This window comes from Stegodyphus dumicola, chromosome 3 (assembly GCF_044657685.1).
Source record: "Stegodyphus dumicola isolate Sdum_Otavi_A_Nest chromosome 3, ASM4465768v1".
NCBI classification, from domain to species: Eukaryota; Metazoa; Arthropoda; class Arachnida; order Araneae; family Eresidae; genus Stegodyphus; species Stegodyphus dumicola.
The window spans coordinates 147893166-148151787 of NC_140770.1; the positions used below are offsets into that span (position 1 = coordinate 147893166).

Here is a 258622-nt window from a genome sequence, read left to right on the forward strand (position 1 = left end):
TGGTGTTGTACCTGAAAAGCCAAAAATTATTCGTTTTATAGAACATTCCACTTCATTTTGCAGCATTGAAAATTACAGAGAGTATTTATTTTTTGATTACCAAATAAAAAATGCATATGAAAAGACTTCATAAAGTTTTCTTGTGCAGAAGGTATGTTGCTTATGCTTTTTCCTTTCTATTTTAATATCAGGTACCGAAATTTAGTGAATCAAAATCCAAAAGCTTAAATTTTTACAGAAAATTCCTAAATACTGTTTGGTTTGAAGAAATTTGACACATTGAATAAATTGATAGTAATATTCTAAAGTATACTGTATTTTTAAAAAGGTTACTATATATAGTTTTTAATTTTTTATTTATCTAATAGCATTTGGAATTCTTTCCTAATTTCAACGCATAATAAACGTACATAATACGTTAGGAAAGTCTTCCAATTTTTATATCTGAATCTTAGTGTAATTAAAGTACTGGGTAAAGTCCCGGACCCACTTTGATGTTTAATAACTCATAAAATAATGAAGATATAAACATACTTATGGCATTTATTGATGGAATAACTTATATATTTTCCTTTTTGGTTTGAATACCTTTACTTTTGTAAATATTGTCTGCGCGTGTGGTTAATTTCAGATAATTTAATTTTCCAGTCTAAATATCTGTACTTTTCTATATAGCGTCTGCTTATTAACTGCATTTTTCTCTCTTTTGTTTTTGGCATCTTTCTGGCATTGCTAATTTTCCATAATGTGCGCATATGAGAATCCGAAAACCCCCATGAATACCGTAAGGCACAAAGGGATTCCCCAAAGGTTAACGAGTGGTGTGGAATAATGCCCGACCGAGTCATTGGGCCTTTCGTTTTTACAGAAAAGACGGTCTCATCACTCGTATGCTTAGACATGTTGGAAAACTTCGTATTTCCACAACTAGAAGAGCTTCAGCCACATGTCGTTTTGCAACAAGATGGTGCACCACCTCATTGGGGTACCATCGTTCGTAGTTCTTTGAATGATCATTTTACAGGAAGATGGATTGGGCGAGGAGGTTCAATTCCTTGGCCACCCAGATCACCTGATATAACGCCGCTGGACTTTTTCCTTTGGGGATTTGTAAAGGACAACGTTTACAGGAGGAGAGTGTCGAACATTGATGGCCTAAAAGGCAGAATTACAACCGCAATAGCCTCTGTGGATGTCGACCTGGCGTGAAATTGAATATCTACTTGATATTCTCCGTGCGACGAAAGAGGCACACGTGGAAGTTCATTGACAAGGGTCATGAAACTTTTTGAGTCTATTTAACAATTTATGTTATTAATTTTAATCTATCTTTATTATTTTATGAGTTATTAAATATCAAAATAGGTCCGGGACTTAATAAACACCCTGTATTTCCACAATAATATTTTCTCACAGAAGATCTGCAATACTTAATATGTATTAAAGATTAATGCATACAACATATAGATGCTTTTAAAATAATATGAGTAGCATAACATGAAGACTGTAAAATTATAAAACCTTATTTATAATGTGTTATATATTACATATATGCAGTTCATAATCGTCTGAAAAAGAACCCCTTATGTGGTAAGATGCTAAATGCTGATAGCTAAGTTTAAATCCTAACAAATACACTTTGGGCCAGATTTTGTTCAGCTTATCTTGTCTGACGATCTGCTTAAAATGTTAAATGAAGACCAAGGTATTTGTATCATAACTACCCAATACTATACCTGATCTGCAACCTAAAATTCCTGTGGCTCTGAAGACAAACATGTTAGTGAAATTGTTATGTGATTTATAGATATTATTATATAATAGCAGATCAGATATTCCTTCAATCAGTATGGGGATAGGTATAGTATAATCAAATATGCGCATATTAAACATTTGTAGAAACAGATTTTATAGACTTCAATTTTTATTAGAATTTATATATTTGTAAAACATACTTATCTTACTTAAAGCTACTTTCAAAATACTTTATTTTTATATAACTCGCTGTTCAGAAAAATTATTGTTGCTGACATTCAAGAGCAGATGAAAGTGTATCATACTAAACTCATAAAAACATGTAAAATTAAAGTATGGCAAAAATAGCACCTAAACGTAAAATCTTGTGCCAGTTTCAAGAATTAACTAGCCTTCTTCAGTTAAAAAACTAAAAAGTGTTTCATTCCCAGATATTTGGAGCATATATATCAGAAAACCCACGAAATTGATAAGGATTATTTGAATTCTGCTTAAATCTAAGCTTTTTATTTATTTATTTATTTTAACCTTTAAATTCATTACCAGTCGAAATTTTGAATTTTGTGACAACTATGTTTTTGTGAATCTGGGATCACAGAAGGATTCCTTCAGCCAACATCCCAAGTTTTTCCGATTAGATGTTTGCAATGACTCTGCATGAAAACCTACAAATTAAATTCGTTAAAAGCTTTAGAAAGTAGAAACGAATGCTCTCATTAGGTATGTTCCTTCTTTGTGAGGAAATCAGCTTTTTCATTACCATTAATTATACATTGGAAAGGAACCTACTCAACAATTACTCGGAATTGAAAGCGTCTTGAAATTTCTCTAGATGTCTTCAAGAACAGCTCTGATATATACAAGAAAAATATAATATTTAGTCTCTTTTTAGTAATAATAATATTAGGATTTTGGAGCATTAACTGAAGTACAAGTGTTCATAACGATATCTTCAGTGGTGAACTGCATAAGTAATTTGTTAAATTTATCTTCAAATTGCAAACCCCAAGTTCATTTTGTTTGCTTAGTATTTATTCCAGGAAAACCACGCCTTTCACGTTGTAACTATACTTTAACAAACATTAAATTTTACATTAAAGTGTGAATAAAAATAAATTACTTTGGCGTTTTCATTGAGATGGCTTTAACGTGAAAAATGCATAATGAAATTACTAATAGTGTAAAGGAAGCTCTAGTCATTATGAAAACTATTGCTATCGTAAGGTATTTCTCCCGCTTTCCTAGCGTACCTTCGTGGTGTAGTGGTTCTGCACGCTGGTCCGGTATTCCAGAGGTCCGCGTTTGGATTCCCGGAGAAGGCGTTTGCTATTTTTCATCTCTCCGGCTTTTCCAATTAACCTAATGTCTCTATGCTATTAATAGGGGTGAAGCTAAACGGGCTTTCAGCTCGATGAGCAGTATTTCCGCAATAAAATCTTCTTTGACTCACAATAAATTTCAGATTTAAAGATAGTTTTAAAGGGGGAAACTTACAGTAGAATGTAAAAGCTTTTCGAAAAATTTCTTCTTGGGTCTTAGAAACCTTCCAAAAGGTCAGCTAAGAGCAGAGAAGAAACTCTGTGTGGCAATGACTGGAATAAATTTTGCTTTATAATGAAATTTGATACTTTATGTAATTTCTATGGAATTTTTATTTCAAATTTTTTTATGTGCATATATTTGCATTGTCTGTTTTTGTAAAAATTAAAATATTTAATTATAGTTTGGTATTTTGTTTTTATAAAATAAAGAGTGAGCTCTTTGTTAAGATTTTCATAGCTCACCCCTGAGCATTTTAATCAAATTTTATGTAGGTTGATACATTACAATTTAACATATAGTGGCAAAAGCATCAGATTATGTTGAATAACATGAATTTTTTTTTTTTTTCCTAATAAATTGTTAAAGTCCTCTTCAGTGTCCATGTTACTGATCAAATTACGTGGAAAAACTCAGTTAGCAAGTCCCAGCTCCATAGTATAACCAAACATAGTTTTGTAAAGTGAACATTTGATTCCCCCGTGATATGCTTTTTTTTTATTTCTTGAACAAACTTTAATCCTTCAGTCTTGGTTCGCCCATTCGACAGAACCTTGCGGTTGACTGTGTCTCGGCTTAACTATTTTATATCACTCGACATTTCGCATAAACTGTTTGTGATTTGGTTGCAAAATTTTCTCCCATTGTCGGAATGGAGAATGTTCGGGGCACTCAAAGTCGTGAAAATATCCAGATGGTGCTATATTACTTCATCAGCTCTTTTATTGTGCAGACTTCAGAATTTTGTAACATGACGTTTATACACTAAAAATAATTTCATATTTGCTTTTTTTCTGACATGGTTCACATAGTCTCAAATACGTGACGATAGATTCTACTATTACATTCTTGTACTTGCGATTCAGTTCCTTAATCATACGGGTTCCTCCACCATGGCCAACTGCGATATGAGCATTGTGTAATACGCTTAAGATTTCATCATTGTAACATAATGCAGGATTTCAGCTTTTTTGCAGATAGTGGTGCTTAAGTTTCTCCTCTCCTCCTGTTTTTGCTTCACACATTTTGCTTCTTATTTATTAAAGAAGTGTGTTTCTCATTTGTTAAATAAAAGTTGTTATCGTGCTCATTTTTTATAGTTTCAGACAAAATGTCGCAAAACGTTTTCCGCATAACTTCACTCATTTCAACAAAATAAAAAAAAAATAAAAATAAAATAAAAATAAAAAAAGCAAAATATTTTGAAATGGAAACAAACTGCTTCTATCTTAGATCGTAGCCGATCACACATGTTTGAATTAGCTCGAAACTGAACTGCAAATAAGATTGCAAAAAGTGTCTCCACGGATCTATGTGCCCAGGTTTCTTCAGAGTCGATTTAAATCCCTCGTTTCCGGCTTTTACCGGAAGACGTTAGTAGTTACTAGGTTCCGCCGCAAAGTCTTGTAAAAGGCCGGAATGGAATTATTAACGCATACTTCGGACTTTTACCAAGCTCCTTTGAAACAAGCTAGGTTTTACCAGTAAAACCTAGGATTTACCAGACTTCGGACTTTTACAGTGACATATACATATTCTTTGGCTTATCCCTGATAGGTTTTTTCCCCCAAAGAACTGGTTTTTTTCGCCTTAGTTGACCAATCAAATAATCGTGAAAGCGAAAATTTATGAAGCCGTTTCTTTTAACATGCTGTTTAGGGTAGGCATAGATATGATACAGGTTTTACGTGAAGCACCATTGTATTTTGAATAAATCAGGATGTAGAGATTCATAGCTAAAGTTATTGCTATCCCAGAAATTAAATTTTTGAATGCGAAAGACATAAATCTTAAAAAAATATACAGTTTTGAACAATCAGCTAATAAGAAGAATAACAAATTTTGATAAAATTTATTGGAATACAATTTACGCAAAATTGTACATCATTCCGTTGGTAGAAAACATTTCATTTGGAACTTGAATGAATTACAAAAGCTGCCCATATGTATTTGTATAAATACGTCTCTTACGCAGAAAACATAGTTGGTTTGTCCACGTAGTATAAATGAGCATAAACCGTGAAAGAAATAAATATATAATTTGTCACAACGTATTATACATATTACCAGATCCATGGCAAAACCACAAATCTACAATGCCGTTGTTTCGAGAAAAAAAGCATTTAAGTGTCTGACAATCTAGAAGAGAACAAAAGTACAAATATGTGATTTTGGCAAAATGTCAATTAATCATTTGTTCAAATAAGTACGATGAGGATAGAAAATACTGATAAATTATAAAATGTTAGTTTATAAAATGTTATGCAGCTTTATGAACTTCTGGAATTCCCATGTAGTTTAAAAAGAAATCTGCTGCTGAGATTTTATTTCCGAATATAACTTCTTAATAAATAAATGCACAAATAATAAATGTGAAGATATAAATTTTTACAGATTATTAAGTAACATCGCAGAGACTTTTGAAAATCACAAATTCGTCAATAATGATCAAATAAATAGGTGTTAGAATTTGAGAATTTTCTGTTTCATATCACACAAAACTGCTTAAATTGCATTATATATCACAACGTGCACATTTTTTTATACCACTTCTTGTCTCTGACTGGTTGAACATGGAGCTGAAAATTTTCATCATCGAGAGGAATGATTGCGGGAAGATCTCCATTGCTATAATTTTCAGAATTTTTAATCCCCTTCTTTGTTGTTGAAGCTTTAAATTTAGTAGATGAGGGAGTTGCGAAGGATGTTGGACTTTTTCTTTTCATTATCTTCAACAAAAGAGTTTCAAAAACCTGCAATTACAAGAGAAAATATTATGATCGTAACTATGGAAAATATTGATTATCACAATCGCGCTCAACTCCTTCAGTAATTACAGTTCTCAAAGAGTTCACCACAAGCGATTTTATTTTTTAAGACATGGAAAAACAGCCATGAAAAATCTTCTTACAGCGTTGTGAATCTGAAATAATTATTTTTAGGATGAAGTCATCTACATTACTGACATTCCATAACTTAATTAAAGATTTTAAAGCGAAGTTTAATGTGTAACATCCGTAGAACAATGCCATAATTTTGTTTACAATAAAATAGATGTAGCAGTTATTTGTGAACTTTAAATTGTTTAAATGAACCTATTGTTTAAAGTTAATTTTCTGCTTGGATGAATAATTTTATTTGCACAGTTTCTTCGGTAAAAGATTCTTTCTGAAAAATAGGGTAGAGAAATTAGGTTATTTCGAAGCAGGAGACATGAAAAATCAGCAATGCCCTCGCCGGGACTCGAAACACGGACTTCTCTAATAAGCGCCGGGTGTGCTGACCACTACACCAGGAAGACATGCTCAGAAGGCGGGAGAAATACCTTATAACCTTTTAAAGTAGGTACTTCAGAGTTAGTTAGAGGTGTAGTTACTCTAAGTCTGTTAGAAGTTTAGAACGAGTTTGGGCTCTCAAAACAAGTCAAACTCTATAAATCATTCGTTGATAAATTGATCAAAGATTGTATAGTTCGGCCATACACTTTAAGCAAACAGATTCAAAGCAAATATAAGTACTGTCGGTAATTCGTTCGCAAAGAGATCCTAGGTTCAAGTGAGTAGCGTTGAACATTGGGAGTTTGACGATATTAGAACTCACTTGTTGCCGTTAGACGGTTACAATATCCGAAAACCGCTAATTAATTTGATAATCGCAGGGAAATTTGATATTCATGATATCTTATAAAATACTGAAAAATTTGTTATATTCTTCACATACCAATTTTATGGTGCCACGATTAAATTATTACTCCAATAATGAATGATTGCTTTTAGAGGTAATTAATTTTCTCTATAAATTTATATACAGATTGTTTATGTTTATAGTTTTATTTATTATTTTATAGTTTATTTAAGTCAAATCACGAAATGTATTTGAGAGTACCTCACCTGATCTACGTTTTCTCCGCTTTTTGCACTACATTCCAGGTAATCCATACCTTCTTGCTGGGCAAATCTGCTGACCACGCTCGCAGTAACTGCTTTTTTGGCTGGATCTTCGTTTTTGTTGCCAACTAAAATAATTATCATTATAATTACAAAATAATTTATTTCATAGGAAGAACTTGCAGTGTACTAACTTCAACAATGCTGCAACTAGAATCCACTCCTTTTTATTTTAAACCCCACTAAAATACCATTTCTTTCACATTTGCATTTTCAAATTATGCTTAAATCCAATTCAATAAAACGACAATTAAGTAAATATTATTATAATGCATTTTATGGCAAAAGTTAAGTTCCTCTTTGCCTAATAAAAGTCTTTAAAGGCAGCATTTCCTAATTGAATTAAACCATGGAATCTTGTTAACTCTTGAATATTAATTTTAACGTAGCACATTAAAAATAATTATTTAAAAATGAAATATTATATTTAACTGGACGATCAAAATAATCGAAACAATCTTGAAATAATCTTCAAATAAAATCTTGAAACAAATCATTAATTACAAACAAAGTATACTGAAATTAAGTGCAAAAGTAACACATGCACGCACATATAAAAAAGTTAGAGCTACCGACTATTAAAAAAGTAGGGGGCACGAAAATCACTGCCGTTAACGTTTCGAATGTTAACGGAAAATATAAGATATATGGGTAGATATATCACCTAAAAGATTGGATAAGCAATGATATCAGGAAGGAACAAGCTCTTCGAATTTAACAGTTTAATTAAACGATTAAAATTCTCAAAAAAGATATCTCACAATAAATATCTTTTGGTTTTCTAACAATAAATACCTCTCTTTTTCGTTAATTGTCAAAATTTGATTTCATTACTTTCACACATCCTATTTAAAAAAATAAGAAATTTGTTTCTAATATTCTTAGGGTTACCTATATACTTTAAAAGTGACCATGGTGTTGAAGGGAAAATCATGGCCAATCTCAGTTTTGAAGCAAATTAGCATGCAAAGTGACTTTGCATAATAAAATGATTCAAAATAAAATGATTTTACTTCATCTAAATACACATAACAAATCAGAAAGTATTATTGAACTTTTTATCTTACCTATAAGGACGTCAGCTTCATCATTGTGTGTTCTCAAGTCTGATAACCAGCCTGATACCATGGAGAAAGTGGCATAGTCAGTCACATCATAAACTAAAAGAACACCGTCTGCCATTCTGTAATATCTATAGAGAAACGTATTTATAATTTTACGTTGAAGAAACTGCATAAAAATACAAACTTATTAAGATTTGATGAATAAAATTCCAAAGAGATGTTAACAGAGGGATTTAAAATAACTTTATAACATGAAGCCAGAAGACTATGGATAAAATATTAAGCTGCCAGTGGAATTAAAATAAGCCATTTGATGAATTGTCATTTGATGAATGTTATGATTGTCATTTGATGAATGTTATGCAGGCCAATCTGGACTTCGCTTGTTATATTATTATAATACCAGTGAAACTAAGAAAGTTCTTTAAAAAATTAAATGTAGAAGAATTGTAAACAGCTACGAAACGTTTTTCCATTATTGAGTGATTGTAGATATTTTTATAGCTAATTAACCTTCAAATCTGTAAAGATATGAAAAAGGTTAGATTGATTTTAAATTACGATTTCAAAGCAAATGTATTCTAATCTCAAAACAGAATTACCATAAATTTATGCTAATGTGAGGAATATTTGAAAAAATAAACTTAACTTCAATTTGCACTCTGTTTAGTTATGCATTTATAGACAAAACCTAAACAGTTGAATCAATCCGACCAACTTCATATTATTCCAGTGTATGTATTCACGGAAGTCAAAATCAAACCGCCTATGAGTAAAGTACTTAACAAATTAACTGAAGATTTCAAATCGAGAATGTTAAATCTTGTGAAATACTTAAGTGTTAATTTTTCAACCAAAAATAAAATAAGTTATATGCCTGAACTTAACCAATTATCCCTGCCATTAAAGAAACTAAAAGTATAACTTACACACACACACACAAAAAAAAAAAAAAAAAAAAAAAAAAAAAGACAGTTTTATGTTTTCCGTTCTACTGGACCGATTGATGAAATTTAGCTTGGGATTTTTGTATCTCGAAATCCCGACTTAGGATATACATCAGATTTAAACATAGCATAATTCTAACATAGGTATTCTGGAAAGTTTTCTTCCACTCCTATGGTTAAAGTGACATCACTGTCTTGAGCTCTGGAAAGATAAAAGTTTGACCTCGAAACTGATAGAATGAACTGAGCGTAGTTTTGTCTGTCGGCTATTTACTGACTGTGGTTCTGATAATGTGACGCTACTTGCCATCGGCGAACTAAGTGACAGACCAGCGCATCTCGAAAAATTTATAGCCACCCTGCTCGCTTGATTCTATTCTATTCTAATTTCATTTGTAAGACTATCTAAAGAATGAAGTGAATCTCAGCAATCCTAAAACCTCACGAAATCTGTGGAAGAGCATCATAATCACCGTGAATCCAACACCAATCAGCAGTTCGAATGAAGTGGTAAGAAGCATGTTACGCTTCTATGGATTTGTGTATCGAAGAATGGGGCGGACATTTCCAATACGTTTTGAAAAAAGAAACGTATTTATTAAATTACTGAAAATTATTAAAGTTACGAGTTTCATTCTGAATTGATGTAGTGCATTAATGTACATCTAAAACGGGATGAGTCCATGATAAATAAAAGTGTAATCATTTCAGATTAGAGTTTGGAAATTTTTAAATAGTACTATATATTAATGATATAATTTAAAGTGTACGAGATTTATAATTAGACTGTTAAATTTTATAACTATTTGGAGCACTATTAAATTAATAAAAGATTTTTATGCATATTGCTTACATTACGCATATTGGTACAGAATTTTTTATTTTGGGTAGATATGCATTGCGTCTCAGTTCCTTGTAATTGCAGAGATGAATTAGGTCAACAAAATTTCTGGTATTAGCTCCTTTAAAAAAAATCAGACGTTCGTGAGAGATTGGCGCTCAAAACCTTAAAAATCAGACAACCTTAAAAGATTTCGATTAGTCAAAAACTTCTAAAACTAAAGAGAATACCAATATTTAATATGTCAGATTTCAAAAAGCCGAGCGTGCAGTGAAAGCATGCCAAAGGATCCTTTATGGCAAAGTCACTACACAAACAAAGTTGCGCTCTTCCCCAGGCTGGAGTTTGATGACGTCACTTATTTGCAGAAGTAGAAGAAAGGAAGATGCAAAGGATGAAGGGAGTAATTGCTTTAGAGCAGACTATGAGTCACAGGCCCAAAGATTTCTGGTGGGGAAGAGCAAACCATGCAGTACATAAACTTTGCTTCAGTTATCTACTTAGCTGGACCTTAGATGGATATCATTTTATTATTATTATTATTATTATTATTATTATTATTATTTTTACAAGGACGCACTCCGTGGTAACGAATTTTCCATTCTTGTATAAGGTGAAGAAGAGTGGGGTAAAAAAAAGGAGGAAGAAAAGGGTTTGTTGCAATTTAATATAATCACAAGCAGGTTAGGGCAAGAAAAGCAATTGCATATTGCAAGTTCAGCTTTCTGGGGTGGATATGTTTTCTTCAGAAATAATTAAAATGCCTTAGAACTTCAATACATTTTTCATGCTGCCTAGCAAACACACAATTCCTAATTGTGATATGGAACATTTTATCATTCAAATTAGAATTGAACTACTAAACAAACTTAGCTATTTAAACAGGCCATAAATGCATTTCTTAAAAATGTATCCTTGTTTCATTTTTAGTAAGGCATTTAATTGCTGTTGAATACATATTTAATTGGTATTACTTTTAATACATCCATGTAATAATCATATATATTTGGATCGTTGCAGTAATTAATAAAGCATATTTATATTATTTACTTACTTCGGTACACAATATTTTGACCTTTTCAAGTATTCCAAGCCATACGGGTAAACATATATTTACGATTATTTTTCAATTATCGATTGTGGTTTATCTGCATGATGTTTTGTTTCATCAAACGTGCTTTACGTTTATCAGAGGAATGTACATGAACTAAGTATAAAAAAGTCTCCAATCATAGTTCTTAATTTATTGTATTTTCCATATCTTTATTTGAATGAAACGTTTTTGCATTAATACAGAAATTACTGAGCTTTTTTGAATTCCTATTAAAATAAACTGGCATCTATCAAATATCAAAATCAAGAAAATGCTTGCTTTTTCTACAGGAAAAATGTCCAATATAGAGAGAAAAAGTTAAAAATGTGTATGTGGAAGAAACTTTTCTGTATCCATATACGTTCCCGTATACAAAATCAAGAAAAAAGTTATTTACGTTCATAAACAACTACATTAATTAAAGTGTACGAGATTCTTGAAACGTTTGTTTCTAGTCAGGAGTTATTTTGTTACCTTTAAAACACTACAAATATATAACTGTGACTTTTAAAAATTCTTCTGAACTATAACATGCAGCTTTTACTGGGAAAGTTTCGTTATCCCTGGCATATAAGTGATACTCTCATCGGTAATAATTTGTCTGATGGAGGTTATTGTCACAAAAATAATGATTTTTTTGCTAGAAACTATACATGAAATTATATATATTCTGTGGCATTAACGTATTTCCAACATAATGAGAATCACTTCCTATACTTTGGAGCATTCACCTTCTCCAAAGTCATGGATTTTAAGACAAATCTTTTTTAATCGAGTGGCGGCCCAATCGGGCCATAGGCTTGCATATCTATAATATATCCGTATTTCTGCAATGAGACAGTAAAAATACGATATAAACAAAGAAATATCGTTTCAATTAGAACGTTCGAAAAAAGAGAAATAAACACCAGCAAATGGTTTCAGAAGATCTCTGATTGATTCTGAAAGTTTTATCTTGGTATACATTTTTCTCTTGCTTAACGACAGAAAAATCGGTAAGTGTAGAGGGAAGGGTACACCTTGTATTATTGCGAAGTTTTTCCATTTATCGCCAAATTGTTGTTTCATTTACCGCCAAGTTGTTATTTCAGTTATGGTAGCTTGAGTAGTTGATTGTTATGGAAACCCTACCCTATTATTATGTAATCGGTTGCATGATTGCGGTAAATTCGTAAGGGCTTGTGGTGTGTGTGTGTGTGTTGGTTAGGAAGTATATTGCTTATTTTACGGTTTAGACGGTAAAATGGCTGAATGGGGTAAGATTAATTTGAAGTTTCTGTACGATTTGAAAAGGAAGGGGAAAAAAGCATTACTTGACTAGTGTGTAAATGAAGTTTTACTTAGTAGCCATTATTAGGTGTCCTGTTTGTAGGAAGGAAATGTATATGGTCAAACGGTCGCAAATGCTTACGGTAGAACGTCGATATGGAGGATATTTTTAACTTTTATTTTGTGAATTTATGTGGCAATGCCAGTATACAGATTTTAGTTCAGATAATTTTAGGAAGTTTTTGGATGCTGTTAAAGAATTTTGTTTGACTGAAGACGTGTTAATTCGCAAATAAGGTAAGTGGATATTTCCTTTACGTAGTGCAAAGATGAAGTTCCTTTTTTATATTATTTCATTGTTTGATTTAAAATGTATTTTATTGAGATTGTATATTTTTTTGTTAGCTGCTCCTTTGACTTTTTAAGTGACTATAGTTCGATATGTACATGGACAAAGGGAGTGCGCGAAACTTTATTTGTGCAATTCAGGGATTCTTTTTAAAGTGAAAATAGTTCGATGTGTACATGGATACCGAGTTTGTGCAATTTTTTTGCCTTGTTATTTTGGCTTTGTGTAGCGGCGATTTTTGGCGGCGCAAAAATCGCCGCTACACAAAGCCAAAATAATAAGAATTGAACAAACTCGGTATCCATATACCGCTAAAAAACGCCAAATTTCGCCAAGGGATACCGGTAAATATACTTTTACCGAAAAATCATGTAAAAACGAGAACTGGTGATGGGAAAATTAAATATCAGTGACAACTCAATTTTAAAAGAGTGCTCAAGGTAATCTAAAAATAGAATTCTTGAAGTACAGAAAAAGAAATAAGCTTCGGATAATATCTTATCTAATCAAAAGGAAAGACGTTTTTACACTTCCACTATTAGATACTCCTATTATCTTATGTTAGTAATTAAACCACTTTCAGGTTTATAAAAGTATTCCTGTTAGTATTCCTAACAATTACTTACGTACGTATCTATAATAATTATATATATATAATACTTATGTATTTATCTATAATAATTATATATCTATAATACTTATGTCTTTATCTATAGTATTTATATATCTATAATACTTATGTATTTCTCTATAGTAATTATATATCTATAATACTTATGTATTTCTCTATAGTAATTATATATCGATAATACTTATGTATTTCTCTATAGTAATTATATATCTATAATACTTATGTATTTCTCTATAGTAATTATATATCTATAATACTTACGTATTTCTCTATAGTAATTATATATCTATAATACTTATGTATTTCTCTATAGTAATTATATATCTATAATACTTATGTATTTCTCTATAGTAATTATATATGTATAATACTTATGTATTTTTTTACTTACATACCTATACTTTATATTATATTAGTAATTAAATGAGTTTCAGGTTTATGAAAGTATTCCCGTTAGTGTTCCTAAAAATTACTTACGTACTTATCTAGAATAATTTCTTACCTACTTATGTACTAGCTATAAAAATTATATATCTATAATACTTATGTATTTATCTATAATAATTATATAGCTATAATACTTATGTATTTATCTACTTACGTATACCTATACATTACCTTATATTAGTAATTAAATGAGTTTCAGGTTTATGAAATTATTTCTGTTAGTGTTCCGAACAATTACTTACGTACTTATATATTTACTAATTCCTTATTTTGATGTAAATTATATTTTTATTATTTTAGCTTATTAAGCATTTCTATCTTTAATTGATTTTTCATAATTTGCAGAGACATTAGGTTATTTTGAAGTAGAAGACATGAAAAATGAGTAATGCCCTCGCCGGGAATCGAACCATGGACTTCTCGAATACGCGCTGAGCGTGCTGACCACTACACCACGAAGGCATGCTAAGAAAGCGGGAGAAAGTTTTTAAACAAAGATGCTTATCTCCGTAAAGAGGATGACGTTTATTTTTAGGGTTGAGAACTTTTAATCTGAAACTATGGCCTTAAATCTTCCATTTGTACCTGGCCTATTTTTGTAGTGTTACCTTATTTAATGTAACTACCAGTCTATTTTTCATACATTATCCTTCACGAAAATGCATTCTTAAGTGATCCCTCACTTACTATGAATAGCTAAATAGTCAGCCAATCAACCTAGTAACAAAATAACGTTTTAAAATTCCATTAGTTTAAATAATATAAAAATTATACATAAATGTTGTAAACAGTACCTCTATATAATTTGCTAGAAACAATATATGTTGATGATACATAGATAAAAAGGCTTTTAAATTACAAATGAATTTTTACTACGACTACAGCAGTATTAGCATAATTGTTTATTTTTTTAAATATATTTTCCACTTTTTGCAGCATATTGTTGCTTTATTCTTTTAACAATCCGAGTTTTCTTAAATTTTTGTGTGTTCCTGAATTCCTAAAACAAGAATAAAGTCCGGGAAATAATGCAATTTTGTTCCTTGCCCCTTTCTGGATTTGCAGAAAGCTACAGTATTTTCTTCAATACAAATTGATAATAACATTACGAATTTTGCACGTATGTAAATAATTTTTGCGAAATTATACGTGAAATTTTAGTAATTTTTGTACAGCGTAACATGAAATGCTCGAAAGAAAATAAGCTCTGCCGGAAAAATAAGATTATAGGTGCAAGCTTATTTAACATTGAGGTAAATGGCTATCTCGCTAAGCTGCTGAGATATCGCCGAGCTGGTGATAGTTTTGGCGATTAATTTTATGTAATTGTAACCGTATTCGGCCCTCATATGCCTTCCAGTAATATCGAGAAGTGGAGGGAATCGGAAATTTTTATCTGGCCGGGGAAAAAATATATAAGACAGGAGAGAACATCAGTTTCTCAGTTGTTTAGCTCAACGTGAATTCGGAATATTGAGAGATTCTTTGTATTAGCTTCGCCCTTTTTAGAAGCGCTTTGCATTCCGCTGTGTTAACGTTCTTAGTAATTTGAAATGTAACTACTGATTGTGCTCTGTGATTTTGTGCTTACGAACCCGTACGTACGCAACAATATTAATAGATATAAAAAAGAATTGAATGAATTATGAATAATTTCCTTTTCTGTTTCTCTTATTTAAAAATGACGCAGAATGTAATATAAATAACTGCCCATCGAATCATAACTTTCACTATGCTTTTGGCAATCTTAGTTCAGGATGATCATAAAGTCACCTATTTTACAGCATTCTGTAAGCGCTACGTTATCAGTTCTGATGAAAAACTGCATGACTGGGCTGGACCCGAAGGACGGAAAGCATGCGGAAGAAAAGGGAGGTAGCCATTTGTTACCAGGAAAATGGACTTCGTGCAGTGGAGCAGCGATGCTGCGGCGACAGTCAATCTTGTACCAAGATGTACTTGAGAGTTAGCCCGAAGCTTGAGGAGTAGCAGGTCACGTGGTTCGGCGCATCATTGAGGAAAGCGCATGAAGAAAGCTTAGGGCCTTGGAGTTCGCGGCATAACGATTCGGGCAGTTTCATGTGACTTTGCGAGCCCGTAAATACACTTCGCTGAAGAAGCTTCATTGAATGGTCATGTGAACATGATAACTGGAGTTTCTTCGAGGTTTCTTTGGCATGCGATATCACAGATACAGATACAGACACAATACAGTTATCTTACTGAAAGATCATTCTAAGTAAAAATCCGCAATGATCTTTCACTGTCACTGAAAAGCAGATTTTTCTCGCAGGATAGTATTCTTGCTCCTCTGTTATTTCATCTATTCATCAATGACATACCTAAAATAATACGATTGCTTTAGCATGTTATGCCGATAACACGGCTATACTAAGTCTGTAAGCCCTAGTCATACTAGAAACAAACTACAAGAATTTGTAAAATACATATCTTTATGGTATAAAGCCTGCAAAATAAAAATTAATGAACAAAAATGTCAAGTTATTAACTATCCTAAATACCCTCTCAGGCACAACATTGGAGAAATTGTTACAAAACGGAATACTGCCAAATATCTAGGTGTTTGTATGGACGAAGGCTTATAAAGTATTTTCTTCATCCTTCCAGCATGTATTCGTGGTGTAACGGTTCGGCGCGTATTCGGAGAGGTTCAGGTTTCGGGTTCCGGGGAGGGCATTACACATTTTTTTATGGTTCTAGGGATGGCAAAAAGCTTTATGGGACTAAAGGTCACCAGTTGACTGTAGACTCTTCTACAGAATGACGGTTTACGATCTACAGCTTGAAATGGATTTTTCAAGTCTTTGTAGAACAAATGCAAATAAATCATCAAATGCATTTAAGATAGATAAAGAGCAGTAACAGTATTTGCATGTTTGCTTTTGAGTTTTTAGAGGTCCATTATCAGTTCAAAAGCGTGAATAGTCTAGTAAAATTTAGGTGATAAAATTGTCGTCTCGCAGTAGATGAGCTGCAAAGGGTCTTAATGGCTTGCCGTTTTCTAAAACTTCGTACTGAAAGATTTCGAAGTATTTAGCTGTGAGACAGTTCACAGCTTTCTGGAAGAAATTATTATTGAGATGGCTGAGGGTGTCTAGCATTCTGGGGATTTTCAGGTTCAGTAATATATCCGTGCTGACGATGTAATGGAAGTTTGTAATGAATCTTAACACTCTGTTCCGAAGTATTTGTAAAGTTTTTACATTACCAGGGGTAGTTGCTGCCCATGCTGGCGAGGCGTAAGTGCTAACCGAGACCCAGATGTACCTCTTACATTTCAGAGTGAGGTTAGAGTAACGATCAAGCAGCGAACACAGGCTGTGAATTTTTGAATTCACCTTACTGATGATATAAAAAGTATGATCAGGTGAGTCTTTGATTGAGTACTATACCAAAGTAAGTAACTGCGCGCACTTTCGAGACGTTTTCGTTGAAACAACTGTAAGTCACAGTTCAGCTGCCTCTTGGTTTTATGCCTTTTTAGAAGGAGCAGTTGGGACTTGAAGGCGGTGCTACAAATTTTTCACTGCGTGCATCAGTTTTAATGGCTGTAATCTTGCTTTGTAGGTTTCGAAATGCGTGTTTTGGGCTCTTAGATTTAACCGCAATAGCGCTGTCGTCTGCGTAACATGCAAGGAAAGAAATAATGATGTCCAAGTATCTTTAACGGATTAATGATGCATACCGAGGTAAGACTACACTATATCACAATTCCAAGGATCTGGAACGAATTAATGGGGTATACCGAGGTACCACTGCATAATAAGACAATGGTAATTTGCAAATATTATTGTCCTGAAGTCATTTGGTAGTCTAAAAGAGTGTAAGTGAACATAAATTTAAAAAAAAAAAAAAAAAAAAAAAAAAAAAAAAAAAAAAACCATGAACAGTTTTGCACTGTTCATGTTTTTCCATTTGTGGCTGTGAAACGGAGTAGAATGATAATGGAAAATGTGCAATACATGTCCAAACTGATGTTGAAACGTAGACAACCATTTACGTCTTAGAATCTCTGCTTAGACTTGGACGTTGACATCCCCATGACCATTGAGTTGACTAAGTGTTGCCTACGGAAAGCATCCTCAGACCAATTGGAACACTGAATGCTTCGCAGAGGAAACAACGTAATCATGGCTATATTATTCATGGCATCTAATGGCATCTAATTCGTAAATCAACTGCTCCATAGACTCATCGAAAAGTAAAATAGCTTTTTTACCATAATTTAATAATCCACTTCTCATGCTCATGAAAACGAATTTCAGGCGCTGGGATCTCATCTTTGCAAAGCAAAGGCTTTTTTCCTCGGATGGCAGCCTATGAACTTCTTTGAAATCCAACACTTTCACTATTTTTGTCCACTCTACATTGTATGTCCTAGGCAGTTTCGAGATCCGTTGATTCTGAGTATACAAGACTATCCAACACTTTCACATAATACTATTTTTATCCACTCTACATTGTATGTCCTAGGCAGTTTCGAGATCCGTTGATTCTGAGTATACAAGACGAAAAAGGAACCCGTGCTGTCAGCAGGCCCATTTTTTTCAGCGATTGTTTACAGTCCCTGTTTGAGGGAATTTCATAAGCAAGTTGGTTACAGACATCTTTTTCACGACACAATACGGCAGAAAATAGTGGACACTCAATACTAACCTAAAGCTTCAGCAATTAACCTCACAAAAGAATCATTCCCATTATCTCCTAAGATAGTACATAAATGATGATCATTTGCGAAGCAGTCTTACCTTTGCAAGTCTAATGCAATGTTTCAGATACTTTAATTGCGGCTGATGCAACATTATTCAATTTTAACGCAAATGAATGCAGGCTTATATTAATTAAAATGTTTGGTTGGTGGTTATTTATTTCTTTTCAAAAAGCTGGATCGGCTATCATTCATGAAAATGCTTATAGTAATTCTTTTTATACCCAGCCGATAGTTTCTTTTTCATCCGCTTATGTCAATTAGATTGTATTTTATTTGCATGCGAATAAAAGACAGTCTAATTCACCAGGCCTATTTACCTAAGGGAAAGGATACCTTCGTGGAGGACTTTCTAAGGGAAACTGGCTCAGTGGTTCAGGCTATTATGCATAAGAAAAAACACAAAAACGCCCATGAAGCCAGTTCGTTCGCCTAGAATCGAACCCAGGTTAAAGCAACCGGTCTTTAATTTTACCGCTCCACCGCTAGTGGGCCTACGAATTATTGCAAGTCATTATATTACTCGTAAATATACAGTTTAAGGAAGTTTAATATTTCTAGGGTGAAGGCGTCTCAGTTTGTTTAACTCTAGGGAATAAACATGTATGAATCCTGAAGGTAAAAGAAACGTCTGCTCGATTGTAATGTGATGAACAGAAATAAGAATAATTTTAAAAGAGAAAAATCTACTGCATAAGGGTAATTTGAAATTAAATGGAAAAATATAAAACATACGATCGGACAATAGCTTTAAATCTCTCTTGTCCGGCTGTGTCCCAGATAACGAGTTTAATAGTTTCGCCATGAAATGTAATGTTCACATCACGACAGTCAGCTACTACTGTATGGTTCATATGTTCTGGAAAAGAAAAAGATAAAATAAGCTAGAATTTAGAAACTTTATAAAATATTCAAATTATTTTTTAAAAACTGAAAACAATTAAGATGAAAATTTCGAAAGGAGGGGAGGCGACCTTGAACTGTATCTGTATGCCCACGACCGTGCTCTATTGTTGCAGCTCTAATAAGAACAGCGCCCTTTCATTGCACACGGCTTTCTCAGTTTCATCGGCGGAGCATTTTTGCCCAATTTCAACAATTGTGTTTTAAATCTTTAACCAAAGTTCTAAAAGGATAAAAGCACTGAATGAAACGGGCTCAAATACTGCATCTTCACAGATCATCACATTATCAGTTTGATACCATGCGCTTATCTTTCAATTAATTAATTCTTGAATCACTATTTTTATTCACTTGCAAGCAGAACTCTGCACAGTTTGCCAGTTATCACGGTATATTTATTAACTCCTGCAGTCTTGTATTAGGAAAGAATATACTTTTTAAAAAATTTCTTTTTTATTATTATTTTATTTTCACTATAATTATTGATATTATTATTATCTGATATTTAGAATCGTATGTACATGTGTTAATGTAACTAGTGTGTCTTTTCATACTTATTTATACTCCCTTAACCTATCGCATTGTGTTTTGTGTGTTCTGCATAATTCTGAAAAGTTTTTACATACTGTTATATCTGTTTTCTAAGTATAATACTGATTACTTAACACTCACTTGGAGAAATACCTGTCTGAATAAGGTTTAGAATTCCTCTTAACGACTTAATATAATGTACGTCTGACAACTCACAGTTATTTAATTAATTAACCTTTGGTTAAGACTTGACATAATATAGTATTTGTCAACAGATAATTCTTTATTTTTATTTATTTTGTTTTTCTTTCTTTATATATATATTCTTTTTCCTAAGAAACATTGGAACTTCATAACACCTGGATTTAGAATTATTTTTGTCAGACTTTATGTGAGTAATAACATTTATTCTAATAAGCAATTATTCACTATTATTTATTTATTTTTGTTAACTTCATGTACTAGTAATTTTCTGCTCTACTAATGAATAGTTTCTCATTTATTGTCATTTTTGTTTTGTGTGCGCTATGAAATTGTAAACTCCTATTGATGGCTTCTAAAGATAGGTCTTCCTCACCATCCTTATTAAACATCTCCCATTCTTTAACTAGCAATCCTGAAAATGCTGACTCCTCCAGATTGAATGATATTCTACGAATTACTGATAAAATTAAAGATCTTCTAAACATCGGCAAAAATAGAAAACTTAATACCAAGAACATAAAGATATTTCTGGCCATTTAACAGCTCTTTGTCAAATAGTGGCAGACCAAGAACTTACTCTAGCGAAGCATGAAGGCACAATTTCGGAACTGAGAGAGAAACTGTCTCTTCAGCATTCAAATACTACAGTTATTTCTGAAGTGAAGGAACATTTGTAGCAACAACAACTTGAAGTTAAAAAATTATTCGGAACAAAATTTCTAGAACAAACCCCAAATTCCTACGCCGTTGCTACCGCCAAAAACATTTCTTTGAAACAGGCTCCAAAAAGTCAAATCAGAGCTCATATTCTTCTCTTGAAACCTAAAGATTCAGAGAGAACACCTGAAGATATCAGACACCAACTAAGTTCTACACTTAATCTACAAAAACTATTCATGTCAATAATGTTCGTACTACTAAGTCTAATGTCTAATGAGTTTAATCGGTGTCGAAAAGAAAGCAGACTTAGAACACTTACACCGCTCAATCGTTGAAAATTCACAACTACAAGCCTCCGTAACTGTTCGTACTTCAAAACCCAAAATTACCAAACTCATAGTGTTTAATGTACCCTCTTCAGCGGCTGCTGAAGATATCAAATCTGCTTTTCTGAAAATTACATCAAATAATAATCTTGATATTTCGTGTTCTCCAGTTCACTGATCTGAAAATACAAATAATTGGATTGTAGAAATTTCTTCAGATTCTATTGACTGTTTTACTTTGTCAAGAGTCTTCATTGGATTCAATTCGTGTTCCTTCCGTCCCTACATTTCACTTCCCCGTTGCCTTCATTGCCAGGGTCTTGGACATAATAGTCGTAACTGTCAAAATCCTCCCTGCTGTTCCATCTACGCAAACCAACATTTCAACAACATAGAGAGTGTACCTCAAACGTAAAACTCTGGGTAAATTGTGTGCGCAATAACCAAGAAACTGGTTCTTCATTGCCTACTGATCATGGTGCTCATGAAAGAATATACCAGACTTACAGGAGTCAGTTCAACAAATTATTATACACGGACAAAGCCACAACCTCACACATGTTGCCATCATCCATAACTAAAAATTCTTCAGTTGCAACTAACATGCAAGAACGCAATTTAAAGAACAACGCTTCAACTCAAGATTATAACATGGGCAATGATGTACAAAATAATATACCCCCAACCTTGCTAAAAAACTCAATACATTTTCTTCAATTCGTTTTCTCCAAATCAACTTACAAAGAGCAAAAACGGCTTCTGACCATCTAGCAGAATTCTTAACTCAGAACCATAAAGACTTTGTTTTAATCCAAGAACCCTATTTTATCGAAGTTAAAGTAAGTAGCATTCCAACGGATCAAAGGATATAGTGGCCAAATTGGTAATGATCAGAAAGATAAACTAGCCAAAGAAGCAGCTATTAATCGAGATGGTACTAAAATCATCATTCCGTGGCCTCGCTCAAATTTCAAGTACCAACTAAAACAACTTGCTTCAAAATCTTGGCAAGATTTGTGGAACAATGCTCCACAGGGAAGACACACATATAACTTGATCCCCAATGTAAGCTTCGCATCTCTGTACTCGAATCCTTCACTAAATTACTTTATAACAGGTCATGGACCCTTCCCCACATATTTCTACGCAAGAAATTTGGCAAATTCTAATATCTGTATATGTGGGGAACGGGGAACTCCTGATCATTACACTTTCTCATGCCCCTTAACTGAGGATATTCACATAAAATCCCCAAGAACTGACCTCCTGGCATTCCAAAGGTTTTTAATTAAAGATCAACATCAGTATCCATAGTTTCAGAAAATTATGTAACGACTCTCTTCCTACGGCCTAGATCTCTGTCAAGTGCAAGTCCACATACTACTTAGTAAACTTTTACATGCTGTGATTAGGGACAAAATGGTTCCCCTCGTGAACTTTATAAACTGCAATAAACCAATATATCTGAAATAACCCATGGGCACCCACCTCTTTAGCATTATTATTACAATTCATTTTAACATTGTGTTGCCAGTACTAATTATAATTATCTCATTATGATTATCTGTTTATTAATTATGTTTATCTCCTATTTTTGTTGCACCAAATCAGATGTTCAATTTATCTTATGAATCTCAAAGTGTATTCCGACTACTTTGTAATCTACTTAAGTCCTACATCATTATTTTAATTAAATACTGGATGCAGGGCGTACTGTGGGATTGCACGATGTACCATAACAGGCAAACTCTAGACCTTTTGGAAAGCTTCAGTCTATGTAAATTCTTATAAAACTTGCGATTCCCCTTCTTTTTTTAAGAGTTAGTATGGGAAGGCATTACCAGTTGACCTATGGTACAGTCGGTCACAAAAGTATTCGAACACCGGTACCCTATCAGAAAATGACAAGATGGCGTTTTTTTCTCTTTCTCTCTGTGTGTCGCGTTATTCTATCCTAGGTTTTCTTCTCCCCCCCATCTTGGAAAAAACTGGAAAAAATTGGTCACGATCTCTTTTTGAATGGGGAGATGCCATTTTGAGAAAAAGCTGACGACCCTATCTTGGAGAATGAACATGACCGCTCTACACACCCTTTCACTCTCTCTCTCTCTTCGAATTGGGAAGCCATTTTGGGAAAAAGCAGACGACCCTATCTTGGAGAATGGAAATGAACGCCTCTCCCTCTCTCTTTGAAATGGGAAGCCATTTTGGGACCCTCTATTCTTGGGGAGGGAGAAAACTGAAGTCTGCATTTCGCTGTCTCTGAATACGGAAAGCCATTTTGGGAAAAGCGGACCCTCTTCTTCTGATCATGGAGAACTGGAAATGAACGCTCTACACGATCTCTCTTTGAATTCAGAAGGTATTTTGGGACCTTCTAATGTTGGAAAACTGAAATGGACGCTCTACGCTTTTTTCTCTCTCTCTCTCTCTTTGAGATGAGTAGCCATTTTGGAGGATTCTCCACCACCATCCTAACCTTGGAAAACTGAAATGAACGCTCTACACCTTCTCTCTCTTTCTCTGAAATGGGTAGCCATTTGAAAACTCCCTAACTTTGGAAAAAAACAGAAATGAACGCTCTACACCATCTCTCTTTGAAAATGGGGGGTGTCATTTTGAGACCTCCCTCCCCTAAACTTGAAAAAAAAACTGAAATGAACGCTCTACACTTTCTCTCTTTGGACATGGGTAGCCCTTGGGGACCCTCTCCTCTTCGTAGAAAAAAAAACTGAAGTGAAGGCTCTACACAATCTCTCTTGGAATGGGATCCATATTTCGGGAAACGTGGATCACCTCATGCTGGAAAACTGAAGTGAACCACCAAGATTGGACTCTATATAATATTTTTTTTTAATTGACATCATGACCCTCCTCCAATTTGTTATTAAAAAAGTTTTTTTGTTTTGGTTTTTATCCCATTTCCGATGTGATTTCAGAAATGCAATTCCATAACAGTTCAATTTCATTCGAGGTTAAATGATCTAAACAGTCTTTGACCCACCCATCCGTATGATTATTTTCTTCTCCTTCCTGTTGCACCAAATTTTGTAAGTCCATATAATCATTCCATACGGGAAGAGCTGGATCCTCACAAGGCTGTCTTGAAACACTTGGAGTCTCTTTGGGATGAGTGGAGGGATCTAGGATGTCTGGACCCGGCTGCGATTCTACCTCCATGATTTCTGGACCCGTTGGAACTTGTTTACCCGGCTGAAATTCTACCTCTACGATTTCTGGACCCGTTGGAACTTGTGAACCCGGCTGTGATTCTGCCTCCATGATTTCTGGACCCGTTGGAACTTGTGGACCCGGCTGACATTCTACCTCTACGATGTCGGGACTTTTTGAAGCTTGTGGACCCGTCTGACATTCTACCTCTACGATGTCGGGACAGGTTAGAGAAGAAGAAGAAGAGGATACTGGAAGAGGTTCTGTCTGTGAGGAGTCCGAAAGAGGCTGCCTGTTTGAACAAGTCGGGGAAGAAGAAGAAGAAGCTTCTGGGTTCTGAAGCGGATCTTGCACGCCAGGTAGGTTCCGGTAAGTCGACCGTTTTTTAAGAGGTAATTTTTTTTCTTCCTCCTCATCTTCAATTGTGATGACTTCAATTTCATTCCGTTGCCGGGTCGATTTTGTTTCGGGCCATGACGGTTTGGTCCAGCTCCTCTTATCATCTAAGGAAGGTATGGGTAAAGGTGGCGGAGGGTTTTCTTCTTCTTTTTCTTGAAACATCATCGGCGATTGGAAAGAAATCTCCTCTTTCAATTGTTTCCAAAGCGAGTACGAGCACCGATCGACGAGAAAGAGACTCTTCTGGGTTGTGACGATGAGATATTGCGTTTTCGGGGGAACGACATAGTTTTGAAAAGGTCTTAGAATATATTTCTTATATTTCATCCTGTCGCTGACTTTAAAACTTCTTTCCTTCAGATTGGGGGACGATGATTCGTAATAGGCGAGAGAAGCGGCTGTGGTCTGAACAATATGAACTTCGTCCTCAGCCGTCGTTCTCACTCCAAACGTAAAATATCGTTTCGTGAGAAAAATATTCTTCCACCGAAAACTCGTGCGCGGATCCGTATATCGCCGGTCTGTTTGAATGGGCCGTCTCAAAGCTCGATCCATCCGATTCCAAGAGAAGGGAGATTCCTCTTTCGTTTGTTGCGATTCGAATAAATTTCTGTATATATTCTGAACGAGCAGGTTGGAGGATTCGACATCTTGGTTGAATGAAACAATCGCTTGATGAGGTGGTAAATGCGGAATAAATGTCGCACAATGACACGCCAAAAAAATTTTCAAGTTGGAGATTTGCTTTAGCATCTTCAAATCCTCCCCGTTCGAAATCCGTTGAGTTGGAAAAACGTCTAATAGCGACATGGCTCCCAATGGAAAAGAAATGATCTCGCCCAGTACTCTCGCCTTTTTCTATATATATAGACACACACAGACACACATAGAGGCTCTATGATGTCCGTTTTATTTTTTTTTTGTTTTTTGTTTCTCTCTCTCTTCTTTCTAAGAAATCTTATCTCCATGACATCTTTTTCTTTTCTTAAAAGATGAATGTGTGTGGGAATGAGGAAGTGAAAGTAATAATTTAATAAACAAAAAATTATCCAACCATGACCTTCTTCTTTATTTTTTTTTTCAAAGTCACCCTTTCTAATCCAAGGACGTCCAGAGATAGAGGAAGCAGGGAGAGAGGAGGAGGGAAGGGAAGGTCACACTCTCTTTCTCTCTATAAATAAAAGGGGAGAGCCCCAAAGTCATATTTTTGTCCAAGTGGATCATGAGGAGGCATCCCCAGCTCACTACGTGTATTCCTTTCAAATATAAATATGTTGATCTTTCCTTTTATATTATCCAAGGAGTCGTTTACCTGAAAGCCTCCGATTTTTCAAAATGTGCGGGTTATCATACCGTGGGGAGTTATCAAAAGATGCGGGACGAATTTTTATCCGACGAAAACGTGTTGATGGCTCGTGACATTCCACCTTTGGATGCACAAATTTTGTTAATGAAACGAGCCAAATATTTTTACACGTCCCACTTTCTAACCGTCTCACAAATGAATAGGATTATGGATCGTCTTGAGAAGACAAAAGGGATTCTCGTTTATTTTAGTGAATGGTTGCACAAATGTTTGCACGAACCTCTCTCGATCGAGAAGACTGGGAAGAATACCTACTATATTCTTCTCGAGGACTCTCCTCCTTCGTCTCATCTTAAAGAGGCCACGACTTTTGAAAAAATCCTCGAGCAAGAAAAAATGGAATGGTGGAACAACTACCCCATCCCTCTCCCCGAGCATCAAGAGGAGCCTGTTCAGAAGAAAAAGAAAAAACCTTTCCAAAAGCCTATCCTCATCCTCCTCGATAATGATGGGGATGAGGAGAAGCCTGTTCAGATTCCTCTCCGTTTGTCAAAACCCGTCGAAGATGAAAAACCTCTCCCTTTTTCAAGACACCTTGAGGAAGAGAGACCCCTTGAGAAGGAGAGATCTCTCCCATTGTCAAACCTCCTCGAAGATGAAAAACCTCTCCCTTTCTCAAGACCCCTCGAAGATGAAAAACCTCTCCATTTATCAAGACCCCTCGAAAATGAGGGACCTCTCGATTTGTCAAAACTCCTCGAGGATAAGGGAACCAAAACTTCTCTCTCTTTCGAAGAGGAGGGACCTCTCAATTTGTCAAGACCCCTCGAGAATAAGGGAACAGAAAATCCTCTCCCTTTCTCAAGACTTCTCGAGGAGGAGGAGGAGAGACCGCTCCATGTCTCAAGACAGGACCCCCCTCTATCTCTTGAGGATCCGAGGGAAACGATTCCTATTGAAAAACCATCTATCGACGATCCCCAGAAAAGGTCTTCGGAGGAGATTAGACTTCCATGTAGAAAACGAATCTGCCACAATCATAATAATAATAATAATAATAATAATAATAATATACCCGCTTCTCAACAACAGAATCCTACAACATTTGCAGATAAATGCACTCAAACCAATCCCTTTATAGTAACCCTTTTGATTGGAGAACCCGTGCATTAGTCTCGAAAAAAAAATGAGATTCTAGACTGTTTCTATGACCAGAATGTTAAGCCAATAGATAGGTCTAGCTCAGAATTTTTCTTTTTAAAAGAAAATAAATAAATAATCCAAAGACTATTCGTAAATATAAATGGTAAAGTCTCGAGTCGGCTGGAAAAAAATTTTCAGAGCTGAGAAAAATTCTCCAACTCAGGAAAAAAAAAAACTTTTTGTTAATTTTTATCATGTCTTAGACATGATAAAAATTAACGACCCTCTTCCCTTTTCGTATGGGAATGTTGTCTCACTCTTTTGAAAAACAAATCGTGATTCATTCATGGAATGATTCCCATTAGCGAAAGGATGAGTTATGGTCTATTTTTAGAAAGGGTGAGACATCCTTCCCAGACAAAAAGGGACGGTCATTAATTTTTATTATGTCTAAGACATAATAAAAATTAACCAAAAGTTTTTTTTTTTTTTTTTTTTTTTTTTTTTTTTTTTTAGAGAATTTTATTTCAGCTCTGAGAAATTTTTTTCTCCCAGCCGATTCGAGACTCTACTATTTTATTAAGAATGATTTCTCCCTGATCTATTATTTCAAAATTCCAAGTTTCGCTTCAGAACCATCTGTGCTGTTGAAGAAGTAACATGATATATGCATTTTTTTTAATGAGTTCTGTCAAGATTGAATTGTGCAGGATCGACCTTGCAAATTTCTTCTACTCTTTAAATAATAATGATACCGAACCGCTTTTTGTAGAGCGCAATGGAAAAAACCTTTTGTATGGTTAGGACAATTCATGTGTTCGATCCCATTGTATTTGAGAATCTCTTGCGTCGATCCCGAAATGCAATAAATGGATCTTTGCAACGATTTCTCTAAAAACCGCCGTTTCATTTCTCCTCGCACCCAAATCATGGAAAAGGGTTCCGTCAACATCGTTAACACCCATGGAAAATAACTGTACGGAATTTCTCCTTCGTACCACGACAAGCCGTGATAATAATCACTCGCCCACACAGCGGTTCGTTTTTCTTTCTCGGTGAGCATTTGCCATGGAAACGGGGGTTTAAAAACAAATACCCCTCGAGAAGTACCGTCCAATGTGACGTAAGCCAATTCTTTCACAATAAAGGCTCCTTGAGAATCGTAGAAACCTTCAAAGTCGAGCACGAGTTCCATGTTTTTTATTTCTTTTTCTTTCCAAGGTGACCTTTATTATTATGATGATGGATGTGTATTGAGATACGCACGATATTATTCGAAAAACAAATATATATACGAGTGTGACCTTTCCCAGAATTCATACGACCTGTCACGTGCAACCTTCTCTCTCTATATATAAAAGAGGAGACGGCCAGAGAACGCTATCCATTTTTTCCTTCAGGACACACAGCGAGAGAGAGAGAGAGAATTTTGTTTTCTTTTTTTCCTCAATTGAAGAACATGGACATTTTGAGTGCCAAACCTCTCAAAGATTCCTACATTGTTCTGGACATGGAATACTTTCACTGTTATGATCCAAAGACGGGAGATATATGTTTCATCTTGAAAGAATTGGGCTACATCACTTGCGATTTAACCTTATGCGGATCCCTGATTTTTCTCCCTCCTGTCCATTACGATGACTTATCGTCCCGCAATCAAGCTGTGGTCAACCAGACTACAAATAACCGACACGGCCTGCAATGGACCGAGGGTCGTCTTTCCTACGAGCATCTCCCTACAATCCTGAAAATACTGACCGAAAATGTGGAGGTGATCTACGTCAATGGATACGATAAAGCCGAATTTTTCAGCAAGCTCTGTCAGCGATCCGATTACGAGTTTTACATCCCAGGGAAAACCGAGTGGCGGAACAAGTCGAAATGCACGCGACACCAATATTTCCAAAAGATGATTCATTGTGCCGAGAACAAGGTGAGAAATTTTCGATACCATTTGATGGAGGGTAGTTACGTTTTCCGGAAATTACATTGTTACCCCTCCGAAAGCAAAGCTGTCGAAGACGAAGAGGAGGCGGAAGAATCTCCCCAGGAGAACTCGTGCGACGATGAGGAGGAGGAGGAGGATGAACTTTCTAATAATAATAATAAATGTCTAAGTTGGGATGCTTTAGAGACCCAAGAATATTAGTCTCAACCCTTATCTCACCTAGACCTGAAAGAGGATCCTCAAGTGTACTCCTTGTGGTCCTCTTCTAAAATTTGGTCTTGGAGAGAACCCTTGAATGTTCATGAATGAAATGGTATGTAAATCCCTAGAGAAAAAAAAATAAAAAAGTTCCTTTTTTTTGTAATATGTTGATTTCTTTCCAATCCCATTTCTTTTCCATAACTCCAGCCCAATCGACGAGAAGAAGACGAATCTTCCAAGTTACACAAGACGTAGAAAGATTTCACAAGGATTTATAAATCACACGCTCCCACATGATATATGTATAGAGAGAAAAAGACCCTCTGTTCTCTAGCCAATACGTCAAGACTTCCCTAAACTAAGAGAGATCATGAGTACCGAGGAAACCTTAGCAGAGCAAGTGAAAAGACTTTCAAAGAGATTAGAAGAGTTAAGACGGGATAGATTTACAGTTCCGCCGACTAAAGAGGAAACTATCATCGATTTCAACAAACCGCTGTACTTTCATCCCCTACCCCAAAGAATGAGACGAGTGGACTCGCCGTTGAACAGTTCCAATGAGAAACAAAATGTCACTTATTTGAATAGTCAATTTCAACACATGAATACTTCATAAGTATTTTTTTGTTTTTTTCCCCTAAAGCGTAGGGAGATCGGATCAGTAGTTTTTCCCTTTTCATCGTCGAAAAAGATTGGGAGGAAAAATCTTTCTCAGCTTTCTCAGAAAAATTTTTCAGCCTTAAAAAAAAAAAAAAAAAAAAAAAAAAACTTTTGGTTAATTTTTATCATGTCTTAGACATGATAAAAATTAACTCTACCCCCCTTTTGTCTGGGAATGTTGTCTCACACTTTCTAAAAACAGACCATCACTCCTCCTTTCCTAAAGAATAGAATTCCAAGAATGGGATCTGGTCTATTTTTAGAAACGGTGAGACCCTATTCCCAGACAAAAGGCGGGTAGAGTTAATTTTTATCATGTCTAAAGTTCAGGGTCCATCCATCTTCTTATGTGAAACGGTGACCCTGACGAGATCGAGATAAACAAGTCCTGTGAGTTGTTTTGTAATCTTGACGCGATCCAAGAAAGACTTTTTATTTTTTTTTTTTTGAAATAGGCGGGGGGTGGGGAGAGAAAATGTTCTCACGACCCTCAGATATCTTTTCATAAATATATTTTTTATCAAAGTGTTTCTTTCATTCCGATCCTTTTAAGAGGTTGGAATGACCCTGACATTTAGATGGGGTCGCGATCCCGACAGATGTCGCGCGAGCATAAAAGTGTGTGTCCTCCGCGAGATTTCTTCAGAGAACAGAAGACGTGAACTGAGCTGGTAAGTCCCTTTGGTCCTATGAATATGGTTATCTATAAAATCGATTTGATTCTTTGTTTCTTTTTTTAATAATCATAATAATCATAACTTCATTTAAAAAGAACTCTCTTCTTAACCCTTTGAAAAGAAAAATGTCTCTTTCAAGACGACGACTCTAAAAGGTTTTATTGTTTTTTTTTTCCTTTCTAGATCTTCCCTGTTATACATATATACCTTTTCGACTCTTTTTTTTTCTCCTGTTTGTGAGAGACATCACCGTATTCATCGCCATGGCGTGTTCAGAAAACTTTATCGTGCTCGAAAAGGGTTTCCAGTCCTACAACCACAAGAAGGGTGAATTTACCTACGTTTTAGAAGAATTGGGCTATGCGACAAAAGATTTTTTGACCGTGGGATCGTTGACGTTTGCTCCTCCTCACCCCTTCCACCAATTGAGTGAAAAAAACCAAAAGACGAATGCCTGGCTGACGAGAAACCGGCACGGACTTCGTTGGAACGAGGGTCATATTCCCTACAACCATTTAGGACGCATTCTCCAATCGCTCACTCACAGCTTCTCCACGATTTATGTGGTGGGATGCCAGAAAGCTAAATTCTTTGCTAAAGCCTTGGATTATCAAAAACCCGTGACGGAAATTTATGTGCCAGATGGAATCATTTGGAAGTATCGGGAAAAATGTGCCCGACATCATCAAAGGAGGAAATATTTCCATTGTGCCGAAAACAAAGTGCGCAACTATCGATGGCATATTACGGAAGGAGATTTTCATATCAATCATGTCTATCCAGACGGAACGGAGAAAGAGGAGAGGATTCAGGAGGAAGCAGACAATCCTCTGCAAGCTTTTGATAAGGCCTACGATCAGTTAGAGAAGGATCCGTCCCCGAAAGCGTACGATAACCTCATCCAGAAATGGGATAATCTGTCCTGTTTCCAAGTGATGGAACATCCGGATGAGCATACGCCTTTAAACTTGATGGGCTCTTCTACTTCTTCTTTGTCGTCAACTTCCTCCAATAACTCGAGGAAGACGGAGGGTTGGGGAGACATACCTGAAAATATTCCCCATTACGATCCAGCAGCCTGTTGGGACGAACTTTCCAAAGAATCTCATGAGACCCCCAAAATATCTTCAGAGGATCGAAAGACAAAATCCACTGAGTGTTGGGACAATGAACGGACAACTCATGCTCCAAAATCCACTAAGACTATGTCCACTGAGTGTTGGGACAATGAACAGACGACTCATGCTCCAAAATCTATTGAGACTATGTCCACTGAATGTTGGGACAATGAACGGACGACCCATGCTCCAAAATCTACTGAGACTATGTCCACTGAGTGTTGGGACGATGAAACCGAAAAGACGACAGAGAATTGGGATGACCTTTCTCAAAAGTATTTGAATTGATATATACATAAACTCAGGAGAAAAAAAATAAAGAAAAGATTTTTAGAAATAAGTAGGGAAAGGTTCTCCGCTTTCCCTATATTTATGGAAATGGACTGAGAAGAGAGAGAGAGAGACGAATCAGGAGACCAAAAAAAATGGGTCTTGGAAGGAATGAGTGCAAATGCATTCAAATCCTTCCGAGACCTATTTTTTTGGGTCCCTCTCTCATCCAATCTTGGAAAAGAACTTTGTCCTATTTTTCTAGGTCCATTCAAAAAGAAATGAATATATCCATAAATTTTCTTAAAAGAAAAAAAAAACAAAAAGATCCATTACCTCTTGTCGTCCAAAGTCGAGAATCTTGGAAAAAGTCATCCACTCTCCATCCAGTCAAGCTTCTCTGTAGAAAATCTAGTAGGTGCATCTGCATTCTTGAACACCCGGCAGTTATTATTGGACGCGAAACGTCGAATGCTGAAATAGTTAACAGTGAGCCCATTCTTAAAGAAACGGGGATGTTTTATTCATCCAGTCGAGTGCGGAAAAATTTCTGAGAGCCGGAGAAAAATTTCTCTGGCTGAAAAAAAAAAAAAAAAAAAATACCCCCCTTTTAGTCTGAAAATTGATGTCTTCAATTTTTCAAAAATTGAAGACATCAATTTTCAAATTTTCAGACTAAAAAGGGGGGTAATTTATTTTTCAGAAACTTTTCCCAGCCGACTCGATGTGAATAAAACTTTACTGTTTGTTAAGAATGTTATTTAATGGATCGATTTCAACCTATCGAGTTTCGCTTGAGTTCCGGCCGTGCTGTGGGCCCACCTGCATACAAGTTTTCCCCTTTTGGAATAGAATTGACGTCAAGGTAGGCTACTTTTCCTCTTTTTGCATTTTTCATGTCATTTCATTTGTATTAGAATATACTGAAAACGGGCGTTCGAACTGATTTCTAGGCTATTTCTATACAAATGGAGCTCGATCCAAGAAAAAAATGATGTCTTTTTTATTTTGTGGACTGCCAATTTGTATTGGAATATACTGAAAACGGGTGTTTGAGTCGGTTTTCAGTATATTTCAATACAAATAGAGCTCGATCCAAGAAAGAAATGATGTCTTTTTTTTTATTTTGTGGACTGCCAATTTGTATTGGAATATACTGAAAACGGGTGTTTGAGTCGGTTTTCAGTATATTTCAATAAAAATGGAGCTCGATCCAAGAAAGAAATGATGTCTTTTTTTTATTTTGTGGACTGCCAATTTGTATTGGAATATACTGAAAACGGGTGTTTGAGTCGGTTTTCAGTATATTTCAATATAAATGGAGCTCGATCCAAGAAAAAAATGATGTCTTTTTTTTATTTTGTGGACAGCCAATTTTGTATTGAAATATACTGAAAACGGGCGTTCACGTTGGTTTTCAGTATATTTCAATACAAGTGGAGCTCCATCCAAGAAAAAAAATGATGTCTTTTTTTTATTTTGTGGACTGCCAATTTTGTATTGGAATATACTGAAAACGGGCGTTCACGTTGGTTTTCAGTATATTTCAATACAAGTGGAGCTCCATCCAAGAAAAAAATGATGTCTTTTTTTTATTTTGTGGACAGCCAATTTCGTATTGGAATATACTGAAAACGGGCGTTCACGTTGGTTTTCAGTATATTTCAATACAAGTGGAGCTCCATCCAAGAAAAAAAATGATGTCTTTTTTTTATTTTGTGGACAGCCAATTTTGTATTGGAATATACTGAAAACGGGCGTTCACGTTGGTTTTCAGTATATTTCAATACAAGTGGAGCTCCATCGAAGAAAAAAATGATGTCTTTTTTTTATGTTGTGGACAATCAATTTTGTATTGGAATATACTGAAAACGGGCGTTCGAGTCGGTTTTCAGTATATTCCAATACAAATGGAGCTCTATCCAAGAAAAAAATGATGTCTTTTTTTATGTTGTAGACAATCAATTTTGTATTGGAATATACTGAAAACGGGCGTTCGAGTCCTTTTTCCGACTATTTCTACACACATTCCACTATATTAAAATGACGTTATTGTTGAGTCCAAACAGAGTCGTCCCCGGACAGAGTCGTCTCCGGACAAAGTCGTCCCCTCTTTTCTTTGAATTCTATTCTTTAAAAGGATGAGTCGTGGTCTATTTTTAGAAAGTGGGAGACAACATTCCCAGACAAAAGTGGGGGTGAGTTAATTTTTATCATGTCTAGAAGACATGATAAAAATTAACAAAAAGTTTTTTTTTTTTTGACATCTCAGAATTTTTTCTGAGCTCTTAGAAATTTTTCCTAGCCGATCCCATTTCGTTTTTCAACTTTCACTTTCAACTCTTCACTTTTCCTATCCACTGTCGTTGGAATTGTGTTCACTGGAGGCTATTTCTTTTTTTGCAATCTCGCTTTTAGTTTTCTCTGAGATTCTTTAGAAATGGCTATACAAATTTCACCATATATATAGAAATGATGTCCAAACAAAGTCGTCCCCGGACCATCTTGATGACCGAATATGTATAGAAATAATCTGAAAATGGGCTTGAGAGCCGGTTTCTGGACGATTCCTCTACAAATTCGGCCGCATCCAGAAAAACAAAAATACATAGTTTCTTTTTGGGTGGACAGGAGATGATAAATTTCTTTTCTCTCTCTCCCAATATTGGAGGAGAGAGTGGCCCAAAAAAATGGGTCTCGGAAGGAATCGAATGCATTTTGAAATGCACTCATTCCTTCCAAGACCCATTTTTTTGGTCTCCTGATTCAACTCTCCAGTCTATGGAATAGGGAAAGCGGAGAACGTTTTCCCTTCCTTAAGCGACTGGAGACCATAGCGCATCATCATCATCATCATCATCACCATCACCATCATCCTCTTTCTGATACTTTTCAACGAAGGCTTGATGTCTCTGGATGATTTTGGGGAGATGATGGATCCCGAATTGAGTGATGAAAAAGAGAGGACTCTTCTTCCTTTCTTGTTCGTCTTGCACAGTCTCTCGGAGGGTGATATACGTTTCCCCGTCCTCCTCAATTTTCGTCAGAGGTCTCATGAATATTTTACACATCCAAGGGAAGAGCAACTTATTATGCAGGGATTTCGAAGCGACGAAGGCCGCTTCATTCGAAGTGAGGACAATCTGGTTCGGTTGAACCCATTCTTTGGAGTAGTTGTCCAAATCGCCTAGTCGAAGAAAATGGTGTCGATTAGGAAAAAAGACTTGGAGAACACTCGTCGTATGCGAGACGTTCGTAGGCAAGAGAGTCAAGATATCTTTGGCATTCCAGTACAGGAATCCTAGATCCACATACGCGTGCACGTAATAGTCATCGATATATTCCAGTTTGAGCAGCATGGCTTTTGTGTTTTTTTTTCCGTTCTCAAGGCGAAACACTCGTCTGATATGAACAAGAGCTCGCTGGCGATCCGTTTATATAGACTCCTTAGAGAGAGAGAGAGAGGGAGAGGGGAGGAGGAACAAGGTTGATGAATTCTAAAATAAAAAAAATGATAAAACATGAGTGTTTGTGAAGGTCATAGAGAGATGATTATAAAGTTGTTTTATTTTTTATTTTCTCAAAAGAAAAAACCAAAAGGGTCCCATTCCATACGACATAACCTTTGAGAAGGAGACGGGGTCATGTGTCTACAAAGTTGATAAACTCTAGAATAAAAAAAAAGCTTTCATCACGTAGATCTCGAGAAGAAAATGACAGGGGTCTCTAGGAGAAGGTCATAGGTAGTATACAAAGGATGGTTGTTTTTTTTCTTTCGTTCCTCTCAATCCCATGACCTTTGAAAAGGTGACGGGGTGTCCTTTAGGAAAAAAAAATAGAAGGTCATAGAAAGAGAGAGGTAGACAAAGTTGATTTTTTTTCTATAAGTCAACCGTCACGTCGCCCATCACGTGGTCTTCTCGTATATATAGAGAGGCGAGTGGAAGACAGACTCTATTTCCCAGAGAGAGAGAGAGACTGCTGTGCGTATCCATATTTCTACTCAAGATGATGATCCGAGTCTTATATAATGAGTTTGTGAGCATTCGCTGTTATGTGGATGACGGAAGATTGTTTTGGAACGCTACGGACGTTTTGCCTCTGATTCATACTTCCAGTAAAAGAACCTGGGACATTCTCTCCGTGTTTTTCGACGAACACCACGTCTTCAGGAAAATAAAAGATCTCGAAAGTCTCGGCAGTTCTCAAGAGGGATATGTCCTCTCCAGCGAAGAAATGTTAGATCTGGCCGAAAAGAATCCTAAAAATAATCAGCTTCTGGCCTGGGTGTATAGCATTTTAACTCAGCCGCTGGTTCGAGTTGTACCCAATCAACCCGTTTACCGACTGCTCTATCCGGGGGAGAAATTTCCCTTCATCACTCTCTTTAATCTGGGAGTGCGCTACATACCGCCTCATCCAGGCATGACGGACTCTTCTACTTACCCTAAACAATATGCCAGGGCTTATTGCCAGACAGACCCCCGTCAAGAAAAGGTCGTCGAGACTCAAACGGATCCTCTGGTGGTCTCTTTAAATGTCACTAAAGTCATCACCTTCTAAAAAAAACAACCACCACCACCCAAAAAAAAATTTGCTCCTCCTCCAAATTTTTTTTTATCTTCTCGAAAGAAAAAAAAAGAAACTTTTCCATCTAGCCTCTTTCTTTCAATCCCTCTTAAGAGAGAGAGGGAGGAGAAAAGAAAGAGAGTTCTGAGGAGGCAAAAGAAATGGGTCTGGAAGAAAACGGGTGCATTGCGAGAAAAAGAGGGTCCTCTTTTCTTTTCTCGAAATGCACTCTTTTCCTTCTAGACCCATTTTTTTTTGATCACTTCTTCAAACCAATCTTGGAAAAGGGGGGATACAATAAATTGTGCGTAAAGTACATTTCGATCAAGACTGAATTTTTTTTGAAAAGAAAACATAATGTTATATATAGATAGCTAAATCTTTATCATGATATTCTTTAAGAATTTCTTAGCCATTTGTCAAAGAGGGGGACTATAATTGAAGAATTTATGAATTTGGGAACATGTCACCCATGGCAAATCTAAAATCTTGGAAGTGGATACTGGAAAGCCCCGCTCTGATTATAATTCTGAGTTCTAGCATGGGACATTTTTTAGATCAATAAGCTAAACTATTTTTCTAATCTCATATTCTCTCGTGACTAGGGTTTCAGATTTGGGTAGAGAGAGACACTGTTCTGAACAGAAACGTGGAATGCTTTTATAGAAAAGTGAAGAGTTGAAAGTGAAAGTCGAAAAACGAAATGAGATCGGCTGTCAAAATATTTTCAGAGCTCAGAAAAAAATTCTGAGATGTAAAAAAAAAAAAAAAAAAAATGTCTTCTAGACATGATAAAAATTAACTCATCCCCCTTTTTGTTTGGGAATGTTGTCTCCCACTTTCTAAAAATAGACCATGACACATCCTTTTAAAGAATAGAATTCCAAGAAAAGCCTGGGTTCTGGTCTATTTTTAGAAACGGTGAGACAACATACCCAGACAAAAAGGAGATGAGTTAATTTTTATCATGTCTAGAAGACATGATAAAAATTAACAAAAAGTTTTTTTTTTTTTTTTTTTACTTCTCAGAATTTTTTTCTGAGCTCTGAAAATATTTTGCCAGCCGATCTCATTTCGTTTTTCGACTTTCACTTTCAACTCTTCTCTTTTCTATAAAAGGCAACACGCCTCCCTCTCTACCCTAATCGGGAATCCTGATCCAGGTGTCCCCCGCTTCACGCTACCCATCTTCACCCATTTCGACCCCGTCTCCTTCTCAAAGGTTATGTCGTATGGAATGGGACCCTTTTGGTCTTTTCTTTTGAGAAAATAAAAAATAAAACAACTTTATAATCATCTCTCTATGACCTTCACAAACACTCATGTTTTATCATTTTTTTTATTTTAGAATTCATCAACCTTGTTCCTCCTCCCCTCTCCCTCTCTCTCTCTCTGAGGAGTCTATATAAACGGATCGCCAGCGAGCTCTTGTTCATATCAGACGAGTGTTTCGCCTTGAGAACGGAAAAAAAAAACACAAAAGCCATGCTGCTCAAACTGGAATATAACGATTAGTATTACGTGCACGCGTATGTGGATCTAGGATTCCTGTACTGGAATGCCAAAGATATCTTGACTCTCTTGCCTACGAACGTCTCGCATACGACGAGTGTTCTCCAAGTCTTTTTTCCTAATCGACACCATTTTCTTCGACTAGGCGATTTGGACAACTACTCCAAAGAATGGGTTCAACCGAACCAGATTGTCCTCACTTCGAATGAAGCGGCCTTCGTCGCTTCGAAATCCCTGCATAATAAGTTGCTCTTCCCTTGGATGTGTAAAATATTCATGAGACCTCTGACGAAAATTGAGGAGGACGGGGAAACGTATATCACCCTCCGAGAGACTGTGCAAGACGAACAAGAAAGGAAGAAGAGTCCTCTCTTTTTCATCACTCAATTCGGGATCCATCATCTCCCCAAAATCATCCAGAGACATCAAGCCTTCGTTGAAAAGTATCAGAAAGAGGATGATGGTGATGGTGATGATGATGATGATGATGATGCGCTATGGTCTCCAGTCGCTTAAGGAAGGGAAAACGTTCTCCGCTTTCCTATTCCATAGACTGGAGAGTTGAATCAGGAGACCAAAAAAATGGGTCTTGGAAGGAATGAGTGCATTTCAAAATGCATTCGATTCCTTCCGAGACCCATTTTTTTGGGCCACTCTCTCCTCCAATATTGGGAGAGAGAGAAAAGAAATTTATCATCTCCTGTCCACCCAAAAAGAAACTATGTATTTTTGTTTTTCTGGATGCGGCCGAATTTCTAGAGGAATCGTCCAGAAACCGGCCCTCAAGCCCATTTTCAGATTATTTCTATACATATTCGGTCATCAAGATGGTCCGGGGACGACTTTGTTTGGACATCATTTCTATATAGATGGTGAAATTTGTATAGCCATTTCTAAAGACTCTCAGAGAAAACTAAAAGCGAGATTGCAAAAAAAGAAATAGCCTCCTGTGAACACAATTCCAACGACAGTGGATAGGAAAAGTGAAGAGTTGAAAGTGAAAGTCGAAAAACGAAATGGGATCGGCTAGGAAAATTTCTCAGAGCTCAGAAAAAAATTCTGAGATGTCAAAAAAAAAAAAACTTTTTGTTAATTTTTATCATGTCTTCTAGACATGATAAAAATTAACTCACCCCTCCTTTTGTCTGGGAATGTTGTCTCCCACTTTCTAAAAATAGACCATGACCCATCCTTTTAAAGAATAGAATTCAAAGAAAAGAGGGGACGACTCTGTTTGGACTCAACCGTAACGTCATTTTAATATAGTGGAATGTGTGTAGAAACAGTCAGAAAAAGGACTCGAACGCCCGTTTTCAGTATATTCCAATACAAATTGGCAGTCCACAAAATAAAAAAAAGACATAATTTCTTTCTTGGATCGAGCTCCATTTGTATTGAAATATACTCAAAACCGACTCAAACACCCGTTTTCAGTATATTCCAATACAAATTGGCAGTCCACAACATAAAAAAAGACATCATTTTTTTCTTGGATAGAGCTCCATTTGTATTGGAATATACTGAAAACCGCCTCGAACGCCCGTTTTCAGTATATTCCAATACAAAATTGATTGTCCACAACATAAAAAAAAGACATCATTTTTTTCTTGGATGGAGCTCCATTTGTATTAGAATATACTGAAAACCGACTCGAACGCCCGTTTTCAGTATACTCCAATACAAAATAGCGCAGTCCACAACATAAAAAAAAAGACATCATTTTTTTCTTGGATGGAGCTCCATTTCTATTGAAATATACTGAAAACCAACGTAAACGCCCGTTTTCAGTATACTCCAATACAAAATTGGCTGTCCACAACATAAAAAAAAGACATCATTTTTTTCTTGGATCGAGCTCCATTTGTATTGTAATATACTGAAAACCGATGTGAACGCCCGTTTTCAGTATATTCCAATACAAAATTGGCAGTCCACAAAATAAAAAAAAGACATCATTTTTTCTTGGATGGAGCTCCACTTGTATTGAAATATACTGAAAACCAACGTGAACGCCCGTTTTCAGTATATTCCAATACAAAATTGGCAGTTACAAAATAAAAAAAAGACATAATTTTTTTTCTTGGATCGAGCTCCACTTGTATTGGAATATACTGAAAACCGACGTGAACGCCCGTTTTCAGTATATTCCAATACAAAATTGGCAATCCACAAAATAAAAAAAGACATCATTTTTTTCTTGAATCGAGCTCCATTTGTATTGAAATATACTGAAAACCGACTCAAACACCCGTTTTCAGTATATTCCAATACAAATTGGCAGTCCACAAAATAAAAAAAAGACATAATTTCTTTCTTGGATCGAGCTCCATTTGTATTGAAATATACTCAAAACCGACTCAAACACCCGTTTTCAGTATATTCCAATACAAATTGGCAGTCCACAAAATAAAAAAAAAGACATCATTTCTTTCTTGGATCGAGCTCTATTTGTATTGAAATATACTGAAAACCGACTCAAACACCTGTTTTCAGTATATTCCAATACAAATTGGCAGTCCACAAAATAAAAAAAAGACATCATTTCTTTCTTGGATCGAGCTCTATTTGTATTGAAATATACTGAAAACCGACTCAAACACCCGTTTTCAGTATATTCCAATACAAATTGGCAGTCCACAAAATTAAAAAAAGACATCATTTTTTTCTTGGATCGAGCTCCATTTGTATAGAAATAGCCTAGAAATCAGTTCGAACGCCCGTTTTCAGTATATTGTAATACAAATGAAATGACATGAAAAATGCAAAAAGAGGAAAAGTAGCCTACCTTGACGGAAATTCTATTCCAAAAGGGGAAATCTTGTATCCAGGTGGGCCCACAGCACGGCCGGAACTCAAGCGAAACTCGATAGGTTGAAATCGATCCATTAAATAACATTCTTAACAAACAGTAAAGTTTTATTCACATCGAGTCGGCTGGGAAAAGTTTCTGAAAAATAAATTACCCCCCTTTTTAGTCTGAAAATTTGAAAATTGATGTCTTCAATTTTTGAAAAATTGAAGACATCAATTTTCAGACTAAAAGGGGGGTATTTTTTTTTTTTTTTTTTTTCAGCCAGAGAAATTTTTCTCCGGCTCTCAGAAATTTTTCCGCACTCGACTGGATGAATAAAACATCCCCGTTTCTTTAAGAATGGGCTCACTGTTAACTATTTCAGCATTCGACGTTTCGCGTCCAATAATAACTGCCGGGTGTTCAAGAATGCAGATGCACCTACTAGATTTTCTACAGAGAAGCTTGACTGGATGGAGAGTGGATGACTTTTTCCAAGATTCTCGACTTTGGACCGTCAAGAGGTAATGGATCTTTTTGTTTTTTTTTCTTTTAAGAAAATTTATGGATAGATTCATTTCTTTTTGAATGGACCTAGAAAAATAGGACAAAGTTCTTTTCCAAGATTGGATGAGAGAGGGACCCAAAAAAAATAGGTCTCGGAAGGAATCGAATGCATTTGCACTCATTCCTTCCAAGACCCATTTTTTTTGGTCTCCTGATTCGTCTCTCTCTCTCTCTTCTCAGTCCATTTCCATAAATATAGGGAAAGCGGAGAACCTTTCCCTACTTATTTCTAATAATCTTTACTTTATTTTTTTTTCTCCTGAGTTTATGTATATATCAATTCAAATACTTTTGAGAAAGGTCATCCCAATTCTCTGTCGTCTTTTCGGTTTCATCGTCCCAACACTCAGTGGACATAGTCTCAGTAGATTTTGGAGCATGGGTCGTCCGTTCATTGTCCCAACATTCAGTGGACATAGTCTCAATAGATTTTGGAGCATGAGTCGTCTGTTCATTGTCCCAACACTCAGTGGACATAGTCTTAGTGGATTTTGGAGCATGAGTCGTCCGTTCATTGTCCCAACACTCAGTGGATTTTGTCTTTGGATCCTCTGAAGATATTTTGGGGGTCTCATGAGATTCTTTGGAAAGTTCGTCCCAACAGTCTGCTGGATCGTAATGGAGAATATTTTCAGGTATGTCTCCCCAACCCTCCGTCTTCCTCGAGTTATTGGAGGAAGTTGACGACAAAGAAGAAGTAGAAGAGCCCATCAAGTTTAAAGGCGTATGCTCATCCGGATGTTCCATCACTTGGAAACAGGACAGATTATCCCATTTCTGGATGAGGTTATCGTACGCTTTCGGGGACGGATCCTTCTCTAACTGATCGTAGGCCTTATCAAAAGCTTGCAGAGGATTGTCTGCTTCCTCCTGAATCCTCTCCTCTTTCTCCGTTCCGTCTGGATAGACGTGATTGATATGAAAATCTCCTTCCGTAATATGCCATCGATAGTTGCGCACTTTGTTTTCGGCACAATGGAAATATTTCCTCCTTTGATGATGTCGGGCACATTTTTCCCGATACTTCCAAATGATTCCATCTGGCACATAAATTTCCGTCACGGGTTTTTGATAATCCAAGGCTTTAGCAAAGAATTTAGCTTTCTGGCATCCCACCACATAAATCGTGGAGACGCTGTGAGTGAGCGATTGGAGAATGCGTCCTAAATGGTTGTAGGGAATATGACCCTCGTTCCAACGAAGTCCGTGCCGGTTTCTCATCAGCCAGGCATTCGTCTTTTGGTTTTTTTCACTCAGTTGGTGGAAGGGGTGAGGAGGAGCAAACGTCAACGATCCCACGGTCAAAAAATCTTTTGTCGCATAGCCCAATTCTTTTAAAACGTAGGTAAATTCACCCTTCTTGTGGTTGTAGGACTGGAAACCCTCTAGATCGAGCACGATAAAGTTTTCTGAACACGCCATGGCGATGAATACGGTGATGTCTCCCACAAACAGGAGCAAAAAAAAAAGAGTCGAAAAGGTATATATGTATAACAGGGAAGATCTAGAAAGGAAAAAAAAACAATAAAACCTTTTAGAGTCGTCGTCTTGAAAGAGACATTTTTCTTTTCAAAGGGTTAAGAAGAGAGTTCTTTTTAAATGAAGTTATGATTATTATGATTATTAAAAAAAGAAACAAAGAATCAAATCGATTTTATAGATAACCATATTCATAGGACCAAAGGGACTTACCAGCTCAGTTCACTTCTTCTTCTGTTCTCTGAAGAAATCTCGCGGAGGACACACACTTTTATACTCGCGCGACATCTGTCGGGATCGCGACCCCATCTAAATGTCAGGGTCATACCAACCTCTTAAAAGGATCGGAATGAAAGAAACACTTTGATAAAAAATATATTTATGAAAAGATATCTGAGGGTCGTGAGAACATTTTCTCTCCCCATCCCCCGCCTATTTCAAAAAAAAATATATAAAAAGTCTTTCTTGGATCGCGTCAAGATTACAAAACAACTCACAGGACTTGTTTATCTCGATCTCGTCAGGGTCACCGTTTCACATAAGAAGATGGATGGACCCTGAACTTTAGACATGATAAAAATTAACTCTACCCGCCTTTTGTCTGGGAATAGGGTCTCACCGTTTCTAAAAATAGACCAGATCCCATTCTTGGAATTCTGTTCTTTAGGAAAGAAGGAGTGATGGTCTATTTTTAGAAAGTGTGAGACATTATTCCCAGACAAAAGGGGGGTAGAGTTAATTTTGATCATGTCTAAGACATAATCAAAATTAACCAAAAGTTTTTTTTTTTTTTTTTTTTTTTTTTTTTTTTTTTTTAAGGCTGAAAAATTTTTCTGAGAAAGCTGAGAAAGATTTTTCCTCCCAATCTTTTTCGACGATGAAAAGGGAAAAACTACTGATCCGATCTCCCTACGCTTTAGGGGAAAAAAAACAAAAAAATACTTATGAAATATTCATGTGTTGAAATTGACTATTCAAATAAGTGACATTTTGTTTCTCATTGGAACTGTTCAACGACGAGTCCACTCGTCTCATTCTTTGGGGTAGGGGATGAAAGTACAGCGGTTTGTTGAAATCGATGATAGTTTCCTCTTTAGTCGGCGGAACTGTAAATCTATCCCGTCTTAACTCTTCTAATCTCTTTGAAAGTCTTTCCACTTGCTCTGCTAAGGTTTCCTCGGTACTCATGATCTCTCTTAGTTTAGGGAAGTCTTGACGTATTGGCTAGAGAACAGAGGGTCTTTTTCTCTCTATACATATATCATGTGGGAGCGTGTGATTTATAAATCCTTGTGAAATCTTTCTACGTCTTGTGTAACTTGGAAGATTCGTCTTCTTCTCGTCGATTGGGCTGGAGTTATGGAAAAGAAATGGGATTGGAAAGAAATCAACATATTACAAAAAAAAGGAACTTTTTTTATTTTTTTTTCTCTAGGGATTTACATACCATTTCATTCATGAACATTCAAGGGTTCTCTCCAAGACCAAATTTTAGAAGAGGACCACAAGGAGTACACTTGAGGATCCTCTTTCAGGTCTAGGTGAGATAAGGGTTGAGACCAATATTCTTGGGTCTCTAAAGCATCCCAACTTAGACATTTATTATTATTATTAGAAAGTTCATCCTCCTCCTCCTCCTCATTGTCGCACGAGTTCTCCTGGGGAGATTCTTCCGCCTCCTCTTCGTCTTCGACAGCTTTGCTTTCGGAGGGGTAACAATGTAATTTCCGGAAAACGTAACTACCCTCCATCAAATGGTATCGAAAATTTCTCACCTTGTTCTCGGCACAATGAATCATCTTTTGGAAATATTGGTGTCGCGTGCATTTCGACTTGTTCCGCCACTCGGTTTTCCCTGGGATGTAAAACTCGTAAACGGATCGCTGGCAGAGCTTGCTGAAAAATTCGGCTTTATCGTATCCATTGACGTAGATCACCTCCACATTTTCGGTCAGTATTTTCAGGATTGTAGGAAGATGCTCGTAGGAAAGACGACCCTCGGTCCATTGCAGGCCGTGTCGGTTATTTGTAGTCTGGTTGACCACAGCTTGATTGCGGGACGATAAGTCATCGTAATGGACAGGAGGGAGAAAAATCAGGGATCCGCATAAGGTTAAATCGCAAGTGATGTAGCCCAATTCTTTCAAGATGAAATATATATCTCCCGTCTTTGGATCATATCAGTGAAAGTATTCCATGTCCAGAACAATGTAGGAATCTTTGAGAGGTTTGGCACTCAAAATGTCCATCTTCTTCAATTGAGGAAAAAAAGAAAACAAAATTCTCTCTCTCTCTCGCTGTGTGTCCTGAAGGAAAAAATGGATAGCGTTCTCTCGCCGTCTCCTCTTTTATATATATAGAGAGAAGGTTGCACGTGACAGGTCGTATGAATTCTGGGAAAGGTCACATTCGTATATATATTTGTTTTTTGAATAATATCGTGCGTATCTCAATACACATCCATCATCATAATAATAAAGGTCACCTTGGAAAGAAAAAGAAATAAAAAACATGGAACTCGTGCTCGACTTTGAAGGTTTCTACGATTCTCAAGGAGCCTTTATTGTGAAAGAATTGGCTTACGTCACATTGGACGGTACTTCTCGAGGGGTATTTGTTTTTAAACCCCCGTTTCCATGGCAAATGCTCACCGAGAAAGAAAAACGAACCGCTGTGTGGGCGAGTGATTATTATCACGGCTTGTCGTGGTACGAAGGAGAAATTCCGTACAGTTATTTTCCATGGGTGTTAACGATGTTGACGGAACCCTTTTCCATGATTTGGGTGCGAGGAGAAATGAAACGGCGGTTTTTAGAGAAATGGTTGCAAAGATCCATTTATTGCATTTCGGGATCGACGCAAGAGATTCTCAAATACAATGGGATCGAACACATGAATTGTCCTAACTATACAAAAGGTTTTTTCCATTGCGCTCTACAAAAAGCGGTTCGGTATCATTATTATTTAAAGAGACAGAGAAGAAATTTGCAAGGTCGATCCTGCACAATTCAATCTTGACAGAACTCATTAAAAAAATACATATATCATGTTACTTCTTCAAGAGCACAGATGGTTCTGAAGCGAAACTTGGAATTTTGAAATAATAGATCAGGGGGAAATCATTTTTAATAAAATAGTAGAGTCTCGAATCGGCTGGGAGAAAAAAATTTCTCAGAGCTGAAATAAAATTCTCTAAAAAAAAAACTTTTGGTTAATTTTTATCATGTCTTAGACATGATAAAAATTAATGACCCTCCCTTTTTGTCTGGGAACGGTGTCTCACCCTTTCTAAAAATAGACCATAACTCATCCTTTCGCTAATGGGAATCATTCCATGAATGAATCACGATTTGTTTTTCAAAAGAGTGAGACAACATTCCCATACGAAAAGGGAAGAGGGTCGTTAATTTTTATCATGTCTAAGACATGATAAAAATTAACAAAAAGTTTTTTTTTTTTTCCTGAGTTGGAGAATTTTTCTCAGCTCTGAAAATTTTTTTCCAGCCGACTCGAGACTTTACCATTTATATTTACGAATAGTCTTTGGATTATTTATTTATTTTCTTTTAAAAAGAAAAATTCTGAGCTAGACCTATCTATTGGCTTAACATTCTGGTCATAGAAACAGTCTAGAATCTCATTTTTTTTCGAGGCTAATGCACGGGTTCTCCAATCAAAAGGGTTACTATAAAGGGATTGGTTTGAATGCATTTATCTGCAAATGTTGTAGGATTCTGTTGTTGAGAAGGGGGTATATTATTATTATTATTATTATTATTATTATTATTATGATTGTGGCAGATTCGTTTTCTACATGGAAGTCTAATCTCCTCCGAAGACCTTTTCTGGGGATCGTCGATACATGGTTTTTCAATAGGAATCGTTTCCCTCGGATCCTCAAGAGATAGAGGGGGGTCCTGTCTTGAGACATGAAGCGGTCTCTCCTCCTCCTCCTCCTCGAGAAGTCTTGAGAAAGGGAGAGGATTTTCGGTTCCCTTATTCTCGAGGGGTCTTGACAAATTGAGAGGTCCCTCCTCTTCGAAAGAGAGAGAAGTTTTGGTTCCCTTATCCTCGAGGGGTTTTGACAAATCGAGAGGTCCCTCATTTTCGAGGGGTCTTGATAAATGGAGAGGTTTTTCATCTTCGAGGGGTCTTGAGAAAGGGAGAGGTTTTTCATCTTCGAGGAGGTTTGACAATGGGAGAGATCTCTCCTTCTCGAGGGGTCTCTCTTCCTCAAGGGGTCTTGAAAAAGGGAGAGGTTTTTCATCTTCGACGGGTTTTGACAAACGGAGAGGAATCTGAACAGGCTTCTCCTCATCCCCATCATTATCGAGGAGGATGAGGATAGGCTTTTGGAAAGGTTTTTTCTTTTTCTTCTGAACAGGCTCCTCTTGATGCTCGGGGAGAGGGATGGGGTAGTTGTTCCACCATTCTATTTTTTCTTGCTCGAGGATTTTTTCAAAAGTCGTGGCCTCTTTAAGATGAGACGAAGGAGGAGAGTCCTCGAGAAGAATATAGTAGGTATTCTTCCCAGTCTTCTCGATCGAGAGAGGTTCGTGCAAACATTTGTGCAACCATTCACTAAAATAAACGAGAATCCCTTTTGTCTTCTAAAGACGATCCATAATCCTATTCATTTGTGAGACGGTTAGAAAGTGGGACGTGTAAAAATATTTGGCTCGTTTCATTAACAAAATTTGTGCATCCAAAGGTGGAATGTCACGAGCCATCAACACGTTTTCGTCGGATAAAAATTCGTCCCGCATCTTTTGATAACTCCCCACGGTATGATAACCCGCACATTTTGAAAAATCCGAGGCTTTCAGGTAAACGACTCCTTGGATAATATAAAAGGAAAGATCAACATATTTATATTTGAAAGGAATGCACGTAGTGAGCTGGGGATGCCTCCTCATGATCCACTTGGACAAAAATATGACTTTGGGGCTCTCCCCTTTTATTTATAGAGAGAAAGAGAGTGTGACCTTCCCTTCCCTCTTCCTCTCTCCCTGCTTCCTCTATCTCTGGACGTCCCTGGATTGGAAAGGGTGACTTTGAAAAAAAAAAGGTCATGGTTGGATAATTTTTTGTTTATTAAATTATTACTTTCACTTCCTCATTCCCACACACATTCATCTTTTAAGAAAAGAAAAAGAGGTCATGGAGATAAGATTTCTTGGAAAGAAGAGAGAGAGAAACAAAAAAAAAACGGACCTCATAGAGCCTCTATGTGTGTCTGTGTGTGTCTATATATATAGAAAAAGGCGAGAGTACTGGGCGAGATCATTTCTTTTCCATTGGGAGCCATGTCGCTATTAGACGTTTTTCCAACTCAACGGATTTCGAACGGGGAGCATTTGAAGACGCTAAAGCAAATCTCAAACTTGAAAATTTTTTTGGCGTGTCATTGTGCGACATTTATTCCGCATTTACCACCTCATCAAGCGATCGTTTCTTTCTACCAAGATGTCGAATCCTCCAACCTGCTCGTTCAGAATATATACAGAAATTTATTCGAATCGCAACAAACGAAAGAGGAATCTCCCTTCTCTTGGAATCGGATGGATCGAGCTTTGAGACGGCCCATTCAAACAGACCGGCGATATACGGATCCGCGCACGAGTTTTCGGTGGAAGAATATTTTTCTCACGAAACGATATTTTACGTTTGGAGTGAGAACGACGGCTGAGGACGAAGTTCATATTGTTCAGACCACAGCCGCTCCTCTCGCCTATTACGAATAATCGTCCCCCAATCTGAAGGAAAGAAGTTTTAAAGTCAGCGACAGGATGAAATATAAGAAATATATTCTAAGACCTTTTCAAAACTATGTCGTTCCCCCGAAAACGCAATATCTCATCGTCACGACCCAGAAGAGTCTCTTTCTCGTCGATCGGTGCTCGTACTCGCTTTGGAAACAATTGAAAGAGGAGATTTCTTTCCAATCGCCGATGATGTTTCAAGAAAAAGAAGAAAACCCTCCGCCACCTTTACCCATCCCTTCCTTAGATGATAAGAGGAGCTGGACCAAACCGTCATGGCCCGAAACAAAATCGACCCGGCAACGGAATGAAATTGAAGTCATCACAATTGAAGATGAGGAGGAAGAAAAAAAATTACCTCTTAAAAAACGGTCGACTTACCGGAACCTACCTGGCGTGCAAGATCCGCTTCAGAACCCAGAAGCTTCTTCTTCTTCTTCTTCCCCGACTTGTTCAAACAGGCAGCCTCTTTCGGACTCCTCACAGACAGAACCTCTTCCAGTATCCTCTTCTTCTTCTTCTCTAACCTGTCCCGACATCGTAGAGGTAGAATGTCAGACGGGTCCACAAGCTTCAAAAAGTCCCGACATCGTAGAGGTAGAATCACAGCCGGGTTCACAAGTTCCAACGGGTCCAGAAATCGTAGAGGTAGAATTTCAGCCGGGTTCACAAGTTCCAACGGGTCCAGAAATCATGGAGGTAGAATCGCAGTCGGGTCCAGACATCCTAGATCCCTCCACTCATCCCAAAGAGACTCCAAGTGTTTCAAGACAGCCTTGTGAGGATCCAGCCTTTCCCGTATGGAATGATTATATGGACTTACAAAATTTGGTGCAACAGGAAGGAGAAGAAAATAATCATACGGATGGGTGGGTCAAAGACTGTTTAGATCATTTAACCTCGAATGAAATTGAACTGTTATGGAATTGCATTTCTGAAATCACATCGGAAATGGGATAAAAACCAAAACAAAAAAACTTTTTTAATAACAAATTGGAGGAGGGTCATGATGTCAATTAAAAAAATATTATATAGAGTCCAATCTTGGTGGCTCACTTCAGTTTTCCAGTATGAGGTGATCCACGTTTCCCGAAATATGGATCCCATTCCAAGAGAGATTGTGTAGAGCCTTCACTTCAGTTCTTTTTTTTTCTACCAAGAGGAGAGGGTCCCCAAAGGTCTACCCATGTCCAAAGAGAGAAAGTGTAGAGCGTTCATTTCAGTTTTTTTTTCAAGTTTAGGGGAGGGAGGTCTCAAAATGACACCCCCCATTTTCAAAGAGAGATGGTGTAGAGCGTTCATTTCTGTTTTTTTCCAAAGTTAGGGAGTTTTCAAATGGCTACCCATTTCAGAAAAAGAGAGAGAGAGAGAGAAGGTGTAGAGCGTTCATTTCAGTTTTCCAAGGTTAGGATGGTGGTGGAGAATCCTCCAAAATGGCTACTCATCTCAAAGAGAGAGAGAGAGAGAAAAAAAGCGTAGAGCGTCCATTTCAGTTTTCCAACATTAGAAGGTCCCAAAATACCTTCTAAATTCAAAGAGAGATCGTGTAGAGCGTTCATTTCCAATTCTCCAAGATCAGAAGAAGAGGGTCCGCTTTTCCCAAAATGGCTTTCCGTATTCAGAGACAGCGAAATGCAGACTTCAGTTTTCTCCCTCCCCAAGAATAGAGGGTCCCAAAATGGCTTCCCATTTCAAAGAGAGAGGGAGAGGCGTTCATTTCCATTCTCCAAGATAGGGTCGTCTGCTTTTTCCCAAAATGGCTTCCCAATTCGAAGAGAGAGAGAGAGTGAAAGGGTGTGTAGAGCGGTCATGTTCATTCTCCAAGATAGGGTCGTCAGCTTTTTCTCAAAATGGCATCTCCCCATTCAAAAAGAGATCGTGACCAATTTTTTCCAGTTTTTTCCAAGATGGGGGGGGGAGAAGAAAACCTAGGATGGAATAACACGACACACAGAGAGAAAGAGAAAAAAAACGCCATCTTGTCATTTTCTGATAGGGTACCGGTGTTCGAATACTTTTGTGACCGACTGTCTGATTATACTGGGGGAACCATAAAATCGGAAAAGCGATGGGTTTCACAGTTAACGAGGCAATCGAAGACAGACCGGGAAAGAGAGATCCTTTTTTTAGCTGAGAAGCAGATTGCCCTGGAAATCCGTGACTCTGAACATATAATTTCTCCATAGACTCTTTGAACGGTATTCAGGAGACATCCTCCATGAGGGAAAAAATCTCCCCTTCCCCTTCTGAATCGACTGGAAAGAGAATGAGGTGGAAGAGATCCATCCACGAGAGATCATACTCTTGAACGTCAGACAAATATGAAGTCGAATAGCTTAAAAAAAATGCTTGAAAAGTCATCGAGTCTCGAAAATCTAGGTCTCTCTCTCTCTGAAGGAAATGAGAAAATGGGAATCTGCGTTTTTCTTCCTCAAAGGCTGACATTCATCTGAAGTGACACTCGAAATGTTTAAATAGATAAACGAGAATCCAATCTTAAAAAAATGGCGCTGTGTCGTCAATTGGGGAATCGAGTCGGCTGGGAAAATATTTTTGAGAGCCAGGAAAAAAAATTTTCTAACTCTGAAAAAAAAAAAAAAAAAAAAATTTTTGTTAATTTTTATCATGTCTTTAGACATGATAAAAATTAACTACCTTCCCCTTTTGTCTGGGAATGTTGTCTCACCGTTTCTAAAAATAGACCATCACTCATCCTTTCTAAAAAGAATAAAAATCCAAGAATGGGTTCTGGTCTATTTTTAGAAACGGAGACAACATTCCCATACAAAAGGAGGGTAAGACATGATAAAAATTAACCAAAAGTGTTTTTTCTTTTTTTTTAAGAGTTAGAGAATTTTTTTTCCCGGCTCTCAAATTTTTTTCCCAGCCGACTCGATTCTCCATTGACAACACAGCGCCATTTTTTTTAAGAATAAACTCTCGCTTATCTATTTAAGCATTCCCAGTTTGGCTTTAGATGAGTGTCAGCCGTTGAAGAAGAAGCATCCTGTCACTTGGGAGAGACATATTTTGAGGAGTCAACATGTTGTGTGGACCGTTGAGATCGATTTTTCTCTTCCCATTGTGTGGACATTGTTGAGCGTTTTGTGAAGCTTTGAAAGAATGGAGGGGTTTTGATGGAGAATATTTGTTTTTATTGAATTTTTAAAAAAAGATTTAAGAGTGACATTTTATAACAGGTTTTACATGGAAAGAAGGTTTTTCTTCTAGTTTGACGACTTCTTTTTCTTGGGAGATGTTTCTATTGGAAAGATGGAAGGAAAGACGATTCCCACATTGAAGAAGGTTCATGAGAAACTCGTACGGATCTTGGTTCTCTTTTCGAGCCGATATATCATACGGAATCCGGGACATGTTTTGCAATCGCTCCAGTTCCTCTTCGTATTTTTGCTTGCTCGCCAATTTCATGCGGGGACGAAACTGGTCCAGAATATACAATCCCTGGGGTTGAGTCACTCGAGAAAAAGCGACATATTGCTGAAATCGATTAAAAGGTCCGTGCATGTAAATTGCGATCGACGGAAAGGTGGCTCCTTGGGCTTTATGAGCCGTGATTGCTTCGGCTAACATCAAAGGAAACTGTTCGCGATAAAATGCGAGTCTTTTCGTCGAACAGGTGTCGATACGAATGGAGACGCGATCGATAGGAGCTAGACTATTGGAAAATTGCAGCCAGACACGCGTCACAACTCCGTCTTCATCCTGGTCTATTTGGTGTAGTGTTCCAATCGCTCCATTCATCCATCCTTTGGATCTGTCGAGCGTTTTAGTCAATTGATATCGCGCTCCTCTTTGTAAATGGAGGACGGATTCGAGATTCGCCATCTGAGATCGATGTAAATGTCGACTCCGTTTCATCATCCTCTTCCGCAATTTTTCGCTCTCGGAATAAATCACGTCTCGAGCCAGACACGAACAGTACGTCCCTCGGGATTGGAGAAGTTTCATATTATATTTCTCTGCATCCTTGCTCGAAAAACAGAGAATAATAGCTTCGCGAGGAATTTCGTCGAAACTGCGAACGCGAGACTGGAAAAATGCCACATCGTCCGGTTCTAAAAAGTGATTTCTCGTTAAACGATCGAGTCTCTCCTCGTAATCCAGAGAGAATCGCATACGTTCGACTAGTTCATAGTAGAGCGTGGATTGAGGCGTCCACCACCCTTCAGAATAAAAAATGGGCGTGTCGCGAATCGGTTGGAGCTGCTGCAAATCTCCGAATTTAATCATATGCACATTCCCAAACGGCTTATCCGGCACATGACACAATTGTCGAAGTTGCTGGTCGAAGCGCGAAAATAAATTGGATCCGATTGTGGAAACGTCATCCAAAATCACCATCCGTAAAGGAGCATACAGGGGGGTCTGTAATAGTCTAAAGTCTCTTGGGTCAGAGGTCGAACAAAAGTCCCGTTCATTTGAAGACGCAGGGCATGATGCAAAGTATCTCCCGTAACGTAGACCGCTCCTTGAGCACTGAGTGCGAGTTTGAGAACCGAGCACGCTTCGCTAAAAAGAGGCGTTCGAATCAGAGTTTGGTATAAAGCTTGGATCAGAAAAGATTTACCCGTTCCGGCAGATCCTTGCACAATAATATCCAGAGGAGGGGGACGTTTCGATTCAGGTAACGCGTAATAGGTGTACAAACGGACGAGAACGTAGATCAGGAAATTGTATTGCTCTTTATTACATTGTCGAATACATTTTTGATAGGCTTCTTCGGACCACATATCCTTATACTGCAAATTCGTATAGCTTTCCCACTGCTTGGGAGGAAGATGTTTCTTTCGCGGTCGGGAGTTCTTTTTAAGAACAGCATAACGTTCCCTTTGAAGTATTCGTTCTCGCTCTCGATTAGCTGAATTGCTTCGCCAGCGTCGTTTCTGTTCACGCATTCTTTCCCTAAGACGTTCTCTACTGGATAGGCTCATCGTGACACCACTCAAAAAGGTGAAGTGTGTGTATGAAAATCACTTCCTTTAATTTATATATATATACTTTTTGAGGAGGAGGTGGGGGGTGTGTGTGTGAAATGACCTCGTCTCGAAACGAACCAATAGCACTTCGAGAAGACTCGGAACGAGATAGGTTTCTTAGAGAGAGAGAGGTACACAAAAAAAAATATATAAAAAATCAGAATGATTTATCCGTCGACCTCTGGGCTAAAAGTAAACAAACAAAATTTGAAAAGGTCAAGGTGAACTCACTGAATTCATCTTAGCAATCACATAGGAAAAAAAAATGAGGGTACCCATGTTTCCTCTTCAACAACATAGACTCATCTAAAACGAAACTCGGAATGCTTACACAAATAAACAAGAATCCATTCTTAAATAAAAAATGGGGACGTCTTGTCGATCGAGTCGGCTAGAAAAAATTTCTGTTACTCTGAAAAAAAAAAAAACTTTTCGTTAATTTTTATCATGTCTTCTAGACATGATAAAAATTAATGAACTCCCCTTTTTGTCTGGGAAGGATGTCTCACTCTTTCTAAAAATAGACCATCACTCACCCTTTCTAATAGCAACAATTCCAAGAATGAGTCATGTTTTTTTCGAATGGGTGAGACATCCTTCCCAGACAAAAAGAGGGGACAGTTAATTTTTATCATGTCTATAAGACATGATAAAAATTAACCAAAAGTTTTTTTTTTTTTTTTTTTTTAAACTCAAATTTTTTTCAGAGCTCTGAGAATTTTTTTTTCTAGTCGACTTGGCTGGACAAGACATCTCCGGATTCTTTCTGGAATGGACTCTGATCTATTTAAACATTTCGAGTTCCGAGTTTCGCTTCAGTTGAGTGTGAGCCGTTCAAGAAGAAGAAACCATCCTGTGAGTGGAGAGAGAGAACTATTCCTTTTTCCATTCACCCGTTGTGTTGAACCGTTCAGATATTTGCTTTTATTATTATTTTTTTCCTAACCCACCCGTCTTTAAACAATGGAATAGTTTGAAAGGGTCAACCCATTTTATAGATATCAACCTCATACCCTCATCTGAACGGGTCTCGAGTGGGAGGAGGAAGGAGCAGGCGACGAGAACTAAGCATGTCTGTTTATCGAGTAGACGCATCGGGGAAAGAACGATACCCGACCGACCCCCAACATCCTCATTACGAATTATACGTTACGGATCCTGAAGGAAATCCTATCTTGGCTCGAGACGAAAACGGTCATGAGTATTACGCGGTAGATTTAAACGGAAACCAATACATTTTAGCTCCTCGACGGTATGCCCGAACGTCTTTTGGACGAGAATACTACCCGAAATTTCAAAATGGGGACGAGTATTCGCTTTATACGTCTGTTTTATTCCCTTATGCCAAAGACGAATCGGGGCATGAAATGTATCCTAAAAAGGCGGATGGAGTCGAGTATTGTTTAACGGCCGGCGATCGAATTCGTTATGCTCGCGATGCTTGGGGAAACGAGTTTTATCCTCGAAGAGCGGATCAGCAAACGGAATACCTCTGTGAAGAAGTGGGGTATGCGAAAAGAGCCGACGGATCCGAAACGTATCCTAAATTTTATATCTACACTTCTGGTTAAGATCTCTCTCTCTCTCTCTCTCAAAAGAGAAGAAAATAATAAAGAGTGTGTTACTGCAATGGAGCATTCTGACGCGGAACCTATTTCGTATTCCATTTGGTGTGTGAAATGCCGAGCCAAGACCGATACGGTCGACGTCCACTATCGCATGTCGAAAAATCGACGGCCGATGGTCACGGGAAAATGTCAGGCGTGTGGAACCAAGAAACAACAGTTTATTACAAATGCTTCCGTTCCACCTGGAATTCAGTTCCTGGATGAGGAGGAAGAAAAAGGAAAATGTTCCGAGTAAGAAGAAACAAGTATACAAATCAAAAATTGGAAAAAGATGGATCTTACTATTATCTGCTCTCTTAAAGCGGGTGGTTCACCTTTACAGTTTGGCATACAGACGGATTCGCATAATCCGGTTCCAAGACTCGTGAATTTTCCTCAACCGGCAACTCCACCCTTAGATACTTCTTCTTTGAATGAGTTTTCTAGCATTCTGAAAGAATATCTAAACGTCGTGAGAGAATTGATTCTTCCCCTGCATCGAAATGTTGAAGAAAAGAGCTCTAAATGTGGAAGCAAGAACACGGATCCAAAGCCAAATTCGGAGGGTTGAAAGGGATAGGTGAAAGTCCATTATTAAAAAAAAAACAATGGTCATGTCTTGTCGATCGAGTCGGCTAGAAAAAATTCTCTAGATAAAAAAAAAAACTTTTGGTTAATTTTTATCATGTCTTAAGACATGATAAAAATTAACTCTCTCTTCTTTTTTGTCTGGGAAGGATGTCTCACCCTTTCTAAAAATAGACCATCACTCACCCTTTCTCAAGGCAATTATTCCAAGAATGAGTCATAATCTATTTTTAGAAACGGTGAGACAACCTTCCTTGACAAAAAGGAGGGACAGTTAATTTTATCATGTCTAGAAGACATGATAAAAATTAACCAAAAGTTTTTTTTTTTTTTTTTTTCATCACTTAGAAAATATTTTCCAGAGCTCTGAGAATTTTTTTCCCAGTCGACTCGATGATCCAAACAACAAGACATCCAAAATTGTTTCTAGAAGAAACTCTCGCTTCTCTAATTAAACCCCTCGCGTTTCCAACTTCAGATCCGTGTGTGCTGTGCACTCAACCTAGATACGCGCTTCTCCTCCCTCCTGGAAAGAGCCTTTTTTTTTCTGAGCTCTTAGCATTTTTTCTCAGCTTCATTTCCATTCTCCAGGTTTCTGTCTCCTCCTTTCCGTTAACACTGCAAAATTTCTAAATTTCTCATCACTCGGAGCTTGGAAATCTGTCATCAAAAAAACATGACATAGCTCTGCTTTCAAGGAGTCGGTTTAGATTCGTCAGGATCATGGCTGATTTTCCATGACGGCTCTCCAACCGCAATATTAGAGTTTGAAAGGAATAAGGCAAAAAAGTTCGTCCTAGATATCCAACGAAACGTAAAAAGAGCGACGAGGATCTAAAAAAGCTACGACCCTTTCCAGAAGGGGAGAGAGCAATGGATATTCAGGTGAGTCCACAGCATGGACTGCACGAAAATGAAACGGCTTCCGCAGATAACAGAATGTTCGAGATGTCTGTCGTCGATCAAGTCAGCTGGTAAAATTTTCTAAGAGCTGAGAAAAATGTTCTCATACCTTCACAGAAATTCTTTCCAGGAGGGAGAAGTGTGTATCCAGGTCGAATTCACAGCACAGACTGAACTGAAGTTGGAAACACGAGTGGTTTAAATAGAGAAGGGAGAGTTCCTTCTAGAAACAATTTGGATCTGTCTTGTTTGGATCATCGAGTCGGCTGGGAAAAAATTCTCAGAGCTTCGGAAAAAATTTCTGAGTGATGAAAAAAAAAAAAACTTTTGGTTAATTTTTATCATGTCTTCTAGACATGATAAAAATTAACTCTCTCTTCTTTTTGTCTGGGAAGGATGTCTCACCGTTTCGAAAAACAAACCGTGACTCATTCTTGAAATAATTGCCATGAGAAGGATGAGTTTTGGTTTCGTTTTCGAAACGGTGAGACATCCTTCCTTGACAAAAAGAGGGGACAGTTAATTTTTATCATGTCTATAAGACATGATAAAAATTAAAGACATGATAAAAATTAACAAAAAGTTTTTTTTTTTTTTTTTTTTTTTACTTAGAAAATTTTTTCCAGAGCTCTGAGAATTTTTTTCCCCCCAACCAACTCAATGGACTAGACGATAAGTTTTTAAGAATGGACGTTTTGTTATTTATGCAGATATTCCGAGTTTCGCGTCAGGTAAATGCGCGCTCACCTTAGATTGGATTCCCTTCAGACAGGTCTAGAGATTGGATAACCCATCAAGAATTCTTCGACAGGTTTTTGGAAAAAGAAATCGTCAAGAAGTGAGTATTGATTTTGATATTTTCTTTTCAACCTTGGGTCAGTTTCTAGTACATTCCTATACTAATTCCATTGTATTTAAAAAAAATAATGTCAGCACGGACTGATCTGACCCGAAACGCTTGCCCATCCAGTTGGCTGGAGGGAGGAAAAAAAAGAAATTTGTTTTGAAGGATATGTCAGTTTTTTTCTAAAAATAGATTTCTAAGAAAAGAATGAACCTTTGTTGGAAATCTATTTTTAGAAACATGTCTAGACAACATGTTGACAAGAAAAAAATTCTTTTTTTTTTCCTGAGAGTGAAATGATTTTTTTCTTTCCACCCACTTTTCTTTCTTTGGGAGGAAGGAAGAACTTCCCTTCCCCCCGCCTTTTTCCACTAGTATTTATATAGATCCGAGTTTTTCTGCCTACAGGGTTCATTCTCGTTCTTCCTTCCCAACCAAGCAAAACTAAAATGTCGACCGATGCTGTTGCAGTTCTACCTACCCTGGTGGAAATCACGCCCGTCTGTCATCTCGAGCGAGCTCATCAATGGGAACCTCTCTCCCGTTTCGAAGAATGGTTTTGGGACCCGGAGTGTATGGAACAAATCGTCCAAGAAACCATGTGCTATTTATCCTGTTACGATGGAAAAATCCTGCATTATTTTTCGTCCATCGAAGTTTTCAAGCATTTTGCTTTCCAATCGATGATGGAGGCAGGAACCTTTCGCTTACACGCTTATCTGCGATGGAAAAATGTGATCGCCGTCGATGCTGGAACCTTTTTAAAACTGTTTTACGTTTCACCCGAGTGGGTTCATATTCTTCAAACCGGAGAAGCTTCTATCCGTCTTTATGGATGGGAAATGGAATCAGAAGCCGACGGGTATCGTATGATTCCCTATCGACTGCGACCTCGCTCCGTGTATATTATTCAGGGACCTCTTTACTACCAACTCCAATTTCATGACAAGACGGTGTTTGCCGTAGACGCCCTCTCCAGGAAGAAAGTGGAGCCTTTACGAGCGTTGCATCCTGAACAGCATTTCCAATTCCCTGCTCGCGAGGAAGAGAGGAGAAGGAAAAGATCCAGAAGGAGGAGACACCTAAAGAGGTACTAAAAAGAAGTCGGAAGGTAGAAGCATTTTTTTTCATTAACGGAAAAAAAAACAGTGGGTCATTCTTTGTATATTTCTTGGAAAAAAAAAGAAAAGACTAATAGTCATAATAGAGGGAGTTAGGAGGGACCCTATCTATATATAGCTCTCTATATAAATCGGAAGCGTCAACAGGACGGTCCACCGAAAACAATCTATCCTATCTTTCTCAGAGCAGAGTGGAAGAAAGGCCAAGATGCGTGGACTCATTGGAAGCAAAAAAATTCGAGTGGTTTAAATAGATAAGTGAGAAAAGATTTTGAGACGTGTTGTTTTATGGATGGAGCTGGCTGGGAAAAAAAATTGGCAAAGCTCAGAGAAAAATTTCTGAATTGAAAAAAAAAAAAACTTTTTGTTAATTTTTATCATGTCTTATAGACATGATAAAAATTAACTCTCTCTTCTTTTTGTCTGGGAATGATGTCTCACCGTTTCGAAAAATAGATCATCACTCATCATCCTTTCTAAAATAATAGAATTTCAAGAATGGGATATGTTCTATTTTTCGAAACGGTGAGACATCATTCCCAGACAAAAAGAAGAGAGAGTTAATTTTTATCATGTCTATAAGACATGATAAAAATTAACCAAAAGTTTTTTTTTTTTTTTTTTTTTTTTTTTATTTTTTATAACTCAAAATTTTTTTCCAGAGCGCTGAGAAAATTTTCCCAGTCGACTCACTCATCCAAACAAGACATCTAAAATTGTTTCTAGAAGGAGCTCTCATTTTTTTTCCATTTAAGGAACTCGAGGTTCGGCTTCCCATCAGTCTGTACTCTGCATTCAACCTGGATACCCATTCTTTGGAGATAGGGGGGAAACTTTCGCAGTTTTTTTTTCCTGAAACCCTCTATGGATCAGAGAATCTCACACATATCCTCCTCCGTGGATCGAAATGGACTGACCGCCACATCTGTTTTAGATAATAGTTTTGAATTTTCCACCTCCTCCCCAAGATTGGACTATCTCAATATTTTTTTTAAAGAAAAACAAAATTATTTTTTATGATTATTCTACAATTTTTAGTTTTTCTTTCGCCCCGACTCCTCTTTAAGAAGAATAAAAACATAAAGCACATTGAAACAGTTCCGATAAATTTTGAAACTGAAAGTCCATCACCTTGTTCTCCACGGGACTAAAATAAGTTTCCCCGGTCTGAGAATCTTCTTGGATTTGAAGAGGTTCTCTCATCACACTCTGAAGCCAGGTCGAAAAGAGGAGAGCGTCTGGACCCAAATCGTTGAGCAGTTTTTCCAGGGAATCGAAGGTGATAAAAGGGGTATAGCGGAGAATCCGGCTAGGGCGGTCCGACGTATCGATCCAGAGATCCGTCGTTAAGGATCGGTAAGGGCGAAAAGGGGCTCGAGAGATCCATTGCTGAAGGGTCCGTTGACCTTTCGGACTCATCCAAATCCCTTGCTGGGAAGGGCAAGTTACGAGTTCCGATCCTCGAAAATAGAGCGTGCCCGACCCCAAGTAAAACGTGAGGGGAATTGTCTTGGCGAAACGGAAACGAATCGCGAGGGAAAAAGACTCTCGCCGTAACCACTCCATGGCGTTTGGTTTTCTCTCTCTCTTTCTCCTGAGGACGAGATGGAAAAAAAAGAAAAGACAACTTTTCTCTCGGCTTCTTTTATATATAGGAAGAGAGAGGGGGAGGAGTGTTCTCGAAAAGACTCATGGGAAATTTCCTCTTCTTCTTTTTGGGGTAGGTGGGAGGAACTTGTTTTTTTTGGTGGAGAGAATGCGTCGGATGACATCCCGAGACATTTAAAAAAAGAATAGATAGAATGGATTCTTCAAGTGGGAAATGCGGGGTGGTTAAGGGATCTTATTTTAAAGAATATTATTACCATTCTTCGAGGGTGAGACGTCTTACCATTAAGTCAGGTAATACGAGATGATGAGCATTCCTTTTGACATGCCTCATATGTTTTCTAATAGTTATGTAACATAAATTTTCCAGGCTAAGAATACGTGGTTCAACAGCATAATTGAGTAACCGCATATTTTCCTCTTCCAATTTTCCATTTTTTCGCCAGCGTTCTAAAACTGTTTTGGGATCGCAACACCGGACATTTGCACCAGCAAGCAACAACATATCCACGATGAGTTTGCATCGTAATTGACAGGCATAGTGTAAAGGGGTAAAACCAAAAATATCATGTTTGTTCATGTCGCATCCAAGAAGAATCAGTTGCCGAACGATATCATCCATTGAGAACAAAATAGCGAAATGTAAAGCATTTCTTTTCGTTAATCTGTGTTCATAAAAAACGGGTGGTTCCGCGTTTATTATTAATTTTGTGAATATCCATTGATGAAAAATGTTAGAAAAACTCATATTGAATTCAACTCTATTAAATTTACGCGTAGCTTCTTTGATAGATACGTAGGAGATATCCTTAAATTCTTCACTGGACGGGGTTCTCGAGAAGAGAGGGTAGAACCATGTTGGAGAGCACACACACATTCTAAAAGGAAACACGGATTGAACTAAAGCGAAACTCGGAATGCTTAAATAGATGAGCGATAGTCCGTTCTTAAAAAATTGGATAGTTTTGTCCATCGAGTTGGCTGGGAAAAATTTCTGAGAGCCAAGAAAAAATGTATAAACCTAAAAAAAAAAAAAAAAAAAAAATATTTTGGTTAATTTTTATCATGTCTTAAGACATGATAAAAATTAACTCTCTTTTCTTTTTGTCTGAGAATGATGTCTCATCCTTTCGAATATGTTTCTAAAAATAAATTTCCAAGAAAGAAATGAGTCATGTTCTATTTTTAGAAGCATATCGAGACAACAGGTTATCAACATCATTTGAAAAAGAGGGTATAGTTAATTTTTATCATGTCTAAAGACATGATAAAAATTAACAAAAAGTTTTTTTTTTTTTTTTTTTTTTTTTTTTTTTAAGGTTAAAATTTTTCTGAGAGAAATATTTTTCCCAACGACTTATCTTTTTTACTCCTACCTACTTTCATTCCCCCCTCTCACTCTTTCTCTATATAAACGATTGCAGAAGGAATCGCGGCTCATTTTCTTGAGCAGATAGGTCGAGAACAGATGGCTACGGGAGACTTAATCATGACGTGTGAAGACGATGATGAACCCTGTTTGGACTTGCAACCTTCTTCGCCTTTATATGAATGTGTTTCTTCGGAGAATGAGTATATCACGTCGTGGTCTGACATATCGCCAACTCCTTCTCCTCCACCTGTCCGCCGTAGGATCAAAAAGAAGAAACCTAATCCAATTCGTGATACTCCTTCTCTGAATTTCAATCCGCCGTTATCGCCCATTTCGTCTCCTTCCTCTCATTATTCAGAAATAATGGACCAATCCTCTCCACCACACATGCGTTCTACAATCGAAGAAGATCTTCCCTCCTCATCTCATTATACTTCTTCTACTAAAAAAAAAGAAATATCGAACTGAAATTCATCCGAGTGTCATAGGTGTGCTGGCCATCACGTCTGATGGATACACTCTGGCAAACAGTGTCCGGTTTGCCTCTAGAGACATGAAAACGTATCGACCGCATACCAAATGGATTCAGCAATTGAATGAGGATCTGCGAAAACTTCATATTCAAAGACTGTATGTCGCGAATGAACATTGTCGAAAAAAAATTTATCAATTGTTCCGTGTTGAATCTGTATGGACAGTAAGCTATAAACCTTCTCGTCGTCCACAGCAATGTGGGTATTGTGGAACGAAATATTGTCATCGATTTATGGCTATGATCGCCCTGCAACAAATAGTGAAATATGGTGTCAATAAATATATTCATTGAAGAACCAAATGAAGTGTCTTTTTTTATAGATGATGATTAGTATTTTGTCCAACCTCCTCTGTGTTCTATGACAGATGCAATTCGTCGAGGCATGGACGCGATTAATGTTTCAAAATAAGTTTCTTCCAAACTATAAAAAGCATCGCGGACCAAGTCCCATAATTCCAATCGGTTTCGAGCTACCCGATTCGCTAATCGACGTTCTAATTCCGCCCAAACATTTTCGACGGGATTCAAATCGGCTCCTTTAGGAGGCCAGTCTTCGACCATAGGAATTTCATGTTCTCGAATCCATTGTGTGACGCGTAAACTCGTATGGATCGGAGAGAGATCGTGCATGAACAAGAGACGGTGTTCGGTGATCAAAGGGTTTAAAGAAACATCGGGAGGTTGACTATGATCGAGAAGCACCGGCTCTAAAATATTAAAGAGGTAATAGTCGGCATTTAAATGCTGGATCCCGATTCGACGGATTTGGTTGGGAAATTTTCCGCTCATGCACATCCAGACACTGAGATTAAAACGACCGGAACGTTGACGGCCTTCTAACGCAGAAGAAAAATAACGTTCGTCTTGATAACGCAGGACCTGTCGAGGCCGCCATACGCGAATAGGACCGTACCCGATCGAACTGAATACTTTCTCGTCGGAAAATATAATCCGGGACCAATCGTCAACCGTCCATTCCGCACGCTGAGAAGCAAAGTCGTAGCGTCGTTGACGATGAATCTCCCGCAAATAATCTTTTCGGACGGGGATGCGCGACACTAATCCCTTCTCTTTTAATCGTCGACGAACCGTTTGAGCGGTGCAAGGCACTTGTAATCGACGACCAATATCCGTCGCGGGTAAAAAGGGATCACCCGTCAACATTTCAAAAATACGTTGATCCATTTCTTGGGTCGTGGCTCGAGGTCGGCCGGATTTGTGTTTGGTTTGATAGTTCTCCTCATTTTCCGAGGAGCGGGAGATCCAATATTGAACTGTGGAAGGAGCGACATTCAAGTGTCGAGCAATTTGACGAACCGTTTGCCCTCGTTCATAATACGAACGACGAATTTCCCGTCTTATTTCAATAGGTGTATACGGCATGATAAGAATAAGAATAATACAAGTAGGATCTTGGTTACAATGTTCCTTGATTTCATTTCAACGTGTCACGGTCCCGATAAAATCGTAGCAGGTGTCAATGGTCAATTGCAGTGCACGGAATGTGATCAAATTCAAGATGCGTATGCTTTTATTTTACGAGCGTCCTTTCCTGATGACAGTGATCCGTTCTTATCGGCTCGTCTAGCTCGAGAATATGTGAATTGGACGGGAGATTTGAACGTACCCTGCACATTTCCTCTCATAGGGATTCCTGGTATTTTACCGATCCGTAATGTTTCCGTCACGTTACGTATTTTATTAAACGGGATTCGATTATTACAATGTGTGAATGCCCCTTTTCGATCCCAGGCCGAACCTTTTGAATCGTATGAATCGCTCGAACGGTTCATGATCGAATACATGGACGAATACGCCCAGCATATTGAACAAATCGCCAACGAAGAGAATCACTCCCAAGTCGATAAAGCGGCTCTGCACGCTCTTTTCACCAACATGAAATCGCTCATGGAAAATGTCCATCAAGACGAGGACCAACCTTTCAATTTCTTAAGTTATTATCACAAAGTCCTAGCTCCCTACGTAAAAATATGTGACGGCGACGATGCTTCGTTCCTTCTACCTCCTACTTCCAAGGATGTTGAAAAGGATCCCGCTTATCAATTATGTTTGGAAATGAAAGTCTCGAATCAAATTCGGGCTCGTTATTCTCCTTACACGACCCTATTTGATCTTGTGCACGTCATGATTTATTGCAATTTATGCCGGAACGAACTCAACGTGGTGGCGAATTTCGTGTTTGAGTTTGGAGTTCGCATTTGTCGTCGTCCCTTCTTCTTCAAAGAATCGTTCTTGACCCAGCAATTGCGAAAACTGGTCACTTCTCAAATTACGTACCATCGGAATACAGAATTCTACTACCTCCTTCGAGAGATTCAACAAGGCGGCACGTGCGATGCCTTATCACTAGAATTTATTGAAAAAATGAGTCGAATCGAAACCTTTTTAGCGAAAGTGTTCCTAGGAAAAGCGGATGATCGAATAAAGCAGTTTGCGTTCAAACAAAATTTCCCCTACGTCCTGTTTGTTCCGAAAGAAGACGAAGAGACGACGAAAAAAGCCACCCAAATTGATGAGTACCTCGGATATCTTTTCGGGACCGGGTTTATTATTTCCAAGCTCAAAGGTAAAGGATTAGTGAAAGGTTCGATCGCGACGGGTAAGAAATTTTACCGTCTTGTACAGAAAGTGGCCTTGAAAATACGCGAATTTGAAAAATCCGACGAAGAAATTATCTGGACGATGGAAATGGTGAAACAGTTCTTATGTTCCGACGGGTATATGGAAAAAGAATTGAGAATGTTACTCAATGTAGCGACGAAGGAATCTCAAGTTCCCTCTCGTCAAGAAATATGTCAAGGAGGAGGAGGAAGAAGAAACGAAGATGGCGAAGAGATGGATATGTCATAATCAAGTAAATCATTGGGAAAAATGGCAGACGCAGAGGAAGAAATCTGTGGAATTTGCCTGAAGGCCTTCAAAGAAACGAAACGCTATAAAGTCTACAATCTCGATTGTGAGCATTCCTTTCATATTAAATGTATAAAGAAATGGATTCGAGAGTATGGTAAAAAGAAATGCCCGACCTGTCGGACTCGTATCAACCAGGATGATATGCTGTATTTCACCAGCGGAACATTTCAAATGGAACATTTAAGAATAGATTCGGATGAAGAGGAGGAGGAGGAAGAACTAGAGGTGGAAGAACCGCCAAGGCAAGGACGAAGACGAAGACCCGAAGAAGAATTAGTCGATCTGGGAGGCCATGGTCTCATTTTTTCAGGGCCTAGTACCAGTCAGACGAGACCCAGAAGACAGAGAAGAGAAGATTTAGTGGGAGATTATGCTTATATGGATACACCTAGACAAAGTTCACCTACCTCAGATGATGAAGAACGGGAAGTCAATCCTTATTTTGGTCGACCGAATGCATTTTGGAGAGAAATGAGACGACAAAGACGAAGTAGAAGGAATTAGATGATTCTTAAAATAAAAATAAAAACAGTAAACAAAAATGGAAAAGTAAGACTCACGACTGGTGTATAATATTTTGTTATCAACAGATCCATCTCCTATACATTGTTATATCAACAGATCTATTTCCAAATGGAAAAGTAAAACCGACCGACTGTTGAAAAATATTTCTCAAAAAATTTGATAGTAAAAAAAAAAAAAAAAAAAAAAAAAAAAAAAAACTTTTTGTTAATTTTTATCATGTCTTTTAGACATGATAAAAATTAACTGTACCTTCTTTTTTATTTTGAATGATGTCACCTTTTCTAAAAATAGATTTCTAAGAATGAATCATGCTTTTCTTGGAAATTTATACTTAGAAACATGTCTAGACAGCATGTTGACATCATTCCAAACAAAAAGGAGGGTAGAGTTAATTTTTATCATGTCTAAGACATGATAAAAATTAACAAAAAGTTTTTTTTTTTTTTTTTTTTTTTTTTTTTTTTTTTTTTTTTAAATACCACATTAAATTTTTTTGAGAAATATTTTCCACCAGTCGGTCGGTTTTACTTTCTTTTTTTGGAGATGTTGATAACGATATATAAGTCGATATATAAGTTTCACTCACTGGGTTCTGATTCATTCGTTTTCGCCTTTGCTTTCACGAGATATCGAGACCGCTTCAGCATTTCGAAGGAAGCTCCTTTGATGTTATACTGTTTCTTCAGTCGTCGCTTTAGATTAAATAAATACTGGTAATGAGTTTTTCCAAATAGTTTGGATGGAGGAGCATTGAAAAGAAACTGGAATAACTTTATCTGATTTGGATCCTTATAGACTTCTAAAGATTTAGACGCAAACGCTTTTCGTTTCTCTGGATCATCGTTTAGATAGCCCAAGATGTGAATCATCCTCAATTCCGTTTCTAAAAGTAATAAGACTATCAGCGACAGTTCATCTGTTTCATAATTGGAGAGACAGTGATTACGGATTTGATTCATCTGCTCTACTGTAAAAAGTTGGTGTTTTCGACGACGAGGTTTCTTGACCACCACCTCATCTGCAGAAGGTAAGAACCATTTTCGTCGAATAGCATTTAAAGCATTTGAAATATATTTCGCGGAACGTTGTTTTTGATCGATAAGATATTGGTGATATTCTTGAAGTGTTTCGGTATGATTTAGATCTTTATGCATTTGTAAACACCAAGTTTCATATTGATTTTCATAAATAGAGTAGACTAATTTACTAGTTTTTGAGGGAGACATGATGCTTCTTTTATTTTTGGTATAATGAAGAACTCTTACTTATTTATAATTTTTATTAGGTTTTTGAATCAAAAAAAATATTTATAATAATAAGAAGAAACAGTAGAAACAAAATGGCCGAATGTAGTCCAATTTGCTTAGACGAACTCATCGCCGAAGATGTAGAAACCATTTCTACTTTAACGTGCCAACATCAGTTCCACACGAAATGTATTGACATTTGGAGAGAAAAAGCATTGACGTGTCCTGTCTGCCGAGAACCGTTTGAAGATGCCCTGCAGAAATTAATTTCTATGTTTCTCCCTTTGCGACGTTCTTTTTTATATGATGTAATTTACGATTATGAAAACCGCATCAGGTTTTCAGACGATGAGGCTGATTTAGATGATTTACTCATGTATGAATTATTGGGACCTTGGGAAACTTCTGAGGAGGAAGAGGAGGAGGAAACAGAATCAATCGAACCTGAGGAAGAAAACCAGAGTGAGGAAACTAATTGAAACTGGAAAAAGGAATCGAGACCATAGATGGGTTTGAGTAAATTAGCCGATGACGGATGTAGGGATTGGACTCGAACCGATGGAATGGATTGGGACTGATATTCATCCCATTTCTTTAATCCCATCCGAAGATTTAAAGCCAATGACTTTTTCATATATTCGGAAAGAAGGAATCGCCAGGTTTTGGGACGATACTTTCCAACAATCTCGAGAGCGTTTAACATGCTGAGATAGCATTCTTGAGCTGTCCGACACAGTTTCAAATGAAAGACAACATCCATTTCATTCTCGATTTGCTTCCACCATCTCCCAGTTTGATATTTCCTTGGGTACAGCACTTCATTGTGTGGATATATTTCAGCCTCATCTTCGATCCACGGTTTCATGGTACTGGAAGGAAGGTCGTAGGGATCGCCTAAATGATAATTCAGTAACTGATAATTAGATAAATTGAGATGAAGATGGCTCGTGAAAACAATGAGACGATCGGCATAGGCTGGTTTGACCACCGAGTCTCCAAAATTCGGTTCGATCCAGATGAGAAGATCGCAATGCGTACCGTCGCATTCGTAAGACGGATCTAACCCGCTGACGAACCAATCGTTGGAATCGTCGAAAAGAATATGAACCGTTTTATGATGTCGAACAAAAAGGGTTTCCAAATGATAGGATAAGAGGGAAGGATGCCTTCCTAAATTACCTAATACAACGGTCACGGGTGCGTCTTGACATTTCTTGAAAAGATTTTGAATGGAACCCATGCTGGTTGTTCCGCATACTTGATTCCCGAGACGAGTCAGAAAAGATCCCATGCTTCTTATTCTTTATTTTTTTAACGCAGCTCGCATATATTCTTGATCTTTCTGGAATTCCGATTCAGGATAAGGTGGCTTTTGAAGACTGGCATTCACTTCATTATGAAATTGAAACCAGACGTGGGCAAAGTGTTCGCCTAAAAACCGTTCTTTATACGTTTTGAGTTTGGATAAGTAATGATACACACAAATCCCGCATCGGAGAGTTCGATATAAAGATTCTGTCACAAAGTCTCTCCAAAGAGTTTTCGCGAGACGAATATCCTCGTCCTGCTCGTCCTGAACTGAAAACGCTTCGGCCATCCAATGTAAAAGCCGCCAGTAATAAGGACCAAAGACCAACGTGTTGTGGTAATTGATGTGATGAAAATAATCTTCGGCTGAAAAAGGTTGTGGGGATACGGAAATGCCGATCCGGGTCATCAAGTCTCGAATCGCCTGACTTTTCCCCTGGAGTAATTCAATCACCGCTTCGTCTAAAAAGAAAAAGTATTCGCTCTTCCATCGAATACGGTACAGGAGCGTTAAGACGCAGTACGTGGTCAATTTAAAGAGTTGAATCCAACTGTATTCGCCTACCCAAGCTCCAGGTCGTAGAAACGTCCGTCCCCATTTATCTTGGTTCATTAAATTGGCCATGAATAATAAATAGGTGACAACGACTTCATCTAATTGTTGTTGGGGCTCTTCTTCTCGGAAAGCGGTCGTAAAGTGGGTGACGTCGATACCCGGAGGAGGAGGTGGAGAAGAAGGGGTTTTGAAGTGTAAAAGCTCATGAATTTTATGAGCCACGAACGGTGAAACACGAGCCTGGCTTTCTTGGAGTTCGTTCGAAACGATCGGTTCATCTTCTAAATAAGTTCGTTTTAAACGTTTAAAGGTTTGAGCATCCATTCTCTTTACTTAAACCACCATTGACGAAAACGGCAATACCAATCTCCCACGTCTTTATTTTGCACCAAACTACCGAGCAATTCCCCGAAAGTTGTAAAAATCGTCAGCTTGCGAATGTATCCAAAAGTCAGAAAGAGAAAAATGAGTCCGTTGATGAGGAGGAAAAGGAGAAAGAACCAGCTTTGTGTTAAAATGAGACAAAACAGGATCACGAAGGACGTATACGCTCCAGCGACTAAAAGCGTTCCTAATGTTAAGGAATCCATTTGTTTTTTTTCTTCTTCTTCTCTATTCTTGACCTAATGTCTCGTAATAAAGGGTCCGATACGTAATATTCTGGTAAGCATTATAAACGGGATGGTGGATAAAGAGAAATAATAAAATCCATAAGAGGATCGATACCATATTTTTGTTTTCTTTGTTCTGAGTCAGAAGAGAAGAGATAATAATAAAGTAACTCATATTAATTAAAAAAATGGTTCGAAGGGATAAACCCAAATCTGATAAAGCGGAACGAAAATTGCTTCGAATGGAAGCAGCTCCTCCTAATCATGTAGGAGACCCAGTCGTTGACAACCCCCTTAACAATCACCCTCCAAGCAATCCATCTAACCATCCTCCTCCAATCCATGACAATCCTCCTAATAATGATAATGTAGGCAATATTCCCATGGACGTGGATGAGGAAATAATTCGTCGGCATAGGCGAGATCTCCTGAATTACGAAGAATACTACCCCGATCGAATGAAATCAGATAAGCGCTATACCAAAGTGGCTGACGGAAATGAGATTTATGCTAAGAATCGACAAGGAGATGAATTTTATATGCTGGATCCCGATGGAAATATTGTGTTTCCAAAACAAATCTCTCCCATCACCGGTAAAATAACCCCTGTCTATGCCGTCGATCATCTGAACCGTTCTATTTTACCCGTCGACGCCCAAAACCGTCCCGTGTATGGATTTGATAGTGATGGGGAACCCATGTTTCCCATGGAAAACGGAAAAATGGTGTATCTGTTCTACGGAGAAAAAGAATGGTATCCGGAAAATCCTCAGACCAAAGAACAAATCTATGCTTTAGACGAGCATCATCGACCCTATTTTGCCAAAGACGAGCATCAAAAGCCTTACTATGCTCGAAAACTCGATGTCAATCAATTCCCTATCGAATATGCCCCTCTCGATTCCAACGGTCAACGGATCTATATTCCCTTAGAGAACAATAAATTCCAATACCCGTTTAATCTCGTCACAAAACGACCGCTGTTTGAACTCTCTCCGGATCAGGACGAAATGTATTTCCGAAACAATACGCTAGGCGAATATTATCCCGTCAACGAATTCAACGATGAAATTTACGCTCGAGATCGTTTGCACAATGAAATGCCGGCTAGGAACATCGATGGAACCCCTTATTACGCTAAGAGAGCGAGTGGGGACGAATACTATCCCAAGCAACTCAACGGTCTCGAAACGTATATTCGAATTGGAAATAGGGACGAACCGGCCTTAGATGCTTTAGGAGGAGGCATTTATGCGAAAGATGAAAACTTGGACGAATATTATCCGAGAATTTACCATGACGACAATGACGAATAAAGCAAAACGATTACCAAAGGATCTTCGATGGCAAAAGATGAGTATTATGCAGTCGACAATCTTGGAAATCAACGATATAGAAAGGATCGAAGGGAATTTGAAACATATATTACCACTGACGATCCCAGTCTACTGTATGCCCTAGACAAATATAAAGTTCCCCATTATGCTAAAAAACCCGTATATATCGGTGGAGAAAAAAAATTTGAGGAGTATTATGGAAAAATCAATAACTTGCCCGTCTTTCTAAAGTACCAGGGTCGAGAAATTTATGCCAAAGAGCATTCCGGGGCCGAGATGTATCCCAAAGATTTGTTTGGGAACGAAATGATTGCTCGAGATGCCGACGGGCGGTATTATTATGCTAAAGATGAGACAGGAAATGAAAACTATCCTAAAAATGCTACAGGCGATGAATTTTATCAAATCCTTCACCCTTTCACTCAGCAAGTCATCTTTGGAAGAGATACCGATCAGAACCAAGTGTATGCGCGGAAAGCGGATGGAGGCGAAATTTACCCGGATAGCGGTCAATTCGCCATGACGAGCTTGAAAGAATTCTTTTATGCTCATGATAAGAACGGGGTCATTATTTACCCGGTCGATCAACACGGCAACGAACGATATTTAGTGACGGACAAAGGATCGTACGATCAATTGATGAAAGATCCGGCCGTGAAACGATACGCCAAAGATGCAGACAATAATGAAATCTATCCGAAAATTATTCATGCCGATAAGCGCATTACCCAAAAACCTTTAGGAAACCGGTACGCTCAAAATAAATTGGGTGAACATTACTATCCGGTCTATCGATACAATAACGAGTACATTGTCCAGTTCAAGAAAGTGAGTGAGGAACAAATCTTTGCGAGTGGATACCCCATCACGTGTGATCAAAACATCATTGTTCCCAATTTAAATGACAAGCCCTGGACGCCTGCGTTTATACGAGACCCTAGAATTGAACCCGAAAATTTGATAGGCTACTTGTACCGATCGCATTCGAAACCGATGGATTATTTGACCAATTTGAGATCTAAACGCGCTTCTCGACACGGATTCCAACCCTATAAAGTTATATATAATAACTCGGAGGGTAAAGTGGTCGAGAAAGTGGAAAGCGGTCTTCCAGGACAGGAAGATCCAGTGGAAGAGGAAGAGAAAAAGAAGAAAAGAAAGAAGAAAATATATGCCAACCCGATACAGTCTGATGAAAATAATCATCAATCCACCACCAACTGGACAAAAATCATTCTTTCTATGATAGGTATCTTGGCCATACTTGCGTTCCTAATCTGCATTAATATACTGTTTAAAAACTAAAGTCGTGAGAGAAAGAAAAATATCTGAGACAATCCATTCTTAAAAAGATTGGGATGTCTTTTCAATCCAGTCGGTTGTAAAAAATTTTTCAGAGCTTAAAAAAAAAAAAAAAAAAAAAAAAAAACTTTTTGTTAATTTTTATTATGTCTTCTAGACATGATAAAAATTAACTATCTTCTCTTTTTGTCTAGGAATGATGTCTCACCCTTTCGAAAATTAGACCATGACTCACCCTTTCTAAAAATAAAATTCCAAGAAATAAATGAGTCATGGTGTATTTTTAGAAACATGGTGAGACATCATTGAAAACAAAAGGGGATAGTTAATTTTTATCATGTCTAGAAGACATGATAAAAATTAACAAAAAGTTTTTTTTTTTTTTTTTTTTTTTTTTTTTAATAGCTCTGAGAAATTTTTTCCAGCCGACTGGATTCACAAGTCATCACCATTTTTTTTAGGAATGAACTCTTTTTTATCTATTTAAGCATTTCGAGTTTTGCTTCAAATGTGTACGTGCTGTTGAAGAGGGACCCACCTAGATCCTAGTTGACTCATTCATGGGGAAGGAAAAAAAAAAGTATTCTATAACGTGTTGGATAATGTTGGAGGTAAGTCTCTTTCTTTTTCATTTTTTTCTAAAGATTTATGAATGACAAACGGAAAGGTTTCTTTCTTGTACTCTTGAAGGCGATGAAAATAAAACAAAGCTTCTTGGAAAGCACAATATTTGGTCCGACCTATATGTTTCGGACAAAACGATGAATATTCATAGTTCATTGGTATGGGCGCGGTATGAAACGCCTCCTTGTTCTTGGAGACGAAATTGAAATAAATAGGACGGGCCAGTATCTGGTACAAAACATTAATTTTCCAATAATGAGGGCAGTAAATGTTTTTATATCCTGCCGTTAGAGCTACGAGAAACGGTTTTAATTGATCGTACGGCAAATGAACCTCATTCCATGAAAAGCCATGCGTTATATCCGCTAACGGTAAATGAACACTCGATACACTTTGTTTGGCGGAATAGGATAATTCAGACCACGGTATGGGTGGTTCCACGTAGATAATGCCTTGGGAACGATCATGGGTGATATAAGCCACTTCTTTAATAATATAGTCGGAAAAGTCATCATTATAAGAAAGATTAAGTTCTTTGGCGAGAGGATCACCATTCAATTCGAAACCTTCGAAATTGAGAACGATATAGGATTCCATGTTTTATTTTTATCGGTCATCTTGTTTCAGGAGAACATTGAATCTAAAATCCTCTACGGTTATCACATGAAAATCTCTCAATTTGCCTTTTAGATAGGTGGCTCCAACTAAGTGGATGGATTGAGTTCCATATTTTTTCTTTAATTGTTGGAAACAAATCCGCTCTGATACTTGTACTGCAATAGGTCCTAGACGTATCTTATCCTTGCGAGTGAACAGAGTTATATATTCTATACCCACTCGATGTTGACGAAACTTTTGTAGAAATTGTATTAAGGACCAAGATTGAAGACCCAAGGTCGATTTTAAATCTCTTTCCAAATTAAACGTGGCAGTATGGGAAAAAAGAACAATATATCGAAAGGAGGGACCTATTTGTCGATTGAACCGTTCGGTGATTCGCCATGGAAGAAAGGTTGAATGATTCATTTCTTTTTTCAATTTAATTTAATTTTTTTTCTTCTTCTTCGGTTCGAAGGATTAAACAAGCATGGCAGAGTATTACGATATTTCTGTTTTGAAAACTATTCAATTACCGATTGATCGACTCATCCGATTCGTGATTGGGCAAAATCCTCAACTTGAAAACTATCAAGCGACGTACCGGTTTCTGAATTTATTTTTTGAGATTACGCCTCGACTCGTTCGAGATTTTCAATCACAGGCCGTTGCTCATATCCGTCACGTGTTAGATAATATGTCGCAATATGGACACCTATATCTTTTAATCGATCAGCAGCCCCTGTTTAATGCCCTGGAGTGGCATGATGAAGAATTTATTTTATCGAATGAAGAAGTCTTAGACCCTATTCGCAAAATGGCCAGTCAGTTTTTTCCTAAAGATTCTGCTCATTACCATATTACTTGCATCTATCTCTTATATTTTTACGCACTACTCGCGAATCCGAAATATACTTGGATCACAATGGATTATTTAATGCACGGCAATAAATATCATCAATATTTATTAGCTAAACATTCTTACGAAGAAAAGTAAAAATAAAATCATTAGACGAGAAATTTATTTTTGAAAAGATAAAGCAATATAATGGAATTTTATCCGAATCGATATGGTAGCGAATATTACAAATATCGAAAAAAAGATCCAGTCTTTGCGAAAAGTGAATATGGTCATGAAAGGTATGCTATTCACTCCCAAAAGGGGGAAATCTATCCCGACAATGGTGATCCTTTCGCTAAAACCCGAGACGGCCTTCCATATTATGCCAAAGATCGCAAAGGAAATGAAAAATATCCTCTACAACGTAAAAAATCCCTCGTTATTCAAATTCAAAACGAATTCGTTCTGGCCAAATACGCGGACGGAAAAGAACGATACCCGGTGGATTTTAGAGGGAACGAATATCATTTAGTGAAAAATGAAGAACCTTACGTCCTGAAAGATGCCCAAGGTGAAATCTACTTTGCTAAAACATGTAGTGGAAAAGTCCTCATTCCCTGGAATTATTTTGAACAGTACAAGTATCTTCTCTCAGAACATTATAAACGCACATGTGATGCTGCAGGAAACTGCGTTTATCAATCCACGGTACCCGTTGAAGAAATTCTTAAAAAGTTGTTTCCATGCCTCTGTTTGTGCTTAGCTGAAATACCTACAATGGCTTTTATTCTAGCAGCTACGTTAATGTCAATACCAGGACAGTAAGAACAACATTCTTATATATAGTCAGTGAGAAGAGAAAGAATGACTCGAAGCTGGCTGAAAAAAAATTCTATTAAAAAAAAAAAAATCCCCTTTTTCTTCCGAAATTGATGTCTTCAATTTTCGAAAAATTGAAGACATCAATTTTCAGACTAAAAAGGGTTTTTTTTTTTTTTTTTTTTTTTTTTTAAATCTTTAGAATTTTTTCTCAGCTGTTAGAAATTTTTCCAACCCGACTCGATCGACCGGACATCACCATGTTTTAAGAATGGACTCTCACTTATATATTTCAGCATTGCGAGTTTCACTTCACATGATTCTGTGTTTTCGAAGAAGAAACATCTTGAAATCTGGCTTTCTTCAGTCAACTTTTGTTTTTTCCAAGTCATTACACAATGAAATGTTGGGAACCTACCTCATGCATATGTAAAAAGGTTAGTAATTCTTGTCTTTTTTCAGATTTTTGATGATAACATTATCGTAATAAATAACTTGTCTTTTATGCTGAGGCAGATCAATGGGTTCATCGTCCACTTTTAAATGTTTCGTGGTTGAGTGTTCTCCCTCTTCGTCGTCATGCTTTCGTTTGAGAGACGAATTCAATTCGGCATTTTCAAACTGAAGGGGTTCTACTATATTCAAAGACGAGGAAATATTATTTTCGGCTGAAAAGGAACTGAAATCCATTTCGGTCCGTTTCAAATGTCCAAATTCATCATTGAAACGCATAATGAGTTCCGTTTCGTGGATGGAGGTGTCGCGCATCGTTTTCAAAAATTGTCGAATGGCCGATTTCAGTTCATTAAAGGTCGTAACAGAACCGGGAATGATTTGTACATCGGCATACTGTTTGAATTGTGTAAAAATATTGGTCGAAGATAAAAATTCTTTTTTGAATTCTACTAATATTTCAGGTTCGGAACGGTAACGGATCATGCCGTCCTCCATGTTAATATTGTGGGCCAGATGCAGATAAATCATTAAAAAGAAACCTTTATAGGAATCTTCGACGATAGAATCTTTGGTTTCGAGTAAATATTGATCCTGCATCACTTGTTCTGAGGTGAGGGATGGAGCATTTTTCGTAAACACGGCGTCAAAAGGAATTGCTACCACGCGATCATTAAACGCCTCTGTGGCCGTACACACTGGGAAAGTATTGGTAGAAGCCATGAGTTTGGCACTGGGAATCGCTCCTACATTTTGCTCGTACAAATTCCGAAAACTTGTGGTCGAATTACCCGTGATTTCTTTCACGAGGTTTTCGTTTAATTTTCCCGACATTTCTTCAACAGTCACTACCCGACAACAAAATAACGAAGAGGCCAGTTCGGGTTGGGCTGATAGTCCTTGACCACTCGTCGTTTGTAAATTGACGGCTCGAATACCATGACTATAGCCTCCAAAGACCTTCGAGATCATTTGAAAGAATTTACTTTTTCCATTGCGCGTGTTGCCTTTCAAAATAAAAAATTTGCGACCGTAATTGGTCGCAATGAGAAGACTGGCCAGGACATCTAAAAGGTACATGAACAGATCTTATTCGAAACACGTATATTTACACATGTGCACATAAAAATGAAGCATGCTTTGAATGAGCGGGTTGGTTTCTAGTTTGTCATGAAACTCGCGCACTTTTTCCCGCAGCGTATCCAGTAAATCGTCCGTGAGGTCGAGAAAACAGCTTTTCAGGTATTGTAGAAAAAATTTCCGGTCGGTTAATAAACGATAGATGGCTATCAAATCCGGATCGTGACGAAATTGCATCAACTCGTGTCGACTAAAATTGATGCCCAGACGTCGATCCGATAGGTAAAATTCCGGAACCGTCCCTCCTACATGACCCGTCAAGAGATTCAGAACCCCATCGTGGGTTCGAATATGCCATTTATGTCGATCCATTTGAATGATTTTACGATCAATGTTGGTTCGACTCAGAATGGACGAGACCACATAATTAATGTTGACCTGTTTCATAATGTCTGTGAAAGGACACATGTTTTTAGTTTTATCGGCAAACTGATTCCGAGCATAGGCCTGAATGGAGGACCAGATGGCATTCATCAGGTTTAGAATTTCTATCTGGTGGGGCACTTCTTGCCAGTACTCGTGGATATTATTCCACATATAGCGTTGAGGTTTCTTACAGGAATTGTGCATGGTAATGACGAGAATCGGAAAATATCGCTCTTGAATTCGATGAATTTGTTCCACGAGCTGATCTCCAGACACCGAATATAAAATAACGCCTTTCATGGTTTTGATAATAGCTTCCAGTTTATCTTTAAATTTGTAAATTTTAGGATTGAGATTAGAACCACAAAAGAGGATCGTGTCGAGAGTAAAATCTTGGGAAATGATATCTATAATTTTACTGTTGATTTTTTCCACAGAATCTATGAGTTCGTGAGATTCTAATATCGTACGCAAATGGGATGCGAGTGTATGGGAGGACATTCGTAAATGTTGACACAAGGCACAAAAGACAGGTAAAAAATAGTAACCTTGATTGTACTGCATAATCGTACGAAGGGGATTGGGATCGGAATGCAAACTAGGATTGTCTAACTTGAGAGCTTGATTCACCGTCTGGAATACATCGTTTTCGATGACGATAGAATTTTGACTTTCCCGGTACCATCGTTTTAGAGCCCGGTTTTTCGATTCAAAGTCTGAAATCACAAACCCGTTAAACTTGATAAAGTAAAACGTTTTTAACCAATGATGACCTTCGGTTCCAAAATCCTTCCCTTTGTAAATATACATCGGGGTTTTTAGTTTATACACAAATGTAGCCACTTTTTCATCGTCGGGTCCAGCTTCCTCATCTTTGCTAATAAGCGTGGGATACGATACTCGATACAAAGGATCGTACAGTGTCACCACAGGCATCATATATTCATAAAGTTGTTTTTGAATATCCATTGGCTGGAGGTGGAGCAGTTTACGAAAAAAGGAATTGGTATTATCCTTGCGACGTTTAAATTTTGATTGAATGCCTAACAATCGCATGCTGAAAGCATTGGGATTGGTCAAATCTAAACGCCAGGTGGTTTGTTCGTCTACATAAATAATCAGCATGGGTTCGTATTTATTCGTATAGGGCTTGGAGGAATTCACAAGCGTCGCATTCGCTAAAACGTCCAACTGGAAAATAAATTCAGATGTTTCGTGATAGAACCGGGGTTGAAGTTGGCTGCAGAATTGAATATAATCATCATGAGCGATCGAGATTTCCGGCAAATGGACATGAATACCACCTCCTGGACGAACAGCCACAATAAAAGTAAAATGCTTAAGGGATAAAAAGTAAAATTTTAAGGTTGAGAGAATAACAGAATCTACATAAACGTAGAGCATAGATGAAGAAAGGGATGCATCGCATTCGGTTTTAATATCAATATCTAGGATAAGGGAATGATGGGTCGTCGAGCAAAGATCCATCGTTAAAAAAAGATTTTCCGCAGACGTTCGAGTATAAAATCGAGAAAATTGTGCGTAGTCTTTTCGGTTACAGTAAAAGATTCCTCCCGACATCTGGTAGGAAATGTAAGCATCGTTGGGCGCATCTCCAACCGAATTAATCCTTGTTAAATAATGGAGGCTCTGCGACATGATTATATATCTTTAACTTGATTAATATTTCTTAAAAAAATACAAGCAATGCTTTGTAAGTAAATATCCTATAAAATCTCCACGTACTCCTCTAAAGAATAAATAAACTGAGCACTTTTACCTTCATAAAGTCTGTTCCTATATACTGTTGAATTCACGGCACAGAATGATTTAAAGTGAAATTCGTTTCGCACGTCTTAAATAGATAAACCAGAGTTCTTTCTAGCCAGAGCTCAGAAAAAAAATTCTAAAGTAGATATTAAAAAAAAAAAAAAAAAAAAAAAAACCACTTTTTGTTAATTTTTATCATGTCTTTAGACATGATAAAAATTAACTACCTTCCCCTTTTGTCTGGGAATGTTGTCTCACACTTTCGGAAAATAGAACATGACTCATCCTTTCTAAAAATTGAACTCCAATAAAAGAATGGGTCAAGGTATATTTTTTAGAGAGTGAGACATCCTTCCCTGACAAAAAGAGGGGACAGTTAATTTTTATCATGTCTAAAAGACATGATAAAAATTAACAAAAAGTGTTTTTTTTTTTTTTTATATATATATATATATATATATATATATATATATATATATATACATTTCAGATTATCTGAGAAATTTTTCCCAGCCAGCTTTTACTTTTCTAGACATAAACGTCCTTGTTTATGTCCTTGAATGACGTCATCTCTCATGTATATATAAAGCGTGTAAGTTGGCTCTGTAGACTTATTCCTTTCGAGGAAGAAGGCGAGATAAAGTAAGCTCTGTCATGGATAATGAAAAGTACTACAATGTTTCGGATTATGTGGAAGCGTATGGAAATGTCTATAGACAATATTATTTTATAGCTATTCGTTTCAAACTACCCATCTTCCATGTCGATACTTTGAAGCATTTTAGCCCGGGTCTCGTTCGAGCACCTTGTATTCTCGTGGTCAGTGAAAATCGACTCATTTTCTATGGTAATTTCCTGTTATGTTTTACCACCAATCCTCGAATTCCATATCACAGATTATGTTCTTACTGCATTAATATAAATATTAACAAGACATAGTGCACAATAAAAATTAAGCTTTATTTCGGAACTTCGCGCACACTGCCCGACAGCCTGCCTGATTCGCTCTGCTCGCTACTCGTAAGAAATTTCTCCTCTAGGGTTGCCACACTTATCGGAGGGCGCAAGGCGCGCTCCTTATCGCCATCACCACAGAGTTTCCCCCAGTTCCTTTAATGACTATTCAAAGGAACGACATAGGTTATGAAATTATCTTAGAGGATCCGTACTGTCGGGTATTTTTTACATGATTACAAAATTAGAATATAAAATTAGAAAAGATCAAAATGCAATTCAATATATAACAAGGTATTGACACATATAATAAACATGAAATAACAAGAAATATGTTAAGATATGAATTTAAAAAAAGTGTTTTAAATTGTTATGTAAGAAGCAAGTTTCTTAGGGAAGTGAACATGTCTTCCCGATCTGGTGACAGTTTGTGTCTTAGAGAGTTCGCTTGCAGATTTATTCTGCTGAACTGTCTTTAAGTCTTTATTTGTTTTCAGTTCAGGCAAATTAGAGTCCGAAAGCAAATAGGCTGGTTTCACACGGTCTATAGACACAGTAGATTTCAGACCGTTAACATCAATTGTGAAAGTTTTGTCCGTTCTAGAAAGGACTTTATGCGGACCTGTGTATGGTTGGCACAGAGGTGGCTTTACTCGATCGACACGTAAGTATACATGCGTACACGACTTTAAGGTAGCACTTACGTAACATTTTTCTTGGCAATGTGCAGATGTTGCTATTGGATTCAATTGTTGCATTCTATGCCTAAGATTCGTGATAAATTGTGTGTCATACGGAGATATCTTAGATGACGTTATCATATCACTAGGCAGCTTGAGAGTTGTGCCGTACACCAGTTCAGCACAAGATGACTGTAGATCTTCCTTTACGGCTGTCCGAATACCAAGCATAACAACTGGTAGTGTTTCAGTCCAGTTATTGGTCTCGTGAGCCTTGAGAGAAGATTTTAAATGTCGATGAAATCGTTCAACAATGCCGTTTGACATTGGATGATAGGCTGTTGTTGTGATTCTGTTCGTACCCAAAATGCGCGTGAATTCTGCAAAAAGTGCGGATCTCATTTGAGAACCTTGGTCTGTTGTTATGATCGATGGGCAGCCAAAACGAGATATCCAACAGTTGAAGATGGCTCTGCAAATGGTTTCTGTTTTCATATCCGGGATGGGAATGGCTTCAGGCCATCTGGAGAATCCATCTATTAGAGTCAAAAGGTACACGTTGCCTTCTGATGGAGGTAACGGTCCGACGATATCCATATGGATTTCTGAAAAACGTGCATCAGGAAGAGAGAATGTGCCCAGTGGTGCTTTAGTATGCCTAGTAATTTTCGATTTTTGGCAAAATTCACAGGATTTCACCCAATTTTTGATATGACGTTTCATATCAGGCCATACATAACGAGAACAAATAAGCTTCGTAGTAGCTGCAATTCCTGGATGTGACAGATTATGCAGATGATTAAAGATGAGTCTGCGAAAGGAATTCGGAACAAATGGACGAGGAATGTCTGTTGATATGTCACAAAGAATATTACCATCAGAATATTGGCACGGTTTAAATTCCAGTTTCAAAGATGATGTGTTGTTTTTGAGAAGGTCTTGTACCTCCGGATCATGCCGTTGAGCTTCCGAAAATTTTTTAAAATCCAAAAATGGAGATTTTGTTATGGAATCAATTTCGATTCTTGAAAGAGCGTCAGCAACGACGTTTTTTGAACCTTGCACATGCCTAATATCAGTAGAGTACTGAGAAATAAAATCTAAATGTCGCAATTGTCGAGGTGAACATTTATGAGGGTTCTGTTTAAAAGCGTATATTAACGGTTTTTGATCCGTATAAATTATAAAATTTCTGCCCTCTAACATGTGTCGGAATTTCTTAATTGCAGAATAAATAGAAAATAATTCCCTATCGTACGCGGACCATTTCTGTTGACTTTTATTGAGTTTCATAGAGAAAAATGCTATAGGTTCCCATGTTTGTTGAGACAACTGCATAAGTGTGCCGCCTATTGCGACGTCTGAGGCATCTACCCAGATGCTTAGCTGGGCTCCGGGAATAGGGTGTCTCAAAAGGGTAGCCTGAGCAATGGCATTTTTGGCAGCAATAAAGGCTTGTTCAGCATTCTCGTTCCAATTTAATTGTGGGGATGAATCCTGAACACGAGAACGAGATTTCTTTTTATTAATATAGCCTTCTAACAATTTTATTAAAGGAGAAAGAATATGTGCTGCTTTAGGTATGAAACATCTATAAAAGTTAAACATGCCTAAAAATCGGCGAAGCTGAGTGAGAGTGGTAGGTTGAGGAAAATCTAAAATACATTTGACTTTGTCAGGAAGAGGTTCAATTCCGTTTTCACTAAGGTGAAAACCTAAGAAATCAATAGATGTTTGACCAAAGGTGCATTTTGAAACATTTATGCAAAGTCCATATTCCTGAAGTTTGGAAAATAAAGCTTTCAAATGCCTGCAATGTTCCTCAGAATCTTTAGAGGCTATGAGCAAGTCATCGACGAAAGCGTAAACACCTTCTAAATCCCGCGTGACTTCATCTATAAAACGTTGAAAAGTCGCGGATGCATTGCATAAGCCGAATTCCATACGGGTACTTTCGAATAAACCGAATGGTGTGCATATGGCGGTTTTGTGGATGTCGGCTGGGTTAATTGGTATTTGATGGTATGCCTTAATCAGGTCGACATGACTAAAAATTTTAGTACCGTGCAATGCAGCAGTAAAATCGGCTAAACATGGAATAGGGTATTTGTCTTTTATTGTTTGAACGTTCAATGCTCGATAATCTCCTACAGGTCTCCATTCCAGACTTCCCTTTTTTGGAACCATGTGAAGTGGGGATGCATAATTGCTGCTCGAAGGTCTCAAATGCCCCAATTGCATCATAGTTTGAAATTCTTGTTTTGCTATTTTTAAGCGATCTGGAGCTAACCGACGAGGTTTTGCAACCACAGGTGGACCTTTAGTTATGATATAATGAACGGTGTTGTGTTTAACAGGTTGGTTAGGATCTGGTAATCTAGTAATTGAAGGAAATTCTTTTAAAATTTTGTGATATGGTGTATCACTAAATACAGTTTTTACTGAATAAATGCTTGCATTTTTCACGCAACCGACGGTTTTAAAATGCGTTTTTAAATCTTTGAGACATTTGTTTCTGAGATCAGGCACCAATTCAAAGAAATGGAGAAAATCTGCTCCAAGAATGGGTTTACTAACATTTGCTATAAGAAAAGTCCATGTAAACTGTCGTCTTAATTTGAAATCCAAAGAAAGTGTTTTTTGACCATAAACATGAATAGTAGAAGAATTAGCAGCGAAAAGTGTTTGTTGGGACGAATTCCGTTTTTGAGAATTATTTGCTGGAAGTAAGGACACGTCAGAGCCGGTATCGACCAAGAATGAAAGGTTTGTTCTACGGTCACGAACGAACAGGCGACGTGAAACTTGAGGCAAAGAATAAGTCGCCTCTATTCTTTGCTGGTTTCGTTTCCCTGCCATGAACAAGGTTTTGTACATTTGTCATCTCTACACTTTTTCCCAAAACGTCTATGATACCAGCAAACAGAATAATCTCTCCTTTTGGAACTGCTTCTTTCCCTATTGCGATCTCCGCGGTTTGGCGAGCGACCACGAGAAAGAGAAATGCGATCAATACGTTTGTTTAATTTTTCTATTTGTTTAAATAATTTATCCTCAAGAGACTGATCGACTGTGCGAGAAACGGCACAAGTCCCTGGGGTTGGATTTACTTCTAAAATTCTGTCGGCAATTTCTGCAGCTTTATCTACAGTTAAATTGGACACCGCTGCCAAAATAGACTGAACAGTCGAAGGCAAACGTTGAAGGAATAATTCTAACATTAAGTTATCAGGAACATTTAAAGATTCTGCTCGACGTTTCATATTTCTAAGCAAATCGGAAGGTTTTCGAGAACCTAATTCTTCTCCAGATAATAATTGGCGAATTTCTTGCTGAGAAGATTCTCCTGAACGATTTATTAACTCAGTTTTAAGCTTTGCATATGGATCAATAGGGTCTGGTTTCATAAGTAAATCCCGTACTAGTGATGCGATATCTGGAGGAAGATGAGAAACTACATAATTATATTTAGTAATGGATTCTGTGATAGGTTTGGGGGTGGCAAGAGCAAAAGTACTTTCACACATAATAAACCATAAAGATGGGTCTGATCGGTTATAAACCGGAATTTGGACGGCATAAACATCAGACATTGTGCAAGGTTTTTAAGCCAAAATAAAAGGAAAAATTTAACTAAAGAAAATGAAATTAAATGATAAGTAGAAAACAGAATTATAAAATGATCTATAATTACTACTCATCTGTGATCCGGAGGATGAAAACCGATGTAATCCATTACTTCTGGTTTGGAGATCTTGAGTGATGGCTTGTAGTCAAAACCGAAAGTGCTTGAGAACTGTTCATACGATTTAACACAGTCCGGGTTACCATTATGGTAATTTCCTGTTATGTTTTACCACCAATCCTCGAATTCCATATCACAGATTATGTTCTTACTGCATTAATATAAATATTAACAAGACATAGTGCACAATAAAAATTAAGCTTTATTTCGGAACTTCGCGCACACTGCCCGACAGCCTGCCTGATTCGCTCTGCTCGCTACTCGTAAGAAATTTCTCCTCTAGGGTTGCCACACTTATCGGAGGGCGCAAGGCGCGCTCCTTATCGCCATCACCACATTTCCAAGGAGAAAATTTAGACAAAGACTATCCGTTTCCTCATGGGTCTTTAGTCTTTTGCGTGCATGGAACAAAAGAGGATCCTCGTTGGATTAACGTCTCTAGAGATACGACCGATCAGTTTTTACAAAGTTTATTTCCCTCTCGAGATTTTATCAAGGTCTACTATGAAAATAATACTTTATTTGTTTGTTCGACCATCAATCCGTTTTCCTTGTTCTGGAAAGTACTTCCTCGCAATATGGCTTTTCGCGCCTTAAGCGATCTGACGATGACCTACATAAAAAGAGAACCTTTCCAGTTAGAGCATTGCATGCGCCTCCGATTTTTCAAACGAAATACGCACGTCTGGGAATCGTGGTCCAACTGGTATCACTATTTACATCCCATGCTCATCCTCCACTTCATACATTTAACGGGACAAGCTGCGAGTGCTCAATTGGCTGCCAAACTTCATAAATTGTGGAAACGCTCCCTTCCACCTTACCTGCATACGGATTCTATTCCATCGGACTTTTATACTTGTGAAATTACTTTTGATGACACGAAATTAACCGGTGTTTGGTTTGTCGTTTTGAATATGTCTTTAGTGATGTATGTTTCGCCCATGATTGCGTCATTCCATCATGAAACGTTCCTCGACGTGAATCGTGAACAATGTAATTATTGGCTACCGTTTTACCGAAATAATGAATTATGGACCCGAGAAGGATTTAAAATATACGTTTCCAACTTTAGAAAGAATCGTCGCTACTTGAAAGAAGTCATGATTTGGTTATCGTCCCGCTCCGAAGAAAAATATCAATATATGTTGCTCAATTTGAACAAAGTAGCCTACCATTTAATGATTTAAAAAAAGCAAAAAAAAAAAAAAAAGAATATTACGAGAACTGGTTAGATGTCTTATTCAATACCAGTCCGACCCCACTTTTATATCTTTAAATGTCGTTGATGGTCTCAAACAAAATCTTCGAGACGACGTGATCGATGCTTTTCTCCTGAGTCGACCTTTACTCCATCTCTATCCTCAACTGTATAAAAAGAGTTCGAGCATCATCGATTTCTTGTTTCGCATTTCGGGCTTGCATTTGGAAGAGATTGTTCCGATGGAATCGCAGGACCTGGAAAACAAAATCGCTTCTTTGGAAACTCAATTGGAGGCAGATCGGAAAGCTTTCGAGAAACAAATCGAGACGCTCCAACAAGAGCACCGGAACGAAATGCGTTATTTTCTAGCGGAAAAAGAACAATATGTGAATACCGCTCGATTCGGAAAAGAGCATTCAGTCGTGGATTTGCAACGACAATTGGAACGCCTTACATGGGAGAAAGAAACCCTGCAGACTGAGTTGGAGCAGCTGAAACGGAATCACGAAACCTTACAAACTCAGTGGGAGCAATTGAAACGAGATCACGAAACCTTACAGACACAAATTCGAACGCATGAGTCTGAAAAAATACAATGGCAGAGGCAAATAGTAGAACAACAACAACAATTGAATAATAATAATATCGAGTTTCCAAACCGTTTGATGAACGAATGGCAAATGCTCCACCAACGCTACGAAACGGGACTTGAAGAATGGATGCAACGAACGGAAAGTTTAATCCGCCCTTTGCAAATGGCTTTACAAGAAACGATCGAGCAACTGAAACTTCCTCCTTCTTCTACGACTACGGTCATTGAAACTTTACCGCTCGAATCGCCTCCTTCTCAGCAGCTCATGATCGAGTCGTCGCGATCTAAATTAGAGCAATTACAAGAAACCCTCGACCAGTTTTTAACATCATATCAATCGGAACAAAAACAGCACGTCCAGCAATTGAACGAGGAACTGAAAGGACAATTGACCCTTTGTCAAAACGAAAAACGGATATTGGAAAAGCAGTTGGAGCAGGGTCAGAAAGAACGAACCGACCTCCTGCAAAAATGGAAAATCGAGTCCGAAACACATTTCCAGGAAGGTATTCAACGCGTTCTTGACACGCTGCAAAAGAAAAATCCTCATATCGAGACGATTCTTCGAGACGAAATGGCTAAACAAATGAAGGAGTTCCACGAAACGCAGTTTATGACGTTTTTACAGACGATCCTTTCCCCCTCATTTTGGAAACCTTTAGGTGCGAACCAAGATTGGAAAACGTTTTTCTTCCAGCAAATTCAAACGTATATCCAGTATTTACAAAATTGGCAAACCCAGCTTTTGAACCAATTAACACTTCTCGGGAATGCTTTAAATCAATCGCTAACGCCCGACAATTTAGCTCATTCCGTTCTTCACAGTCTCCCTTCTTCCTCTAAAAGCATGATGGAAGACACGACCCTCTTGCAACGATTGCACGATCTTCAAGAATCGATTGAGAACCAGAACGAAGCGAAGGAGGTCCTACAACAAATTCAAGCTCAACTCCATCGGGATCGTAGCCAAGAACATAAAAAATTACAGCAGAGTCTAGAACATGAAAAACGGCAACGCGTCGCTTTGGAAAAGAAACTGGAGGTCCTGAAAACGAATTTGGTAACTCTGATACGGACTAAATGGAATGCGTATTTTGGGGCCACGGATTACGATCAGATTCTCTCGGAACTCGAAAAAGTATTCCATTTCAAAGAAAATCTAGAGAGGACCCTCGAAACGCAATTGGCGCAACTGAAAGGTCATTTTCCCGAAATATCGGTCGTTCAATTCGATAATTTGGCGTCGAGCATGATCGAATGGGCTCGACAGGTCGAGAATCACAACGATTGTGAAGTCGAGCTCCGTAAAACCAAAGAACAACTTTTCGAATTGAAACAGAAACTCGATCAAGTCGAAAGTAATTATACGAAATGTAATGAGTACCTCCTCTACGCCAAAACGAAATTGACCACGTTCCTAAAAACGATCCTTCAGAATGACCCTAGTGATCAGAGGGAAGATTGGCCGCAAGCCGTTGTCCATCAACTCCAAAACGTGATTCACGAGCATCGACAATTTCAAGATCTCGTTTATAAACAAATTGTCACGCTTCGAGCCCAGTTTCCGAACATACCGGATCCCATTGAAGAATTGGCGAATTCGGTGATTTTATATTTCGAGCAGGAACGAGACCTATACCGACGGCAGTTGGAGGAACGTCCTCACATTACCGAAGTGAAAGAACCCACTACTGTACCGGCCATTACGTATCCTACGGATCAAGTGGAGGAATTACAGCGGAAAGTGAAAGATTTACAAAACCAACTGGAAGTGTCTCGGTCTCGAAACCAAACTTTAGAAAACCAACTGGCTAAAGCTCTCGTAGCTCCGCAGGATGTAGAAATGTCCGATACTTCGAAATATAAACGAAAGCACGTATCGACGGTCGACGAAGACTATGTAAGAGGTCTGTCATTGGATTTACAAGAGGCCAAACACGCTTTAGATCGATGTCTGGACGAAAAAGCCCACTTGCAAAAGGAATTGGAACACATTAAAACCGAACCAACCCCTTCTCCCTCCGTATCGTCCGATTTCAAAATGCTCAGCGACCTGTTTTATCAATTATACGTGTCCTATTTTCGATTACGATTTGATGTCGTGTACGGAAAAACCGTTTTTTCGTCAGCGGAATATATTAGATCCGTGCTGAATAAATTGGATTTCGTGGATCGAAGCATTCGATCCAATATGACTGTGAAAGAATGGACCGATGTTTTATTGCAATACATCAAATGGGACGTACAAACTCTGACAGGAGGGTTAGATTGGCAGGGGTCGCATACAGCCTACATTAAAGATGAATTCTTAACCTATTGCATGAATCAAACGATTGAAATCATTGACCGGTACGCGAAAGAATTGAGGAAACAGACCGAGATGTTTAGAAGTCCATAAAATAATAATAAAGGGGAACTATGGAATATTCAGAGTTAATCGATCGTATTCTTGCGCACCCGATTTTAAAAGCGGGGATTGACGAAATCGTTGAAAATAACCCGAGAACGTTAAACCCCGTGAGCCGGGAATGGAAAAATATATTAACCAACAATCCTCAGTTTCAAGAGTTTCAAGCTAAAGCGATCCCGTTCCAGCATCCCGTAGAAAAAGGTTATATTCAGATTGAAAATATTAAAGATTTCAATCATCATTATAATATTCTCGTAGCGGGGTATTGGGTTCTCTGCACTACTAATTATAAGAGGAATCTGAATGCCCATTCTTTCATATGTAAACTCTGTCCTCCTCTGGTGGACATTACCAAAGCCGTGGCTGCCGATCATTCCCAAATGCTGATTTCAGAACAATGTCGGTTCTTCATTGAAAAATGTAGACCTTCTCTCTGTAAAGCGTGTCGGCAAATGAGTCAACGAAATGATCTGAATTCTCAGATGTCTCAAAATGAATGGTGTTTACGCAAAACCAAAGTGTTTGATGGAAGGACCCTTTTAAACGTGTTTCAAGAAACCCTGGACCAAGAATTTGTGAATAACGATATGTTTATTGGTATTTTAAATATTAAAATTAATTCGCGGTACTTTTACGAAACGGACGCTTTGTATTGTAGAGTAGGAGGCATTTGTAGAGATATGATTCTCTTTCAAGAAGATGCTCTGAATATGATCGAAAAACCCGTGTTTCAGTTAAATATTTTAGAACCTTCTTCGAGAAATATTATTAACGAAACCATTTCCACTACCTTCGATAAAGAGAAAATCAAAACTGAAAAGGTGGATCCAGACCAGGTTCCCATCAAAAGCAAGATCAATCCAGATCTGTGCAAACCATTCAAGAAAGAGAAGCCTAAGAAGGAGGCTGAGCATGTAAAAGGCAATGAGGATCCAGTCTATTTAGGTGAGGTTTCTGCCAGTTCTATGAAGAACAAGTTTAGTAAATTTGCGTATAAACCGTACGCTCTCAGGTCTCGTCGTGATCTGGATGATCTGGATTAGAAGTTAAAAAAAAAAAAAAAACTTTTTGTTAATTTTTATCATGTCTTTAGACATGATAAAAATTAACTACCCTCCCCTTTTTGTCTGGGAATGTTGTCTCACTCTTTCGAAAAATAAACCGTGACTCATTCTTGGAATGATTGCCATTAGAAAGGATGAGTTATAGTCTATTTTTAGAAAGTGTGAGACAACATTCCCAGACAAAAAGGGAAGGGGGTTGTTAATTTTTATCATGTCTAAAGACATGATAAAAATTAACAAAAAGTTTTTTTTTTTTTTTTTTTAGATCTCAAAAATTTTTTCCAGCCGACTCGATTAACAAGACCATCATTTTTTTTTCAAGAATGTGTTCTCACTTATCTATTTAAGCCATTCAAGTTTCATTTCAGATTGTTTGATGCTATGGCCTGTGTACAAGCTTCTACATGATGAAAACAGATTCTGTGTCAAGGTATATTACCATTTTGTTTTTTGTTTTTTTTTCCTTTTTACATAATAGAAATTTTTCTGTACTGACTTTTTAACCCCCCCCAACCAAATCAATTTTTTTCTCCAAACCTTTTCGCATTTAGCAAGTTAGGAACCGCGTATCAGAAAACTGCATGGCATTTTTCATAATGAGATTATCGGGCAAATCCTTTCTCGTCAATTGTTTATTTAAAGCCGTTTCTTTGGGATACGTGATGCATTTGGATTGATAGAGATACGAAGATCCTGTTTCTTCTCCCATCACAACAATCGGTTCAGGGTGACAAATATCTTCTAACTTATAAAACCCAACCCCTTTCTTGTACGCGACATTCGAAATGACGGTTTCGGGAACGAGGTCTAAATTGGGTAGTTTATGAAAATCGAATAAACAATGCGCCAGCAGGAAATTGTAAAAAGGAGAGAATTCCGTTTTAGGGTCGACAAACAGACCTCCATTCGCCATGTCGCATACCTTTATCTTGTCGAAGAGCGTCGCTACATTTGAATTATTAATATAGTGGTATAAACCGCAAAGACGTTGCTGAAGCGTGCTCTTGAAATGAACCATCATTTCTTCTTGCATCTTCGTGGTATTGTTCACGCCTAAACCAATTTCGTTCGTGTTGCCAACACTTAAATTCCGTAGCAGTTCGTAATGGAAACGCCGATCAAACACATCCATGGCGTTATTGCGTTTCAAGTCGGTCGGGTCTTGAGAATACAGGTGGTTGATATAGTGCTCGATGCACGGGTTGAGTTTAAATGTGAGATCGTCCAACTGGACGTCGTGTAAATCGGGTCGGAAATGTTTATCCAGGAACTCGCGCGTCGGTAAAATGACAGTATTTTTCGGAAACGAGAAATTTTCCTTCACAATCAGGAAAGGTCCAACAACCTTGGTATGCGATTCCGATTCCATTCGATGATAATAAATTTGCAATCCATAAGGATTTCGAAGATGGTTCAGGCAGAGAATATTCCGAAACGCCGAAATATTGTCCGACCCACAAGGAATTTTTCGATTACTAAAAATACAATTGGATTCGTTCATTGTCTTGGTTTCTGAAAATCCGGCAAGGGTCAAGAGACATGCGATTTTTTAACAAGTCTGGAGGCAAAGTCGCTAAACAATTTAAACAATTCGACATTCCTGTCAAACGAGCAGGGGAGGTCGCTAAAGTCGTCGCGAAGAATAAACCCCTTCAAAAAGCTTTTGATAAAGTGTTTAGTAAGAAAGCTCTTCTGACCGCAGGAGGTTCGTCGCGCTCGGTTCTCAATATGTCAACCAATACATTCGGGACAATTCGGGCTGTTTTCTCTACAACGGAGGGGACATGGTTTGTAAACTTAAAGAATTGAGTTGTTGTCAACCCGAACCTGTTCACGGGATCGAATCGTGCACGGGATTTCCTATTCAGCAATGGAATGCGTGTGAAGGGTACGACAACGAGAAAGAGGATACGTGTTGTCGATTATGTGATTGTCAATATCACGATTGTACACCGACGCAAGAATTGAAATGCCGTCGACCCACGATCGGAGAAGCTTTAACGCATTTCAGTCAAGACGTGACGGGTTCCATCACGAGTGGTATTTTAGATGTTTTGGGTAATATACCGTACCTAAAACCAATCTTGTTGGGAATCGTTCTTGTCATCATCGGCCTTATTATTTGGAAATTCGTATAAGAAAAGATGGATATCGTTACACTTCAATCCTTAAAGACTCCTATCGATCACCTTCTTCAACATAAATATCGTCCTCGACTGAATATTGTGGTGCCTCAATATATCAAATTTCATAAATTTCCGCCCTTCACGAGCCTCGTCACGCTCGAACTGGTGCGCGATCCAGAAGTACGGGAAGCGGTGCGAGACTATATTCAAACGCTGTTTCGAGAAAAAGAGAAATACGGCTATTTGTATTTTTTGAGTGAACAAAACCTCGTACTTCCATTTACAATTCAATGGAATACAGAATTGGTCGTGGATCCATTGAACTTTTTTACTATCATTACGGAAATAGATCAGATAGCCGACCAGTTCGCTCAACGGGGAGATATGACGTACGAAATAACTCGCGTTGAAATACTCTATTTTTTAGTGTTGATTGTGAATATTCAACTCAATTGGATCACGGTCGATTATTTGCTACGATGTAATCAGATGTATGATTACTTGATTGCTGCTCCTAATCGAATCTTGACCAATTCCGAAATGGAAAAGAATACAATATGATCTCCAAGTGACGAAATGCTTCTTCTTCAACCCTCCTGAGCAATCTGAAGTAAAACTTGAAATGTTTAAATAGATAAGCGAGAGTCCATTCTAGAAAGAATTTTGAGATGTCTTGCCAATCGAGTCGGCTAGGAAAAATTTCTGAGAGCCCAGAAAAATTTCTGTAGATGAAAAAAAAAAAAAAAAAAAAAAAAAAAAAAAAAAAAAAACTTTTTGTTAATTTTTATCATGTCTTAAGACATGATAAAAATTAACTCTCTCTTCTTTTTGTCTGGGAAGGATGTCTCACCGTTTGAAAAAAACAAATCATAACTCATCCTTTCTCATGGCAATCATTGCAAGAATGAGTCACGGTTTGTTTTTCGAAACGGTGAGCCAAAAAGAAGAGAGAGTTAATTTTTATCATGTCTTAAAGACATGATAAAAATTAACAAATTTTTTTTTTTTTTTAATATAGCTTTTAGAAATTTTTTCCAGCCGACTCGATTGACAAGACATTTCAAGATGACGTCATCGTTTCAAGAATTGTGAATATCAGTGGATAACTTTCGCACTTCTTGTGAGTTGAGTTCCTAGCTGAGCTAAGGGAATCACCATTTCTCAATCTACAGATATTTGTTTCGTTTTTTTTTCTCTTTACAACAGAACACATGGAGAGGAAACTGGTCGTTCCATAAATTCAATTCTTAACCGGACAATATCGAGAAATTTTCGAGCTTCCCGACTTAGGCGAATGACGATCGGGGACGATGAATTTCTTGGTACAATGATACCTTCTTCTTCTTCGGTTTCGACCGTTTCGGCCGAAAAGCATATTTTATGTCGAGCCAAAGTTAGAGCCAATTGAAAGAGTTTCAGATTGCCGTACCTGATTTCTCGATCCGTGGAACGATTCTGATGATAAAACTCCAGCCATGATTGAACCAGGTAAGGTAGATGAGCATAGGGTTTAGCAAGTGGAACTGGTTTTTCTTCTTCGATTTTGGTCAGACACCATAAATCATGAGGAATGGAAGCATATCGAACTCGGTGAAGCGCATGCTGACAATCGTATTCGTAACTCTCGAGAAACGTCAATTCGCTCACATCTGTGACGGGATGGAACAGACACGCCGTGTTTCTATTAGCAGGTTGTTTCGGATGAGATTCGAGCATGACATAACTTAAACATAAGAAAGCCTTTTTGTATTCAAACCCGATGACCGTCGAAGAGAGTACGACCGGTTGGAGTGGATACGTGGTTTCTGGTTCGTAAAGAATAGGAATCCAGTGCACGGTCGTGGGGATGGCTTGATATTCCATGTACCGCTGATACGGTGATCGAACGTATAAAATCGTTTCCGGTTCAGAACCGTTGACGACGAGTCCAATGCATTTCCCGTTAGGATTCGATCGAGTAGCATTTTCGAACCCGATTTGAAACGGGTATTCGATCAAGAGTCCGACCTTCTCAAACGAATTTCTCTGATCGTACGTATTCAAAATATCTTGGACAATATATTGAGAATGGTGCTGATACGTCCATTGTTTTTGAATGAGCGCTGTACTCTTTTTGTACTCAATGGGAAACGGGATGGGTTTCTCAGGATTCACAGACGGTAAAAATTCAATAAAGGAAGATGGAAAAGCCGTTCGCGTTTTCAGAGGATTGTAATAAACGTCCGGTCGATCTTTCCATTCGTTGATGAAATTATGGACGAGGTCGTTCTCGTGATGGACCTGGTTGGACAAAAAACAAAGACGATACCTTTTCCCTCCGTCATCTTCTGGTAAATGTAATCTGGGCCCGTTATCGTCATCAAAGTAATGTCCTCCTGGATACGGTATATCCCATTCGTCTAAATATAGAATTGTATGATTATTTTGGGAGCGGTACACGTTTTCGAACACGGGATTTTGTAAATACCGTTCGATCGTTTTAGGATCTTTCACAAAAAATGGTGTGGCGAAAAGTTTGAAAAGATTGTGGGAGGATTCCGATGAATTCGGGATCGTGGGGAAAATGACCCGTTCGTTTTCTAAAAGAAGGATCCATGATGCATTGCGTTGAAGAAAAACGGTACACGACAAGTCCGACATTTTACAATAGGCGGCTAGGGCGAGAACGAGTGGTTTCTGACTCGGGACGACTTTATCGAAATGAGCGAGTTTTCGAATCACAGAAGGTTGAAGCCGCATATGAGCTAAGGGAAAAAAATCGTATCTTGAATCACATTGAATCCTCCTAAATGCAAGCCATGAAATTGGCTGTAAAGTGTAGCGTATTTATGAATATTCATTATCCTTTGTTTTTGAGAGGGTCGGATTAAAAAAAGAAGAAAATAGACATCTGAGAAAGTATCCGCAAGTGGAAAAGCTTACGATGAGCCGATTTTATAGTTGGCGTAGTATCCGAACTGACATTCGCTAAGGGGTCTAATAAAATCTAAAATCCATGGCTAAAGAATAGATGGGAAAGTTTTTTATGCTTCTGATAAAAACCGCTCGTTGTAAATCCAGAATCCATTGGTTAGAACAGATGCGGGAAATGTATTTGGAATTCTAATAAACAGACCAAACTGCCTCGAGTATCTGCAAGTAAAAAAATCTTACGATGAGTCAATTTTATAGTTGAAGTAGAATCTTGGATCCATTAAGGATATTGATAGAACTTGTATGTAAATAGAGAGAAAGGAACGAACAAGATAAAATGAGTTATGAATCATTTCTCCGATCCGTTTTTGGATCTAATTATAAGACATTTATGCCTTTTATTCATACTATTCAGCTTTACTGTTTATTTGTCATTACATTAGTGATTTGTCTGACCATCTACATGATTTATAAAACACAGCAAGATAAACATTAGGAAAACTATGTTCCCCCTTCATGGTATTTGTTTTTCAGACATATATATTATGGATTAAGTTATTTCTTTATCAATAGCGTCAGATCCTGGCACCCATTCAAAAAATCATTAATAATAATTTAATATCATTAATAAAATTTTGAAACCTTCTAGTATAAACCTTTTTATCAAATTTTTAGTAAAATAAAAAAGATCCTAAAATCCTTACCTTTGTCCTATGGGACACACTACATTTAAAAGGTAAGGATTTTAGGATCTTTTTTATTTTACTGTCAAGGAAAATTTAAAAGTTTTATGGAATCCTTATATTTTTTTAATCAATTTACTTTTTAGGTACCAAAAAAGGATTTAATTAAAAAATATAAGACGAAGTGAAAAATAATAGATAATAATTAATAATGAACGGTAGGAATCAAGATGGATACTGAGGAACCTACAACTTTATCTGAAAGGAAAAGAAAAAGAAAAGCATATTTGAAACATTATTGGTCACTGGAACGAGTAAAAGAAGCAAATCGATGGAGAAAACGAGAAAGACGAAAAGATCCAAACGTTCGATTCAAAGAAAAAGAATACCAACGAATGAGACGATGGAAATGTTGGGATAACGCTCTTCCTAAACATAGACATAAGCCTGACAATACAGTATTCAAACAATGTCCGTCGATGGAGGAATGTCAAAATATTATTAAACGTATGAATATTTCGGAAGGAACACGAGCTAAGTATGAATTTTATTTTAATGAATTCTATGATTGGTATCAAAAACATGGTGACGGTATAAAATATCATTATAAAAGAGCACTAGAGATATATGAAAAGTATCTGACTGAGGAAAAGAGGAAATCGTATAATAAAATAAAAAATAAAATCGTGTTTTTATACCGTTTGCTCGGTGAAAAAAGGGAGCGCTCGAAACAAATTCATATTAAAAGATGTCAAGGTCCTCTTCTTACATTAAATGATCTCAAAAAACTTAGAAAAATAGTTATAGATCGCTATGAATATGAAGAGATGGCTTTATTTATTCTTGTCATTCTTGAAACTGACTTAAAAGCAAACGAAATTTTAAAACTTCTGAACGAAACAGATCTTCGACGACATTATGCAGAAAAGAAATTGGCATCGTCCAATATATGGGATCAACGTAATCGGTTTTTGTATGAATTTTTGGCTTGGGTTATTGCCGGCCCACTTTTCTCTTGATCATTAGATGGTTGCTTAAGAAAATTAAAACGATTCTTTCGAAAGTATTTTCCGTATCGACCCTTTAATCCTTCCTATACCATCATTAAACGTTCCATGAAAATTGCAAAATATCGTAAATATATACGAGAAGAAGCTAAAAAAGAGATGAAATCAGTGTAACTAATGGGAATCAAGATGAATATTGAGGCATCTACAATTTTGTCTGAAAGGAAAAGGAAAAGAAAAGCGTATATGAAATGGTATTGGTCACAGGAAAAAGTAAAAGAAGCAAATCGATTGAGATCTCGAGAAAGGCGAAAAGATCCAAATGTTCGATTCAAAGAGCGGGAATACCAACGAATGAGACGATGGAAATGTTGGGATAGCGCTCTTCCTAAACAGAGACATAAACCTGATAATACAGTATTCAAACCATGTCCGTCAATGGAGGAATGTCAAAATATTATTAAACGTATGAATATTTCGGAAGGAACACGAATTAACTATGAACTTTATTTTAATGAATTCTATGAGTGGTATCGTAAGCATGGTGACGGTATACCAGATCATTATGCTGACGCCTTAAAAAAATATGAAAAATATCTAACTGAGGAAAAGAAGAAATCGCTTAATCAAGTAAAGAATAGACTTTGGTTTCTATATCGTTTGTTAAGTGTTAAAAAGGAGCGTCCGAAACAAACTAATACTAAAAGGTGTCAAAGTTCTCTTCTTACATTAGATGACCTCAAAAGACTTAGAAAAATAGTTATAGATCGCTACGAATATGAAGAAATGGCTTTATTCATTCTGGTCATTCTTGAAACCGAATTAAAAGCAAAAGAAATTTTAAAACTTTTGAACGAAACAGATCTTCGTCGGCATTATGCAGAAAAGAAACTGGTGTCATCCAATGTATTGGACCAACGTAATTGGTTTTTGTATGAATTTCTAGCTTGGGTAATTGCCGGCCCACTTTTCCCTCGAAGATTAGATAGTTGCTCAAGAAAACTAAAACGATTCTTTCAAAAGTATTTTCCGAATCGATCCTTTTGTCCTTCCTTTACCATCATTAAACGTTCTATGAAAATTGCAGGTTATCGTAAATATATACAAGAAGAAGCTAAAAAGGAGATGAAATCAGTAACACAAGAGTCTATTCTTTAAAAAACTTTCAAAAAATATAGGGATCATTGCTTTTATGGATTGAAAAAGATAACCAGATTGGATCTTCAAAAGCACTTCGTAATCTGAAGTAGAACTCAAAACACTTAGATAGGTTCAAAAAAATAGGATAATCATTTCTTTCTAGTAAAACGAAAAATAATTAAGAAGGAAAAATCTCTTACCTTTATTGAAGCATTTGTCGTAACGTAGAAGCTGCGTTGAAAGATGTTACCTCTTCAGCAGTACAGACTGATCTGTAGGGAATGTCGGATTGTTTAAATAGATAAGTGAGAGTCTGGATAATTAAAAAACCACAAGGATCAAGTCGATCGAATTGGTAGGAAAAATTTTCTGTAAACTTAAAAAAAATCCCCCTTTTCGATTTTTCGAAATTGTGAGACATCATTTTCGGACAAAAAGGGGGGTAATTTCTAATTACACCCAATGTAAGATAGAGTCACGGTTTGTTTTTTCAAAAAATTTGAGACATTTTCAGACGATTTTTTTTTTCAACTTACTCAATTGATTTGGTCCTTACATTTTTTAATGATCCAGTTCATTACGGATCCCGATAAAACCGAGCTATATTCCTATGCACACACTGAGGTTTTCCTTGAATCATAGCCTTTACTTGTGGAAATTGACACATGCATTCATGCTGATTGAACCCCCTATAGATAAATGTACCATTTTGACAAACGTCTTTCGCCAATTCTCCACAATCCGGTCCATTGTAAAAAGCTGGATCCGTGCAGTAACACGACCACTGATAGAATCCAATTTTTTCGGTAAGAATAATCATACCCCCTTTTTCAGTTTGACACGGGTAAGGATTCAGTTTGGGCATACAGAGTCCTCGAACACATTGCATTTCTTCCCCGTTTGTGCAAAGAAAATCACATGTATCCACACACCGGACTTTTTCTCGTCGACAATCTTTAAGCGGTATAGATTCGTTCATGGGGATGGAATCCGATTCTATGACAGAAGTAGGAAAGAAAAATAGAAAGAGACCAAACATCATCAAGAATATATACATTTCAGCCATCTTTTTTTTTCTTTGGACAAAAAACAAAGGATAAGGATATGGAAAGACGAGTTGATCAACACGAAGAACGTCGATCTTGTCGTCGAACGGCTCTTCAGTCTAAAATTAATACTTGGCGTGATGCTTGTACGGCATGCTTTAAAATCATGGATGATTGGGCCACGATCGATTTTAAAAAATTCCATTTCATATTTGAACGATGGGTCTCGATTCTCAGTCGTATCTTGGAAAATCCAATTCGTCGATTGGACCGTTACGAAATGTCCATGTGTTATTGTGAAGAGCCAGGAGGACCCAAAGAGGTTATTCAGTTATATATTAATGAAACCGAAACCGAGGAAGGAAAAATTCCCGTCTACGTTATTTTTAATCTTTTCGAGTTTATTAAAATTCATCGCAATTACTGCTTAAACTATTCCACTTCGAACAAGATGCTGGTAAATCAAAACAGGGGCACGATCAATATGAACACCTATTATGCTAATCAGGTCAATGTAGATCAAACTCGATTTTATCGTAATGAAACGACATGGCAATTATTATTCATTTTTACTTTACATGCCTTGGCTCATTTAGATGTGTTTGATTTATACGATCACGCTTACTATGATACACACCAGCACGTTCGAGATTCAGTTTTCTTCCGATTATATTTCTATGGACAAGTCATTTGGGGAATATAAAGCAAAAAAAAAAAAATGTCTTATCCTTCCAAAGTTCCTATTGAGTATGTTCAAAAAGTGTTAGAAGAGAAATTAAATCGAAACGTGCGTCGTTCTGAATTGACAGGGACATGTTCGTTGGGGCACGTTTTATTCGACTTGTCTCATTTACAAAAATTTTTTCCCCGCTATAGTCCAGAAGAGTTTATAAAGTTTCGAGACGATAAATTTATAATCATTCCGGGAAATTACTGGTATGACGCTATGAGTGAAGAACCTCGTGTCCAAGACTATGTAAAACGTTTCTTAAACCGTAATAAAGTAGAAATAAATCCAAATATGCGGCGTCGATCTCAACGTCAACGTTCTAGAAGTCGATCGAGAAGTCGATCTCAAAGTCCAACGAGAGTCCGAACACGATCTCAAAGTCCAACAAGAGTCCGAAGTCGATCTCCAAGTCCAACAAGAGTCCGAAATCGATCCCGAAGTCGCTCTTCGAGTATAGATATACCCATTCGGCATTACTTGGCTCCTCTACCCAAAAAAAGAGGGAGAAAGAGAAAGTCCAAACTCAAAGCTCGTGTTGGCTACGATCAAAAGTTTATAAAAGCCCTCGAGACAAACGAATCGGGTCTGATTCTAAAACCGACTCGAGGAATGGATCGAGATTTAAATTTGCCGGGATCTATTTGTCGGGGTATTCGCCAAGTCTGTCGCTACAAGGATCCTCAAACGAAACGTTACATCAATTTTGTTCGTGACGGGAGTGAAGACGATGAGTACGTGCTGCAACTGGAATATTAATGAATGATGGGATTTTCTAACGGGTTAAAGGCCAGCGGGACAAGAGCCTTCCAGTGATCCGAATAATATAAATTATAAGGATCGTAATCATATACATAAGACGGTAAAATGGCTTTATCGGTATGATTCTTCCAAGCATAATCATCTCGAAGGGACAATAATACTGATTTAGAAGTGCACGGTGACAATAAACCTTGAATCATGCGTGTTTCCAGTAAAAGAGATGAACGAGGTCCAAAATATTCGGGATCCATAATTTGATGAGTGATCTTGGCCGTTTTATAGTTATACACCCATAGTCGTATGGACTGGGGTAAATATCGAGTACTTTCGTCGTGAGTTAAGTTCAAAAATTCTCGAATGGCAGGAATGTTACTATTCAGATACATTATGAAATTATAAATTTGTTCTTCGAACATCTTGTATTTAAACATATCAAATTCAGCAAGATGGTGACTGGACAGTTTAACACGAAAACATTTTTTCGGATATTGATTTATATTAAAATCTTTAGGATCGATTTGTCGTCGAATAACCAATTTACTACTCTCGTCCGAAGTGATAAATTCCAGTTTATATGGATTGGGTTCTTCTAAATATCTTTGATTCAACTCGAAACATGGGGAGTCGAATCGTTTTACTTTCCCGTCTGATTTATAAACCTCTTTGTAATAAATATCCATGACCACATAACCCAATAAAATGGGATATTTTTTCTGTTTCAATAAATCGAGGACGAGTTGTTTATAATCCATCTTCTTGTTTATCTCGCAGAAAGCCACGTTCGAATGAGTTGACGAATAGGCTCATGGGGCATGAGTTCTTGAAAAGTATCTAAAACATCGGCCAGACTGCGTTGTCGACTTTTACAAATCAGTTCATGCGTTACATCGTTGAAGACGACTTTCTCGGAGAGAATGCATTGACCGCGACATTTCTTCTTAAAATAATCCGGATGCATGAGTTTCACGTACCGAATAATGTCTCGAGTCGTTCGTCGTTTCAAGAACCGATGCCATTTCTTCTCGTTTAAAAATTCTCGATGACCGATGCGTTCTCTCTTTTCCACATTCAGAGCTCCAATATCCACGAGCACGGGATGATGGTCCGTGTACACAAAAGAACATAATTTTAAAACGGGAGCCGTTCCTCCGAGTCGATAACAAATACTACGCAAGAAAACAATGAACGTGTAAAACGTTTCTGCTAAATATTCCGGTTGAAGAATGCGAGCACTATAAAGTCCAGGATTCATTTCAAAGAGACCTATTGTATATCCCGAACGTTCTCGGAAATGCGTTGCAAAAGGCAACACATACTCCGAACTCAATTGTCGATGAAGAAGGATCAAATCGAAAAAATGTTCGGGCAAGTCACAAGAGCTGCTGGCACTGTAAGATCTCCATTGCATCGAGTGGGAAGTAAACAGGCAGTGGAATCGTCTTTGATTGAAATTATTTAAAATGAGAAAACAGGCATAATCAAAATGCCAAGGACATTTGGAACGAGCATAATAAACAATTTCTTTCACGTGTTCAATAATAGTATGAGTGGTGGATCGACTCATCTTCTTCTTTCTTTAAAAAAGAAAGATGGTGGTGGTCTGTGTCTTAGATATGGATGAGACGCTTGGATACTTTGAAGGAGAAACATTTCAAATCCGACCCAAAACCAATTTCCTGATCCAGTTTTTACGTCTTTGCAATATCGATATCATTTTGTGGAGTAAAGGTTCGGATGATTATGTCGAGCGAGTGATCAACAGTTCATTGCACGATATTGCACGATATGCGTATCGGATATTTGGCCGCACGCAATGTGAAAAGTCGTGCCGAAAGTATAATATTTCAAAATGTTCGGAACATATCAGAGTCTTGTACGATTACGACATTCTTTTAATTGGGGTCGATGATAACGTCAATGAAAATATGGATGAGCGCTATGATTTAAGAATTCACGTGAAGCCGTACAAGCAGATAGATCCCCGTGATCAAGAACTGTATAAAGTCGTGGAAAAAATTACCCAATTTTGTATAGATCATCAACGAGAGTTGTAGATGAAGCGAGATAGGGTTTTTGCTATGTCAGCTGGAAACCCCATTCCGTATAGAGAAGTGAGTACGAGAAAGTTATGTGTATATAGTTCTTGAAGCAATGACGTCATTTTTAAACAAACCAATAGCGAGCCAGTTTTAAAAAATGATGATTGGGAAAAGGTCGGTTGAAAATCTGGCTGGAAAAAAATCTGGCTGGAAAAATTTACAACTAAAAAAAAAAAAAAAAAAAAAAAAAAACTTTTTGTTAATTTTTATCATGTCTTCTAGACATGATAAAAATTAATGACCCCCTTTTTTGTTTTCAATGATGTCTCAGCACCATGTTTCTAAAATACACCATGACTCACCATTTCTAAAAATAAAATTCCAAGAAAAGAATGAGTCATAGTTTATTTTTAGAAATGGTAAGACATCATTCAGAGACAAAAAGGGTGGTAGTGTTAATTTTTATCATGTCTTAAGACATGATAAAAATTAACAAAAAGTTTTTTTTTTTTTTTTTTTTTTTTTTTTTTTTTTTTTTACTCTCCAGATATTTTTCTTCCAGCTCTCACAAAATTTTTTTTTCCACTCGACCTCGACTTCTTCAACCAAACAAGACATTGCAAAATTCTTTCTAGAATGAATTCTCCCTTATCTATTTAAGTCATGCCATTTTCGCTTCAAATCAGTTTTTGCTGCTGAAGAGGTAACATCTCCTAAGGCCAGTAGTCTAATAACCAAGATACTACATTCTACTTTGTTCGAAAAAAAGAAATCTATTGAGTAAGAATGGATTATTCGTTGATTATCAAGAATATTCTTTCTTCTCCCATCCTTGAGAAAGCTATCGACGAATTAAAAGAACGTCAAGGTGCTCTCAACTTAATATGTCCCAACTGGGAAGATGTTTTAAATCACGATCCGCTGTACGAGACACATTGTCAACAAAAAGTTCAATTTTCCAAAGGAACTCGAAAAGATACTGTTCACATCCGAAACATTATTGGTTTACAAAATTGCTATAATGTTCTCGTGGCTGGTTATTGGTATTTGAAACCGGGGGAGAACAATAAAACAGGAACTTCGTTCATGATTCGACTGTGTGCTCCTTTAACTAAAATTGGCGAAAGCATGAAAGAGAATCCGCAACACAAATTTGCGGAGAATTGTCGTTTTTTCATGGACCGGTGCGATCCCGCGTTTTGCTCTGCTTGTAAAGGAGCCCAAGATAAATTTCAAATTCATAAAAATATGTGGTGTATACGAAAGAGTCGGATCTTTAATAGAGAGGGTTTAAAAAATACTTTTCAGTGTTCGATTGAAAATATGTTTGGTACGACGACTTCTTTTCTAGGTATTCTAAACCTTCAAATTTCTAACCGGTACACGTTCGGAGAAAATTCGTACAAGATAGGAGGTTTAGTTCACGAATTTATCTTATTTAAAGAATCTGTTCTGTTCTCGACCGATCTGGATATCGAAACTCCTCTTTCCCTCCCTGTAGTCGAAGAGATGGAAGAAGGGGAAGAGAAGTGTCCCGAAATTATCGGCATTCCCAATTACTTCAAACCCGTTACTCATTTTTAAATAAGAAAGCATTTAGAAATGGATTTATGGAAAATCCATCGTCGACATTTATTATCCAAACGACGTTACCGATTTTTTGCCAAGATGGCTCAAAAAGAAATGGATCAACTTCCCTATCTCACCCCTCATAATATGTTTATTCATCGAGGTTTATCGGAATCGCTGTTGAGTAACAGTTTTGTGATTACCGATCATATGCTTTCCAGCATTATACACCGAAAAGATAATATTGATCCTCAGTACAGTCAATATTTGAACAAAATCGTTCCTTGCCGCAATTTTAATCAACCTCTCCTCCTTCAGTTAATAGCCACCTCGATCGCGGAAAAGGTGAAAACGGAACAGAAAGAATTACCGATGGACACAAGAGGACTTCCTAAAGACCCAATAGAGGATCCAAATGCTAGGAAAGTAAGTGTTATTAAGGGGGGTCCAGGAACCTCCACGGAGGATGCACTGAATCAAATGTTTGGCGTAAACAAGTAATTTAAAAAATAATGGACGACCCTGTCAAAATGGTGAAGGCTCAACGAAACGATATGGTCTACAGTGTTCGAAAGTATTTATTATCGATCCAGAATCTACAAACCAAATATAAATTTTTGCAATATTTTGAACAAATAGGGGCTCAACGAGATAATGCCGGTCTGGTGCATGAAGATCGAGGCGATAAAATAAAAGTTGTGAACCTCTATTGAAAAAAAGAAGATGACGCTTTGGATATTTCTTCTCGTCTTTTATCTTTACCTGATCATGATCTACCTGTTTCGAAACGATTCCCAAACGACTACAACCCCTCCTTGGCAATCCATTTCTTACCACCCTCCTCAGCGGACGACGCTTTATTCGACTTGCATTCACGCAACCGATTGTGACGACGATCAAATATGTTTTCGGGGTGAATGTCTTCCCAAACTCCTTCCCCATTCCACTTGTTCTTCAGCTACGGGAGAGTGGGTTCTGGTGAATCAAAAAGGATTGAAATTCGCGACCTGTTTTTGTAAATATCCTCATCTCTTCACGCAAAAAGAACGCGGGGGGAATTGTGACGTGGACATTGCTTGCGGACCTCACGGCCGATTAAAAAGTTTAGACAAAGATCCTTTGAAAGAAGGTAAATGTGTTTGCGATTTTGGATACAAGCCGCTTTTGCAAGGTTTCGGGTGTGAAGAAATGACCGCTCACGAATGATTAGCGTTTTCGAAGGAAGAAGAAAAAAACAACGTATGGGATCCGACCGTATTTTCCGAAAAGTATCTCGCGTCTTTCCAAAAACCCGGTTACTTCCAGCAGCCCTGTTCCTTCGATGCTTTTACAGGTCAGCCTTTAAAACATACTTTTTATCATGCAGAATTTGGAAGTTGTGTCTGCGATCCGAGGTATGGGAATATCGGGGTGCGACTCGATCATCCCTATTATTTGAAAAATAACGATAAGGGCTATAATGCTTGCGCGAATATTTTTAAAAGCGAACCCGATTCCCCGATCCATCATGTGAAACTGTTTGCCTATTTCTACATGTTTGATTATTCGCCGGTCGCGTTCATCGAATTTGAGAATTTAGACCCGATTCAATTATCCTATCCTTTCAATTATTACGTGGTCCAATCCAAGAAACACCATCTACAAATCAAAGAAACGTGGCCTTTTGACTACATGCAATATGTTTTTAAGTACCTTCCCTTTACGGTGCATACGCGTCACTGCCACGAAGATCCAATTTTTCATGTTAAAACGTGCTACGAAACCATTATTCGACAAAACCAGCTCACGCGTTGCCAGTTGATCGAGCAAGAACTGGATGGAAAATTAAGTCAACACGCGAACGCCTATACGCTCCTGTATCGATATCCCGTATGTCTTTTTTCAGAGGAGGATCGACGCGTTCCCGAAATTTATCAAGGCCATGTCGTTCTCAATCCTTTCCATTTACTGTTGAAAGCCCTCCCAAACCTTCTTCGATCGAACGGTATTCAGATGAAACCGAATGAGGAAGGCATGTGGCATGTCACGTTCGCTCGAGCTCCTTATGTAGAAACATATGCGGCGACGTTAGATCCAGCGGTCTTTCACGATATTAAAGGAGAACCCACGAAAGCGTTGGAAAAAAGGTCATTTCTTTTAAAGAGAAAGAGAGAGAAAATCAAAATAAAAGAAAGGGAGACATATAATCAAAATAAAAATGAAACGCGCTCATGAAGAATCCGAAAAGGAAATGGACCATGAAGAGGGGGAGAAGGAGGAAGAAGAACCTACCCATAAACGAATTAAAGAGTCGGACGTGTCTCTATTATTAGAGCTTCAAAATAAACACACGGATCCCGGTCAGCAAATGAATCTAGAATTGGAAACGGCTCGCGAAAAATATCTCGTTTCTTATCTACGGAAAGTCATTGAAAAACTGCCCATGAGTAAACATGTTCTAGATTCAACGACCGAAATTCCAGAAGGCTACGAAGGATTTTTAAAAATGTACAATATCGCTAAAACATGCGTCCATTCGGAAATTCAGTTAAAAAAATCCATGGCGTTTAATTCCATCTTTGACATGTTGAATGGCGTTGAAGTCATTCACGATAAATATATCACTCCATATTTAACGAAACTAGTCACCGATCATGATTTGAATCGGGCTTTTGCCGTATTCCAAGAAACTCTGCAAGCAGACGATACGAACGTATCCACGGAACTCCATTGCGTTTCGTTTTTGATTCAAGACGAATTGTCAAAGAAGGAACCTCTCAAAGTCCCCAATCCTTTGTATAATTGTTTCACGCAGCAAATGTATGCCGTCAGTAAATACGTGACAAGTATATTAATGGCGATCGCAGCGAATCATGCAACTGCATCTACGCCTGACTTTGAAATGATCGGAACACCTAGAAAAGGAGAAAAATAACCAATGAAAAAAAAAAGCTTAGGAATACGAAAGTCCATTAGTAACAAAACATGACAATGTCAGTTGGAAAATTTTTCCAAGAGTTAAAAAAAAAAAAAAAAAAAAAAAAAAAAAACTTTTTGTTAATTTTTATCATGTCTTTAGACATAATAAAAATTAACTCTACCCCCCTTTTTTTCTTTTTGTTGTGAATGATGTCTCACCCTTTCTAAAACTAGATTTCTAAACAAAAGAATGAGTCATATCGTTCTTGGAAATTTATTTTAGAAACATGTTGACACCTGATTCAAACCAAAATAAGGGGTGAGGGGTAGTAAAGTTAATTTTTATCATGTCTAAAAACATGATACAAATTAACAAAAAGTTTTTTTTTTTTTTTTTTTTTTTTCATATTCAGTTTGATGTGGACAAGAAGTTACTCTTTTTTAACCAGAATAAACTTTCACTTAACTATTTAAATCGTCAGTCAGTGCTGTGGACTGGATCCAAGCTTATACTCCATCATAGGAAAAAACCTTCTTATTTGGGTCCATATTCTTAAAAGAATTTCTTTTTTTGAATGTCTATTCTCCATTCGATAAACCACGCAATCAACACCAGAAACACGATCCATCGAAACTGAAATATATAGAAGAGTTTAGGAAAGAAATTAAATCCATGGAATATAGTTTCGGCCGCTTCATGGTACCGTAAACGCCGATCAAGGTTGACGAGCTGTTTAACCGGTTCAGGAGCGATTAATAACTGTCTGTCTTGATTCACCAGAATCACGGAATGAGCCCAATCCACCTCATTTAAAGAATCCACGTTGAAGTTTTCTGCCGAGGGGTAATTGGGATAAACATGTTCCGTTACATATCGTAAATGCGCGTCTAAGAGTTGAGCTGTAAAAATAATATTTTTGGGATACGTCAATAACAATTGACTTCTTAGAAATTCTTCCTGATAAGGAATCCAAGCTGATGAACGATCAAGAATCGTTTCCATCATGATATTATTTCATCTACTCTGTTTTTTTCTTCTTTACCTATTCCAATGTTTCATATACCGAAATTTACTCGTCTATTATTCGGGACAATCGATCCCTTTACATTTCAATCTTCTTCAATGGTATCGACAAGTCCATCAAGAAATCACATAATAAAGGAATCATTAGTGGATAAAACAATGTTTGGTTTTAATCTTCGTTCGACTCTCGCCATAACCATTTTAATATGTCTGGTGACAACACTGGTCATCATGGCCCTCATCGTATATCGTCTCTCCTACGGCAGTGTGGCTTTCGTTTACGATGCTGCTGATCCGAATAAAGTCACGACCAAAGGAACGACAGCGAGCGATTTCTGGGCCAACAATAAAATGTTGCTCATTGCTCCAACGGTTGTCAATGTGATCAATATACTAATGGTCGGTTTATTACTTTACGTGTAACCGAAAAGAGAATAAAGACTAAATTCAAAAATACATCACGATGGATACAAAGGCTATCATGGTAATTATCTTATTAGGAATTGTATTTGTCTCGTTACTCAATTTCGGCTACCTGGCAACAGCTATTTACAGTGATGCGACACCCAAAACAGGAGCCGAACATTTTAATCAACGCAACTGGATGTTTTACGGAAATATAATGTTACATATTATAGCTCTGATGCTAGGTGGAGGCATTTTTATGAAAAAGTAATGATTTAATTTAAAAAATATGACAAGACCTACCCAAGATGAATCCAAAATCTTTCAGAGAAATACTTTCATAGATAACGATGAGTCACTCGTATTCATAAACACGTTCAAGGTGATGGACGGGCGTAACTTCAATCCAAGAAGAAATATACCAACAACTGCTTTTATTGACATCTTGCCCACTCAAGAAGGAAGAACAAGAATGATCAGAGTCAGCTAGAAAAATTTCCCAAGAGCTAAAAAAAAAAAAAAAAAAAAAAACCTTTTTGTTAATTTTTATCATGTCTTCTAGACATGATAAAAATTTTTTTTTTTTTTTACTACTAGAGAATATTTTTCTCAGCTCTCAGAAATTTTCCCAGCCAACTCGATTGACCAGACCACCATTTTTTTACAATAATGAACTTTCACTTATTTATTTAAACCATCCCAGTTTCACTTCAAATCAGTCTGTGCTATGACCTGAATACAAGCTTCTGTTCAGGTATGTTAATAATATATTTTTTGTTTCTTTGGCTTTTCGCGTTTAGTTTATGTGATTCGTCTTTCGCTATAGAGATCCAATATTTTATAATGGCAATTTTGATTTAAGATGGTCACCATTTTCGCCATTTTCCGTAGCGCTTGATCTGCTCGAGTGTCCATGTTGCGTCTATCTTCATAAGACATATCTAAATACAGCTCATTGGCGTTCGGTTCAATATTTAGGTGATACACTTCATGATTGCGTTCTTTGTCCATGAGAAACTTGAACACATCAAATTCATTTGGCCGGCGATCTGATTTGAACGGTTTCAGGACTCTCGGACTGTAAAGTCGTTTCCCCTTCGGATCAAAGACGAAACCCGGACAAGGTCCACCTTTTTGAGAACGAACTTCCACCTCGTCCGGTTCGACATCTTCTTCGACCTGTCGGCCATTGTCGGAACGATACTGTAATTTAAACCGTCGCCAATTGTCAATAAACGCGTCGAGAGTATCCTCCGATTCTGGAAAATATTGTCGGTAAAGCGTTTCGGCTTGAGTTTGTTCTTCGGGTAATAAATTGGCATACTCCACATATTCAGTGAACAATTTCCGGAAAATAGGATCTTTCTCACTTAAATAAGTGGCCATTTCATCCAACGTCATTTCGTATAACTGTTCGACAAAATTCATGATGGAAGTGCTTTTTTCTTCTTATTATTATTATTGAATTTTCAAAGAGGACATTATATCTTCCATTCTCTCACATTGATAGCGGTATTTTAAATATTTGAAAGATGTGATGGCCATGAGCGCTAGAAAAATGACGAGCGTTAAGACCGTGAAATGAAATTTAAAGTGAGTTTCTTCCTCATGCACAATCAACACGCAAATGGAATAGAGTAATCCGCTCGCTAAAGCAAAGATACCGAACGGTTCTAGCTTCGAAATATTCATGGGGATCCTAAAAGCGACTGGGCAACTCTCAAGTTAGTAAATACTTTATTCCAAAATTCTTCGTGAATAGCGAGCGAATTTTCTAAAGAGGCCTGGAACGTTTCGTACTGAGGCAGAGTTTGAGCAAACGATAAAATACAGTCTTTGGGATTCTGCATCGGCGTATGAACTAACCATTTGCGTAACCGGTTCCACGTCTTGGGCCAACATTGAATTTCTTGGTTGAACCGATCGGCAATCGAGGGACCGAACGTTTCATTCAAAAACCAAGAAATGGAAGCTACAGTTTGTTTCATAATCGTTTCTGAATTCATGGTTCCTTATTTTTAAATATTTTTTTTCATTTATTTCAGAAAAAGAAAAAGAAGAGCAAAGAATGAATCATTTAGACGAATTGTTTCAGTACCTTCTCCAACACAAGAAAACGATTGTGTTTGGGAACCTGAGTCGATTGCCCTATGTGATCAACGATTACATTTCCAAACATTTATCCCACCTCACCATTTTTGTCATTTGTCCCTTTTATACGTACCCGTCTTCCCCTCATGTGCGTGTGATTAAACCGGAAGAATTGAGCACGAACACGTGCGATTTATTATTCTACATTGAACCTTTTCCGCATGCCGTTTTACACCACGACATTAAAACGGCTCAACACCTCGTCATTTTAACGAGCCACATGATTTTTATCGATCGATACCATACGTGTTCCTATTTATCCTATTTTCATTTCCCGGGAAGTTTAGAAAGGTATATGGAAAAAACCAAACAGCTGATGGATTTGGAACAGACGTTCCTTTACAAAACGGATCTACCCGAAGTTAAAGAGTCCAAGAAAGCTCTTTCGATCGGTCCTAGTCCTAACATGGATCGATGGATCAGTCCCGAGAATCCCGATCCGACTCCCTTAGAAAACATGTCATGGATTTTAATCGATCTCACGTCCTTCCGGAATACGTCGTCACTGTTATTTCATTTTTGGACAGCCTTTGATTACATGCTGATCATATCGATCGCATTGAAGGCTGGCAATTGTGTTTTAAAACGTCCGCGGAAGCTCGTGCTTATAAGAAACTCGTTCAGAAATGGATCGATTATCTCTGTTGTAGGGAATTCCAGCACGGGAACGTGTTACAATTGAATGAAATTCTCTCCCTCACGCCCTTTTATCGAGCAGGGACGGTCGATCTTCCCATTATTTTAGAAAAGAAACGATTCGGACCTTTGGAATATATTCTTTGCACATCGGTTCAAGATGCGTATCGAGCTTCTATGCGATATAACTTAGATCCTGTCGTCGGATCCGTGTTTCGATTGAAATAAAGTCAGAATGAATGATCCTAACGAGGATGATGTTTCGAAGGAAATTCCACCTCTTGGAACACCCGAAGTTATTTATTATGACGATATTCTACCTTCACAAATTCAAAACCAAGTCGACCTTCCCGACGATTTCGAACTTCAATTTCCTCTCCACACGTATGCCAAATCCGATGTAACCACTAGCCCTTACATTATTCGACCGTCCGTTTCTCCTTCTTCTCGAAGTTCGAGTCCAAGTTCAAGAAGAAGTCCAAGAAAACGCAGTCCGAGTCCAAGAAGGAGCAGAAGTCCAAGTCTAAGCAGGAGCAGAAGTCCAAGTCCAAGAAGAAGAAAAAGTCAGAGAAATCGTAGTCGTAGTTTAGAAATACGTCATTCTAGAAGAAGAAGTCCTGTAAGAAGAAGTCGTTCGGCTTCCTTTTCATCGTCTGCATCTTCCTCTTCCTCTCCTTCCAATATCAATCGTAGAGGAACACAAAGACCCATTCGTAGAAGACCTATGAGAAAACGTCGAGGATACGTTCTTGGATCTCGAACCGTTCGTGTGGGTCCTAATCGATTGCTTCATAAATATGGTAACCATTCCATTACGTTTGTGACCGAAGGTGGGGCCCACATACGAAATAAGAAAATTCCCAATAAAGCTTGTCGATATCTATTAAGTCATTGCTCACGACGGCACCCAACAGCTCGAGATCGATTGCCACGACAAGCTCGTATTGTTTTGAGAAAGAAAAGAGCTTAAACACAACGAGTTGAAAAAGAAACAATATCCAAGCAATTCACAAAAGCCAAAAAACAATTCAACAAAATAATAAAGTTCACTTACCAAAATGTGTATATAATAGACTTTAACTGAAGATCTTTCGAGGCTGGTATCCAAAGCACAAACTGATCTGAAACCAAAACTCGAGTAATTTAAATAGTTAAGTGGAAATCCTTTTTCTGGTTTTATCGATCGAACCAACTGGGAAAAATTTCCAAAGCTGTATTAGAAAAAAAAAAAAAAAAAAAAAAAAAAAAAACCTTTTTGTTAATTTTAATCATGTTTTCAGACACGATTAAAATTAACTATCCCCCCTTTTGTTCAAATGATGTTAATCTGTTGTCTCGATATGTTTCTAAAAATAGAACATGACTCATTACTTTCTTGGAAATTTATTTTTGGAAATATGTTCGAAAAGATGAGACATCATTCCCAGACAAAAAGAAGAGAGAGTTAATTTTTATCATGTCTAAAGACATGATAAAAATTAACAAAAAGTTTTTTTTTTTTTCGAAGCTAAATTTTTTCCTACTACCCAACTTTTGCTTCTCCTTTCTACCTCCCCCCCTTTCGTTTCACAGTATATAAACAGCTGGAGCTGAGACGATTTTCTCATTTCATACTGAGGGCAAGATGGATCAGGAAAACACTGTAACCCTGGAGCCTTTGACATTACCCTTGAAGGATCGTCTCAAGTACGTGTTGGATGAAGACGTGCTGGAAGAATTTAATCAATCTAATTTGTTTACGACTAAAACCACCGTTCAGTTGAGAGTTTTAAAAAGAATAGCTAATATGATGATGTTTCCGTGGACCTTGATTCAAGATTTGAAACCTCTTGTACCCGTCCATCGATACTGTTTAAATACCATTTGGCGTTTATGGATGGATGTGCAACAGCAGTTGGTACAAAATAAAACCATCTCCACGCCAGATGAATGGAATATGATCGAGAAAGTTTTATCTAAAGACTATTCTAGATCGACCGATCTAATAAGACTTTCCAACATCTTATTCAAACGACAGGAAATACCTAAGATAGAAGTGTATAAATTATTTGCCGTAGTCGGATTGCTGGGCGAGGATCTGCAAAAGTATGTTTTTAATCTACAGTACGGAGGAGATGAAAAAACACCTTTAAACGAACAAGAAGCTCTAGATTTTAAAGCAGTTCATGCTCGAATCGTCCGTTGTTTATATCACGAAGTTTCCAAACGATCGGAATCTCTTCTCTACGTGGATGTGATTCGACGTACTATAGAAGAAATAATAAACATTACACCTTCTACCAGTGATGAAATAAGCGAATGGGGTGCATTGTATTTAAAGTATCTTGGAGAGGATCTATTTTCAAATATATTTTACGAAATTAAAGTCTGGAAGACGAAAGAATTGGAACAATACCAGGCGAAAAAGAATCAACAAGAAAATAATTCTCAAAAGAGAAAGAATGTGAGAGAGGATCCTAGAATCAAGAAGAAAAACAGAAATAATATGTCGGACCCTACTTTAGCTTCGAGTGATTATTTCGACCCTTCGATTGTCGATTTGCAACCTGTTCGTTATCCTTCTCCCAAGAGTCCACCTCCATCGGAAAAGGGGGAAGAAGATCCTATTTCTCCCGAGAGTCCACCTCCATCGGAAAGGGGAGGAGAAGATCCTGTAGAAGCTTCCTTCGAAAGACTAGAGTGTGAAGACGAAAATGTAGAAACTACAAGTAGTGAACAAGGCAAAATGAACCCCTAGAGACTCGGAACATTTTTTCCATGGCTCTTCAATGGAATATAAAGAGTGAACAGTTCAATAATACATTGAAGGTATGTGGGAGACTATATATATATATTTTGGAATAGATTTAAATATTTTAGATGCACAAATATTAGACGAAATGAACTTGTTTTTGTCCTTTACAAGAAGAACTACTAACCATGATAAAATGTTTTTCGAATAGCATCCTTTCCAAAATATTTTTTCATCAGGTTCCATCCTCAACTGTAAAAACTGATTTTGACAAGATTTTATAGATAAGATAGTTCATTAAAAAAAATTTTTGAGAACTGGTTTTTATCGCTATTCCATACGCAACTGTAAAAACTAAAATTTATAGGATTTTATAGTTGAGACAATTTATTTTTTAATTAAAAAAAATTTTTTTTGGAACTGGTTTTTGTATATGTTCCATACGCAACTGTAAATACTGAATTGAATCTCATTTTATACTTGTTACTATATAAAAAAAAGAATCCTTTTATTTTTGTTGTTAAAAAAGCAACAACATCGAACTTTTTTTCGATATATAGGAACAAAGCCCTCCTCCAAGATGAAATGGGATTCGTTTCAAAATAGAAATGAATATACTGTCACTTCTTACGATCTCGATCACGCTATTCGGTATGCTCAAGAAGCGACTCAACTCTATATTTACGAACAAGCTCTTCAAAGTCGGTACGCTTTTATTTTTAAACATACCACCTTCCAAATAAGAAAAGCCGACTCCAAACGGGATTACTATATATCTAAAACCCTCGATCCGGAACAATGTCACGTCGTCGAAAAATTTGTTTTTACGCAAACGGGGATGTGACATGATTGCCTGCTTCCCTTTTCAAGAAAATTTAGAATCGTGTTTCCCGGAAGATGAACCGCGATGGATTCGACTCGGAACGGGTTTCAGTTTAGCTTGCCAACCCGCCTGCGATCGTTTATATTCCAACACGCAGCAGAGTATGGACACGGAATATCGAAATAGAAAATGTGTAGCCGTAAATCTCGCCAAGAAATTATTAGCTCTCTTGCCCGAACAAGTTTTCTTTCAATCAAATCATCCTTCTCTTCCTCGTCATCATGCCGGCCTCAATCTCGTCGAGGGTCATTTACGACTCAACCAGCGTTATTGTGAAGCGTACGGTCTTGTTTTCAACGGGTCTGATTGTGTGACGACGACGGGGAAAGATATTGGCGAATTTTTCTTGGGAAGCAGTATCTATCGATCTATTTCCACTCTGCAAAAAAATCATACGTTACCACCATATCCTCCTCATCTTCCCGACTTTGTACAAAACTGGCCCAAGAAACATGTGAAACGGTCCTTGGTTCATGAATTGGCGATTGATGTAGGGATCGATATCGGATTAGAAGCCGCGCAAAAAATCCTTGAAAAACGGATGCCTAAACTCTTAACCAAATTGAGTATGCAGTCTCTTCCCATTCAATCGGCCATCCTTCAAGCCGTCGTTCGGACCTAATTAAGTACGCTCGCAACACTTTCCAGAATCGCCGCGACAGGATTCTCGGTTACTTCCAATGTGCTGACGGGTATAAGTATTCTGTCCGCCGTACTCGATATATTGGATCCGTTTCATTTCAATAAAGTGCTGACCGCTCGAACTCTTTACGATATCGACTGGCGATTAGACGTTCAGTTTTATCAATCGGAAACGGACCATGTTCTAGAAATCACACCCGATCTTCTATGGGACGTGTTAGAAGAAGATGCGAGCGATCGATACCTCTTCTTTGCCGAGAAAGTGCAAGAATATTTAGATGCTATCCATAAAGTGCCCATGACCGATCGACCCCAAACGCGAATGTCATTTCTCCAAAAATCACGAACAGACGAAAGAACCCCGAAAAATTGGATTTATTTCACGATAATTGTTTATTTGTTAACAGGATTCACCTTCCTATTTCAACCCTACATGCATTACTTATGCGTGACCATCTTTTCCCTATTTGTGTTTTATTTTTATCGTCATTCTAAATGAAAGCTGAAGATTTTTGGAGAGAAAAAAACGAATGACTTGGAGGGGGAGTAACTAACCAGTGAATAAACTAAAAATCAGTTAGTACTTACAAATTATAAGAAGATGTTTCTTCTTTCACAGCACAGAGTGATCTGAAGTGAAACTTGGAGTTTAAATAGATAAGCAAGAATCCCTTCCAGAAACAATTTTGACATGTCTGGTTTTGTGGATCAAGTCGACTGGGAAAAAACTGTAAGAGCTGAAAAAAAAATTTCTAGATGAAAAAAAAAAAAAAACTTTTTGTTAATTTTTATCATGTCTTTAGACATGATAAAAATTAACTACCTCCCCCTTTTGTCTGGGAATGTTGTCTCACACTTTCTAAAAATAGACCATCACTCCTTTCTAAAGAATAGAATTCCAAGAATGAGTCCTGGTTTGTTTTTTCGAATGGGTGAGACATCCTTCCCAGACAAACAGAGGGGACAGTTAATTTTTATCATGTCTATAAGACATAATAAAAATTAACAAAAAGTTTTTTTTTTTTTTTTTTTTTTTTTTTTTTTTTTTTTTTTAGCTTTGAGAAATTTTTTCCCAGCCGACTCGATGGACAAGATACCATTTTTTAAGAATGGACTCTCGTTTACCTATTTAAGCTTTCCAAGTTTCGTTTCAAATGAGTCCGTGCTGCGGATACTGTTCTCCTGAAGATCTTTCAATAATACCACTTTCTCGGATAAAATTCATCACCATTCGCTTTTTTAGCATAACTTAGATAGATATAGAGAAATTCCTCGTTTTTATGATCTTTCGGGTAATACTCATTTCCATTTTCGTCTCGTGCATATCGGATGTAATTCGTCTCTGGCTTTTCCCGAATTCTATCCTGTATATAATATTCTTTTCCAATGCTGGATTTAGGATAAATCTCTCCTCCCCTCGCATTGACAGCATACGTTTTCACATTTACATCCAATGAATTTAACGGGTATTCTCCTCCATTGTTTAATTTAGGATAAAATTCGTCTCCGGAATTGGATTTGGCGTACCGACGAGGAAGCGCTATATATTCATGACCCCGATATTCCACAGCGTAATATTCATTTCCATGCTCGTCTTTGGCAAAAATAGGTCGATTGTCATTATCGAAATAATACAGCTCCTGTTTAGGTTTTTTAGGATCTTTTGGATATCGTTCTTTTCCAAATTCATCTATGGTGTAAACCGAAACCATGTTTTTTTCCTTTACCGATCTTGATATTTACATGAGTCACCTCTCTAAAAAACGATTATCCAGTTATCTTTTGATACATCTTTCGAATCCAGTCTTCAATCGATTGGCCCGTCGTTTTGAGATGTTCGGAATTATGAACGGTCAAATAAGCCATGTAAGCGGCTAGACCAAACGTGAGGACTAATAAAAATAAAAAGATGAGCCGGTTCGTTAAGAGGGTGACTGCGACTAGGATGATGCTGATATAAACCGTAGAGTAAAACAATATGCCTTGACCTAAATAACGATCCATTTTTTTTCTACTTTATTCCATTTGAATCAACGAGTCAGCCGAGACCGGATAGTCATCGGTCGTGACGGGCTTTTCGGTCATTTCACCTGTGTACAACAACGTCATGTCAGGATCGGGGAGGGCTTTTAATTTTCGGTCTTCCCAGTAAGCTGAACGAGGATGCGTGACGAGAATTCTAAAAAACAATTTCATGTCGCGCTCCACTAAGGTAAGGAGGGGGATACCTTCGGGATGCTGCGTCGCATCAGAAACAGCTTCTCGTCCATCTATTTTATATCGCGCTCCATGTTTCGGTATAATACGACTCAGCTCTTGAACTTCAAGTCGAAGGGTTAATCCAGCCGGTAAAATCCCTTCATAGGCTTCTTCTTTGGGTACGCATACGTGATACCCGTACGGAGTGGCTCGAATTCCTTCTGTGGAGGAAGAAGGACAAAAGACAAAAGGTTGACGCCAATTACAAGTGGCGTATAATACGGAATCGGGAATAAATCGTCCCGATCGTATGCGATGGCCTTCACGACACGTTTCGGGAACACTATAAGTCGAAGCCTGTTTCACAAATCGCTGCGACCAAAATTTCAAACCTTGCCGTCGAACGCGTTTCTTTCGAATTTTTCCCTTTTCGAAAAGACACATGTGAGGAGAAGTGGGTAAATAAATAGCTGTTTTCAATTGTTTGAGGAATGGGTACGGCATGCAGTCGGGATGAGAACAAATATTATAGCCGGGAATATAAACTTCTTCGTTGGTTTCGTCACAAGAGGTACGAGGTTCATGATCAAGAGTCGTCCAGGGCCGAATCCAATTCGCAACGATCGATAAATGATCGAATTTAAACACATCGAGATGCCGATACTGATATGCGCCGGGGATGCACGGTCGACATTCATTTCCGTCAAAAAATGTTTGAGGAGGACACGTTTGAATTTCCCTCCGAGCGCAATCAAAATATTGATCGCTCGTATCGCCTATCGCGAGTTTCGACGATGACGACTTATCCTCACAAGCCCATTCAACCGTATATTGATCCGACACTCGATAGCCTGGTTCTAAAACCGTACGTTTTCGGGTTGGATCACACGTGTAAGCTACAGCTCGATCCAAAGATGTTGAAAATTGATAGGACGGAAGATGTTTCGTATACTCGTGAGCGGGAACGACAATTTCTTTTGAGCTCGGTTGAACATTTTCACAGAAAAGAGGCGGTTGGCATGTTTGGGACGTTTCGTCGTACACCATCGGTAAATGGAATAAGGCATCGCCGGTCCATGTATCCCAGGAAAGAGGACAGGATACAGTGTCGCGAACCATTCCGTTTTCACAAATCGCGTAACCCGGAGAGTACAGAAAAGATCCTTTTTGGACGATGGGGAGAGGTCGTTGCGTATTATCCGGAAATCCGTCGCAGAGATCAGACACGCATCGCCGATAATGTGTCGAATATTTTTCTCCGGGCGAACATCGAATCATTTTCGGTCGATGGCCACGACACTCGATATACGTCACCTCGTCAATCGGAAAATGTTGACCGTCTTCACAGTAAGATACGAAATGTTTTCGCGAAGTGCAAGCGTCGTAGTAGAAAAATGTCTTGGGCGGACAGGCGATTCGAATCGGTTGTTCGTTCTGGCATTCGTAATAAAAACGTCGATTGGTTGGATCGGGTAAAACCGATCCGTCATGCTGATCGATGCAGGGATTGACAGGAATGCAGGTAGAAGGAGAATGTTCTTCTTGACACATGAGCACGTCTAGAACACGACCGTGCCGACATCGATAATAATAATACATCATGGACTTTTCGCGGGGTACAAAACTCTGCGATCGTAATAAAAACAGGTAGAGGTTTTTCCCCGTTGCGGGGAGCTGAGTATCATCGGGCTGTCCAAAACATTGATCTTTTTTCCAAATCCGTCCTTCCGCGAAATAATATTCGAGTGGGAGAGGAAACGTCCATGTTTTTCCCGTGGAGGTGTGAAACGAAACCTCGTTGTCGTTTGAGGTCTCGATCTGATATTGGAAACGCGTCATTGTCGTCCGAGGAGAAGAAGGAACTTTCGGGGACGGGACCGAAAAATTATAGAAATACAAGTAGCAGTAGTATAAACCCAAAACGAATAAAAGTATGACGAGCATCCAGCCTTTATTCATAAACGAGATGTGCCAATTATGGAAAGAGCAAAAAATTCCGAAAAAGGACGCAGTAGCGTGTTGTTCCAAACCGAATTATCGACATTTTTTAAAACAAGATCGCGCGTTGGATGAAATGCCGCCTCTGTATCGTGAATGTTTATCCTGTCAACAAAAAAAGAAAGATCTTGGCGCGATAAAAAAGTAAGTCAGAATGGATTCGTATCGTCTAACCCGACGTTATTTTCGTCAATTGCAACGGCTTCACTTCCTCTCGCAAATGCGGCAACGCGATTGGTATCATCATATCGTCATCCAATACGTGATGGATCCCCAAAAAGGACGCCATTTCACACTTTTTCATCCGGCTATGGATACCCATACAGAAGAGTCGCTGGTTTTCTTTGGAAAACGTCGCTTGTTTCTTACGTTTATGTTGAAACGGATCGTTCACCAAGGTCTGAATGCCGAACAACGGTTACAACCGAACGCGTTATTACCTCTCAAATCGCTCGACGATCCCGTCTATGAAACACAACGCAAGGCTATTCAAAATATTTGGGAGGTCGATGCTCATTGGTATACTACGGAGAATAAAAACGATATTGCCGTGAAGAATACGGCTCCTTTCATCAAAACCGAACCTCAAGCTCCGTAATTTAAAATATCCATCGGATGGGTGAGATGATTCGGATACGACACGATTTCAATCGTATGAGGCCATTTTAGCATGTATTTATAATGTAAAAGATCGTGCCGTCTCAGCGTATCGAGCCGGATAGCTGAAATATAGGTTTTTTCTTCTTTGGTTTTCTCGTACAAATAACAAATACCTTGATCGACGAACACGTAAACGTCTTGAGGAAACAGTTGCAGAAGCGACTTGTCCTTGGAAAAGTGTCGAATCACAGTATAATGAGAACTCGTAGGGATTGGAACCGGTTCTAATTTATAAAGGAGGAAAGAAAGAAAATAATACACCCGAGCGCGATCATTCTATGCATTGTATTTCTAGTGACTCTCTTGAATCTTTTTTATAAACCCGATCTCCGGATGCCTTCTATTCCTCCCTCATCATCATTAGCCTTACCAGAAATTTCAACCGAGACGTATTGCCCTTTCCAAATCTTTCAGTGTCCCGATAGCCATTGCGATTGTTCTCAGCTCTGTGAAACAAATCCCACGTTTTACGAAAAACTCACTCTTTCTGATAAAACATGGAATCATCTCGAACCGGGTACTTATTGTATTCCCCAAGGAATTCGGACCGCTTGTCTTTCTTCCTCGGAAATTCCCATTTTTTCGGCCTCGGGATGGCTCTGTGCTCCTCGTTCCTCTTTCACCCATCCCTGTCAACATCCAGAAGCCCGTGATCCTTCTCTCAATGTTTTAATAGATCGTCGAACCCAACAACCCGCTCAAGAAGTAGCCAATTATTACGAAACGTTAGAAGATGGATCGTTTCGATACCAATGTCAATGCCATTCTTTAGATCGACGAGGTAATCGAATGATTCAAACATCTCCGTGGGTCTGTTCTGTCGATTACTGCGTTCGAGATTTGTGGAACGTGCCCGGACTAGGATGGGACGCCGAACGACACGTCTGTGAATGTGGACCCTACGTGCATCGAGTCCTGGCCGATCTATCTTCCCCCTGTGTTTTGGAATATACACACATAGACGAAAAGCATAGGTTAACGGGAAAACGAGAATGTATGACCGACCAATCTGTTGAATTCCGACCGATTTATTGTCCAGAGAATCAGTCGGTCTTACGGTTCACAAAACGGGTCTTGCGAGGCAACACAGCGTACGATTATGTCATTGTACATGGAACAAGTGTTCCTAAAATTTCGAGAGGTCAAGAATGACATCTCATTTCAAACGAATCGAGAAAAATTTTCAAACGGACCAAGAATTGAGTCGGTTTGAAAAGGAAGACGAAAGCCCCAAAGAGGAAGGATGGTCGAAGAGACAAACGTTCGCCATTCATTTACTACTGGTAACGGCGGGTCCTACGATTCTTTTTGCTTTACTGGGCAACGTATTGAAGATTCATTATTATGTCGTCTGTTTAATTCTATTATTTTACTTTGGAGCTCTGGCCTACTTGATACGATACCGATTTCAGTGGCTATTGCAAGCTTTTAAAGAAAGCCAGAAATATATTCGTTGAATATGGGACTTGAAGAGTGGATTATATAAAAAAACTTTGAAAAAAAAATGAAGAGGGAGAAGAGTAATAAAAAAGGAAGAAGCAATAATTTAACCATGGCGATGGATCCTGTACTTATTCATCTATCTCCCAAAAATTCTGAAGGTAAAGAGTTAGATTTGGAAATATGGATAAACCCCGATGATACGGATGACAAGATTATAGAAATACATCGTCATGATCGCAAAGACAAAACGAAAGAATTTGAACCCTGTTGTCAAAATCCTTTTTTAACTCCCGCTATCCTCCAACGTAGAGAAAATGAAAAGAATAAAATGATAGATAAAACATTAGAATTGACCAAAGAAGCCATCCACATGTTGAAAGAAGTCTTTTCGGGAAATGGAGAATTCAGTACAATGGAATTTGATGCATCGTCCACTGAGGTAAGAGCTGATTTTAGACAGCCGACCAAAGAACCTGAAGTTGAGAAAGCAACAAGTTGTCAAGGTCGTAAACATAAGAAAAGAGTTAATAAAAAGAAATAGTACATTTAAAAAGACCTCCCCATCTTTCTATGAATTTCTTGAACAATCAACTGTTTTCACTAGACTCAATCCACATCTTTGCTGGATCTAAAGAGAATCTTGAGAGAAGACATGGCTTAAACTGTTTCCAGGAGAGTTGAAGTACAGGCTTTTTCAACAGCACAGAGGGATCTGAATCAAAAGTTGAAATGCTGAAATATATAGAAGAGAAATTCCATTCTTAAAAAAAAAAACTGGGATTTCTTGTCAATCGAATCAGGTGGAAAAAATTCTAAAGGCTAAAAAAAAAAAAAAAATAATAATTTTTGTTAATTTTTATCATGTCTTTAGACATGATAAAAATTAACTCTACCCTCCTTTTAGTTTTGAATGATGTCTCACCTTTCCTAAAAATAGATTTCTAAGAATGAATCATACTTTCCTTGAAGTCTATTTATTGTTTACAAACATGTCTAGACAACATATTGACATCATTCAAAACGAAAAGGAGGGTAGAGTTAATTTTTATCATGTCTAAAAGACATAATAAAAATTAACAAAAAGTTTTTTTTTTTTTTTTTTTTTTTTTAAGGTTAAAGAATTTTTCTCCCAGCTCTCAATCAAAAATATTTACGATGTCTCGATACCTCTACCTACTTTTATTTCCCCCTCCTCCTCTCTTAGTATATAAATGGTTGAAAAAGAAATCGGAGTTCATTCTGTTTCGTAAAAAGATAGCGAACACATGGCAACGGATAACTTAGTCATTTCATGTGAAGAAGATCCCTTTGAGGATATTCCAGATACGGAACCCACTTTCTATGGACCATTTTCACCCGTTTTTAGAGTACCGAAAAAGTCTTCTCCTTCTCCAACTCATTCTTTGGAAATACTGTCTTCTCCTCCCTCGTCATCCACTCATCAGCGCTCTAGAAAGAAGAAGTCCTCACAGACCAAGCTCCACCAAAAAATTGTTGGTGTGTTGGCTGTCACCTCTGATGGATATACTCTTACGAACTGCGTCCGGTTTATAGCCAGAGACCTGAAAACACATACGAAGGAATTTATTCAGCAATTGAATGCGGATCTGGAACGACTTCATATTGAAAAACTCTACGTGGCGAATGAACTCACTCGAGAAAAAATTCATCAAAAGGTACATCTCAAATTTTTATGGACTGTTATTTACAAACCTCAACATCGTCAACCACAGCAATGTCCATCTTGTCGATCGAAATCTTGTCATCGATTTATGGCCATGCTAGCGCTCCAACAATTAGTGAAATTTGCTGTTCATAAATGTATTCATTGAGTGGATAGGTAATCAAGGAATTTTTCTCTCTTTTTCCTTTTTTCAGATGATCCAGAGAAACAAATACTCTACTTCATATGGTTTAGTGGTAAAGACCTCATCAGGACAGGTGGTGATGATTCATCGAAAAATGCCATACTGTTTTCAAAATTATTTAATTCAGCTTTTAAAAAATAAACGTATCGAACCACCCTTCGATTTGGAAAAAATATCGGTGCTTCAAGATGAATTTGAAAACCCTATTTATCCGACTCTCCATCCCAATTTACAGGACGATTATGATCGGTAGAAGGCTAAATTAGCTTATGAAGATGAATGGGATTTCCCGCATGGACAAATGGATAAAAGACGCTTCAAGAAAGATGACGACCCTCGATTCAAATGGTTCAGAGTCGCGTATCAGGAATTTGAAGAAGAGTCCGGCTACCGATTCGCCTACCAACCCTCGGACGTGGCTCAGTATCCCTTAATCAAACTAGAATTTACGGGATTAGATCAATGCATTTATACACAATATTTTTTATAGTCGAACATCCTAAACATTTACGCCGTAATACCTACTTTGATAATTATTCTCCTTTCCAATCTCAAGCTGCTTATAGAATGGCTCTCGAACGCAATATCGGGAGTATTGATGATCGGATGGTCTATCAGGGTTACTTAATTAAAATCGAAGAGGCTCTAAAGTATCTAACACGTCAACAGGAAATGAAAAAGGACGGGAAGGATCAAGTGTTGCTATATTTTTTAGAAGGAGATAAATGGAATCCACCCGATTCTATTTGTTATTTAGAAAAGTAAAAAAAATGGAATAAGATCCCTTAACCACCCCGCATTTCCCATTTGAAGAATCCATCCTATCTATTCTTTTTTTAAATGTCCAGTGAAGAATTTAAGGATATCTCCTACGTATTTATCAAAGAAGCTACGCGTAAATTTAATAGAGTTGAATTCAATATGAGTTTTTCTAACATTTTTCATCAATGGATATTCACAAAATTAATAATAAACGCGGAACCACCCGTTTTTTATGAACACAGATTAACGAAAAGAAATGCTTTACATTTCGCTATTTTGTTCTCAATGGATGATATCGTTCGGCAACTGATTCTTCTTGGATGCGACATGAACAAACATGATATTTTTGGTTTTACCCCTTTACACTATGCCTGTCAATTACGATGCAAACTCATCGTGGATATGTTGTTGCTTGCTGGTGCAAATGTCCGGTGTTGCGATCCCAAAACAGTTTTAGAACGCTGGCGAAAAAATGGAAAATTGGAAGAGGAAAATATGCGGTTACTCAATTATGCTGTTGAACCACGTATTCTTAGCCTGGAAAATTTATGTTACATAACTATTAGAAAACATATGAGGCATGTCAAAAGGAATGCTCATCATCTCGGATTACCTGACTTAATGGTAAGACGTCTCACCCTCGAAGAATGGTAATAATATTCTTTAAAATAAGATCCCTTAACCACTCCGCATTTCCCACTTGAAGAATCCATTCTATCTATTCTTTTTTTAAATGTCTCGGGATGTCATCCGACGCATTCTCTCCACCAAAAAAAACAAGTTCCTCCCACCTACCCCAAAAAGAAGAAGAGGAAATTTCCCATGAGTCTTTTCGAGAACACTCCTCCCCCTCTCTCTTCCTATATATAAAAGAAGCCGAGAGAAAAGTTGTCTTTTCTTTTTTTTCCATCTCGTCCTCAGGAGAAAGAGAGAGAGAAAACCAAACGCCATGGAGTGGTTACGGCGAGAGTCTTTTTCCATCGCGATTCGTTTCCGTTTCGCCAAGACAATTCCCCTCACGTTTTACTTGGGGTCGGGCACGCTCTATTTTCGAGGATCGGAACTCGTAACTTGCCCTTCCCAGCAAGGGATTTGGATGAGTCCGAAAGGTCAACGGACCCTTCAGCAATGGATCTCTCGAGCCCCTTTTCGCCCTTACCGATCCTTAACGACGGATCTCTGGATCGATACGTCGGACCGCCCTAGTCGGATTCTCCGCTATACCCCTTTTATCACCTTCGATTCCCTGGAAAAACTGCTCAACGATTTGGGTCCAGACGCTCTCCTCTTTTCGACCTGGCTTCAGAGTGTGATGAGAGAACCTCTTCAAATCCAAGAAGATTCTCAGACCGGGGAAACTTATTTTAGTCCCGTGGAGAACAAGGTGATGGACTTTCAGTTTCAAAATTTATCGGAACTGTTTCAATGTGCTTTATGTTTTTATTCTTCTTAAAGAGGAGTGGGGGGGAAAGAAAAACTAAAAATTGTAGAATAATCATAAAAAATAATTTTGTTTTTCTTTAAAAAAAATATTGAGATAGTCCAATCTTGGGGAGGAGGTGGAAAATTCAAAACTATTATCTAAAACAGATGTGGCGGTCAGTCCATTTCGATCCACGGAGGAGGATATGTGTGAGATTCTCTGATCCATAGAGGGTTTCAGGAAACAAAAACTGCGAAAGTTTCCCCCTATCTCCAAAGAATGGGTATCCAGGTTGAATGCAGAGTACAGACTGATGGGAAGCCGAAACTCGAGTTCCTTAAATAGAAAAAAATGAGAGCTCCTTCTGGAAACAATTTTAGATGTCTTGTTTGGATGAGTGAGTCGACTGGGAAAATTTTCTCAGCGCTCTGGAAAAAAATTTTGAGTTATAAAAAAAAAAAAAAAAAAAAAAAAAAAAAAAAAAAAAAAAAAACTTTTGGTTAATTTTTATCATGTCTTATAGACATGATAAAAATTAACTCTCTCTTCTTTTTGTCTGGGAATGATGTCTCACCGTTTCGAAAAATAGAACATATCCCATTCTTGAAATTCTATTATTTTAGAAAGGATGATGAGTGATGATCTATTTTTCGAAACGGTGAGACATCATTCCCAGACAAAAAGAAGAGAGAGTTAATTTTTATCATGTCTATAAGACATGATAAAAATTAACAAAAAGTTTTTTTTTTTTTTTAATTCAGGAAATTTTTCTCTGAGCTTTGCCAATTTTTTTCCCAGCCAGCTCCATCCATAAAACAACACCTCTCAAAATCTTTTCTCACTTATCTATTTAAACCACTCGAATTTTTGCTTCTAATGAGTCCACGCATCTTGGCTTTTTTTCCACTCTGCTCTGAGAAAGATAGGATAGATTGTTTTGGGTGGACCGTCCTGTTGACGCTTCCGATTTACATAGAGAGCTATATATAGATAGGGTCCCTCCTAACTCCCTCTATTATGACTATTAGTCTTTTCTTTTTTTTTCCAAGAAATATACAAAGAATGACCCACTGTTTTTTTCCGTTAATGAAAAAAAAATGCTTCTACCTTCCGACTTCTTTTTAGTACCTCTTTAGGTGTCTCCTCCTTCTGGATCTTTTCCTTCTCCTCTCTTCCTCGCGAGCAGGGAATTGGAAATGCTGTTCAGGATGCAACGCTCGTAAAGGCTCCACTTTCTTCCTGGAGAGGGCGTCTACGGCAAACACCGTCTTGTCATGAAATTGGAGTTGGTAGTAAAGAGGTCCGTGAATAACATACACGGAGCGAGCTCGCAGTCGATAGGGAATCATACGATACTCGTCGGCTTCTGATTCCATTTCCCATCCATAAAGACGGATAGAAGATTCTCCGGTTTGAAGAATATGAACCCACTCGGGTGAAACGTAAAACAGTTTTAAAAAGGTTCCAGCATCGACGGCGATCACATTTTCCCATCGCAGATAAGCGTGTAAGCGAAAGGTTCCTGCCTCCATCATCGATTGGAAAGCAAAATGCTTGAAAACTTCGATGGACGAAAAATAATGCAGGATTTTTCCATCGTAACAGGATAAATAGCACATGGTTTCTTGGACGATTTGTTCCATACGCTCCGGGTCCCGAAACCATTCTTCGAAACGGGAGAGAGGTTCCCATTGATGAGCTCGCTCGAGATGACAGACGGGCGTGATTTCCACCAGGGTAGGTAGAACTGCAACAGCATCGGTCGACATTTTAGTTTTGCTTGGTTGGGAAGGAAGAACGAGAATGAACCCTGTAGGCAGAAAAACTCGGATCTATATAAATACTAGTGGAAAAAAGGCGGGGGGAAGGGAAGTTCTTCCTTCCTCCCAAAGAAAGAAAAGTGGGTGGAAAGAAAAAAATCATTTCACTCTCAGGAAAAAAAAAAGAATTTTTTTCTTGTCAACATGTTGTCTAGACATGTTTCTAAAAATAGATTTCCAACAAAGGTTCATTCTTTTCTTAGAAATCTATTTTTAGAAAAAAACTGACATATCCTTCAAAACAAATTTCTTTTTTTTTCCTCCCTCCAGCCAACTGGATGGGCAAGCGTTTCGGGTCAGATCAGTCCGTGCTGACATTATTTTTTTTAAATACAATGGAATTAGTATAGGAATGTACTAGAAACTGACCCAAGGTTGAAAAGAAAATATCAAAATCAATACTCACTTCTTGACGATTTCTTTTTCCAAAAACCTGTCGAAGAATTCTTGATGGGTTATCCAATCTCTAGACCTGTCTGAAGGGAATCCAATCTAAGGTGAGCGCGCATTTACCTGAAGCGAAACTCGGAATATCTGCATAAATAACAAAACGACCATTCTTAAAAACTTATTGTCTAGTCCATTGAGTTGGTTGGGGGGAAAAAAAAATTCTCAGAGCTCTGGAAAAAATTTTCTAAGTAAAAAAAAAAAAAAAAAAAAAAAAAAAAAAAAAAAAAAAAACTTTTTGTTAATTTTTATCATGTCTTATAGACATGATAAAAATTAACTGTCCCCTCTTTTTGTCAAGGAAGGATGTCTCACCGTTTCGAAAACGAAACCAAAACTCATCCTTCTCATGGCAATTATTCCAAGAATGAGTCACGGTTTGTTTTTCGAAACGGTGAGACATCCTTCCCAGACAAAAAGAAGAGAGAGTTAATTTTTATCATGTCTAGAAGACATGATAAAAATTAACCAAAAGTTTTTTTTTTTTTTTTTTTTTTTCATCACTCAGAAATTTTTTTCAAAGCTCTGAGAATTTTTTCCCAGCCGACTCGATGATCCAAACAAGACAGATCCAAATTGTTTCTAGAAGGAACTCTCCCTTCTCTATTTAAACCACTCGTGTTTCCAACTTCAGTTCAGTCTGTGCTGTGAATTCGACCTGAATACACACTTCTCCCTCCTGGAAAGAATTTCTGTGAAGGTATGAGAACATTTTTCTCAGCTCTTAGAAAATTTTACCAGCTGACTTGATCGACGACAGACATCTCGAACATTCTGTTATCTGCGGAAGCCGTTTCATTTTCGTGCAGTCCATGCTGTGGACTCACCTGAATATCCATTGCTCCCTCCCCTTCTGGAAAGGGTCGTAGCTTTTTTAGATCCTCGTCGCTCTTTTTACGTTTCGTTGGATATCTAGGACGAACTTTTTTACCTTATTCCTTTCAAACTCTAATATTGCGGTTGGAGAGCCGTCATGGAAAATCAGCCATGATCCTGACGAATCTAAACCGACTCCTTGAAAGCAGAGCTATGTCATGTTTTTTTGATGACAGATTTCCAAGCTCCGAGTGATGAGAAATTTAGAAATTTTGCAGTGTTAACGGAAAGAAGGAGACAGAAACCTGGAGAATGGAAATGAAGCTGAGAAAAAATGCTAAGAGCTCAGAAAAAAAAAGGCTCTTTCCAGGAGGGAGGAGAAGCGCGTATCTAGGTTGAGTGCACAGCACACACGGATCTGAAGTTGGAAACGCGAGGGGTTTAATTAGAGAAGCGAGAGTTTCTTCTAGAAACAATTTTGGATGTCTTGTTGTTTGGATCATCGAGTCGACTGGGAAAAAAAATTCTCAGAGCTCTGGAAAATATTTTCTAAGTGATGAAAAAAAAAAAAAAAACTTTTGGTTAATTTTTATCATGTCTTCTAGACATGATAAAAATTAACTGTCCCTCCTTTTTGTCAAGGAAGGTTCTCTCACCGTTTCTAAAAATAGATCATGACTCATTCTTGGAATAATTGCCTTGAGAAAGGGTGAGTTATGGTCTATTTTTAGAAAGGGTGAGACATCCTTCCCAGACAAAAAAGAAGAGAGAGTTAATTTTTATCATGTCTTAAGACATGATAAAAATTAACCAAAAGTTTTTTTTTTTTTTTTTTTTTTATCTAGAGAATTGTTTCTAGCCGACTCGATCGACAAGACATGACCATTGTTTTTTTTTAATAATGGACTTTCACCTATCCCTTTCAACCCTCCGAATTTGGCTTTGGATCCGTGTCCTTGCTTCCACATTCAGAGCTCTTTTCTTCAACATTTCAATGCAGGGGAAGAATCAATTCTCTCACGACGTTTAGATATTCTTTCAGAATGCTAGAAAACTCATTCGAAGAAGAAGTATCTAAGGGTGGAGTTGCCGGTTGAGGAAAATTCACGAGTCTTGGAACCGGATTATACGAATCCGTCTGTATGCCAAAATGTAAAGGTGAACCACCCGCTTTAGGAGAGCAGATAATAGTAAGATCCATCTTTTTCCAATTTTTGATTTGTATACTTGTTTCTTCTTACTCGGAACATTTTCCTTTTTCTTCCTCCTCATCCAGGAACTGAATTCCAGGTGGAACGGAAGCATTTGTAATAAACTGTTGTTTCGTGGTTCCACACGCCTGACATTTTCCCGTGACCATCGGCCGTCGATTTTTCGACATGCGATAGTGGACGTCGACCGTATCGGTCTTGGCTCGGCATTTCACACACCAAATGGAATACGAAATAGGTTCCGCGTCAGAATGCTCCATTGCAGTAACACACTCTTTATTATTTTCTTCTCTTTTGAGAGAGAGAGAGAGAGAGAGAGAGAGAGAGAGATCTTAACCAGAAGTGTAGATATAAAATTTAGGATACGTTTCGGATCCGTCGGCTCTTTTCGCATACCCCACTTCTTCACAGAGGTATTCCGTTTGCTGATCCGCTCTTCGAGGATAAAACTCGTTTCCCCAAGCATCGCGAGCATAACGAATTCGATCGCCGGCCGTTAAACAATATTCGACTCCATCCGCCTTTTTAGGATACATTTCATGCCCCGATTCGTCTTTGGCATAAGGGAATAAAACAGACGTATAAAGCGAATACTCGTCCCCATTTTGAAATTTCGGGTAGTATTCTCGTCCAAAAGACGTTCGGGCATACCGTCGAGGAGCTAAAATGTATTGGTTTCCGTTTAAATCTACCGCGTAATACTCATGACCGTTTTCGTCTCGAGCCAAGATAGGATTTCCTTCAGGATCCGTAACGTATAATTCGTAATGAGGATGTTGGGGGTCGGTCGGGTATCGTTCTTTCCCCGATGCGTCTACTCGATAAACAGACATGCTTAGTTCTCGTCGCCTGCTCCTTCCTCCTCCCACTCGAGACCCGTTCAGATGAGGGTATGAGGTTGATATCTATAAAATGGGTTGACCCTTTCAAACTATTCCATTGTTTAAAGACGGGTGGGTTAGGAAAAAAATAATAATAAAAGCAAATATCTGAACGGTTCAACACAACGGGTGAATGGAAAAAGGAATAGTTCTCTCTCTCCACTCACAGGATGGTTTCTTCTTCTTGAACGGCTCACACTCAACTGAAGCGAAACTCGGAACTCGAAATGTTTAAATAGATCATAGAGTCCATTCCAGAAAGAATCCGGAGATGTCTTGTCCAGCCAAGTCGACTAGAAAAAAAAAATTCTCAGAGCTCTGAAAAAAATTTCTGAGTTTAAAAAAAAAAAAAAACTTTTGGTTAATTTTTATCATGTCTTATAGACATGATAAAAATTAACTGTCCCCTCTTTTTGTCTGGGAAGGATGTCTCACCCATTCGAAAAAAACAAACCATGACTCATTCTTGGAATTGTTGCTATTAGAAAGGGTGAGTGATGGTCTATTTTTAGAAAGAGTGAGACATCCTTCCCAGACAAAAAGGGGGGTTCATTAATTTTTATCATGTCTATCTTCATTAATTCTATCATATCTTATCATGATAAAAATTAACCAAAAGTTTTTTTTTTTTTTTTTTCAGAGTAACAGAAATTTTTTCTAGCCGACTCGATCGACAAGACGTCCCCATTTTTTATTTAAGAATGGATTCTTGTTTATTTGTGTAAGCATTCCGAGTTTCGTTTTAGATGAGTCTATGTTGTTGAAGAGGAAACATGGGTACCCTCATTTTTTTTTCCTATCTGATTTCTAAGATGAATTCAGTGAGTTCACCTTGACCTTTTCAAATTTTGTTTGTTTACTTTTAGCCCAGAGGTCGACGGATAAATCATTCTGATTTTTTATATATTTTTTTTTGTGTACCTCTCTCTCTCTAAGAAACCTATCTCGTTCCGAGTCTTCTCGAAGTGCTATTGGTTCGTTTCGAGACGAGGTCATTTCACACACACACCCCCTCCTCCTCCTCAAAAAGTATATATATATAAATTAAAGGAAGTGATTTTCATACACACACTTCACCTTTTTGAGTGGTGTCACGATGAGCCTATCCAGTAGAGAACGTCTTAGGGAAAGAATGCGTGAACAGAAACGACGCTGGCGAAGCAATTCAGCTAATCGAGAGCGAGAACGAATACTTCAAAGGGAACGTTATGCTGTTCTTAAAAAGAACTCCCGACCGCGAAAGAAACATCTTCCTCCCAAGCAGTGGGAAAGCTATACGAATTTGCAGTATAAGGATATGTGGTCCGAAGAAGCCTATCAAAAATGTATTCGACAATGTAATAAAGAGCAATACAATTTCCTGATCTACGTTCTCGTCCGTTTGTACACCTATTACGCGTTACCTGAATCGAAACGTCCCCCTCCTCTGGATATTATTGTGCAAGGATCTGCCGGAACGGGTAAATCTTTTCTGATCCAAGCTTTATACCAAACTCTGATTCGAACGCCTCTTTTTAGCGAAGCGTGCTCGGTTCTCAAACTCGCACTCAGTGCTCAAGGAGCGGTCTACGTTACGGGAGATACTTTGCATCATGCCCTGCGTCTTCAAATGAACGGGACTTTTGTTCGACCTCTGACCCAAGAGACTTTAGACTATTACAGACCCCCCTGTATGCTCCTTTACGGATGGTGATTTTGGATGACGTTTCCACGATCGGATCCAATTTATTTACGCGCCTCGACCAGCAACTTCGACAATTGTGTCATGTGCCGGATAAGCCGTTTGGGAATGTGCATATGATTAAATTCGGAGATTTGCAGCAGCTCCAACCGATTCGCGACACGCCCATTTTTTATTCTGAAGGGTGGTGGACGCCTCAATCCACGCTCTACTATGAACTAGTCGAACGTATGCGATTCTCTCTGGATTACGAGGAGAGACTCGATCGTTTAACGAGAAATCACTTTTTAGAACCGGACGATGTGGCATTTTTCCAGTCCCGCGTTCGCAGTTTCGACGAAATTCCTCGCGAAGCTATTATTCTCTGTTTTTCGAGCAAGGATGCAGAGAAATATAATATGAAACTTCTCCAATCCCGAGGGACGTACTGTTCGTGTCTGGCTCGAGACGTGATTTATTCCGAGAGCGAAAAATTGCGGAAGAGGATGATGAAACGGAGTCGACATTTACATCGATCTCAGATGGCGAATCTCGAATCCGTCCTCCATTTACAAAGAGGAGCGCGATATCAATTGACTAAAACGCTCGACAGATCCAAAGGATGGATGAATGGAGCGATTGGAACACTACACCAAATAGACCAGGATGAAGACGGAGTTGTGACGCGTGTCTGGCTGCAATTTTCCAATAGTCTAGCTCCTATCGATCGCGTCTCCATTCGTATCGACACCTGTTCGACGAAAAGACTCGCATTTTATCGCGAACAGTTTCCTTTGATGTTAGCCGAAGCAATCACGGCTCATAAAGCCCAAGGAGCCACCTTTCCGTCGATCGCAATTTACATGCACGGACCTTTTAATCGATTTCAGCAATATGTCGCTTTTTCTCGAGTGACTCAACCCCAGAGATTGTATATTCTGGACCAGTTTCGTCCCCGCATGAAATTGGCGAGCAAGCAAAAATACGAAGAGGAACTGGAGCGATTGCAAAACATGTCCCGGATTCCGTATGATATATCGGCTCGAAAAGAGAACCAAGATCCGTACGAGTTTCTCATGAACCTTCTTCAATGTGGGAATCGTCTTTCCTTCCATCTTTCCAATAGAAACATCTCCCAAGAAAAAGAAGTCGTCAAACTAGAAGAAAAACCTTCTTTCCATGTAAAACCTGTTATAAAATGTCACTCTTAAATCTTTTTTTAAAAATTCAATAAAAACAAATATTCTCCATCAAAACCCCTCCATTCTTTCAAAGCTTCACAAAACGCTCAACAATGTCCACACAATGGGAAGAGAAAAATCGATCTCAACGGTCCACACAACATGTTGACTCCTCAAAATATGTCTCTCCCAAGTGACAGGATGCTTCTTCTTCAACGGCTGACACTCATCTAAAGCCAAACTGGTAATGCTTAAATAGATAAGCGAGAGTTTATTCTTAAAAAAAATAGCGCTGTGTTGTCAATGGAGAATCGAGTCGGCTGGGAAAAAAATTTGAGAGCCGGGAAAAAAAATTCTCTAACTCTTAAAAAAAAAAAAAGAAACAGTTTTGGTTAATTTTTATCATGTCTTATAGACATGATAAAAATTAACTCTACCCTCCTTTTGTATGGGAATGTTGTCTCCGTTTCTAAAAATAGACCAGAACCCATTCTTGGATTATTATTCTTTTTAGAAAGGATGAGTGATGGTCTATTTTTAGAAACGGTGAGACAACATTCCCAGACAAAAAGGGAAGGTAGTTAATTTTTATCATGTCTAAAAACATGATAAAAATTAACAAAAAGGTTTTTTTTTTTCAGAGTTAGAAAATTTTTTTTCCTGGCTCTCAAAAATATTTTCCCAGCCGACTCGATTCTCCAATTAACACACAGCGCCATTTTTTTAAGAATGGATTCTCGTTTACCTATTTAAACATTCAGCCGTTGAGGAAGAAAAACGCAAATTCCCATTTTCTCATTTCCTTCAGAGAGAGAGAGACCTAGATTTTCGAGACTCGATGACTTTTCGAGCATTTTTTGTTTAAGCTATTCGACTTCATATTTGTCTGACGTTCAAGAGTATGATCTCTCGTGGATGGATCTCTTCCACCTCATTCTCTTTCCAGTCGATTTAGAAGGGGAAGGGGAGATTTTTTTCCCTCATGGAGGATGTCTCCTGAATACCGTTCAAAGAGTCTATGGAGAAATTATATGTTCAGAATCACGGATTTCCAGGGCAATCTGCTTCTCAGCTAAAAAAAAGGATCTCTCTTTCCCAGTCTGTCTTCGATTGCCTCGTTAACTGTGAAACCCATCGCTTTTTCGATTTTATGGTTCTCCCAGTATAATCAGACAGTCGGTCACAAAAGTATTCGAACACCGGTACCCTATCAGAAAATGACAAGATGGCGTTTTTTTCCTCTTTCTCTCTGTGTGTCGTGTTATTCCATCCTAGGTTTTCTTCTCCCCCCCATCTTGGAAAAAACTGGAAAAAATTGGTCACGATCTCTTTTTGAATGGGGAGATGCCATTTTGAGAAAAAGCTGACGACCCTATCTTGGAGAATGAACATGACCGGTCTACACACCCTTTCTCTCTCTCTCTCTCTCTTTGAATTGGGAAGCCATTTTGGGAAAAAGCAGACGACCCTATCTTGGAGAATGGAAATGAACGCCTCTCCCTCTCTCTTTGAAATGGGAAGCCATTTTGGGACCCTCTATTCTTGGGGAGGGAGAAAACTGAAGTCTGCATTTCGCTGTCTCTGAATACGGAAAGCCATTTTGGGAAAAGCGGACCCTCTTCTTCTGATCTTGGAGAACTGGAAATGAACGCTCTACACGATCTCTCTTTGAATTCAGAAGGTATTTTGGGACCTTCTAATGTTGGAAAACTGAAATGGACGCTCTACGCTTTTTCTCTCTCTCTCTCTCTCTCTTTGAGATGAGTAGCCATTTTGGAGGATTCTCCACCACCATCCTAACCTTGGAAAACTGAAATGAACGCTCTACACCTTCTCTCTCTCTCTTTCTCTGAAATGGGTAGCCATTTGAAAACTCCCTAACTTTGGAAAAAAACAGAAATGAACGCTGTACACCATCTCTCTTTGAAAATGGGGGGTGTCATTTTGAGACCTCCCTCCCCTAAACTTGAAAAAAAACTGAAATGAACGCTCTACACTTTCTCTCTTTGGACATGGGTAGCCCTTTGGGGACCCTCTCCTCTTGGTAGAAAAAAAAAAGAACTGAAGTGAAGGCTCTACACAATCTCTCTTGGAATGGGATCCATATTTCGGGAAACGTGGATCACCTCATGCTGGAAAACTGAAGTGAACCACCAAGATTGGACTCTATATAATATTTTTTTTAATTGACATCATGACCCTCCTCCAATTTGTTATTAAAAAGTTTTTTTGTTTTGGTTTTTATCCCATTTCCGATGTGATTTCAGAAATGCAATTCCATAACAGTTCAATTTCATTCGAGGTTAAATGATCTAAACAGTCTTTGACCCACCCATCCGTATGATTATTTTCTTCTCCTTCCTGTTGCACCAAATTTTGTAAGTCCATATAATCATTCCATACGGGAAGGGCTGGATCCTCACAAGGCTGTCTTGAAACACTTGGAGTCTCTTTGGGATGAGTGGAGGGATCTACGATGTCTGGACCCGGCTGCGATTCTACCTCCATGATTTCTGGACCCGTTGGAACTTGTGAACCCGGCTGAAATTCTACCTCTACGATTTCTGGACCCGTTGGAACTTGTGAACCCGGCTGTGATTCTGCCTCCATGATTTCTGGACCCGTTGGAACTTGTGGACCCGGCTGACATTCTACCTCTACGATGTCGGGACTTTTTGAAGCTTGTGGACCCGTCTGACATTCTACCTCTACGATGTCGGGACAGGTTAGAGAAGAAGAAGAAGAGGATACTGGAAGAGGTTCTGTCTGTGAGGAGTCCGAAAGAGGCTGCCTGTTTGAACAAGTCGGGGAAGAAGAAGAAGAAGAAGCTTCTGGGTTCTGAAGCGGATCTTGCACGCCAGGTAGGTTCCGGTAAGTCGACCGTTTTTTAAGAGGTAATTTTTTTTCTTCCTCCTCATCTTCAATTGTGATGACTTCAATTTCATTCCGTTGCCGGGTCGATTTTGTTTCGGGCCATGACGGTTTGGTCCAGCTCCTCTTATCATCTAAGGAAGGGATGGGTAAAGGTGGCGGAGGGTTTTCTTCTTTTTCTTCAAACATCATCGGCGATTGGAAAGAAATCTCCTCTTTCAATTGTTTCCAAAGCGAGTACGAGCACCGATCGACGAGAAAGAGACTCTTCTGGGTTGTGACGATGAGATATTGCGTTTTCGGGGGAACGACATAGTTTTGAAAAGGTCTTAGAATATTTCTTATATTTCATCCTGTCGCTGACTTTAAAATTTCTTTCCTTCAGATTGGGGGACGATGATTCGTAATAGGCGAGAGGAGCGGCTGTGGTCTGAAGAATATGAACTTCGTCCTCAGCCGTCGTTCTCACTCCAAACGTAAAATATCGTTTCGTGAGAAAAATATTCTTCCACCGAAAACTCGTGCGCGGATCCGTATATCGCCGGTCTGTTTAAATGGGCCGTCTCAAAGCTCGATCCATCCGATTCCAAGAGAAGGGAGATTCCTCTTTCGTTTGTTGCGATTCGAATAAACTTCTGTATATATTCTGAACGAGCAGGTTGGAGGATTCGACATCTTGGTTGAAAGAAACGATCACTTGATGAGGTGGTAAATGCGGAATAAATGTCGCACAATGACACGCCAAAAAAATTTTCAAGTTGGAGATTTGCTTTAGCGTCTTCAAATCCTCCCCGTTCGAAATCCGTTGAGTTGGAAAAACGTCTAATAGCGACATGGCTCCCAATGGAAAAGAAATGATCTCGCCCAGTACTCTCGCCTTTATATATATATATAGACACACACAGACACACATAGAGGCTCCATGACGTCCGTTTTATTTGTTTTTTTTTGTTTCTCTCTCTCTTCTTTCCAAGAAATCTTATCTCCATGACCTCTTTTTCTTTTCTTAAAAGATGAATGTGTGTGGGAATGAGGAAGTGAAAGTAATAATTTAATAAACAAAAAATTATCTAACCATGACCTTCTTCTTTTTTTTTTTCAAAGTCACCCTTTCCAATCCAAGGACGTCCAGAGATAGAGGAAGCAGGGAGAGAGGAGGAGGGAAGGGAGGTCACACTCTCTTTCTCTCTATAAATAAAAGGGGAGAGCCCCAAAGTCATATTTTTGTCCAAGTGGATCATGAGGAGGCATCCCCAACTCACTACGTGTATTCCTTTCAAATATAAATATGTTGATCTTTCCTTTTATATTATCCAAGGAGTCGTTTACCTGAAAGCCTCCGATTTTTCAAAATGTGCGGGTTATCATACCGTGGGGAGTTATCAAAAGATGCGGGACGAATTTTTATCCGACGAAAACGTGTTGATGGCTCGTGACATTCCACCTTTGGATGCACAAATTTTGTTAATGAAACGAGCCAAATATTTTTACACGTCCCACTTTCTAACCGTCTCACAAATGAATAGGATTATGGATCGTCTTGAGAAGACAAAAGGGATTCTCGTTCATTTTAGTGAATGGTTGCACAAATGTTTGCACGAACCTCTCTCGATCGAGAAGACTGGGAAGAATACCTACTATATTCTTCTCGAGGACTCTCCTCCTTCGTCTCATCTTAAAGAGGCCACGACTTTTGAAAAAATCCTCGAGCAAGAAAAAATAGAATGGTGGAACAACTACCCCATCCCTCTCCCCGAGCATCAAGAGGAGCCTGTTCAGAAGAAAAAGAAAAAACCTTTCCAAAAGCCTATCCTCATCCTCCTCGATAATGATGGGGATGAGGAGAAGCCTGTTCAGATTCCTCTCCGTTTGTCAAAACCCGTCGAAGATGAAAAACCTCTCCCTTTTTCAAGACCCCTTGAGGAAGAGAGACCCCTCGAGAAGAAGAGATCTCTCCCATTGTCAAACCTCCTCGAAGATGAAAAACCTCTCCCTTTCTCAAGACCCCTCGAAGATGAAAAACCTCTCCATTTATCAAGACCCCTCGAAAATGAGGGACCTCTCGATTTGTCAAAACCCCTCGAGGATAAGGGAACCAAAACTTCTCTCTCTTTCGAAGAGGAGGGACCTCTCAATTTGTCAAGACCCCTCGAGAATAAGGGAACCGAAAATCCTCTCCCTATCTCAAGACTTCTCGAGGAGGAGGAGGAGAGACCGCTCCATGTCTCAAGACAGGACCCCCCTCTATCTCTTGAGGATCCGAGGGAAACGATTCCTATTGAAAAACCATCTATCGACGATCCCCAGAAAAGGTCTTCGGAGGAGATTAGACTTCCATGTAGAAAACGAATCTGCCACAATCATAATAATAATAATAATAATAATAATAATAATATACCCCCTTCTCAACAACAGAATCCTACAACATTTGCAGATAAATGCATTCAAACCAATCCCTTTATAGTAACCCTTTTGATTGGAGAACCCGTGCATTAGCCTCGAAAAAAAAATGAGATTCTAGACTGTTTCTATGACCAGAATGTTAAGCCAATAGATAGGTCTAGCTCAGAATTTTTCTTTTTAAAAGAAAATAAATAAATAATCCAAAGACTATTCGTAAATATAAATGGTAAAGTCTCGAGTCGGCTGGAAAAAAATTTTCAGAGCTGAGAAAAATTCTCCAACTCAGGAAAAAAAAAAAAAAAAAACTTTTTGTTAATTTTTATGATGTCTTAGACATGATAAAAATTAACGACCCCCTTCCCTTTTCGTCTGGGAATGTTGTCTCACACTTTTGAAAAACAAATCGTGATTCATTCATGGAATGATTGCCATTTGAGAAAGGATGAGTCATGGTCTATTTTTAGAAAGGGTGAGACATCCTTCCCAGACAAAAAGGGAGGGTCATTAATCATGTCTAAGACATGATAAAAATTAACCAAATTTTTTTTTTTTTTTTTTTTTTTTAGAGAATTTTATTTCAGCTCTGAGAAATTTTTTTCTCCCAGCCGATTCGAGACTCTACTATTTTATTAAGAATGATTTCTTCCTGATCTATTATTTCAAAATTCCAAGTTTCGCTTCAGAACCATCTGTGCTATTGAAGAAGTAACATGATATATGTATTTTTTTAATAAGTTCTGTCAAGATTGAATTGTGCAGGATCGACTTTGCAAATTTCTTCTCTGTCTCTTTAAATAATAATGATACCGAACCGCTTTTTGTAGAGCGCAATGGAAAAAACCTTTTGTATAGTTAGGACAATTCATGTGTTCGATCCCATTGTATTTGAGAATCTCTTGCGTCGATCCCGAAATGCAATAAATGGATCTTTGCAACCATTTCTCTAAAAACCGCCGTTTCATTTCTCCTCGCACCCAAATCATGGAAAAGGGTTCCGTCAACATCGTTAACACCCATGGAAAATAACTGTACGGAATTTCTCCTTCGTACCACGACAAGCCGTGATAATAATCACTCGCCCACACAGCGGTTCGTTTTTCTTTCTCGGTGAGCATTTGCCATGGAAACGGGGGTTTAAAAACAAATACCCCTCGAGAAGTACCGTCCAATGTGACGTAAGCCAATTCTTTCACAATAAAGGCTCCTTGAGAATCGTAGAAACCTTCAAAGTCGAGCACGAGTTCCATGTTTTTTATTTCTTTTTCTTTCCAAGGTGACCTTTATTATTATGATGATGGATGTGTATTGAGATACGCACGATATTATTCAAAAAACAAATATATATACGAATGTGACCTTTCCCAGAATTCATACGACCTGTCACGTGCAACCTTCTCTCTCTATATATAAAAGAGGAGACGGCGAGAGAACGCTATCCATTTTTTCCTTCAGGACACACAGCGAGAGAGAGAGAGAGAGAGAATTTTGTTTTCTTTTTTTCCTCAATTGAAGAACATGGACATTTTGAGTGCCAAACCTCTCAAAGATTCCTACATTGTTCTGGACATGGAATACTTTCACTGTTATGATCCAAAGACGGGAGATATATGTTCCATCTTGAAAGAATTGGGCTACATCACTTGCGATTTAACCTTATGCGGATCCCTGATTTTTCTACCTCCTGTCCATTACGATGACTTATCGTCCCGCAATCAAGCTGTGGTCAACCAGACTACAAATAACCGACACGACCTGCAATGGACCGAGGGTCGTCTTTCCTACGAGCATCTTCCTACAATCCTGAAAATACTCACCGAAAATGTGGAGGTGATCTACGTCAATGGATACGATAAAGCCGAATTTTTCAGCAAGCTCTGCCAGCGATCCGTTTACGAGTTTTACATCCCAGGGAAAACCGAGTGGCGGAACAAGTCGAAATGCACGCGACACGGATATTTCCAAAAGATGATTCATTGTGCTGAGAACAAGGTGAGAAATTTTCGATACCATTTGATGGAGGGTAGATACGTTTTCCGGAAATTACATTGTTACCCCTCCGAAAGCAAAGCTGTCGAAGACGAAGAGGAGGCGGAAGAATCTCCCCAGGAGAACTCGTGCGACGATGAGGAGGAGGAGGATGAAGTTTCTAATAATAATAATAAATGTCTAAGTTGGGATGCTTTAGAGACCCAAGAATATTGGTCTCAACCCTTATCTCACCTAAACCTGAAAGAGAATCCTCAAGTGTACTCTTTGTGGTCCTCTTCTAAAATTTGGTCTTGGAGAGAACCCTTGAATGTTCATGAATGAAATGGTATGTAAATCCCTAGAGAAAAAAAATAAAAAAAAGTTCCTTTTTTTGTAATATGTTGATTTCTTTCCAATCCCATTTCTTTTCCATAACTCCAGCCCAATCGACGAGAAGAAGACGAATCTTCCAAGTTACACAAGACGAATCTTCCAAGTTACACAAGACGTAGAAAGATTTCACAAGGATTTATAAATCACACGCTCCCACATGATATATCTATAGAGAGAAAAAGACCCTCTGTTCTCTAGCCAATACGTCAAGACTTCCCTAAACTAAGAGAGATCATGAGTACCGAGAAAACCTTAGCAGAGCAAGTGGAAAGACTTTCAAAGAGATTAGAAGAGTTAAGACGGGATAGATTTACAGTTCCGCCGACTAAAGAGGAAACTATCATCGATTTCAACAAACCGCTGTACTTTCATCCCCTACCCCAAAGAATGAGACGAATGGACTCGCCGTTGAACAGTTCCAATGAGAAACAAAATGTCACTTATTTGAATAGTCAATTTCAACACATGAATATTTCATAAGTATTTTTTTTGTTTTTTTCCCTAAAGCGTAGGGAGATCGGATCAGTAGTTTTTCCCTTTTCATCGTCGAAAAAGATTGGGAGGAAAAATCTTTCTCAGCTCTCTCAGAAAAATTTTTCAGCCTTAAAAAAAAAGAAAAAAAAACTTTTTGTTAATTTTTATCATGTCTTAGACATGATAAAAATTAACTCTACCCCCCTTTTGTCTGGGAATGTTGTCTCACACTTTCTAAAAATAGACCATCACTCCTCCTTTCCTAAAGAATAGAATTCCAAGAATGGGATCTGGTCTATTTTTAGAAACGGTGAGACCCTATTCCCAGACAAAAGGCGGGTAGAGTTAATTTTTATCATGTCTAAAGTTCAGGGTCCATCCATCTTCTTATGTGAAACGGTGACCCTGACGAGATCGAGATAAACAAGTCCTGTGAGTTGTTTTGTAATCTTGACGCGATCCAAGAAAGACTTTTTATTTTTTTTGAAATAGGCGGGGGGTGGGGAGAGAAAATGTTCTCACGACCCTCAGATATCTTTTCATAAATATATTTTTTATCAAAGTGTTTCTTTCATTCCGATCCTTTTAAGAGGTTGAAATGACCCTGACATTTAGATGGGGTCGCGATCCCGACAGATGTCGCGCGAGTATAAAAGTGTGTGTCCTCCGCGAGATTTCTTCAGAGAAGAGAAGAAGACGTGAACTGAGCTGGTAAGTCCCTTTGGTCCTATGAATATGGTTATCTATAAAATCGATTTGATTCTTTGTTTCTTTTTTTAATAATCATAATAATCATAACTTCATTTAAAAAGAACTCTCTTCTTAACCCTTTGAAAAGAAAAATGTCTTTTTCAAGACGACGACTCTAAAACGTTTTATTGTTTTTTTTTTCCTTTCTAGATCTTCCCTGTTATACATATATACCTTTTCGACTCTTTTTTTTTTGCTCCTGTTTGTGGGAGACATCACCGTATTCATCGCCATGGCGTGTTCAGAAAACTTTATCGTGCTCGATCTAGAGGGTTTCCAGTCCTACAACCACAAGAAGGGTGAATTTACCTACGTTTTAAAAGAATTGGGCTATGCGACAAAAGCTTTTTTGACCGTGGGATCGTTGACGTTTGCTCCTCCTCACCCCTTCCACCAACTGAGTGAAAAAAACCAAAAGACGAATGCCTGGCTGACGAGAAACCGGCACGGACTTCGTTGGAACGAGGGTCATATTCCCTACAACCATTTAGGACGCATTCTCCAATCGCTCACTCACAGCTTCTCCACGATTTATGTGGTGGGATGCCAGAAAGCTAAATTCTTTGCTAAAGCCTTGGATTATCAAAACCCCGTGACGGAAATTTATGTGCCAGATGGAATCATTTGGAAGTATCGGGAAAAATGTGCCCGACATCATCAAAGGAGGAAATATTTCCATTGTGCCGAAAACAAAGTGCGCAACTATCCATGGCATATTACGGAAGGAGATTTTCATATCAATCACGTCTATCCAGACGGAACGGAGAAAGAGGAGAGGATTCAGGAGGAAGCAGACAATCCTCTGCAAGCTTTTGATAAGGCCTACGATCAGTTAGAGAAGGATCCGTCCCCGAAAGCGTACGATAACCTCATCCAGAAATGGGATAATCTGTCCTGTTTCCAAGTGATGGAACATCCGGATGAGCATACGCCTTTAAACTTGATGGGCTCTTCTACTTCTTCTTTGTCGTCAACTTCCTCCAATAACTCGAGGAAGACGGAGGGTTGGGGAGACATACCTGAAAATATTCCCCATTACGATCCAGCAGCCTGTTGGGACGAACTTTCCAAAGAATCTCATGAGACCCCCAAAATATCTTCAGAGGATCCAAAGACAAAATCCACTGAGTGTTGGGACAATGAACGGACGACTCATGCTCCAAAATCCACTAAGACTATGTCCACTGAGTGTTGGGACAATGAACAGACGACTCATGCTCCAAAATCTATTGAGACTATGTCCACTGAATGTTGGGACAATGAACGGACGACCCATGCTCCAAAATCTACTGAGACTATGTCCACTGAGTGTTGGGACGATGAAACCGAAAAGACGACAGAGAATTGGGATGACCTTTCTCAAAAGTATTTGAATTGATATATACATAAACTCAGGAGAAAAAAAAATAAAGAAAAGATTTTTAGAAATAAGTAGGGAAAGGTTCTCCGCTTTCCCTATATTTATGGAAATGGACTGAGAAGAGAGAGAGAGAGACGAATCAGGAGACCAAAAAAAAAATGGGTCTTGGAAGGAATGAGTGCAAATGCATTCGATTCCTTACGAGACCTATTTTTTTGGGTCCCTCTCTCATCCAATCTTGGAAAAGAACTTTGTCCTATTTTTCTAGGTCCATTCAAAAAGAAATGAATCTATCCATAAATTTTCTTAAAAGAAAAAAAAAAAAGATCCATTACCTCTTGACGGTCCAAAGTCGAGAATCTTGGAAAAAGTCATCCACTCTCCATCCAGTCAAGCTTCTCTGTAGAAAATCTAGTAGGTGCATCTGCATTCTTGAACACCCGGCAGTGTTATTATTGGACGCGAAACGTCGAATACTGAAATAGTTAACAGTGAGTCCATTCTTAAAGAAACGGGGATGTTTTATTCATCCAGTCGAGGGCGGAAAATTTTCTGAGAGCCGGAGAAAAATTTCTCTGGCTGAAAAAAAAAAAAAAAAAAAAAAAAAAAAAAAAAAAAAAAAGAAAAAAAAGAAAGAAAGAAAAATTGAAGACATCAATTTTCAAATTTTCAGACTAAAAAGGGGGGTAATTTATTTTTCAGAAACTTTTCCCAGCCGACTCGATGTGAATAAAATTTTACTGTTTGTTAAGAATGTTATTTAATGGATCGATTTCAACCTATCGAGTTTCGCTTGAGTTCCGGCCGTGCTGTGGGCCCACCTGGATACAAGTTTTCCCCTTTTGGAATAGAATAAAACTTTACTGTTTTTTAAGAATGTTATTTAATGGATCAATTTCAACCTATCGAGTTTCGCTTGAGTTCCGGCCGTGCTGTGGGCCCACCTGGATACAAGATTTCCCCTTTTGGAATAGAATTTCCGTCAAGGTAGGCTACTTTTCCTCTTTTTGCATTTTTCATGTCATTTCATTTGTATTACAATATACTGAAAACGGGCGTTTGAACTGATTTCTAGGCTATTTCTATACAAATGGAGCTCGATCCAAGAAAAAAATGATGTCTTTTTTTAATTTTGTGGACTGCCAATTTGTATTGGAATATACTGAAAACGGGTGTTTGAGTCGGTTTTCAGTATATTTCAATACAAATGGAGCTCGATCCAAGAAAGAAATGATGTCTTTTTTTTATTTTGTGGATTGCCAATTTTGTATTGGAATATACTGAAAACGGGCGTTCACGTCGGTTTTCAGTATATTCCAATACAAGTGGAGCTCGATCCAAGAAAAAAAATGATGTCTTTTTTTTATTTTGTGGACTGCCAATTTTGTATTGGAATATACTGAAAACGGGCGTTCACGTTGGTTTTCAATATATTTCAATACAAGTGGAGCTCCATCCAAGAAAAAAATGATGTCTTTTTTTTATTTTGTGGACTGCCCTATTTTGTATTGGAGTATACTGAAAACGGGCGTTCGAGTCGGTTTTCAGTATATTCTAATACAAATGGAGCTCCATCCAAGAAAAAAATGATGTCTTTTTTTATGTTGTGGACAATCAATTTTGTATTGGAATATACTGAAAACGGGCGTTCGAGTCGGTTTTCAGTATATTCCAATACAAATGGAGCTCTATCCAAGAAAAAAATGATGTCTTTTTTATGTTGTGGACAATCAATTTTGTATTGGAATATACTGAAAACGGGCGTTCGAGTCCTTTTTCCGACTATTTCTACACACATTCCACTATATTAAAATGACGTTATGGTTGAGTCCAAACAGAGTCGTCCCCGGACAGAGTCGTCTCCGGACAAAGTCGTCCCCTCTTTTCTTTGAATTCTATTCTTTAAAAGGATGAGTCATGGTCTATTTTTAGAAAGTGGGAGACAACATTCCCAGACAAAAGGGGGGGTGAGTTAATTTTTATCATGTCTAGAAGACATGATAAAAATTAACAAAAAGTTTTTTTTTTTTTTTTTTTTTTTTTTTTTTTTTTTTTTTTTTTTACATCTCAGAATTTTTTTCTGAGCTCTGAGAAATTTTTCCTAGCCGATCCCATTTCGTTTTTCGACTTTCACTTTCAACTCTTCACTTTTCCTATCCACTGTCGTTGGAATTGTGTTCACTGAAGGCTATTTCTTTTTTTGCAATCTCGCTTTTAGTTTTCTCTGAGATTCTTTAGAAATGGCTATACAAATTTCACCATCTATATAGAAATGATGTCCAAACAAAGTCGTCCCCGGACCATCTTGATGACCGAATATGTATAGAAATAGTCTGAAAATGGGCTTGAGGGCCGGTTTCTGGACGATTCCTCTACAAATTCGGCCGCATCCAGAAAAACAAAAATACATAGTTTCTTTTTGAGTGGACAGGAGATGATAAATTTCTTTTTTCTCTCTCCCAATATTGGAGGAGAGAGTGGCCCAAAAAATGGGTCTCGGAAGGAATCGAATGCATTTTGAAATGCACTCATTCCTGCCAAGACCCATTTTTTTGGTCTCCTGATTCAACTCTCCAGTCTATGGAATAGGGAAAGCGGAGAACGTTTCCCCTTCCTTAAGCGACTGGAGACCATAGCGCATCATCATCATCATCATCATCACCATCACCATCATCCTCTTTCTGATACTTTTCAACGAAGGCTTGATGTCTCTGGATGATTTTGGGGAGATGATGGATCCCGAATTGAGTGATGAAAAAGAGAGGACACTTTTTCCTTTCTTGTTCGTCTTGCACAGTCTCTCGGAGGGTGATATACGTTTCCCCGTCCTCCTCAATTTTCGTCAGAGGTCTCATGAATATTTTACACATCCAAGGGAAGAGCAACTTATTATGCAGGGATTTCGAAGCGACGAAGGCCGCTTCATTCGAAGTGAGGACAATCTGGTTCGGTTGAACCCATTCTTTGGAGTAGTTGTCCAAATCGCCTAGTCGAAGAAAATGGTGTCGATTAGGAGAAAAGACTTGGAGAACACTCGTCGTATGCGAGACGTTCGCAGGCAAGAGAGTCAAGATATCTTTGGCATTCCAGTACAGGAATCCTAGATCCACATACGCGTGCACGTAATAGTCATCGTTATATTCCAGTTTGAGCAGCATAGCTTTTGTGTTTTTTTTTCCGTTCTCAAGGCGAAACACTCGTCTGATATGAACAAGAGCTCGCTGGCGATCCGTTTATATAGACTCCTCAGAGAGAGAGAGAGAGGGAGAGGGGAGGAGGAACAAGGTTGATGAATACTAAAATAAAAAAAATGATAAAACATGAGTGTTTGTGAAGGTCATAGAGAGATGATTATAAAAATGTTTTATTTTTTATTTTCTCTAAAGAAAAAACCAAAAGCGTCCCATTCCATACGACATAACCTTTGAGAAGGAGACGGGGTCGAAATGGGTGAAGATGGGTAGCGTGAAGCGGGGGACACCTGGATCAGGATTCCCGATTAGGGTAGAGAGGGAGGCGTGTTGCCTTTTATAGAAAAGAGAAGAGTTGAAAGTGAAAGTCGAAAAACGAAATGAGATCGGCTGGCAAAATATTTTCAGAGCTCAGAAAAAAATTCTGAGATGTAAAAAAAAAAAAAAAAAAAAAAAACTTTTTGTTAATTTTTATCATGTCTTCTAGACATGATAAAAATTAACTCATCCCCCTTTTGTCTGGGTATGTTGTCTCACCGTTTCTAAAAATAGACCAGAACCCAGGCTTTTCTTGGAATTCTATTCTTTAAAAGGATGAGTCATGGTCTATTTTTAGAAAGTGGGAGACAACATTCCCAGACAAAAAGGGGGTGAGTTAATTTTTATCATGTCTAGAAGACATGATAAAAATTAACAAAGTTTTTTTTTTCTTTTTTTTTTTTTTTTACATCTCAGAATTTTTTTTTGAGCTCTTAAAATATTTTGACAGCCGATCTCATTTCGTTTTTCGAATTTCACTTTCAACTCTTCACTTTTCTATAAAAGCATTCCACGTTTCTGTTCAGAACAGTGTCTCTCTCTACCCAAATCTGAAACCCTAGTCACGAGAGAATATGAGACTAGAAAAATAGTTTAGCTTATTGATCTAAAAAATGTCCTATGCTAGAACTCAGAATTATAATCAGAGCGGGGCTTTCCAGTATCCACTTCCAAGATTTTAGATTTGCCATGGGTGACATGTTCCCAAATTCATAAATTCTTCAATTATAGTCCCCTTCTTTGACAAATGGCTAAGAAATTCTTAAAGAATATCATGATAAAGATTTAGCTATCTATATATAACATTACGTTTTCTTTTCAAAAAAAAATTCAGTCTTGATCGAAATGGACTTTACGCACAATTTATTGTATCCCCCCTTTTCCAAGATTGGTTTGAAGAAGTGATAAAAAAAATGGGTCTGGAAGGAAAAGAGTGCATTTCGAGAAAAGAAAAGAGGACCCTCTTTTTCTCGCAATGCACCCGTTTCCTTCCAGACCCATTTCTTTTGCCTCCTCAGAACTCTCTTTCTTTTCTCCTCCCTCTCTCTCTTAAAAGGGATTGAAAGAAAGAGGCTAGATGAAAAAGTTTCTTTTTTTTTTCTTTCGAGAAGATAAAAAAAAATTTGGAGGAGGAGCAAATTTTTTTTGGGTGGTGGTGGTTGTTTTTTTTAGAAGGTGATGATTTTAGTGACATTTAAAGAGACCACCAGAGGATCCGTTTGAGTCTCGACGACCTTTTCTTGACGGGCGTCTGTCTGGCAATAAGCGCTGGCATATTGTTTAGGGTAAGTAGAAGAGTCCGTCATGCCTGGATGAGGCGGTATGTAGCGCACTCCCAGATTAAAGGGGGTGATGAAGGGAAATTTCTCCCCCGGATAGAGCAGTCGGTAAACGGGTTGATTGGGTACAACTCGAACCAGCGGCTGAGTTAAAATGCTATACACCCAGGCCAGAAGCTGATTATTTTTAGGATTCTTTTCGGCCAGATCTAACATTTCTTCGCTGGAGAGGACATATCCCTCTTGAGAACTGCCGAGACTTTCGAGATCTTTTATTTTCCTGAAGACGTGGTGTTCGTCGAAAAACACGGAGAGAATGTCCCAGGTTCTTTTACTGGAAGTATGAATCAGAGGCAAAATGTCCGTAGCGTTCCAAAACAATCTTCCGTCATCCACATAACAGCGAATGCTCACAAACTCATTATATAAGACGCGGATCATCATCTTGAGTAGAAATATGGATACGCACAGCAGTCTCTCTCTCTCTGGGAAATAGAGTCTGTCTTCCACTCGCCTCTCTATATATACGAGAAGACCACGTGATGGGCGACGTGACGGTTGACTTATAGAAAAAAAAATCAACTTTGTCTACCTCTCTCTTTCTATGACCTTCTATTTTTTTCCTAAAGGACACCCCGTCACCTTTTCAAAGGTTCAGTATATTCCAATACAAAATTGGCAGTCCACAAAATAAAAAAAAGACATCATTTTTTTCTTGGATGGAGCTCCACTTGTATTGAAATATACTGAAAACCAACGTGAACGCCCGTTTTCAGTATATTTCAATACAAAATTGGCTGTCCACAAAATAAAAAAAAGACATCATTTTTTTCTTGGATCGAGCTCCATTTGTATTGAAATATACTGAAAACCGACTCAAACACCCGTTTTCAGTATAGTCCAATACAAATTGGCAGTCCACAAAATAAAAAAAAAGACATCTTTTCTTTCTTGGATCGAGCTCTATTTGTATTGAAATATACTGAAAACCGACTCAAACACCCGTTTTCAGTATATTCCAATACAAATTGGCAGTCCACAAAATAAAAAAAGACATCATTTTTTTCTTGGATCGAGCTCCATTTGTATAGAAATAGCCTAGAAATCAGTTCGAACGCCCGTTTTCAGTATATTGTAATACAAATGAAATGACATGAAAAATGCAAAAAGAGGAAAAGTAGCTTACCTTGACGTCAATTCTATTCCAAAAGGGGAAAACTTGTATCCAGGTCGGCCCACAGCACGGCCGGAACTCAAGCGAAACTCGATAGGTTGAAATCGATCCATTAAATAACATTCTTAACAAACAGTAAAGTTTTATTCACATCGAGTCGGCTGGGAAAAGTTTCTGAAAAATAAATTACCCCCCTTTTTAGTCTGAAAATTTGAAAATTGATGTCTTCAATTTTTGAAAAATTGAAGACATCAATTTTCAGACTAAAAGGGGGGTATTTTTTTTTTTTTTTTTTCTTTTTTTTTTTTTCAGTCAGAGAAATTTTTCTCCGGCTCTCAGAAATTTTTCCGCACTCGACTGGATGAATAAAACATCCCCGTTTCTTTAAGAATGGGCTCACTGTTAACTATTTCAGCATTAGACGTTTCGCGTCCAATAATAACACATCCGGGTGTTCAAGAATGCAGATGCACCTACTAGATTTTCTACAGAGAAGCTTGACTGGATGGAGAGTGGATGACTTTTTCCAAGATTCTCGACTTTGGACCGTCAAGAGGTAAAGGATCTTTTTGTTTTTTTTTCTTTTAAGAAAATTTATGGATAGATTCATTTCTTTTTAAATGGACCTAGAAAAATAGGACAAAGTTCTTCTCCAAGATTGGATGACAGAGGGACCCAAAAAAATGGGTCTTGGAAGGAATCGAATGCATTTGCACTCATTCCTTCCAAGACCCATTTTTTTTTTGGTCTCCTGATTCGTCTCTCTCTTCTCAGTCCATTTCCATAAATATAGGGAAAGCGGAGAACCTTTCCCTACTTATTTCTAAAAATCTTTTCTTTATTTTTTTTCTCCTGAGTTTATGTATATATCAATTCAAATATTTTTGAGAACGGTCATCCCAATTCTCTGTCGTCTTTTCGGTTTCATCGTCCCAACATTCAGTGGACATAGTCTCAGTCGATTTTGGAGCATGGGTCGTCCGTTCATTGTCCCAACATTCAGTGGACATAGTCTCAGTAGATTTTGGAGCATGAGTCGTCTGTTCATTGTCCCAGCACTCAGTGGACATAGTCTTAGTGTATTTTGGAGCATGAGTTGTGCGTTCATTGTCCCAACACTCAGTGGATTTTGTCTTTGGATCCTCTGAAGATATTTTGGGGGTCTCATGAGATTCTTTGGAAGGTTCGTCCCAACAGGCTGCTGGATCGTAATGGGGAATATTTTCAGGTATGTCTCCCCAACCCTCCGTCTTCCTCGAGTTATTGGAGGAAGTTGACGACAAAGAAGAAGTAGAAGAGCCCATCAAGTTTAAAGGCGTATGCTCATCCGGATGTTCCATCACTTGGAAACAGGACAGATTATCCTATTTCTGGATGAGGTTATCGTACGCTTTCGGGGACGGATCCTTCTCTAACTGATCGTAGGCCTTATCAAAAGCTTGCAGAGGATTGTCTGCTTCCTCCTGAATCCTCTCCTCTTTCTCCGTTCCGTCTGGATAGACATGATTGATATGAAAATCTCCTTCCGTAATATGCCATCGATAGTTGCGCACTTTGTTTTCGGCACAATGGAAATATTTCCTCCTTTGATGATGTCGGGCACATTTTTCCCGATACTTCCAAATGATTCCATCTGGCACATAAATTTCCGTCACGGGTTTTTGATAATCCAAGGCTTTAGCAAAGAATTTAGCTTTCTCGCATCCCACCACATAAATCGTGGAGAAGCTGTGAGTGAGCGATTGGAGAATGCGTCCTAAATGGTTGTAGGGAATATGACCCTCGTTCCAACGAAGTCCGTGCCGGTTTCTCGTCAGCCAGGCATTCGTCTTTTGGTTTTTTTTACTCAATTGGTGGAAGGGGTGAGGAGGAGCAAACGTCAACGATCCCACGGTCAAAAAATCTTTTGTCGCATAGCCCAATTCTTCTGAAACGTAGGTAAATTCACCCTTCTTGTGGTTGTAGGACTGGAAACCCTTTTCGAGCACGATAAAGTTTTCTGAACACGCCATGGCGATGAATACGGTGATGTCTCCCACAAACAGGAGCAAAAAAAAAAGAGTCGAAAAGGTATATATGTATAACAGGGAAGATCTAGAAAGGAAAAAAAAAACAATAAAACCTTTTAGAGTCGTCGTCTTGAAAGAGACATTTTTCTTTTCAAAGGGTTAAAAAGAGAGTTCTTTTTAAATGAAGTTATGATTATTATGATTATTAAAAAAAGAAACAAAGAATCAAATCGATTTTATAGATAACTATATTCATAGGACCAAAGGGACTTACCAGCTCAGTTCACGTCTTCTGTTCTCTGAAGAAATCTCGCGGAGGACACACACTTTTATACTCGCGCGACATCTGTCGGGATCGCGACCTCATCTAAATGTCAGGCTCATTCCAACCTCTTAAAAGGATCGGAATGAAAGAAACACTTTGATAAAAAATATATTTATGAAAAGATATCTGAGGGTCGTGAGAACATTTTCTCTCCCCACCCCCCGCCTATTTCAAAAAAAAATAAATAAAAAGTCTTTCTTGGATCGCGTCAAGATTACAAAACAACTCACACTACTTGTTTATCTCGATCTCGTCAGGGTCACCGTTTCACATAAGAAGATGGATGGACCCTGAACTTTAGACATGATAAAAATTAACTCTACCCGCCTTTTGTCTGGGAATAGGGTCTCACCGTTTCTAAAAATAGACCAGATCCCATTCTTGGAATTCTATTCTTTAGGAAAGGAGGAGTGATGGTCTATTTTTAGAAAGTGTGAGACAACATTCCCAGACAAAGGGGGGGTAGAGTTAATTTTTATCATGTCTAAGACATGACAAAAATTAACCAAAAGTTTTTTTTTTTTTTTTTTTTTTTTTTTTTTTTTTTTTTTTTTAAGGCTGAAAAATTTTTCTGAGAAAGCTGAGAAAGATTTTTCCTCCCAATCTTTTTCGACGATGAAAAGGGAAAAACTACTGATCCGATCTCCCTACGCTTTAGGGGAAAAAACACAAAAAAATACTTATGAAATATTCATGTGTTGAAATTGACTATTCAAATAAGTGACATTTTGTTTCTCATTGGAACTGTTCAACGGCGAGTCCACTCGTCTCATTCTTTGGGGTAGGGGATGAAAGTACAGCGGTTTGTTGAAATCGATGATAGTTTCCTCTTTAGTCGGCGGAACTGTAAATCTATCCCGTCTTAACTCTTCTAATCTCTTTGAAAGTCTTTCCACTTGCTCTGCTAAGGTTTCCTCGGTACTCATGATCTCTCTTAGTTTAGGGAAGTCTTGACGTATTGGCTAGAGAACAGAGGGTCTTTTTCTCTCTATACATATATCATGTGGGAGCGTGTGATTTATAAATCCTTGTGAAATCTTTCTACGTCTTGTGTAACTTGGAAGATTCGTCTTGTGTAACTTGGAAGATTCGTCTTCTTCTCGTCGATTGGGCTGGAGTTATGGAAAAGAAATGGGATTGGAAAGAAATCAACATATTACAAAAAAAAGGAACTTTTTTTTTATTTTTTTTTCTCTAGGGATTTACATACCATTTCATTCATGAACATTCAAGGGTTCTCTCCAAGACCAAATTTTAGAAGAAGACCACAAGGAGTACACTTGAGGATCCTCTTTGAGGTCTAGGTGAGATAAGGGTTGAGACCAATATTCTTGGGTCTCTAAAGCATCCCAACTTAGACATTTATTATTATTATTAGAAAGTTCCTCCTCCTCCTCCTCCTCATCGTCGCACGAGTTCTCCTGGGGAGATTCTTCCGCCTCCTCTTCGTCTTCGACAGCTTTGCTTTCGGAGGGGTAACAATGTAATTTCCGGAAAACGTAACTACCCTCCATCAAATGGTATCGAAAATTTCTCACCTTGTTCTCGGCACAATGAATCATCTTTTGGAAATATTGGTGTCGCGTGCATTTCGACTTGTTCCGCCACTCGGTTTTCCCTGGGATGTAAAACTCGTAAACGGATCGCTGGCAGAGCTTGCTGAAAAATTCGGCTTTATCGTATCCATTGACGTAGATCACCTCCACATTTTCGGTCAGTATTTTCAGGATTGTAGGAAGATGCTCGTAGGAAAGACGATCCTCGGTCCATTGCAGGCCGTGTCGGTTATTTGTAGTCTGGTTGACCACAGCTTGATTGCGGGACGATAAGTCATCGTAATGGACAGGAGGGAGAAAGATCAGGGATCCGCATAAGGTTAAATCGCAAGTGATGTAGCCCAATTCTTTCAAGATGAAACATATATCTCCCGTCTTTGGATCATAACAGTGAAAGTATTCCATGTCCAGAACAATGTAGGAATCTTTGAGAGGTTTGGCACTCAAAATGTCCATCTTCTTCAATTGAGGAAAAAAAGAAAACAAAATTCTCTCTCTCTCTCTCTCTCTCGCTGTGTGTCCTGAAGGAAAAAATGGATAGCGTTCTCTCGCCGTCTCCTCTTTTATATATATAGAGAGAAGGTTGCACGTGACAGGTCGTATGAATTCTGGGAAAGGTCACATTCGTATATATATTTGTTTTTTGAATAATATCGTGCGTATCTCAATACACATCCATCATCATAATAATAAAGGTCACCTTGGAAAGAAAAAGAAATAAAAAACATGGAACTCGTGCTCGACTTTGAAGGTTTCTACGATTCTCAAGGAGCCTTTTTTGTGAAAGAATTGGCTTACGTCACATTGGACGGTACTTCTCGAGGGGTATTTGTTTTTAAACCCCCGTTTCCATGGCAAATGCTCACCGAGAAAGAAAAACGAACCGCTGTGTGGGCGAGTGATTATTATCACGGCTTGTCGTGGTACGAAGGAGAAATTCCGTACAGTTATTTTCCATGGGTGTTAACGATGTTGACGGAACTCTTTTCCATGATTTGGGTGCGAGGAGAAATGAAACGGCGGTTTTTAGAGAAATGGTTGCAAAGATCCATTTATTGCATTTCGGGATCGACGCAAGAGATTCTCAAATACAATGGGATCGAACACATAAATTGTCCTAACCATACAAAAGGTTTTTTCCATTGCGCTCTACAAAAAGCGGTTCGGTATCATTATTATTTAAAGAGTAGAAGAAATTTGCAAGGTCGATCCTGCACAATTCAATCTTGACAGAACTCATTAAAAAAATGCATATATCATGTTACTTCTTCAACAGCACAGATGGTTCTGAAGCGAAACTTGGAATTTTGAAATAATAGATCAGGGAGAAATCATTCTTAATAAAATAGTAGAGTCTCGAATCGGCTGGGAGAAAAAAAATTTCTCAGAGCTGAAATAAAATTCTCTAAAAAAAAAAAAAAACTTTTGGTTAATTTTTATTATGTCTTAGACATGATAAAAATTAATGACCCTCCCTTTTTGTCTGGGAAGGATGTCTCACCCTTCCTAAAAATAGACCATGACTCATCCTTTCGCTAATGGCAATCATTCCATGAATGAATCACGATTTATTTTTCAAAAGAGTGAGACAACATTCCCAGACGAAAAGGGAAGGGAGTCGTTAATTTTTATCATGTCTAAGACATGATAAAAATTAACAAAAAGTTTTTTTTTCTTTTTTTTTTTTTCCTGAGTTGGAGAATTTTTCTCAGCTCTGAAAATTTTTTTCCAGCCGACTCGAGACTTTACCATTTATATTTACGAATAGTCTTTGGATTATTTATTTATTTTCTTTTAAAAAGAAAAATTCTGAGCTAGACCTATCTATTGGCTTAACATTCTGGTCATAGAAACAGTTTAGAATCTCATTTTTTTTTCGAGGCTAATGCACGGGTTCTCCAATCAAAAGGGTTACTATAAAGGGATTGGTTTGAATGCATTTATCTGCAAATGTTGTAGGATTCTGTTGTTGAGAAGCGGGTATATTATTATTATTATTATGATGATGATGATGATGATGATTGTGGCAGATTCGTTTTCTACATGGAAGTCTAATCTCCTCCGAAGACCTTTTCTGGGGATCGTCGATAGATGGTTTTTCAATAGGAATCGTTTCCCTCGGATCCTCAAGAGATAGAGGGGGGTCCTGTCTTGAGACATGGAGCGGTCTCTCCTCCTCCTCCTCGAGAAGTCTTGAGAAAGGGAGATGATTTTCGGTTCCCTTATCCTCGAGGGGTTTTGACAAATCGAGAGGTCCCTCATTTTCGAGGGGTCTTGATAAATGGAGAGGTTTTTCATCTTCGAGGGGTCTTGAGAAAGGGAGAGGTTTTTCATCTTCGAGGAGGTTTGACAATGGGAGAGATCTCTCCTTCTCAAGGGGTCTCTCTTCCTCAAGGGGTCTTGAAAAAGGGAGAGGTTTTTCATCTTCGACGGGTTTTGACAAACGGAGAAGAATCTGAACAGGCTTCTCCTCATCCCCATCATTATCGAGGAGGATGAGGATAGGCTTTTGGAAAGGTTTTTTCTTTTTCTTCTGAACAGGCTCCTCTTGATGCTCGTGGAGAGGGATGGGGTAGTTCTTCCACCATTCTATTTTTTCTTGCTCGAGGATTTTTTCAAAAGTCGTGGCCTCTTTAAGATGAGACGAAGGAGAAGAGTCCTCGAGAAGAATATAGTAGGTATTCTTCCCAGTCTTCTCGATCGAGAGAGGTTCGTGCAAACATTTGTGCAACCATTCACTAAAATAAACGAGAATCCCTTTTGTCTTTTCAAGACGATCCATAATCCTATTCATTTATGAGACGGTTAGAAAGTGGGACGTGTAAAAATATTTGGCTCGTTTCATTAACAAAATTTGTGCATCCAAAGGTGGAATGTCACGAGCCATCAACACGTTTTCGTCGGATAAAAATTCGTCCCGCATCTTTTGATAACTCCCCACGGTATGATAACCCGCACATTTTGAAAAATCGGAGGCTTTCAGGTAAACGACTCCTTGGATAATATAAAAGGAAAGATCAACATATTTATATTTGAAAGGAATACACGTAGTGAGCTGGGGATGCCTCCTCATGATCCACTTGGACAAAAATATGACTTTGGGGCTCTCCCCTTTTATTTATAGAGAGAAAGAGAGTGTGACCTTCCCTTCCCTCCTCCTCTCTCCCTGCTTCCTCTATCTCTGGACGTCCTTGGATTGGAAAGGGTGACTTTGAAAAAAAAAAAGAAGGTCATGGTTGGATAATTTTTTGTTTATTAAATTATTACTTTCACTTCCTCATTCCCACACACATTCATCTTTTAAGAAAAGAAAAAGAGGTCATGGAGATAAGATTTCTTAGAAAGAAGAGAGAGAGAAACAAAAAACAAAAAAAAATAAAACGGATGTCATAGAGCCTCTATGTGTGTCTGTGTGTGTCTATATATATAGAAAAAGGCGAGAGTACTGGGCGAGATCATTTCTTTTCCATTGGGAGCCATGTTGCTATTAGACGTTTTTCCAACTCAACGGATTTCGAACGGGGAGGATTTGAAGATGCTAAAGCAAATCTCCAACTTGAAAATTTTTTTGGCGTGTCATTGTGCGACATTTATTCCGCATTTACCACCTCATCAAGTGATCGTTTCTTTCAACCAAGATGTCGAATCCTCCAACCTGCTCGTTCAGAATATATACAGAAGTTTATTCGAATCGCAACAAACGAAAGAGGAATCTCCCTTCTCTTGGAATCGGATGGATCGAGCTTTGAGACGGCCCATTTAAACAGACCGGCGATATACGGATCCGCGCACGAGTTTTCGGTGGAAGAATATTTTTCTCACGAAACGATATTTTACGTTTGGAGTGAGAACGACGGCTGAGGACGAAGTTCATATTCTTCAGACCACAGCCGCTCCTCTCGCCTATTACGAATCATCGTCCCCCAATCTGAAGGAAAGAAATTTTAAAGTCAGCGACAGGATGAAATATAAGAAATATTCTAAGACCTTTTCAAAACTATGTCGTTCCCCCGAAAACGCAATATCTCATCGTCACAACCCAGAAGAGTCTCTTTCTCGTCGATCGGTGCTCGTACTCGCTTTGGAAACAATTGAAAGAGGAGATTTCTTTCCAATCGCCGATGATGTTTGAAGAAAAAGAAGAAAACCCTCCGCCACCTTTACCCATCCCTTCCTTAGATGATAAGAGGAGCTGGACCAAACCGTCATGGCCCGAAACAAAATCGACCCGGCAACGGAATGAAATTGAAGTCATCACAATTGAAGATGAGGAGGAAGAAAAAAAATTACCTCTTAAAAAACGGTCGACTTACCGGAACCTACCTGGCGTGCAAGATCCGCTTCAGAACCCAGAAGCTTCTTCTTCTTCTTCTTCCCCGACTTGTTCAAACAGGCAGCCTCTTTCGGACTCCTCACAGACAGAACCTCTTCCAGTATCCTCTTCTTCTTCTTCTCTAACCTGTCCCGACATCGTAGAGGTAGAATGTCAGACGGGTCCACAAGCTTCAAAAAGTCCCGACATCGTAGAGGTAGAATGTCAGCCGGGTCCACAAGTTCCAACGGGTCCAGAAATCATGGAGGCAGAATCACAGCCGGGTTCACAAGTTCCAACGGGTCCAGAAATCGTAGAGGTAGAATTTCAGCCGGGTTCACAAGTTCCAACGGGTCCAGAAATCATGGAGGTAGAATCGCAGCCGGGTCCAGACATCGTAGATCCCTCCACTCATCCCAAAGAGACTCCAAGTGTTTCAAGACAGCCTTGTGAGGATCCAGCCCTTCCCGTATGGAATGATTATATGGACTTACAAAATTTGGTGCAACAGGAAGGAGAAGAAAATAATCATACGGATGGGTGGGTCAAAGACTGTTTAAATCATTTAACCTCGAATGAAATTGAACTGTTATGGAATTGCATTTCTGAAATCACATCGGAAATGGGATAAAAACCAAAACAAAAAAACTTTTTAATAACAAATTGGAGGAGGGTCATGATGTCAATTAAAAAAAATATTATATAGAGTCCAATCTTGGTGGTTCACTTCAGTTTTCCAGCATGAGGTGATCCACGTTTCCCGAAATATGGATCCCATTCCAAGAGAGATTGTGTAGAGCCTTCACTTCAGTTCTTTTTTTTTCTACCAAGAGGAGAGGGTCCCCAAGGGCTACCCATGTCCAAAGAGAGAAAGTGTAGAGCGTTCATTTCAGTTTTTTTTTCAAGTTTAGGGGAGGGAGGTCTCAAAATGACACCCCCCATTTTCAAAGAGAGATGGTGTAGAGCGTTCATTTCTGTTTTTTTCCAAAGTTAGGGAGTTTTCAAATGGCTACCCATTTCATAGAAAGAGAGAGAGAGAGAAGGTGTAGAGCGTTCATTTCAGTTTTCCAAGGTTAGGATGGTGGTGGAGAATCCTCCAAAATGGCTACTCATCTCAAAGAGAGAGAGAGAGAGAAAAAAAGCGTAGAGCGTCCATTTCAGTTTTCCAACATTAGAAGGTCCCAAAATACCTTCTGAATTCAAAGAGAGATCGTGTAGAGCGTTCATTTCCAGTTCTCCATGATCAGAAGAAGAGGGTCCGCTTTTCCCAAAATGGCTTTCCGTGTTCAGAGACAGCGAAATGCAGACTTCAGTTTTCTCCCTCCCCAAGAATAGAGGGTCCCAAAATGGCTTCCCATTTCAAAGAGAGAGGGAGAGGCGTTCATTTCCATTCTCCAAGATAGGGTCGTCTGCTTTTTCCCAAAATGGCTTCCCAATTCAAAGAGAGAGAGAGTGAAAGGGTGTGTAGAGCGGTCATGTTCATTCTCCAAGATAGGGTCGTCAGCTTTTTCTCAAAATGGCATCTCCCCATTCAAAAAGAGATCGTGACCAATTTTTTCCAGTTTTTTCCAAGATGGGGGGGAGAAGAAAACCTAGGATAGAATAACACGACACACAGAGAGAAAGAGAAAAAAAACGCCATCTTGTCATTTTCTGATAGGGTACCGGTGTTCGAATACTTTTGTGACCGACTGTATCATAGGTCAACTGGTAATGCCTTCCCATACTAACTCTTAAAAAAAGAAGGGGAATCGCAAGTTTTATAAGAATTTACATAGACTGAAGCTTTCCAAAAGGTCTAGAGTTTGCCTGTTATGGTACATCGTGCAATCCCACAGTACGCCCTGCATCCAGTATTTAATTAAAATAATGATGTAGGACTTAAGTAGATTACAAAGTAGTCGGAATACACTTTGAGATTCATAAGATAAATTGAACATCTGATTTGGTGCAACAAAAATAGGAGATAAACATAATTAATAAACAGATAATCATAATGAGATAATTATAATTAGTACTGGCAACACAATGTTAAAATGAATTGTAATAATAATGCTAAAGAGGTGGGTGCCCATGGGTTATTTCAGATATATTGGTTTATTGCAGTTTATAAAGTTCACGAGGGGAACCATTTTGTCCCTAATCACAGCATGTAAAAGTTTACTAAGTAGTATGTGGACTTGCACTTGACAGAGATCTAGGCCGTAGGAAGAGAGTCGTTACATAATTTTCTGAAACTATGGATACTGATGTTGATCTTTAATTAAAAACCTTTGGAATGCCAGGAGGTCAGTTCTTGGGGATTTTATGTGAATATCCTCAGTTAAGGGGCATGAGAAAGTGTAATGATCAGGAGTTCCCCGTTCCCCACATATACAGATATTAGAATTTGCCAAATTTCTTGCGTAGAAATATGTGGGGAAGGGTCCATGACCTGTTATAAAGTAATTTAGTGAAGGATTCGAGTACAGAGATGCGAAGCTTACATTGGGGATCAAGTTATATGTGTGTCTTCCCTGTGGAGCATTGTTCCACAAATCTTGCCAAGATTTTGAAGCAAGTTGTTTTAGTTGGTACTTGAAATTTGAGCGAGGCCACGGAATGATGATTTTAGTACCATCTCGATTAATAGCTGCTTCTTTGGCTAGTTTATCTTTCTGATCATTACCAATTTGGCCACTATATCCTTTGATCCGTTGGAATGCTACTTACTTTAACTTCGATAAAATAGGGTTCTTGGATTAAAACAAAGTCTTTATGGTTGTGAGTTAAGAATTCTGCTAGATGGTCAGAAGCCGTTTTTGCTCTTTGTAAGTTGATTTGGAGAAAACGAATTGAAGAAAATGTATTGTGTTTTTTAGCAAGGTTGGGGGTATATTATTTTGTACATCATTGCCCATGTTATAATCTTGAGTTGAAGCGTTGTTCTTTAAATTGCGTTCTTGCATGTTAGTTGCAACTGAAGAATTTTTAGTTATGGATGATGGCAACATGTGTGAGGTTGTGGCTTTGTCCGTGTATAATAATTTGTTGAACTGACTCCTGTAAGTCTGGTATATTCTTTCATGAGCACCATGATCAGTAGGCAATGAAGAACCAGTTTCTTGGTTATTGCGCACACAATTTACCCAGAGTTTTACGTTTGAGGTACACTCTCTATGTTGTTGAAATGTTGGTTTGCGTAGATGGAACAGCAGGGAGGATTTTGACAGTTACGACTATTATGTCCAAGACCCTGGCAATGAAGGCAACGGGGAAGTGAAATGTAGGGACGGAAGGAACACGAATTGAATCCAATGAAGACTCTTGACAAAGTAAAACAGTCAATAGAATCTGAAGAAATTTCTACAATCCAATTATTTGTATTTTCAGATCAGTGAACTGGAGAACACGAAATATCAAGATTATTATTTGATGTAATTTTCAGAAAAGCAGATTTGATATCTTCAGCAGCCGCTGAAGAGGGTACATTAAACACTATGAGTTTGGTAATTTTGGGTTTTGAAGTACGAACAGTTACGGAGGCTTGTAGTTGTGAATTTTCAACGATTGAGCGGTGTAAGTGTTCTAAGTCTGCTTTCTTTTCGACACCGATTAAACTCATTAGACATTAGACTTAGTAGTACGAACATTATTGACATGAATAGTTTTTGTAGATTAAGTGTAGAACTTAGTTGGTGTCTGATATCTTCAGGTGTTCTCTCTGAATCTTTAGGTTTCAAGAGAAGAATATGAGCTCTGATTTGACTTTTTGGAGCCTGTTTCAAAGAAATGTTTTTGGCGGTAGCAACGGCGTAGGAATTTGGGGTTTGTTCTAGAAATTTTGTTCCGAATAATTTTTTAACTTCAAGTTGTTGTTGCTACAAATGTTCCTTCACTTCAGAAATAACTGTAGTATTTGAATGCTGAAGAGACAGTTTCTCTCTCAGTTCCGAAATTGTGCCTTCATGCTTCGCTAGAGTAAGTTCTTGGTCTGCCACTATTTGACAAAGAGCTGTTAAATGGCCAGAAATATCTTCATGTTCTTGGTATTAAGTTTTCTATTTTTGCCGATGTTTAGAAGATCTTTAATTTTATCAGTAATTCGTAGAATATCATTCAATCTGGAGGAGTCAGCATTTTCAGGATTGCTAGTTAAAGAATGGGAGATGTTTAATAAGGATGGTGAGGAAGACCTATCTTTAGAAGCCATCAATAGGAGTTTACAATTTCATAGCGCACACAAAACAAAAATGACAATAAATGAGAAACTATTCATTAGTAGAGCAGAAAATTACTAGTACATGAAGTTAACAAAAATAAATAAATAATAGTGAATAATTGCTTATTAGAATAAATGTTATTACTCACATAAAGTCTGACAAAAATAATTCTAAATCCAGGTGTTATGAAGTTCCAATGTTTCTTAGGAAAAAGAATATATATATAAAGAAAGAAAAACAAAATAAATAAAAATAAAGAATTATCTGTTGACAAATACTATATTATGTCAAGTCTTAACCAAAGGTTAATTAATTAAATAACTGTGAGTTGTCAGACGTACATTATATTAAGTCGTTAAGAGGAATTCTAAACCTTATTCAGACAGGTATTTCTCCAAGTGAGTGTTAAGTAATCAGTATTATACTTAGAAAACAGATATAACAGTATGTAAAAACTTTTCAGAATTATGCAGAACACACAAAACACAATGCGATAGGTTAAGGGAGTATAAATAAGTATGAAAAGACACACTAGTTACATTAACACATGTACATACGATTCTAAATATCAGATAATAATAATATCAATAATTATAGTGAAAATAAAATAATAATAAAAAAGAAATTTTTTAAAAAGTATATTCTTTCCTAATACAAGACTGCAGGAGTTAATAAATATACCGTGATAACTGGCAAACTGTGCAGAGTTCTGCTTGCAAGTGAATAAAAATAGTGATTCAAGAATTAATTAATTGAAAGATAAGCGCATGGTATCAAACTGATAATGTGATGATCTGTGAAGATGCAGTATTTGAGCCCGTTTCATTCAGTGCTTTTATCCTTTTAGAACTTTGGTTAAAGATTTAAAACACAATTGTTGAAATTGGGCAAAAATGCTCCGCCGATGAAACTGAGAAAGCCGTGTGCAATGAAAGGGCGCTGTTCTTATTAGAGCTGCAACAATAGAGCACGGTCGTGGGCATACAGATACAGTTCAAGGTCGCCTCCCCTCCTTTCGAAATTTTCATCTTAATTGTTTTCAGTTTTTAAAAAATAATTTGAATATTTTATAAAGTTTCTAAATTCTAGCTTATTTTATCTTTTTCTTTTCCAGAACATATGAACCATACAGTAGTAGCTGACTGTCGTGATGTGAACATTACATTTCATGGCGAAACTATTAAACTCGTTATCTGGGACACAGCCGGACAAGAGAGATTTAAAGCTATTGTCCGATCGTATGTTTTATATTTTTCCATTTAATTTCAAATTACCCTTATGCAGTAGATTTTTCTCTTTTAAAATTATTCTTATTTCTGTTCATCACATTACAATCGAGCAGACGTTTCTTTTACCTTCAGGATTCATACATGTTTATTCCCTAGAGTTAAACAAACTGAGACGCCTTCACCCTAGAAATATTAAACTTCCTTAAACTGTATATTTACGAGTAATATAATGACTTGCAATAATTCGTAGGCCCACTAGCGGTGGAGCGGTAAAATTAAAGACCGGTTGCTTTAACCTGGGTTCGATTCTAGGCGAACGAACTGGCTTCATGGGCGTTTTTGTGTTTTTTCTTATGCATAATAGCCTGAACCACTGAGCCAGTTTCCCTTAGAAAGTCCTCCACGAAGGTATCCTTTCCCTTAGGTAAATAGGCCTGGTGAATTAGACTGTCTTTTATTCGCATGCAAATAAAATACAATCTAATTGACATAAGCGGATGAAAAAGAAACTATCGGCTGGGTATAAAAAGAATTACTATAAGCATTTTCATGAATGATAGCCGATCCAGCTTTTTGAAAAGAAATAAATAACCACCAACCAAACATTTTAATTAATATAAGCCTGCATTCATTTGCGTTAAAATTGAATAATGTTGCATCAGCCGCAATTAAAGTATCTGAAACATTGCATTAGACTTGCAAAGGTAAGACTGCTTCGCAAATGATCATCATTTATGTACTATCTTAGGAGATAATGGGAATGATTCTTTTGTGAGGTTAATTGCTGAAGCTTTAGGTTAGTATTGAGTGTCCACTATTTTCTGCCGTATTGTGTCGTGAAAAAGATGTCTGTAACCAACTTGCTTATGAAATTCCCTCAAACAGGGACTGTAAACAATCGCTGAAAAAAATGGGCCTGCTGACAGCACGGGTTCCTTTTTCGTCTTGTATACTCAGAATCAACGGATCTCGAAACTGCCTAGGACATACAATGTAGAGTGGATAAAAATAGTATTATGTGAAAGTGTTGGATAGTCTTGTATACTCAGAATCAACGGATCTCGAAACTGCCTAGGACATACAATGTAGAGTGGACAAAAATAGTGAAAGTGTTGGATTTCAAAGAAGTTCATAGGCTGCCATCCGAGGAAAAAAGCCTTTGCTTTGCAAAGATGAGATCCCAGCGCCTGAAATTCGTTTTCATGAGCATGAGAAGTGGATTATTAAATTATGGTAAAAAAGCTATTTTACTTTTCGATGAGTCTATGGAGCAGTTGATTTACGAATTAGATGCCATTAGATGCCATGAATAATATAGCCATGATTACGTTGTTTCCTCTGCGAAGCATTCAGTGTTCCAATTGGTCTGAGGATGCTTTCCGTAGGCAACACTTAGTCAACTCAATGGTCATGGGGATGTCAACGTCCAAGTCTAAGCAGAGATTCTAAGACGTAAATGGTTGTCTACGTTTCAACATCAGTTTGGACATGTATTGCACATTTTCCATTATCATTCTACTCCGTTTCACAGCCACAAATGGAAAAACATGAACAGTGCAAAACTGTTCATGGTTTTTTTTTTTTTTTTTTTTTTTTTTTTTTTTTTTTTTAAATTTATGTTCACTTACACTCTTTTAGACTACCAAATGACTTCAGGACAATAATATTTGCAAATTACCATTGTCTTATTATGCAGTGGTACCTCGGTATACCCCATTAATTCGTTCCAGATCCTTGGAATTGTGATATAGTGTAGTCTTACCTCGGTATGCATCATTAATCCGTTAAAGATACTTGGACATCATTATTTCTTTCCTTGCATGTTACGCAGACGACAGCGCTATTGCGGTTAAATCTAAGAGCCCAAAACACGCATTTCGAAACCTACAAAGCAAGATTACAGCCATTAAAACTGATGCACGCAGTGAAAAATTTGTAGCACCGCCTTCAAGTCCCAACTGCTCCTTCTAAAAAGGCATAAAACCAAGAGGCAGCTGAACTGTGACTTACAGTTGTTTCAACGAAAACGTCTCGAAAGTGCGCGCAGTTACTTACTTTGGTATAGTACTCAATCAAAGACTCACCTGATCATACTTTTTATATCATCAGTAAGGTGAATTCAAAAATTCACAGCCTGTGTTCGCTGCTTGATCGTTACTCTAACCTCACTCTGAAATGTAAGAGGTACATCTGGGTCTCGGTTAGCACTTACGCCTCGCCAGCATGGGCAGCAACTACCCCTGGTAATGTAAAAACTTTACAAATACTTCGGAACAGAGTGTTAAGATTCATTACAAACTTCCATTACATCGTCAGCACGGATATATTACTGAACCTGAAAATCCCCAGAATGCTAGACACCCTCAGCCATCTCAATAATAATTTCTTCCAGAAAGCTGTGAACTGTCTCACAGCTAAATACTTCGAAATCTTTCAGTACGAAGTTTTAGAAAACGGCAAGCCATTAAGACCCTTTGCAGCTCATCTACTGCGAGACGACAATTTTATCACCTAAATTTTACTAGACTATTCACGCTTTTGAACTGATAATGGACCTCTAAAAACTCAAAAGCAAACATGCAAATACTGTTACTGCTCTTTATCTATCTTAAATGCATTTGATGATTTATTTGCATTTGTTCTACAAAGACTTGAAAAATCCATTTCAAGCTGTAGATCGTAAACCGTCATTCTGTAGAAGAGTCTACAGTCAACTGGTGACCTTTAGTCCCATAAAGCTTTTTGCCATCCCTAGAACCATAAAAAAATGTGTAATGCCCTCCCCGGAACCCGAAACCTGAACCTCTCCGAATACGCGCCGAACCGTTACACCACGAATACATGCTGGAATGATGAAGAAAATACTTTATAAGCCTTCGTCCATACAAACACCTAGATATTTGGCAGTATTCCGTTTTGTAACAATTTCTCCAATGTTGTGCCTGAGAGGGTATTTAGGATAGTTAATAACTTGACATTTTTGTTCATTAATTTTTATTTTGCAGGCTTTATACCATAAAGATATGTATCTTACAAATTCTTGTAGTTTGTTTCTAGTATGACTAGGGCTTACAGACTTAGTATAGCCGTGTTATCGGCATAACATGCTAAAGCAATCGTATTATTTTAGGTATGTCATTGATGAATAGATGAAATAACAGAGGAGCAAGAATACTATCCTGCGAGAAAAATCTGCTTTTCAGTGACAGTGAAAGATCATTGCGGATTTTTACTTAGAATGATCTTTCAGTAAGATAACTGTATTGTGTCTGTATCTGTATCTGTGATATCGCATGCCAAAGAAACCTCGAAGAAACTCCAGTTATCATGTTCACATGACCATTCAATGAAGCTTCTTCAGCGAAGTGTATTTACGGGCTCGCAAAGTCACATGAAACTGCCCGAATCGTTATGCCGCGAACTCCAAGGCCCTAAGCTTTCTTCATGCGCTTTCCTCAATGATGCGCCGAACCACGTGACCTGCTACTCCTCAAGCTTCGGGCTAACTCTCAAGTACATCTTGGTACAAGATTGACTGTCGCCGCAGCATCGCTGCTCCACTGCACGAAGTCCATTTTCCTGGTAACAAATGGCTACCTCCCTTTTCTTCCGCATGCTTTCCGTCCTTCGGGTCCAGCCCAGTCATGCAGTTTTTCATCAGAACTGATAACGTAGCGCTTACAGAATGCTGTAAAATAGGTGACTTTATGATCATCCTGAACTAAGATTGCCAAAAGCATAGTGAAAGTTATGATTCGATGGGCAGTTATTTATATTACATTCTGCGTCATTTTTAAATAAGAGAAACAGAAAAGGAAATTATTCATAATTCATTCAATTCTTTTTTATATCTATTAATATTGTTGCGTACGTACGGGTTCGTAAGCACAAAATCACAGAGCACAATCAGTAGTTACATTTCAAATTACTAAGAACGTTAACACAGCGGAATGCAAAGCGCTTCTAAAAAGGGCGAAGCTAATACAAAGAATCTCTCAATATTCCGAATTCACGTTGAGCTAAACAACTGAGAAACTGATGTTCTCTCCTGTCTTATATATTTTTTCCCCGGCCAGATAAAAATTTCCGATTCCCTCCACTTCTCGATATTACTGGAAGGCATATGAGGGCCGAATACGGTTACAATTACATAAAATTAATCGCCAAAACTATCACCAGCTCGGCGATATCTCAGCAGCTTAGCGAGATAGCCATTTACCTCAATGTTAAATAAGCTTGCACCTATAATCTTATTTTTCCGGCAGAGCTTATTTTCTTTCGAGCATTTCATGTTACGCTGTACAAAAATTACTAAAATTTCACGTATAATTTCGCAAAAATTATTTACATACGTGCAAAATTCGTAATGTTATTATCAATTTGTATTGAAGAAAATACTGTAGCTTTCTGCAAATCCAGAAAGGGGCAAGGAACAAAATTGCATTATTTCCCGGACTTTATTCTTGTTTTAGGAATTCAGGAACACACAAAAATTTAAGAAAACTCGGATTGTTAAAAGAATAAAGCAACAATATGCTGCAAAAAGTGGAAAATATATTTAAAAAAATAAACAATTATGCTAATACTGCTGTAGTCGTAGTAAAAATTCATTTGTAATTTAAAAGCCTTTTTATCTATGTATCATCAACATATATTGTTTCTAGCAAATTATATAGAGGTACTGTTTACAACATTTATGTATAATTTTTATATTATTTAAACTAATGGAATTTTAAAACGTTATTTTGTTACTAGGTTGATTGGCTGACTATTTAGCTATTCATAGTAAGTGAGGGATCACTTAAGAATGCATTTTCGTGAAGGATAATGTATGAAAAATAGACTGGTAGTTACATTAAATAAGGTAACACTACAAAAATAGGCCAGGTACAAATGGAAGATTTAAGGCCATAGTTTCAGATTAAAAGTTCTCAACCCTAAAAATAAACGTCATCCTCTTTACGGAGATAAGCATCTTTGTTTAAAAACTTTCTCCCGCTTTCTTAGCATGCCTTCGTGGTGTAGTGGTCAGCACGCTCAGCGCGTATTCGAGAAGTCCATGGTTCGATTCCCGGCGAGGGCATTACTCATTTTTCATGTCTTCTACTTCAAAATAACCTAATGTCTCTGCAAATTATGAAAAATCAATTAAAGATAGAAATGCTTAATAAGCTAAAATAATAAAAATATAATTTACATCAAAATAAGGAATTAGTAAATATATAAGTACGTAAGTAATTGTTCGGAACACTAACAGAAATAATTTCATAAACCTGAAACTCATTTAATTACTAATATAAGGTAATGTATAGGTATACGTAAGTAGATAAATACATAAGTATTATAGCTATATAATTATTATAGATAAATACATAAGTATTATAGATATATAATTTTTATAGCTAGTACATAAGTAGGTAAGAAATTATTCTAGATAAGTACGTAAGTAATTTTTAGGAACACTAACGGGAATACTTTCATAAACCTGAAACTCATTTAATTACTAATATAATATAAAGTATAGGTATGTAAGTAAAAAAATACATAAGTATTATAGATATATAATTACTATAGAGAAATACATAAGTATTATAGATATATAATTACTATAGAGAAATACATAAGTATTATAGATATATAATTTTTATAGCTAGTACATAAGTAGGTAAGTAATTATTCTAGATAAGTACGTAAGTAATTTTTAGAAACACTAACGGGAATACTTTCATAAACCTGAAACTCATTTAATTACGAATATAATATAAAGTATAGGTATGTAAGTAAAAAAATACATAAGTATTATAGATATATAATTACTATAGAGAAATACATAAGTATTATAGATATATAATTACTATAGAGAAATACATAAGTATTATAGATATATAATTACTATAGAGAAATACGTAAGTATTATAGATATATAATTACTATAGAGAAATACATAAGTATTATCGATATATAATTACTATAGAGAAATACATAAGTATTATAGATATATAATTACTATAGAGAAATACATAAGTATTATAGATATATAAATACTATAGATAAAGACATAAGTATTATAGATATATAATTATTATAGATAAATACATAAGTATTATATATATATAATTATTATAGATACGTACGTAAGTAATTGTTAGGAATACTAACAGGAATACTTTTATAAACCTGAAAGTGGTTTAATTACTAACATAAGATAATAGGAGTATCTAATAGTGGAAGTGTAAAAACGTCTTTCCTTTTGATTAGATAAGATATTATCCGAAGCTTATTTCTTTTTCTGTACTTCAAGAATTCTATTTTTAGATTACCTTGAGCACTCTTTTAAAATTGAGTTGTCACTGATATTTAATTTTCCCATCACCAGTTCTCGTTTTTACATGATTTTTCGGTAAAAGTATATTTACCGGTATCCCTTGGCGAAATTTGGCGTTTTTTAGCGGTATATGGATACCGAGTTTGTTCAATTCTTATTATTTTGGCTTTGTGTAGCGGCGATTTTTGCGCCGCCAAAAATCGCCGCTACACAAAGCCAAAATAACAAGGCAAAAAAATTGCACAAACTCGGTATCCATGTACACATCGAACTATTTTCACTTTAAAAAGAATCCCTGAATTGCACAAATAAAGTTTCGCGCACTCCCTTTGTCCATGTACATATCGAACTATAGTCACTTAAAAAGTCAAAGGAGCAGCTAACAAAAAAATATACAATCTCAATAAAATACATTTTAAATCAAACAATGAAATAATATAAAAAAGGAACTTCATCTTTGCACTACGTAAAGGAAATATCCACTTACCTTATTTGCGAATTAACACGTCTTCAGTCAAACAAAATTCTTTAACAGCATCCAAAAACTTCCTAAAATTATCTGAACTAAAATCTGTATACTGGCATTGCCACATAAATTCACAAAATAAAAGTTAAAAATATCCTCCATATCGACGTTCTACCGTAAGCATTTGCGACCGTTTGACCATATACATTTCCTTCCTACAAACAGGACACCTAATAATGGCTACTAAGTAAAACTTCATTTACACACTAGTCAAGTAATGCTTTTTTCCCCTTCCTTTTCAAATCGTACAGAAACTTCAAATTAATCTTACCCCATTCAGCCATTTTACCGTCTAAACCGTAAAATAAGCAATATACTTCCTAACCAACACACACACACACACCACAAGCCCTTACGAATTTACCGCAATCATGCAACCGATTACATAATAATAGGGTAGGGTTTCCATAACAATCAACTACTCAAGCTACCATAACTGAAATAACAACTTGGCGGTAAATGAAACAACAATTTGGCGATAAATGGAAAAACTTCGCAATAATACAAGGTGTACCCTTCCCTCTACACTTACCGATTTTTCTGTCGTTAAGCAAGAGAAAAATGTATACCAAGATAAAACTTTCAGAATCAATCAGAGATCTTCTGAAACCATTTGCTGGTGTTTATTTCTCTTTTTTCGAACGTTCTAATTGAAACGATATTTCTTTGTTTATATCGTATTTTTACTGTCTCATTGCAGAAATACGGATATATTATAGATATGCAAGCCTATGGCCCGATTGGGCCGCCACTCGATTAAAAAAGATTTGTCTTAAAATCCATGACTTTGGAGAAGGTGAATGCTCCAAAGTATAGGAAGTGATTCTCATTATGTTGGAAATACGTTAATGCCACAGAATATATATAATTTCATGTATAGTTTCTAGCAAAAAAATCATTATTTTTGTGACAATAACCTCCATCAGACAAATTATTACCGATGAGAGTATCACTTATATGCCAGGGATAACGAAACTTTCCCAGTAAAAGCTGCATGTTATAGTTCAGAAGAATTTTTAAAAGTCACAGTTATATATTTGTAGTGTTTTAAAGGTAACAAAATAACTCCTGACTAGAAACAAACGTTTCAAGAATCTCGTACACTTTAATTAATGTAGTTGTTTATGAACGTAAATAACTTTTTTCTTGATTTTGTATACGGGAACGTATATGGATACAGAAAAGTTTCTTCCACATACACATTTTTAACTTTTTCTCTCTATATTGGACATTTTTCCTGTAGAAAAAGCAAGCATTTTCTTGATTTTGATATTTGATAGATGCCAGTTTATTTTAATAGGAATTCAAAAAAGCTCAGTAATTTCTGTATTAATGCAAAAACGTTTCATTCAAATAAAGATATGGAAAATACAATAAATTAAGAACTATGATTGGAGACTTTTTTATACTTAGTTCATGTACATTCCTCTGATAAACGTAAAGCACGTTTGATGAAACAAAACATCATGCAGATAAACCACAATCGATAATTGAAAAATAATCGTAAATATATGTTTACCCGTATGGCTTGGAATACTTGAAAAGGTCAAAATATTGTGTACCGAAGTAAGTAAATAATATAAATATGCTTTATTAATTACTGCAACGATCCAAATATATATGATTATTACATGGATGTATTAAAAGTAATACCAATTAAATATGTATTCAACAGCAATTAAATGCCTTACTAAAAATGAAACAAGGATACATTTTTAAGAAATGCATTTATGGCCTGTTTAAATAGCTAAGTTTGTTTAGTAGTTCAATTCTAATTTGAATGATAAAATGTTCCATATCACAATTAGGAATTGTGTGTTTGCTAGGCAGCATGAAAAATGTATTGAAGTTCTAAGGCATTTTAATTATTTCTGAAGAAAACATATCCACCCCAGAAAGCTGAACTTGCAATATGCAATTGCTTTTCTTGCCCTAACCTGCTTGTGATTATATTAAATTGCAACAAACCCTTTTCTTCCTCCTTTTTTTTACCCCACTCTTCTTCACCTTATACAAGAATGGAAAATTCGTTACCACGGAGTGCGTCCTTGTAAAAATAATAATAATAATAATAATAATAATAATAATAATAAAATGATATCCATCTAAGGTCCAGCTAAGTAGATAACTGAAGCAAAGTTTATGTACTGCATGGTTTGCTCTTCCCCACCAGAAATCTTTGGGCCTGTGACTCATAGTCTGCTCTAAAGCAATTACTCCCTTCATCCTTTGCATCTTCCTTTCTTCTACTTCTGCAAATAAGTGACGTCATCAAACTCCAGCCTGGGGAAGAGCGCAACTTTGTTTGTGTAGTGACTTTGCCATAAAGGATCCTTTGGCATGCTTTCACTGCACGCTCGGCTTTTTGAAATCTGACATATTAAATATTGGTATTCTCTTTAGTTTTAGAAGTTTTTGACTAATCGAAATCTTTTAAGGTTGTCTGATTTTTAAGGTTTTGAGCGCCAATCTCTCACGAACGTCTGATTTTTTTTAAAGGAGCTAATACCAGAAATTTTGTTGACCTAATTCATCTCTGCAATTACAAGGAACTGAGACGCAATGCATATCTACCCAAAATAAAAAATTCTGTACCAATATGCGTAATGTAAGCAATATGCATAAAAATCTTTTATTAATTTAATAGTGCTCCAAATAGTTATAAAATTTAACAGTCACCTGCATTATAAATCTCGTACACTTTAAATTATATCATTAATATATAGTACTATTTAAAAATTTCCAAACTCTAATCTGAAATGATTACACTTTTATTTATCATGGACTCATCCCGTTTTAGATGTACATTAATGCACTACATCAATTCAGAATGAAACTCGTAACTTTAATAATTTTCAGTAATTTAATAAATACGTTTCTTTTTTCAAAACGTATTGGAAATGTCCGCCCCATTCTTCGATACACAAATCCATAGAAGCGTAACATGCTTCTTACCACTTCATTCGAACTGCTGATTGGTGTTGGATTCACGGTGATTATGATGCTCTTCCACAGATTTCGTGAGGTTTTAGGATTGCTGAGATTCACTTCATTCTTTAGATAGTCTTACAAATGAAATTAGAATAGAATAGAATCAAGCGAGCAGGGTGGCTATAAATTTTTCGAGATGCGCTGGTCTGTCACTTAGTTCGCCGATGGCAAGTAGCGTCACATTATCAGAACCACAGTCAGTAAATAGCCGACAGACAAAACTACGCTCAGTTCATTCTATCAGTTTCGAGGTCAAACTTTTATCTTTCCAGAGCTCAAGACAGTGATGTCACTTTAACCATAGGAGTGGAAGAAAACTTTCCAGAATACCTATGTTAGAACTATGCTATGTTTAAATCTGATGTATATCCTAAGTCGGGATTTCGAGATACAAAAATCCCAAGCTAAATTTCATCAATCGGTCCAGTAGAACGGAAAACATAAAACTGTCTTTTTTTTTTTTTTTTTTTTTTTTTTTTTTTTGTGTGTGTGTGTGTGTAAGTTATACTTTTAGTTTCTTTAATGGCAGGGATAATTGGTTAAGTTCAGGCATATAACTTATTTTATTTTTGGTTGAAAAATTAACACTTAAGTATTTCACAAGATTTAACATTCTCGATTTGAAATCTTCAGTTAATTTGTTAAGTACTTTACTCATAGGCGGTTTGATTTTGACTTCCGTGAATACATACACTGGAATAATATGAAGTTGGTCGGATTGATTCAACTGTTTAGGTTTTGTCTATAAATGCATAACTAAACAGAGTGCAAATTGAAGTTAAGTTTATTTTTTCAAATATTCCTCACATTAGCATAAATTTATGGTAATTCTGTTTTGAGATTAGAATACATTTGCTTTGAAATCGTAATTTAAAATCAATCTAACCTTTTTCATATCTTTACAGATTTGAAGGTTAATTAGCTATAAAAATATCTACAATCACTCAATAATGGAAAAACGTTTCGTAGCTGTTTACAATTCTTCTACATTTAATTTTTTAAAGAACTTTCTTAGTTTCACTGGTATTATAATAATATAACAAGCGAAGTCCAGATTGGCCTGCATAACATTCATCAAATGACAATCATAACATTCATCAAATGACAATTCATCAAATGGCTTATTTTAATTCCACTGGCAGCTTAATATTTTATCCATAGTCTTCTGGCTTCATGTTATAAAGTTATTTTAAATCCCTCTGTTAACATCTCTTTGGAATTTTATTCATCAAATCTTAATAAGTTTGTATTTTTATGCAGTTTCTTCAACGTAAAATTATAAATACGTTTCTCTATAGATATTACAGAATGGCAGACGGTGTTCTTTTAGTTTATGATGTGACTGACTATGCCACTTTCTCCATGGTATCAGGCTGGTTATCAGACTTGAGAACACACAATGATGAAGCTGACGTCCTTATAGGTAAGATAAAAAGTTCAATAATACTTTCTGATTTTTTATGTGTATTTAGATGAAGTAAAATCATTTTATTTTGAATCATTTTATTATGCAAAGTCACTTTGCATGCTAATTTGCTTCAAAACTGAGATTGGCCATGATTTTCCCTTCAACACCATGGTCACTTTTAAAGTATATAGGTAACCCTAAGAATATTAGAAACAAATTTCTTATTTTTTTAAATAGGATGTGTGAAAGTAATGAAATCAAATTTTGACAATTAACGAAAAAGAGAGGTATTTATTGTTAGAAAACCAAAAGATATTTATTGTGAGATATCTTTTTTGAGAATTTTAATCGTTTAATTAAACTGTTAAATTCGAAGAGCTTGTTCCTTCCTGATATCATTGCTTATCCAATCTTTTAGGTGATATATCTACCCATATATCTTATATTTTCCGTTAACATTCGAAACGTTAACGGCAGTGATTTTCGTGCCCCCTCCTTTTTTAATAGTCGGTAGCTCTAACTTTTTTATATGTGCGTGCATGTGTTACTTTTGCACTTAATTTCAGTATACTTTGTTTGTAATTAATGATTTGTTTCAAGATTTTATTTGAAGATTATTTCAAGATTGTTTCGATTATTTTGATCGTCCAGTTAAATATAATATTTCATTTTTAAATAATTATTTTTAATGTGCTACGTTAAAATTAATATTCAAGAGTTAACAAGATTCCATGGTTTAATTCAATTAGGAAATGCTGCCTTTAAAGACTTTTATTAGGCAAAGAGGAACTTAACTTTTGCCATAAAATGCATTATAATAATATTTACTTAATTGTCGTTTTATTGAATTGGATTTAAGCATAATTTGAAAATGCAAATGTGAAAGAAATGGTATTTTAGTGGGGTTTAAAATAAAAAGGAGTGGATTCTAGTTGCAGCATTGTTGAAGTTAGTACACTGCAAGTTCTTCCTATGAAATAAATTATTTTGTAATTATAATGATAATTATTTTAGTTGGCAACAAAAACGAAGATCCAGCCAAAAAAGCAGTTACTGCGAGCGTGGTCAGCAAATTTGCCCAGCAAGAAGGTATGGATTACCTGGAATGTAGTGCAAAAAGCGGAGAAAACGTAGATCAGGTGAGGTACTCTCAAATACATTTCGTGATTTGACTTAAATAAACTATAAAATAATAAATAAAACTATAAACATAAACAATCTGTATATAAATTTATAGAGAAAATTAATTACCTCTAAAAGCAATCATTCATTATTGGAGTAATAATTTAATCGTGGCACCATAAAATTGGTATGTGAAGAATATAACAAATTTTTCAGTATTTTATAAGATATCATGAATATCAAATTTCCCTGCGATTATCAAATTAATTAGCGGTTTTCGGATATTGTAACCGTCTAACGGCAACAAGTGAGTTCTAATATCGTCAAACTCCCAATGTTCAACGCTACTCACTTGAACCTAGGATCTCTTTGCGAACGAATTACCGACAGTACTTATATTTGCTTTGAATCTGTTTGCTTAAAGTGTATGGCCGAACTATACAATCTTTGATCAATTTATCAACGAATGATTTATAGAGTTTGACTTGTTTTGAGAGCCCAAACTCGTTCTAAACTTCTAACAGACTTAGAGTAACTACACCTCTAACTAACTCTGAAGTACCTACTTTAAAAGGTTATAAGGTATTTCTCCCGCCTTCTGAGCATGTCTTCCTGGTGTAGTGGTCAGCACACCCGGCGCTTATTAGAGAAGTCCGTGTTTCGAGTCCCGGCGAGGGCATTGCTGATTTTTCATGTCTCCTGCTTCGAAATAACCTAATTTCTCTACCCTATTTTTCAGAAAGAATCTTTTACCGAAGAAACTGTGCAAATAAAATTATTCATCCAAGCAGAAAATTAACTTTAAACAATAGGTTCATTTAAACAATTTAAAGTTCACAAATAACTGCTACATCTATTTTATTGTAAACAAAATTATGGCATTGTTCTACGGATGTTACACATTAAACTTCGCTTTAAAATCTTTAATTAAGTTATGGAATGTCAGTAATGTAGATGACTTCATCCTAAAAATAATTATTTCAGATTCACAACGCTGTAAGAAGATTTTTCATGGCTGTTTTTCCATGTCTTAAAAAATAAAATCGCTTGTGGTGAACTCTTTGAGAACTGTAATTACTGAAGGAGTTGAGCGCGATTGTGATAATCAATATTTTCCATAGTTACGATCATAATATTTTCTCTTGTAATTGCAGGTTTTTGAAACTCTTTTGTTGAAGATAATGAAAAGAAAAAGTCCAACATCCTTCGCAACTCCCTCATCTACTAAATTTAAAGCTTCAACAACAAAGAAGGGGATTAAAAATTCTGAAAATTATAGCAATGGAGATCTTCCCGCAATCATTCCTCTCGATGATGAAAATTTTCAGCTCCATGTTCAACCAGTCAGAGACAAGAAGTGGTATAAAAAAATGTGCACGTTGTGATATATAATGCAATTTAAGCAGTTTTGTGTGATATGAAACAGAAAATTCTCAAATTCTAACACCTATTTATTTGATCATTATTGACGAATTTGTGATTTTCAAAAGTCTCTGCGATGTTACTTAATAATCTGTAAAAATTTATATCTTCACATTTATTATTTGTGCATTTATTTATTAAGAAGTTATATTCGGAAATAAAATCTCAGCAGCAGATTTCTTTTTAAACTACATGGGAATTCCAGAAGTTCATAAAGCTGCATAACATTTTATAAACTAACATTTTATAATTTATCAGTATTTTCTATCCTCATCGTACTTATTTGAACAAATGATTAATTGACATTTTGCCAAAATCACATATTTGTACTTTTGTTCTCTTCTAGATTGTCAGACACTTAAATGCTTTTTTTCTCAAAACAACGGCATCGTAGATTTGTGGTTTTGCCATGGATCTGGTAATATGTATAATACGTTGTGACAAATTATATATTTATTTCTTTCACGGTTTATGCTCATTTATACTACGTGGACAAACCAACTATGTTTTCTGCGTAAGAGACGTATTTATACAAATACATATGGGCAGCTTTTGTAATTCATTCAAGTTCCAAATGAAATGTTTTCTACCAACGGAATGATGTACAATTTTGCGTAAATTGTATTCCAATAAATTTTATCAAAATTTGTTATTCTCCTTATTAGCTGATTGTTCAAAACTGTATATTTTTTTAAGATTTATGTCTTTCGCATTCAAAAATTTAATTTCTGGGATAGCAATAACTTTAGCTATGAATCTCTACATCCTGATTTATTCAAAATACAATGGTGCTTCACGTAAAACCTGTATCATATCTATGCCTACCCTAAACAGCATGTTAAAAGAAACGGCTTCATAAATTTTCGCTTTCACGATTATTTGATTGGTCAACTAAGGCGAAAAAAACCAGTTCTTTGGGGGAAAAAACCTATCAGGGATAAGCCAAAGAATATGTATATGTCACTGTAAAAGTCCGAAGTCTGGTAAATCCTAGGTTTTACTGGTAAAACCTAGCTTGTTTCAAAGGAGCTTGGTAAAAGTCCGAAGTATGCGTTAATAATTCCATTCCGGACTTTTACAAGACTTTGCGGCGGAACCTAGTAACTACTAACGTCTTCCGGTAAAAGCCGGAAACGAGGGATTTAAATCGACTCTGAAGAAACCTGGGCACATAGATCCGTGGAGACACTTTTTGCAATCTTATTTGCAGTTCAGTTTCGAGCTAATTCAAACATGTGTGATTGGCTACGATCTAAGATAGAAGCAGTTTGTTTCCATTTCAAAATATTTTGCTTTTTTTTATTTTTATTTTATTTTTATTTTTTTTTTATTTTGTTGAAATGAGTGAAGTTATGCGGAAAACGTTTTGCGACATTTTGTCTGAAACTATAAAAAATGAGCACGATAACAACTTTTATTTAACAAATGAGAAACACACTTCTTTAATAAATAAGAAGCAAAATGTGTGAAGCAAAAACAGGAGGAGAGGAGAAACTTAAGCACCACTATCTGCAAAAAAGCTGAAATCCTGCATTATGTTACAATTGATGAAATCTTAAGCGTATTACACAATGCTCATATCGCAGTTGGCCATGGTGGAGGAACCCGTATGATTAAGGAACTGAATCGCAAGTACAAGAATGTAATAGTAGAATCTATCGTCACGTATTTGAGACTATGTGAACCATGTCAGAAAAAAAGCAAATATGAAATTATTTTTAGTGTATAAACGTCATGTTACAAAATTCTGAAGTCTGCACAATAAAAGAGCTGATGAAGTAATATAGCACCATCTGGATATTTTCACGACTTTGAGTGCCCCGAACATTCTCCATTCCGACAATGGGAGAAAATTTTGCAACCAAATCACAAACAGTTTATGCGAAATGTCGAGTGATATAAAATAGTTAAGCCGAGACACAGTCAACCGCAAGGTTCTGTCGAATGGGCGAACCAAGACTGAAGGATTAAAGTTTGTTCAAGAAATAAAAAAAAAGCATATCACGGGGGAATCAAATGTTCACTTTACAAAACTATGTTTGGTTATACTATGGAGCTGGGACTTGCTAACTGAGTTTTTCCACGTAATTTGATCAGTAACATGGACACTGAAGAGGACTTTAACAATTTATTAGGAAAAAAAAAAAAAAAATTCATGTTATTCAACATAATCTGATGCTTTTGCCACTATGTGTTAAATTGTAATGTATCAACCTACATAAAATTTGATTAAAATGCTCAGGGGTGAGCTATGAAAATCTTAACAAAGAGCTCACTCTTTATTTTATAAAAACAAAATACCAAACTATAATTAAATATTTTAATTTTTACAAAAACAGACAATGCAAATATATGCACATAAAAAAATTTGAAATAAAAATTCCATAGAAATTACATAAAGTATCAAATTTCATTATAAAGCAAAATTTATTCCAGTCATTGCCACACAGAGTTTCTTCTCTGCTCTTAGCTGACCTTTTGGAAGGTTTCTAAGACCCAAAAAGAAATTTTTCGAAAAGCTTTTACATTCTACTGTAAGTTTCCCCCTTTAAAACTATCTTTAAATCTGAAATTTATTGTGAGTCAAAGAAGATTTTATTGCGGAAATACTGCTCATCGAGCTGAAAGCCCGTTTAGCTTCACCCCTATTAATAGCATAGAGACATTAGGTTAATTGGAAAAGCCGGAGAGATGAAAAATAGCAAACGCCTTCTCCGGGAATCCAAACGCGGACCTCTGGAATACCGGACCAGCGTGCAGAACCACTACACCACGAAGGTACGCTAGGAAAGCGGGAGAAATACCTTACGATAGCAATAGTTTTCATAATGACTAGAGCTTCCTTTACACTATTAGTAATTTCATTATGCATTTTTCACGTTAAAGCCATCTCAATGAAAACGCCAAAGTAATTTATTTTTATTCACACTTTAATGTAAAATTTAATGTTTGTTAAAGTATAGTTACAACGTGAAAGGCGTGGTTTTCCTGGAATAAATACTAAGCAAACAAAATGAACTTGGGGTTTGCAATTTGAAGATAAATTTAACAAATTACTTATGCAGTTCACCACTGAAGATATCGTTATGAACACTTGTACTTCAGTTAATGCTCCAAAATCCTAATATTATTATTACTAAAAAGAGACTAAATATTATATTTTTCTTGTATATATCAGAGCTGTTCTTGAAGACATCTAGAGAAATTTCAAGACGCTTTCAATTCCGAGTAATTGTTGAGTAAGTTCCTTTCCAATGTATAATTAATGGTAATGAAAAAGCTGATTTCCTCACAAAGAAGGAACATACCTAATGAGAGCATTCGTTTCTACTTTCTAAAGCTTTTAACGAATTTAATTTGTAGGTTTTCATGCAGAGTCATTGCAAACATCTAATCGGAAAAACTTGGGATGTTGGCTGAAGGAATCCTTCTGTGATCCCAGATTCACAAAAACATAGTTGTCACAAAATTCAAAATTTCGACTGGTAATGAATTTAAAGGTTAAAATAAATAAATAAATAAAAAGCTTAGATTTAAGCAGAATTCAAATAATCCTTATCAATTTCGTGGGTTTTCTGATATATATGCTCCAAATATCTGGGAATGAAACACTTTTTAGTTTTTTAACTGAAGAAGGCTAGTTAATTCTTGAAACTGGCACAAGATTTTACGTTTAGGTGCTATTTTTGCCATACTTTAATTTTACATGTTTTTATGAGTTTAGTATGATACACTTTCATCTGCTCTTGAATGTCAGCAACAATAATTTTTCTGAACAGCGAGTTATATAAAAATAAAGTATTTTGAAAGTAGCTTTAAGTAAGATAAGTATGTTTTACAAATATATAAATTCTAATAAAAATTGAAGTCTATAAAATCTGTTTCTACAAATGTTTAATATGCGCATATTTGATTATACTATACCTATCCCCATACTGATTGAAGGAATATCTGATCTGCTATTATATAATAATATCTATAAATCACATAACAATTTCACTAACATGTTTGTCTTCAGAGCCACAGGAATTTTAGGTTGCAGATCAGGTATAGTATTGGATAGTTATGATACAAATACCTTGGTCTTCATTTAACATTTTAAGCAGATCGTCAGACAAGATAAGCTGAACAAAATCTGGCCCAAAGTGTATTTGTTAGGATTTAAACTTAGCTATCAGCATTTAGCATCTTACCACATAAGGGGTTCTTTTTCAGACGATTATGAACTGCATATATGTAATATATAACACATTATAAATAAGGTTTTATAATTTTACAGTCTTCATGTTATGCTACTCATATTATTTTAAAAGCATCTATATGTTGTATGCATTAATCTTTAATACATATTAAGTATTGCAGATCTTCTGTGAGAAAATATTATTGTGGAAATACATGGTGTTTATTAAGTCCCGGACCTATTTTGATATTTAATAACTCATAAAATAATAAAGATAGATTAAAATTAATAACATAAATTGTTAAATAGACTCAAAAAGTTTCATGACCCTTGTCAATGAACTTCCACGTGTGCCTCTTTCGTCGCACGGAGAATATCAAGTAGATATTCAATTTCACGCCAGGTACCGGCAAGCATGTCGACATCCACAGAGGCTATTGCGGTTGTAATTCTGCCTTTTAGGCCATCAATGTTCGACACTCTCCTCCTGTAAACGTTGTCCTTTACAAATCCCCAAAGGAAAAAGTCCAGCGGCGTTATATCAGGTGATCTGGGTGGCCAAGGAATTGAACCTCCTCGCCCAATCCATCTTCCTGTAAAATGATCATTCAAAGAACTACGAACGATGGTACCCCAATGAGGTGGTGCACCATCTTGTTGCAAAACGACATGTGGCTGAAGCTCTTCTAGTTGTGGAAATACGAAGTTTTCCAACATGTCTAAGCATACGAGTGATGAGACCGTCTTTTCTGTAAAAACGAAAGGCCCAATGACTCGGTCGGGCATTATTCCACACCACTCGTTAACCTTTGGGGAATCCCTTTGTGCCTTACGGTATTCATGGGGGTTTTCGGATTCTCATATGCGCACATTATGGAAAATTAGCAATGCCAGAAAGATGCCAAAAACAAAAGAGAGAAAAATGCAGTTAATAAGCAGACGCTATATAGAAAAGTACAGATATTTAGACTGGAAAATTAAATTATCTGAAATTAACCACACGCGCAGACAATATTTACAAAAGTAAAGGTATTCAAACCAAAAAGGAAAATATATAAGTTATTCCATCAATAAATGCCATAAGTATGTTTATATCTTCATTATTTTATGAGTTATTAAACATCAAAGTGGGTCCGGGACTTTATCCTGTATAATATAAACCCAGTACTTTAATTACACTAAGATTCAGATATAAAAATTGGAAGACTTTCCTAACGTATTATGTACGTTTATTATGCGTTGAAATTAGGAAAGAATTCCAAATGTTATTAGATAAATAAAAAATTAAAAACTATATATAGTAACCTTTTTAAAAATACAGTATACTTTAGAATATTACTATCAATTTATTCAATGTGTCAAATTTCTTCAAACCAAACAGTATTTAGGAATTTTCTGTAAAAATTTAAGCTTTTGGATTTTGATTCACTAAATTTCGGTACCTGATATTAAAATAGAAAGGAAAAAGCATAAGCAACATACCTTCTGCACAAGAAAACTTTATGAAGTCTTTTCATATGCATTTTTTATTTGGTAATCAAAAAATAAATACTCTCTGTAATTTTCAATGCTGCAAAATGAAGTGGAATGTTCTATAAAACGAATAATTTTTGGCTTTTCAGGTACAACACCATAACAAAGATGCAGGTTAGGCACTAGTGCACTACTTGCTGGGCGTAGGGCTTAATATTTTTATTTCATATTTCACATGAGAATCCTCTGAATTTACCATATTTACTCTGCTGTCTTTTATAAAAATAAAAGCCATAAAATTATTACAAACATAAAAAGACAATATCAGCAAAGATGCGAAAAGAGGCATATGAGCAAAAATGAATCAAAATCAAACCCTTTAATCTTAATAATTCTTTGGCATAATTTTTTTTAACCTGACATAATTCTTATACAGGAAACACATTTGAAACCTACACTGAGAGTGCTTTACGCAAACTATGCTACTTACTGTGCGGATAGAGAAACCTTACACGGCAGTGGAATCATCACTTTGGTTAAAAGGAGCATTCAACATCAACTTTCATCAACAAAATTTGTTTACCTCTTTTTGAAAGCAATACTATCGAAATTCAAACTGAGCACAATTCATATTCTCTAATATTTGTGTACTTCCCAAATGGACTTTAACCCAAATGCTTTATTTGGATTAATAAATTATTTAATTTAATTCCAAGCATCAATGCTGGAATCAAGGAGCTAGCAATAGAAAAGGACGAGAAATTTTAAACATGATTCAAAATAAGAATTATACCATTCATGCCAACGCATTAGGGCTACAAGAGTTCCTTAATTATTTACTTTTTTCTAACCGATAACCTCCACTGTAACTTCCAGATTTCTGTTATTCTATCTCTCTCATCTGGCCATAATCTTATCTATCTTGAAATCAGCATTAATAGTTACTTGCCTGACAAATTACAAGAGTCCCAAGACTCAAAACGTAATTGAACGCTCTTCAACGTGACATCAAAAAGGACATATTATAATATCAAAACGCAACGCTGGCGAAACTTCAACTCTATCACAACAAAAGATAATTCTCTTTTTGACAGAAATTTAAGAAACCTTTCAAGCAAATTCCACCACTCCATGGCATCAACGCAATAGTTTATTCAGACGAAGACAAAGCCAATATCTTTACTGACATACTAGAAGAAACGTTTACTCCCAATACTACTCTTTACAACAACATTCATAACTGTAAAGTTAATGATAATGTTAACCCCTTCTTAAAAATCCCTGTTACTTTGAGCTTTATATTCTAGTCACGCCTAAGTTACTGCCAGTTTTTGAGCTGCTTAAAAGGTGTTGATAGTATATCCACAAAGCGCTGAAACATATTCCTATTAATGTTATCACGTCTTACTAAGATAATAAATTCTACCATCATCATACTTTCCTAATATAAGAAACGTGTCATCATCGACGTCTAAACCGCATCAAAATTCCATGTTTCCACAGAACTACCGTCCAATTACCTTTCTCAGTCAATAGATGAAAAATATTCTGTATCATCCAAATCAAATTATTCCACAAAGCTCCTACATTCCAGAAGAACAGTTTGACTTCCGTTGCATTCATAGTACTAATCACCAACTGCTTCGTGTCATCAACTACATTACTGACGGTTTTAATTGCAAATTCTCTACCGGAGCCACGTTCCTTGATATTAAGGCATGGCACCGGGGACTTATCCGCAAACTTATGGAAGTTGAATTTCTCTGATCAGTGCAAAAGACTTATTGCTTCATATCTCCCAGACAGAACTTTTGCAGTGAAAATTGGCAAAACTGTTTCTATCACGAGAGACATCTTCGCAGGAGTGCTCCAGGGCTCAGTACGTTCGCGGTATTTATATAACATTTACACCTACCATATTCCTAAAAACGTACAAATTACCATAGCTCTTTTCGCAGATGATACAGCAAATATGACCCAAACTTCATTAGCTATAGATGTCCGGCTCCTTCTTTAACATTACCTCAACTTCCTAGAAAATTGTCTCACTCTTTGGAGGGCTGCAGTGCTGAGAGATCTGTTGCTGTAATACTGAAGGATCAAAAGTAATAATTTTTCGTAAAGGACAAACAAATTTAGCATCACCCAGACCTCTTCTGTTTGATGAAGAAATTGACTGGGTTGACGAAGTTAGATACTCAGGAGTCATTCTAGATAAAAAATTGACTTTTCAGAAACATTTCAGGGAAACTGTGCAAAAATTTAATATCACGTTTGCAACTATGCGCCAACATCTTGGCAGAAGAAGTCATATGGCTAGTTCAAATAAACCCATCTTCATCTTCGACCAACATTGGTATATGCTAGTCCTGTCTGGGGCCACGCTACAAAACTAACCTTCAACATATTCAAGTTCTTCAATACTAAGCACTCAGAGAGATTATCAACGCGCCTTAGTTCATTCCAAACTCACTGTATGTTCACTGTGATTGTAAAGTAGAGACAGTTCAAAATTGTATTCAAAAATTTGCCAGAAATTTCTTCTGTTCGGTTCTCACTCACCCTAACAACTGCATCAACTGTTTTAGATGTTCTCCATTTCACAGAAAAAAAAACGCAAATATCAATCTGGCATTCTCCATCTTTACTATTTTTTACTCATACCAGACTCTTCTATTCATTGAATTTAACCTTTTACCAGAAACTCACTTTCTGGCGACCCTTTGATTTCATACTTTCGTCTTATTTCACTCTGTTCATTTTGTTTTACTGGTGGTCTTCACCGCGTATTTCCAAACCCTACCCCACTTTTCGAATTTTTGACGTCATGAACAAATCGACTAGTTTCGCCTGGTGGTAATTCTTGAGCATGCGCTGAAGGGCGAGAAGTAACATAAATAGAACTTTAGAAGGCTTGCACTTCTAAACAGTATTAAATATATTGTCTAAAAGTGTATTTGTTTATGTAATTGCATAATTTTACTGTTTCTGTAATAAGAACACTTCATTCAGATAAAATTTATTTTAATATTATTATTATTGTTATCTGGTTATAGGATTATACGAAATGCTGAATACTCTAGGTACTGTCGTAATCTTCGCATAACCTTTCACATTGGATTTTGCCTTATCATTTTAAAATATATTGTATTATAAAGATTAAATCAAAGCAAATTACTTTGTTAGAGATGTGAATGTTCTAACTGCATTTTCTTTTTATCACTTATTATTTATTTCCTCTTTGAAAACACATTAATATTTGACAAATAATTATCTCCGCTGAAAATTTTTTGATTGTTTAAAAACTATATTTGTCAATAATGTAATAAAAAACTCACTAATCTAGTGCTTCATAGATCAATATGACAACGAATTCAAAATGTTTTAAAAACAGTTCTTTAATCTTTATTTGTAGTAGATGCAACTAATGTCACAGAGAAAAAATATTTCAATAAAAAAGTTCTCCATGTTAATTCAATAGCAAAATTATTTCTGTTTCAGTGAGATATTCACTTTCAATGCTTATATAACAGAAAAATGTAACATAAGCATGTTAGAAGTATTAAATAGAAGCTAAAGGTTTACTGTGCAATTTTATGTAAGAAACGTAATAATTTACTTTCATTCCTTTTAACTCGGCATATTAGTTTCCAATCAACTAAAATTTTTGGCAAGTTAGAGACTTAACTTAACACACAGTATTCCGTCACTTAAGATATCAATTAATTGTTCTTTTTCATTTAGAGATACATTGGAATTGAAAATACCAAAGGCAAAATGAGTCACAGATCCAACCTAATTCCGTTATTTGGAAATTTTTCAAAAAAATTTCTGTCAATTTTATCATATGTCGTTTTAAACAAGAAATCTGTATTATTTTCTTTAGTAAATTGTGAAAAAGCATGTTTCTATTTTTTTTTTTTTTTTTTTTTGGTTCAATTCTCCTTGCCAAAGTATTGGCTTAGTTTTAAAAGCTTTTATTAGTACAAACTGTGACACAGTGTGTCTAGGTAAGATTGTTTCAAAATGTCTGATAATAATTTCAAATATTTTCTCTCCAGTTGCTTTTCCTTCCCAAATATTATAACATAAAAAATGTTCTACTGCGTCGTTTTCAAAAACATATCTCACATAAACGATAAATTGAAACATTTTAGTACTGTCGGTAGTTTCATCAAGTTTTATAGTAAAGACTGGATTTTGTATTCTATAGTGTCTGATATGACAAAAATTTGGTGAGAAACAGTATCTTTTTTAAATGCTATTGTTTTTAAATCGTTACTATATTTTTCTGCATGCATAAATGATGTCATTTTAATTGCTGAAGGAAGAATGAGCGATTCTCCAATTGTATGAGGTTTTAAATTTTTTGGAATTAAATATGAAACTTTTAAGGATGCCTGTAAATCCTTCTCAGGAATTGTTGTATATTTTTCAAAAACACATTTTAATTTTAAATGCTCTCAGCTCATTCTTTAAAAAAATTCTTCAGATTTATTTACTTAATCTTTATGTTTAGTTTCTGAGGGACTTTTCAGTTTCACTGGCGCAAATCTCGCCAAGCAGACATTGTTGACGACAACATACAATATACAAATAAAAAATGTTAACAGACGTTAGTTCTAAGAATTTTTTTATTTTGAAGGCACAAACATTTTAATATCTTTTAAAATTTTGTAAAAAGCCAATAAATAGAGATAATAAATTTGTTAAAAGACATTAAGAATTTACTATGTTTTCATGGTTCAACATCCTGATTCGCCGGTTCGTATCACGTAACACCACGCGATCTCCTCTCGCGTAAACTACGCTACAAAAATCTAATTCTCTCAATAATTATCTACATTAATTTCAAGTTAAATCTTAATTTGGAATATAAGTTTAAATGCAAGAATTATTTCAATTTGTACAAATAGCTTACTCAGAAATTATGTAAAACCGCAGTGCTTTACTTCGCTACTGCATTCTCATTAGAATTGATGAATTTAACCCTTGATTTTGCTTTCGGGTGGAGTGATTGCAGTCTAATTGTCTTAATTACCGCGAATGGTCTTAAGGCATAAATTTTAATTATCTTGTAAAAATTCTATGTAGTTGTATTCCAGTATTGAAAGAAACAATCTGATAAGAAATAGCTGCGACTTGTTTTGAAAACGAGGTTGTTTTCAAAAAAAAATTACAATACTCTTGTATAATACTTACAAGGAATGAGTTAGGTTATTTAACTAAAGTGCAGTCAATTTTATTTCTTATTTACATGAATGATGTATCACACAATGCTGTGTAGGCTAGTGACCTAGCGATGATGACTCAAAATGCATCTTTGCATTCAGGCATACACTCTTTATAAGAATATAACCATGCACTGGAGTCCTAGCTTCAGCAGGTACATTTTGTTATTCTATGCAATCTCTGTGAGTCCTAAATTCTAAAAACTTTTCCACTCCTAAATTCCAAAAATTTTGCTACTTGATATTACTGTAAATTCCAAAATTTGCACACCTGCCATAACTGCACTGGCTGTGGCCTCAGTTATCCAATGTTCCAACAAAATCAAATATTGTAACGTTATTTTAGACCAGACTTTCTTAAACTGTAGATCGCAACCCCCATCTACAGCCGGGGGTCGCAAAAAATTTTAGTAGTTTTGGTATTTCTTAAACTTAATATAATAATTTTACAATTACCCAATATTTTTACACAATGTATCTGAAAATAGATAAAGATAAGACAATACAGACAAAGAGAAGAACAAAAATGTTTCAATGCATTCTGTTTATAATATAAATGTTCACTTTACTTGCTTTGCACATGACGCTGTCATTTCGTCTGTTAATTAAAATTTTAACATTGTTCTGTGTCTTAAAATGAGAAATTAAAGATACGACCTAAAACTGCAATACTATCTTACAATACAAGTGAAAAAATTGACAGTTTCACTCGCGCGTGTGTCAGATTTTCACAATGCTTATGGGGTCCCACAAAATTTTCATAAATATTTTGGGGTCGTGAAAAAAAAATCTATGATAAAAAAGGGTCACGACTGAAAAAAAGTTTAAGAAGAACTGTTTTAGAACAATCAGTTTCCTGACACCAACCCATTTTTTTTGCCTGTTTTGTTTCTAAGCCGAATTATGTTTTGTGGGAATTTTTCTATATTTTTACTGTTTCAGCTGAATGGAAAAACACGCTAAAATGTTTCAAATGACTATCAGGGGAAGAAAATCGAATATCCCACATTATTATTATCTCTATTTATCTCCTGTTTTGATTCTGAGTTATGTTTTTTGATAGAATTTTTCCATATTACATATTTCAGTTCAACAAAAAATCAACTTTTAAAATATTGAGGAAAAGCGTGTACTAAAATGTTTCAAAATGAAAATTTGGGATAAATAAATATATAAATTAGTTTTTTTCTAGGAGTGTAGGAGTTCTTATACATAGTATATAAAGAAATTTAGAAACAAGTTTTCACAAAGACTAAAAAATTGAAGTTCAAATGATCTTCATAAAATCCTATAAATGTGGAACAAGAATAATTTAAAATGTAAAAATTAACGGTACTTTTCCGTTTTGCCGGCGCAAACGATAAAGTCGCCAATATTGGTTTAACTAATGCCAGATGGAATATCTTCGCTGGTAACCTTTTACGCCTCAGTTTCAAAACAAGTGGAAGCCATTTCTTATCAGATTGTTTCTTTCAATACTGGCATACAATAATATAGAATTTTTACACGATATTTAAATTTTATCCCCTAAGACAATTCAGGGTAATTAAGTCAATTAGAACGCAATTACACCGCTCATCCGAAGGCGAAATCAAGTGTTAAATTCATCAATTTTAATGAGAATGCACTAGCGAAGTAAAGCACTGCGGTTTTACATAATTTCTGAGTAAGCTATTCGTACGAATTGAAATAATTCTTGCATTTAAACTTGTATTCCAAATTAAGATTTAACTTGAAATTAATGTACATAATTACTGAGAGAATTAGATTTTAGTAGCGTAGTTTAAGTGAGATGAGATCACTTCGGGTCACGTGATACGAACCGGCAAATCAGGATTTTGAACCATGAAATCATAGTAAATTCTTAAATTAATGTCTTTTTACAAATTTATTGTCTTTATTTATTGGCTTTTTACAAAATTTTAAACCATATTAAAATGTTTATGCCTTTAAAATAAAAAAAATTCTTAGAATTAACATTCTTTATGTGTATACTGTATGTTGTTGCCAACAAAGTCTGCTTGGCGAGATTTGCGCCGGCGAAACGGAAAAGTACCAAATTAACACGTTGACTGCCGCGTGCATTTTACGTGATTTGCGCAGGACGCCAACTTGAAATTTTTATTGTGCGATATATATTATGTTGAAATATTATCTACAGAACATAATGTTATATAATTGTGCTTCATGCTGGGGGTCACCAGCGACCTCCAAACATCTGTAGACCATTTTTGTGATTTATAATTTAAATTCTTACGATTTATTATTCTTTAAACCATTATAGTAACAATGGTACTATTTAAAAATTTATCAGTATCAATATTTATTCTAATTATGTATTTTACTATTGGTCGCGTTGCCAGTGGCACCCACGGCGCTGTAGCCAAGTCGAGTGCAGGTCACTGGTGACCCCCACGGCAGTCAACATGTTAAAATAAACCATCACAAGAAAAACCAAAAAAGTAGTATAAAAGAACAAGAAAGGTGAGGAATAAAACCAACTTTAACATAATATCGTCAAGAGGAGGTATGTTGAATTTAATTACATTTCCCCTTCTAAAACAAAATCCTTGCTTCTCTGTATCCAGAATCAGCTGATGAACCATTTCAATATATTTTTTATCTTAATAGTTCACCAAAAAATTCTAGTCCTCCTCAAAGCGAAGGAAAATTATTGAAAATATCTTCTGATTTAAAAATATTTTTCTAATCTAAAAAAAAAAAAAAGAAAGAAAACATGCCCTCCTGCAGTGGAAAATCTTTGAAAGTTCAAAATAATTTTAACACAAAACTTTACTAGAACCTCTTATCAAACAGCAGTAGCAAAGGAAAATGGGGGGGGAAGGGAAGTAAAATCATTAAAAATATCTTCCAATTTAAAAAGATTTTACAGTCAAAAGTCTTTAATCCGGACTCGTCGGGACTTCGGTGATTCCGTATTATCGATTTTTTCGGAATATAGATCATCAGTTTAAATCTGGTAAGATGGCATGCAGAAATTATAAAATTAAAAATATGAAACCGTTATTTATAAAATAATGAGCAATTATGACCTAAAGGGTATCAAAATTTACAAAAAAAAAAAGCTTAATATTTATTTGTTTACTTTGTAAACATTTCTTTCAACGCGCGCATGCGTAAAGCATACATTATGCATAGCCGAAATTAGAAAATTGCAACCAGAAAACTATTTGATTTGTATTCGTGATATTTATAATGATAAGGAATTTGATTTAAATCATATCAAAGACGAAGTACATCGAGATGAAATATCACATTTAATAAGGAATTATAAGCCGAATAAAATAAAAACATCTGCCCTGAAGATAACGATAGTGTTGACAGATCAACTTCCAGTTCATTGCGCGCCGCCACGTCCCCCCCCCCCCCCGCGCAGAGCAGCTTGAAATTGATAAACAGATTTCAGAACGGTTAGATAAACAAAGGATATGCCTTTATCCATTTTTTGGAGCAATTCCACTTTTTGTTTGTTGGACATCGAAACATACTTATGTTTTCGTAGATCCTTTGGGAGCTCCAGCATCGGAAATTCTATTTGACATAATCGAAAGTTCAAGCTTACTTTTATAAAATTGCTCTTACAGTCTGCAAAAAATAATAAGCCGGATCCAATTCGAAGATTAAGGAACAACGCAATCATCAACATTAACTGAAATAGACAATTAGATAATTTTAGCTTATACCGTCCGTTATACATTAAATGTGCAGCGAAAACATATTCTGTGCTTGTGCGCACGCAAATGCACAGTCGTAAAGGTCTTACGCACACGCTTAAACGCCTATGCGCATGCGTTAAAGCGGCGCATGCGCAGAAAGTTTTTAGCTTTGAGGTCCGGATTATGGGTGTCCGAATTAACGACTTTTGACTCTACTAGTCTAAACAGGATTTTATCAAGTTAATTTGAATTTCAATTTTTATTCTTTCTGAAAAATTGGTTCTAAATTTCTTTCTTTATATATTTACTGATCAATTTTTAGCAGCATAATGCACAAAAATTTTTGGAAAGATTCTAAATTTTCCTTTTAAAAAATTATTTGTACATACATAGTCCAAACACATCTGTATACAGTGGAATATGTTTAACGCGAAATAATGCAACGGTCCCGACAAACTACAGTCAAAATTCGTTAATCCGGACTTCGGCGATTTTGGATTATAGATCAACAGTTTAAATCTCGTAAGATGGCATGCAAAAATTCTAAAATTAAAAATATGGAACCGGAATTTATGAAATAAAGAACAATTATGATCTAAAGGGTATCAAAATTTACAAAAAAAAGCTTAATATTTATTTGTTTACTTTATTAAACATTTCTTTCAATGTAAGTTGTTTAAGTTGCTTCGTTTTATGTGATAATACTTTCTCTTTAATTCTATAAACAGACATAATTTCTTGTTCAGTTACAAAGTTCCAAGTCCTATAATTGCTGTGCCAAGAATACCAACTAATTTGTCAATCAAAATTTTTTTGTTTTCACTAACCTCTCTGTCACCTTCATGTCTTTATCCATTTTTTGCAGCAATTCCACTTTTTGTTTGATGGACATCAAAACATACTTTCGTTTTGTACGATCCTTTGGGAGCTCCAGAATTGGAAATTCTATTTGACATAATCGAAAGTTCAAGTTTACTTGCAGTCATAAAAGGTCTTACGCGCATGTGGCAATGCGCAGAAAGTTTTTAGCTTTGAGGTTCGGATTATAGATCATTCCGGATTATGGGTGTCCGAATTAACGACTTTTGACTGTACTATGTAATTTCATGCATTTTGTTTCTCTTAACACGAAACAAAAATCGCTTAACACGAAAAGATATCCTTTCTGGAAATGAACAAAATACAGAAAACACTGGCATCGCTGGCGAGATTTAAGCGGGATGTGAAATGAAAGAGAGGTGGTTTCACATGTTTCGTAGAAAAGAGGCTAATTTGACTTTGAAATACCCTCGGAATAGCCTGTGACACGAGCCAGTTTTGTTTATCTATGGACTTTCGCCTTCCACGTCTACAAACGCCACACAAACATCTCATCTCTCATCAGTTAGCTTTGGAATTCAGCGATGAGTGTATGGCAGTGTGAGTAAAAATTAGTGAGTTTGGCTCATATGTTGCACTGCATAGAATTCAGCGACTCCAAGGTTGAATGAAAATTATTTTCATTACACACGATTCTCAAAAGTATCAGATTTTTTGGCTCTGAAAGAAATGGAGAAGTAGGATATTGAAACTGAGCTGACACTTAATGAAATGTTTGAGAAAGTTTTTGTATTAATGAACTGTCTTACTGTACTATCGAAGAATTCGTTGCAGTAGTTTATGATAATGTGTGTACAGCCCCAATTTTGGCAGACAAAGTTATTTTGGAGTTTGTTCAAAGCTAAAAAGATATCATTGATGCAGAGACGAAAATAAAATGAATGCAGTTCCTGTTCCCATGTCATCCGAAATGAGGAATATCATAAAAAGTATGGACAGTTATTTAGACGCACATTTCCAATGGTAAAATGAATAACAAAATGTTTGACATTGAACAATTTGATGCTAAAAAAGACAAATGCAAAGAAAAATATCAGATTACTTTCCCAAAACTCAATAAATGTTTTGTTTTTCAAAAACTTAAAAATTTTGTATTAAATTCCATTAAGTTCTTGTGGATGTTTTTGTTTCATTGGTTTTTATTAAATACATGCATATATACATATCTATGTAAATAAAATGTACTCTAATAAGCTTAATTTTGTTGAATATATGCTTTTTTTTTCTTTTAAATATTCTTTAACACGAAAAAATATTTCAGTCCCTTCAGTTTTGTGTTAAATGATTTTCACTGTATATCTGTTGCACATAAATCCCTTTCTTACATAAAATATAAATGTATGTATAGAATAACTAAATAAATTGTAAAGGAAGTTTAATTAGCAACTATGGAATCTTAAAAAATTACATAGTATGAAATTTATAATGGCAAACATTAAAAATAGATGAAAGTAAATAAAATTTAAATTAAAGAATGTACTTTATAAAATTAATAATAAGTGGTTAAAAATATATTTTTTAATTACTTAAAACATGGAAGTTATTTGGCAGAGATTATTGGATATAAAATTACTACTTCAAATTTTCAGATTACTATTGTTCATATTTAAAGTCTCAACTTGCAATCTTAATCCACATAACAACCATTGTAAAAATCACCCATTATCATATTCCAAAGATCAGCAGCATACATTTTTTTCAAAATCGTGCATAATATTAAATATTGGCTTTTGATAGTCAAGTTGATACAAATAAGATGAACTGTTTTTATGATTTTAGACTAGTAGTTTATTCTTCCATTCACTTATTACGATATTTAATTTTTTATATGCTCGGCTATCAAAAATTTCAAGAGCTTTCCGCATATTTTTTTTGTCAAGTTTTTACTATACATACATTTCAGCATTTACATCGTCAAAATTGCACATACACATACTTGAAGTGAATTTACTTTTACAGCTAAACACAGGAACTGGAAAACAAAAAAGTACTTATTCGGAGATTGTATTTCTTTTTCGTTCATGAAAATCAAAGTTCATTACACAAACATGCATTCACACTGCACAAGCATGTATGGAAATTCTTAATATATTTATTAAATAAATCAGAAAATATTTTAATGTATAACAAATGAATAGTAAGTAGCTAAGCTTTTAGTTAGTAGTTAAGCTTTTATAAAACAGAGCATAATAACACAGTTACAAAGATATTTAACGTTATAAAGTTAGGTAATTTAGTAAATTTCAGTTGTTCAACAAAGCAATGAATTATGAAGTTCCTTGTATATCTTTATAAATGAACTTTATTGCTGTTTTAAGCAATTAAACAACTGTTCAAGTTATTTTAATAATTTTGAAATATATACGCTAAAAGAAACATTAAAATGTATTAATCTATTTGTCAAACTTGATTTTGGCACGAAAGTCTGCAGAATGCTTCGTAGTTTTTAAGCACATAGAGGCACTGCAATTCTTATTCCTTGATCTGAAGTTTTCTGCGATTTTTTTTTTTTTTTATTTATTTAAATTGCTGTATAGGCACACATAAAATTTTTGTATAGTGGTTTCAGATGTGGATAAGTTTTTCGAACACTTTCGTTTATTTTACTGGCGTCGCTGAATTTTGCGATGAAATGCAGCACGTTTATTGCCGAGTATCACCTTCCAGATTTTTCATACTGTTAATGTATACATCAGCAGTGAATTATTCTCCTCTTTCCTCAAATACACTACGGCGTTAAACAATAACAATTCACTAAAGATTTTGCGTAAATTCCCACTCATAATAATTTAAATTGCGAAAATCTCACAATTAGCAACTAAACACGCTGATTCAGCAGCACAATTCTTTCGAAAGCGCGCCGTAGTAGTCAAAAGTCGGGTAGGCGTCTTGCCAGGTGAAACTAGTCGATATTTCCGTGACGTCAAAAATTTGAAAAGTGGGGTAGGGTTTGGAAATACGCGTCTTCACCTGATGCAGATAAAAGGAAGCACAACTTTCTGAAACCCTAATTCACTATATGTTCTTGGTGGGTGGGTTTAGAACGGCCAACTAGATCGCCTTGGGTTTAGCCGCCCGTGTTTTTTCGCTAAGCGGTTTCCTCAATGTCATCTTTTATTTATGCATGAAAATGTGGCAACAACCGTTTACTCTCAATTCAAATCTCAACGTTTGTTTTGACAGAATTTGTCACGAATCTGAACAGTACCGGTGGGAACACGTTTGAACGTGATTGTAACTTGTCTGCTTTTAGTTATTTTTATTAATTTGTCTGATTTGATTCTGTGAATGCTTAAATTGAAGATGTAATTTCATCTCACTATTATTATAATTAATTAAATACACTTCTAATCCTACATATTATATTATATAACTTTGTACAGAATATTCATATGCTACTGCCTGATAACGAGTTTATGTACATATGTTTACATACGATGCATAGTATTAAAAATGCTATTCGACGCCTTTTTATTTGTTCATTTTTTTGTAATTCTTCATTCAGCTGAAATTGATCTGAATTTCAAGGATAAAATACTAGAAGGTGAAAATCGATATAAAGAGCTCACAAGAAAAATTTCTCCGTACGGTGAATGTTGGGAGAAGGCTGTGAATGATCTTCACGAAAGCTGTAAACACTTGACAGAAGAAATTCAAAGTAGGTTAGCTCTTTCATTTTCTAATTGTTTCCTAGAGCATTCTGGATCTAATACCTGTCCATGCAGTGCTGCAGTTCCAGTCTCGAAGTGTTTAAGAAACAGCAGTGATAGGATTTTTTCAACTTATACGGAGTTTTTTACGCACACGCAAAGCATTTGCCATTATCTGCAACACCGAGAGTGGCAAGAACAGACAGAAAATACTGTTCTGAAATTAACTGAGAACTCTGAAGCTGTTAGCAAGAAGTTAGATGAGTCTAGTAAATCACAGTCACGGATTTTAGATTTGCAGCATCTATCAATTTTAGAACAGAAACGATTAATTACAAATGGGCGAACTTTAAATGCTGAGCTTCAGTTATCAAGAAACTATGCCAAACATGTGTTTGAAGCATTTAAATCAACAACCAATGAACAAAGGGTGTTAATTTTTGAAGTTTTTGACCGAATTAAATTGCTTCAAAACTTAGTTCTTAGTGAGTTTACTGGAGTTTACACGTTTGTATATTATACAATAGGAGGTATTTTGATATATTTATTAACGTCAATGCCACAGACTTCTGGTGCTAGGATTTGGTTATTCATGCTAATTTCAGGCAATGTCATTCTGGAGCGGGCTGTAGTATCATATAGTCTTGACGAAGAAGTGCTGCAGTTGTTTCCTTTAAATGATGATGTAAGTATATAATGGGTACTGAACTAGATGGAACAATTTTCAACATATAGATTTCTTTAATTTAAATTTAATTTATTTATTTATCTGTATCCTTTCCCTTGCTATAAAGAATTACTTGCGAAGAATTTAAGCGTACTAGGGAAGTCTTCAACCATTTTGTAAAGGCTGTTTCTACCCCCTTTTTGTAGATAGATTTTGCATTTACTATTTATTTCATTTGATTACTTTCAAAAGCAATAGAGTTAAAGAATTGATTAGTGTTTCAAATTTTTTTTCTATTGGAATCTGTAATATTGTTTTTAATGTTTCTTATTTTATAAGTTTATGTATATTTTTCTCAGCATTTCATTTTAAAGGCTGATTTGTGTAATTTTATTGTGAAGCCTAATATTGTATTCTTTTATGGACCTTCCAAAAATATATCTGTTATAATGGTCTAAATTTTTCTCAGGCTTTTTTTAAAAAAAAAAAAAAAAAAAAAAAAAAAAAAAAAAAAAACGGTTTAATCCTAGTATACCATACATACAGAATTTGGCAACATTGTGACGAGCAGTAAACGATTCATTTTAGGGTTGGCGACAGTTTTCAAAATCGCTCCAAAGCCGTTCCATATACAGTAGAAAGTCCGAAATCCAGATGCTCATTATCCAGAATGATCTAAAATCCGGACCTCAAAACCACCAACATTTTTTTCTCCTAGGCTTTATTGCATGGGCATTTTATTCCCCCCTCCACACATAGTAAAACGTCTGGAGAGTCCCGATTCTTAATTTCATTTCAACACTAAATAACATAATCTTGTTATTGAAGAAACAGTCATTTTAGCATAAATTTGCACAATTAGTAATTTGGCTCATTAATTGCTGGGTATCTGCTTGGTACACACCTCAAAACAAAACATTCCACATATATACATCATTGATCTGACACCAGCCTGGCGTCGGATTGACAAGTTAGTCGGAATTCTCGAAACAGCAGTTACAGGACTTCAACAATGTAACTAAACAAGAGATTATGTCTGTCTACAGAATTAAAGAGAAAGTAGTATCACAAAAACCACAGCAACTTAAACAACTTGCATTGAAAGAAATGTTGTTTGATCTTTACAATATGGTAACTGGTAGTTTGGCGACATTTTGGAGGCGATAAAGGTTACTACCTGGGACTTTGGTAATAATGTGAGCAGTACTCAGTTCCGATTACGCATTATTTTGTGTGAGGGAAATGAGAGATCATGGGATATGTCATGTGATATTAATGGACGAATTACGGTTCTTTAATCGGAAAAGGGGGGAAATCGGGAAAAAATCTGGAAGTTTTGTATTTGGCTTTATTCTGTGTTGTGTGAAACAGTGTTCGTGAATTTTTGGATCCCATGGCCGTAACTAAAGTGAATTCGAAATGGGTATTTATGTATGTATTAATTTAATGTATGTGCTCATTTATATTTTAAGTAGTGTTTTTGAATTTAATTATATTTTAATTAAATGATAGTTATTTTGTGAATTTTATGTTTGTAGGAATTTGGTATACGTTTTAGTTAAGTAAACGTGCATGGAAATAATTTAAATATCTGACACTAAGTATTTGTAATGGTTGCGGTATGAATTCGTTGGTGATGTGTATAATGTAATAGATGATTTAGAGGTAAAAGTTTTTGGATATTTTATTTATTTTATATGTGGAAATGTTCATATTTGGAAAGGGTAAATACTTTTTCGCGATCAGGTAATTTCATATATGTTCTTTTTACCGGGTTTAAAGATTGAGAAAATTGTCATGTATTTTCGTGAAATTTTTCTAATTTATGAGAAAAAAGCAGTGTACATGGATATAGTGAAGAGTGTGCGCAATGCCATTTTTGTGCAATTCTGGGATGTTTTTTTTAAGTAAAAATAAGTCGACGTGTACATGGTTTAGTGATATTTTAATTAAATGATAGTTATTTTGTGAATTTTATGTTTGTAGGAATTTGGTACACGTTTAAGTTGAAGTAAACGTGCATGGAAATAATTTAAATTTTTGATACTAAGTATTTGTAATGCTTGCGGTATGAATTCGTTGGTGACGTGTATAATGTAATAGATGATTTAGAGGTTTTTGGATATTTTATTTATTTTATATGTGGAAATGTTCATATTTGGAAAGGGTAAATACTTTTTCGCGATCAGGTAATTTCATATATGTTCTTTTTACCGGGTTTAAAGATTGAGAAAATTGTCATGTATTTTCGTGAAATTTTTCTAATTTATGAGAAAAAAGCAGTGTACATGGATGAAGAGTGTGAGAAATGCCATTTTTGTGCAATTCTGGAATGTTTTTTTAAGTAAAAATAAGTCGGCGTGTACATGGTTTATGTGTATGTGTTATTTTGAAAAACGCGTAAGGAGTATGGTATTGTGCACTTTTTCCCAATTTTGCAGTGAATATTTGTCATGATTAAGCAGTTTTGTTAGATAAAATTTCTAGCATAAGTGTAATTCGGCTAGTAGATTGTTGGAAGAAGTGTTCAGTAGATAAAAAGAAAAGAAACATGTCTTTACTTCATGAAGACAAAATGGCGGCGGGAAAAAAAAATAGAGGGTTGCTGTAGGAGAGTTGGTCGCCAAATTTTCGCCAAAAAAACGCCAAGTTACCATAATGTAAAGATCAACCGAAATGTTTAAATGAATTCACAAATGAATAGGATTATGGATCGTCTTGAGAAGACAAAAGGGATTCTCGTTCATTTTAGTGAATGGTTGCACAAATGTTTGCACGAACCTCTCTCGATCGAGAAGACTGGGAAGAATACCTACTATATTCTTCTCGAGGACTCTCCTCCTTCGTCTCATCTTAAAGAGGCCACGACTTTTGAAAAAATCCTCGAGCAAGAAAAAATAGAATGGTGGAACAGCTACCCCATCCCTCTCCCCGAGCATCAAGAGGAGCCTGTTCAGAAGAAAAAGAAAAAACCTTTCCAAAAGCCTATCCTCATCCTCCTCGATAATGATGGGGATGAGGAGAAGCCTGTTCAGATTCCTCTCCGTTTATCAAAACCCGTCGAAGATGAAAAACCTCTCCCTTTTTCAAGACCCCTTGAGGAAGAGAGACCCCTCGAGAAGGAGAGATCTCTCCCATTGTCAAACCTCCTCGAAGATGAAAAACCTCTCCCTTTCTCAAGACCCCTCGAAGATGAAAAACCTCTCCATTTATCAAGACCCCTCGAAAATGAGGGACCTCTCGATTTGTCAAAACCCCTCGAGGATAAGGGAACCAAAACTTCTCTCTCTTTCGAAGAGGAGGGACCTCTCAATTTGTCAAGACCCCTCGAGAATAAGGGAACCGAAAATCCTCTCCCTTTCTCAAGACTTCTCGAGGAGGAGGAGGAGAGACCGCTCCATGTCTCAAGACAGGACCCCCATCTATCTCTTGAGGATCCGAGGGAAACGATTCCTATTGAAAAACCATCTATCGACGATCCCCAGAAAAGGTCTTCGGAGGAGATTAGACTTCCATGTAGAAAACGAATCTGCCACAATCATCATCATCATCATCATAATAATAATAATAATATACCCCCTTCTCAACAACAGAATCCTACAACATTTGCAGATAAATGCATTCAAACCAATCCCTTTATAGTAACCTTTTTGATTGGAGAACCCGTGCATTAGCCTCGAAAAAAAAATGAGATTCTAGACTGTTTCTATGACCAGAATGTTAAGCCAATAGATAGGTCTAGCTCAGAATTTTTCTTTTTAAAAGAAAATAAATAAATAATCCAAAGACTATTCGTAAATATAAATGGTAAATTCTCGAGTCGGCTGGAAAAAAATTTTCAGAGCTGAGAAAAATTCTCCAACTCAGGAAAAAAAAAAAAAAAAAAAAAACTTTTTGTTAATTTTTATCATGTCTTAGACATGATAAAAATTAACGACCCCCTTCCCTTTTCGTCTGGGAATGTTGTCTCACACTTTTGAAAAACAAATCGTGATTCATTCATGGAATGATTGCCATTAGAGAAAGGATGAGTCATGGTCTATTTTTAGAAAGGGTGAGACATCCTTCCCAGACAAAAAGGGAGGGTCATTAATCATGTCTAAGACATGATAAAAATTAACCAAAATTTTTTTTTTTTTTTTTTTTTTTTTTTTTAGAATTTTATTTCAGCTCTGAGAAATTTTTTTCTCCCAGCCTATTCGAGACTCTACTATTTTATTAAGAATGATTTCTTCCTGATCTATTATTTCAAAATTCCAAGTTTCGCTTCAGAACCATCTGTGCTATTGAAGAAGTAACATGATATATGTATTTTTTTAATGAGTTCTGTCAAGATTGAATTGTGCAGGATCGACTTTGCAAATTTCTTCTCTGTCTCTTTAAATAATAATGATACCGAACCGCTTTTTGTAGAGCGCAATGGAAAAAACCTTTTGTATGGTTAGGACAATTCATGTGTTCGATCCCATTGTATTTGAGAATCTCTTGCGTCGATCCCGAAATGCAATAAATGAATCTTTGCAACCATTTCTCTAAAAACCGCCGTTTCATTTCTCCTCGCACCCAAATCATGGAAAAGGGTTCCGTCAACATGGTTAACACCCATGGAAAATAACTGTACGGAATTTCTCCTTCGTACCACGACAAGCCGTGATAATAATCACTCGCCCACACAGCGGTTCGTTTTTCTTTCTCGGTGAGCATTTGCCATTGAAACGGGGGTTTAAAAACAAATACCCCTCGAGAAGTACTGTCCAATGTGACGTAAGCCAATTCTTTCACAATAAAGGCTCCTTGAGAATCGTAGAAACCTTCAAAGTCGAGCACGAGTTCCATGTTTTTTATTTCTTTTTCTTTCCAAGGTGACCCTTATTATTATGATGATGGATGTGTATTGAGATACGCACGATATTATTCGAAAAACAAATATATATACGAGTGTGACCTTTCCCAGAATTCATACGACCTGTCACGTGCAACCTTCTCTCTCTATATATAAAAGAGGAGACGGCCAGACAACGCTATCCATTTTTTCCTTCAGGACACACAGCGAGAGAGAGAGAGAGAATTTTCTTTTCTTTTTTTCCTCAATTGAAGAAGATGGACATTTTGAGTGCCAAACCACTCAAAGATTCCTACATTGTTCTGGACATGGAATACTTTCACTGTTATGATCCAAAGACGGGAGATATATGTTTCATCTTGAAAGAATTGGGCTACATCACTTGCGATTTAACCTTATGCGGATCCCTGATTTTTCTCCCTCCTGTCCATTACGATGACTTATCGTCCCGCAATCAAGCTGTGGTCAACCAGACTACAAATAACCGACACGGCCTGCAATGGACCGAGGATCGTCTTTCCTACGAGCATCTTCCTACAATCCTGAAAATACTGACCGAAAATGTGGAGGTGATCTACGTCAATGGATACGATAAAGCCGAATTTTTCAGCAAGCTCTGCCAGCGATCCGTTTACGAGTTTTACATCCCAGGGAAAACCGAGTGGCGGAACAAGTCGAAATGCACGCGACACCAATATTTCCAAAAGATGATTCATTGTGCCGAGAACAAGGTGAGAAATTTTCGATACCATTTGATGGAGGGTAGTTACGTTTTCCGGAAATTACATTGTTACCCCTCCGAAAGCAAAGCTGTCAAAGATGAAGAGGAGGCGGAAGAATCTCCCCAGGAGAACTCGTGCGACGATGAGGAGGAGGAGGAGGATGAACTTTCTAATAATAATAATAAATGTCTAAGTTGGGATGCTTTAGAGACCCAAGAATATTGGTCTCAACCCTTATCTCACCTAGACCTGAAAGAGGATCCTCAAGTGTACTCCTTGTGGTCCTCTTCTAAAATTTGGTCTTGGAGAGAACCCTTGAATGTTCATGAATGAAATGGTATGTAAATCCCTAGAGAAAAAAAAATAAAAAAAAAGTTCTTTTTTTTTTGTAATATGTTGATTTCTTTCCAATCCCATTTCTTTTCCATAACTCCAGCCCAATCGACGAGAAGAAGACGAATCTTCCAAGTTACACAAGACGAATCTTTCAAGTTACACAAGACGTAGAAAGATTTCACAAGGATTTATAAATCACACGCTCCCACATGATATATGTATAGAGAGAAAAAGACCCTCTGTTCTCTAGCCAATACGTCAAGACTTCCCTAAACTAAGAGAGATCATGAGTACCGAGGAAACCTTAGCAGAGCAAGTGGAAAGACTTTCAAAGAGATTAGAAGAGTTAAGACGGGATAGATTTACAGTTCCGCCGACTAAAGAGGAAACTATCATCGATTTCAACAAACCGCTGTACTTTCATCCCCTACCCCAAAGAATGAGACGAATGGACTCGCCGTTGAACAGTTCCAATGAGAAACAAAATGTCACTTATTTGAATAGTCAAATTCAACACATGAATATTTCATAAGTATTTTTTTTTGTTTTTTTCCCTAAAGCGTAGGGAGATCGGATCAGTAGTTTTTCCCTTTTCATCGTCGAAAAAGATTGGGAGGAAAAATCTTTCTCAGCTCTCTCAGAAAAATTTTTCAGCCTTAAAAAAAAAGAAAAAAAAAAAAACTTTTTGTTAATTTTTATCATGTCTAAGACATGATAAAAATTAACTCTACGCCCCTTTTGTCTGGGAATGTTGTCTCACACTTTCTAAAAACAGACCATCACTCCTCCTTTCCTAAAGAATAGAATTCCAAGAATGGGATCTGGTCTATTTTTAGAAACGGTGAGACCCTATTCCCAGACAAAAGGCGGGTAGAGTTAATTTTTATCATGTCTAAAGTTCAGGGTCCATCCATCTTCTTATGTGAAACGGTGACCCTGACGAGATCGAGATAAACAAGTCCTGTGAGTTGTTTTGTAATCTTGACGCGATCCAAGAAAGACTTTATTTTTTTTTTTGAAATAGGCGGGGTGTGGGGAGAGAAAATGTTCTCAAGACCCTAAGATATCTTTTCATAAATATATTTTTTATCAAAGTGTTTCTTTCATTCCGATCCTTTTAAGAGGTTGGAATGACCCTGACATTTAGATGGGGTCGCGATCCCGACAGATGTCGCGCGAGTATAAAAGTGTGTGTCCTCCGCGAGATTTCTTCAGAGAACAGAAGAAGACGTGAACTGAGCTGGTAAGTCCCTTTGGTCCTATGAATATGGTTATCTATAAAATCGATTTGATTCTTTGTTTCTTTTTTTAATAATCATAATAATCATAACTTCATTTAAAAAGAACTCTCTTCTTAACCCTTTGAAAAGAAAAATGTCTCTTTCAAGACGACGACTCTAAAACGTTTTATTGTTTTTTTTTCCTTTCTAGATCTTCCCTGTTATACATATATACCTTTTCGACTCTTTTTTTTTTTGCTCCTGTTTGTGGGAGACATCACCGTATTCATCGCCATGGCGTGTTCAGAAAACTTTATCGTGCTCGATCTAGAGGGTTTCCAGTCCTACAACCACAAGAAGGGTGAATTTACCTACGTTTTAAAAGAATTGGTCTATGCGACAAAAGATTTTTTGACCGTGGGATCGTTGACGTTTGCTCCTCCTCACCCCTTCCACCAACTGAGTGAAAAAAACCAAAAGACGAGTGCCTGGCTGACGAGAAACCGGCACGGACTTCGTTGGAACGAGGGTCATATTCCCTACAACCATTTAGGACGCATTCTCCAATCGCTCACTCACAGCTTCTCCACGATTTATGTGGTGGGATGCCAGAAAGCTAAATTCTTTGCTAAAGCCTTGGATTATCAAAAACCCGTGACGGAAATTTATGTGCCAGATGGAATCATTTGGAAGTATCGGGAAAAATGTGCCCGACATCATCAAAGGAGGAAATATTTCCATTGTGCCGAAAACAAAGTGCGCAACTATCGATGGCATATTACGGAAGGAGATTTTCATATCAATCACGTCTATCCAGACGGAACGGAGAAAGAGGAGAGGATTCAGGAGGAAGCAGACAATCCTCTGCAAGCTTTTGATAAGGCCTACGATCAGTTAGAGAAGGATCCGTCCCCGAAAGCGTACGATAACCTCATCCAGAAATGGGATAATCTGTCCTGTTTCCAAGTGATGGAACATCCGGATGAGCATACGCCTTTAAACTTGATGGGCTCTTCTACTTCTTCTTTGTCGTCAACTTCCTCCAATAACTCGAGGAAGACGGAGGGTTGGGGAGACATACCTGAAAATATTCCCCATTACGATCCAGCAGCCTGTTGGGACGAACTTTCCAAAGAATCTCATGAGACCCCCAAAATATCTTCAGAGGATCCAAAGACAAAATCCACTGAGTGTTGGGACAATGAACGGACGACTCATGCTCCAAAATCCACTAAGACTATGTCCACTGAGTGTTGGGACAATGAACAGACGACTCATGCTCCAAAATCTATTGAGACTATGTCCACTGAATGTTGGGACAATGAACGGACGACCCATGCTCCAAAATCTACTGAGACTATGTCCACTGAGTGTTGGGACGATGAAACCGAAAAGACGACAGAGAATTGGGATGACCTTTCTCAAAAGTATTTGAATTGATATATACATAAACTCAGGAGAAAAAAAAATAAAGAAAAGTTTTTTAGAAATAAGTAGAGAAAGGTTCTCCGCTTTCCCTATATTTATGGAAATGGACTGAGAAGAGAGAGAGAGAGACGAATCAGGAGACCAAAAAAAAGTGGGTCTTGGAAGGAATGAGTGCAAATGCATTCGATTCCTTCCGAGACCTATTTTTTTGGGTCCCTCTCTCATCCAATCTTGGAAAAGAACTTTGTCCTATTTTTCTAGGTCCATTCAAAAAGAAATGAATCTATCCATAAATTTTCTTAAAAGAAAAAAAAAAAAAGATCCATTACCTCTTGACGGTCCAAAGTCGAGAATCTTGGAAAAAGTCATCCACTCTCCATCCAGTCAAGCTTCTCTGTAGAAAATCTAGTAGGTGCATCTGCATTCTTGAACACCCGGCAGTGTTATTATTGGACGCGAAACGTCGAATGCTGAAATAGTTAACAGTGAGCCCATTCTTAAAGAAACGGGGATGTTTTATTCATCCAGTCGAGTGCGGAAAAATTTCTGAGAGCCGGAGAAAAATTTCTCTGGCTGAAAAAAAAAAAAAAAAAAAAAAAAAAAAAAAAAAGAAAGAAAAATTGAAGACATCAATTTTCAAATTTTCAGACTAAAAAGGGGGGTAATTTATTTTTCAGAAACTTTTCCCAGCCGACTCGATGTGAATAAAATTTTACTGTTTGTTAAGAATGTTATTTAATGGATCGATTTCAACCTATCGAGTTTCGCTTGAGTTCCGGCCGTGCTGTAGGCCCACCTGGATACAAGTTTTCCCCTTTTGGAATAGAATTTCCATCAAGGTAGGCTACTTTTCCTCTTTTTGCATTTTTCATGTCATTTCATTTGTATTACAATATACTGAAAACGGGCGTTCGAACTGATTTCTAGGCTATTTCTATACAAATGGAGCTCGATCCAAGAAAAAAATGATGTCTTTTTTTAATTTTGTGGACTGCCAATTTGTATTGGAATATACTGAAAACGGGTGTTTGAGTCGGTTTTCAGTATATTTCAATACAAATAGAGCTCGATCCAAGAAAGAAATGATGTCTTTTTTTTTATTTTGTGGACTGCCAATTTGTATTGGAATATACTGAAAACGGGTGTTTGAGTCGGTTTTCAGTATATTTCAATACAAATGGAGCTCGATCCAAGAAAGAAATGATGTCTTTTTTTTATTTTGTGGACTGCCAATTTGTATTGGAATATACTGCAAACGGGTGTTTGAGTCGGTTTTCAGTATATTTCAATACAAATGGAGCTCGATCCAAGAAAAAAATGATGTCTTTTTTTTATTTTGTGGATTGCCAATTTTGTATTGGAATATACTGAAAACGGGCGTTCACGTCGGTTTTCAGTATATTCCAATACAAGTGGAGCTCGATCCAAGAAAAAAAATGATGTCTTTTTTTTATTTTGTGGACTGCCAATTTTGTATTGGAATATACTGAAAACGGGCGTTCACATCGGTTTTCAGTATATTTCAATACAAATGGAGCTCCATCCAAGAAAAAAATGATGTCTTTTTTTATGTTGTGGACAGCCAATTTCGTATTGGAGTATACTGAAAACGGGCGTTCGAGTCGGTTTTCAGTATATTCTAATACAAATGGAGCTCCATCCAAGAAAAAAATGATGTCTTTTTTTTATGTTGTGGACTGCCCTATTTTGTATTGGAGTATACTGAAAACGGGCGTTCGAGTCGGTTTTCAGTATATTCTAATACAAATGGAGCTCCATCCAAGAAAAAAATGATGTCTTTTTTTATGTTGTGGACAATCAATTTTGTATTGGAATATACTAAAAACGGGCGTTCGAGTCCTTTTTCCGACTATTTCTACACACATTCCACTATATTAAAATGACGTTATGGTTGAGTCCAAACAGAGTCGTCCCCGGACAGAGTCGTCTCCGGACAAAGTCGTCCCCTCTTTTCTTTGAATTCTATTCTTTAAAAGGATGAGTCATGGTCTATTTTTAGAAAGTGGGAGACAACATTCCCAGACAAAAGGGGGGGTGAGTTAATTTTTATCATGTCTAGAAGACATGATAAAAATTAACAAAAAGTTTTTTTTTTTTTTTTTTTTTTTTTTTTTTTTTTTTTTTTTTTTACATCTCAGAATTTTTTTCTGAGCTCTGAGAAATTTTTCCTAGCCGATCCCATTTCGTTTTTCGACTTTCACTTTCAACTCTTCACTTTTCCTATCCACTGTCGTTGGAATTGTGTTCACTGAAAGCTATTTCTTTTTTTGCAATCTCGCTTTTAGTTTTCTCTGAGATTCTTTAGAAATGGCTATACAAATTTCACCATCTATATAGAAATGATGTCCAAACAAAGTCGTCCCCGGACCATCTTGATGACCGAATATGTATAGAAATAGTCTGAAAATGGGCTTGAGGGCCGGTTTCTGGACGATTCCTCTACAAATTCGGCCGCATCCAGAAAAACAAAAATACATAGTTTCTTTTTGGGTGGACAGGAGATGATAAATTTCTTTTCTCTCTCTCCCAATATTGGAGGAGAGAGTGGCCCAAAAAATGGGTCTCGGAAGGAATCGAATGCATTTTGAAATGCACTCATTCCTTCCAAGACCCATTTTTTTGGTCTCCTGATTCAACTCTCCAGTCTATGGAATAGGGAAAGCGGAGAACGTTTCCCCTTCCTTAAGCGACTGGAGACCATAGCGCATCATCATCATCATCATCATCACCATCACCATCATCCTCTTTCTGATACTTTTCAACGAAGGCTTGATGTCTCTGGATGATTTTGGGGAGATGATGGATCCCGAATTGAGTGATGAAAAAGAGAGGACACTTTTTCCTTTCTTGTTCGTCTTGCACAGTCTCTCGGAGGGTGATATACGTTTCCCCGTCCTCCTCAATTTTCGTCAGAGGTCTCATGAATATTTTACACATCCAAGGGAAGAGCAACTTATTATGCAGGGATTTCGAAGCGACGAAGGCCGCTTCATTCGAAGTGAGGACAATCTGGTTCGGTTGAACCCATTCTTTGGAGTAGTTGTCCAAATCGCCTAGTCGAAGAAAATGGTGTCGATTAGGAGAAAAGACTTGGAGAACACTCGTCGTATGCGAGACGTTCGCAGGCAAGAGAGTCAAGATATCTTTGGCATTCCAGTACAGGAATCCTAGATCCACATACGCGTGCACGTAATAGTCATCGTTATATTCCAGTTTGAGCAGCATGGCTTTTGTGTTTTTTTTTCCGTTCTCAAGGCGAAACACTCGTCTGATATGAACAAGAGCTCGCTGGCGATCCATTTATATAGACTCCTCAGAGAGAGAGAGAGAGGGAGAGGGGAGGAGGAACAAGGTTGATGAATTCTAAAATAAAAAAAAAATGATAAAACATGAGTGTTTGTGAAGGTCATAGAGAGATGATTATAAAGTTGTTTTATTTTTTATTTTCTCTAAAGAAAAAACCAAAAGGGTCCCATTCCATACGACATAACCTTTGAGAAGGAGACGGGGTCGAAATGGGTGAAGATGGGTAGCGTGAAGCGGGGGACACCTGGATCAGGATTCCCGATTAGGGTAGAGAGGGAGGCGTGTTGCCTTTTATAGAAAAGAGAAGAGTTGAAAGTGAAAGTCGAAAAACGAAATGAGATCGGCTGGCAAAATATTTTAAGAGCTCAGAAAAAAATTCTGAGATGTAAAAAAAAAAAAAAAAAAAAAAAAAAACTTTTTGTTAATTTTTATCATGTCTTCTAGACATGATAAAAATTAACTCACCCCCCTTTTTGTCTGGGTATGTTGTCTCACCGTTTCTAAAAATAGACCAGAACCCAGGCTTTTCTTGCAATTCTATTCTTTAAAAGGATGAGTCATGGTCTATTTTTAGAAAGTGGGAGACAACATTCCCAGACAAAAAGGGGGGTGAGTTAATTTTTATCATGTCTAGAAGACATGATAAAAATTAACAAAAAGTTTTTTTTTTTTTTTTTTACATCTCAGAATTTTTTTCTGAGCTCTTAAAATATTTTGACAGCCGATCTCATTTCGTTTTTCGAATTTCACTTTCAACTCTTCACTTTTCTGTAAAAGCATTCCACGTTTCTGTTCAGAACAGTGTCTCTCTCTACCCAAATCTGAAACCCTAGTCACGAGAGAATATGAGACTAGAAAAGTAGTTTAGCTTATTGATCTAAAAAATGTCCTATGCTAGAACTCAGAATTATAATCAGAGCGGGGCTTTCCAGTATCCACTTCCAAGATTTTAGATTTGCCATGGGTGACATGTTCCCAAATTCATAAATTCTTCAATTATAGTCCCCTTCTTTGACAAATGGCTAAGAAATTCTTAAAGAATATCATGATAAAGATTTCGCTATCTATATATAACATTATGTTTTCTTTTCAAAAAAAATTCAGTCTTGATCGAAATGGACTTTACGCACAATTTATTGTATCCCCCCTTTTCCAAGATTGGTTTGAAGAAGTGATAAAAAAAATGGGTCTGGAAGGAAAAGAGTGCATTTCGAGAAAAGAAAAGAGGACCCTCTTTTTCTCGCAATGCACCCGTTTCCTTCCAGACCCATTTCTTTTGCCTCCTCAGAACTCTTTCTTTTCTCCTCCCTCTCTCTCTTAAGAGGGATTGAAAGAAAGAGGCTAGATGGAAAAGTTTCTTTTTTTTTCTTTCGAGAAGATAAAAAAAAATTTGGAGGAGGAGCAAATTTTTTTTGGGTGGTGGTGGTTGTTTTTTTTAGAAGGTGATGACTTTAGTGACATTTAAAGAGACCACCAGAGGATCCGTTTGAGTCTCGACGACCTTTTCTTGACGGGGGTCTGTCTGGCAATAAGCGCTGGCATATTGTTTAGGGTAAGTAGAAGAGTCCGTCATGCCTAGATGAGGCGGTATGTAGCGCACTCCCAGATTAAAGAGGGTGATGAAGGGAAATTTCTCCCCCGGATAGAGCAGTCGGTAAACGGGTTGATTGGGTACAACTCGAACCAGCGGCTGAGTTAAAATGCTATACACCCAGGCCAGAAGCTGAATATTTTTAGGATTCTTTTCGGCCAGATCTAACATTTCTTCGCTGGAGAGGACATATCCCTCTTGAGAACTGCCGAGACTTTCGAGATCTTTTATTTTCCTGAAGACGTGGTGTTCGTCGAAAAACACGGAGAGAATGTCCCAGGTTCTTTTACTGGAAGTATGAATCAGAGGCAAAATGTCCGTAGCGTTCCAAAACAATCTTCCGTCATCCACATAACAGCGAATGCTCACAAACTCATTATATAAGACGCGGATCATCATCTTGAGTAGAAATATGGATACGCACAGCAGTCTCTCTCTCTCTGGGAAATAGATTCTGTCTTCCACTCGCCTCTCTATATATACGAGAAGACCACGTGATGGGCGACGTGACGGTTAACTTATAGAAAAAAAAATCAACTTTGTCTACCTCTCTCTTTCTATGACCTTCTATTTTTTTTCCTAAAGGACACCCCGTCACCATTTCAAATGTTATGGGATTGAGAGGAACGAAAGAAAAAAAACAACCATCCTTTGTATACTACCTATGACCTTCTCCTAGAGACCCCTGTCATTTTCTTCTCGAGAGCTACGTGATGAAAGCTTTTTTTTTATTCTAGAGTTTATCAACTTTGTAGACACATGACCCCGTCTCCTTCTCAAAGGTTATGTCGTATGAAATGGGACCCTTTTGGTTTTTTCTTTTGAGAAAATAAAAAATAAAACAACTTTATAATCATCTCTCTATGACCTTCACAAACACTCATGTTTTATCATTTTTTTTTATTTTAGAATTCATCAACCTTGTTCCTCCTCCCCTCTCCCTCTCTCTCTCTCTGAGGAGTCTATATAAACGGATCGCCAGCGAGCTCTTGTTCATATCAGACGAGTGTTTCGCCTTGAGAACGGAAAAAAAAACACAAAAGCCATGCTGCTCAAACTGGAATATAACGATGACTATTACGTGCACGCGTATGTGGATCTAGGATTCCTGTACTGGAATGTTAAGATATCTTGACTCTCTTGCCTACGAACGTCTCGCATACGACGAGTGTTCTCCAAGTCTTTTTTCCTAATCGACACCATTTTCTTCGACTAGGCGATTTGGACAACTACTCCAAAGAATGGGGTCAACCGAACCAGATTGTCCTCACTTCGAATGAAGCGGCCTTCGTCGCTTCGAAATCCCTGCATAATAAGTTGCTCTTCCCTTGGATGTGTAAAATATTCATGAGACCTCTGACGAAAATTGAGGAGGACGGGGAAACGTATATCACCCTCCGAGAGACTGTGCAAGACGAACAAGAAAGGAAAAAGAGTCCTCTCTTTTTCATCACTCAATTCGGGATCCATCATCTCCCCAAAATCATCCAGAGACATCAAGCCTTCGTTGAAACGTATCAGAAAGAGGATGATTGTGATGGTGATGATGATGATGATGATGATGCGCTATGGTCTCCAGTCGCTTAAGGAAGGGGAAACGTTCTCCGCTTTCCCTATTCCATAGACTGGAGAGTTGAATCAGGAGACCAAAAAAATGGGTCTTTGAAGGAATGAGTGCATTTCAAAATGCATTCGATTCCTTCCGAGACCCATTTTTTTGGGCCACTCTCTCCTCCAAAATTGGGAGAGAGAGAAAAGAAATTTATCATCTCCTGTCCACCCAAAAAGAAACTATGTATTTTTGTTTTTCTGGATGCGGCCGAATTTGTAGAGGAATCGTCCAGAAACCGGCCCTCAAGCCCATTTTCAGACTATTTCTATACATATTCGGTCATCAAGATGGTCCGGGGACGACTTTGTTTGGACATCATTTCTATATAGATGGTGAAATTTGTATAGCCATTTCTAAAGAATCTCAGAGAAAACTAAAAGCGAGATTGCAAAAAAAGAAATAGCCTCCAGTGAACACAATTCCAACGACAGTGGATAGGAAAAGTGAAGAGTTGAAAGTGAAAGTCGAAAAACGAAATGGGATCGGCTAGGAAAAATTTCTCAGAGCTCAGAAAAAAATTCTGAGATGTAAAAAAAAAAAAAAAAAAAAAAAAACTTTTTGTTAATTTTTATCATGTCTTCTAGACATGATAAAAATTAACTCACCCCCCTTTTGTCTGGGAATGTTGTCTCCCACTTTCTAAAAATAGACCATGACTCATCCTTTTAAAGAATAGAATTCAAAGAAAAGAGGGGACGACTCTGTTTGGACTCAACCATAACGTCATTTTAATACAGTGTAATGTGTGTAGAAATAGTCGGAAAAAGGACTCGAACGCCCGTTTTCAGTAAATTCCAATACAAAATTGATTGTCCACAACATAAAAAAAGACATCATTTTTTTCTTGGATAGAGCTCCATTTGTATTGGAATATACTGAAAACCGACTCGAACGCCCGTTTTCAGTATATTCCAATACAAAATTGATTGTCCACAACATAAAAAAAAAGACATTATTTTTTTCTTGGATCGAGCTCCATTTGTATTAGAATATACTGAAAACCGACTCGAACGCCCGTTTTCAGTATACTCCAATACAAAATAGGGCAGTCCACAACATAAAAAAAAGACATCATTTTTTTCTTGGATGGAGCTCCATTTGTATTAGAATATACTGAAAACCGACTCGAACGCCCGTTTTCAGTATACTCCAATACAAAATTGGCTGTCCACAACATAAAAAAAAGACATCATTTTTTTCTTGGATGGAGCTCCAATTGTATTGAAATATACTGAAAACCAACGTGAACGCCCGTTTTCAGTATACTCCAATACAAAATTGGCTGTCCACAACATAAAAAAAAGGAATCATTTTTTTCTTGGATCGAGCTCCATTTGTATTGTAATATACTGAAAACCGATGTGAACGCCCGTTTTCAGTATATTCCAATACAAAATTGGCAGTCCAGAAAATAAAAAAAAGACATCATTTTTTTCTTGGATGGAGCTCCACTTGTATTGAAATATACTGAAAACCAACGTGAACGCCCGTTTTCAGTATATTCCAATACAAAATTGGCTGTCCACAAAATAAAAAAAAGACATCATTTTTTTCTTGGATGGAGCTCTACTCGTATTGTAATATACTGAAAACCAACGTGAACGCCCGTTTTCAGTATATTCCAATACAAAATTGGCAGTCCACAAAATAAAAAAAAGACATCATTTTTTTCTTGGATCGAGCTCCACTTGTACTGGAATATACTGAAAACCGACGTGAACGCCCGTTTTCAGTATATTCCAATACAAAATTGGCAATCCACAAAATAAAAAAAAGACATTATTTTTTTCTTGGATCGAGCTCCATTTGTATTGAAATATACTGAAAACCGACTCAAACACCCGTTTGCAGTATATTCCAATACAAATTGGCAATCCACAAAATAAAAAAAAAGACATCATTTCTTTCTTGGATCGAGCTCTATTTGTATTGAAATATACTGAAAACCGACTCAAACACCCGTTTTCAGTATATTCCAATACAAATTGGCAGTCCACAAAATAAAAAAAAGACATCATTTCTTTCTTGGATCGAGCTCCATTTGTATAGAAATAGCCTAGAAATCAGTTCGAACGCCCGTTTTCAGTATATTGTAATACAAATGAAATGACATGAAAAATGCAAAAAGAGGAAAAGTAGCCTACCTTGACGTCAATTCTATTCCAAAAGGGGAAAACTTGTATCCAGGTGGGCCCACAGCACGGCCGGAACTCAAGCGAAACTCGATAGGTTGAAATCGATCCATTAAATAACATTCTTAACAAACAGTAAAGTTTTATTCACATCGAGTCGGCTGGGAAAAGTTTCTGAAAAATAAATTACCCCCATTTTTAGTCTGAAAATTTGAAAATTGATGTCTTCAATTTTTGAAAAATTGAAGACATCACTTTTCAGACTAAAAGGGGGTATTTTTTTTTTTTTTTTTTTCAGCCAGAGAAATTTTTCTCCGGCAGAAATTTTTCCGCACTCGACTGGATGAATAAAACATCCCCGTTTCTTTAAGAATGGGCTCACTGTTAACTATTTCAGCATTCGACGTTTCGCGTCCAATAATAACTGCCGGGTGTTCAAGAATGCAGATGCACCTACTAGATTTTCTACAGAGAAGCTTGACTGGATGGAGAGTGGATGACTTTTTCCAAGATTCTCGACTTTGGACCGTCAAGAGGTAATGGATCTTTTTGTTTTTTTTTTCTTTTAAGAAAATTTATGGATAGATTCATTTCTTTTTGAAGGGACCTAGAAAAATAGGACAAACTTCTTTTCCAAGATTGGATGAGAGAGGGACCCAAAAAAAATAGGTCTCGGAAGGAATCGAATGCATTTGCACTCATTCCTTCCAAGACCCATTTTTTTTGGTCTCCTGATTCGTCTCTCTCTCTCTTTTCTCAGTCCATTTCCATAAATATAGGGAAAGCGGAGAACCTTTCCCTACTTATTTCTAAAAATCTTTTCTATATTTTTTTTCGTCCTGAGTTTATGTATATATCAATTCAAATACTTTTGAGAAAGGTCATCCCAATTCTCTGTCGTCTTTTCGGTTTCATCGTCCCAACACTCAGTGGACATAGTCTCAGTAGATTTTGGAGCATGGGTCGTCCGTTCATTGTCCCAACATTCAGTGGACATAGTCTCAATAGATTTTGGAGAATGAGTCGTCTGTTAATTGTCCCAACACTCAGTGGACATAGTCTTAGTGGATTTTGGAGCATGAGTCGTCCGTTCATTGTCCCAACACTCAGTGGATTTTGTCTTTGGATCCTCTGAAGATATTTTGGGGGTCTCATGAGATTCTTTGGAAAGTTCGTCTCAACAGGCTGCTGGATCGTAATGGGGAATATTTTCAGTTATGTCTCCCCAACCCTCCGTCTTCCTCGAGTTATTGGAGGAAGTTGACGACAAAGAAGAAGTAGAAGAGCCCATCAAGTTTAAAGGCGTATGCTCATCCGGATGTTCCATCACTTGGAAACAGGACAGATTATCCCATTTCTGGATGAGGTTATCGTACGCTTTCGGGGACGGATCCTTCTCTAACTGATCGTAGGCCTTATCAAAAGCTTGCAGAGGATTGTCTGCTTCCTCCTGAATCCTCTCCTCTTTCTCCGTTCCGTCTGGATAAACGTGATTGATATGAAAATCTCCTTCCGTAATATGCCATCGATAGTTGCGCACTTTGTTTTCGGCACAATGGAAATATTTCCTCCTTTGATGATGTCGGGCACATTTTTCCCGATACTTCCAAATGATTCCATCTGGCACATAAATTTCCGTCACGGGTTTTTGATAATCCAAGGCTTTAGCAAAGAATTTAGCTTTCTGGCATCCCACCACATAAATCGTGGAGAAGCTGTGAGTGAGCGATTGGAGAATGCGTCCTAAATGGTTGTAGCGAATATGACCCTCGTTCCAACGAAGTCCGTGCCGGTTTGTCGTCAGCCAGGCATTCGTCTTTTGGTTTTTTTCACTCAGTTGGTGGAAGGGGTGAGGAGGAGCAAACGTCAACGATCCCACGGTCAAAAAAAGCTTTTGTCGCATAGCCCAATTCTTTTAAAACGTAGGTAAATTCACCCTTCTTGTGGTTGTAGGACTGGAAATCCTCTAGATCGAGCACGATAAAGTTTTCTGAACACGCCATGGCGATGAATACGGTGATGTCTCCCACAAACAGGAGCAAAAAAAAGAGTCGAAAAGGTATATATGTATAACAGGGAAGATCTAGAAAGAAAAAAAAACAATAAAACGTTTTAGAGTCGTCGTCTTGAAAGAGACATTTTTCTTTTCAAAGGGTTAAGAAGAGAGTTCTTTTTAAATGAAGTTATGATTATTATGATTATTAAAAAAAGAAACAAAGAATCAAATCGATTGTATAGATAACCATATTCATAGGACCAAAGGGACTTACCAGCTCAGTTCACGTCTTCTTCTGTTCTCTGAAGAAATCTCGCGGAGGACACACACTTTTATACTCGCGCGACATCTGTCGGGATCACGACCCCATCTAAATGACAGGCTCATTCCAACCTCTTAAAAGTATCGGAATGAAAGAAACACTTTGATAAAAAATATATTTATGAAAAGATATCTGAGGGTCGTGAGAACATTTTCTCTCCCCACCCCCCGCCTATTTCAAAAAAAAAATAAAAAGTCTTTCTTGGATCGCGCCAAGATTACAAAACAACTCACAGGACTTGTTTATCTCGATCTCGTCAGGGTCACCGTTTCACATAAGAAGATGGATGGACCCTGAACTTTAGACATGATAAAAATTAACTCTACCCACCTTTTGTCTGGGAATAGGGTCTCACCGTTTCTAAAAATAGACCAGATCCCATTCTTGGAATTCTATTCTTTAGGAAAGGAGGAGTGATGGTCTATTTTTAGAAAGTGTGAGACAACATTCCCAGACAAAAGGGGGGTAGAGTTAATTTTTATCATGTCTAAGACATGATAAAAATTAACCAAAAGTTTTTTTTTTAAGGCTGAAAAATTTTTCTGAGAGAGCTGAGAAAGATTTTTCCTCCCAATCTTTTTCGACGATGAAAAGGGAAAAACTACTGATCCGATCTCCCTACGCTTTAGGGGAAAAAACACAAAAAAATACTTATGAAATATTCATGTGTTGAAATTGACTATTCAAATAAGTGACATTTTGTTTCTCATTGGAACTGTTCAACGGCGAGTCCACTCGTCTCATTCTTTGGGGTAGGGGATGAAAGTACAGCGGTTTGTTGAAATCGATGATAGTTTCCTCTTTAGTCGGCGGAACTGTAAATCTATCCCGTCTTAACTCTTCTAATCTCTTTGAAAGTCTTTCCACTTGCTGTGCTAAGGTTTCCTCGGTACTCATGATCTCTCTTAGTTTAGGGAAGTCTTGACGTATTGGCTAGAGAACAGAGGGTCTTTTTCTCTCTATACATATATCATGTGGGAGCGTGTGATTTATAAATCCTTGTGAAATCTTTCTACGTCTTGTGTAACTTGGAAGATTCGTCTTGTGTAACTTGGAAGATTCGTCTTGTGTAACTTGGAAGATTCGTCTTCTTCTCGTCGATTGGGCTGGAGTTATGGAAAAGAAATGGGATTGGAAAGAAATCAACATATTACAAAAAAAAGGAACTTTTTTTTTATTTTTTTTCTCTAGGGATTTACATACCATTTCATTCATGAACATTCAAGGGTTCTCTCCAAGACCAAATTTTAGAAGAGGACCACAAAGAGTACACTTGAGGATCCTCTTTCAGGTCTAGGTGAGATAAGGGTTGAGACCAATATTCTTGGGTCTCTAAAGCATCCCAGCTTAGACATTTATTATTATTATTAGAAAGTTCATCCTTTTCCTCCTCCTCCTCATCGTCGCACGAGTTCTCCTGGGGATATTCTTCCGCCTCCTCTTCGTCTTCGACAGCTTTGCTTTCGGAGGGGTAACAATGTAATTTCCGGAAAACGTAACTACCCTCCATCAAATGGTATCGAAAATTTCTCACCTTGTTCTCGGCACAATGAATCATCTTTTGGAAATATTGGTGTCGCGTGCATTTCGACTTGTTCCGCCACTCGGTTTTCCCTGGGATGTAAAACTCGTAAACGGATCGCTGGCAGAGCTTGCTGAAAAATTCGGCTTTATCGTATCCATTGACGTAGATCACCACCACATTTTCGGTCAGTATTTTCAGGATTGTAGGAAGATGCTCGTAGGAAAGACGACCCTCGGTCCATTGCAGGCCGTGTCGGTTATTTGTAGTCTGGTTGACCACAGCTTGATTGCGGGACGATAAGTCATCGTAATGGACAGGACGGAGAAAAATCAGGGATCCGCATAAGGTTAAATCGCAAGTGATGTAGCCCAATTCTTTCAAGATGAAACATATATCTCCCGTCTTTGGATCACAACAGTGAAAGTATTCCATGTTCAGAACAATGTAGGAATCTTTGAGAGGTTTGGCACTCAAAATGTCCATCTTCTTCAATTGAGGAAAAAAAGAAAACAAAATTCTCTCTCTCTCTCTCTCGCTGTGTGTCCTGAAGGAAAAAATGGATAGCGTTCTCTCGCCGTCTCCTCTTTTATATATAGAGAGAGAAGGTTGCACGTGACAGGTCGTATGAATTCTGGGAAAGGTCACATTCGTATATATATTTGTTTTTTGAATAATATCGTGCGTAACTCAATACACATCCATCATCATAATAATAAAGGTCACCTTGGAAAGAAAAAGAAATAAAAAACATGGAACTCGTGCTCGACTTTGAAGGTTTCTACGATTCTCAAGGAGCCTTTATTGTGAAAGAATTGGCTTACGTCACATTGGACGGTACTTCTCGAGGGGTATTTGTTTTTAAACCCCCGTTTCCATGGCAAATGCTCACCGAGAAAGAAAAACGAACCGCTGTGTGGGCGAGTGATTATTATCACGGCTTGTCGTGGTACGAAGGAGAAATTCCGTACAGTTATTTTCCATGGGTGTTAACGATGTTGACGGAACCTTTTTCCATGATTTGGGTGCGAGGAGAAATGAAACGGCGGTTTTCAGAGAAATGGTTGCAAAGATCCATTTATTGCATTTCGGGGTCGACGCAAGAGATTCTCAAATACAATGGGATCGAACACATGAATTGTCCTAACCATACAAAAGGTTTTTTCCATTACGCTCTACAAAAAGCGGTTCGGTATCATTATTATTTAAAGAGACAGAGAAGAAATTTGCAAGGTCGATCCTGCACAATTCAATCTTGATAGAACTCATTAAAAAAAATACATATATTATGTTACTTCTTCAACAGCACAGATGGTTCTGAAGCGAAACTTGGAATTTTGAAATAATAGATCAGGGAGAAATCATTCTTAATAAAATAGTAGAGTCTCGAATCGGCTGGGAGAAAAAAATTTCTCAGAGCTGAAATAAAATTCTCTAAAAAAAAAAAAAAAACTTTTGGTGTTAATTTTTATCATGTCTTAGACATGATAAAAATTAATGACCCTCCCTTTTTGTCTGGGAAGGGTGTCTCACCCTTTCTAAAAATAGACCATGACTCATCCTTTCGCTAATGGCAGTCATTCCATGAATGAATCACGATTTGTTTTTCAAAAGAGTGAGACAACATTCCCAGACGAAAAGGGAAGGGGGTCGTTAATTTTTATCATGTCTAAGACATGATAAAAATTAACAAAAAGTTTTTTTTTTTTTTTTTCCTGAGTTGGAGAATTTTTCTTAGCTCTGAAAATTTTTTTCCAGCCGACTCGAGACTTTACCATTTATATTTACGAATAGTCTTTGGATTATTTATTTATTTTCTTTTAAAAAGAAAAATTCTGAGCTAGACCTATCTATTGGCTTAACATTCTGGTCATAGAAACAGTCTAGAATCTCATTTTTTTTCGAGGCTAATGCACGGGTTCTCCAATCAAAAGGGTTACTATAAAGGGATTGGTTTGAATGCATTTATCTGCAAATGTTGTAGTATTCTGTTGTTGAGAAGGGGGTATATTATTATTATTATTATTATTATTATTATTATGATTGTGGCAGATTCGTTTTCTACATGGAAGTCTAATCTCCTCCGAAGACCTTTTCTGGGGATCGTCGATAGATGGTTTTTCAATAGGAATCGTTTCCCTCGGATCCTCAAGAGATAGAGGGGGGTCCTGTCTTGAGACATGGAGCGGTCTCTCCTCCTCCTCCTCGAGAAGTCTTGAGAAAGTGAGAGGATTTTCGGTTCCCTTATTCTCGAGGGTTCTTGACAAATTGAGAGGTCCCTCCTCTTCGAAAGAGAGAGAAGTTTTGGTTCCCTTATTCTCGAGGGGTTTTGACAAATCGAGAGGTCCCTCATTTTCGAGGGATCTTGATAAATGGAGAGGTTTTTCATCTTCGAGGGGTCTTGAGAAAGGGAGAGGTTTTTCATCTTCGAGGAGGTTTGACAATGGGAGAGATCTCTCCTTCTCGAGGGGTCTCTCTTCCTCAAGGGGTCTTGAAAAAGGGAGAGGTTTTTCATTTTCGACGGGTTTTGACAAACGGAGAGGAATCTGAACAGGCTTCTCCTCATCCCCATCATTATCGAGGAGGATGAGGATAGGCTTTTGGAAAGGTTTTTTCTTTTTCTTCTGAACAGGCTCCTCTTGATGCTCGGGGAGAGGGATGGGGTAGTTGTTCCACCATTCTATTTTTTCTTGCTCGAGGATTTTTTCAAAAATCGTGGCCTCTTTAAGATGAGACGAAGGAGGAGAGTCCTCGAGAAGAATATAGTAGGTATTCTTCCCAGTCTTCTCGATCGAGAGAGGTTCGTGCAAACATTTGTGCAACCATTCACTAAAATGAACGAGAATCCCTTTTGTCTTCTCAAGACGATCCATAATCCTATTCATTTGTGAGACGGTTAGAAAGTGGGACGTGTAAAAATATTTGGCTCGTTTCATTAACAAAATTTGTGCATCCAAAGGTGGAATGTCACGAGCCATCAACACGTTTTCGTCGGATAAAAATTCGTCCCGCATCTTTTGATAACTCCCCACGGTATGATAACCCGCACATTTTGAAAAATCGGAGGCTTTCAGGTAAACGACTCCTTGGATAATATAAAAGGAAAGATCAACATATTTATATTTGAAATGAATACACGTAGTGAGCTGGGGATGCCTCCTCATGATCCACTTGGACAAAAATATGATTTTGGGGCTCTCCCCTTTTATTTATATAGAGAAAAAGAGTGTGACCTTCCCTTCCCTCCTCCTCTCTCCCTGCTTCCTCTATCTCTGGACGTCCTTGGATTGGAAAGGGTGACTTTGAAAAAAAAAGAAGGTCATGGTTGGATAATTTTTTGTTTATTAAATTATTACTTTCACTTCCTCATTCCCACACACATTCATCTTTTAAGAAAAGAAAAAGAGGTCATGGAGATAAGATTTCTTGGAAAGAAGAGAGAGAGAAACAAAAAAAAAACAAATAAAACGGACGTCATGGAGCCTCTATGTGTGTCTGTGTGTGTCTATATATATATATAAAGGCGAGAGTACTGGGCGAGATCATTTCTTTTCCATTGGGAGCCATGTCGCTATTAGACGTTTTTCCAACTCAACGGATTTCGAACGGGGAGGATTTGAAGACGCTAAAGCAAATCTCCAACTTGAAAATTTTTTTGGCGTGTCATTGTGCGACATTTATTCCGCATTTACCACCTAATCAAGCGATCGTTTCTTTCAACCAAGATGTCGAATCCTCCAACCTGCTCGTTCAGAATATATACAGAAATTTATTCGAATCGCAACAAACGAAAGAGGAATCTCCCTTCTCTTGGAATCGGATGGATCGAGCTTTGAGACGGCCCATTTAAACAGACCGGCGATATACGGATCCGCGCACGAGTTTTCGGTGGAAGAATATTTTTCTCACGAAACGATATTTTACGTTTGGAGTGAGAACGACGGCTGAGGACGAAGTTCATATTGTTCAGACCACAGCCGCTCCTCTCGCCTATTACGAATAATCGTCCCCCAATCTGAAGGAAAGAAGTTTTAAAGTCAGCGACAGGATGAAATATAAGAAATATATTCTAAGACCTTTTCAAAACTATGTCGTTCCCCCGAAAACGCAATATCTCATCGTCACGACCCAGAAGAGTCTCTTTCTCGTCGATCGGTGCTCGTACTCGCTTTGGAAACAATTGAAAGAGGAGATTTCTTTCCAATCGCCGATGATGTTTCAAGAAAAAGAAGAAAACCCTCCGCCACCTTTACCCATCCCTTCCTTAGATGATAAGAGGAGCTGGACCAAACCGTCATGGCCCGAAACAAAATCGACCCGGCAACGGAATGAAATTGAAGTCATCACAATTGAAGATGAGGAGGAAGAAAAAGAATTACCTCTTAAAAAATGGTCGACTTACCGGAACCTACCTGGCGTGCAAGATCCGCTTCAGAACCCAGAAGCTTCTTCTTCTTCTTCCCAGACTTGTTCAAACAGGCAGCCTCTTTCGGACTCCTCACAGACAGAACCTCTTCCAGTATCCTCTTCTTCTTCTTCTCTAACCTGTCCCGACATCGTAGAGGTAGAATGTCAGACGGGTCCACAAGCTTCAAAAAGTCCCGACATCGTAGAGGTAGAATGTCAGCCGGGTCCACAAGTTCCAACGGGTCCAGAAATCATGGAGGCAGAATCACAGCCGGGTTCACAAGTTCCAACGGGTCCAGAAATCGTAGAGGTAGAATTTCAGCCGGGTTCACAAGTTCCAACGGGTCCAGAAATCATGAAGGTAGAATCGCAGCCGGGTCCAGACATCCTAGATCCCTCCACTCATCCCAAAGAGACTCCAAGTGTTTCAAGACAGCCTAGTGAGGATCCAGCCCTTCCCGTATGGAATGATTATATGGACTTACAAAATTTGGTGCAACAGGAAGGAGAAGAAAATAATCATACGGATGGGTGGGTCAAAGACTGTTTAGATCATTTAACCTCGAATGAAATTGAACTGTTATGGAATTGCATTTCTGAAATCACATCGGAAATGGGATAAAAACCAAAACAAAAAACTTTTTTAATAACAAATTGGAGGAGGGTCATGATGTCAATTAAAAAAAATATTATATAGAGTCCAATCTTGGTGGTTCACTTCAGTTTTCCAGCATGAGGTGATCCACGTTTCCCGAAATATGGATCCCATTCCAAGAGAGATTGTGTAGAGCCTTCACTTCAGTTTTTTTTTTCTACGAAGAGGAGAGGGTCCCCAAAGGGCTACCTATGTCCAAAGAGAGAAAGTGTAGAGCGTTCATTTCAGTTTTTTTTTCAAGTTTAGGGGAGGGAGGTCTCAAAATGACACCCCCCATTTTCAAAGAGAGATGGTGTAGAGCGTTCATTTCTGTTTTTTCCAAAGTTAGGGAGTTTTCAAATGGCTAACCATTTCAGAAAAAGAGAGAGAGGGAGAGAGAGAGAGAAGGTGTAGAGCGTTCATTTCAGTTTTCCAAGGTTAGGATGGTGGTGGAGAATCCTCCAAAATGGCTACTCATCTCAAAGTGAGAGAGAGAGAGAGAGAAAGAGAAAAAGCGTAGAGCGTCCATTTCAGTTTTCCAACATTAGAAGGTCCCAAAATACCTTCTGAATTCAAAGAGAGATCGTGTAGAGCGTTCATTTCCAGTTCTCCAAGATCAGAAGAAGAGGGTCCGATTTTCCCAAAATGGCTTTCCGTATTCAGAGACAGCGAAATGCAGACTTCAGTTTTCTCCCTCCCCAAGAATAGAGGGTCCCAAAATGGCTTCCCATTTCAAAGAGAGAGGGAGAGGCGTTCATTTCCATTCTCCAAGATAGGGTCGTCTGCTTTTTCCCAAAATGGCTTCCCAATTCAAAGAGAGAGAGAGAGAGTGAAAGGGTGTGTAGAGCGGTCATGTTCATTCTCCAAGATAGGGTCGTCAGCTTTTTCTCAAAATGGCATCTCCCCATTCAAAAAGAGATCGTGACCAATTTTTTCCAGTTTTTTCCAAGATGGGGGGGGAGAAGAAAACCTAGGATGGAATAACACGACACACAGAGAGAAAGAGAAAAAAACGCCATCTTGTCATTTTCTGATAGGGTACCGGTGTTCGAATACTTTTGTGACCGACTGTACATCGCTGGTGTCCCCCATACTTTTACCTCTAGCTTTACCTTCACCGTGTAAGGATCTTAATTTTTACTAACGTTTATTTTATTTTAAATCTTTACTATCACTTCTTATTTTCTACTTCCGGCCAGAATTAAAAGCTTTAACTTATTTATGCAAATTTGTCTGGCGAACGCCAAGTACTTAAGTTGTGGCTTTTCCACAAGCGAGAGAGAGGAAGGAGTTAGTCGAAGCAGGCCGCTTGCCTTAGCAGTTTTACTCGGTTGCTGGTTGCCTTCCAGGCCAGAGGTTTAATCCTCATAATAATTTTAAACGTACTGTAGTGTTAACAGTTCTCTGTACTACATACGGCTTCTTGTTAATATACGGCCAATCTTCCGCCAACCTTCCACGTAGGCCCTTGTTTATTATTCCAAAGTTAAGTTAGAGTTTAGTTAATATTTTTATATTCTTACGTTCAGACCACAAGTGGTTGGTCTCTGTATTCCGAAGTCCGGAAATCATTATAAAGAGTGAAAAATAAAGGGTTTCGTATACCCTTCCTTTGTATCTTGTCTACTTCCCACATTTATTGAACATAGCTTTAGTAAGCTCCCTGTTCTGAGTCAGGTTCTTGAATGTTCCCAAAGCAAGTAAGGCGGAACACTGAACCTGATAGTGGCGCCCGACGAAGAAGAATAACCATGGCCGAGTTTCAAGAAGAACCTGTGCTGCCTGCAGAAGCGGCTCAGAATCCAGAAATGCCAGCTGCCGCCCTGGAATGATTTGGTTACATCGTCCAGACCATGCGCGCAGCGATGAAACCAGAAGCAACATTTAATGGAAACTCACCGGTAACCAGTTTTTTGGAAAAACTAGATGACCACTTCATGATGTATCCCGTGCACGAGTTCCAGAAAGTCACATTAGCTACCAGCGCTTTGAGGAGCCAAGCGCTTAATTGGTTCAAATGTATAGGCAGAAGTCTCTTGGGTCAAACAGGAAGTCCCACCTATACTTACGAAAATTTCAAGACTGCCCTAGTAAAAGCCTTCCCTGTCGTAAGGGATCGTGCAAAATTAGAAACGGAACTTTTCAGCATATACCAGAAACGAATTGAAAATCTCTCAAGCTTTATTTTAAGAAAAATTCACGTCTTCAAACTCTTGTATGGAAACCGTCCGGATCCTGAGATAATTCAAGTGATTTTGCCGAGGTTACTTCCCCAAGTACAAGACTTTATTGAATTAAGGGATCCGACTACACTGGAAAAGTTATTTGAGCTAGCAATCCAGTTTGAAAGTAGAAGAACGGCGGACATTGAAAGAAGACGCCAATATCAACAACGAAACCAATTTGGTGAGCCAAGACGACAGCAAAGTCAAGCACACGGCTACGGAAGCAAAGCGAATCAGTGGGCAAGGAAACGCGAGCATCGAAAAACAGCCGGCGAACGTCGACAGTTCAATAGCAATCCAGGAAAAAAGTCTCAAGGCCAGTGGAAAAAGAAGGAAAGCATGGAAAGAAAAAAAGATTTAAACTAAAACGGATTTCTGCTAACGGGAGGGTGCGGAAATCCGAAGACCAAGAAAACCCCTCTTCCTTCAAGTTAAATACAATAATGGTGAAAAAGACTCTTCCGAAGATTGAAGTGTTGGTGAATAACATCCCAGCCACCACACTCCTGGATACAGGCGCGCAGTGTTCCTGTGTGGCAGAAGACTTTTTTAGGAAGTATTTTCGGAAATACCGCATATATAATTCGGATAATACGACAGTGTTAGCTGCGCAAGGAGAAAGATGTAAGTGCATAGGTAAATTACCGCTATACGTTCGTATCAAGGACGAACAAGTAAAGGTTATGTTTTTTATAGTAAAGAATCTGCAAGCACATATTATCTTAGGGATAGATTTTCTTTCAGAGGCAGAAGCAACGCTGGATTTTAATGAAGCGTCCCTTAAGCTGACGATGAAACCAGTTCGAGAAGAAAAAACGGAACCGCCAATGTTAAACCATGACCACCTGCCTAAGGAAGAGCAACAAAGAATCCGACAAGTGGTAAGTGAATTTGCTTCGTTATTTTGTGATATTCCAGGATTTACTCAGGTTACTATCCATAGTATCGACACCGGAGATTCAATGCCAGTTCGCCACAAAGCATACCGGTATGATAAGAATAAGGAAAAAATTATAGAATGGCATATCACCGATATGTTACGTAAAAAGATCATAACGCCCATCTCAAGTAGTTATGCTAGCCCGGTGGGTTTATGTAAGAAAAACAATGACTATCCATTAACACATCCAAAAAGGTGGCGTTTCGCGATTGACTATCGTAAATTAAATTCCATGACTAAATATCCGGTATACCCGTTACTTATTATTGAAGAAATTCTAAGGAACATAACGTCTACCAAATACATGACGACTTTAGACTTAACGACTGGTTATTTTTAAATAGGGGTTAGACCGGAGGACGTGCCTAAGACTGCTTTTATAACCAAGTCTGGCACTTATGCATTCCTGCGTATGCCGTTTCGCCTTTCAAGGGCACCGGCAACATTTCAGCGATGTATGGACATTGTGCTAAGGCCTGTTCTTGGAAAGTCCACATTTATCTATTTAGAGGATATCATTATTACTAGTGATAATCTGGACCAACATGTACAGGATTTAACATTATTAAATGAGGCCTGTCTAAAAGTTAATGTCGAAAAGTGCAAATTTGAAGCCCCTGAATTAAAATATTTAGGTTACAAAATATCTCAGAAAGGAATCGCGACAGACGAATCAAAAATAATCGCTGTGCAAAAGTATCCGCCGCCAAATACGGCGAAGAAGCTGTCTTCTTTTCTAGGACTTTGTTCATATTATAGGTCCTTTATAAAAGATTTTGCAGCTATTGCTGAACCATTGTTAAAATTAAAAAGGAAAAAGGCAAGATTCTCGTGGACGGCCGAAGCCAATAGTGCTTTCGAAAAATTAAAGCAAGCATTAACGCAAGCCCTTGTGTTGAAATTTCCTGAAAAGGATGAGAATTTAGAAATTTCAGCGGATGCTTCGGATTATGCGGTAGGAGCGGTACTTTCGGAAAATCAGCAGCCCGTGGCATTTTTTAGTCGAACTTTAAATCAAACACAAAGAAATTATTCCGCGACTGAGAGCGAGGCACTTGCAGTTCTGTTAGCAGTGCAAAAGTTCCGAGTCTGTTTTGGAAGAGCGCCAATAACAGTGTATTCTGATCATGCGGCAGTAACTAGATTGTACTCAGGGAAAAACTTATCCCCAAGGTTAATAAGATGGGCACTCAAGCTACAAGAATATAATCTGGTAATCAAGCATACCTCCGGAAAGGAAAATATCGTAGCAGATGCCCTATCCAGAATAAAAATAGATGAAGAAGGTAATACTGTAAAGGTGGCAATGCTCACAGCATGTACAATAAATTCCCGAGAAACTGTAATAACCGAACTGGGTAAGGATCCTGAGTTTAGAAACATTTATGAGTATTTGAAGGATCCTGAAAATTTTAGCCACCAAGATATTGTGGCGATAAGAAATAGGGCGGCCCATTACGAACTAATAGATGGTCTATTATTTTATACAAAAACTACAAATTCCAACAACGAATTTCGACGTGTTATCTAGTCTTAGATTAAATATCCTGCAGGAGTTACACGACAGCCCATTAGCTTCTCATGCTGGTATTCGAAAAACTATCCAACGCGTACGCGAGGCAGTCTATTTTCCTGAACTGCAAAAGTTAACAAGGGCGTATGTCCAGTCCTGCCCAACATGTCAAGCAGTTAATTATATTAATTTCCGCCCGGCCGGGTTTCTAAATAGTATTAAATCCGAATTTCCAAATGAAATAATTGGCATCGATTTATTGGGCTCTTTCCCAAAAAGTCAGTTAAATAAAAGTCGCTATCTCCTTGTTATGGTTGATCATTTTAGTAAGTGGACCGAAATTGTTCCCTTAAAACGAGCCTCCGCGAAATTAGTTACTGATTCTATTTTAAATAAATATATTTTAAAATACGGGGCGCCCCTAAAAGTTATATCGGATAATGGTCCTCAATTTGTAAGTAATACATTTGAAGACATGTGCCAAAAACTGGGCATACGTCATTTAAAAATGGTCCCGTATCAGCCGCAATCAAATATAGCGGAACGGGTCAATAGAAATATAGTGAAAATTATCCGTAGTTATGTTAAAAATTTTCATAAAAGCTGGGATAACAATGTCAATGAATTTGCTTTCTCCCTTAGGACCGCAAAACATGATATAACGGGCAAAACTCCTGCTGTGTTTTTTTAGGCAGAAATTTTATAACGCCGTTAGATAAATTATTTTATGTTCAACAAAAAGCCCCAGAATTTAAAATGGGTGATATAGAAAAATTAATTAAAGAAGCAAAAAAGAACACTGAAGTAGCACAATGAAAACAGAAGCTCTATTATGATATGAAACGACGGGGAGTAACTTATAAAGTAGGAGATGAAGTATTAAAAATTAAGCATTCACTTTCTTGAGCACCAGAAGATAAAACCGCCAAATTTTTTCCACGATTTGAAGGACCATATGTCATAGAAAAAATAACTCACGCTGTAGTGGTGTTAAAAGCCAGGAATGGTGAAACATGCTCCGCAAACATTGACCAAATAAAACCATACTATGACCGTAATAAAATGCAAATATTTAAAGATCTTTTGCAGGATCCGGCACGGCAGGCACTGCAGGCACAAGCTCCAGAGGTGGAACAACGACAAGCACAAGGACAAGCCATTAGGAGGCAGGAGCAATTGAAAAGAATGTTTCTCCGTTGGAAAATTGAAGGTAACAAGAAAAAGAAGCCGTTCCACCGACCAGAAAAGAGAGCGCACGACCACCCCCAGAATGAAGAAGGGAGAAGGACGACGAATGCAAAGAGAGCCAGGAGAAATAACGGCAACTATAACCCGGCTCCCAAACGGAAGATCTACTCATCGGACAGGACTCTCCGCAGCAAATGTCGCCGAACTGCGGAAGGGCCACCAGCGGCGGAGGAAAAGTTACAAGGAAAATTTGAACGGCCAGCAACGAGGTCCAAGCAGGAACGCGAAAGAAGTGTCCCGGTTCCGCCAAGACCAGCTGCCATCAAACGGCCAAGACCACAGGCAGAGGCGAAAAAGAAGGTATTCAAGGGTAACCGAACTGGAGGAAAAAGAAAGCTTCTAGAAGAAGGCACTGAAAGGCGAGCCCGCACAAGAAGGAGGATAAATCAAACACGAATCTTCGCTACCTTCCAGGACTGGGCAGAGAAAAGAATGTCCGAATATCACAAAGATAAGAAAAATTTTATGTTACTTTGCATAATAAGTTAATCTTTCATTCTTACTGCAAGTGGCAGAATTCAAGACGTTTGACCTCATGTGAGGTCTACCTTTATCGCCAAATAGGCGAGAAATGATTTGTTACCTATTTTGGTATTATGTTTTTCAATTACTCGAGAGTAAAACTAAAGTTGATGTATAATAGGAATGTGTAAATACTTGAAATGTAGTATTTCAATGTAGAAGAATTGGCACTTGCTTGGAAAAGAATAGAAGTTAACAATGTACTACTAATGTATGTTTTAAAATGCGTAAAATTAACGGCATGTTAATATGTTCTTATATACAATGTGAACTGTTATTTTAAGCGTTAAGAAATACTGTGATATGTTAAAAGTGAAAGTAATGCCAAAAAAAATTTTTTTTCGTGTGACTGTAAAAAGAGCCAAATTATTGCGAATATGTGTTAAAGGTTGAATGAATGTAGTTAGGCTCTCTGACGCTACACTTCAGAGTTAGCCACTTTCGGAATAGTACCTCAGGGTTTAGAGATGAAGATAAGGTGTGTTACGAGGTCTTGTTATGTTGAATTTTAACACGTTAGTGTTTTGATTGTAGGCGGCAGTGTTGAACACTTGTACACAAACACATTCGTGTTTGGTGTTTTCTTTTACAACACATGTCAGGGAGCACGGGGAAAGATAATTAAATAAAGTCATGAATGAAATAAGAATGTTAGGAGAAATATAAATATTCATGTTACTTGCCATTTAATTGTGTAACATTTCATTAAACTAGTTTTCCTTCCAGATCTCTGGAAGGAACCAGATTTCAACTAAAAGCTCCTGTTTAGATGCAGTACAGATGAAACAAATTGTGTATCCTGGGAGCTGCTATTGTAAAAACAAATTTTTTTTTTAATTTCTAGTTTCTAGTGAGAAATGTTTGTAAAAGATTGGCCTCGCGTTAGATTCTAGAGCTAAAAGTTTTCAACAAGGTCGTTTTAGACCTCAGTTTCAAACTAATTAACTCTGGCGGGAAGTATGTAAGGATCTTAAGTTTTACTAACGTTTATTTTATTTTAAATCGCCAAGTTGTGGCTTTTTGCCAAGCGAGAGAGAGGAAGGAGTTAGTCGAAGCAGGCCGCTTGCCTTAGCAGTTTTACTCGGTTGCTGGTTGCCTTCCAGGCCAGAGGTTTAATCCTCATAATAATTTTAAACGTATTGTAGTGTTAACAGTTCTCTGTACTACATACGGCTTCCTGTTAATATACGGCCAATCTTCCACGTAGGCCCTTGTTTATTATTCCAAAGTTAAGTTAGAGTTTAGTTAATATTTTTATATTCTTACGTTCAGACCACAAGTGGTTGGTCTCTGTATTCCGAAGTCCGGAAATCATTGTAAAGAGTGAAAAATAAAGGATTTCGTATACCCTTCCTGTGTATCTTGTCTACTTCCGACATTTATTGAACATAGCTTTAGTAAGAAGCTCCCTGATCCGAGTCAGGTTCTTGAATGTTCCCAAAGCAAGAAAGGTGGAACACTGAACCTGATAACCTTACCTTACAAGAGATGGAGAGAATGAGAAATTATGGACCACCATCAGCTTCATAAATTAGAAACTAAAAAATGTTAATAATGTTAATAAAGAGTAATTAAAATAAAATTTTTCTTTGTAGTATTCTATTTTCTAGTAGGAATTGGCTTTAAAAAATTTTTTATATTACTTGTTTTTTAACTAATAGTTAATTTTAAGTTGAAAGACTTTCATATCACTTTCTTTTCACCCACGCGTATCACACCAGGATGTAAATGAGACAGCGAGCATTTATTCAGATTTAGGGAGAAAGAAGTGCTTTTTAAGCGAAAGTTACACAAGTTATTTTTAGAGCGTGTCTGCGTAGTTCAGGCCACGTTGTGCTGTGATTGTTAGCAATTTGATTCTCTGGCGTTGAATGGTTCTAACCATCTGGCCTGTCTCGTATGTTTTTGTACAAACCAGAAACTTTCCTGCGCATTAAATTATTCTGTGGGCCGTTAGGCTAATCTACAACATTTGAATTAGTTCAAGATTACGATTTCTGTCGAACCAGAAGTGCTTAACTTGTGTAAACCCAAGTTGGGTCATTCTTAATTCTTGTGCTAAAATAAAAGGCCTGTTTACAGGGCTATTCTTCTGACTTTGTCTATCTGCAGTTTCAGACAAGAGGATTATTCCATTTTAGTTTTTCTAGAGTTCATCATTTTATGTTACCAAAGAAGATGAGACTACAACTGGCAGGATTTAAACAGGCTGATGAGCACCATCTCCAAGTGGACCAGCTCTCTGGAGTAAAGTTAAGAACAAACAACAAACCCAGTCTGTATTATAAAATTAAATTTCCTTCAGGTGAGATCTAATCCCAATCACAACACTAGAATTTAAGCAATATTTTAATTAGTATTCTGCGGATTTTAGTACTATACGTAACCGCCTTAATCCAAAGTGTAATTTTATTGTTGTCGAGGAACAGAACTACTGATCACCTTGTCAATATGTAGCTACTACTATCACCACAAATTTATCAGAACAATGTTTATCTTCCGCTTAGAAAGTGACCCCTTTTGAAGACGGGAGTAATTGCAATTTAATCGAAACATAAATTGATAATGTGCTTGTTCTTCAATCGCGTTCGAAGATCAAAACTGTATATTGATCCTTAGTCTCGTGTTAGGGGATTATTAATCGAATAACCTTGTTTACGTTTCTAGCTGAATTAAAATTACTTTGTTGGCTAGATCTTAACTTGAACTGTGAAGCGATTATTCGCTAAGTTTCTCTGTATCAGTAGGAACGCATAGGAAGGGTACAAAAGCCCTTTTATTCAACTGAAGAATAGCATGTAGAGTTGGCACTCCTGGTGTTTAAAGGACCTCGCTAATACTTTTGCCTGGAATTCAAAATAGAAACTTAAAATTAAAACTAAACCTAAGTTGAATAATCAGCCGAAGCTACACAGAGTTGAGTTGAGTTGAGTTGAGAGCAGAATCTGGACACCCGTGCGGCTTACTAAGACTATTCGGGTCTAGTCCAGGTTCCGCAACTATCCGGGGCAACACCTCATGGGGCCTATAAGGGCATACATTGGTCCTATGTACATGCTTACATAGTTCATAACATATGCTTATAGTTACATAGTTCATAATGTATGCTTACATAGTTACATAGTACATGCTTATGTACAAGTAGTTCATAATACATAGATCTTTCATAATACTTGCTTACATAGTTCATACATATACATGCTTACATAGTTCATACATATACATGCTTACATAGTTCATAATATATTGAGCCTGTTACATAATACATACATAGTGGCCATAAGATATACATGCTACATAATATATACAATAATAAAAAAAGGATTAAAAAAAAGATAGAAGAGAGAGAGAAGAGAAATTGACAGGGAACTATTCCACACTGCACAAATCTGTTCCCAATTCCTCCAGTTTCTGCATTATCTTGCATATTTTGATGCGAAATGCTGGCTGCTTGATCAGATAACACTTATGAGAAATTGCCTGTTCTGGAAGCTGCACATGCCACTGTGCGGTTAGAGGGCATTGAGTCAAGTAATGGTCTGGTTTACCAATGCCTCCACAGACACAACTTTCGGTATTTGCAATTCTTCTCTCATAGTAATAGGAGGGGAAAGGCCCGTGCCCCGTCACAAATCTCGTTATTTGTGGGGATGACTCGAGACGATCGAGCGAAACTTTATGGTAATATTCATAGGTCTTCCTGCTTTGTTCGGTAGAGTCCCATTCCCATTGCCACTGGTGCTGAGCTGCTGTCCTTGTCACTTTTTTAAGGTGAGACCACGGGAGTTTGGTAATTACGCATCGATATTGTGAGCTGCTTCTTTTGCTAGCCTGTAGGCTTCCTCATTACCTTGAATGCCGGCATGCGCCTTTATCCAAGATATGAGGATATTCATTGTCGACGAACGCTCCTTCAGCGTGTCCTGAATCTCCGCTATGATAGGAGAAGGATGTCTGGGATTTCGTAAGGCATATATGACCGAGAGGCTGTCTGTAAGAATATTAATAGTGGATCTTACTGCGGGGCTTGTTAACTCGATAGCTTTGCGAATTGCAATTGCTTCAGCCTGGAAAACTGAATTATTCTGTCCCATACGACCTTTCCATGTTATCAGCGTTTCCTTGTTCTTAGTTACTATAAGGCCACAGCCTACTTGTCCGTCAACTTTTGAACCATCCGTATAAACATAATATTGATCCTTTATGTCAGAGTCATCTTTCCATGATGTGTGGGCCGAGACTCCTTTTCCGTAGTTAGACGAATGGATGACATTTACTGGCCTTATTTTTTCATGGAGGCTGTGCTGAGAGGTGGTATGTGCTACAACCCCTTTTCCATGGTGTGAAGAATGGGTTGCATTTATGAGACGTTTTGTTTCATACTCCTCTGGGTCATAGCATAGCGGTCCAAAAGTAGTGCAGAGATGTAATTGGAGAACAGTCGTTACTGCTGCTTCTTGTGCTGCTCTAATATGTAATGGCAAAAGTCCCGCCAGTATTGTGGCTGCCGCTGTCGATGTTGTACGGTATCCTTTTGTAATAGCCTTTTGTAATAATGAAGCTACACAGAGGTATTCTAACGTGTAGTTGGCTCTTGGCCGTACCACCGACGTAGACTAACGGGCTATTGATATGCGCGGCCGTAAAATAGAAAGCTAAATAGCAGAGATGCAAACTTGGCAGAAAATTCTCTGTCTGAAATCCAGGTCCCAAGTTCCGCTAGTCGCCACGACTAGCATGCGAAATGCATGTTGTTTTCCGGCGATCTTGATGTATTTGCCTTAGAGGGCGCTTGAAGTAGGGTAATTACTTGATCAATGTGTCCAAGAGGACAGCTAGGATGGATGAAGGCTGAGCAATTAATACATAAACAGTCTTATAATACTCCTAATGGTGCGTCAGCTTTCTGCCTTACTTCGCATAATACGCCAAACTGAGATCTCATTCTGGCAGGAAAGCATGGGTTGAAAACAAGAGATATAGGAAACATTGCTTCCAAAATAAAATTAACAGTTCATAAAATTAAATAAAATCCCACACCCTTTTGATTATTTTTTACATTTTTAATATGTGAGCGGTCAAAGATTTTCCTCAGTTTCGAATTCTTTTGATAAAACGAAATTGTGGAGATCTTCTAATGACAGCAAAGACGTCATTTAAGAAAAGTGCTGCTTTTTTATAACAAAATTTAGAGGTTTATTCAAAACTTTTCAGATTGAAATATAAGAAATAATAGGGGGAATTTTAACGTCAAATATATGAAAACAATATATTGTTTCACCAAATGATAAAATTAAATCTTTGCGGAATTTTTTATAGGAATTCATTTATATGATGCTGAAATTTTACATGAGTCATAATTTAAAAACGGAAAACATACCTCTAAAGTCACGTGATGCATATCGCCGTAATATTGAAGATTTTCCAACACCTAAAGCAAAGCATTACAAAAAATTAGTTCATAGCACTTTTATTACTTTGGTTCAGAGTTAATAACTGGGCAATAGACTTCAATATTTTAATATTTATCAAAATAGAAGGCTACAATATTTGAGCAATTACAGTGCCCCCCCCGCATATAAAAGGATAATGCGTATAACTTCCCTTATTCTTGGGTAACATAAACTGTACGAAACGTCTTATGACTTAGGAGTGAATTATCACTATGTGGGGTGTAAAGAATGTAAAATACCCTTTTATTTAACCCAAATAAAATTAACAGAAGGCACCTCTAGTACTTACAAAAGCCAGCATTTATGGCTTAAATCAAAGATAATAATCTCATTTAATAATAGGTATTAATACCTCTTATTATGTGGGATTCATTATGTTTGATTGTACTCAAGTACTTTAAGGCTATGTACACAAATGAAGGGCAAGATGGCTCCGACCTAAAGTCGGTGTGATAAGTTTAATAGTGAGAATAACGTAATTCCACAAAATACTATTCTCAAGAGAATCTAATTAGCACTGTGGCCTTCAGCAGGAAGAACACGCTCTGATTCTACCCTCTAAAACCTTCCTTTAACTACTAATTCTTTTCTGCCTCATTTGAATATCACGCGAGCTAGAAATTTTCATTCTGGCAGGAAAATGAGAAACGAGGAGGACAAGAAACCAATTTAACATAAAAAGAATAACTGGTTAATAATCTAAACGAGACCTTACAATGCCAAGACTTACTTCGAAGACGATAAATACTACAGAATACTACTGGGTGAAACAAAAGTCGCGAGCATTCTAATTGTGACTCTTCAGGAACATTTACATTTCTTATACTGCTGCGATACGAAGACAGCGAGGGAAACTGCATCTTAATGGGAAAAGAGGCAGTAGCTAGACTGCGCAATTATCTAGTATGAAGGCTCACCAAGAGAAGGCTTTGGTTTAGAGTAGAAAGGTTTCAGTTCTCGAAATTTCAGTTCAGGCCCGAATCAGCTGCGTCATCAGCGTTACGCAAGCCATATGACAGATTAATCTAGAAATGGCACAGCCCAGAAACGTTTATTAGAATTTTAGAATACAGAAAGAAAATATCTCCATATATATATATATGTGCAACATATAAGAAACTACGATGGCTGCCTGCTTTAAGAAATAACTATCGACTTCTAAATTAACTATTCTAGATCCGGTGTTCCCCCTCTCCCCAAATTAATCTGCTCTCCCAAATTCGAAATCTTTCCATCTTACACATCAACCTAAAATTAACCAATAGCAGTTTGGATATACTCATGCATCGTACTAGGTATTAATACTCTTTGCAAAACAACTACGCCATTCCTTTCCCTAGTTTCTACCGTGCTAACATCTTCGCGCTACTTTGCTTCTCAGACTAAGATGCCTACGTCTTACTTTTAAAATCCACTTACATAAAATTTATCGTATTTAACTATGTTTGAATAAATGTCTGCCAAACTAATTGGATATGTGTGAAAATAAAGACTGGTGATTTGTAAAAACGCAATTTCGTTATCTTCATCAGTCATTTTGACTGCAAGCTACTCAAAGTACCGGATTCCTCCTACGCACTTAAAATACTATATATATAATTAAAGATTAAGGTAAACAAGGTAATTAATTAGTAATGAATTGCCTAATACTTGCGCTAAAGCTGCCTAGTAATAAAATAATAGTTTATGATGGATTATTGAATATATTATCTCCTTGGAAAACAAAGTTGGAGTTCTATTCTAATAAATTTACTCATTAATATATTTAAAACTAAATAATTAAAATAGTTTAAAAAACAAAAGTGTAAACAAAAAACTAAGTAATTATTGATATTGATCGGTAATTAGTTGATTACTAATTTCCGAACAAGTAACAATAATTAATAGTAGCGAAAGTGTTTCGTCTTTTTCTCAAGTAAGAATCAAGACTAAGAAAGCTGCTCAATAAGATTGAGTTTAAATGATTCAAATTGCTAATTAAAAAATCAGTAATAATAGTACAGAAAAATTAATAGGTAGTTCTGTTTTACTTGAAATACAATCTGGGAATCGCAATTTATAACTAAATTAGTTAAGTTGAATATTCGTATTATTTGAGTATTTAATATCTTTATATAGATAAGTCTTCTAATACATGTATAGGGATGTAATAGACTTATATATGAGTTTTATATATATATGTGTATGTGTGTATATATGTTTTTGATTTATGCGAGATACATACATACGTACGTACAGACGCCACAACAAACTTTCTTCTGAATTCATTTTAAACCCGTCCACCAGCGGCTGACCGATGATTTTAATTATTTCATCTCCTTTACGGAAGATGAAATAGTTAAAATCGGCTGTTAATCATTCCCGAAGAGGGAAAGGGCCCACCGTCAGCTGAGCGATGAAATCTTTAAACACTGTTAGTTCGGTCCGGGTTTCGAATCCTAGCGAATGGGCTGGCTGCATTGGTGTTTTCGTGTTTTACCCCATGTGTAACGTGAATACGAGCCAGTTCCCTTAGAAAGTCCTAATTTCCGTAATTTCAATAAAACAAACAACAACAACAACAACACACGAAAAAAAAATTAAATCCATTTTAGGATTCTATTTTGGAAAAAGGATTTCTTTATTCCGTTCGTATGTATAGATGACAAGCACAAACGTCATTTAAATGGATTCGATAGAGATCAAAATGATTATTTTGTTGAAATATGATACTCGAAATTTTTCGCGATAACAACACTTCCTTTACTTCGTAGAAAGAAGTAGAAGCGAATTAATGGTAGCAAGATGGAACAGTAACAAGATAAGTTTTACAAAATCAATTTTCGTACTTAGGGATTCACTTTTTGGCATCTATTCATTCAAATTTTAGGAAAAAAATCATTAATTTCTGTTTACGTCCAAGTACTTTTATTCGAAGAATATCTAATGTGACCAGATATGTCCAAAGGTAATGGCAGCATCCAAACAGCCCCATCGTTCTAAATGGTCTTTTGCAAAGTTGGTCGTCTTACACAACATGATTACCGGTGATGTTCTCTAACAATATTTATTAATGTTAGACATATTGTCCATTTTTAGAAGCAATCGTCATGACAATTTTACTATGTTTATTATTAAAATACATGGACTATTGAACACTATGTGGAATTCAGTCATTAATGTATAAGGTATTTCTCCCGCTTTTCTAGCGTGCCTTCGTAGTGTAGTGGTTCTGCAAGCTGGGCCGGTATTCCATATGTCCGTGGTTCGATTCCCGGCAAAGGCTGTTGCTAATTTTTCATTTCTTTGGCTTTTCCAATTAAACCTCATTAGGTCTCTACACTGGCTCCCGAAATAAAAGGGTGTTTGGAAGATGATTCTCCACACCCAGGATTTGGCGACTAGGTTCCCTAAATCCCTAGCCGCCCTTTAAAAAGGGGTGTATATAAGGTATTTCTTCCGCTTTCCTACGTGCCTTCGTGGTGTAGTGGTTCTGCACGCTAGGCCGGTATTCCAGAGATCCGTGGTTCGATTCCCGGTGAAGGCGGTTGCTAATTTTTCATCTCTCCGGCCTCAAAAATGCCTACCTAATGTCTCTACAAATGTTATAAATTCTAAATAAATGCAGTTGTTCTAAATGCGGGGCTAAGACCTTGCTCCATTCAATAGCATATCCGCGAATGTTTAATTTTTCAAGGATTTTACATCTTTCTAAATTGCATCTTTGTAATCTAAAATTACATCTTTCTAAATTCCATTGAATAATTCTTCGGATAATATTATATTTCACTGAATAATTATTATTATCAGTTACTTATTCTTGACCCAAATAACAGGGTGACCCGAAGATCGCGCACATTAAAATATCAGGTTATTAAAGAAAATTCTTTGATTGGATGATACCCCTATACTCCTATAACAATTGATATTTCATTTGCAGTTTGTACTGTTAGTTTTAAAACCCGTTTGTTTGAAGCAAAATTAAGATGAGTTTCCCTAACAAGCAGAACGACTTTTTATCACTGAGAATTAATTCGCAATGCATAGATTCAATTATGGCGCCGTCTTTCTCACCCTCTTTGTTGTTGATTGCTGTATTTTATTCCTGACTTCATTCATTTTGTTCGAACAGGCAAGTCACTTCAATTTTTTTTTTTTTTTTTTTGGTAAATGCTTCCGCTTTCTCAAAAGCAGGTTATCAATCAAGCAAAAAGAGCATTGTCCCGTTAAATTCGAGAACATTTGGGAAGGTCTCTTTAAGTGATTTGGTAAATTTTCCTTAAGGATACGTTCTGCTTGAGAAAAACTTTTCTCCATTTTGTTCCAAACAAACAGCTTTTTAAAGTTATTAACAAAAATTGCAATTTCAAGTGATATATTACTTTGTTGAGACATTAGTTTTTTTTTTTGTTTTTTTTTCGATATTAGGAAACTGAAGAAATGAGCAATGCCCTCGCCGGGAATCGAATCTCGGACCTCTTGAGTGTGCTGTCTCGATCGAGCCGAGTGTGCTAACCACTACACCACGAAGGCATGCTAAGACGGCGGGAGAAATACTTTATATACTCCCCCTTTTAAAGGGCGACTGGGAATTAGGGGACCCAATCACCAGATCCTGGTGTTGGAGAATCATCATCCACCACCATTTTAATTCGGACGCCACTGTAGAGACATTTTTTTTTCAATATAAGAAAACTGAAGAAATGAGCAATGTCCTTGCCGGGAATCGAATTTGGACCTCTCGAATACGCGCCGAGTGTGCTGACCACTACACCTCGAATGCATACTAAGAAGGCGAGAGAAATACCTTATAACTTATAACAGTATAGGGATGTCATCCATTTAAACAATTGGCCATTACTATCCAATATAAAATTCCCATAATTTTTGAAATTTGATTTTCGTGATTTTTTGATCATGCTGTATAACTTACGAGATAATTTGTCCATCGTTTCCGCATACGTTTGTGATATAAATTGAAGCACGTTCGATGCGTATTCGGGAGGTCCGGAGTTCGAATCCCGGCGAGGACAACGCGCATTACTTCAACTTCCTGACATTGGAGAAATTCTGGAAGACTTAGCATGTGGCGCTCGAACTAAAAGCTGGTGGACGGTAATCCGTGAACATCAGGATTTGTTTACTGGGCCTCCTAATTCCCAGTCGCTGTTTAAAAGGGAGATTTATTTTATCCCTCATTTCCGCATTCCTTCGTGTTTTAATGGTAGCACACTAAGCGCGTATTCGAGGGGGGTCCAGGTTTGAATACCGGCGAGGGCATCAGCCATTTTTCACGTCTCCTGCTTCAAAATAACCTAATGTATCTACAGGATAACAATTTCTAAAAATTTTTTACAAGAGAATTTGTCTAACAGAATTTATCTGGAATAGCATGTGGTCATTTTAGAGATGCTAATAATTTCTTTTCGCAGTTTTACTTTGAAAATAAAATCGATTTTGAAATAAGTAAACAAATAAATTTTGCTTTATATATTTCAATCAAAATTATTAGTTTGAAATAAAATTAATTAATTTAAAGACTAACATAAAAAGTACATAAAGGATTGTTAAATCAGTATTAAACAATCTCTAATACTGGCCATCATATCTTTAAGACAACAATCTGTAAAAACTCCAGAATTTATACGGAACAGCGGGTGCTCATTTTAGAGATGCTTATATTGTTTTTTTCGCACAGTTTTAATTAGAAAATAAATCAGCTTTAAAAGAAATAAGCCAATAAATGTTGCTTCATATATTTCACTCAAAATTCTTAGCTTGAAATAAAATTAATTAATTTAAAGATTAACATAAAAAGTGCACAAAGAAATATTAAATCATTATTAACTGACGTATTAGTAACTTCCTAAATAAAACGTATGCATTTGTATAGTATTATATTTAATGAAAGTGAATTGCAGTTATTCTTAAAAAAATACAGTTAAACTTACCCATTTCACCCAGGAAAATAATATTCAGTTTCGTCGTTGCCATTATTTTGTGTATTGTGTATCCTACAATGGCATGGAAAAGATGATTTTGTGAACGCACAATTCCGTCCCGTTTTTCGACTAAAAAATGAAACAGAGAAGTTATCGCCCGCCGTTGTAGGTCGTTAAAGTCGCAGATAACGGCTATCATGTGTCAAAGGTTGCCAATGGTTTAAACCGCTCGGTATGTTTTCGTTTGCTTTTCACTTAGTAATCGAAGGGTTCATTCCAGGAAGGATATTTATAAGATAAGTGTGATCGCTGGTTTAATGAAGTACTTCATAAAAATTCAAAACCGTGAAATGATATGTATATAATCTTTATATCCAAATAAAAAATCATGGCTAATCTTTGGAATATGGTAACAGGTAGTTTGGCGACATTTTGGTAAGGCGATAAAGGTTACTAACTGGGACTTTAGCATGGATAAAGTCAAGAGTGTGCGCAACAGTGGCGGCTCGTAATAAGCACTGTGGAACTGCAGCACCCCCTATATCCACTTATTATTATTTTTAATATTCAATATAGTGTGCCCTTTAGTCTTTAATTCTTTCTTTATACTTTTGCAATACATAACAAGCTTAATTTCAGTAGCCATCCCCCCCCACTTTATGAAAAAGGTACGAAAGTGTTTGTTTGGAACTGCGCGCTTCACAGTTCCAGCGACGTGGTGTTTGGCTGTTCTGCGCATACGCACACAGAAAACAGCTCGCGAGACGAGTAGAGAGAAGAGCACTGTCGCTCTTGCAGTGCCGAAATTCTAGCATATTGTTGGAAACGTGATTTCTTTTTACTCCCCGCGTGTGGTATTCCTCCACAAGGTGGAACTTCAGCATACGGGCCATATACAGAGTTCATGAAAATTTGCAACCTTTTAAAGAATTGCCTTACTGAAATTCAATCAACATCAAATGCAGATCAAACCATTGCAAAAACAACAGGAATTTAAAAATATCTAAATGATGATAATTTCAAGTTTTGGTTAGAGCTTTTTTATCAGATGCCTCATGTTGAAATAATATACAACTAAATGCAATCCAGAAAATTTAAAGTTAACGAATATATAACAAATTTCAAAACTGTTATTTTTGAATTAAGAAACTCAAAGTACTGTGAGAACTTTTCAAAAACACTGATGGCAGAAGCTAAGGAAATATGTGACTTATATACTATGTATTGAAATATATACTATGTATTGAAATATATACTATGTATTGATATAATGCACTGATATTCTTCCATTAAACACTTAGCAGCGGCTAAATTGTTAAACAAGAAATGCTTCGCTAGTTTTAGGAATGAACATTCTACAGAAGAAAGAAGAAATAGTACTGACCACTGAAGCATATCCAATGATTGACAAAGAAAAGCTCGAAACTGAACTAAACGTATACTTGCAAATTAATTGAGCTACTGAAATTTATCTTCGAAAATAATCTAGATGATGTTCTTAGTGAAATTACGAAACTGATAAAAATTTCCTTGAGAGTTCCCATGACTACATCAGAGGCAGAAAACTGCTTTTCAGCATTGAAAAAAATGAAAATTTTTCTAAGAAGCACTAGGAATTCGGAAAGACTAAATGCGCTTGTACTGCTTTCAATAAAGAAAAATTTCCTCAGTTGTCATCCAGAGATCAAGGAGAAAATTATTGATCTTTTCTCGCGCAAATTAAAACAAGAAGAATGAATTTCATTTTTAAATCAATAGAGAAAGATTGAATGGTAACAATTTTGGTTAAAGTAATTAAGAAATGTTTAAATTTTTTCTTGTAAGATTTCATGAAGTTTCAAAATAAATTTTCTTTTTATACATGTTTGTTTCCTTTTAGACAATTTTAAAACAAAGGTTAATTTTTTTTGGACTAGCATCCCCACTAATTTTAGCCACGATCTGCCACTGGTGCGCAATGCCATTTTTGTGCAATTCTGGGATTTTTTTTTTAAGTGAAAATAGGTCGACGTGTACATGGATACCGTGTATGTGCAATTCTTAAAAACGCGGCAAGCAGTTTGCGATTCTGCACTTTCTCCCAATTTCGCACCTAATATTCGTCATGATTAAGCACTTTTGTTCCATAAAAGTTCTAGCATAAGCGTAATTCGGCTAGCAGATCGTTGGAAAAAAATGTTGAGTTAAAAAAAAAAAAAAAAAAAGAATGCCTTTACTTTGTGAAAACAAAATGGCGTCCAAACAAAAACTAGCAGGTTGCTGTAGCAGGGTTGGTCGCCAAATTTTCGCCAAAAAATCGCCAAGTTACCATAACTCAAAGATTAACCAAAAGCATCTTTTCTTGCACACTTAACCCTTCTGCATGGCACTTTAAAAAATTGGTTTTAAAGAGTATTTATTAAGTATTAAAATATATTAATTTAAAATTTTTTAGATACTAAATACTGTCTAAATACTATTAAATAAATTTTTAGATACTAAATACTGTCTTCCTTTTGTCCTAAGCAGTCTTAACTTGTAAATATTTAATCACTCCTTATACTATTGTGGTCATAAATATATTTAATAGAATCTCTCCAGATTGTTAGGGACGTTACATTACGCTACTATGTTGTTTGTTTCTCTAGAAATTTGAGTGTCTGTGAAACGGAAGGATGTGTGGGTGTTCTCGTGAAATTTGTCTAGGTGATACAAGAATACGAGCCAGTTTTCCTTTTTTTAGAATGTCCTGTACGAAAATACCACTCAATTTTAGGCAGATATTCATAATAAAAACAATCCCATTCTTAATCCATGCGATGTAACAAGTGTTGCCATGACATAGAACGTAAGCTTCTAATTAACTTTTTTAAGCGACCTGGTAAGAAGCTAATTTCCAGAGTGCTGCCATTTGAGGTATCATGAGATTTTCTATTTCTCTTTCAAATTACCACTGCTTAAGAAACTGAGCGATCTAAATAGAAGAAACGCATTCATTATTGAAAGAAATATTTCTTTAATTTTGAATAATTAGTATGATCGACATTTTAAAATATATTCTATGTGCAATATACGGACGTAATACTTCTGAATATCTGCACTGTTGTCTCTACATGTAATAAAAGAAAGAGTCTGTCTGTGTGTGTGTCTCTCGTTCGCGCTTGCGCGTAAGCTAATAGATGCACGGCTACGAAATTTGGTATATAGATGCATCTAGACAAGAGCCAGTGCACCTCGAAGCGATTTTTTCGAAATTGGAATTAGAATTTGTTTTATTTTATATTTTGTGACGAAATTGCGTCATTTTGAGACATAATGGGCTATAGAAAAGCGAGATTTTACTCTACACACTCCATTTTCACATCGTCATGAAACGTACGCACTTGGCTATTTTACGAACTTAAAATAAATTTCGTGTTTTAATAAATCGATTAAATACGAATTTATTTAACAAAGGGAGCTTAACACCTTTTCAACGGGATTTTTTCTAAAAAAGTTTATTTTTAAAAATGTACAGTTTATTTTTCTTTGATTTTTGGACTCGTTAAACTTTTATCCTTGCGACTGCTTTTACAAAAAGAATTTTGGGAAAATTATAAAATTTTGTATTTTTTTAAAAAATTTTAAATGAAGCTTCCGAGTACACTTCTCACATCTCACATCTTTAAAAATGTGATTTTGGCAACAATTTTCCTTTTTTATTGAGCCCACCAGCGGCCGATCGGTAAACACGCTGAACACTGGTGGTTCGGTCCGAGGTTCGAATCCCGCGAACGGGCTGGCTGCATGGGCGTTTTCGTGGTTTTCCCCATGTGTAACATGTATACGAGCCAGTTTACCCTAGAAAGTCCTCCACGAAAGCATCCCTCCCTTTAGGCAGATAGCCCTCGTGTGCTTTGCCATAATTGAGTAATCCAATCCTTTCTTATTGTTGTTGATAGATTTTTGATGGAATTGTATCATTTTGAATAGTTTCATTCTTTTAGAAATATGGGTTTGGCAACAGTTTTTCATCGTATTTCTTATGTCACTGTTTTTAAGAGATTGGCATATTTCATTGTCATTTATATATATATATATAATACATTTTTATTGATTTTTTTTTGATAACGTTGTTTGTTCTGCAGAGTAAAATTCTGCGCGGAATTTTTTGTTTTTTGAGTTGCTTTCATGTTAATTTTTGCTTATTTCACTGTTTGTAAGATAATGAAAAGTTTTGCATGATTTTTTTTCTTCAACGGAAAGTTAGTTAAATTTTTTTATTAGGATAATTAATATTTGAATTAAGGGATATAGCTTATTTCATTGTAATTTTTTTCTCTTGAAAATATAAGATAAAATATCATTAATTATGCTTTGCTTTACAGAATTTTTTGTTTTTTGTATTCTTTTATGTTATTTATTGCTCATTTCACTGTTTTTAAGATATTGAAAAATTTTGAGTGATTTTTTTAGGAAACGAAGTTTTTAACCTCCTTTATACCATTTGAGTTCTTAAGATTTTGCAAAGGGAAGTTGGTTAATTTATTTATTAGGATAATTAATATTTGTATTAAGAAATATTGCTTATTTCATTGTAATTTTGTTTTACGTAACAACTTTTTTTTATGAAGCTGTTTTGAAGAGTAAAATTCTACGCAGGTTTTAAATTTAACGTTTGGTGTTCCCTTCAGCCATTTTTCTGGTACATTTAAAAGTCAGACGAAGGCTGGCAGCGAAGCTGCTAGTAATTAATAAAAGTATTTCTAATGCTGATTCATCATTATAGTTTAAGAATTTATTTAATGTGAGGGGTTGACAGTTTTATCAATATTTTGCTTTTAAGAAATACGACAACGTTACACACTTGCATGGAAACAGAGGTAAAACGCTATAAATATTGCCTACAAAAATATTTACGACTCCCTTAGGCTTTAAGTTCAGCATAACATAGAAAATGCAAGAAGTAAGAAATATATGCACGGTGTCAAAGATATTCAAAGATATATCCTTACCAGACCTCACGGTGTCATTCAGATTTGAGGTCTTTTCAGTTACTTTAAAATTCATACTTTAAATGTAATCTATAAAGTTCTAGAAGTTATTTATCAGTTTGGTATACGTACGACGTTCTGAATTTTTTCATCGAAAATATCGATTATATGTTACAGAAAAATATATATATATATATATATATTTAATGTTCACTCATCCGGCTAATTTACACAAGTATATAAGCTTGCTAAATATTATAAAAATTCATGTAACATATGGAATAAAATAATCATTGAGAGCTACCTTACTAATATGTGGACATCCCATACTGAAAAAAAAAACATAGCAATTATTAAAGATATGCTTAGAAGAAGGAACTGACCAAACGCTTGAAACCATGTTCGAAATACTGCCTTAAGCTCTTAAAACTTCCGTGTAACACGAATTCACATATACGATTTATAAACCAAAGGATTAATTAAAAAACAGGGAAATTAATTAAAAAATGTGAAATTCCAAATGTGTGTGTGGGGGGAGGAGTTTTCATTCTGTAATTAAGAGAAATAGGCTTATTAAAACAACTGTTAACAAAAACATTAGACATCAATAACAAGGAATGCTTTCTTTAGTTACTACGCATTAATTACTAAGCGTTTCTACAACTACTAAGCTTTAATAATTAGTAACTACTAATCCAGCCGTAGCTGGTAGCAGTTCCAGTCTTGGAATAATAATCTTCATAGGAGTAATCCTTCATCACGGTGTCTGTGCGGCAATGTCTGTCACAGCAAATGGTGAATGGCTTCCTTCAGCGATATGAATGTCCCTGAGAAAATTGACACCACTACTCAAATTGGAAGATACAGAAGTGAATAAACGTGCACTTACATTCACCCTTTAACTGCTTAAGACGTGTTTAAACGTGTTTGGAATTTCTTTAAAAATGCTTAAGACGTCTTTACACGAATTTCAAATCGCACGAAAAATGCTTAAGACGTGTATACACGAAGTCCGGATTTCGCGAAGATTGCTTAAGACGTGTTTAGACGACGCGATCTGGTCTTCCTTCCCCTACCTTTCTGCAGGCGGCTGTCAGTTAACACAAAGGTCTTAATAGGGTGTGAAGTCTCTTTGAAAAGAGCACTTTAGGAAAAAGTCCTTAGAGTGAAGTATCTTTGTCAGACAGCAGGTATGTATTATCTGTGTGCCGACTAAAAGTTTGCGAAAGAAGATAAATCGTTTTACAACTGTTTGCCTTGTGGTACTTTATACAAATGACAGTCAAACAGGATCCGACGTTGTTATAGTACATTGCCGAATTTTAGTAGAAACAAGAAAAAATAAGAATTGTAACGGAGGACGCCTTTATGCCTATATGTTAGAGAATCAAATATTTTATTTTTGTATTGAAAAATGATTACAATTTCTGATTCGTCAGGAAAAAATATAAAATGTTGCAACCAGCTTTCTTGTTTGCCTTCGTATTTCAAATGCGCGTTATTATAATGGTATATTCTTCTTTTTACATTCTTAAATGTTAAAATTGTGCTTTCAGCATGCCTGAGTTTTGTACTCGTATGTGTGGCTCTATGCTTTGTAGAAATGGCGAACTGACATATAAAAATTATATGAATGTTGAAAGGAAGATATTCTACTCGAAACTTCAACTAAATGGAATAAATGAATACGCCGAAGGAATTTCTAGAAATATTTGTTTTAAAAATTTTATTATTAAGATTTTAAATCCAAAATGTTTTGAAATCTAAAGAAAAAATATGTAATCCTTGAAACAATTTTGGAAAGAAATCTATCGATATAAAATCTCTTAAAATTAATGGAGTGTAAATGAATTAAAACGGTTAGTGTACGGAAGGGTTAGATATACTGCGCACAAAAAATTACAGTCAAAAGATCAATTATTTAAAGATATGAATTAATTAAATTAAAAGAATTTAAAATAAATTAACATCTGTCCAAATGTCAATGCTAACAGCAATAGCACGAATGAAAGTTATTCTTTAAATTCCGAACTTAATTCATCCGTCGGTACGCAATGATTGTGTCTTTGCGATTACTTTTCTTATAGATACTACAAAAAGCCGAACGAAGTAGCGGTAAAATCGTTGAATACTAATAGTTTGAAGCGGGTTCAAATCCTGACGAATGGATTGCCTGCATACCAGTTTTAGCGAAATTTTGCTGCCCATGTTTAATGTGAATATGAGCCAATTTTAGTTAGCTTTTCATGATGACGTGCCTTGACTACGAGTCCTCGCTCGGGTTGTGTTTGGTTTGTCTTGTTAGATTATTAAGCACGTGAAGGCGATCTGTCTAAGGGAAGGTATGCTTTCGTGACAGATTTTCTAAGGGTGTAAGGATCTTAAGTTTTACTAACGTTTATTTTACTTTAAATCTTTACTATCACTTCTTATTTTCTACTTCCGGCCAGAATTATAAGCGTTAAGGTTTTTATGCAAAGTTTGTCTGGCGAACGCCAAGTATTTAAGTTGTGGCCTTTGCCAAGCGAGAGAGAGGAAGCAGTGAGTCAACGCAGGCCGCTTACCTTAGAAGTTACGCAGTTGCTGTTTGCCTTCCAGGCCAGAGGTTTTAATCCTCTTGATAAATTAAACGTATTGTAGTGTTCACAGTCTCTGTGCTACATACGCTTCCTGTTATTATAAGGCCAATCTTCCACGTGTATTATTCTAAAGTTAAATTAGAGTTTAGTTTTATTTTTATATTTTTACGTTAGACCCCAAGTGGCGGGTCAGTGTATTCCGAAGTACGGAAGTTATTGTATATAGAGAAAAATAAAGGGTTTTGTATACCCTTCGTCTGTATCCTGTCTACTTACCACAATTAGTGAACATAGCTTTAGTAAGCTCTCTGTTCCGAGTCAGGTCCTTGTATGTTCCCGAAGAAGGTTAGAAGGAACATAAACCTTGATAGTGGCGCCCAACGAAGAAGAATAACCGTGGCCGAGTTTCAAGAAGAACCTGTGCTGCCTGCAGAAACGGCTCAGAATCCAGAAATGCCAGCTGCCGCCCTGGAAGGATTTGGTTACATCGTCCAGACCATGCGCGCTTCGATGAAACCAGAAACAACATTTAATGGAAACTCACCGGTAACCAGTTTTTTGGAAAAATTGGATGACCACTTCATGCTCTACCCCGTGCACGAGTTTCAAAAAGTTACCTTAGCTACCAGCGCTTTGAGGGGCCAAGCGCTTAACTGGTTCAAATGTATAGGCAGAAGTCTCTTGGGTCAAGCAGGAAGTCCCACCTATACTTAAGAAAATTTCAAGACTGCCCTACTAAAAGCCTTCCCTGTTGTAAGGGATCGTGCGAAATTAGAAACGGAACTTTTCAGTATATATCAACAAAGAATCGAAAACCTCTCGAGCTTTATTTTAAGAAAAATTCACGTTTTCAAGCTCTTGTATGGAAACCGTCCGGATCCTGAAATAATTCAAGTGATTTTGCCGAGGTTACTGCCCCAAGTGCATAACTTTATTGAATTAAGAAATCCGACTACACTGGAAAAGTTATTTGAGCTAGCAATCCAGTTTGAAAGTAGAAGAACGGCGGACGTCGAAAGAAGACGCCAGTATCAACAGCGAAACCAATTTGGTACTCCAAGACTACAGCAAACTCAAGCACATGGCTACGGAGAAAAAGCGAATCAGTGGGCAAGGAAACCCGAGCATTCAAAAACAGCCGGCGAACGTCGACAGTTCAATAGCAATCCAGGAAAAAAGTCTCAAGGCCAGTGGAAAAAGAAGGAAGGCACGGAAAGAAAAAATAATTTAAACTAAAACGGATTTCTGCTGACGAGAGGGTGCGGAAATCCGAAGGCCACGAAAACCCCTCTTGCTACAAGTTAAATACAGGAATGGTGAAAAATTTGACTCTTCCGAAGATTGAAGTCTTGGTGAATAATATCCCAGCCACCGCACTCCTGGATACCGGCGCGCAGTGTTCCTGTGTGGCAGAAGAGTTTTTTAGGAAGTATTTTCGCAAATACCGCCTATATAATGCGGATAATACGACAGTGTTATCGGCGCAAGGAGAAAAATGTAAGTGCGTAGGTAAAGTACCTTTGTATATCCGTATCAAGGACGAACAAATAAAGCTGATGTTTTTTATAGTAAAGAATCTGCAAGCACATTTAATTTTTGGGATAGATTTTCTTTCAGAAGCCCAAGCTACGCTGGAGTTTAATGAAGCGTCCCTTAAGCTGACAATGAAACCAGTTCGTACTGAAAACGCTGAACCGCCGATGTTAAAACTTGACCACCTGCCTAATGACGAGCAAGATAGAATCCGACAAGTGGTAAGTGAATTTGCTTCGTTATTTAGTGATATTCCAGGATTTACTCAGGTTACTAACCATAGTATTGACACCGGAGATTCAATGCCAGTTCGCCAAAAACCATACCGGTATGATAAGAATAAGGAAAAAATTATAGAATGGCATATTACCGATATGCTACGTAAAAAAAACATAACGCCCATCTCAAGTAGTTATGCTAGCCCAGTGGTTTTATGTAAGAAAAATAATGACTATCCTTTGGAGCATCCAAAAAGGTGGAGATTCGCTATTTATTACCGTAAATTAAATTTCATAACGAAATATACGGTATATCCGTTACCGATCATAGAAGAAATTTTAAGGAACATAAAATCAACTAAATTTATGACGACTTTAGACTTAACGACTGGTTATTTTCAAATAGGGATGAGGCCTGAGGACGTGCCTGAGACTGCTTTTATAACAAAGTCTGGCACTTATGCATTTTTGCGTATGCCGTTTGGCCTTTCAGGGGCCCCGGCAACATTTCAGCGATGCATGGACATTGTGTTAAGACCTGTTCTTGGAAAGTCCACATTTATCTATTTAGACGATATCATTATTACTAGTGATAATCTCGACCAACATGTACAGGATTTAAGACAGGTGTTTTCTTTATTAAATGAGGCCGGTCTAAAAGTTAATGTCGAAAAGTGCAAATTTGCAGCCCCTGAATTAAAATATTTAGGTTACAAAATATCTCAAAAAGGGATCGAGACAGATGAATCAAAAATAATCGCTGTACAAAAGTATCCGACTCCAAACACGGCAAAGAAGCTCTCTTCTTTTCTAGGACTTTGTTCATATTATAGGTCCTTTATAAAAGATTTTGCGGCTATCGCGGAGCCATTGTTAAAATTAAAAAGGAAAAAGGGAAGATTCTCGTGGACGGCCGAAGCCAATAGTGCTTTCGAAAAATTAAAACAAGCATTAACGCAAGCCCCTGTGTTGAAATTTCCTGAAAAGGATGAGAATTTAGAAATTTCAGCGGATGCTTCGCATTATGCGGTAGGAGCGGTACTTTCGCAAAATCAGCAGCCCGTGGCATTTTTTAGCCGAACTTTAAATCAAACACAAAGAAATTATTCCGCGACCGAGAGAGAGGCACTTGCAGTTCTGTTAGCAGTGCAAAAGTTCCGAGTCTATTTTGGACAGGCGCCAATAACAGTGTACTCTGATCATGCGGCGGTAACTAGATACTCAGGGAAAAATTTATCCCCAAGGTTAATAAGATGGGCACTCAAAGCTGCAAGAATATAATCTGGTAATCAAGCCTACCCCTGGAAAGGAAAATATCGTAGCAGATGCCCTATCAAGGATTAAAATAGACGAACAAGGCAATACCGTAAAGATGGCAATGCTTACAGCATGTACAATAAATTCCCGAGAAACTGTAATAACCGAACTGGGTAAGGATCCTGAGTTTAGAAGCATTTATGAGTATTTGAAGGATCCTGAAAATTTTAGCCACCAAGATATTGTGGCGATAAGAAATAGGGCGGCCCATTACGAACTAATAGATGGTCTATTATTTTATACAAAAACTACGAATTCCAACAACGAATTTCGACCTGTTATCCCAGCTAGTCTTAGATTAAATATCCTGCAGGAGCTCCATGACAGCCCTTTAGCTTCTCATGCTGGTATTCGAAAAACTATCCAACGCGTACGCGAGGCAGTCTACTTTCCTGAACTGCAAAAGTTAACAAGGGCGTATGTCCAGTCCTGCCCAACATGTCAAGCAGTTAATTATATTAATTTCCGCCCGGCCGGGTTTCTAAATAGTATTAAATCCGAATTTCCAAATGAAATAATTGGCATCGATTTATTGGGCCCTTTCCCAAAAAGTCAGTTAAATAAAAGTCGCTATCTCCTTGTTATGGTCGATTATTTTGGTAAATGGACCGAAATTGTTCCCTTAAAACGAGCCTCCGCGAAATTAGTTACTGATTCTATTTTAAATAAATATATTTTAAAATACGGGGCGCCCCTAAAAGTTATATCGGATAATGGTCCTCAATTTGTAAGTAATATATTTGAAGACATGTGCCAAAAACTGGGCATACGTCATTTAAAAATGGTCCCGTATCAGCCGCAATCAAATATAGCGGAACGGGTCAATAGAAATATAGTGAAAATTATCCGTAGTTATGTTAAAAATTTTCATAAAAGCTGGGATAACTATGTCAATGAATTTGCTTTCTCCCTCAGGACCGCAAAACATGATACAACGGGCAAAACTCCTGCTGAGTTATTTCTAGGCAGAAAGATTATAACACCGTTAGATAAATTATTTTATGTGCAACAAAGAGCCCCAGAATTTAAAATGGGTGATATAGAAAAACTAATAAAAGAAGCAAAAAAGAATACGGAAGTAGCACAAAGAAAACAGAAGCTATATTATGATTTGAAACGACGGGGAGTAACTTATAAAGTAGGGGATGAAGTTTTAAAAATTAAGCATTCACTTTCTTCAGCACCAGAAGATAAAACTGCCACATTTTTTCCACGATTTGAAGGACCATATGTTATAGAAAAAATAACTCACGCTGTTGTAGTGTTAAAAGCCAGAAATGGTGAAACCTGTTCCGCAAACATTGATCAAATCAAGCCCTACTTCGATCGTAATAAAATGCAAATCTTTTCAGATCTTTTGCAGGATCCGGCACGGCAGACACCGCAGGTACAAGCTCCAGAGGTGGAAAAACGACAAGTACAATAGCAAGCCAATGAGAGACAGAAGCAAGTGAAAAGAAAATTGCCCCGCGGAAAAATTGAAGGTAACAAGAAAAAGAAGCCGTTCCACCGTCCAGAAAAGAGAGTTCACGAACACCCCCAGAATGAAGAAGGGAGAAGGACGACGTATGTGAAGAGAACCAGGAGAAATGACGGCAACTATAACCCGGCTCTAAAACGGAAGATCGACTCATCCGACAGGACTCTCCGCAGTAAATGTAGCCGAACTGCGGAAGGGCCATTAGCGACGGAGGAAAAGTTACAAGGAAAATTTGAACGGCCAACAACGAGGTCCAAGCAGGAACACGACAGAAGTTTCCCGGTTCCGCCAAGACCAGCTGCCATCAAACGTCCAAGACCACAAGCAGAGGAGAAAAGGAAGGTATTCAAGGGTGGCCGAACTGGTGAAAAAAGGAAGCTTCCAGAGGAAAGCACTGAAGGGCGAGCCCGTACAAGAAGGAGGATAAATCAAGCTACTATCTGCAGTACCTTTAAAGACTGGGCCCAGAAAAGGATGTCCGAATATTACAAAGATAAGTAAAATTTTATGTTACTTTGCAAACTTAAGTTAATCTCTCATTCTTACTGCAAGTGGCAGATTTCAAGAAGTTTTACCTCATGCGAAGTCTACCTTTATCGCCAAAAGGGCGAGAAATGAGTTGTGACCGATTTTCTTATTATGTTTTTCAATTACTCGCGCGTAAAACTAAAGTTGATGTATAATAGCGTTGTGTAAAAACTTAAATATTGTAAAAAGTTATTGTATAAATTTTATTTAAAACATTCTAGCAAGAAAGAAGTTTTAGTCTGAAAGACTTTTTGAAATGTATTATTTCAATGTAGAAAGAATTGGCACTTGCTTTGAAAAGAATAGAAGTTAACAATGTACTTCTAATGTATGTTTTCAAATGTGTAAAATTAACGGCATGTTGATATGTTCTTATATACATGTGAACTGTTATTTTAAATATTAAGAAATACCGTGATATGGTAAAAGTGAAAGTAATGTTAAAAATTTGTTATTCGTGTGACTGTAAAGACTAAATCATGGCGAATATGTGTTAAAGGTTGAATGATGTAGTTAGGCTCTCTGACGCTACACTTTAGAGTTAGCCACTTTTAGAATAGTACCTCAGGGTTTAGAGTTGAAATTAGGGTGTGTTAAGAGGTCTCGTTATGTTGAATTTTAACACGTTAGTGTTTTGATTGTAGGAGGAAGTGTGGCACACGTAGACAGAAACACATTCGTGTTTGGTGTTCTTTTACAACACATGTCAGAGAGCACGGGGAGAGATAATTAAAATAGTCATGAATGAAATAAGAATGTTAAGAGAAGTATAATTGTATATGTTACTTGCCATTTCATTGTGTAACATTTCATTAAACTAGTTTTCCTTCCAGATCTCTGGAAGGAACCAGAATTGAATAAAAGCTCCTGTTTAGATGCAGTACAGATGAAAAAAAAATTTTTGTATCCTGGGAGCTGCTATTGTAACAAATTTCTTTCTTTTAAATTTCTAGTTTCTAGCGAAGTTATGTTTGTAAAAGATTGGCCTCGCGTTAGATTCTAGAGCTAAAAGTTTTCAACAAGGTCGTTTTAGACCTCAGTTTCAAACTAATTAACTCTGGCGGGAAGTATGTAAGGATCTTAAGTTTTACTAACGTTTATTTTATTTTAAATCTTTACCATCACTTCTTATTTTCTACTTCCGGCCAGAATTATAAGCGTTAAGGTTTTTATGCAAAGTTTGTCTGGCGAACGCCAAGTATTTAAGTTGTGGCCTTTTGCCAAGCGAGAGAGAGGAAGCAGTAAGTCAACGCAGGCCGCTTACCTTAGAAGTTACGCAGTTGCTGTTTGCCTTCCAGGCCAGAGGTTTTAATCCTTTTGATAAATTAAACGTATTGTAGTGTTCACAGTCTCTGTGCTACATACGCTTCCTGTTATTATAAGGCCAATCTTCCACGTGTATTATTCTAAAGTTAAATTAGAGTTTAGTTTTATTTTTATACTTTTACGTTAGACCCCAAGTGGCGGGTCAGTGTATTCCGAAGTACGGAAGTTATTGTGTATAGAGAAAAATAAAGGGTTTTGTATACTCTTCGTCTGTGTCCTGTCTACTTACCACAATTAGTGAACATAGCTTTAGTAAGCTCTCTGTTCCGAGTCAGGTCCTTGTATGTTCCCGAAGAAGGTTAGAAGGAACATTGACCCTGATAAGGGAAACAATCTCGCACTACAAAAAGTTAAAACCATAAAAACGCCCATGCAATCAGCTTGTTCACGGGGGTTTGAATGCAGGTCAAACTACCAGTATGTTAAGAGAAGCGATTTCAAGAATGTTTAATTATTTTATTTAGTTTGTCATAAGCTAAATAAAATAATTAAACATTCTTGAAATCTCTTCACATTACTGAAATGGCAATAACTTCGAATTATACTATGCTACCACTTTTCCTCTAATATGAAATTTTGAACTTTTCCGTTATCGGACAGCCCACCAGCGACTGAGCGGAGTCTAACGGAACAACTGGTGGTTCTGTCCGGGGTTCGAATCCCGGCAAACGGGCTGGTTGCCAGGATGATGTTCTTAGTTTTCCATATGTGTAACATGTATGCAAGCCAATTTCCGTTAGGCAGTCCTCGAACGAAGGCATCCTTCACCTTAGGCAAATAACCATCGACTACTTTGCCATAATCAAATAAACCTTTATCCATAACATGCTTCAAATATTTTTATATTGAAAAGTTTATGCGCCAAAGTTGGGCCCCGTTGAATGAAGTATGTTGTTTATTTTTTCTTTGTTTTTTATAACAACAATGTTCTTGTTTTCAGAATCTGAATTATCAATAAAATTCTTTTAATAATATGCGATTCTATTTTTTTTTTTTTTTTTTTTTTTTTTTTTGTTTAATGAAAAATTAATTTAAGCGACAAATCTCTTACATTTAGAAAAATTTTCGATTTTCGAAACGAGTTGCTGTCAAAAGCGCATCTTCTCGTTGCTGCATATATTTATTTAAAGCAAACTGCTTGGCGCTGTAACAGCTTTAAATAGTATTAAAATCTTGTAGTTTAAATAATTTAAATAGATGAACATTAAGTTATTTGTGAATGGCAATATTCGAAACCAGACTCGAGTGCCACGTGCGACTCTCGCACGAAGAATGTAATTTATTTTTAAATGTTAGAATATGTTTTCTCTTCTTGTTTGTATGTCGCCATTTTTTTGAGTGTTAAATAAAAGTTATTGCTGTGTTCCATCATTGGAATTGCTTCATTTCGTCAAAGAAGTATCACAGTCATAATTATTTTGGAGGCACCGACCAAGATCGAATAATCGTGCGTATTTTTATTTTATTAGTTCATCACTGAACATAATATTAGTGATACCAGATTATTACTTCCTGTTCATATAGAATTGCTTTATTTTATTAGTTCATCACTGAACGCAATATTAGCGATACCAGATTATTATTTCCTGTTAATATTAAATTGTCTTATTTTATTACCGTATTTGATATTATATTTAATATTCATTTTAGTTGTGCAGACGGTAGACATATATATATATTGCTCTATGTTATTATTCTTATTTTAATCACAATTAATGTGGTAGAGAGAATGAACTTCATATAATTTAAATATTTCATTTTTGAGGTATACGTACTTAACAAAGTGCATTTAATTTCGTGATTCCTGACTGCATTAATTAATTAAAGTAATTGAATTGAGCTATTTTGAGGAAATATAAAGAAAACAGTGTTCGTTAATTTTAAACATAGAAACAATGTCTTACTTAGGAAGAACTCGTAAGGAAGATTTGCAAAATCTCGCGGCTGAACTGGGAGTTCATGTGACTGCAGATTTGAAAATAGTCGATTTAAAACAGAAAATTGTTGAAAGTAGAGATTATGATGAAGTATTCGTCAAAGGAGTCTTAGACACAATAATAGAAGAACGGAAAGTGAGGGAGGAAAGGGAAGAACGGAAAGAGAGGGAGGAAAGAGAAGAACGGAAAGAGAGGGAGGAAAGGGAAAGAGAAGAACGGAAAGAGAGGGAGGAAAGGGAAAGAGAAGAACGGAAAGAGAGGGAGGAAAGGGAAAGAGAAGAACGTAGGAGACAGGAAGAAGCGGAAGAGCGGAGAAGGAAAGAACAGTATGAATTAGAGAGATTAAGACTTGAAGCAGAGACAAAGTCTCAAAATACCGGACAGATCCGGCCGAAAATGGAGCTGCGTCACCTTATGCAGAAATTCGATGACAAGAAAGGAGATATCAGTCTATATATGCTATTGTTTGAAAGGCAAGCAGAATGGGCTAAAATTGATAAAGAAGAATTTGTATCTCATTTACTAGGACTACTTCCTTACGAAGTAACCCAGTTAATAGCTAGAGAACCCTCCGATAAAGCTAAAGACTATGAACACGTAAAGAATTTATTGTTAAGACGGTTTAAACTAAGCCCGGAAAAGTTTAGGCAGAAACTTATGAAACATCAAAAGAGTACCGAATCCACATGGGTGGATTTCAATTATGAAATAGAAAATTATTGCAAGGAATGGGTGACTGGTCTAGGAGTTAAGACTTTTGATCAGTTGCTAGATTTGATGGTGATTGACCAACTTAAGCGTCGAGTTCCTCCTGAAATTCGAGATCATTTTCTTGATGAGTGGGTAGAGATGATTTCATCTAAAAAATTAGCTGAAAAACTTGATGCCTATGAAAACGTTTGCGGAAACTTTAAAAAAAAGCCTGTAGTGGATAGGCAGAAAGAAAGATACAATGCACTAACTCAAGGTAAATTGAGTTCAGATAATAAAAATAAAACTGAAAACAAAATGTCATCAGGATTTAATACGCAAAGCTTGTTTCATAGACCTAGAAGTCCACGTCCAGATGATAAATATGAAAAACGAAAGACGCCACAATGCTATCAGTGTGGGTCCTATCAACATTTAAGGCCCCAATGTCCAAAACTTAAGAATAGTACTGAATCTCCTGCTAATCTTAACAGAATTAGTGCAAAACCAGAGGATAAATTTCTATTACCTTATACTAGTATGGGTTACGTAAATGGTCATAAAATTCCTATATTAAGGGATTCAGGTGCTAGTATTGATATAGTTTGTCGCAAATACATCACGCCGGAAATGCTGACAGGTGAAAATGTGTGGGTGCAACAGCCATTAGACTTGAATCCAACCTGTTTACCATTGGCTGAGATCGAACTAAATTGCGATCTTGGGCGAGTAATAACTAAGGCTGCCATTATTAGAAATGAACTCGACAAAGGAAGGTATTTATTAGGCAATCGAACTTTTGCACTGTTGAATAAACAAAGAAAGGAGCCTGATAGTTGTCCTCACCAGGTTAATGCTGTCTCTACTAGAGCTCAAAGGAAAAGAGAAATAGCTGAAGAGAAGCTCTTGGAACCGATGAAGGAAGAAAATAAAGCATCCAGATATGTTTTTGAAGAAGATAATTTACCGGAACTAAATACGGAAGATGAAGCTCTCATGAAACTGGTAAAAATTGACTCAGAAGAAATTGCACAACTTCAGCTTGCTGATAAGGAACTGTCTAAAATCATCCAAGAAGTTAAAGAAGGTACATGCAAAAATGAGAACTATAGTCTGACAGGAAAAGAACTTTTAGTTAAAAAAACGACGGATAAAATGGGCTTTGAAAGACAGCTTGTCGTTATACCTGAAAAACTCAAGCCGTCAATTATAAAGATGTGCCACGAAGGAACTTCTGGTCATTTGGGTGTCAAAAAGACCAAAGACAGACTTGCTAGATATTTTTACTGGACGAGGTGTTACAAAGAAACTGAAGATTTTGTAAGAACCTGTGATGCTTGTCAGCGCGCTGGAAAAGGAAATGACAAAAAGAAGGCTCCAATGACATTAGTACCAGTAATTTCCGAAATATTCACTAAAATAAATGTCGATGCCGTTGGTCCGCTACCTATTTCAAAGACTGGAAAAAAATATATTATTACAGCTCTGTGTATGTCGTCCAAATATCCAGATGCTGTAGCGGTGACAGACATTTCTTCGCCATCTGTGATTGATGCTTTCTTACAGATT

The 258622-nt window shown here is 37.1% G+C and overlaps 3 protein-coding genes across 3 annotated transcripts; 2 read left to right on the top strand and 1 right to left on the bottom strand.

Annotated features, from left to right (window-relative positions):
- Positions 1–5132: 5132 nt before the first annotated feature.
- LOC118179898 (ras-related protein Rab-1A-like) lies at positions 5133–240617 on the bottom strand. The gene is made up of 6 exons (XM_085813440.1): positions 240503–240617; positions 234500–234550; positions 19347–19470; positions 8309–8433; positions 7185–7309; positions 5133–6047 (listed from the first exon to the last, which is right to left on the bottom strand). Exons 1-6 carry the CDS (start codon positions 240543–240545, stop codon positions 5817–5819), a joined length of 699 nt encoding a protein of 232 aa, XP_085669566.1. The 5' UTR covers positions 240546–240617; the 3' UTR covers positions 5133–5816.
- Positions 162881–177190, top strand: LOC146998114 (ras-related protein Rab-1A-like). The gene is made up of 4 exons (XM_085813438.1): positions 162881–163037; positions 174169–174293; positions 175293–175417; positions 176555–177190. The coding sequence occupies exons 1-4, from the start codon at positions 162919–162921 to the stop codon at positions 176783–176785; spliced, it is 600 nt and encodes a 199-aa protein (XP_085669564.1). The 5' UTR covers positions 162881–162918; the 3' UTR covers positions 176786–177190.
- LOC146998115 (uncharacterized) lies at positions 194159–198135 on the top strand. The gene has a single exon (XM_085813439.1). It carries the CDS (start codon positions 195716–195718, stop codon positions 196607–196609), a length of 894 nt encoding a protein of 297 aa, XP_085669565.1. The 5' UTR covers positions 194159–195715; the 3' UTR covers positions 196610–198135.
- Positions 240618–258622: the final 18005 nt, after the last annotated feature.

Excerpts from the sequence above, each read along its gene's own strand:
- LOC146998114 (XM_085813438.1), top strand. The coding sequence starts at position 162,919 with ATGAACCATACAGTAGTAGCTGACTGTCGTGATGTGAACATTACATTT. Across the intron at positions 174,294-175,292 it reads TGAAGCTGACGTCCTTATAG|TTGGCAACAAAAACGAAGAT; the intron begins GTAAGATAAAAA and ends TAATTATTTTAG. Across the intron at positions 175,418-176,554 it reads GCGGAGAAAACGTAGATCAG|GTTTTTGAAACTCTTTTGTT; the intron begins GTGAGGTACTCT and ends TTGTAATTGCAG.
- LOC146998115 (XM_085813439.1), top strand. The coding sequence starts at position 195,716 with ATGCTATTCGACGCCTTTTTATTTGTTCATTTTTTTGTAATTCTTCAT.
- LOC118179898 (XM_085813440.1), bottom strand. The coding sequence starts at position 240,545 with ATGGCAACGACGAAACTGAATATTATTTTCCTGGGTGAAATGG. Across the intron at positions 7,310-8,308 it reads TGAAGCTGACGTCCTTATAG|TTGGCAACAAAAACGAAGAT; the intron begins GTAAGATAAAAA and ends TAATTATTTTAG. Across the intron at positions 6,048-7,184 it reads GCGGAGAAAACGTAGATCAG|GTTTTTGAAACTCTTTTGTT; the intron begins GTGAGGTACTCT and ends TTGTAATTGCAG.